General features: G+C 41.4%; 12 protein-coding genes and 1 long non-coding RNA gene across 16 annotated transcripts in view; 8 read left to right on the forward strand and 5 right to left on the reverse strand.

Moving 5' to 3' along the window:
* Nucleotides 1-20,169, reverse strand: part of LOC140347459 (centrosomal protein of 78 kDa-like) — a 24,468-nt gene extending 4,299 nt beyond the window's left edge. Inside the window, 17 exon segments of the mRNA XM_072433897.1 lie at nucleotides 8,718-9,086; nucleotides 12,836-12,980; nucleotides 13,966-14,260; nucleotides 15,238-15,406; nucleotides 16,624-16,799; nucleotides 17,359-17,436; nucleotides 17,505-17,624; nucleotides 17,793-17,835; nucleotides 17,944-18,049; nucleotides 18,214-18,301; nucleotides 18,371-18,432; nucleotides 18,519-18,632; nucleotides 19,018-19,192; nucleotides 19,283-19,386; nucleotides 19,477-19,549; nucleotides 19,623-19,792; nucleotides 19,908-20,169. Coding sequence (XP_072289998.1) covers nucleotides 8,718-9,086; nucleotides 12,836-12,980; nucleotides 13,966-14,260; nucleotides 15,238-15,406; nucleotides 16,624-16,799; nucleotides 17,359-17,436; nucleotides 17,505-17,624; nucleotides 17,793-17,835; nucleotides 17,944-18,049; nucleotides 18,214-18,301; nucleotides 18,371-18,432; nucleotides 18,519-18,632; nucleotides 19,018-19,192; nucleotides 19,283-19,386; nucleotides 19,477-19,549; nucleotides 19,623-19,792; nucleotides 19,908-20,166 — 2,546 coding nt within the window. The 5' untranslated portion in view covers nucleotides 20,167-20,169.
* A 24,744-nt stretch (nucleotides 20,170-44,913) lies between these two features.
* On the reverse strand, nucleotides 44,914-58,003 carry LOC140347158 (centrosomal protein of 78 kDa-like). The gene is made up of 16 exons (XM_072433503.1): nucleotides 57,869-58,003; nucleotides 57,099-57,364; nucleotides 56,824-56,999; nucleotides 56,670-56,742; nucleotides 56,476-56,579; nucleotides 56,223-56,397; nucleotides 55,820-55,933; nucleotides 55,672-55,733; nucleotides 55,523-55,589; nucleotides 55,303-55,417; nucleotides 55,151-55,193; nucleotides 54,512-54,649; nucleotides 54,366-54,443; nucleotides 53,631-53,806; nucleotides 49,251-49,419; nucleotides 44,914-45,733 (listed from the first exon to the last, which is right to left on the reverse strand). Exons 1-16 carry the CDS (start codon nucleotides 57,874-57,876, stop codon nucleotides 45,173-45,175), a joined length of 2,325 nt encoding a protein of 774 aa, XP_072289604.1. The 5' UTR covers nucleotides 57,877-58,003; the 3' UTR covers nucleotides 44,914-45,172.
* Nucleotides 58,004-60,593: 2,590 nt separating this feature from the next.
* Nucleotides 60,594-77,005, forward strand: lifra (LIF receptor subunit alpha a). Its single transcript, XM_072432627.1, has 18 exons — nucleotides 60,594-60,725; nucleotides 68,635-68,789; nucleotides 68,861-68,997; nucleotides 69,089-69,242; nucleotides 69,415-69,690; nucleotides 69,762-69,888; nucleotides 70,021-70,157; nucleotides 70,236-70,378; nucleotides 70,645-70,798; nucleotides 70,905-70,969; nucleotides 71,406-71,640; nucleotides 71,719-71,904; nucleotides 72,383-72,484; nucleotides 72,562-72,708; nucleotides 72,809-72,943; nucleotides 73,019-73,112; nucleotides 73,199-73,265; nucleotides 73,839-77,005. The coding sequence occupies exons 2-18, from the start codon at nucleotides 68,708-68,710 to the stop codon at nucleotides 74,526-74,528; spliced, it is 2,931 nt and encodes a 976-aa protein (XP_072288728.1). The 5' UTR covers nucleotides 60,594-60,725; nucleotides 68,635-68,707; the 3' UTR covers nucleotides 74,529-77,005.
* A 6,586-nt stretch (nucleotides 77,006-83,591) lies between these two features.
* LOC140346728 (sperm flagellar protein 2-like) lies at nucleotides 83,592-97,465 on the forward strand. The gene is made up of 34 exons (XM_072432912.1): nucleotides 83,592-83,706; nucleotides 84,346-84,448; nucleotides 84,529-84,769; nucleotides 84,892-85,020; nucleotides 85,091-85,183; nucleotides 85,307-85,666; nucleotides 85,773-85,961; nucleotides 86,319-86,509; nucleotides 86,726-86,885; nucleotides 86,980-87,196; nucleotides 87,282-87,355; nucleotides 87,440-87,488; nucleotides 88,008-88,042; nucleotides 88,171-88,274; nucleotides 88,357-88,607; nucleotides 89,364-89,421; nucleotides 89,504-89,658; nucleotides 90,449-90,513; nucleotides 90,612-90,739; nucleotides 90,823-90,961; nucleotides 91,046-91,183; nucleotides 91,868-92,032; nucleotides 92,105-92,161; nucleotides 92,263-92,386; nucleotides 92,488-92,552; nucleotides 92,632-92,819; nucleotides 92,900-92,972; nucleotides 93,066-93,222; nucleotides 93,564-93,664; nucleotides 93,742-93,924; nucleotides 94,477-94,566; nucleotides 94,934-95,104; nucleotides 95,590-95,772; nucleotides 97,189-97,465. The coding sequence occupies exons 1-34, from the start codon at nucleotides 83,649-83,651 to the stop codon at nucleotides 97,462-97,464; spliced, it is 4,770 nt and encodes a 1,589-aa protein (XP_072289013.1). The 5' UTR covers nucleotides 83,592-83,648; the 3' UTR covers nucleotide 97,465.
* A 1,211-nt stretch (nucleotides 97,466-98,676) lies between these two features.
* LOC140346886 (UDP-glucuronosyltransferase 3A1-like) lies at nucleotides 98,677-103,454 on the forward strand. Of its 2 annotated transcripts, none has more exons than XM_072433106.1 (10): nucleotides 98,677-98,770; nucleotides 98,858-98,959; nucleotides 99,599-99,719; nucleotides 100,277-100,440; nucleotides 100,511-100,675; nucleotides 101,191-101,393; nucleotides 101,461-101,609; nucleotides 101,721-101,806; nucleotides 102,083-102,302; nucleotides 102,386-103,454. In XM_072433106.1, the coding sequence occupies exons 1-10, from the start codon at nucleotides 98,683-98,685 to the stop codon at nucleotides 102,645-102,647; spliced, it is 1,560 nt and encodes a 519-aa protein (XP_072289207.1). In that variant the 5' UTR covers nucleotides 98,677-98,682; the 3' UTR covers nucleotides 102,648-103,454. The 2 variants fall into 2 exon arrangements, with proteins under 2 accessions (XP_072289207.1, XP_072289208.1); XM_072433107.1 differs by having other exon boundaries at nucleotides 101,464-101,609.
* A 542-nt stretch (nucleotides 103,455-103,996) lies between these two features.
* On the forward strand, nucleotides 103,997-106,610 carry pdxp (pyridoxal (pyridoxine, vitamin B6) phosphatase). The gene is made up of 2 exons (XM_072432780.1): nucleotides 103,997-104,721; nucleotides 105,074-106,610. Exons 1-2 carry the CDS (start codon nucleotides 104,124-104,126, stop codon nucleotides 105,442-105,444), a joined length of 969 nt encoding a protein of 322 aa, XP_072288881.1. The 5' UTR covers nucleotides 103,997-104,123; the 3' UTR covers nucleotides 105,445-106,610.
* A 56-nt stretch (nucleotides 106,611-106,666) lies between these two features.
* kgd4 (alpha-ketoglutarate dehydrogenase subunit 4) lies at nucleotides 106,667-110,726 on the reverse strand. The gene is made up of 5 exons (XM_072432781.1): nucleotides 110,703-110,726; nucleotides 109,781-109,902; nucleotides 108,782-108,845; nucleotides 107,402-107,610; nucleotides 106,667-107,063 (listed from the first exon to the last, which is right to left on the reverse strand). Exons 2-5 carry the CDS (start codon nucleotides 109,832-109,834, stop codon nucleotides 107,046-107,048), a joined length of 345 nt encoding a protein of 114 aa, XP_072288882.1. The 5' UTR covers nucleotides 109,835-109,902; nucleotides 110,703-110,726; the 3' UTR covers nucleotides 106,667-107,045.
* Nucleotides 110,727-111,900: 1,174 nt separating this feature from the next.
* On the reverse strand, nucleotides 111,901-117,323 carry LOC140346518 (betaine--homocysteine S-methyltransferase 1-like). Its single transcript, XM_072432628.1, has 8 exons — nucleotides 117,173-117,323; nucleotides 116,430-116,562; nucleotides 116,235-116,347; nucleotides 115,674-115,865; nucleotides 114,496-114,643; nucleotides 113,877-114,059; nucleotides 113,053-113,281; nucleotides 111,901-112,291 (listed from the first exon to the last, which is right to left on the reverse strand). The coding sequence occupies exons 1-8, from the start codon at nucleotides 117,242-117,244 to the stop codon at nucleotides 112,117-112,119; spliced, it is 1,245 nt and encodes a 414-aa protein (XP_072288729.1). The 5' UTR covers nucleotides 117,245-117,323; the 3' UTR covers nucleotides 111,901-112,116.
* Nucleotides 117,324-117,798: 475 nt separating this feature from the next.
* LOC140346520 (betaine--homocysteine S-methyltransferase 1-like) lies at nucleotides 117,799-123,281 on the reverse strand. Its single transcript, XM_072432629.1, has 8 exons — nucleotides 123,142-123,281; nucleotides 122,413-122,545; nucleotides 122,001-122,113; nucleotides 121,596-121,787; nucleotides 121,279-121,426; nucleotides 119,973-120,155; nucleotides 119,275-119,503; nucleotides 117,799-118,165 (listed from the first exon to the last, which is right to left on the reverse strand). Exons 1-8 carry the CDS (start codon nucleotides 123,151-123,153, stop codon nucleotides 117,976-117,978), a joined length of 1,200 nt encoding a protein of 399 aa, XP_072288730.1. The 5' UTR covers nucleotides 123,154-123,281; the 3' UTR covers nucleotides 117,799-117,975.
* A 5,922-nt stretch (nucleotides 123,282-129,203) lies between these two features.
* Nucleotides 129,204-176,005, forward strand: LOC140346381 (metal transporter CNNM4). Of its 3 annotated transcripts, XM_072432406.1 has the most exons (9): nucleotides 129,204-130,649; nucleotides 153,087-153,230; nucleotides 153,316-153,450; nucleotides 154,905-155,074; nucleotides 164,193-164,289; nucleotides 165,885-165,947; nucleotides 167,312-167,368; nucleotides 169,559-169,737; nucleotides 173,732-176,005. In XM_072432406.1, exons 1-9 carry the CDS (start codon nucleotides 129,248-129,250, stop codon nucleotides 174,026-174,028), a joined length of 2,544 nt encoding a protein of 847 aa, XP_072288507.1. In that variant the 5' UTR covers nucleotides 129,204-129,247; the 3' UTR covers nucleotides 174,029-176,005. The 3 variants fall into 3 exon arrangements, with proteins under 3 accessions (XP_072288507.1, XP_072288505.1, XP_072288506.1); XM_072432404.1 differs by lacking the exon at nucleotides 167,312-167,368 and having other exon boundaries at nucleotides 129,207-130,649; XM_072432405.1 differs by lacking the exons at nucleotides 165,885-165,947; nucleotides 167,312-167,368 and having other exon boundaries at nucleotides 129,207-130,649.
* A 4,138-nt stretch (nucleotides 176,006-180,143) lies between these two features.
* On the forward strand, nucleotides 180,144-181,599 carry LOC140346383 (interleukin-1 beta-like). The gene is made up of 5 exons (XM_072432407.1): nucleotides 180,144-180,206; nucleotides 180,295-180,510; nucleotides 180,616-180,789; nucleotides 180,918-181,051; nucleotides 181,159-181,599. The coding sequence occupies exons 2-5, from the start codon at nucleotides 180,306-180,308 to the stop codon at nucleotides 181,381-181,383; spliced, it is 738 nt and encodes a 245-aa protein (XP_072288508.1). The 5' UTR covers nucleotides 180,144-180,206; nucleotides 180,295-180,305; the 3' UTR covers nucleotides 181,384-181,599.
* Nucleotides 181,600-183,584: 1,985 nt separating this feature from the next.
* Nucleotides 183,585-194,921, forward strand: ckap2l (cytoskeleton associated protein 2-like). The gene is made up of 9 exons (XM_072433802.1): nucleotides 183,585-183,749; nucleotides 184,957-185,023; nucleotides 185,095-185,146; nucleotides 185,226-186,391; nucleotides 186,451-186,646; nucleotides 189,805-189,963; nucleotides 193,004-193,068; nucleotides 193,142-193,276; nucleotides 194,497-194,921. Exons 1-9 carry the CDS (start codon nucleotides 183,680-183,682, stop codon nucleotides 194,798-194,800), a joined length of 2,214 nt encoding a protein of 737 aa, XP_072289903.1. The 5' UTR covers nucleotides 183,585-183,679; the 3' UTR covers nucleotides 194,801-194,921.
* A 1,173-nt stretch (nucleotides 194,922-196,094) lies between these two features.
* On the forward strand, nucleotides 196,095-197,440 carry LOC140347520 (uncharacterized). Its single transcript, XR_011924373.1, has 4 exons — nucleotides 196,095-196,226; nucleotides 196,627-196,724; nucleotides 196,840-197,004; nucleotides 197,080-197,440. It is a non-coding gene; the product is annotated as an uncharacterized lncRNA (long non-coding RNA).
* The last annotated feature ends 11,361 nt before the right edge of the window (nucleotides 197,441-208,801 follow it).

The following is a 208,801-nucleotide window of genomic DNA, read 5'->3' on the forward strand; positions in this document are numbered from 1 at the left end:
GCTCAGCTCTGAAGTATATGCGGGTCCCAGACGGGCCCCGGAGCCCATCATCTCCGCTTTTGGACTTTGTAATGTCAATAAACCAAAGCCATGGTCCGCCATTAAACTCCATTTACACCTCGAGAAAAGCAACACAGCACAACTCGCATGTGCACAGGACAACTCGGACGCACGTCTGCTGTTGAGTGTATTTTACGGACGTGTGTCCGGGGCATTTGCCTTCAAATGCACAGGCGTCCAACTTCTGCGTCGGGCGCAAATTTGACGCCGCGGTGTGTACGTAGCTTCAGGGAAAGAAGTCTGCAGCCGATCACCTTCCGACGAGGGTGGTGTCATCTGCAAACTTGATCAGTGTTACTGGAGGTGCAGCAGTTTGTACAGGGAGAAGAGCAGATGAGAAAGTACACAGCGGAAAATGTGGAAATCCTGTGCTTGTAGTCCGAGTGTCTGAGACATTCTTCCGCAGCCGCACGCACTGCCTTCGATCCGTCAGGAAGTCAGTGATCCACCTGTAGGTGGAGTCAGGCACGCTGAGCTGGGAGAGCTTGTCCTGGAGCAGAGCAGGGAGGATGGAGTGGTCTCAAACCTAGAGTAGAAGATGTTGAGTTGCTCAGCCAGTTTCCTCCCACTCCACACAGAGGCGGGGTTGTTGTCAGAGAACTGCTGCTTCAGACGCATATTGTACTGAGATCTAGCTCTCGACACCTCCCAGCTAAAGCCACACTTACATACGCATCTTTGTATCGCTCTCTGTCCCCCGCCCTGTGCACTGCCTCCTTCTGCTGCCTCAACTGCCTCAGTTTGGGTGTGAACCAGGGTGTGTCATTGTTGAAAGTGACTTTGGTGTGTGTTGGTATAATACTGTCCTCACAGAATCTAATGTGTGACGTCACAGTGTCTGTGTACTCAACCAAACTATCTATGGCAGCTCTGAAAACCTCCCAGTCTGTAATGTCCAAACGCAAGTAGCTCCTCCACTGCCTCGTTGGTCCCCTTCCTAGAAGTCCTCACTACAGGTTTGGAGAGCTTCAGCCTCTGTCACGGCTCGGGCCACGGTGCGGAAGGCATTGCTGAGGGTTGTGTAACAGTGGTCAAGCGTGTTCTGCTCTCTGGTTGGGACTTTAATAAACTGTCTGTACTTTGGTAGTTCATGGCAGAGATTCCCCCTGTTAAAATTGCCCAGGATAATACACAAGGAGTCGGGGAAGGTCCACTCCACACTCAAAGCCCGGTCCACGTTCTCGCTCGGTGGAATGTAAACAGCGGCCAGAATGAATGAGGCGTGGAGAGTAGAATGGTCTGTAGTTAATAAAAAGGTGTTCCAGAGCAGGAGAGCAGTGTTTGGCAATCACAGTCACATCCAAAGACAAAGTGTTGCTGATGTAAAAACAGACCCTACCGCCTCGTGATTTTCCACCGGATAGCTCTCTCAGCCGGTCAGAGCAAAGCAGCTGGAAGCCCTCCAGCTGTGTGGTGCAGTCCGGGACCGACTCACTGAGCCACGTCTCTGAGAAGCACAAAACAGGAGATGAATAAAAGTCTCTGTTTCGTCTCATCAGAAGCGCCAGTTCATCCAGTTTGTTGGAGAGTGAGTTCACGTTAGAGAGGGAATTCTGCAGCTGATGCTAAAAAAAACTGGAACTAGATCCGTAGGAGTTGTGGTTCTGAGAGAGCTCTTCATGGGTGTAAGAGCATGTTGACACATAATTTACGCACAAAAACAGACAAAACACCAGGGCATCCGTCTGCGGCGCCATCTTGGAACATAATTTAAATGCTTATTGCAAAATCAAGGTTTATAATTTATACCCCATAGTTGCTCCCCAATTTCGAATAGAAATGGTACTTTTTTGCTTAACTTGGCATTTCTTAACAAAATATTTATCATAAAAACAAAGAGAGACTGTCATCAACAAACGGAAAAGTAAGTGTAGATTTTGTGACATCTTCACTTCCAAGAACCTAGATTTTGTTCTTAGTAATATATACCAAGAAAAATAAAGGCCTTAATGGACCCTTGGCATAATTGTGTTCATTTATTTTATTCAAAAATGATTCAAGACATGTGAGCGCACCAAATTCAATTTGCACCAGGAGATAACAACGTTTTGCTAATGCTAAAATGCTACTAAAATTGAGCTCAGAAATTGCTTGTAATACTTTATGTTTATACTTTAGTACATTTCGACAGCCGTACTTGGACAAGAACATATTTAGGGATGTAATTTAACTGTAAATACTGCCTATTGTGAAACATTAACCTGGCTCATGTCAGATTCTTAGGTGTTTCACTATGAACTGAGTTCTACACAATATCAATCTGGACAGGCTCTCGCCGAAGGTAGTCAGGAAAAGGCGAATTTTGAATCTGATTGATCAAAGCGTCACAACAAGAACCAGCCGAGGAAATCAAACTGTTGTTAAATCCAGCAAACTTCTTTCCCGTCCTCGAATACACAAAGCGCTTCTTAGTGTAAAAAACTAAATTGTCTGTAAATCTATCAAAACAGGTCAAAGTACGTCTGTCAGTGCCATGTTTGTTTAGGTTTGTCCTTTCAACTTCCGCCCAAACAACAATGCCGCGCTGTGATTGGTCAGGCCCACAATGGCCAAGCTCAAACCGTACAGCGCAAGCCTAACCAAGAGTTTGTGAAACAAATATCACAAGAATTTATCTGGCTGGCCAGGTTAGTGGAACATCGCCAGAAAAGCAATAGCATTTCCACAAAGACAAGCTGGCAGCAGACCCATACCAGAAAAGTTAAATAGTGTCCCTTTAAGACAAAATGTTCTCCACCACAGCATGTACCAGTAGTCAGTACTTCTGTAAAGCAACTGATAAATAGTGCTGATAAATGCACATAAAGTTGAAGCCGAGCGGCGTTCGAAACATCAAAGTGTCAGTATTGATAACAGGCTGTCTTTAAAGAAGCGGAAGAACTTTGATTATTACTTATCACAGCCATCTCAGTGTGTTGATAGTGAAGCAATTTCTTATGGCAAACCAGATCTATGCAATAGCAGTTTATTACATAAGAATAAATAAAGCCAGTAAACGTGCATTGTAACTGTTCAGGTGGAGGTTCTCAGAAATCAGAATCAGAAAAGGTTTATTGCCATTGTCAATGAACAAAATTCACAAATATAGGAACTTGCTTTGGTGATTCGGTGCAACATACAACGATGAACAATAATAAAACAAGATATATAGAATCAAAAAGCGCATTAATTGATGAAGATAAAAATAAAAATAGGCTTAGTATGTACACAAAGTTGTATGTGAACAGTGCAGTGAATGATTGATTACATTTCAGTTGAAGTGGCAGGTGTTTAGAAGTGTTCATGAGTCCAACGGCAGAGGGAAAGAAACCGGTCTTGTGGCGGGAGGTTCCTCGTTAGCCTCCTGCCTGAGGGGAGTGGCTCGAATAGTCCGTATCCAGGGTGAGAAGGGTCGGCTGTGATCCGACCTGTACGTCTCAGAGTCCTGGAGACGTACAGGTCCTGCAGAGATGGAAGTCTGCAGCCGATCACCTTCTCAACAGAAGCACAATGCGCTGTAGTCTCTGTTTGTCCCTGGCTGTGGCTCTAGCGTACCACACGGTGATGGAGGAGGTGAGGATGGACTCAATGATGGTCGTATAGAACTGCACCAGCATCTCCGCTGTCAGCTTGGCTTTCCTCAGCTGCCGCAGGAAGTACATCCTCTGCTGGGCCTTCTTGATGAGGGAGCTGATGGTGGGCTCAAACTTGAGATCCTGGGTGATGGTGGTGCAGAGGAAGCAGAAGGTGTCCATGGTGATGAGGGAGTCTGTCATAGTGAGGGGGGAGGCTGGGGGGTTGTGACTTTCTTGAAGTCCACGATCATCTCCACTGTCTTCTGGGCATTGAACTCCAGGTTGTCTGCAAACCGAGTTGTGGCTTGAGGTGCAGCAGTTTGTGAAGAGGGAGAAGAGCAGAAGAGAAAGTACAAAGCCCATTCTTCCCCAGCCGCATGCACAGCCTCCGATCCGTCAGGAAGTCAGTGATTTACTTGCAGGACCTCAAATGGGAGCCCACCATAAGCTCCCACATCAAGAAGGCCCAGCAGAGGATGTACTTCCTGCGGCAGCTGAGGAAAGCCAAGCTGACAGCAGAGATGATGGTGCAGTTCTATACGACCATCATTGAGTCCATCCTAACCTCCTTCATCACTGTGTAATACGCTGGAGCCACAGCCAGGGACAAACAGAGACTAAAGCGCATTATGCGCTCTGCTGAGAAGGAGGGTTAGGGTTATCGGATGCAAACTTCCATCTCTGCAGGACCAGTATGTCTCCAGGACTCTGGGACGATCAGGTCGGATCACAGCCGACCCTGGACACGGACTATTTGAGCCATTCCCCTCAGGCTACTGTCCATCTGGACCAGAACCTCCCGCCACAAGAAATGTTTATTTCGTATGATGGATAACTTGAAGCAGCTGGGACATGCCATGATTCCATCGATATTATTGGTTATTGCTTTGCATTACATTTATCTAACCTCCATGGAGACATTTTAGAAAGACAGTTGTAATTGAAAAAAATGGTAAATGGTCACATTTATGTAGCGCTTTTCTAAGGTCAAGGCACTCAAAGCGCTTTACATCAAGGAGCGAGTCACCCATTGACCCACACACAATCACAAACCAGTGTTCGCAGACACTGGGGGCAAGTCGGGTTATCTTGCCCGAGGACACAACGGCAGTATTCACCTGAGGCAGCTGAGATAGCACCGCCAACCTGCGGGCCAGTGGATCTGACCGAAAAAAGCAAAATAGATGATAATGCGAGACTATGGACAATTCCAGGCAAGGCAGTAACATGTCCATGGAGGCAAGCAGGTGGCAAACCCTCCTCTAGAAAATGAACACGCTTAATTATACTTTTACCTTACATGGTCGGTTGGCAGCTTCACGTGTTGTGCATAGAGGCATGTGGGTGCAGTGTCTTGGCAGGCTCACAATGACACTATGTGCTCAGACAAGATGTGAAATACCTCTTTTGTGTTGGTAGATGAACACATAACCACACTATATGCAGGGAATAGAAAATGCATTCAGTTGGGATCACTTTAAACAATCATTTTTAGAAATACAGTGCATCCAAGCATGCACTGGTCAGAAGCAAAAAGAAAGCAAAGTATATAACGTTACCCATTGAAATACTGCAGGAAATGTAGAGTAAATCAATGATTTATGCATCAGAATTATGTCTATAAATTAATGTTTCATAATCATCATCCTTTCAGCAGATTAACAGACAGGGACCATTGCCATAGCAATTAACATATCATTGCAAAATATCTTTGGAATGGATCAAAGTTCTCAAAAAGTCTCTCTGAACAGAAGACATTCAGGTGACTAAAACCTTTAGACAAACAATTATTGAAAATTTGCAACTAACAATTATTTTATTTTATTACCGGTAACCTTTAATTAACCTGGAAAACCCCCCTTTGAGCTCAAGATCTCTTTTTAAGGCCATGAGGTCAGCAGCACACGTCAGGAGAATTAAAAGTTTACAAAAATTAAAAACAAATAAATTATCTGATCGTCCTAGTAACCCTCTCAACACAAGCCACGTTTGGGACAGTCAAATAATGCAAGTATTATGATGAGATGGAATTGCCATATTGAGTTCCCATGTTTAAAACTGAATATGTGTCATTTTGTTGTCTACTTTTGGCATTCACAGTTGTTTTGAACATTCTTCACAAAGAACACAAGCACCACAACCCATTGACCTGGTCTAACCATAAAAAGTCTCGTCAGTTTGTTAATCTGTATCAAATACAGATGAAGATTTAACTGTCAGTTCGGGACCAGTATAAATCTAGGTTAGGTGGCTTATTTCATAACTACGACCTTATGCATTCCTTGTCTAGAATAATTTAAAATGCCATCCAACATAATTAGGCTAACTCAATAATATCTTCAAAGTATTACTGGATTAAAGTTAATTTCGACAATTCCAATACATACGTTACATACAGACATCACCAACAATCAAGGACTGGACTGACATTGTTACGGACATCAGAAAAATGCAAAAAATGACACTCACAATTTGGAATTGGACAAATTTGACCCACTTTTGGACCAAGTGGAATTTGTATTTTTTATATGATTTTTACGTGAATGTTGATTTAATTTGGTTATTGTCTAGCTGATTTCTATTTGTATTTTAAATTTTGCTCTCCGGTCGTGTTCTGTGTTTGTTCCATGTTTTGTGTTTTATATTAAAAAAAGGTTTAAAACTAAAATATGGACTTCCGGTTATGAGCTGACGCACCCACACCCCTGCGGAAAAACTTGGCTTTAAAATTATCATTTGACCCACCTAACCCCATAGAAGAAGAACAATGAAGGCACATTTCTGGTAACACTACGGACCAAAGCAAAGAAACCTGACGGTCCACAGCCCCATTGGAAAACAGCCCGATTTGCAAGCTAACAAAGCTAACGAGGCTAACATGGCTAGCAAACCTGAAGAAGAGAACCGCCAGAGAAACAGGCTCCTGCCAGCCCAGATAAAGACTCACAAGACTTCATCATCTGTTATTGCTCAAGATATTCGAAATAAGACACAAAATGGAGCATGATTTGGAGCCAAGGTTGATACCCGGCCATATCTGCTGCAGTAGCCGCTGAGCTGAAAGCAGCGGGAGTAACGAGCATGCATGGATGAAGTCGAGCAGCGTGTTTCAGACTATGTAGACGATCTGCAGACGGTAAGGGCTGAGATGGAGGCAGGGTGACGATACTGGAGGCAGAGAACAACAATATGAAAAATAAGATCCCGGATTTGGAGTCCAGATCAGGTCGGCCTAACCTGAGGCTTGTAGGCGTAGAAGAAGGAGAGGAAGGAAAGGATTCAGAAAGCTTTTTGGAGAAGATTATTCCTATTAAGTCCCTCCCATCACAATGGAAAGAGCACATTGCAAGACCAGCAGCTGATAAACCAGTTGGAAAGAGGCCATCATATACCTGATTCCAAAAGAAGGGAAGGACTGACTAGAGTGTGCCTCATACAGACCCATTTCTATTCTGAATGTGCACTTTCGTATACATACACCTCAATTATGTCCAAAATAATGGAACAAATACTCCCAAACCTAATCCACAATGATCAAACAGGATTCATTAACAAACGACAAACACAAGATAACAAGACGATCCTTACACATAATGAGACAAATAGCAGTTATAATTAGTTTACATGCTGAGAAGGCTTTTGATTCTCTTAGCTGGCCATATATATTTAAAGTTGTAAACAAATTTCAAATTGACTATTTAATTCTAAAAAATATTGGGGCTATTTACGATGGTTCAACATCACGAATTAAAATCAGTTGTCATCTGACAGATCCAGACACTGGAAAGGGGGGGGCAGGGCTGTGCCTGGTCTCCCCTCTTGTTTGCTTTGTATTTGGAACCATTGGCCCAATATTATACGATCAAAAACAATTCACAGTGTTAAAATCGATGGGGCGGAACATAAAATTTCCTTTTATGCAGTAGATGTTGCAGTAGATATATGGCATGGGGGAAAAAAACTTATCCGAATCAAAACTTTTTATCAACAGTTATCAAAAGGAAAAGGAGCCTTCATTGAAAAATTGCTTTGTTTCATCTCAGGTCAGAACCTTGATATTCTGGTGTTACCCAGAATAGGAAGCTCAATGGAAAAATATTGAGATTGGAGTTGTGCCGCAAGTTTCTGTTCCCTTACCAGCAGATGACAAACGGTTGAGTCATTTGAGGGAGATGGAGAATGTTAAAATCCTAAACTGGACTGTTTATGATAAAAAATAAAAAAATCACACCTAACAGCACAGAGTCAAGATTTAAAGTCTGGACAACAAAAGGTATAAAGGAATAAATAAATAATTTGATAATTGAAATAATTTTTTGACTTGGAAAAGAAGGACCTTTATAGATATTTACAAATAAGGAGTTATTGTAACCAAGAAATCCAAAAGATTGATGAGCCTTTTGACTGAAACATTTATTAAAGATTATAAATCTGAACTTTAAAGGGAATTAATATCTAAATTATACAAATGTATTAGCAACTTGGGCAGCCACTCTACTGATTACATTAAGAGAGGGTCACTTTGTACTGGCTGATGGTGAATAGGAACATATATGTACGAGTGTCAAGCCATGGTTCTGGGGCATGGGCCTTCAGTGAGGTCCTACACAGTCCCACCCGAATTAATCCACCTCTTATTACCATCATTATGATGCCATAGCTCTAGACACTATACATTTAGACCAGGGGTGGGCAATTATTTTCCTCCGAGTGCCATATTCGAATCCAGGCAAGTAGCCGAGGGCCGGCCCGCAATAAAAATGTTTTTAATGTCAAATAAAATATAGCTTTTCTGTCAAATATAGGCTATTTAATCTATTATTTAATTCATTTAACGTCATCTTTATTAAGGATACAAGTGCAGACAGATGCCCAAGGGCTTTTTTTAAAATATTACTTGGCATGTTTGGCGGGCCGGATTATAAAGACAAACGGGCCGTATGTGGCCCGCAGGCCGCAGTTTGCCCACCCCTGATTTAGTAAACGCAGTTTAACAAGGCGTTGCGTCACCTGGAAATTGACATTTCTATTCAGAGAATTGCAGGGGAAGAGTACAATACAGTACAGTTCAACTAAGTTCAATATTTCCCTATTTTTCTTTACCTTTTCATTGTGCTGCTCCTTTCCCCTGCGCCGTTGCCCGCGCCGTTGTTCTGCGCCGTTGCCCTGTGCCGCTCGCTGCGTTGCCCTGCGCCGCTCGCTGCGCCGCTCACTGCGTGTGTGTTCGCTGAGCTGTAGATCCACTCGTCCACCAAACGTTTTACAAAGCAACATTGCTTGTAAGTGCCCAGTCGTACTTTTGGAGTCTCGTTGACCAAATCGATCACTTGCAAATAGGCATTTCCAGCAGTACAGTTTGCAGTGCTTCTCGGAGCCTGTGAGCCATTGATAGCGCTCTTAGTTGGAACTTTGAAAGTGGCAAACGAACTCGCCTGTGACAGAATTTGCAGCGTCGCCGTCGGGCCACCTCTCCTTGAAAAGTTCGTCTTGAGAAAGGCGTTATAATTATATCCTCGACCAAATTGATATATTTTCCTCCTTCCGCCATTGTGGGTTTAAAAAACAGCTGCACTAGCAGGGACCACGCCACAATTAAGTATGAAAGAATATTTATTGATAACGACGATGGAGCTCGGCGATGGAGCTCGGCGATGGAGCTCGGCGATGAAGGTCGGCGATGGGGAGAGACGATGGAGATCGCGATGGGGAGAGACGATGGAGAGCGCCGATGGGGAGAGACGATGGAGATCGACGATGGAGATCGACGATGGAGATCGACGATGGAGATCGACAGTGAAGCGACGATCGAGCCACGATCGAGCTACGATGTAGCGACGATGCAGCGACGATCGAGCACGAGAGTTGGCTGGGTAGAGACTTGGGATGGGGGCTCTGTCTCAGGTGATCAGCCCAGCCGATTCAGAACCCCCAAAAATTATGTAAAAATGAAGATGATCCGGATATCGATGGGGAGGCCTGGCTGAAAATTACGTTAACAGTGGTGCGAGAGAAGAGGAGCTGGATAGTCGAGGCTCTCTGGAGTGTAGCCAGATCTAAAAACGGTCTGTCTGTTACCGAAGACGAAAACAAGTACTGGTGCATTTGAATGCGTTTTAGCATTTGTGGGTCGTCGATAGAATATCCCTAACTGATCTACGAAGACTTGTTGTCGAATGAGTGCCTTCTGACTGGTCAAATCCCTCCCAAAAAAATGTCCTGAACGATAGTGGGGTATAATCCGAACAGGCGTGGAGGAAACGAGCTGCATTCCCTTGGGTCTTTAGGAGAAGAGTCATCCTAGTGCGGAGTCCTATGGTCACCTGAACGGAACGGGAAGCGGATCCTTGGTCTGCATTTAAGGGCTTGTCCTGTAGGATGATGAGTGCGTGGAGCGGTTTTCAATGCCTCGAGATGCACGATGGGTTGAGGTGCGTGCCGAGATATGCCTCTTCTGAGAAAGAAGGAATGTGAGATGATTGAGCATCCCGGTGCCCGGTGACTGCTCCGGGGAGAGACGGCGTCCCTGTGTCCGCTGGGACCCTGTGAGGACGTGGAAGAGGCGTCGAATGGATGAATGGGTGATTGAGGGAGGGATGGGAGGGATGGGAGGGATGAGAGGTTTGAGGAGGGATGGGAGGGAGGGGTGGGGTGGGATGGGAGGGAGGGAGGGAAGGGGATGAGGGAGGGAGTGGGCGTGAGGCTGCTGCCGCGCGGCCGCTGCCGAGTGTGAGTGGCCGAGTGTGAGTGGCCGAGTGTGAGTGGCCGAGTGTGAGTGGCCGAGTGTGTGTGGCCGAGTGTGTGTGGCCGAGTGGCCGAGTGTGTGTGGCCGAGTGTGTGTGGCCGAGGCGAGCTTGTGGCCGGCTGCTGTGGTTCGGTGCGAGCGTGTGGCCAAGGTGATTGAGGGAGGGGATGATTGGGATGAGCGATAGAGGGAGGGATGAATGGTTGAGGGAGGGAGCGGGCGTGGCTGTTGCCGTGTGGCCACTGCCGAGTGGCCGAGACGAGCTTTGAGCTGTGAGCTGTCGCTGTGAGCTGTCTCTGTGAGTTGAGCTGTGAGCTGTCGAGCTGTCGCTGTGAGTTGAGCTGTGAGCTGTCGAGCTGTTACTGTGAGTTGAGCTGTGAGCTGTCGAGCTGTCACTGTGAGTTGAGCTGTGAGCTGTCGAGCTGTCACTGTGAGTTGAGCTGTGAGCTGTCGAGCTGTCACTGTGAGTTGAGCTGTGAGCTGTCGAGCTGTGAGCTGTCGCTGTAAGTTGAGCTGTGAGCTGTCGAGCTGTTAGCTGTCGAGCTGTGAGTTGAGCTGCGAGCTGTTGCTGTGAGTTGAGCTGTGAGCTGAGCTGTGAGCTGAGCTGTCGCTGTGAGCTGAGCTGTGAGCTGAGCTGTCGAGCTGAGCTGTCGAGCTGTCGCTGTGAGTTGAGCTGTGAGCTGAGCTGTCGAGCTGTGAGCTGTCGCTGTGAGTTGAGCTGTGAGCTGTCGAGCTGTGAGCTGTCGAGCTGTGAGCTGTCGAGCTGTGAGCTGTCGAGCTGTGAGCTGTCGCTGTGAGTTGAGCTGTGAGCTGTCGAGCTGTGAGCTGTCGAGCTGTGAGTTGAGCTGTGAGCTGTTGCTGTGAGTTGAGCTGTGAGCTGAGCTGTGAGCTGAGCTGTCGCTGTGAGCTGAGCTGTGAGCTGAGCTGTGAGCTGAGCTGTCGAGCTGAGCTGTCGAGCTGTCGCTGTGAGTTGAGCTGTGAGCTGAGCTGTGAGCTGAGCTGTCGAGCTGTGAGCTGTCGCTGTGAGTTGAGCTGTGAGCTGTCGAGCTGTGAGCTGTCGCTGTGAGTTGAGCTGTGAGCTGTGAGCTGTTGAGCTGTGAGTTGAGCTGTGAGTTGAGCTGTGAGCTGTCGAGCTGTGAGCTGTCGAGCTGTGAGCTGTCGAGCTGTCGAGCTGTGAGCTGTCGCTGTGAGCTGTCGAGCTGTCGCTGTGAGCTGAGCTGTCGAGCTGTCGCTGTGTTGAGCTGTCGAGCTGTCGCTGTGAGTTGAGCTGTGAGCTGAGCTGTCGAGCTGTCGCTGTGAGTTGAGCTGTGAGCTGAGCTGTCGAGCTGTCGCTGTGAGTTGAGCTGCGAGCTGTCGAGCTGTCGCTGTGAGTTGGGCTGTGAGCTGTCGCTGTGAGCTGAGCTGTCGAGCTGTCGCTGTGTTGAGCTGTCGAGCTGTCGCTGTGAGTTGAGCTGTGAGCTGAGCTGTCGAGCTGTCGCTGTGAGTTGAGCTGTGAGCTGTCGAGCTGTGAGCTGTCGCTGTGAGCTGTCGAGCTGTGAGCTGTCGAGCTGTGAGCTGTCGCTGTGAGTTGAGCTGTCGAGCTGTCGCTGTGAGTTGAGCTGTCGAGCTGTCGCTGTGAGTTGAGCTGCGAGCTGTCGCTGTGAGTTGGGCTGCGAGCTGTCGCTGAGAGTTGAGCTGTGAGCTGTCGCTGTGAGCTGAGCTGTCGAGCTGTCGCTGTGAGTTGAGCTGTCGAGCTGTCGCTGTGAGTTGAGCTGTCGAGCTGTCGCTGTGAGTTGAGCTGTCGAGCTGTCGCTGTGAGTTGAGCTGTCGAGCTGTCGCTGTGAGTTGAGCTGTGAGCTGAGCTGTCGAGCTGTCGCTGTGAGTTGAGCTGTGAGCTGTCGCTGTGAGCTGTAACCGAGTAACTGTGCGTTGTAACCGAGTAACGGTGCGTTGTAACCGAGTAACTGTGCGTTGTAACCGAGTAACTGTGAGTTGTAACCGAGTAACTGTGAGTTGTAACGGAGTAACTGAGTTGTAACCGAGTAACTGTGAGTTGTAACGGAGTAACTGTGAGTTGTAACGGAGTAACTGTGAGTTGTAACCGAGTAACTGAATTGAAGGTGTGAGTTGTAGATGTAGTGATTGAATGGCAGTAGAATGTGGCAGTAGTAGTGGAAAGATAGAGAAATACGTGTGGAGGGAGTTGAGTGCAGCTGGCTCCCACCACCAGGGGGAGCTGAGAGGTCGAGCTGCGGCCGTGGGCTGATGGTGACGTCGTCAGCTGCGTGCTGGAACCAGGAAGGGCGGACGCTGGCGAAAGTTTAGTTTTTTAATATCCTCGTAGGTCTGGAACATGGTCTGGAACAAAGTCCCCCTTTGACTTTGGCCCGGTGAGGGCTGGGCACGCGCGCGCACGGGAGCGCGCATGGTGCAGCGCGCGCGAGGCGGTGCACGGAACTTGCGGGGCGCGAGGCGCTGGAGCTTGCATACGGGGGCGCACCTGATGAGAGCTGAGGCCAAGAAGCAAGAGGCGGATCCGTTGGGTCCCGTTGCTGGAGTAGGTCGGTGTGCGTGTGGACGTCTCGGAGGTAGGGTCCGCGGGAGAACGCGTGCAGAGGAAGTTGTGTTGGAGGCATGGATCACGCCTACCGAGAGTGTGCGCCGCGGAGAGCGGACCTGCGTTGGCGGTTCCTCTGGATAACGTACGACTGGAGACACGACTGGGAACAGGTCAGAATCTGATGATTTGATCGAGCGAACGCACTGCTGACATTCTCTCTGTCGAGAGAGCTGAGACGACAAGATATGCTGTGAATAGGCCTTATAAATAGGGCTTCTGGGTAATTAGAGGTGTGGTTAGAGAGTGCGGCGTGTTTACTAGTGGAGTATAGGTTGAGGCGTGGTCCCGCTCCTGAACCTCAGTTAGCGATTACATCTCCAACTCCATTTAGTAGTATGCGGATTAATTTGTTTATCAAATTCAGTTTCCTCATTCTGAGGTTCTGCATAGACCCGCCCATAAGATCTGCCACTCAATATTGGTGATCCAATCAAAAGACGTGCACGTGATGCACCTGCTAGAAGGCGTACAATAGCCAACTCTAAAGCTAATTGGTTGACACTAAATGTTCATTTCCATTCACTTTAAGCTACAAGCACCTGCACTGTTGAGTCTGAAGGCCTGAGGGCAGATTTTAGATCCCTGGCAACACATGATGGCTGAATATGATTGGATAAAAGATCTAACATAAAGACCAGCCCTCCAAATCTCAACCTGGGGCTGGAGCCATGAAATGTAGAGTATAACTCTTACCCTGGGGAATAATTTAATAAATATTTGTGGGAAAATATATATTTTTAAAAATTATATTCTGATTATGTTTAGGCCAGCAGAGAAGGCCTTGCTGGCCCTGACGGCCCACCACTGAGTACGTGTCATTGGAGAACCACACACAATCACATGTTTGGAGGAAATTCTGTTGGAAAAGTGTGTATTTTTTCTTCTTAGTATCTTTAAATATATATATATATATACATACATGAAATACATTATGTAAACATGCCGGATTAGCCATGGGCTAATTTTCATCCATTGTCCTGCATTGACTGCTGTGGGAACCGTCGCTGTACCTATGGTACTATGGTTGGATTTACTGTGTGGTGAGAGACTTCGTGGAGTCTGGTTGGTTTTTCGGAAGTCTTCTAAAGATCTTTGACTTTAAATACTTTGCTCCGAGTCAGATTTATGAAGGAGCTTGGAGTGTTGGTCGGTGGCTTCTCCGCTCACTCCTGGCACTCCGGGTGATTTTGCTGCCTGCGTAAAAATGCCATCCAGCAGTTTGTCTCTATGTGAGGAAGCTACTGAAGATGAAGACGATTTGGTTGGCACGGCGACAATCTGGGCGATGGGTGGAGGAGACGGGGCCTGAAAAATCAATTAGAAACACAATCAATATGGAATTTGGAATTTGGAATATGGAAGAGGTGGGCAAGTTATGTAAAATTAAAATAAAATTGTTGATGTAGTTATTATTATTTGTCCAGGAGTAATCCATTGTAGACAAGATTTGAAAGATAGTTTTCTGGACCATGTTTTTGAAATTTAGACATTTTGGCTACAAAAAGAAACAATGAAATTTCCTATTTTGAACATTAATTCATTTATTCACTTATTTTTATTATTTTCCAGAAATGTACTTCTGGAAGTTGTGGGGCTTTGCTGGTGAGCTCCATAACCAGTAAATTGTCTATACAAGGAAAACTGTCAAAAAGCTGCAGAAGAAGTGGATGAAAAAGTATAAGATGATATTCCAGCACTATTGTTCAATTACAATCCAATCCCTCTTTGTGAGATACATGGGTCTCAGCCATAACAGGCATATTCTAAAGGTTAGCACATTTGTGATGGATTGCAAAAGTGTGAACTGATCATTTTTAATAGGATTTTTTCAATGAATGATTTTTTTTTGTCAATATTGGCCACACCACATATACTTTCAATGAAAGTCAAGAATAATAATTGAGGCATAAGGGATTACTCAAATTAAAACAATCACTGCTGTAAACAAGCACAGTATACAAAAGAACTAGTCCAAATTAAAATAAAGAGGCACTAATTCAGAAACTGAAAGCCATCAGGGGGACTGACTGAAGTGGGCCCATTTCTCGGAAAACATTGGCACTTCAAAGAAGCCCATTTACTTTGTAACAATGAAATCAAACAAGTGGCATCACACAAGTATTCACTGAAGGAATTGATGGTTGTTTAATGATTGTTACATTTATCATGGTTGATTTCTAGAACTGTTAGTAACAACAGTATTTGCGTATTTATCTCAAATAATTTAATTCACAGTTTTCAGAGCTAACAACTTTAAACTTCTTCCGTCATTATAACTTTACCTTTTCTGGGGGATCAGTCTCTGTTTGCGTGTCTCCAAATGGGTTTACTTGTCGATCCAGAGACACAGCAGCATCCAAAGATGGTCCGTGAGTCGAGGAGAGCTGTGGTTTTCCAATTGGCTGGAAATCAGATTGTTCAAGTCCAGCCATTGAAACTATTTGGCCAAGGCTTGAACAAAAGAAATGTGTAAGTATCTAAATTATCTTTGCTTTTGACTACCACCAATGTAATATCCTAAAAGTATCCGTGAATAGAAGTACCCTGACAAACCAAAACATATTTACTAACCATTGGCCTCAAATTGGAGCTAAAGAATTGGTAAAGATCAGCTAACAAGTGCATAAGATTAGATATCAAGTACTTCAGAGGTCACACCTCGTCCCAGGTACAAACATTTACAGACCATATGCATTGTGCATCACGGAGAAAGTCTGGTTTGAATTGTACATTATCTGATTACATAGGAACACAAATGCATACATCAATTGCTAGATGTAAATATATTTATTTATTTATTTATTTAAGGACATAGCATTTACTACATTGGACGAACCAGATGCAGTGTTTTAAGTGTAAGTAGCAGAATATGCTAATTTTCAACACCTGTCCATTGGGCCAATTTAGAGTTGCCAATTTTACCTAACACATGCATGTCTTTGGACGGTGGGAAGAGCCGGAGAACCCGGAGAGAACCCACGGTAACACTGGGAGAACATGCAGACTCCACCCAGAGAGATCATGTGATGTTGGTCTGGTCCGGGAATCTTACCCATGATCTCCTTCTTGGGAGGCAAGAGCGCTAACCGCCTTTTGCCACCGTGTATATGGGGTTTTGCATGTTAATTAATAGAGGATTACACATCAATGGAGGAGACTAAGGCACCCCCCCCGTAAAATGATTTTTTAAAAACAAGCAGGACAATAATAATTGTTTGACTGCTTTGCTTGTCATAACATTTATAAATGTACTGCCTAAAATATACATTTATAAATAAAATGTCTATATTTATAAATATTTAAAATCATGTCAAGACACAGAAGAAGAAAGGTCTTATTAAAAACTAAAAATAATATCACATATGATTTAACTTCATAAATTGTAAACATGATTGAAAGTGAAATCATACAAAACTGAAAGGATTCTCATTAGAAAAGTGAATCTAAAAAATTGCCAGGGTTGGGCAAGCATCGATATCAAAACACTAAGTAATAAAGGAACTTTTGGGTCTATTACATTCGCTGGAAGCAATCATGGATCATTGTGTGCAGAGTGACACTACCACGAAATACTGAAACAGAAAGCTTTGGCCCTTGTGATTCAGGCCAACTTGACTGAACTATGTCCAATTGGACCAAGCAAGGTCAAATTTAAAGTAAAAACTCACCCAGCATCCTTGAGAAGGTCTAAAAAAGCATGGAACTTTTTAAAAGAGTTTTCTATACTCTCAAGAACGGCCTCGTCTTCAAGGGCACTGAACGCTTCAGGGGCGGTCGCAGAGTGAGCGAGGGTCTCAGTCAGCGAGAGGTTAGCGGTACGGAGACGTGCGTTCTCCTGCTCGAACTGAAAAGACAAAAGATGAACAATGTGCAAAGTCATTAGATTACATTCTTATTCTATTAAAAAGTACAAAGTGTCTATATAGCCGCGGCGCGACGGCCGAAACTGCTGGGCTATTTGATATATATATAGCCATGGCCTAAAGAGTATGCTTATTGGACCCAAGGCCAAATGATTAAATTATATAATTAAATCAAAAACTGAAAGCTGTGATAAAGGGCCCTAGCACCACCACATAGACATTTCAGTGGGAGGACAGATCTCCCCACAGACACCACAAGAAAATGGAAACTCGACTGAATATAAGCCACAGAGAACCTAGTTCTGTGATATCTAGTGGACTTTCTTGTAGTATCTAGGGGACTTTTCAGCTAAACCCTGTGAAATATTCATCCAAAATGATTGTGTAAATGACATTGTGACCTGGACTAACTCAGAAATTGAAGACCTATAGGATTTTTTCACACACAACCACCTTTGGGGTTTACAGTAAAGTGTAAAATACCATGTAGTTGTTGGGTTTGAAGGAGGCAATGAGATTCTTGCATGGTGTGTTCAGTACCTCCTTGAGTCTGCTCTCAGCTCTAAGTCTGGCCCTGCGCTCCTCTGACAGCATCAAACGACATTCTCTTAGCGCCATCTGCAGGTAGACAGCAGAATTACAACATTGATCACAACACTGACGCGCTGTATTGTGAAGGGACTGACCTGTAAATGTCTCTCTGTGAGCTTTTCTTCGGCAGCTGATGAAGATGGTTTCTCCTCTACCTCTACCACAACTTCAGCCTCTTCATCATCTTCGTCCTCTGAATCAGTTCCTACAGTTACCTTTACATTTCCAAAAACAAAAAAAACATTTTCAAACAATACCCAAATGTAATGTTACTGGTTCAAGGTTTGTCAGATTATAATTTTTGCTTTATTTTTGCGAAACGGGTAGGAGGTATTTGTTTCATACATTTAAAATTAAAACAGCAAATGACATTAGAATGAAACCTTAACATTTTGATCAACCACAGTCGCTCCAGGAGGTAAACATCTGCAAGAGAATAAATTAATGAATGTTTTGATGTCTTTCAACTGTAATTGAGATGTGTCAATCATTAAAACCACAGAACTATTGATTAGGTAAATGTTTGGTGCCCACCTCTGATGTCCAGCACGTGCAGCATTTCGCCATGGGACACAGCGTGAGCGCAAACATGGCGTCACTATGGAACCTCCAACTACAGGGGAGTTTGCTTTACGCACAGCTTTACAATGTAAAAAAAGAAAAAAAGGAAGTTTATCAATTCATACTAATAAGTTTATCAATTAACACTATATCATTACTGAACTGCGTTGAGATATGAAGTGAGAAAAGATGTATTGATAGAGCAGGTAATGATGTGTATTTACAGTCTGAAAGTGTACACACAACTACACAACAATGACATACTGTGTCTTTGTCGTTTAAGAGCAGCAGTCCTCTGGGGCTCAATGACTGTTGGTTTGATCCACTTATACTGAATTTAAAGAAGAGAAATGTGAAAATACAGAGTCATGTATGTGGAAAAATACTGAAAGAAAAATACCTCGGGTGATTCTCCTGCATTCATTCGCACTTTCTCCAAAATAGTCTTAATAATAACTTTGTCTATAATAAAAACACAGATGCAAAATATATCAGCAAAACTTCAACTTTGACTACTGAAGACTATTTGTGATAGTTATGCTACTAACCAATTAAAGGGTTACTGCGAACATCCAGAACAGATAATGTGGAGTTTGTTTTCAAAGATTCAAGCAACCGTCGAGCACCTTCATTAGAAAGGCCACACCTCTGCAGATCTACAGCTGCAAAGTCACAACAGAAACATGACTAACATTTACTAAATACTCAGAAGAATGTTCCTGAAGAAGGGCTGCATAAATAATCAAACTAATTGAAATTTTGACTGATTGAATGTCGACTTGTTCTGATTACTAAATCATAAAAGTGTAATCTACGATCAACAAAATATCCAGTCTTTAAATGTAGTTCAAACCACAGCAAACATGTTCTGAAATGCATGTGATTCTTGGTTTAGCAGTTCAGTCTTAATGTCTAGATGTGATCAAATGTGCACTGTAAGCTAAATCCTAATTGTTACACAGAAATCGCAAATGTGGTCCCAATTGCAATATTTTTTAAAATTGTGCAGCTGTATAATGTAAATAAATATAAACTATACAAACAAACCTTTAACCCAGAGGTCCTCAGCCAGTTCATTGGCAAGGGCAGCAGCTCCTCTGTCTCCAATTAAAGTGTTACAGTTCAGAGTTACACGTCTGAGACCGCTCATCCTCTCAAATTGTGGCTGACGATATCTGAGAGACTCTGCCCACGCCGTACCATGCCTCTGCATTCCTTGATGCTGGGAAAAACAAAGGGTCTTGTTCCGGGCTCTTAAAAAACGTAAATAGGTCTATGTGTAAATATCATAAATAATAAAATAGACTGAAACCTTGATGATGTTAGCCATGTGCTCTGCTGCTCTCCACGTCAGATTGCATCCTGTGAAATCCACTGTCCTGATGCTTGTAGAATACTTAACACTTTGGCAAATGACTGTACATTTGAGAAATACTCATGTTGTTAGAAAATAAAACTAAATAGAACAAACATATTATATTTATGGACATAAAGGATTACACATACTCTCAAGTCCTTCATCAGAAATGGGACAGTTAGCCAGCGAAAGGTTCTCGAGGGAAACACTTTTTGCTAATCCCTGGAAACAGGAAAGAAACGTTGTATAATAGCATTTTAAAAACATACATATAAAACATTTATTGGTCAATCACCTTTGTCAACACAATAAGATCTCTTTCTCTCAAGAGAAAACCGTTGAGCTGCAGAGTTTTGAGGTTGGGAGACAGAATGTCTCTTAGGGTTTCAGACAATTTAAAAGTCATTTCCTTTGAGCAAATGGCTGGAATCTTCTTCTTCATACTAGACTTATAGAATCTTCTATCTAGAGAAAAATATCATGGAGATTATACAATATACTATTTAAGCATTTTATACAGCTATGCAGAAAAAAGGTCTAAATAAATGTGACAAAGTGACTACTGTGCTGCCTGTAATACCTGCATCTCCCGAGACCAAACTCTGATAAGTACTGCTTATTGCAATATGATGCAGTTGTTTGCTATTTGAAATGGAGTCAAGAATTGGTGGCCAGTCGGAAAGTTTGATTTCGTCTCCATTGAAGTCCAACATCCCTTTGTGTAGATTCATGGTTACAGCCCGAAGAGGAACAGATTCTTGTCGCGCACAGACCAAGTTATAATTAGCCAGAAAATCATGGGCTCCTCTTCGTCTAATGTGAGCGCTGCCTTGGACCATGTTTGACCTAATGTAGTTGTACCGTTAAGACTTTAGACTTTATTCTTTAGACTTCTCCCGCCCTCAACTTCTTCTTCTTTGGTGTTTTATGGCAGTTGGTAACCAAGTGTTACATTACCGCCGCCTACTGTAGTTGTACGTCTTAGACTTCAGACTCTATTCTTCTTCTGTAGTTGTTGTAGTAGTTCTTTAGACTTAATTCTTTAAGACTTCATTCTTTAAACTTTTCCCCCCGCCCAAGGCCCCTGCCTAATGTAAAGGAGGTAACGTTCTAGAATTTTGAATTTTATGACATTGAATACTGACATCACGGTTTCGGTTGTTGCTCTTTAGAATAAGGTCTTCTTCTTCTTCTTTGCTGTTTTATGGCGGTTGGTATCCAAGTGTTGCATTACCGCCACCTACTGTAGTTGTGCGTCTTATTCTTTAGACTTTATTCTTTAGACTTTATTCTTTAGACTTCACTCTTAGACTTCACTCTCTCGAGCTCACCCTCTAGACTCAATTACTTCTTTCCCCCAACCCCCCGAGGCCCCTCAAGAATGAAGTGACGAGGAACTATGGTGGGTGGCAGTAACGTAACACTTGGATACCAACCACCACAAAACACTGAAGAAGAAGAAGAAGAAGAAGAAGGAGAAGAAGAAGAAGAAGAAGAAGAAGAAGAAGAAGAAGAAGAAGAAGAAGAAGAAGAAGAAGAAGAAGAAGAAGAAGAAGAAGAAGGAGAAGAAGAAGAAGAAGAAGAAGAAGAAGAAGAAGAAGAAGAAGAAGAAGAAGAAGAAGAAGAAGAAGAAGAAGAAGAAGAAGAAGAGATTGAAAGTAGTTGTCTCTTTCCCAATAGAGCTAGGGATTGCTACGGCAACGGTGCTAAATTTTCATCATTTTGAAGTTCATAAACAACATGTTTCATTTGAGTGCTTAAGACACAATATTTAAAAGCTACTTAACTAAGTTAAAAATACAACATCTTTACAATGCTGGACAATGCTTTTTCCAGCTGAAAGTTAAAATAATTATGTGCAGTGTAAAAATGTGAAACAATGTGGTCCAGGGTTGTGGATTTTTCTACCTTGAGGAAAAGAGGGAATGGCCCACTGGTCATTTATTATTGGGCCCAAGTGTCATAGAATTAGACATACACCGATGCTATTCCGTAACACATCGAGAACACAATTCAACCTAGAATATGAAACGACACAGAAACATCAGACATTTGTGTGGCATGCATGGGAGAAAACGCGGGGACTGTGTCAGCCAAGCCGTTGTAAGGAGCCTGGCTGACCCTCCTGCGTCTCACCCCCGCGTCTCACCTCGTTTTTTCCCATGCTGGTTGGTTTTATTAGATATTCTGGAATAGGCGGGTCACATTTCTCATTGGTCAGCCTCACATCAAGGCACTTGGTATTTTTCCGTAGAGATAAAGCCTGCAAGGGGGGTGCAACTCCCCCCCCCCGGGGCAACATTCTTTGGCCCATCTTTATGATACCTTCACAAACAAATGCAGTTTGTCACACACCCGTTCTTCTCTTAGACTAATGATGCAGATAAAATATCACTATTATGCAGATAAAATACATCACAGAAATATACTCATATATTCACATTTTATCACATTTCCCTCCTGTTTATCAAAGCATTAGTCTATTGTCTCATATGCCAAACACATTACTCATTTCAGTTTTCAACATGTCTTTCATATTGTTGTTAAAATGACACTTTTACACTCAAAAAGTTATGCACATTTTTCAACATTGAACACACTCCTTTTCTCTCGGCCCACAACATTTCTACAGCATTACTGTCCTAAATTTTGAGTCAGATAATTTGACAAACAGACCATTTATCTTGTCTATAATTTGTGCGGTGTGATGGGAAATATAGAAGTACAAGCGGAAAGGCCTTAAACCCACTGCTCTCTGGTCAGTCACTTTGACTCGTCAGGGACCTCTCTGGACACCCCAATAGAATCAAATACGTAGTATCAGGTGCTACTGGGACCAGACTGTCCACTAACCTCTCGACCTTGACCCTGCGGTATGGTTCTGGGTGATGCTGATCACAAAAGAGACATAGGCACAACGTCCCACAAGTGTCCCCACACCACCATACGTCCTCTCTTGGTTTCTTAAGAGACCTTCTTCCGCTGCTCGCTTCGGTCACACCTATTACACATATGAACTGGTACATTTCCCATCTCAATTCATAATCTCATTAACATTGGATGTAGTTATGTTGTAGCAGATAAAAAAGCTCTCTTAGGTAGTGCAAACAACGGTGGCTGTATAATATGCCATTGTGTTTCTTCAGCTACTGTCATGTCAATTATACATTGTACATTATTACACATCATGCATTTCATAACCTTTCAAGTTGATCACTTATTTTCTTCCCTCTATTCCATGTCTGTGTATGTTGATCGATTGTCCCGATTGTCCCGATTGTATAATACAGGTGTTCAGCACCCATATTACCGTCATCGCTGTGATGATGATAACTGTTGATTCTTTTTCGCAGAGTATGGTACTCTGCGCACCGTAGCCTCTGGCTCTCGTTCATCGTAGCAGAGTATCGTACTCTACCGTAGACTCTGGACAAAACTCATACAAACGAAGTCCTGCGTCTGCGATGTTATGGATCTGGTGCTGTGTTGTCCAGACATTTCTCTCACTTTCCCATGAGAGCACCCATGTACTCGTCCCTCCAATGGTCGGTGTGAGGACGACACGGTGTGGCTCCGTCCACTTTGCTCCGTCCACTTGGCTCCGTCTCTGTAAACACCACATCTCCAACACGTTCTGCTGCGGTGATAAACAAAGTCTTTTCGACAGTTCAGTGTATTTCAAACAGTTCTCTTGTTTACATTTTTTTTTTTAGTAATTATTGATTCGGAATATTTGTTTACACGTACATCCCTCCTTTTTGAGATATGGCTTTGCCCATTTCTCAAACTACTACATTTAAACAAAATTAAATAATCCAGATAGTTTACAACGTTCACTAATCCAGTATGTAATCAAGGAAGAGATGGAATTGCGTCTGTCTTCCACTCCGCAATGTCACCTCTTGACCTTTCACAGTTCAGTGGTCACATCCCTGGCTGAGCCCCCCCTTCCACGGCGCTGGGCTCCCCCCTGTGTGTCTGTAATCCGTCTATGTGTCTGTTATCCGACACTGCCCTAACCTATCTGTTTTACCACCATTTGTTTCAAACTCCAAATGTTTCAAACTCTAAATGTTTCAAACTCTAAAAGTTTCAAACTCTAAATGTTTCAAACTCTAAAAGTCTGGTGTCCACGTGTGTGTGCGCGTATGAATGTATGTATGTGTGTGGAATACAAATACATCAAACAATAATAATTATCCCAATAATTCCCCCGTTGAGCTGGCCTTACGGGTCAGTTCACAACTTAGAATTCTTCACATAATTAATAATTTCACATCTCCTCTGTTTGTGTGGCCTGCATAAAGTCACACATCTAATGTAATATGTGCTAATCTTCTATATGTGCTTCAGGTGAGTTTCAAACTCCATCTCTCACACCTGCTCATGTGGTGCTTTACAAACATTGTGTATTAGTTTGTTCTAGCAAGTCTATATGTGTATAACAATCAAAATGATTCTAAACCTTCCCCTTGTACATAAGGCACATCATTTTGTATCAACCCTTTTTTCCCCTTGTCTCTCTCTCTGTCTTCCTCTCGCAACGGAGGAAACACCCATTTCCAAATTTCTAAACCTGCTTTTACTTTCTCTTTGCTGCTGATATAAGTATCAGACGCTGCATCCCCTGGGATTCCAGTTAGTTATCTTTAAAATATCCCTGTCATTCTGCTTCTAAACTCATGTATTGATTACCCATCCCCCTGTTTAGTTTTCACTATCTTCAGGTAATCTGCGGGTCTCATAAAATGTATTCTTCTGCATTACACTCCTCCCCCCGGGTCCGTCCTGACTCCGTCCTGAGTCCTATAATGTTTAAGTCCTGTTATCACTGGTTTTCATAACTTCTATAGCGTCTAAATTTAGATGATATTGTCTTATTTAAATCTATTCAATTCTTGATTGAATCTCCACAATCCTTCAGGCATTTACTTTAGAATGTCAAATTCTTTCCCTGTTAATTTTAACTCTTCTCCTTATTACTCATCACGTCAACCCCCCCTGAGGTGTAACCTCTTGATACGCAAAGATAACAACATCTGCTCCATCCTGAGTCCTCCAGATTCTTTGCCAGTCAATAGCCCCTTATCTCTGACTATCCTTTATGACTTGCTTTCCCCTCTCCTGCCTTGTTGACCCCCCTTATCTCCCCCTCTCTGCCACGTCATCTGAGCATACTGGAAGTCTCCCTCCAAAATCCTCTTATGACTTTTCCTTTGTCTTTTTACAGTTTGGGGTGATAATTCTGGCATTATGTGGTCTCGGTCGTCTGAGAGAAATGCTACTTGCTTTACAGTCACGGTCAATGTCAAGCTTCTAGAGAAAATTCCTTATTAGATTCCTCCGGACATAAACGTGGTGTTTAAGATTCACCCGTGACTGCAAATTTTAGATCTCTCAGAATAACGCCTCGTGACCCTTGTATGATTAATTGTGATTCTCACACTCGTTAGTTAATCACTATTAATCCTCATTCACACATTCACACTTCTCTCTTACTTACTTCGCTCGTGCACAGCGCTTACATTCACACATATTTCCTCAGTAATAATAAACTGGGTATTTCCTCAGTAATACCTAAACTGGGTATTTCCTCAGTAATACCTAAACTGCGTATTTCCTCAGTAATATGAAACTGGGTATTTCCTCAGTAATACCTAACTGCCTTGCTTTATGTGAGAAACTTATCTCGTCCATAAGCCTACAATATTTTTCCAGTAAATATCAAACTAATGCATAAAACGTTTTATGGCTAACTCTTTTTCACACACAAAATTTTTCTGACCTCTTTGTTGTCTGTGTTCTCCTGCTGCTTCGAAACGACGCGCTCTCCTCGCGGAGAATGAGGTGCGATGGGCGGCCACGGGAAAAGTGGACTTCCTTTAGCTGTGCACAGACTTCACCGATTCACCCGTCAATCTCCGCGAAGGGCAGCTTGTCATCCGGCTCGAAGGACCAGAAAATGTCATGGAATTAGACATACACCGATGCTATTCCGTAACACATCGAGAACACAATTCAACCTAGAATATGAAACGACACAGAAACATCAGACATTTGTGTGGCATGCATGGGAGAAAACGCGGGGACTGTGTCAGCCAAGCCGTTGTAAGGAGCCTGGCTGACCCTCCTGCGTCTCACCCCCGCGTCTCACCTCGTTTTTTCCCATGCTGGTTGGTTTTATTAGATATTCTGGAATAGGCGGGTCACATTTCTCATTGGTCAGCCTCACATCAAGGCACTTGGTATTTTTCCGTAGAGATAAAGCCTGCAAGGGGGGTGCAACTCCCCCCCCCGGGGAAACATTCTTTGGCCCATCTTTATGATACCTTCACAAACAAATGCAGTTTGTCACACACCCGTTCTTCTCTTAGACTAATGATGCAGATAAAATATCACTATTATGCAGATAAAATACATCACAGAAATATACTCATATATTCACATTTTATCACACCAAGCGCCACAGCATGGCAAGAAGCCTATTAGCTCCGTAAGGCCGTGCAAAGTACAAATTTCACCCACTTCCAAACACCCACTAACACACTCGTCCACTTAAACACATCCTGTACATACCAATTAGTAGGAAATAAAGAACTATCAATGTAATTGGGTGTAGCCAGTGCAAAACTGCTCACGAACACGAGCGCTTTACATGGGGATGACGTCTGTTGTGTTAATTTGCCACACCGATGCACAGACGCTCACCTGCAGTGAGCGCCCAGATAGCCGGGCTCAAGGGGGTCACTCTAGTATTCAAACAGTGCTTTGTTGAATAGTGTTGACGCTTTGGTCCCATTCTTGCTCCAAAACATGTTCTTCCAACCAGGAAGTATTACTAAACAACAAATGTGCATTCAGATGTTATCCTCTCTTTTTGGTAAACTTTGGTGTACAGTGTCCTTGCACGCTGTTACACCGCCATCTTGGCCAATGGTCCTCTTGCCAGCACAATCATTGGGGAGGTCTGCGTACATAAACCAGCTTTTAAGCATGAGAATATTCTTGCGTTAACAATAATCAAAATGATTGTATGACCTATATTGTTTGCCGACAATAATCCCTTTGCGTTGCTGAACACAGTAACAATAATTAAAATTTCACTAGCAAGGACCACGCCACAACAATGGAATATGAAAGAATGTTTATTGATTATAGTGATGATGGATCGATGATGGATCGATGATGATGATGATGATGATGATGGATAGAGGAGAGAGCAGAGGCAACAAGAGATGCTGGGATAGGCCTGTAGGGCTTCTGGGTAATTAGAGGTGTTGTTAAAGAGTAGAGGCGTGGTTACTGGAGGAGTAAGAGGTTGAGGCGTGGTCCAGCTCCAGAACCTCAGTTAATGATTAACATCGTCAACTACATATCATATAAACAAGCAAAGTAAATGCGTTTCACTGAGCTTTTGTTGTATCTTGGCCGAAATAAAGTAGAACAACATCTCAATTTCCGTCGTGTATTTTAATCACAACTTTATCACAGGTACATGCGGAGCAGTCTATGTGGCCCCGTCTGCCAATGCTGAAAATGCTTGTGAAGCACTGCTCTCCTGCACTTGTAGGCTGCAAACACAGCATCCACAGGCTCTCTTCCTCATCTCTGGTGACTTTAACCACGCTTCTCCCTCTTCTGTTCTACCAACATACACCCAGTATGTTACCTGCCCCACCAGAGAGAATAGAACATTGGACTTGTTTTTTGCCAACACCAAGGAGGCTTATTCTTCTTCCCCCCTCCCTCCCCTGGGCAGCTCGGACCACAACCTTGTACATCTGAGGCCTGTGTATGAACCCATCGTGCGCAGGCAGCCTGTGGTGTCCCGTGAGGTGAGGATGTGGTCTGCTGAGAGCGAGGAGGCTCTGAGGGACTGCTTCAGCACCACTGTCTGGACTGAGCTTTATGACCCACATGGGGAGGACATCAACACCATCACTGAGTGCATCACGGACTACATCAACTTCTATTTTGAGAACATTGTTCCCTCCCGGACGGTGCGGTGTTTTCCAAACAACAAGCCATGGATTAACCGTGAACTGAAGGCTCTGCTGAAGGAGAAGAAGAGAGCCTTCAGGTCAGGGAACAAGGAGGAGCTGAGGACTGTGCAGAAGGAGCTGAGGAGGAAGATCAGGCAGGCTGAGGCCGGCTACAGGAGGAGGATGGAGGAGCATCCCCTTTTTCATCCCCTCTTTGAAGGTTTGAACCGCTCTCTCAGCGAGCCCATTTGAGGACGGGTAAAAGGGAGCAGACCTCACGTGACGTATGCCATTTTGGTTCATGAATGTCTCAAACTCCGCACTTGTGAAGCAGGTCCCGTTGTCGGACACAAGCATTTTTGGTAGACCAAAAACACTAAAACTTTGTCTAAGTTTCTCAATTGTCACTTGTGAAGTGCTAGTCTTTATTGGATAAATGTCCAACCACTTGGAATGAGCATCCACAATCACAAGAAACATTTCTCCAAGGAAAGGTCCCGCGTAGTCCACATGAATCCTTGACCATGGCGACTCAGGCCATTCCCACGGGTGCAATGGTGCTTGAGCTGGTGCTTTTTGGTGAGATTGACACTCATGACTCACGGCCAGTCCTTCTTTGTCCAGTTGTGAGTATCTTGTCTCGGCAGGTTGCAAAGTGCGCGAGACAAATCCAATCGGTCTCTCACTTCCATCTTCCATGACGTGTGATAGCACTGCTCCTACTCCATACGGAGGATGGAGGAGCAGCTGCAGCAAAAGAACATTCAGGGAGTGTGGAGGAGCCTGAAAACCATCTCGGGCTTCAAAATCCCCCCTGCCCAGACAGAGGGGGATCTACAGTGGGTGAATTATTTAAATGCTCACTTCTTGAGGTTTGATCGGTCACCCGCCCCTCCCCCTGCCCAGCTGCATGCTCCCTCTTCCACAGCTGGACAATGCCCTGCATCTGTTCCTCTTCGCTTATCTGCCCCGGACCATCAGCTCCCCACTTCGCCTGGACTCACCCATCCCCCCAGCACACGGTCCCCCTGCCAACCACTGACTGTCACAGCAGCACAGGTGAGGAGTGAGCTGAAGAGGATTAAAATGAGGAAGGCAGCAGGACCTGATGGCATCAGCCCCAGGCTCCTTAAGTCCTGCGCAGATGAACTGTGTGGAGTGATGGAGCATGTCTTCAACATGAGCCTGAAGCTGAGGGTGGTACCACAGGTCTGGAAGACCTCCTGTCTGGTACCTGTGCCTAAGACACCGCGCCCCAAAGACCTCAACAGCTTCAGGCCAGTGGCTCTCACGTCCCACCTGATGAAGACACTGGAGCGGCTGGTCCTGGACCACCTCCGCTCCACTGTGAGCTCAGCCATGGACCCGCTGCAGTTTGCATATCGGTCTGGCATCGGAGTGGAGGACGCCGTCATCTCCCTGCTGCACCGCTCTCTCTCTCACCTGGAAAAGCCTGGCAGCTCTGTGAGGATCCTGTTCTTCGATCTCTCCAGCGCCTTCAACACCATCCAGCCGCTGCTCCTGAGGGACAAGCTGGAGACGGCTGGTGTGGAGTATGACCTGGCAGAGTGGATCCTGGACTACCTCACAGACCGACCCCAGTTTGTGAGAGCCCGGAACTGTGTGTCTGACACTCGGACCTGCAGTGTGGGGGCGCCCCAGGGCACTGTCCTCGCGCCCTTTCTCTTCACCCTTTACACTGCAGACTTCAGACATGACACGGGCAGCTGTGTCTTGCAGAAGTTCTCTGACGACTCTGCCATCATCGGACTCATCACGGACGACGATGACGCGGAGTACAGAGGACTGGCGCAGGACTTTGTGGACTGGTGTCAGCGGAACCACCTCCTCATCAACGCGGGGAAGACCAAGGAGATGGTGGTGGATTTCCGCAGACGCCACCCCACTGCCCCCTCACCAGTGAACATCCAGGGACGGGACATTGAGAGAGTGGACTCGTACAAGTACCTGGGTGTTCATCTGAACCACAAACTGGACTGGACTCATAACACAGACGCACTGTACAGGAAGAGCCAGAGTCGGCTCTACCTCCTGAGGAGACTCAGGTCTTTTGGAGTGACAGGGCCACTCCTGAAGACCTTCTACGACTCTGTGGTGGCATCAGCCCTCCTGTATGGTGTGGCCTGCTGGAGCAGCAGCATCACAGAGAGGGAGAGGAAGAGGCTGGACAGAGTCATCAAGAAGTCCAGCTCCGTCCTGGGCTGTGCTCTGGACTCGGTGCAGGAGGTGGGGGACAGGAGGGTCCTGGCTAGATTCACATCTATGCTGGACCATGAGTGTCACCCCCTGCAGGACACTCTCTCCGCTCTGGAGAGCAGCTTCAGTGAGAGACTGATCCACCCTCGATGTGTGAGGGAAAGGTTCTGTAGGTCTTTCCTTCCTGCTGCTGTCAGACTTTATAACAAAAACTGTTAGTACTGAACACCCGCAATACTGACCTAACCTAATACTGATGTGCAATTCTGTCATATGTGCAATTGCTGTTGGAATTCATGTGCAATTACTGTGCAATTACTGTGAAATTCATGTGCAATCTATGTGCTGTCGCGACACATATTCATGTGCAATTACTGTCGTGATCACATGCAATGGTATTTATGTATTTATTTATTTATTTATTTATTTGTCTATGGGAGTCTTTATTTATTTATAGGAGATCTTCTACTGAAAGTGTTTTTCAGACTTCCTATAAATGATCTGTTCTTCTGTATCTACCTCTGTATCTACCTGCGTTGCACCAATGAAATTTCCCCATGTGGGACAATAAAGGAATATCTTATCTTATCACTTGCTCACGAACTGGTAACAACATGCATACTAAAGGCAAGTGCGCCCTCTATTGGGGAGCACTAATAATGACACTCTATTGCACACAATAACACATTCACATTAAGAGGAGCAGAATATAGCACATACAATTCTCTAGTGCAATATACCACATCTCCCCCACCTTTAAGCGAACAACACGTAACTGTAATTTCAAATAATTAAAGGTCACAACATAACACTGCAAACACACATTTGTAAACAACTCAACATTTTTACTTTCTTTTACTTTAGCGAACAAAATCTTTAAGATGAACAGGTGTACGTTTTTCTCTAGTCGAGCGTCTCACTTCTGACTCAACCTGACTGTCTGGAGCAAGAGGTAATTCTGCAACACTCTCTTGATTAGAAGTAGTCAGTTCTAACATGGATTTGTTTTGTGTCTGCCCTGACTCGAGAGTAGTTTGGGTAACACTTGGAAACAACGGCAAGGTAGGCTCTTTTTCAACAGTTAGCTCCGGATCGGACAATCTAGATCTAACCTGATCTACATGCCTTTTCATCACTTGACCACTTCCAACACTGACGGTATAAGAAAGGGGTCCCGAACAGTCTTGTACCACACCAGGAATCCATTTTGGTCCATAGGAATAATTCCTGATGAGAACGTCATCTCCAGATGAATAGCATCTCGATTTGCTGTGGCTGTCGTGAGTTTCTTTTTGTTTCAGTTGTTTTTGTTGAACTTTTGTTTTCATGTCCGGAATAACCAAATCCAGGGCGGATCTCAGTCTGCGTGACATAATCAACTCTGCAGGTGACAAACCTGTTGTGGCGTGAGGTGTAATTCTGTAACCAAACAAGAATCTCGAAAGCCTGGTTTGTATTGTTCCTTCATTTATCTTTTTCATCCCCTCTTTGAAGGTTTGAACCGCTCTCTCAGCGAGCCCATTTGAGGACGGGTGAAAGGGAGCAGACCTCACGTGACGTATGCCATTTTGGTTCATGAATGTCTCAAACTCCGCACTTGTGAAGCAGGTCCCGTTGTCGGACACAAGCATTTTTGGTAGACCAAAAACACTAAAACTTTGTCTAAGTTTCTCAATTGTCACTTGTGAAGTGCTAGTCTTTGTTGGATAAATGTCCAACCACTTGGAATGAGCATCCACAATCACAAGAAACATTTCTCCAAGGAAAGGTCCCGCGTAGTCCACATGAATCCTTGACCATGGCGACTCAGGCCATTCCCACGGGTGCAATGGTGCTTGAGCTGGTGCTTTTTGGTGAGATTGACACTCATGACTCACGGCCAGTCCTTCTTTGTCCAGTTGTGAGTATCTTGTCTCGGCAGGTTGCAAAGTGCGCGAGACAAATCCAATCGGTCTCTCACTTCCATCTTCCATGACGTGTGATAGCACTGCTCCTACTCCATACGGTGAAGCATCACACGACAGTATCAGCTCTCGATCAGCTGAGTAGTGTACCAGAACATCCGACGTGTTCAGCAAGTCTTTAGAGTTTCGAAAAGCTTGTTCCTGTTCTTTGTTCCATTTCCAACGAACATCATGTCTCAACAGTTCGTGTAACGGAGCCAATCTTGTTGCTAAGTTGGGAAGGAACTTGTAGTAATTTAACAGTCCCAGGAACGATTTCAGCTCTGTGACATTTGTAGGAGCTGGAGCATCTTGGATTGCTTTGACTTTTTTACACACTGGATGTAATCCTTGTGAATCCACTCTGTATCCCAAATACTCCACTTCATCCTGAAGAAAGGTGCACTTATTTCTTCTGAGGCGCAATCCAGCTTCTTTTAGCTTTGTCAGCACAATATCCAGATTCTTTAAGTGATCAGCCTTGTCCACCCCACTGACCAAAATATCATCCAGATAAACCACGACCAGAGGAATCCCACTTAAGAGACTCTCCATGGTCCTTTGGAATATGGCTGGAGCTGACGCCACACCAAACGGTAGTCTGTTGTAAGTGAACAGTCCTCTGTGTGTGTTCACCGTGAGGTATTTCTTCTGCCTCATCATCCATCAATATCTGTTGATAAGCATGACTCATATCTAGTTTGGTGAATTGTGTGCCTTTAGCTAGTGCATTGAACAAATCATCCACTCTGGGTATTGGATACTGCTCCAATGAGGAAACAGTGTTTACAGTTAGTTTGTAGTCTCCACATAACCTAACGGTTCCCACAGGTTTCAGGATGGGTACAACAGGCGCGGCCCATTCAGCATATTTCACAGGCGTGATAATTTCCTCTCTTAACAATCTGTCAGTTTCCTCATCCACTTTTGCTCTCATTGCATAAGGAATCGATCTTGGACGAAAGAAACGCGGAACAGCATTTTCTTTCACATGAATTGTGGCTTTAGTGCCCTTTAAAGTGCCAAGTTCCTCTTTGAACACTTCTTCGTTCTTACACAGTATTTCTTGTAGCGTTATCTGTTTCTCCACGTGTAAGTGCTGTACCTGACGAGCCTTATTTTTCGCTTTCACCTCTTTCCAGTCCAACTGAATTTCCTCAAGCCAGCCTCTGCCCAGCAGTGTGGGGCCATCTCCTTTAACAACAACCAACGGCAGTTTAGCTCTTTGCTGATTATATTTGACTTTCACATAAGCAGCTCCCACCACTTTCACTGGGTCTCCGGTGTAAGTCTCCAACTTTATTTGCACTGGCTTGATGCGAGGAGTTTCTCCCTCTTCCCATGTTGTTTGAAATGTCTTCTCATTCATTACTGTGAGACTGCAGCCTGTATCTATTTCAAAACCAATTCTTTTTTCATTTAGTTTCATGCTCACAATGTACGGCTCAACTTTCCTCAAATGTATTTCACTTATACGTCCCAGTTTGAACTTCATACACTGTAATGCAAAAGGACTGTCTTTTGAGCTGTCTGGTTGCTCTTGAACAATATGTGAGTGGTAGCTTGAATTTCTCTGATCCTTTTTTCCAGCATTAAATTTAGCATGTCCCTTCTGTTGTTTACTTTTTGTTCGACAAGCTCTTGCAATATGTCCCACTTTTCCACATGCATGACATTTTTCTTGTTTGAACTTACATTCACCTGGGTTGTGTTGTCCTTTGCAACGATAGTACTCCTGCGTTGTGCTCTTGAACGCTCCACTGCTGTACGAACCCTTGTTTAGTTTGAAGCATCTTGTCACTGCGTTTGGATTCTGGACGTCCAATGCGTTTTTATTTGCTGTTTCCGAAGCAACTGCAATAGAATACGCTTTTTCACAAGTTAAGTCCGTTTCTGCCAGGAGTCGTCGTTGAATGCAATCATCATTGATACTACACACGATCCTGTCTCTCAACTTTTGCTGTAATGTGTCGCCGTAATTACAGTCCTGTGCCAGCCTCCGCAGCTCGGCAACGTAATCCAACACCGACTCGTTTGGCTTACGACTGCGGGAATCAAACTTGTACCTTTGGACGATTTCACTTGGTTTCGGGTCGAAATGGTTCTTCATCAACAACACCAGTTGCTGATAAGTTTTATCTTTTGGTTTCTCCGGGCTGAGGAGATTCCGCATTAAACTGTACGTAGATGCGCCGACCACACTGAGGAGAATTGCTCTCTGCTTGTCTCCGTTATCAATTTCGTTGGCCTCAAAAAACTGCTCCATTATTTCACAGTATTCTTCCCAGCTTTGATTATTAGCATCAAACGCTGCTAGAGTGCCAATGGTCGCCATCTTCCAGCTTTTTTTTCTTTCGCGTTTCTCTCTCCCCCTTCTTTTTTTTCACCAAAAAACTAAATCTTTACCCGTTCAAAGTTCTTTATCCTCGTCGCCAAAAAGATGTTGTATCTTGGCCGAAATAAAGTAGAACAACATCTCGTGTATTTTAATCACAACTTTATCACAGGTACATGCGGAGCATCACTTGCTCGCGAACTGGTAACAACATGCATACTAAAGGCAAGTGCGCCCTCTATTGGGGAGCACTAATAATGACACTCTATTGCACACAATAACACATTCACATTAAGAGGAGCAGAATATAGCACATACAATTCTCTAGTGCAATATACCACAGCTTTATTTATCTTTATGTTGACAGATTACAGATACAGTGCCATACAATAAGCATGTGTGGGCCTGTCCTCAAGTAATGAAAAACATCACTAAAACAAAATGAATGGATTAGCAAGGCACCAACACACAACAGAACGCGCTTGTATTAGGCCTGTAGCGTATTTAAATCAAATCAAATCAATTTATTTTTGTAAGGCCCAAAATCACAACAACAGTCGCCTCTGAGGGCCGAATCAACAATGTCTGTGGTGGCGATGGAGTCAGACAATGTCTGTGTTGGCGAGGGACGATGTCCCAGGGTCCTCTGTCCTTAGACTCTCCTTCTCGGCCAGGAAAAACTACAAAAAAAACCTCTTTGGGAAAAAAGCGTAGAAACCTGGAGGAGTTCCAGTGAAGGAGAGATTTAAATCAAACGCACCACATCACTGTTACCTACATTTACTCCTCTGCTGTAAAATACATGCGTTTGTGGTGATGTCATACATCTTCCTCACAACTTCCCCATAGCGGCCATTTTAAAAGGGGCACACGACATACTAGCATACACCATCTCGGCTGCATCCTTTTCTACGGCACAATGAGCTGCTAATACTTTGATTCTTTAGACGATAACGGTAAACTAAGGTACACGACAAAGCTATCATTCTTGGTCTGACAACAGAGGAATGTCCTTACAGAACGCAGGTTTTTGGCATTTTGGCCTCATATATCCTGGATATCGTATGTAGTAGACGTGCTGTTGTGCCCCTTTCAAAATGGCGGACTCGGTTGCTACTGTACAATTTCTCGGATGTGCAAATGCATGTATAGTGGTTATAACTGTGGCAGTATGGTCTGGGGGGCTTTTCCTATTGGCTAATCGCTATGGCCGTTGACCAATAAAAAGCGCACCTACGCACTTCCTGGGTCCTTGGGTGTGGCTCCACGTACCTCCGCTCTCCAGGTAGTTATTGTCCTTTTTGTTTGTAGTTTCACTCATAACATAGTTTCTGTGGTTCAGTGTCGTGGCATGTCACCTGGCTCCGCTTTGATTAACTTAACCTGCTGACTCGGGATTGTTGTGGTCTCGCTCTCATAGCCCCACAACGCGTGGTCCTGTGCAGCTAACGTGGTACGTCCTGAACTTGAGATATTTGTCGGTAGCCTAGTGTATTTCCAAATGTAACTGAGCTGCGGTGTGCGCTGGAGCCGTTGCCTTGCCCTGCCCTGTTATTATGGATGTCTGTGCCCTGTTTGTCAAGGTCCACTGAACTTCTTAAAGACTGTACATCCATAAACTGACACCAGAATATGAACTGTGATTACCTCTACTGAATAGGAGCTTGTTATGTAAAACTATTTATCAAATTAGTAGACTGTTAAATAAATTACATTTGTCATGGAACCGGAATCTGTGTAATCAAGAACGAACCTGTGTGTCGTTTTAGTTAGTTTTCCGGGTTTAAGCCCGGTGGCGTTGTTGGTTATTTTCATTTCTTTATCAAATTTAATGTAAAGTATTTTAAACATTTATAGTACCACCCCGATCATGCCACATAACGAAGGAGAAGGAGTTTCTAAAAACGTGCATCTGAAAGTTTATTTCTCTCTAAGACTCCAAGTCACTTGTTGCACAAGTGTTTGCTATCACAGCTCTCTTCTTCTTAGAATATATTACGGCAAGATGTAACGCTGGTGTAGCACAATGTTGCCCCCTATGATTAGTATAGATCACTTTACTATACTAAAAATAAAAGCAAAATAGATGATAATGCGAGACTATGGACAATTCCAGGCAAAGCAGTAACATCTCCATGGAGGCAAGCAGGTGGCGAACCCTCCTCTAGAAAATGAACACGCTTAATTACACTTTTACCTTACATGGTCGGTTGGCAGCTTCATGTGTTGTGCATAGAGGCATGTGGGTGCAGTGTCTTGGCAGGCTCACAATGACACTATGTGCTCAGACAAGATGTGAAATACCTCTTTTGTGTTGGTAAATGAACACATAACCACACTATATGCAGGGAATAGAAAATGCATTCAGTTGGGATCACTTTAAACAATCATTTTTTAGAAATACAGTGCATCCAAGCATGCACTGGTCAGAAGCAAAAAGAAAGCAAAGTATATAACGTTACCCATTGAAATACAGCAGGCACTGTAGAGGAAATCAATGATTTATGCATCGGAATTATGTCTATAAATTAATGTTTCATAATCATCATCTGCCTTTCAGCAGATTAATGTGTTTCAGACAGGGACCATCCCCATAGCCATCCATCCATCCATCCATCCATTTTCTTCCGCTTATCCGGGGCCGGGTCGCGGGGGCAGCAGTCTAAGCAGGGACTCCCAGACTTCCTTTTCCCCAGACACTTCCTGGGACATGCCCGGAACACCTCCCCAGGGAAGCGCCCAGGAGGCATCCGGAACAGATGCCCGAGCCACCTCAGCTGACTCCTCTCGACGTGGAGGAGCAGCGGCTCTACTCCGAGCTCCTCCCATGTGGCCGAACTCCTCACCCTATTTCTAAGGGAGCGCCCAGCCACCCGGCGGAGGAAACTTATTTCGACCACTTGTATCCGCGATCTTGTACCTTTTGGTCACTACCCAAAGCTCATGACCATAGGTGAGGGTAGGAACGTAGAGTGACCGGTAAATCGAGAGCTTTGCCTTTTGACTCAGCTCTCTCTTCACCACAACGGTCCGATGCAGCGACTGCATCACTGCAGCCGCTGCACCGATCCGCCTGTCAATCTCACGCTCCATCCTTCCCTCACTCGTGAACAAGACCCCGGCCGAGATACTTGAACTCCTCCACTTGGGACAAGGACTCCCCACCCACCTGGAGAGGGCAAGCCACCCTTTTCCGGTTGAGAACCATGGCCCCGGATTTGGAGGTGCTGATTCTCATCCTAGCCGCTTCACACTCGGCTGCAAACTGTCCCAGTGCATGTTGCAGGTCCGGGTTTGATGGAGCCATCAGGACAACATCGTCTGCAAACAGCAGAGATGAGATCCTGTGGTCCCCAAACCGGACACCCTTCGACCCCTGACTGCGTCTAGAAATTCTGTCCATAAAAACTATGAACAGAACCGGTGACAAAGGGCAGCCCTGGTGGAGTCCAACATGCACTGGGAACAGGTCTGACTTACTGCCGGCAATGCGAACACCGCTCCTGCTCCGGTCATACAGGGACCGGACAGCCCTGAGCAAAGGGCCCCGGACCCCGTACTCCCGGAGCACCCCCCAAAGGACACCCCGAGGGACACGGTCGAAAGCCTTCTCCAGATCCACAAAGACTGGTTGGGCAAACTCCCATGAACCCTCGAGCACCCGATGGAGGGTATAGAGCTGGTCCAGTGTTCCACGACCTGGACGAAAACCACTCTGCTCCTCCTGAATCCGAGGTTCAACTATCGGTCGGATTCTCCTCTCCAGTACCTTGGAATAGACCTTACCCGGAAGGCTGAGGAGTGTGATCCCTCTGTAGTTGGAACACACCCTCCGGTCCCCCTTCTTGAACAGAGGGACCACCACCCCGGTCTGCCAGTCCAGAGGCACGGTCCCCGACCGCCACACGATGTTGCAGAGACATGTCAGCCAAGACAGTCCTACAACATCCAGATACTACCTCAGAACAACCTCAGTGACTTCAGCTTGGGTGATGGATGAGCCGAATGAGTACCCGGTCTCTGCTTCCTCTTCAGAAGACGTGACGGTGGGATTAAGGAGGTCCTCAAAGTATTCCTTCCACCGTCCGACGACATCCCCAGTCGAGGTCAGCAGGTCTCCACCAGTGGGGTGCACTGCTTCCCCCTCCTGAGGCGCCGGACGGTTTGCCAGAATTTCTTTGGGGCTGACCGATAGTCCTCCTCCATGGCCTCCACGAACTCCTCCCAGGCCCGGGTTTTTGCCTCTGCAACAGCACAAGCTGCGGCCCGCTTGGCCTACCGATACCTGTCGATGACCTCAGGAGACCTACAAGCCAGAGTGGCCTGATAAGGCCTCAGTCTGACGGCATCCCTTACTTCCCACCACCGAGTTCGGGGGTTGCCGCCACGACAGGCACCGGAGACTTTGCGACCACAGCTCCGAGCAGCCGCATCAACAATGGAGGCGGAGAACATGGTCCATTCAGACTCAATGTCCCCAACCTCCCCCGGGATATGGGAGAAGCTCTCCCGGATGTGCGAGTTGAAGACCCTACTGACAGAGGGCTCAGCAAGACGTTCCCAACAGACCCTCACAATGCGCTTAGGTCTGCCAAGTCTGTCCGGCTTCCTCCTCCGCCAGCGGATCCAACTCACCACCAGGTTGTGATCAGTTGACAACTCTGCCCCTCTCTTCACCCGAGTGTCCGAGACACGCGGCTGGAGGTCAGATGACACCACAACAAAGTCGATAATTGACCTCCGGCCTAGGGTGTCCTGGTGCCATGTGCACTGATGGACACCCTTGTGCTTGAACATGGTGTTCGTTATGGACAATCCGTGGCTTGCACAGAAGTCCAATAACTGAACACCGCTCGGGTTCAGATCGGGGACGCCGTTCCTCCCGATCACCCCTCTCCAGGTGTACCCCTCCCAAGGACTCCAAGAGGGCCGGGTACTCTGCACTGCTGTTCGGCCCGTAGGCCGACACAACAGTGAGAGACCTGTCCCCCACCCGAAGGCGAAGGGACGCGACCCTCTCGTTCACTGGGGTAAACTCCAACACGTGGCGGCTGAGCTGAGGGGCTATAAGCAAGCCCACAGAGAAGTGGAGCGGGTGGGCGGCCCCAAGTTGCTCTTTCAGGCTGTGCCCAGCCGGGCCCCGTGGGGAAAGACCACCAGGCGCTTGTCGTTGAGCACCCACCCCAGGCCTGGCTCCAGGATGGGGCCCCGGTGACGCCGATCCGGGCGACGTAACTGGCCTTGCAATTAATAAATCATAGCAAAATATATTTGGAATGGACTAAAGTCCTCAAAAATCCTGGCTGAAAGCAACACATATTGAAAACTAGCAACTAACAATTTATTTTTTCATCTCTTTTTCAAGGGGGACCTGGCCATGAGGTCATCAGCACACGTAAGTAAGTTTAATAATAATAATAATAATATATCTTTTATTTATATAGCGCTTTTCAGGGACCCAAAGACGCTGGACATATACAAAAAAGGGGGGGTATTTACAGACAGGGGGGGACTGCACGTACAATACACAATAATGAACAGATAAAATAAATAAGAAAGGAGAGGTAGAGAGAAAATGATGGGGATGAAACGGGGGGGTAGAAATGTTGACAGTGGGGTAGAGGAGGCTAGGGGTAGGGTAGGTCGTAGGCTTGGGTGAAGAGGTATGTTTTTAGGCGGGATTTAGATGTTGTGAGTGAGGGAGAGTGGCGGACAGGTTGGGTGAGTTCCAGGTTCGGGGTGCTGCTCGGGAGAACGCTCTGTCACCAAAGGTTTTCAGTCGGGATGTTGGTGCAGTCAGGGTGAGAGTGGAGGAGGAGCGGAGAGCTCGGGTGGGGCGGTGGGGGATGAGGAGGTCAGACAGGTAGGAGGGAGCTAGGTGGTGGAGAGCTTTGAAGGTGAGGAGGAGTATTTTAAAGTTTATGCGCTGCTTGATGGGGAGCCAGTGGAGAGAGCAGAGAACGGGAGTGATGTGATCACGGGACCGGGTGTGGGTGAGGAGGCGGGCAGCGGAGTTTTGGACCATTTGGAGTCTATGGAGGGAATGGGAGGAGGTGCCAGTGAGGAGGGAGTTGCAGTAGTCGAGGCGGGAGGAGATGAAGGCATGGATGAGGGATTCAGCAGCGGGGAGGGTGAGGCAGTGTCGGATTTTGGCGATGCGGCGGAGGTGGAAGTATGAGGTCTTGACGATGTGGCTGACATGGGGAGTGAAGGAGAGGGTGGGGTCCATGATGACACCGAGATTGCGTACCAGGGTGGAGGGGGTGATGGTCGAGGTGTCGATGGTGAGTGAAAAGGGATCAGTTTTAATGAGACTGGATTTGGTGCCAATGAGGAGGAGCTCTGTTTTGTCACTGTTCAGTTTGAGGAAGTTGTGAGTGAGCCATGTTTTTATTGTAGAGATGCAGGTTTCGATGTGGCTGAGGGGAGGGTTTTGGGTGGATTTGGTGGTGACATATATCTGGGTGTCGTCAGCGTAGCAGTGAAAGTCCAGGTTGAGTTGGCGGAGGATGTGACCAAGGGGGAAGAGGTAGCAGATGAAGAGGAGGGGGCCGAGGACTGAGCCCTGGGGGATCCCTGCGTTACTGTGGAGAGGGTGGATGAGTGACCGGAGAGGGAGATGAACTGTTGCCTGTTGGTGAGGTAGGATGTGAGCCAGTCAAGTGCAGAGCCCTCAACACCCAGTTGGCGCAGCCTTTGTAGGAGGATGGAATGGTTAGTATCAAAGGCTGCGCAGAGATCTAGTAGTAACAGGATGTTGAGGGCCCCGGAGTCTGCAGAGGTGAGGGGATCGTTGAGTACTTTGACCAGGGCTGTTTCAGTGCTTACACAAATTAAAAACAAATAAATTATACTATCGTCCTAGTAACCCTCTCAACACAAGCCACGTTTGGGACAGTCAAATAATGCAAGTATTATGATGAGATGGAATTGCCATATTGAGTTCCCAGGTTTAAAACTGAATGTGTAATTTTGTTGTCTACTTTTGGCATTCACAGTTGTTTTGAATGTTCTTCACAAAGAACACAAGCACCAGAACCCATTGACCTGGTCTAACCATAAAAAGTCTCGTCAGTTTGTTAATCTGTATCAAATACAGATGAAGATTTAACTGTCAGTTTTGGACCAGTATAAATCTAGGTTAGGTGGCTTATTTCATAACTGCCCTCATGCATTCCTTGTCTAAAATAGTAACTTCAAATGCCAACGCTACCTCAATAATTTAGGTAATTCCAATATAAAACATTGAGCACAGTAAACAATGTTTTAATGATGTCGGTGTAATCCCTCATTCGTCCAGGCGTGTTCCATAGTAGAAAAAGCTTCAGTTGTAGTCATCTGGACTCAGTTTGAAAAAGTAGACGTTTCGACTCTCATCCAAGAGTCATTGTCAATAACAGAATTTAGGTCGAGAACTCCGATATTAATACTGTTCTGTGGTAAGACCCGCCCATTGGGAGGAGCCTTCCTGAAGTAGAAAGAGTTGTTTGTTTCAACAGAAACTCCCCCCTTGTATCTACCGAGCTAGCCTATTCAGAATCTTAATGGGCTATTAGAATCCTCTTTGTCTTAGTGAGACCCTGGCTCAACCACCCTGAGTACCTGATTAGCATCTGAATGTCCTGGTCCTTTACCTTTCCAGGGGTTCAGTAACCCATTATAAATAACAGGAAGATTAAACCTAAGCCCTCCATTTCTGTTTAAAGAAGGTCTTTCTTTTTTAACAAAAATAGCTTCCTTGACTCCTCTTTCAAACCATCTTTTCTCCCTGCTTAAAACCTTCACCTCCCCGTCTTCAAACGAGTGATTAGAGGCTTCAAGATGGAGATGCACGGCACTCTGAGGTCCTGAACTTGTATTTCTTCTGTGCTGATAAAGCCTCTTGTGTAGAGGCTGTTTCGTCTCACCTATGTAACGTTCTTTACAGCTTTCTTCACTGCATTGGATCGAATAAACTACATTGCTCTGTTTTTGAGTCGGCAATTTGTCCTTTGGGTGAACCAGTTTTTGTCTTAAAGTGTTTCCTGGTTTAAAATAAACAGGGACTTCGTGTTGTCTAAAAATTCTCTGCAGTTTTTCTGATTTCTGATCGATTGATTGTTCCACGATCAGAGGAGAGGACGGGAAACTCCAAATAGAAGTATATAGGAAACCTACACACACGGACCAGTATCTGCTCTTTGGTTCCAACCACCCACTACAGCACAAGCTGGGGGTGATCAGAACCTTACAACACAGAGCTCAAGGTGTGCCCACCAGCTCAGAGGGCAAGAAGAAAGAGGAAAAACATGTCCGTAATGCCCTCTCAGCCTGTGGTTACCCCGCTTGGGCTCTCAAGAAGCAGGACAAAAGGGAAACTGAACAGAGAAGGAAGGGTGTTTCTATCCCTTATGTGTCTGGCCTGTCGGAAAAACTGCAGAGAATTTTTAGACAACACGAAGTCCCTGTTTATTTTAAACCAGGAAACACTTTAAGACAAAAACTGGTTCACCCAAAGGACAAATTGCCGACTCAAAAACAGAGCAATGTAGTTTATTCGATCCAATGCAGTGAAGAAAGCTGTAAAGAACGTTACATAGGTGAGACGAAACAGCCTCTACACAAGAGGCTCTATCAGCACAGAAGAAATACTAGTTCAGGACCACAGAGTGCCGTGCATCTCCATCTTGAAGCCTCTAATCACTCGTTTGAAGACGGGGAGGTGAAGGTTTTAAGCAGGGAGAAAAGATGGTTTGAAAGAGGAGTCAAGGAAGCTATTTTTGTTAAAAAAGAAAGACCTTCTTTAAACAGAAATGGAGGGCTTAGGTTTAATCTTCCTGTTATTTATAATGGGTTACTGAACCCCTGGAAAGGTAAAGGACAAGGACATTTAGATGCTAATCAGGTACTCAGGGTGGTTGAGCCAGGGTCTCACTAAGACAAAGAGGTTTCTAATAGCCCATTAAGATTCTGAATAGGCTAGCTCGGTAGATACAAGGGGGGAGTTTCTGTTGAAACAAACAACTCTTTCTACTTCAGGAAGGCTCCTCCCAATGGGCGGGTCTTACCACAGAACAGTATTAATATCGGAGTTTTCGACCTAAATTCTGTTATTGACAATGACTCTTGGATGAGAGTCGAAACGTCTACTTTTTCAAACTGAGTCCAGATGACTACAACTGAAGCTTTTTCTACAATGTTTTAATGATGTATTTGTACTGTAGGACTTTAACAAAATCAAAAGTGTGAAAATGTAATGAAACTGGGTGAATAAACAGCAGGATATCACAATGTAACACTGTGAGCCTGAAGATAAGAATCATTCTTAAACTGAGCAAAGACAACGTAGTACAGCAAAACATGTATTTGATAAATTGCAAAATGCACCATAAATTGTGTTAAAATATAAAATGGTATTATAAAAATGGGAGTGTCTGCAGTGCCGCGGCGCGCGGCCGAAACTGCCATGTTATTTTTGTGCCGTCCGCGCGCCGCGGCTCCTGAAACTGCGCCGCTATTTGACCGCGTTTTAGCGCCGTTTTAGACCGCGCCGGCTTAAGGTTAGGGTTAAGGTTAGGGTTAGGGTTAGGGTTAAGGTTAGGGTTAAGGTTAGGGTTAGCCATGAGGCTATTACGGGCTATAAGGGAAATGCCGCGGTCCCTGAAACTGCGCGTCTGTCCCTTTGCGCGTCTGTCCCTTTGACCGCGCCGCGGCTCTCCAGCCACGGCCTATAAAAATAAATAAAACTAGACACTAGTTAAATGGTCAACTTATATTTTAACAGTTTTTGTGCCAATTTGTGTTCATAATATCATTCTAGGATGTTTTTAGTTTATATTTGCATAACCAAAACAGCGTGTAAAATAAGAACCGAAATGGAAGTTGTACATCATTATGTTTTTGTAAAAGAAGATTTTTCATCACTTCACAAGCAACATGAAAATGGCCTGATATTTGTTAAATTAAATAAAATATTTTTTTGTAATGCCCAAAATCACAACAGTAGTTGCCTCAATTATTGAATCTTTGACATTAAATTTAGAACAAGATTCGTCTAAATCTATGAGCCAATGGTTGAGTCTTGCTCCTGTGTGGATTATTTTGTTAACATTTGCCAAAAATGCACAGATAATTACACATCGTACACCTCAGTCCAAGCATATAATTAAGCATACCATTAATTTACAACATATGTTCAAGACCAAGAGCGAGGGCCTTTATTTCTGCTTCTTTACCAAGCCATTTTTGTTGCCTCATCACAACTACTTGGAATGTGCTTGCTGATTTGTGTTGTATCATGTATTAAAGTTGGTTGTATCATAATATTATGTCCCTGTAGGGACATAATACTGTAATTGCAATTGTAATTGCAATTACTATGATTGAAATAAACTAATTAAACTAATAAACAATCATTTTTGGCACAATAAACAGACATCAAAACACGTAATTTGCTTACAGAAGACATTTTTTATTGCAATTTTTTTTTAAATAAATAAATAATGTGTATTTGTTGTCTGTAAATGTGCTCCATAAAAAAAAAACCTTAAACGTTGTAGTTTTCATCAACTTAAGAAAAACAAAATAATAATCACATTCAGAGGAAATACAAAGTCTACACACCTCTGTTAAAATCCCAATTGTTGAATGCAGTCCTAGGCTGACCTTTTTTTAAAGGGTGTCTACAGAGCCGCGGCGCGCGTCCGAAACTGCATGGTTTTTTTGTGCCGCGGCTCCTGAAATTGCTGCGCTATTTGACCGCGCCGGATTAGGGTTAAAGGTGGTATGGACGATTTTTTTCAGCAAATTTTTTATCATATTTCCTCGTTGCGTGGATAAATCATTTGTCCTGCCACGTATCAATCATAAAACGCACCTATCGCTCACCTGCTGCCGCGTGCGGTTCCTCCCCACGTTTCCGCGTGCCTAAGCGCATGGATCTATCATAATATAGTTCCCTCAGTGTACGGGGCAAAATGAAAACGGAGAAAGACAGTTCGAGCTGACGCAGAAGTGGACAGAAATCTACGGGAGACGAGCGATGCGCTCCGTTGCGCTAATAAACAAACGCACGTGTGTGTTATATCAGTCCACACGGGGGAGTGCGCATGCGCACTTCCGCCTGCGTTCTCAAATCGCCCATACCGCCTTTAAGGTTAGGGTCAGGGTCAGGGTCAGGGTCAGGGTTAGGGTTAGGGTTAAGGTTAGGGTTAGCTATAAGGCTATATGGGCGTGCCGCGGCTCCTGAAACTGCTGGGCTATTTGACCGCGCCGTGGCTCTGCAGCCACGGCCTTTTTAAAAAAAAATGATTGGTACATGAAAATTGCCTCAAACAAACATCTATAAATAAAATCATAAAAATGACAGTAAACAAGTAGACAAAAAAATCTATAAATTTATGGATGAATCTTGATAATTGAAAGACTGTGCCCCCCTTAGATAAGTGATCTGACTCAAAATGTTGTCCCTTTCATTCTCACTACTAATTATTGACCCTCCTGACCCCAGGTGACCTTTGAACCTTAGATTGACCTCCTCACCTTTACTTGACCCCGACGACCTCACCGACTCAACTCTTTCGCTGATGACCTCACTGATACTGGATTTGGATGACAACCGACCGCTGCTGTGAGAACCGTCGCTATACCTATGGTAACTGTTGCTATGGTTGGATTTACTGTGTGGTGAGAGACTTCGTGGAGTCTGGTTGGTTTTTCGGAAGTCTTCTAAAGATCTTTGACTGTAAATACTTTGCTCCGAGTCAGATTTATGAAGGAGCTTGGAGTGTTGGTCGGTGGCTTCTCCGCTCACTCCTGGCACTCCGGGTGATTTTGCTGCCTGCGTAAAAGTCCCGCCCAGCAGTTTGTCTCTATGTGAGGAGGCCTCTGAAGGTGAAGACGATTTGGTTGGCATGGCGACAATCTGGGCGATGGGTGGAGGAGACGGGGCCTGAAAAATCAATTAGAAACAATATGGAATTCAAGAAGAGGTGGGCAAGTTATGTAAAATTAAAATACACTTGTTGATATGATAAGATATTCCTTTATTGTCCACACATGGGGAAATTTCATTGTTGCAACGCAGGTAGATACAGAGGAAAAGGACAGGTAACTTATAGGAAGTTTATTTATAGTTATTTTATAATTTATTTATAGTTATTTTGTAAGTTTTATAATTATATAGTTGATATAATTATTATTGTAGAGAAGGTATAAAAGGTAGTTTTCTGGACAATGTTTTTGGAATTGAGACATTTAAATTCACAAATTAGATGAAATTACCCCCGCTATTAGCCCTGAACAAGCCCAAGCTGTAAATCTAACGTCCCATATAAATCCACCTGTAAACCTAGAAAGGTTCACAGCTGTTGATCAAGCAGAGAAAACTTCAGCCATTATGTCCTCTAAAAGCTCAACTTGTGTCCTAGACCCCATTCCAAGCTCCTCAAAGACATTCTCCCCCCAATTATAGATCCTATCCTTACTATAATAAATACTTCACTCGAAAGTGGCTATGTTCCACAGTCCTTCAAACATGCAGTCATTAAACCTCTTCTGAAAAAGCCTAATCTAGATCCCGACCTGTAAACTACAGACCTATTTCAAATCTTCCCTTTGTCTCTAAAATCCTTGAAAAAGTTGTAGTAAAACAGCTTTGTCGTCACCTGCAGGACAAAGCTTATATAATAACTTATTTGAAGTTAATAATAACTTATTTGAAGTTTTCCAGTCAGGGTTCAGAGCCCACCACAGCACTGAAACTGCACTAGTTAAAGTCACAAACGATTTTGTTATTAGCCGCTGATGATGGACTGGTCTCAATCCTGGTTCTGTTGGACCTCAGCGCAGCATTTGACACCATTGACCACAACATTCTTCTGCAGAGGTTAGAATGTGATGTAGGTGTTGGAGGAACAGCCCATAGCTGGTTTAAATCCTATTTATCTGATAGGTACCAATTTGTTAATGTAAACCAGAGCTCCTCACCATGCTCTAAAGTAATTTACGGTGTGCCACAGGGTTCAGTACTCGGTCCAATTCTGTTTACTCTATACATGTTGCCGTTAGGCAACATTATCAGAAAGCATGGCATTAACTTCCACTGCTATGCAGATGACACTCAGCTGTATTTATCAATGAAACCTGATCAGAGCGATCAAGTAGACAGACTTAGTGCTTGTGTGAAGGAGATAAAAACCTGGATAAAACTTAACTACCTGCTTCTTAACCCTGAAAAAATCGAGGTCATTGTGCTTGGTCCTAAGCATCTACGAGACGCTTTATCTGAGCAGATAGTCACACTGGACAATGTTAGTGTAGCCTCCAGTTCTACTGTAAGAAACCTCGGAGTCTTATTTGACCAGGAGCTCTCATTTAAAGCTCATATAAATCAAGCTTGTAAAACAGCCTATTTGGAGTCTCTTCACTGGCTCTCCGTTGAGTTTAGAATCAAATTTAAAATTCTACTCCTGACCAACAAAGCCATAAATGACATGGCCCCATCCTACCTCAAAGATGCTATAGAACCATATCATCCAAACAGAGCTCTTCGCTCTCAGAATGCCGGCCTTCTGGTGGTCCCAAGAGTCTCTAAAAGTACTGTAGGAGGTAGAGCGTTTAGCTACCAAGCACCTGTGTTATGGAACCAGCTCCCGACCCATGTTAAATATGCTGACACAATCTCTTCATTTAAGTCCAGGCTCAAAACGTTCCTCTTTGAAATCGCTTATGGTCAGACTAGTTAGGAACAGAAACATAAACCCACAGCTTTAGCTACGCTGCACTAGGAGTAATTGTGCTGGGGGAAGTATGGCAGCTTGAGCACTATCCTCTTCTTCTGACTAATTATTCTATCAAACAATATTTATTTCTTAATTCCACTTGCAAACTGTTCACCGCCTTCTTTTTCTCTTTCTCACTCCTGAGGACCTGTGGACCCAGATGTCCCTCTCCTGGTGAAGTGGTCCCTGCCCCGTGTGAACGGTCCCTCATCTGCCTGGAGAGTGGGTCCAGCCCGACTCAGATGGTCCCTCATCTGCCTGGAGAGTGGGTCCAGCCCGACTCTGATGGTCCCTCATCTGCCTGGAGAGTGGGTCCAGCCCGACTCTGATGGTCCCTCATCTGCCTGGAGAGTGGGTCCAGCCCGACTCTGATGGTCCCTCATCTGCCTGGAGAGTGGGTCCAGCTCGACTCTGATGGTCCCTCATCTGCCTGGAGAGTGGGTCCAGCTCCAGTCTCCCTCGCGTCCGTCTGTCCGTCTGTGAGAGTCAGATCTCTCCTTCACTCTGGAACTCCTCCAGGTTTCTACTTTTCCCAAGGAGGTTTTTTGTAGTTTTTCCTGGCCGAGAAGGAGGGTCTAAGGACAGAGGACTCTGGGACATCGTCCCTCGCCACCACAGACATTGTCTGACTCCATCGCCACCACAGACATTGTTGATTCAATTCTCACTGTGGCCCTCAGAGGCAGCTGTTGTTGTGAATTTGGGCCTTACAAAAATAAATTGATTTGATTTGACATTTTGGCAACAAAAAGAAAGGAGTTATTAAACAATGAAACCTTTGAAACTGTTTCTACAAAAAAGAGCTCAACTTTTAAACCTGCAGCAGTTCCGGAAGAAAGAAAGCAACAGATTTCATATTTCAAACTTTAATTTATTTATTCAATTTATCCATCTATTATTATTATTTGCTAGAAATGTACTTCTGGAAGTTGAGGAACTTTGCTGGTGAGCTCCATAACCAGTGAATTGTCTATTCAAGGAAAACTGTCAAAAAGCTGCAGAAGAAGTGGATGAAAAAGCAGAACTCTTATATGTTATTTTAGTATAAGATGATATTCCAGCACTATTGTTCAATTACAATCCAATCCCTCTTTGTGAGATACATGGGTCTCAGCCATAACAGGCATATTCTAAAGGTTAGATTTCTAGAGGTTTAGATTCTAAAGGTTAATCCATCACATTTGTGATGGATTGCAAAAGTGTGAACTGATCATTTTTAATAGGATTTTTTTAATGAATGATTTTTTTTTTGTCAATATTGGCCACACCACATATACTTTCAATGAAAGTCAAGAATAATAATTGAGGCATAAGGGATTACCTCAAATTAAAACAATCACTGCTGTAAACAAGCACAGTATACAAAAGAACTAGTCCAAATTAAAATAAAGAGGCACTAATTCAGAAACTGAAAGCCATCAGGGGGACTGACTGAAGTGGGCCCATTTCTCGGAAAACATTGGCACTTCAAAGAAGCCCATTTACTTTGTAACAATGAAATCAAACAAGTGGCATCACACAAGTATTCACTGAAGGAATTGATGGTTGTTTAATGATTGTTACATTTATCATGGTTGATTTCTAGAACTGTTAGTAACAACAGTATTTGCGTATTTATCTCAAATAATTTAATTCACAGTTTTCAGAGCTAACAACTTTAAACTTCTTCCGTCATTATAACTTTACCTTTTCTGGGGGATCAGTCTCTGTTTGCGTGTCTCCAAATGGGTTTACTTGTCGATCCAGAGACACAGCAGCATCCAAAGATGGTCCGTGAGTCGAGGAGAGCTGTGGTTTTCCAATTGGCTGGAAATCAGATTGTTCAAGTCCAGCCATTGAAACTATTTGGCCAAGGCTTGAACAAAAGAAATGTGTAAGTATCTAAATTATCTTTGCTTTTGACTACCACCAATGTAATATCCTAAAAGTATCCGTGAATAGAAGTACCCTGACAAACCAAAACATATTTACTAACCATTGGCCTCAAATTGGAGCTAATGAATTCATAAAGACAGCTAACAAGTGCATAAGATTAGATATCAAGTACTTCAGAGGTCACACCTCGTCCCAGGTACAAACATTTACAGACCATATGCATTGTGCATCCTCTCCTTGAACCGACACCTTAACGTGGTGGAGGGGTTTGAGTGCCTGAATGATCCCGGGAGCTATGTTGTCGGGGGCTTCATGCCCCTGGTAGGGTCTCCCAAGGCAAACAGGTCCTAGGTGACGGGTCAGACAAAGATCGGTTCAGAAGCCTCTTATGACGACGACACGAACAAGGCCGTTTACGTCGCCCGGATCGGCGTCACCGGGGCCCCATCCTGGAGCCAGGCCTGGGATGGGTGCTCCATGGCGAGCGCCTGGTGGCCGGGTCTTACCCCACGGGGCCCGGCCGGGCACAGCCCGAAAGAGCGACGTGGGGCCGCCCTCCCGTGGGCCCACCACCCGCAGGAGGATCCATAAGGGGCCGGTGCAGAGAGATCTGGGCGGCAGTCGACGGCAGGGGCCTCGGCGACCAGATCTCCAGACACAGAGACTAACTCTGGGGACATGGAATGTCACCTCGCTGGGGGGGAAAGAGCCTGAGCTTGTGCGGGAGGTTGAGCGATACCGACTAGATATAGTCGGCCTCACCTCCACGCACAGTTTGGGCTCTGGAACCCATCTCCTCGAGAGGGGCTGGACGCTCCACTTCTCTGGTGTTGCCCGCGGGGAGAGGCGGCGGGCTGGTGTGGGCTTGCTGATAGCCCCTCAGCTCAGCTGCCACGTGTTGGAGTTTACCCCGGTGAACGAGAGGGTCGCGTCCCTCCGCCTTCGGGTGGGGGACAGGTCTCTCACTGTTGTGGCGGCCTACGGGCCGAACAGCAGTGCAGAGTACCCGGCCTTCTTGGAGTCCTTGGGAGGGGTACCGGACAGTGCACCGACCGGGGACTCCGTTGTTCTACTGGGGGACTTCAACGCCCACGTGGGCAATGACAGTGACACCTGGAGAGGGGTGATCGGGAAGAACGGCTTCCCCGATCTGAACCCGAGCGGTGTTCAGTTATTGGACTTCTGTGCTAGCCACGGATTGTCCATAACGAACACCATGTTCAAGCACAAGGGTGTCCATCAGTGCACATGGCACCAGGACACCCTAGGCCAGAGGTCAATGATCGACTTTGTTGTCGTGTCATCTGACCTCCGGCCGCGTGTCTTGGACACTCGGGTGAGGAGAGGGGCAGAGTTGTCAACCGATCACCACCTGGTGGTGAGTTGGATCCGCTGGCGGAGGAGGAAGCCGGACAGACTTGGCAGACCCAAGCGCATTGTGAGGGTCTGTTGGGAACGTCTAGTGGAGCCCTCTGTCAGTAGGGTATTCAACTCGCACCTCCGGGAGAGCTTCTCCCATGTCCCGGGGGAGGTTGGGGACATTGAGTCCGAGTGGACCATGTTCTCCGCCTCCATTGTTGATGCGGCTGCTCGGAGTTGTGGTCGCAAGGTCTCCGGTGCCTGTCGTGGCGGCAACCCCCGAACCCGGTGGTGGACACCGGAAGTAAGGGATGCCGTCAGACTGAAGAAGGAGGCCTATCAGGCCACTCTGGCTTGTAGGTCTCCGGAGGTCATCGAGGGGTATCGGCAGGCCAAGCGAGCCGCGGCTCGTGCTGTCGCAGAGGCAAAAACCCGGGCCTGGGAGGAGTTCGGGGAGGCCATGGAGGAGGACTATCGGTCGGCACCAAAGAAATTCTGGCAAACCGTCCGGCGCCTCAGGAGGGGGAAGCAGTGTCTCACCAACACCGTTTACGGTGCGGGTGGAGGCCTGCTGACCTCAACTGGGGATGTCGTCGGACGGTGGAAGGACTACTTTGAGGATCTCCTTAATCCCTCAGTCACGTCTTCCGAAGAGGAAGTAGAGACCGGGGACTCGGAGGCTGGCTCATCCATCACCCAAGCTGAAGTTACTGAGGTTGTTCGCAAACTCCTCGGTGGCAGGGCTCCGGGGGTGGATGAGATCCGCCCTGAGTACCTAAAGTATCTGGATGTTGTAGGACTGTCTTGGTTGACACGTCTCTGCAACATCGCGTGGCGTTCGGGGACCGTGCCTCTGGACTGGCAGACCGGGGTGGTGGTCCCTCTGTTCAAGAAGGGGGACCGGAGGGTGTGTTCCAACTACAGAGGGATCACACTCCTCAGCCTCACGGGTAAGGTCTATTCCAAAGTACTGGAGAGGAGAATCCGACCGATAGTCGAACCTCGGATTCAGGAGGAGCAGAGTGGTTTTCGTCCCGGTCGTGGAACACTGGACCAGCTCTATACCCTCCATCGGGTGCTCGAGGGCTCATGGGAGTTTGCCCAACCAGTCCACATGTGCTTTGTGGATCTGGAGAAGGCTTTCGACCGTGTCCCTCGGGGTGTCCTTTGGGGGGTGCTCCGGGAGTACGGGGTCCGGGGCCCTTTGCTCAGGGCTGTCCGGTCCCTGTATGACCGGAGCAGGAGCTGTGTTCGCATTGCCGGCAGTAAGTCAGACCTGTTCCCAGTGCATGTTGGACTCCGCCAGGGCTGCCCTTTGTCACCGGTTCTGTTCATAATTTTTATGGACAGAATTTCTAGGCGCAGTCAGGGGTCGGAGGGTGTCCGGTTTGGGGACCACAGGATCTCATCTCTGCTGTTTGCAGACGATGTTGTCCTGATGGCTTCATCAAACCCGGACCTGCAACATGCACTGGGACGGTTTGCAGCCGAGTGTGAAGCGGCTGGGATGAGAATCAGCACCTCCAAATCCGAGGCCATGGTTCTCGACCGGAAAAAGGTGGCTTGCCCTCTCCAGGTGGGTGGGGTGTCCTTGCCCCAAGTGGAGGAGTTCAAGTATCTCGGGGTCTTGTTCACGAGTGAGGGAAGGATGGAGCGTGAGATCGACAGGTGGATCGGTGCAGCGGCTGCAGTGATACAGTCGCTGCATCGGACCGTTGTGGTAAAGAGGGAGCTGAGCCGAAAGGCAAAGCTCTCTATTTACCGGTCGGTCTACGTTCCTACCCTCACCTATGGTCATGAGCTTTGGGTAGTGACCGAAAGAACAAGATCGCGGATACAAGCGGCCGAAATGAGTTTCCTCCGCCGTGTGGCTGGGCGCTCCCTTAGAGATAAGGTGAGGAGCTCGGCCACACGGGGGGAGCTCGGAGTAGAGCCGCTGCTCCTCCACGTCGAGAGGAGCCAGCTGAGGTGGCTTGGGCATCTGTTTCGGATGCCTCCTGGGCGCCTCCCTCGGGAGGTGTTTCAGGCATGTCCCACCAGGAAGAGGCCCCGGGGAAGACCCAGGACACGCTGGAGAGACTATGTCTCTCGGCTGGCCTGGGAACGCCTCGGGATCCCCCCGGAGGAGTTAGAGGAAGTGTCTGGGGAGAAGGAAGTCTGGGAGTCCCTGCTCAGACTGCTGCCCCCGCGACCCGGCCCCGGATAAAGCGGCAGAAGATGGATGGATGGATGGATGGATGCATTGTGCATCACGGAGAAAGTCTGGTTTGAATTGTACATTATCTGATTACATAGGAACACAAATGCATACATTAATTGCTAGATGTAAATGTATATGGGGTTTTGCATGTTAATTAATAGAGGATTACACATCAATGGAGGAGACTAAAGCAGGACAATAATAATTGTTTGACTGCTTTGCTTGTCATAACATTTATAAATATACTTAATGTCTATATTTAAAATCATATCAAGACGCTGTGCAGAAAGGTCTTATTAAAAACTAAAAATAATATCACATATGATTTAACTTCAAACATTTTAAACATGATTGGAGTGAAAGTGAAATCATACAAAACTGAAAGGATTCTCATTAGAAAAGTGAATCTAAAAAATTGCCAGGGTTGGGCAAGCATCGATATCAAAACACTAAGTAATAAAGGAACTTTTGGGTCTATTACATTCGCTGGAAGCAATCATGGATCATTGTGTGCAGAGTGACACTACCACGAAATACTGAAACAGAAAGCTTTGGCCCTTGTGATTCAGGCCAACTTGACTGAACTATGTCCAATTGGACCAAGCAAGGTCAAATTTAAAGTAAAAACTCACCCAGCATCCTTGAGAAGGTCTAAAAAAGCATGGAACTTTTTAAAAGAGTTTTCTATACTCTCAAGAACGGCCTCGTCTTCAAGGGCACTGAACGCTTCAGGGGCGGTCGCAGAGTGAGCGAGGGTCTCAGTCAGCGAGAGGTTAGCGGTACGGAGACGTGCGTTCTCCTGCTCGAACTGAAAAGACAAAAGATGAACAATGTGCAAAGTCATTAGATTACATTCTTATTCTATTAAAAAGTACAAAGTGTCTATATAGCCGCGGCGCGACGGCCGAAACTGCTGGGCTATTTGATATATATATAGCCATGGCCTAAAGAGTATGCTTATTGGACCCAAGGCCAAATGATTAAATTATATAATTAAATCAAAAACTGAAAGCTGTGATAAAGGGCCCTAGCACCACCACATAGACATTTCAGTGGGAGGACAGATCTCCCCACAGACACCACAAGAAAATGGAAACTCGACTGAATATAAGCCACAGAGAACCTAGTTCTGTGATATCTAGTGGACTTTCTTGTAGTATCTAGGGGACTTTTCAGCTAAACCCTGTGAAATATTCATCCAAAATGATTGTGTAAATGACATTGTGACCTGGACTAACTCAGAAATTGAAGACCTATAGGATTTTTTCACACACAACCACCTTTGGAGTTTACAGTAAAGTGTAAAATACCATGTAGTTGTTGGGTTTGAAGGAGGCAATGAGATTCTTGCATGGTGTGTTCAGTACCTCCTTGAGTCTGCTCTCAGCTCTAAGTCTGGCCCTGCGCTCCTCTGACAGCATCAAACGACATTCTCTTAGCGCCATCTGCAGGTAGACAGCAGAATTACAACATTGATCACAACACTGACGCGCTGTATTGTGAAGGGACTGACCTGTAAATGTCTCTCTGTGAGCTTTTCTTCGGCAGCTGATGAAGATGGTTTCTCCTCTACCTCTACCACAACTTCAGCCTCTTCATCATCTTCGTCCTCTGAATCAGTTTCTACAGTTACCTTTACAGTGGCAGCACCCTATGAAAAATATAGGGAATTCATTTGCAACAATCTGGGAACCTCAATCTCCTACTTCTCCTGCAACCACGGCTCCACTCTTTAACCGCACCTCTAATTACCCAGAAGCCCTGCTTATACAGACCTATCCCCAGAGGGAGTTTACATTCAGCTGGGCTGCATGATCACCTGAGATGGAGCCCCAATACATAGTCACCTAGCCAGCTCTGTGTTATAGGAAGAACGACAAGCACAGGAGTGCTATACCCACTTCTTTATAAAGGAATTTATAACAGAGGCCAGGCAACTAAAGTGCAGCTAATGAGGATCCAATTCAAATACACATAGAAATACAATTTAACTCATTTTGCTTATAACTACATCAAGAAATGCTACATAATGCATAGTACGAAGCTAACTGCAAAAAAAAAACCTTTTTGTCTGATTATCTTTTTCACTTTTATAAATTGTTCACATTTTTTTGTAGAAAATTCAAAGAGCAAATCATCATTTGAAACCAACCTGAAAATTTTGATCAACCACAGTCGCTCCAGGAGGTAAACATCTGCAAGAGAATAAATCAATGAATGTTTTGATGTCTTCCAACTGTAATTGAGATGTGTCAATCAATATAAGCACAGAACTATTGATTAGGTAAAATGTTTGGTGCCCACCTCTGACGTCCAGCACGCGCAGCAGTTCGCCACGGGACACAGCGTGAGCGCAAACATGGCTTTTGGTGCGTCACTCTGGGACCTCCAACTACAGGGGAGCTTGCTTTACGCACAGCTTTACAATGTAAAAAAAGAAAAGAAGCAATTTGATAACTTTTATAACTAATGATGCGTATTTACAGACTGAAAGTGCACACACAACTACACAACAATGACATACTGTGTCTTTGTCTTTTAAGAGCAGCAGTCCTCTGGGGCTCAATAACTGTTGGTTTGATCCACTTATACTGAATTTAAAGAAGAGAAATGTTGTTTAAAATACAGAGTCATGGACGGTATGTGGAGAAATAATAAAATAAAAATAATCACCTCAGGTGATTCTCCTGCATTCATTAGCACTTTCTCCAAAATAGTCTTAATAATAACTTTGTCTATAATAAAAACACAGATGCAAAATATATCAGCAAAACTTAAACTTTGACTACTGAAGACTATTTGTGATAGTTATGCTACTAACCAATTAAAGGGTTACTGCGAACATCCAGAACAGATAATGTGGAGTTTGTTTTCAAAGATTCAAGCAACCGTCGAGCACCTTCATTAGAAAGGCCACACCTCTGCAGATCTACAGCTGCAAAGTCACAACAGAAACATGACTAACATTTACTAAATACTCAGAAGAATGTTCCTGAAGAAGGGCTGCATAAATAATCAAACTAATTGAAATTGTGATACGCCTTGTTCTGATTACAAAATCTAAGATCAACAAAATATCCAGTCTTTAAATGTAGTTTAAACCTCAGCAAACATGTTCTGAAATGCATGTAAATTATGAAATCGCAAATGTGGTCCCAATTGCAATACTTTTTTAAAATTGTGCAGCTGTATAATGTAAATAAATATAAACTATACAAACAAACCTTTAACCCAGAGGTCCTCAGCCAGTTCATTGGCAAGGGCAGCAGCTCCTCTGTCTCCAATTAAAGTGTTACAGTTCAGAGTTACACGTCTGAGACCGCTCATCCTCTCAAATTGTGGCTGACGATATCTGAGAGACTCTGCCCACGCCGTACCATGCCTCTGCATTCCTTGATGCTGGGAAAAACAAAAGCCTCTTAAAAACCTTAACCTATGTAGTCTGAAAATATCATAAATAATAAAATAGACTGAAACCTTGATGATGTTAGCCATGTGCTCTGCTGCTCTCCACGTCAGATTGCATCCTGTGAAATCCACTGTCCTGATGCTTGTAGAATACTTAACACTTTGGCAAATGACTGTACATTTGAGAAATACTCATGTTGTTAGAAAATAAAACTAAATAGAACAAACATATTATATTTATGGACATAAAGGATTACACATACTCTCAAGTCCTTCATCAGAAATGGGACAGTTAGCCAGCGAAAGGTTCTCGAGGGAAACACTTTTTGCTAATCCCTGGAAACAGGAAAGAAACGTTGTATTAGTTGTATAATAACATTTTAAAAACATACATATAAAAATGTTTTGGTCAATCACCTTTGTCAACACAATAAGATCTCTTTCTCTCAAGAGTAAACTGTTGAGCTGCAGAGTTTTGAGGTTGGGAGACACATTGAGAATGTTTCTTAGGGTTTTAGACAATTTAAAAGTCATTTCCTTTGAGCAAATGGCTGGAATCTTCTTCTTCATACTAGGCTTATAGAATCTTCTATCTAGAGAAAAATATCATGGAGATTATACAATATACCGGTACATATAGAAAAAAGGTCTAAACAAATGTGACAAAGTGACTACTGTGCTGCCTGTAATACCTGCATCTCCCGAGACCAAACTCTGATAAGTACTGCTTATTGCAATATGATGCAGTTGTTTGTTAATTGAAATGGAGTCAAGAATTGGTGGCCAGTCGGAAAGTTTGATCCGGTCTCCATTGAAGTCCAACATCCCTTTGTCTAGATTCATGGTTACAGCCCGAAGAGGAACAGATTCTTGTCGCGCACAGACAAAGTCATAGTAAGCCAGAAAATCATGGGCTCCTCTTCGTCTAATCTGAGCGCTGTCTTGGACCATGTTTGACCTAAGAGACACATGGAGTAAAAGGTCAACAATTAACATTAGAGTTTGACCATAAAAGCCGTTAGAAATTAGTTGATTGTAATTAGAACAATGCTGGAAAGTAATCAAGTACAATGGTAAAAATCACGTGAACTTAGTAGGTATTTCTACTTTATTTAAGATCAAATATATATATTTTTTGACCAACAGCAGGTTCAAGTATATTATTTGACACCTAGTAATAAATCAAATAAAGAGTTGAATTTGTTTTATAAGCATGTGAATTAACTTTTCAATTGTATTCACTTTTCTTGATATAATTTGCTTTATACAAATACTTTATACAAATTGGATTTACATGTGTATATTGCAGTGAATGTACAGTAACTATACTTTTGCGATTGGCTATTTATAATGTTTGTAGCGGAATAAGCTAACTGTACTCCTTACTTTGCACCTTTAGTCATTTGCCGAGTGCAGGATATCAACCTGTTCACTGCTTTGAAACATAGTCATAATAACATACCTTTGCATCTTAGTAAAGGTCGAGATTTCCCGTGGTTTTCGTTATATCGCTCAGTTTGTGGCCCGTGTGCGGTTTGTTTACAGGACGCGCTCCAAACCAAAACTGCCGCTGGTACGTTCAGTGTTACGTTTCGGCGTCATTGCCCCCTGGCGTCCCGGATGAGAACTGCAGGTGTACTTCTTCTTCGTTTTGTTTTATGGCGAGTGGCACTCATCATTTAGGTGCATTTCCGCCATCTACTGTTCGCGTCTTACTTGATGCTAGTCCAGTCCATCATAAAGAGTCCTTATTCCGCAGCATGTGCAATCCCTTCCCTTAACATCTGGTGCAGTTCTTCCCCGGTGACATCTTTAACGTCCAAAAAAGTCCTTGCTGCTTCAAGAATTACATTTATTCGTTCCGACTTTCCCTGAAGTCCACATGCACAATTTATGACCATAATAATGAAGGCCAAAAATGTTTTTTTTTTTATCCACAGAGAAGAAATCTTTGCTCACTTTCGTTTCTTCAAAATTTTCCACATCTTCCTTAACTTTCTTTACAGAAAGTTAAGGAAGCATATGTCAGCTTGTTTTCAGTCCTTACTTTACACACTTTTCCCTCCAGTTTTCTCCTCGGTCAGCTCATTGTTCCCACACGATGATTCCCGTTACAGTGCAAACTTTTTATAACACTTTCCTCTTCCGCACACTTCTCAAATTCACAATCATTCTCTCCACATCTTGCACATCTTCTCTTCCTTCTACATACTGCAGCCACATGTCCATATTCCTGACAGGAGTAACACCGGAGTGATGCTCTTTCAAAGGCCCGAACTGGGTAGCTTACATGATCCAGGTACAGTTTTGCAGGTAGTGACTCACCAAAAAAAGTCACACAAATAGACTCACTTTCCTCTCTCATTCCGTTCACAAATCGAGACAACCTTTTAACCTCACATACATCGGCAACACTCAAAAACATCTTTTCACTGCAAGTGTAACGGGTGCGAACCATGAATTATTATAGGTGCGAACTCGAAAGACAGGACAGTGTGTAGTAGTTGATCAACTTTACTCCTGTGACAAATATAAAGACACTCTTCACAAACAGCAGGCACACTGGCTCCCCTCTGCAGACTGCAACGCAGGACTGAGAGAGGGGAGCTAACAATATATACTAGATAAGATAGATCAACTTTATTTGTCCCACAATGGGGAAATTCTAGTATTGCAACACAGATTAGACACAGAATATAATAATAAAAACAGATAACTCTTATAATCTTAATAATAATAACAACACTCTTATTTACAGCTGTGAAACGGACAGACAATATTGCACCAGGGATGATTGACATTATGTCCCAGTATTGCACATGAATTTAACAGTATTGCACATGAATTTAACAGTATTGCACATGATTTGAACTGTATTGCAGATGAGTTTAACAGTATTGCACATGAATTTAACAGTATTGCACATGATTTGAACTGTATTGCAGATGAGTTTAACAGTATTGCAGATGAGTTTAACAGTATTACACATGAGTTTAACAGTATTGCATATGAGTTTAACAGTATTACACATGAGTTTAACAGTATTGCATATGAGTTTAACAGTATTACACATGAGTTTAACAGTATTGCATATGAGTTTAACAGTATTACACATGAGTTTAACAGTATTGCAGATGAGTTTAACAGTATTACACATGAGTTTAACAGTATTGCATATGAGTTTAACAGTATTGCAGATGAGTTTAACAGTATTGCAGATGAGTTTAACAGTATTGCAGATGAGTTTAACAGTATTACACATGAGTTTAACAGTATTGCATATGAGTTTAACAGTATTGCAGATGAGTTTAACAGTATTGCAGATGAGTTTAACAGTATTGCAGATGAGTTTAACAGTATTGCACATGAGTTTAACAGTATTGCACATGAATTATAAATCGCTGAATGACATGTTCAGGGCTAACAGTGTTTGTTGTAATAATACTGACCGTGTTATTACCATGTTACACAGGGTTTACTTATTATGTTGACTCTCACATTAAAATAAATCATATATGAACAATGAAAATATATAACATTTACATTGATGGAAGGGGAGTGATTATTTGGAGGGATTTTGCAAAACTACTTCACCTACAGCAGGCACACTGGCTCCCTATAAAATGAGAACTGCACACATTTTAAGTCAAAACGTAGGAATTTAATTCTTAGCTACAATTCTTATCATAATGTAGTAGACCATTAAGGATTCATTTATTTGAGTTTCATATGTGATTTGCAAAATAAATCAAATAAATAATGAAATAACAAAAACAAAAAAAACAAATACAAACAGTTACGTTTATTTAAATAAAATATTACATTGAATTGAGACGAATACAAGTTCTTATATTACCTATGACATCAGGTCACTATGATCTCATGCTCACAATTATCCAGATTTTAAACTACACAAGACAAAACTGTTTGTATTTGCACATTTGAACCAAACAAACCGTGAAATGGAGCGTAAAACCGCCTGACGCGACTGGGTGAGTCACGTGCCGTTGTGTGTGGAGCCCAGTCGTGTCCGTCACGCGTGGATCTGACCAACGCCCTGTCCCGTGTGAGCCCTGCTCCCCATTGGTCCGGCTCGCTGTCAGTCAAAGACCCTGCGCTGCGCTCCAGTTCCCGAAAGCCCCGCCTCCCGGGATTCATTGGGAATGGTGTAACCTCAGTGCGCACGGGAGCGGAGCGAGGCGGCAGGCTTTCTACAGACAACACGACCGTCAAAACGAGATCAAGGGACACAGAGACACAGAAACACAGGAACACCACCGAGGAATCACCACCATCCTTTCCATTTTGAATCCAAAGAGGTAAATATCCATACAATCCACATTTGTTGCGCGTAAAACCAAGCGCGTCGTCACAATAGCAATGTTTTTTCCAAATGTCCGTGGCCTGCGTGGGAGGGAAGGAAGGGGAGGGAAAGTGCTCTTAAATACATAGAATTTACTCGTATATTATCAGTTTGTGCATTTAATTTCGGCTTCGAGATGTGATGAGTCATTTCGGTCGTCTTGGATTTTTAGGCTAAAGATACGTCGGATTGCAGTAAAGCTTTATGTGCTCTGTTTTGCTGATCATGTGTACAAGAAAAAGACAAATAAACCCGGTGATGTTCATGGTAATTACGTCCTGACATGTTGCCAAAGATATTTCACTTTGTATGTTTGGATTGCGCATCTTGTTTGTGCTAAAAACTCTGTGGTCGTGAAGGCATCTGTGCTCACATTCAGTCCAGTGTGTTCAATGTGCTTCAATTATACACTGTGATTTGGGTATAGTCCTGTTATTTTGTATTTATTTAGCAATTTAATGTCTAACGGCAAAATACACCTATTATAGTGTGTAATGCTCTTGTTCTATTCTTGTTCATGCCAGTTAGAACAGCCACCCAGGTATTTTTGTTGTATGTAAAGGGAAAAAATTGGTTTATCCAACTAGATTTTAAATTCAGCTTTGTTATGTCTTTTTATTGTCTAAATAAAATGGTTTTCAGTATTGATTGACTGTCGGCAAAGGATGTGCGCAATGATGTCTTCTTTTTCTTCAGAGGTTTGACCATGACTGGCTCAAATAAAATAAAAAAAGTATGTAATTGATGATAAGACATGACTTATAATACAATCTTGATCTCAATTAAAATTCGATTGCCCAGCCCATGGTTTAAATGTTAAGGTAATTTATTTATGAAACAATGTACAACCAAAATCCAGCTCTTTTTAATTTGAATTGAGATTCAGTCATTTCTAATGGTCAAATCAACCGATCTGTCAGAGCATGTGTTTGGAGCAGATCTCAGACTTTGGAGGAAGTTAAATGGTAATTTAAGTAGGTGGCTAAGTATGTTTTATGTTCAGCAAATTCATATTGAAAGTCAAATTTGATTTGTTTGATATGTAATGAAAATTGTGATCATGATCAATGACTGTAAGAACAAAAAAGACGTTGAACAAATGTTGTCGTCATAGTCTAGCCCTCTATATATACTATACTATATATACTCTATAGACTTTCTCTTGAAGTTTAAACAGAATACTTGATGATGTTATCTATGATATATTACTAACTATTAGCTATTACCTATGATTATATATACATATAGATTATATATATATATATATATATACATATAGATTATATATATATATATATATATACACATATAGATTATATATATATATATATATATATATATATATTATATATATATATAGAATATATATATATATATTATATATATATATATATATATATTATATATATACATATAGATTATATATATATATATATATAAATATATATAATCTATATGTATATATAGATTATATATATATATATATATATATATATATATATATATATGTATATATAATCATAGGTAATAGCTAATAGTTAGTAATATATCATAGATAACATCATCAAGTATTCTGTTTAAACTTCAAGAGAAAGTCAACCGTTTTCAACTGTTTTTCCCAGTTCTAAATCAGGACCCCTCTTAGGTTTACACTAGAGATGCACCGACTGCAAAATTCTTGGCCGATACCGATTTCCGGTTTTTAAGGAGGTCTGACCTGCCAAAACCAGTTTTTCCGATACCGATTTTCTATCTAGCCACTGATTTTCCTACAAACTACCCAGTATTATATATATGAAAAAAGGTGCATGTATACAGGACACACGTTTTATAATATAAAATCTAATTTATTTTGTAGAAAAATAGAAAAATAAATAACTATATATAAAAATAATTTATATACAGAACAGGAACAAAAAGGAGCGTCATCTCTGATTGGCTGCTGCGCCAAAACGCACCCTACGCGCCGCGCTCCACGTCAAAAAAGCAGGAATCGCGCCGCGAAAGACGCAGGAGGTGTTCGACGTGCATTTACATAGACTTTGAATGTAAACTGGACGCTGAATGAATCTTGCTGTTTTTAGTTGTTTTGCTCTGGGCGCGTTGAGCTGCTACGCACCGCACATGCGGGTCAGTTTGATCGGCCGAAAACCAGAAATTACGACAGGGGCCGATTGGACATAAAACCGTCTTTTTTAATCGGCGGTTATACAATCGTTTTTTAGACATATCTACAAATAATTCAATTCAATCCTTTTCAACCCCAACTTTGGAAACCACTGCTCCATCCTTAAGCTGCTTCATATGAGCACTTTTCCCTTTTTATATATATAGCAGGCAATACTAATCTCAATTGTTTGTGTCATCTTTAAGTACTCCACAAGTACGTACTGTTTACATATTTGTCTACTGTTTTGCTTCCCCTTTACCTAATCATTTTAATTCATTCCCGAGGAGAGGAAGGAAGGAAACACAAGCAACAGTCTCATTCAAGTCTAAACTTCTCTTTGCTCAGAACTGAATGTCCACTCCCAGCTGAGGTCATTCACACACACACACACACACACACACACAGACACACACAGACACACACACACACACACACACACACACACAGACACACACAGACACACACAGACACACACACACACACACACAGACACACACAGACACACACAGACACACACACACACACACACAGACACACACACACACACACACACACACAGACACACACAGACACACACAGACACACACACACACAGACACACACACACACACACACACACACAGACACACACAGACACACACACACACACACACAGACACACACAGACACACACACACACACACAGACACACACACACACACACACACACACACACACACACACACAGACACACAGACACACACACACACACACACACACACACACACACACACACACACAGACACACAGACACACACAGACACACACACACACACACACAGACACACACACACACACACACACACAGACACACACACACACACACACACACACACACACACACAGACACACACACACACACACACAGACACACACACACACACAGACACACACACACACACACACAGACACACACACACACACAGACACACAGACACACACAGACACACACACACACACAGACACACACACACACACACAGACACACACACAGACACACACACACACACACACACACAGACACACACACACACACACACACTCTTGCGTTCTGTCACTTTTTAACATTGTCTGCGTCCGGTTGGCTTGGGTCACACTGAAAGGTCAATTCTAATAAGCGCCAAGTGTAGCGTGAATGTCAAAACGTGGCCCACGCAGCCCTGGCATGATACAAGAGCCTGTGTGTGCTCGTTTTAGAACTGGTCTTCATTGTAGGTTGACAGATTGATGACAGTGTAAGTGTAATTTTGGCTTAAAACAGCTACATGTTGTCTTCGGGAATGGCCTTGACGACTCCCACAGGTTATCAACGGGAGAACCGTGTTTTATAAAGACTGTGACCACAAATAAAACTGGTTCTGTCTTAGTTTTATATACGCTCTTTTATGTTGTATTTCTCTCTTCTCTGATTCAAAACGGAAACATTTGATGGCTCGCTTTTGTAACAGTTTGAGAGATGTGGATGGAAACGTTATACAAGCGACAATAGATTGGCTTTGATTCAATATAACGCAAAGAACTCGCTTGAATTGTGCTCGATATTAAAGTAGGAAGTATATTAAACCGTTTCAAAATGAACCCTAAAAGTACAACATATGATCTTGGATTCAATGTTGTTTTTTTACGATCCGTTGTTTTAAAGATATGGACAAAACCACATGAAATACAGTATTAAGAAAGTGAGACATTGTTTTCTAAATCATAAGTGAGACATTGTTTTCTAAATCATATTATGATTTAGAAAACAATGTCTCACTTTCTTAATACTGTATTTTTAAGCAATTTGAGTTCAGATTCAAAAGATAGAAAAGAGTTTGTAGTTCAGCTGATGTATTTTCTTTCCACTTGCTCGCCTGTAAAAGCATTTAGGCGCAGTGCCAAAGAAAGCAGGAAAAAAACCTACACTGGTTGTTTTGATTTGATCAGTATTGCACGTCATTTAAAAATAAGTTAGAATGATGAATTACTTTTACCATTCCCGACTTGTTTAAGCATTTTCGACTAGAATTGCTCAACTTTGTGTGTTCCTGGACATTTTCCAGCCGTTGCTCTGGTTCTGGACTTCCTTTGTTGAATTGCCCCATTGAGATTTGGTGAAAGCGGAGGCAAAGTCCAGTGTGGACAGTGCGTCGCTCATTATAAGTCCACATGTTCCTTTCTAAAATAGACCTCGAGTTCTGATGGGGCCAAAACAGGGTTTGTTCAAACTTTCACTTTCCTTTTATGGGGTTAAAAATGCACGGTATGCTCTTAAATATGTTGATTAATGGTCACTGGATCAAGTAAAAATATATACATTTTGGTAATGTTAGCTAAAGGGCTTTTTGTTTTTTTTAAATAAAGAAGCATTGAGTTACATTTCAGACAGATCTTACTTTCAATTTGTACATGAACAAAATAAATATATATAGTTTACTGTGACACTGGGAGTTCCATTGCCTTTAACATTTAGGTTAAGTTTAAGTGCACTTATGTAACATTTCGGCTTGTTTCCATGGAGATGATAAGCCTTACTGGGGAACATTCCAAGTAAATCATATCCATTACGAGCAGGTGATGCCCGAAGGCTAAGTTACAAGCCAGATCTGCAGAGGGATGAAACCACTCACAAGAAAAAGTCAATAAAAGACATCTGTAATTGGAATAAATGTAAAGAAGATACATTATATGCCATATTGTGGAACATTCCAGGCTTTAAAATAACATCTCCTTGGGGACGAGATGCAAAACCACAACCTACTAATCAGAGCAAATAAAATGCATACTACACAGAAGGAATTAAGAAACCTTTCAAGACTGTATAAGTATAAACATGTGCGGTAGTCTCTTTTGAACTTCATTTGTTCAAGTAAAACGCTCATTGTTCAAATGTTTTATCCAAATTCGACTATGAAATTCATGACATTTCCCAAACATCTTCAATGCATTACCAGACGAATTAGCAGACTATATTAGGAATCTCAAAGTATTCATTTTCCCCTCTCACTTGTAAGGCCTGTTTATTTGCAGAAAGACATGGCCATGGAGCTGAGTATTGAGCAGGCAGCAGTATTGATTTGTGTGTTTGCGTGTGCATTTGAAGCTATCAGTTTCTTGGTTGTGCTTCCCAGAACCCATGGCTGTTTTTCCCGCTTCCATTAAGTGCACTGTGTTTTTTTTTTTTTTTTTTAAGGTTCATATGGTCAAAAGGCATGGGCTTAAGTATAGTGCTCTAATTGAAAGTCTTGAGTCTGAGTTCCGGGCACACGAAAATACACGTGTGCATTCACTGCTGCTTTCATGCGGTGCTCACACTATTCTGGCGCCCCAGTGTGTAAAGGAGCGCTTCCACACAGCTGTATTTATGTTGAGCCATGCCTCAGAATTTCAATGGAAAGTGATGCTGCTCCAAGGTCAAGAGCACAAAGAAGCCAGTCTCTGTTCTAGCAGAGTAAGCAGAGGAACAGAGTAACATTTGGTCGAAGATAGATTAGTTTGCAATTTAAGGTGCACTTTGTAGCATTTCTGGTGAAGGGGCTGCCACGAGTGTATTTGTAGAGCACATTTCATACAAAGTGCTTTACAGAACAGGAAAATATGCTTTAAATTTACAATACAAAGAAATAAAACACAATAAAATCTCTTTCAGTCATATGCACAGCTAAACAGAACTGTTTTTTAAGCCTAGTCAGAGTAGACCTTCAGGAAGACATAATACTGCGCAGCATACAGAGAAGTACTAGTAAATGGCATTATTATTTGTACAGTTAAAAGGATCGAAAACTATTGACCTATTGATACTTTTCTTTGCGTTCAGCCATATACTGTTTTAGAAAGTGTGATAACTCAAAAAAAATACAAAATATATACAAAAAAGCTACAGCGCAGTGACTCCAGTTATCTTTTTTTAAAACAGAATACCTACAAATGATCGATGAAAACTTATTTTTTCATCCAAACCACTTTCTGTTATTTTTAGTAATTCAATAAACTAAGACGGTTCCCAAAGCAACACGTCGTTAATCAAGAAGATCGGGTTCACGGACTTGACGTGCAGACAAACCTGTTACAGTTGCATTGTGTTTAAATCCTTAGTTAAATATTGAGACATCAGGAGCTGAGGAGGTGGCTGTGTTCGCCCTTTCCCATAAATGCACCTGGAATTTGGTGTGGGCCGTTATGAGTGTGGCACTTGCAGGAACTTGTTGGCATCACCACAAGAAAAACAAATTATGCAATCATTTTATTTTTGCTGAGAGTTTGTTTTTGTTGACAGTTTTATCAAAGTGTAAAATGACAAATTCCAGGAAAAGACTTGAGAGAGAGTATTTTGGACAGGTTAAATTCTGTCCTATGTATGTGTTTTTGATTTTTTTGTATCAATACCTCCTACACTTTGCTTTAAAAAAAACAAAAACGTCAACAGCATCGACACTGTAACCATCGCTCTAGTCTTGTTTACTGGCGTTTTTCTTTTCTAAAATTGGCTGTTGTTTGTGTTCTCTTGATTGAAATGAAACCATCTCTGTGCCATTGGCTGTAAATGAATGGACTGGCATGGAATCATTTAGCTCCAAGACCTGCCACAACACGTCTATTGTCAAACCTGAATTGCACCAACATAATGGTTTTATAAAAGTTGCAGGAGTTCAAAGAGGTTATTAAATCTTGGTTTGAGTTTGAGTTTTCATCTGACTGGGAATTATTTCCCCGCTCTCATTCAGCTACTTAATAACCATCAATTGCAATTTTATATATCTTGTATTTTATAGAGTTTAAAAGCCATTTGTAAAAGACCCACCTATTTTCACCCATCCTCACCTAGTGTCTTTTCATTTTAAATTAATTTTGAAACAAGTATCAAAAGAGAAATTCTAGCAAAGCTCAAGTATTAAAAAATCTTTATTTGATATAAAAACGAATGGTTGACTTCAAAAACGTACTCCCAATTCACTACATTTACTGACCCACTGTTCAACAACAACTGTGTGTTGGGCTGGTGCATATTACAATATTTCTGTGCTTATAATTGTGTAACTAAATATCTCAAATGAGTTTTGAGATTGTGTTTAAACTAATTCTACCTATAAATTACTACTTTATGTCTTTATCTCATTTGTCACAGCCTGAATAAAGACAAATAAATAATCAGTGTAATACTTCTTTGTTGTCATTTTTTAAATGTAGTACCCGTATTGCTCTTTTGAGTTACACTATGGCATAAAAATAATGCAAAAAGATTTTCACTAGTGGATTGAATGGGAGAACCTGAAAAACATGTTTAAAGATGGGTAAATTTAGACACATTTTTGTACTGAAACGAGGAAGTTAACCCTTATACCACCAAGATTTTATCAGAACTGCAATCTCTGGTGACGGGAAACGTTCGCAACACAATATCTGACCCTTAAAAGTTTAAAAGTGGCACTAACTCTGCCTCGCCTGTTGGCTTTGTGTTGTGCAATAAGGTTTTCCAAGTAGCAGTGATAAACAAAGGAGGCAGGACTAGCTTGCAGTATAAAAGTAATGCAGCTTTATTGCTCTTGCAGGACAAATTCATGCTTGGATTTGTTGGAGCGCACCACACACACCAACTTTATTGACTCAAAAGAGAAATGACTTGTGTACATCTCAGCCATTTTTACTTTTACTAACACTTTATCTACTTTTTCCACAGGGTGTCTGCTTGACTTGCCTCTTACGATGTCTCTTCTGATGTCAGAGTAGAAAAAGAGATTTTGGATCTACAAATGGTGACACTAAACGCAATGCATCTCTTAAAGTTCGTTTGGTTACTCGTCCTTTTGGGCTTTTCCTGTTGGGCAAAAGATGGTAAGAAACAGATGGCTGGAAGTTTCCTGTAAGAAAGGCAGTGGTGAGTTAACAGTATTTTTGTTTTTCAGTCATTCCCGTACCCCAGCAAGTGAGCCTGTCCGCCAACTTGAAGACTCAGCAAGTCTCTATATCCTGGTCCGGGGGGGAAGCGACGGCCTTTGACATCTTGATCCTCCGAACAGAACTCAATGATACCATTTTCTATGTAAGGTCATCATCTGTAGTTGTTGTCTCAGCTACTTTATTGTCCCTGTCCTTTCCCTTTTTTTACCTTCTGTTATGCCTCGCATCAACAGGAAACTCTAACTGTGGCGGCGGATGAGGCCAGCGGTCAGCACGAGTTCAAGTGGATGTCAGTCGAGCCCCTGGAGTGTACCTCGCTGTCTTTCAAGCTCCGGTCCAGAAGTGGCCTGATGACTAGTGACTGGAGCAGTACGCAGATACTTCAGGGTAAGAATTACACACAAAACATTCATTTATTGAAGACTTTTTAAGGAAGTAGTTTAGTCTTTTCTTATTATATTAGTGAAGCAAAAGATTGATTATTAATGTTGTCAGTGTACATTTAGTTTGTTCTATTGCACATACTAAATTGAAACCATTCTGTCTTTTTTATTTTCAGGAAATGATCGTCCCACCAATGAATTGATGCAGTTTTATCCCCAGGACAGGATAGTGGCTGCAGGAACCAACATAACCTTTTGTTGTATTATCAAAGAGGGCAGGTTGTTCAGCAGTTTCCACTTCAGCTCAGAAAGTGTCAATGTGACTCGACTGAGCAGACGCACCTACGCCGCTACAATCTATAACCAAAAGCCCTCGCCTCCTTATGGACACAATGCATACTGCAAAGGGAAGGCGCCGGCTGAGATCAGTGGGGCTGTGGTCTTTGTTGGATGTAAGATTATACATTTGACATGTAATTGCCGACATACAGAAAAAGCTCATTTGTCATCTTTTATTTCCCAGATCCTCCAGTTTTGACTGACTTCATTTGTGAAACTTATGATTTGACCTCTGCTGTTTGTCACTGGACAGAGCGACAAAACACACACCTGCTTGGCAAACGACAAACTCGCTATTCTATCAATGGGAGGTATGGTACTCTATGCTTATATATAACACTAGAAATATACGTCTAATACTAATACTGGATAATTGTGTACTTGAAACTCAAATGAATTGCGGTTAGATTGATTATATGAACCACAATTATGCGTTATTGCAGAAACTGTTCCTTAGTCCACTTGGAGCAGAACCGAAAGCAGTGCAGTGTCCCAGTTTGGGAGAATGACTGGAAACTGTTGGGCAGGAACTCACTAGGAGAGTACAGTCTGAATGATACCGCTGAGGTCCGCACCAGAGGTACAGGCTTTACCTCACACATCATCACACCCTTTGTTTTCATTAGAGACACTTTTAACTTCTATCATCTCTGTCCAGTTGTCCCTCTGCCACCAGAAGAACTCAGCACTGTGGCCAGTGCACGTAACACTACTGTGACATGGCAGTGGAAACACAATCACTATTCTTCGCTCCCTCTTGTTTGTCAAGTGGAGCTCACATCCAGCGATGACAGAGTAAAGGTGAGTTGACGAGGCCTGAATGAACATGTTGACAGGAATATTTCAGTAACTGCTAGTCAACCTGTTTGTTTATCCCCCCCACACACACAAACACACACATTTCTATATTATACTGCAGCTGTTCTAGTTTCAATAATAAATTACCTTTACTTTTCTAACCAAGAATAAATCAGCTTCTTACCTTCCATAATTGCTATTCTGTCATATTTAATAGGCATTAAAAGCTATTAGTGCTCTATAGTTATTATTTGACTGTGTCTCTTTAGCGCACTTTCTCTGGTGTGGGTCTGCGGTCTGTGGTGGTGTTGGATCTGTTTCCATATGAAGAGTATAGCATTAAAGTCCGCTGCGGAGCTCAGCAGAATTTCTGGAGGTGGGGAAACTGGAGCAAAACCATTACCTTCCAAACTGATTGTGATAGTAAGTGTGGTTTTATTTTTATTTTTTTGTCATTTAACGCCCTCCCTGAAATTGTTTTTATTCTTGCCATATTTTTTGTCTAATGATAATCTTTTGTTTTGCATAGTTCCAAGTACTCCTGATGTGTGGATATGGATGAACAATGACTCAACTGGACAGGTTTTATGGAAGGTAATTGTACATGTTGTACTTTTACGATATCCAATAGACACAGTGATACTACAGAGGCTTGTCTATAAGTTGATTTGCATTATGTTGTACAATATGTGACATTGGAATGTACCAAAGGTTAAAGGTGCACAATGCAAATTGTCTAGCTTGCATTTAAAAACATTTCGCCCCTTCGAGTCTCTATAGAAAGTCATAATTTTTAAGTCGCCCTGTGGAATATTCGAGGCAAAAACAATAACTTCATGGGTGTAAGTAATTGGGGGACCCTCCACTAGAGAAGTTGCATAGTGCACCTTTATATTTTAAATGATAAATTAACATTACAATAGCAGTTTATTACTAAATATTTCAGATTTTGACACACACAAAAATAACTTGATGATCTTGGTATTGAATTGTATCATATTTCTGAATTTGCATTGATTTCTTTGTACAGCCGTATGAACCAAGAATGAGCCATGGTCCTGTTGTCAGTTATGAAGTGACTTTGTGGAGCCCTGACGACGATACCCGACACACACAAATCATTTCCTCTGATACGTTTACGATGCCGGTCAACCTCTCTGGAAATACGGCCAACAATAACACCAGAGTGATCGCAAGTGTAGTGGCCAAGAATCCAGCTGGGCTCTCACCACCTGCCAGTATAAACCTACCTGTGCATCTCACCGGTATGGAAAACAGGAATAAAGATTCATACAAAAAGCCATTGCTTTCTACTAAATAACATTAAACGTATGTCGTTATAGATCTGGATTCAGAAGCTATCACCAAAGTAGATTTTAGAGAGGGGGCGTTTCCTCTGTCCTGGCAGAGTGACGCCGAGAGCAACTGTGGCTATGTGGTGCAGTGGCACGTGGCCTCGTGTGAGCGTGACTGCTCTGTAGAGTGGATCAAATTGGGAGAAGAAATTAGCAATGTGTCGATCAAATCAGGTAACTTCTGTTTAATCACGGAATTGCACCAAATCCATTAAATGTAAAATATTAACTAAATGCTATAAAGCTTTTAAGGAGATTGTCTAAAAAATATGTATACTTTTTTCAGATTCACATAACAATATAATTATAAATCTTTATAAATCTTTTGTTTTGTCTGTTTTTAAAATTAATACCATTATGTGAAGAGCATTTGTAACCTATAACCAGTATCAGTTTTCATTTTGTAATGTTAATAATAATGGATTTTTGGTAACACTTTGAAATATACACTTTTAATAACTTTAATAAAGCATGTAGTTAGTAACCCTAACTCTTAACCCCTTAATTAAGTAGTCACAAAGCCTGAATCATTCTCAAATCATAATTAACAAATTGTCTTTGTTCATGCTTTATTAAGGCTATTTAAGGTGTAGTTAGTTTATATTGTTTTTATTGTAAGTGGTTATTAATGATTTGTTTTCTCTCCTCCCAGATGCCTTTGAGCCGGGTGTGAGATATTACTTCTCACTGTACAGTTGCCCTTCAGAGGCCCCAGAGTTACTGATGCAATGGCAAGGATACATGCGTGAGCTGAGTGAGTTCATTGTTGTAACAGAAAACCATACGTTTATGTAAATATTTCTGTCTCAATTTGATTTGTTGTTTAAAAAGCCCCATCCAGTTCTATTCAGCTGTCAACCAAACAGCAGGATTCGGACGTTCTCATCACTTGGAGTGAAATACCATCAACACACCAAAGAGGTTTTCTCCTTGGATACAACGTTTACTTGAATAATGGCTCTCAACTCACGCCACTTGGTAAATGTCCACTAAACGCCGCATAGATTGTTAGAAAATGTAATATTGCCTGTTCTTGACCTTTGTATTTGTGTTTTAACTATATTTTTTTATTCAACAGCTTCATTATCAAACCAGGAAAAGAGTTACACAGTAAAAGGCCTTCCTTTCGGCTCCTACAAGTTTACTGTGAAGCCTTTTACGTCGGCAGGGGAGGACACCGGGGGAACAGCCACAATAACACTAGAATCATATGGTACATTAACATGATCAAGTTAATGTTGATGAAATATTGTCTCTTAACTCTTAATTTTGTATGTTTTTTATATAGCTGATTGGCTGATTTTGGACATTCTGGCCACTCTGGGAGTCACAGCGTTGGCCCTGATTGTCATGACATTCATCTGCTACAAGAAACGGAAATGGTATTGTTGCTTTATTGTTCAAAATGCAATTTTTTTTTAAAATGATTCTTTGACATGTTCTTGATTTGAAATTGTTTTGTCCTCAGGGTAAAGGGTGCATTTTATCCAGATATACCAGAGCCTAAATTACCCAGTGATTGGTCCGCTCCACAGGTAAAAATGATGGGTTATAATACTGTACATTTTGTAGTGAGTTAGTATCTTGAATAGCAGTGTTTCTCAAACTTTTCACATCAAGTACCACCTATAGAAATATTTGGCTTTCCAAGTTAAACCAACTGCAAACCAGATCTAAATTGGAACAATTTTAGGTCTATGGCTAAAGCAGGTTCAAAAAGAAACATTCTAGGTCTAAACTATGGCTAAAGCAGGTTTGAAACTCTGAACTTGGCCTAAACTGAGTCTAACAAAGAAATAGTCTAGGTCTAAACTATGACTAAACCAGGTCTAAAATTCGATTTGACTTCTGTAACAAAGAGCAAGTTTGTCATCCTACATCACACTTCATTATACACTTGTTATACTAGTTTTAAACAAAGACTGGTAATCCAAAGAAGGACCGAAGTGTGGATTGACTCTAAATTCATTAAATATTATAGAAATGAATCCGCTCGACACCTGAAGGAGCTCATTTACCACAGTTTGAGAACCCCTGTTGTTTGGTACAGTCATAAGTCCTTAAAATGAACAGATCAGAAATCCTATTCTTTTCCTTGTGACTTTCAGAGGACACTGGATGTAAAGCCTTCGCCTCATAGTATGGTTCATATCGTTGAGAAACCTGAGTGGGACTCTAGTAAGGAGGTTCTCGTGGTTATACCTGAAGAGGACGAGGATGACGAAGGCCAGGGCATCAGAGACGAACCGGTCGACACGGACGAGCCGACATCACTGCGCTATTACAACCAAGTGGTAGACGACCGACCTATAAGACCGCGTTACCCAGACTCGACTGACTCTTCTGCGTCGTCGCTGGACTCCGGCCGCACAGACGTGACTTACACTGGTATTCAGACCTCGGGATCTTCTTTGGTCTTCCAGTCCGACCCACAAAGCTCCTCCGACGAGCCCCAAGTTGCCCCCGTGAGCTGCGGCGGGGCAGATGGAGGTTATAGGCCCCAAATGCAACTTCAAGTCACACCTGAAAATGACAGCAGTTTAGCTCAACCTCAGTCATTACCAGAGTCGCATGTTTGCAGCTCAAGCGGTTACAGACCTCAAAACAACTGGCATTTGGACTCGCCGGAAGAGGCAGACGAGCGGCGCAGCCTCGCCCCGTCTCTGGGATCTCCCACCTCCATTGCCTCCACTCAGTTCCTGCTTCCAGACGGATCTTCAGATGAACCAGCAGAGGAGAAGCACCAGTCCTCTGCAGCAACTTGGCTCACTAATTTGTTGTCTTCCACAAAACCATGATTTTTTTTTACATTTATTTTGCCAACCAACATGCAGTTACAATGAATGAATGAATGAGAAACGGGTCCCGCTGATGTGGCAACCTCTTATAATGGCACTTTGAAGGATGCAAACAAATGGGTTATTCAAAGTAAACACTACGCAGTTATAAGAGAAATGTGTACATTGAATTGCAGTAGTAGTAGTATTAAGGATCCTGTTGTATTTTTGTGATGTATCCGCTGTATTGTCATTGCATCTCACATGTTTAAATTGACTGGAAATGAGTGAAACCATTAAAAGTATGGTTGACGAGTAACTAGTAAAGGGGAAGGCGATAGAGTAGTGAAGGGTGGATTGATACCAATATATTGATACTGATTGAGGTATTGAAAAGTATTGATTCGTCGTGCAAAAATATCAACCCAAAAAAATCATGGAATGCATTGTTTATATTTTTGTTTATCTAGACGTATTTTCTCAGATTGGTTAAAGCTGGGGTGGAGTTTCAACTGCATTTCAATACAAAACGTTATCTGTTTCAAATCAATATCACGATAATTTAATATTATTTGGTTTTGGATCAAAACAAAAGTACCTGGTATCGCCCATCGCTACTATAGGGTAATGTCCTCTGGTTTCCCATTTGAGGGTTAGTTGTGTCTACTTTTAAGATGGCATATAAGCTACTGAATGATAAGAATATAAATTGGTTTGCAAAATGAATCCGTTGGTTACTGCAGTTACATAAGTGGTGCCTTATTGGTTAATTGTCTGGAACGAGTGGTGAACCAAGCACCTATCCACTAATGAATAAGCTATTCTCTAAACTCACATGTTTTCTTTTGAGATTTGTCTTTTAAATTTATTTTTTTTAATTGAAATACTGTATATTTTTGTTGTTGTTGTTGTTTCCGATTCAGGCCAGTGTTCAACTCTGATATGCACTTTCTTCAGTATTACCCCACGTTACACTGAGAATTGAATCTCTAATTTGATGCTTCCAGTTCCTCTTACATTTGATGGCTTCCGCTTGAATGTTACTGAAGATAAAATGTTACGCAGAGAGTTAAAACGGCCGGGAGAAAGAATAAACGTTATGAATGTTCGAACGCGTCTCTAGCATTTTCATAACAGATGTTTAGTAATCGATCAATCTGTTAAAGGTTGTGTATGACTAAGAATTGCCCCTACATGCCTCCATTTAATAAGACATTTCTGGTTTGTTGTCACCAATTTGGCGCAATGAACAGGTCTTGCCGTTTCAAGTATGTTCTTTTCCTTTGGTTTTTGGAAGACTATTGCCAGCGAAGAAGCTTTAAACAACTGTGACGTAAATGGTGACGACGGTAACACTAGCTGCACTGGTAACTGACTGGCACACAGCTTTGACTACTGAAACGATGCATATCCTTTTGGGTCAAATGTGTCCTTACGCTGATCCTTATGAGAAAGATAAATGCAATGAAAATTACCAGCTCATAAACAGTGTTGGGAAGAAAAATGTTTACCTGCCTTAAAATGTATGTTTTATCATATTATCGCATAATTACATGGTCCAATCAGAGAACTGTATTATAGTGTAAAAACAGAACACGTAGGATTAAAACCACTTTATGATTGTTACACCTAATTAGAGATGGAAAAAATTGCACTTGCACTAATTTTTCTCCCCAATGTCGTGCAGTTGGAAGTCTACATTTCATGATTGAGTAACGCAACATATTCCTTTGATTTTAGGAAAGTAACTGCATCCTTAATACCACCAACTGAGAAAGTAACTGCAGTACAGTTACTCAAAATTAGTGTTCTGATACATGTATTTACTTCCCAACACTGTTCATAACTCATTTAAAGATGCACTATACAACTTGGTGAAAGGTCTGCCACCTGCTTGTCTCAAACCTTTGCCTGGAATGGTCCACAGCTCGGCAATAAATGTATCAATCAAACCTTTATTTGGTTACATGCGTTTTTATTGCTCAAATATACCTTGGAAAAACGAGTATTCTTACTGTGGGGCTGCTTCTCCACAGATTTGCTCTGTAACTTGTGCTGGTCCTGCTTGTCTCCGTGGAGATTGATATGTTTAATGCCATACTGCGAATCAAATTAATAAGAAGCAGGTAGCAGACGTTCCACAAGTAAAGTTACAGAGTGCACCTTTAAATGAGAGGGATTGGTGGGTTTTGTTTATATATTCATTTGTTGTGGCAGATTTCTTCAATTCCTTGGCTTGGAGATTTACATATAAACGCTATGTGTTGCATCGTATGCTTTTATGTTGATTTGGATCAACCCTTTTAATTTTTGTGTTTATGATGGACTGTTTTTGTATTTTTGGTTTTGTTTGGCAATTTAAAGTTTAGCCTATGCATTTAACTTGTAATCCACTAATGTACTATCAGCACTAACAATGTAAAAATAAGTGGATATTGAATTGTCACGTAGAATGTATTAATGATACTCTATTAAATTGTAACCAAATCAAGTGTAAATGGTCTGTATAAAATGTTATGAGATGTACCAGAGTTGTGATTTCGGGATGTTAAGAACTATAATCTTGCCACAGCTGTATCACATTGCTACAAACTTTAAAATATGCAAGGCCAGAGTATCAACCAATCACAGTTCACTTAATCACAATAATACAAACAGTGGCATTCCCTGTAAATGCAGATTATTATAACTTCTGAAGCAGCTTTGAGCACTTTTCCTCTGACATGACATTTTGCTCATCTGATGCATGCTGTATTAGGAAATATTAGTGGCTTGGAACACGGCTTTTATCATATTGTTTATACTTCACAGCTTTAAGCACTAACTCTGGACAACTGCATGACAATGTGAAAACAGCTTTAAAACTTACTTGCTAAATGTCACACTTGCTGCCTGTCACCGCAATAAAGATATTTCTGTGAACACCTGTCTAAACTACTATTCATTATAGTTTTGTTAGTCTTAGGATATCTGGGTGGCTTTTTAGTTTTTTTTAATTTTATTTTAAGTAGTCCTCCATTGGGTGATTGCAAATAAACTTTTCTTAATTTGCTGAAAGGCCTAAAAACGTGTTTAGCCAGAGCTTCTCAAAGTGGGGTGCTTGCCCAACAGAAAAAGCAACGTCTGCATCTGCGCCCCTCACACGTGTCTGCATCTGCGCCCCTCACACGTGTCTGCATCTGCGCCCCTCACATGCGTCTGCATCTGCGCCCCACACGTGTCTGCATCTGCGCCCCTCACATGTGTCTGCATCTTCACCCCTCACATGTGTCTGCATCTGCACCCTTCACACGTGTCTGCATCTGCACCCCTCACACGTGTCTGCATCTGCGCCCCTCACATGCGTCTGCATCTGCGCCCCACACGTGTCTGCATCTGCACCCCTCACATGGGTCTGCATCTGTGCCCCTCACACATGTCTGCATCTGCACCCCTCACATGCGTCTGCATCTTCACCCCTCATATGCGTCTGCATGTGCGCCCCTCACATGCGTCTGCATCTGCGCCCCTCACATGCGTCTGCATCTTCACCCCTCACATGCGTCTGCATCTGCGGCCCTCACACATGTCTGCATCTGCGCCCCTCACATGCGTCTGCATCTGCGCCCCTCACATGTGTCTGCATCTGCGCCCCTCACATGCGTCTGCATCTGCACCCCTCACATGCGTCTGCATCTGCACCCCTCACATGCGTCTGCATCTGCAACCCTCACATGCGTCTGCATCTGCACCCCTCACATGCGTCTGCATCTGCACCCCTCACATGCGTCTGCATCTGCACCCCTCACATGCGTCTGCATCTTCACCCCTCACATGCGTCTGCATCTGCGCCCCTCACACATGTCTGCATCTGCACCCCTCACATGCGTCTGCATCTTCACCCCTCATATGCGTCTGCATGTGCGCCCCTCACATGCGTCTGCATCTGCGCCCCTCACATGCGTCTGCATCTTCACCCCTCACATGCGTCTGCATCTGCGGCCCTCACACATGTCTGCATCTGCGCCCCTCACATGCGTCTGCATCTGCGCCCCTCACACGTGTCTGCATCTGCGCCCCTCACATGCGTCTGCATCTGCACCCCTCACATGCGTCTGCATCTGCACCCCTCACATGCGTCTGCATCTGCACCCCTCACATGCGTCTGCATCTGCAACCCTCACATGTGTCTGCATCTGCGGCCCTCACACATGTCTGCATCTGCGCCCCTCACATGCGTCTGCATCTGCGCCCCTCACATGCGTCTGCATCTGCACCCCTCACATGCGTCTGCATCTTCACCCCTCACATGCGTCTGCATCTGCGGCCCTCACACATGTCTGCATCTGCGCCCCTCACATGCGTCTGCATCTGCGCCCCTCACATGCGTCTGCATCTGCGCCCCTCACATGCGTCTGCATCTGCACCCCTCACATGCGTCTGCATCTGCACCCCTCACATGCGTCTGCATCTGCGCCCCTCACATGCGTCTGCATCTGCGCCCCTCACATGCGTCTGCATCTGCACCCCTCACATGCGTCTGCATCTTCACCCCTCACATGCGTCTGCATCTGCACCCCTCACACATGTCTGCATCTGCGCCCCTCACATGCGTCTGCATCTGCGCCCCTCACATGCGTCTGCATCTTCACCCCTCACATGCGTCTGCATCTGCGGCCCTCACACGTGTCTGCATCTGCGCCCCTCACATGTGTCTGCATCTGCGCCCCTCACATGCGTCTGCATCTGCGCCCCTCACATGCGTCTGCATCTGCGCCCCTCACATGCGTCTGCATCTTCACCCCTCACATGCGTCTGCATCTTCACCCCTCACATGCGTCTGCATCTGCGCCCCTCACACGTGTCTGCATCTGCGCCCCTCACATGTGTCTGCATCTGCGCCCCTCACATGCGTCTGCATCTGCGCCCCTCACATGCGTCTGCATCTTCACCCCTCACATGCGTCTGCATCTGCGCCCCTCACACGTGTCTGCATCTGCGCCCCTCACATGCGTCTGCATCTTCACCCCTCACATGTGTCTGCATCTTCACCCCTCACATGTGTCTGCATCTTCACCCCTCACATGCGTCTGCATCTGCGGCCCTCACACGTGTCTGCATCTGCGCCCCTCACATGTGTCTGCATCTTCACCCCTCACATGCGTCTGCATCTGCGGCCCTCACACGTGTCTGCATCTGCGCCCCTCACATGCGTCTGCATCTTCACCCCTCACATGTGTCTGCATCTTCACCCCTCACATGTGTCTGCATCTTCACCCCTCACATGCGTCTGCATCTGCGGCCCTCACACGTGTCTGCATCTGCGCCCCTCACATGTGTCTGCATCTGCGCCCCTCACATGCGTCTGCATCTGCGCCCCTCACATGCGTCTGCATCTGCGCCCCTCACATGCGTCTGCATCTTCACCCCTCACATGCGTCTGCATCTTCACCCCTCACATGCGTCTGCATCTGCGCCCCTCACACGTGTCTGCATCTGCGCCCCTCACATGTGTCTGCATCTGCGCCCCTCACATGCGTCTGCATCTGCGCCCCTCACATGCGTCTGCATCTTCACCCCTCACATGCGTCTGCATCTGCGCCCCTCACACGTGTCTGCATCTGCGCCCCTCACATGCGTCTGCATCTTCACCCCTCACATGTGTCTGCATCTTCACCCCTCACATGTGTCTGCATCTTCACCCCTCACATGCGTCTGCATCTGCGGCCCTCACACGTGTCTGCATCTGCGCCCCTCACATGTGTCTGCATCTGCGCCCCTCACACGTGTCTGCATCTGCGCCCCTCACATGCGTCTGCATCTTCACCCCTCACATGTGTCTGCATCTTCACCCCTCACATGTGTCTGCATCTTCACCCCTCACATGCGTCTGCATCTGCGGCCCTCACACGTGTCTGCATCTGCGCCCCTCACATGTGTCTGCATCTGCGCCCCTCACACGTGTCTGCATCTGCGCCCCTCACATGTGTCTGCATCTTCACCCCTCACATGCGTCTGCATCTGCGGCCCTCACACGTGTCTGCATCTGCGCCCCTCACATGTGTCTGCATCTGCGCCCCTCACATGCGTCTGCATCTTCACCCCTCACATGCGTCTGCATCTTCACCCCTCACATGCGTCTGCATCTGCGCCCCTCACATGCGTCTGCATCTGCGCCCCTCACATGCGTCTGCATCTTCACCCCTCATATGCGTCTGCATCTTCACCCCTCACATGCGTCTGCATCTGCGGCCCTCACACATGTCTGCATCTGCGCCCCTCACATGCGTCTGCATCTGCGCCCCTCACATGCGTCTGCATCTGCGCCCCTCACATGCGTCTGCATCTGCACCCCTCACATGCGTCTGCATCTGCACCCCTCACATGCGTCTGCATCTGCGCCCCTCACATGCGTCTGCATCTGCGCCCCTCACATGCGTCTGCATCTGCACCCCTCACATGCGTCTGCATCTTCACCCCTCACATGCGTCTGCATCTGCACCCCTCACACATGTCTGCATCTGCGCCCCTCACATGCGTCTGCATCTGCGCCCCTCACATGCGTCTGCATCTTCACCCCTCACATGCGTCTGCATCTGCGGCCCTCACACGTGTCTGCATCTGCGCCCCTCACATGTGTCTGCATCTGCGCCCCTCACATGCGTCTGCATCTGCGCCCCTCACATGCGTCTGCATCTGCGCCCCTCACATGCGTCTGCATCTTCACCCCTCACATGCGTCTGCATCTTCACCCCTCACATGCGTCTGCATCTGCGCCCCTCACACGTGTCTGCATCTGCGCCCCTCACATGTGTCTGCATCTGCGCCCCTCACATGCGTCTGCATCTGCGCCCCTCACATGCGTCTGCATCTTCACCCCTCACATGCGTCTGCATCTGCGCCCCTCACACGTGTCTGCATCTGCGCCCCTCACATGCGTCTGCATCTTCACCCCTCACATGTGTCTGCATCTTCACCCCTCACATGTGTCTGCATCTTCACCCCTCACATGCGTCTGCATCTGCGGCCCTCACACGTGTCTGCATCTGCGCCCCTCACATGTGTCTGCATCTTCACCCCTCACATGCGTCTGCATCTGCGGCCCTCACACGTGTCTGCATCTGCGCCCCTCACATGCGTCTGCATCTTCACCCCTCACATGTGTCTGCATCTTCACCCCTCACATGTGTCTGCATCTTCACCCCTCACATGCGTCTGCATCTGCGGCCCTCACACGTGTCTGCATCTGCGCCCCTCACATGTGTCTGCATCTGCGCCCCTCACATGCGTCTGCATCTGCGCCCCTCACATGCGTCTGCATCTGCGCCCCTCACATGCGTCTGCATCTTCACCCCTCACATGCGTCTGCATCTTCACCCCTCACATGCGTCTGCATCTGCGCCCCTCACACGTGTCTGCATCTGCGCCCCTCACATGTGTCTGCATCTGCGCCCCTCACATGCGTCTGCATCTGCGCCCCTCACATGCGTCTGCATCTTCACCCCTCACATGCGTCTGCATCTGCGCCCCTCACACGTGTCTGCATCTGCGCCCCTCACATGCGTCTGCATCTTCACCCCTCACATGTGTCTGCATCTTCACCCCTCACATGTGTCTGCATCTTCACCCCTCACATGCGTCTGCATCTGCGGCCCTCACACGTGTCTGCATCTGCGCCCCTCACATGTGTCTGCATCTGCGCCCCTCACACGTGTCTGCATCTGCGCCCCTCACATGCGTCTGCATCTTCACCCCTCACATGTGTCTGCATCTTCACCCCTCACATGTGTCTGCATCTTCACCCCTCACATGCGTCTGCATCTGCGGCCCTCACACGTGTCTGCATCTGCGCCCCTCACATGTGTCTGCATCTGCGCCCCTCACACGTGTCTGCATCTGCGCCCCTCACATGTGTCTGCATCTTCACCCCTCACATGCGTCTGCATCTGCGGCCCTCACACGTGTCTGCATCTGCGCCCCTCACATGTGTCTGCATCTGCGCCCCTCACATGCGTCTGCATCTTCACCCCTCACATGCGTCTGCATCTTCACCCCTCACATGCGTCTGCATCTGCGCCCCTCACATGCGTCTGCATCTGCGCCCCTCACATGCGTCTGCATCTTCACCCCTCATATGCGTCTGCATCTTCACCCCTCACATGCGTCTGCATCTTCACCCCTCACATGTGTCTGCATCTTCACCCCTCACATGTGTCTGCATCTGCACCCCTCACATGCGTCTGCACACACGGCTTCCCTCCTCTGTCCCTCCTCTGTCCCTCCTCTGTCTTCCGCACGAGCTTTTATCCTGGTTCCCCGCTCGTCTCTCTCCACTTTTGTTGTTGTTGTTGTTGTTGTTGTTTTATGGCGGTTGGCATCCAAGTGTTGATTCTAACTTTTGAACTTGCTCTCATTTGCTCTCATTTGACATATAAAGCAAAATGCGAAAGGAATGCGTCTGCATCCGATTCCTTTCCGCTTTGATACCATGGGCTTTGAAAACAATGAGAGATAAACACAGTGGCGCAGGTCAGCGCCCCGCACCGAAAAAGACTTAGACTTTATTCTTTAGTCTAAAGAATAAAGTCTAAATAATAAAGTCTGGCGATAATGTAACACTTGGATATCAACGGCAATAAAACACCAAAGAAGAAGAAGAAGAAGAAGAAGAAGAAGAAGAAGAAAGTAGACGGCGGTAAATGCACATTTGCAGCAACAACAAAACAACAACAAAAAGCATTATTATTGTTGTATTGAGAAGCTCTGGTCTTTGCTATTGCTGCAAGAGTTTTATTTGGAGAGAGCAGACCGGAGTGGACGAGCGTCCTTCTGAGTCCTTGAATTCTGTTGCCGTGGCAATTAGGGAAGCCATCTTGTAATTGTAGAACTAACAATATAAAAACAATATGAAACGAACAAATCAAAAGAAATACAGTAATACAATTCTTAATCGCTCTGGTTGACTTTAGTTTGTTGTCATTGTGAAAGCCATGTCACCGTGGCGATGGTCTCTCTAGTGGTCTCTTGTATTATTGCACGTTTTCCCTGTGCGTCTGTTGGTGACCATAGCAACGAGCCCCGAGTTACCGTCTGTGTTTGCACCTGTGCCGTAAACACATACTAACGCTACAGGTTTTATTCTGTGATTTATTTCCCGTGAAGATGACGGACATGTTATGCAGGTGGCTGAATGAGGAGCTGCTGTTGTCTCAAGTTGTTGGTAAAGTACTTTGGTGTACTCGATGTTGTTGGTTAATGTATTTTCCTTTTGCTGAACATCTAGCTAAGTGTCTGTAGCATTAGCTGGATACATAATAAAAGACAAGGGGGTGTAGAAGGTGGAGACACATATTTGGAGCTACTTAATTTGTTTTTTTTATTGTTTATTTAATAGCAAGGAAAGCAGAAATGTTGCTTACGCTACCTTTAAGTGAAAGTGACATTACAGGAATTGGTGGTGGTGATTTTTTTTTTTTTACTGACATTATATAACTGACCTTTGCCATTGGTTAATTTGGCTTGACCTTTTCTGTACAAAGTGATCTGGAGCCCAGTCTTGTATTACATTTGACTGATTGTGCAGCCCTCAAGGAGGTGGTCGCGGCCCTACTTCAACTAGTTAAGAATCACTGATTTGGAGTATGTTTTTGACCACCTCGACTGGATCTTCCAATTACAAAGGATTCGCACATATAATTACATACTCCATTACAGGTTTTGTACCTTTGGCTTGACAAAACATTGACCGCTGCTTATTGCACCGTGCAATTATGGCAATACTAATTATGGCGATGAAGTAAAGACAATTTTCTCATGTTGCATTTTGATACTGTTTGTCATATTTGTGTATTTTTTTCAGAGCCAAAGACATTCGCAAAGGCTTTTTCCAGTGGTTATCTATTTGGTGAAATCCTACATAGATATCAGCTGCAAAAGGATTTCCATATGTTCATGAAAAAAGAGTACGTTTTCCCAATCGTTCTAAAATGTGTGTCAAATTCAGTCCCTTGCATATTTAACCTAGTATTACTTATTGCACCAGGAGATCAATATCAATGTTAAACAACTTTACACGACTTGAACCAGCTTTCCATTTGCTGGGAATTTCATTCAGTGCAACCACTGCCCAAGAGCTGATGCAGGAGAAACAAGGGGTGGCAGCACACCTTGTTCAACAGCTTTATATTTCACTGGAAAGGAAGAAGAAGAAAGCGGTCATCAGCGGAACGGACATGTCTGCTGCCGTTGGCCTGCGCAAAAAAGACCATGACTTCTGCCGTAATGTAAGAAGACTTTTTCCTTTTATTGTGAGATTAAGATTGTTGTAATTTATTAAAACAAGCAAGGACAATGAATGAAACGTTGTAATGACTTTTTTTGTGTGTGTGTGTGGCATGAGATACAGGGGAACCTTCAAAAAATCTCAAAACCTCTTGAGAAAAAACTCCAAACAGGCAGATCTACACTGGCCAAAGTCCACAAAACTAAATCACCAATAAAGCAAGAAGAGAAGTCAAAGAGGAATTCTGATATTGTAATTAAGTAGTGCAGGCTTTTTAATTCTGTCATTATAAAAGTTATTTATTTTTCTGTCTGTGTTGTAGGTTTCAAGATTCCAGATTTCCTATGTTCAAGAACTCAAACCAAGTCCCCTTAATCTGAGGAGGCAACAGCAACGGCAAAAGAAACTAGCAGAGGTTTATCTCTAATCTAACTGTCTAACTGTTTGCCACACTTATAACATGCACTGGCTTCACTGGTTTGTTGACATTGAGTCCAAACACAAAGCACAAAGTCACCTATTGTTCTTGTTTCTGCAGGATGTCCAGAAGGAAATTGCTGAGTTTGAAAGCAACAGGGGAAAGCTGGCTTCATCACATTTAAGGTGTGACATTTGTAACATGTTCTATCTCCAAATGCAAAATAGATATATACATACATTAAGTATTGATATGATGTTTTTCTTTGTGAACATGATTGGTGTGTTTATTATTTGTAGACATCTAGACGGTTGTGTTCCATTTATTGAGGGCCCAAAAGCCTCTAAATCAGTCCCAAACACTGCCTACGTACAGCAAATTCAACAGAGACTTAAAGAAAATATATCGGCGCGCGAGCAGCGGGACAAAAAGGTTGAGATATTCCTTATAGAGCAAGCTAAAGCACGTGAAGCTGGGCAGGTAATCATTTGCAAAACATTGTAATTTTTTATACTAAAACAATTTTATTCTTTCAACTTAATGAATTAATTAAATATTTTCACCTCATCATTTTCTAATTGTACAGTATGCAAAACATGAAGAGTATCTGCTGAAGCGGTATACACGTCCAACAAAGCAGGAGCAACGTCTTACAGCACAACTCTCCCAGATCAGGAAGCAGAAGGAAGTGATCGTCAGTAACCGGCTGTTCAGAGAGCAGCAGATCCAGCAGATGAGAGACAAGGACTCCCAAGAAGCTGTGAAGAGGAAGGCGGTGAGATAGACTGACAGTGAAGACCAATAATCCTCTCTGTTTCAAAACTTTCTTGTATGAGTCAAAATGTACTTGATGTGTAGTCTAACGGTACATTTTAGATTTAACCGTCAAAGATTCACTATAACTTATTGATATAGAAAAAGTGAGAGACAGAAATGGCACACATGTGGTAACTCCTGTGTTATGTCTAGATTCTGGTGTTGTAAGTGACATTTAACTTTCACTGTTAGCCACAAAAAAAGCACTTTCGTGTTTTCTTTCTGTGATCTGTACAATAAATTACTTTTTTCTAATCTTTCATCTTCTCTTATTATATTCACTGAACATGTCATCTCTTATTAAAATCTGTGCCAGGTATTAACTGAACAGGAAAAGATGGCCCGTGCAGAAGAGATCAGATGGGACCTTGACTTTTGTAAAAGGTTTGATGCTGATCGAGATCAGCTCATGTACCAGAAGCATACAGAGAACTGCAAGGAAATAGTGGAACACATGGTGGATTTGGCCACTAAGGTTGGAGAGTACCGTCGTCACCTTTCTGGAAAGTATGTAACAGTCAAATATTATTATAATCTTGATTTCTCTCTTCCTGAAAATTTAAATTGAGTATTGCAAATGATTGTGAGAGAGGTGGTCGGCCTGGCTATGTTATCAAATACTGGCTTTACTGGGATAGTGATAAATGGTTTTCCAAAGTTAGGATTTCAGTGTGATTTTTATTTATTTATTTATGTAATTCAATGTTTTTGACACTTATTTAGTCCAGTCCCGGAAAAACAAATGAAACACTGGAAGGAAGTGCTGCTCAGAGGCCTGCCTCTTTATGGGTCTTCAGATGTGGAGGACCTGGAGCACTCTGTAGACCCTGTAGAGCTACAGAAGCAGGACACACTCAACAACCTGGACTATGATGAATACATTGTGAGTTATTCTTGATTTGCAGTGGATACAAGTACATTATGCTTTCATTATTACAGGAGGCTAGAAATTGTTTGGTTATAATTGTTTTTGTTAGAACATGGCAGGTGATTGGGTCTACCCTGAGGAAGAGAGGAAGTTAGCTACGAGCAACAACCACATTCTTGGATATGTGGTTGCACGGCTTAAGAACCTGGCCCATCCATTATGTAAAAAACCAGCCGAATCCTCGTTTCCATACTTCAGACTCAAGGCTTGTGTTCTGGGCAAGTTGTGCTCTGGAAAGTCCTCCTGCCTGGCTAAGATTGCACAGGGTATACAAAGACAGCAACACACTTTAATTTTATTCACTTTACAATTTGTGTATTATGTTTACAATGTCTTTTTTCCCCGCACCAGCCCATGGCATCCATGTACTATCAATTCAAGAGCTGGTAAATAAGGCATTAAACTCATACAGAAATAGAGAGACGGTAGGTAAAATATAGTTTTTACTATTGGACAATTATCTTTCACTATTGGACAGCTATTACGTCAAACCATTTCTGTTTTTACAGGCCACAGAGAAAGAACTGTCGGCCAGAGAGCAAGAGTCCAGAGTAGAAAGTAAGAATTAGTGCCATTGTCTTCAATGTCAAATGTCAATGTCAAAGTTTATTTATAAAGCACATTTACAACATTAAAAACCCAAAGTGCTGTTCATAAAAGGGCAATAATACATAGATACAATAAATTAAAATACACGTAAAGCTAATAACAATAATGACTCAGCTCAGTTGTTTAAAAGGGCAGAGAGAAAAAGTAGGTGGCCCCGCCACAGAGAACGCTCGGGCCCCTCTGCTTTTTAGCTTTGACCTGGGCACATCCAGGAGGAGCTGAGAGGAGGAGCGCATGATACGGGCAGGAACATGGTGGGACAATGACTCCTGCAAATAACAGGGAGCCAGACCATTTAAAGACTTAAAAACCATGAGCAACTATTTTTAAATTGGACTCTTTGGAGAACTGGAAGCCAGTGCAGTGATGCCAGGACTGGACATTGATGAATGCCTTGATGCAACTTGAACAAAACGGGTCATTATAATTGAAACACTATCATTGAAATATTATTTATTTTGTTTTTAGGTGACGACGTGCCACAAGATGTAGCCAGTATTAAGGCATGTAAATTTATATATAATTTCATGTATTTATGTTCATATTTATATAAAACTAGAACATATTATGCAAATATGTATTATGATTATGATGATGATGATTGTTATTATATAATTTGTTTCTTAATCAGCTTTCCACACAAGCTATGTATGGACAAGAGGTAGAAAATGCAATGGTGGCAGGAAATAGTTTACCCTTTGAGTTGCTGGTGAAGATTGTAATAGGAGCCATACAGTAAGTGTACTACCTTTCCATGTGCAATAGAACCGTCTTTAATCTTTCATTGTTGAAAACTAAGCATGCATGTTTTAACCAGAAATATTCCAGAAAATTCTGATTGGATTTTGGACGGCTTTCCGCTAAATGTGAAGCAGGCGTATCTGCTTGAGAAGGCTCTTAATGGGAGCGCAGCGGGAGAACAGTGTGTGGTCAGAACCCGTCAGACGGACCTCGCTGTAGATCCAGATCTGCCCAACGCCCTTCCACCGCCGCCCCCGGTTCTAGACCTGGCTCTGCTCCTCGACGTCTCGGATGAGTGCGCTGTCAGCCGCGCGGTCCACCTCGCATGTGTGTAGTCTTTTTTATAGGTTGCATGTATTTCGTTTTCTGTTGGAGGACAAGGACAGTGTAACATTTTAGTGTTACAGTTATTGATTTTTAAGATGATTTAACTTTGTGACATCCATGTATCATTTAACATTCATTTAAGCAGTGTAATAGACAACCATTACATCAACTTCCTTTATCACCTATTTTTGCTTGGAATATTCTCCCAATTATAAAGATAAAAAGTACCCATCAACTAGGCTAAGGTGAGGGTATAAAGAGGCACTCTGATTAGTTAAAAGTCCTTTATTGGAGCAAGGCGTTTCGGCCTGCAAAGACTTCTTTAGGCCATAGGTACTTGAACTTATTTATTCATTTATTAACCAGTATTTAATCAGGTAAAACCAATTTAGATTGAAACCTCTTTTTCAAGGCTGAAAACTCATCTACGCTACACTGAAGGCTACGTTTTTGGTCCTTTTTTACTGCAATATCACAAGTCTTTAAAGATCACCAGATTTTTTACATATTTCATCTCACTGGACCCTGAAACGCTCCCAGTTTTTGTTTTTACATCCTCAATTATGCTTGAAAGCATCTTACAATTAATATTGTGACATGTATAATCAATCAACCCTTTTGAGAACTAAACATGATTTATTTAGAAATTAATTACAATATATGTAGAGATGTTTAAAATATATGTTCTGTATTTATATTTGGCAACATTTATTCATTTCAGACTGTAAGGACTATAAACGTTTCTCTCTTTCACAGATGCGACTGCTCCAGACTCCAAACCTGAATACGTCTACACGTCACACATCCCACGCAGGTAGCAAAAGAAAACATATATACGGTATTTTTGCTTTTTTCTGTGCATAACTTATGTGTGTAATTCTTCTGAGTCACTCAAGGATCACGGATTTTAACAAAACATGGCCAAAACTTGAAGAGTGGTTTGAGGCGAAACAGAAGATTTTGATTCGCGTTGATGCAAATGTTGATGAGGAGGAGCTTTTTAATCGTGTAGAGTCGGCTCTTCTGCAGGCGAAAAGACCCCTTCAAGAAGGTAACTTTTAGTGTATTTACAACCATATGAGGCTTGGTAAATTAATAGCTGTCTACATAATCTATAATATATCTATACAAAATAATTCTTAATAATAATATTTTGTCATATTCTTTTTTATCTAGTCTGTAGGTATATGGGGCTCTCACTTAACATTCATTTGCTATATTTTAAATTGCTGTTTTCAGTTGTTCTTCCTGCTGAGTTGTCAGTCAATGGGACAGATTCAAAGGACGTGTTTAGAACGCGTTCTTTGGACCAATTACCAATTCAAGAATTAACAGTCAGCCTGGAGCCTACAGAGTCCAGCAGGAGTCTCAAGATAGAAAAGGAAGAAAGTAGGAAAATTCAGACGAGCTGCCGCATACCAGGAGGTACTATGAATGATATTACTCAGAATTCAGTTACTCTGTTAAATTATGGCATGTTACATAATGTGTTTTCTGATTGGAAAGCAGCAAAGTGAAATTTAAAGAGTTACAGTACTTATGTTGCCCATGACTTAAAAATGTTTTGCTTTGAATTAAAGTTGATTTGAAGTGTTTTAAAGTTGAGCACTGTATATTTTCTGAGATGGGATGTTTTGCATGAAGTGTATGTTTTTTTTTAAAGAGTAGTATTTTGAAATTAAGTTAAATATTTGGGAGAATGATGGAACAATTTGTGTTTTAATGCATTGATTGTTGCATTTATAAACCCCTGTTTTTGAGCAGTGGAAAATATTGATGAACTTAATCATTTGTCAATCAAGGTGAAAGTTAATAATGTTTTTGTTTGTTTCTGTTTGTAGTGTCAAGAATGGCGTTCCTCATGAATGAACGCAGCGCAACGTATTTTAATAAACAACTGCCTCCAGTAACACACTTTCCTTCACACGTTATACTTAATTCATATCACATCTGATCAATATTATTTAGTTCAAACCTTTTGTTTTTGTACATCTTAAACAACAGGAAGTTGCTGAGGCTCTCCACATCCATTGGAAGAACGTGTGTGAAATGTATGTGAACAACACAAAGGCCGTTTTGCAAGAGCTACGACTAGAAAACACATGGATAAATCAGCACTTTTTCAACATAGAGTAAGTTCCAATCGTGTTTAAATCTGACGTTGATCTGGTAAACGTTTGTCCCAGGTTCTTTGTTGCATATGTTATTTTTGCAGGGAGGAGTTTAAAGATTATCTGCAACGACAAGACTCAAGACAACAAGTTATTTCTCACTGGCAGAAAGCTTTCAACAGCGTGGCTGACGATATGAGGAGTGAAGATGAGACCAAAGCAGAGCTGCATCTCCGGCTTCAAGTGCTTTTCAAACAATGACTTGGCTTATCGACCTCACACTTTAAAGCCTTGAAAATCATTCACCTTTTTTCTTGCTGTTTTCAGGAACTTTCTGATGATTTGTTGAACATTTGTAAAAAGCGTAAAGAAGAGAATGAGCAGGAGAGGGCGGTTGTCATGGGGGGCACATGGCTGTCAGATTCCACCGCTCTGATTGCCAACTACTACACCATATTTATACAGGTTCAAATATTGTTTTTAGTACATAAGATAAGATAACCTTTACTTGTCCCACAATGCGGAAATTCTAGTGTTAAGATAAGATAAGATAATCCTTTATTGTCCACACATGGGGAAATTAGTAGATACAGAGGAAAAGCACAGAAAACTTATAGGAAGTTTCAAAATAATCTCTCTTAATAGAGGAACTGTTATAAACAAAACAAAAAACTCTTTATTAACAAAACTCTTCTCATATCTTAATAGGGAATGGAGGAAAATAAATAAATACAATAAGATTAAAAAGATTAAGATAAAAATAAAATAATAATAAAGTAATAATAATAAAATAAAGTAAAGTAAAAATAGCTAGCATAAGACTAAATAATACTAATACTAATGGTAAGTAAACAAAACACATCAGTTGTATGCACATGGACATACATGAACAGTATGACAGTAATTGCACATGAATATGACGGTATTGCACATGGTTAATTCAGTATTGCACACGAATATGACGGTATTGCACATGATTAAGTCAGTCAAGTATGTCAAGTATTGCACGTGTTCAGGGCTAGCAGTGTTTGTTATACTAGCTATGCTATACTATACTAGTTGCAACACATATTAGGTACAGAAACAGATTCGGTTTCTATTACATCTGGTTTCTATTATTTTTATTTCTAAAAAACAATGCTATTTTAGGTGGAGTTGGACCGGTTTCAAGACTCAGTTTGTATTCTGAAAAAATATGATTTGGGTGTAAACATCAACCCGCTGCTGAAGCCGCCATTAAACCAAACCACAGTTTCTCTACTGGACACTTCCAGTACACAGGAGGCACAATCCCAGCACAGTGAACAAGACCAGGTATATTATCACATGAAAAAATAAGTCTTTCTTGTCTTAATTGTAGAAAATCTTTAAAAATGTTTATTCAAGCCTCAGAAGAAACTGCTGGAGGATTATTATAAGGCAGTCGCAGCTATAAACAAACTGGTAAGTATTAGATGGAACTGCAATATTAAAGCCCTTCACAGCCGGACAGATTGTTTGTGTGCTATATATAAAGCATTATTTGCATGTTTATGTGAATATAGTTGCCCAGTAAGTTGAGATCAGCCCAGCAGAGGGAGGTAAAGCCAAAGCCCACCGGCAAAGTACAGGAGGCGCCAGCTGTAGACAAAGGCAGCAAAAAATCTCTGACTGAAAAGAACAAGAAAGGTATGTTTGAGGATCTTGAAAGACAAATATAATGGGCTATAATCTTACAACCATATCTTAAATTAAATCAATATTTCATCATTAATCTGTTTTTTGGTCAGGGAGTACATCTCCACCAGCTTCACCTCTAGAATCAAGCCCTGAACATGCTGAAGTTAAACCCACAGTCAGTACAACGGTAGAATACAGCGTAGCACTGAGTCATGAAGGTAACGTCCAGACCTTTATGTTGTTGATATGTAAAGGGAGGTTCCTGTGTTAGTATTATCTGTTATTTGTGGGTGGGTTTTCCAGAGGAAGCTGCAAAGGTGCGGATCACCCTGATGAAGGACCATGGCTTGAAATTGGTAGATTTGATTCAACGGAATGCTGAGCAAACTTTCAATTTAATGGAAAAGTGTCTCAACGAACATTTTGAGAAAGAAAAGAAGAGGTAAGGTTTGTGTGACAAGTGTTATAACATTAAGAAAATGTGTTTGTTAAGTGGAGCTTACATATGTTTTTGTACTTTAGCATTGAGCAGCTCGAAGAAGTGGTTTGTCACCACATAGAGTCTGGAGCCAAACTGCTGAATGAGCTGGTTTTGGTGAGTAAATTGTAATCAAATTGTAATTCCAGGTTGATGTAGATTTTGGTGATGATATTTTTCTTTTTAAAATGTGTTGTTTTTGTTTAACAGGATCATTCTCATTTCTATCTTAATGGTGACTACCACATGATGGCTTTGCCGCCTCCTCCTTCTTGTTCCTCACATTCAGAAAAGCCTTCACAGAGCACCTTGTCTATCCTTCAGCTAGAATCACTCTGCCAACAGTTCAGACATATTGCCCCCAGTGGTAGGTACAGACAACTTTTTATGACTGATGAATATGACAAGGAAATGTTCTGAAAATCCTGACATATGCAGGTTATCCATTACTTTATCAAGGGAGCTGGTTTATAAACCACAAAGTGATAAGGGATTTAATACGAGCTGGTAGTTAAGGCCGATCCCTAATACAGAGATGTCTGATGAGAGAAGCTGTGTTCATGACATGATGGCAGGGCTGTCCTGTGTCCCAAGTCAGGACGGACTGGTCTTCTTGAGCTATGGAGTCTTACAGATTAGGAGCAATCATAAATGACCCATATTATATATTTAATAATGCATCTTTTTCTTTTTGTTCTTGGCATTTAGGACTTCTGTCTTGTTTAGAGTTTTTGACTTTTCTAAAAGTTATAATTACCACAAACAAGAGCAGAAACACCCTGCCAGCATCCTGGGTCAAAACGACACAGGTAAACTAAAACTATTTTGTAAACAATAAGGAACACTACTGTGTACAAATACTAATGCATATTTTTGTTTTGCTCAGCTGATGGAGATAGTGGCTTCACTTAGAGATGAACACGATCTTATGGACTGGCGTCGATTCTTACTCGGTTGTGCCCTGCCGTGGCCATCGCCCTCTGTAACAGAGCTGTTGGATGCTCTGCAACATTTAAAGGCAGCAGATTTTGAAAACAAAGGATATATTAGTGAAGGACAATATTTACAGGTTGGTATTTTTAAATTAAAGGCGTAATGGACGATTTTTCGGCGATTTGAGAACTCAGGCGGAAGTGTGCATGCGCACTCCCCCGTGCGGACTGATACAACACACACGTGCGTTTGCTTCTTAGTGCGACAGATCGCATCGCATCGCTCGTCTCCCGTAGATTTCCATCTTCTTCTGTGTCAGCTCGAATAGTCTTTCTCCGTCTTAATTTTGTCCCGTACACTGAGGGAACTATACTATGACAGATCCATGAAACGTGGGGACGAGCCGCACGCGGCTGCAGGTGAGCAGTAGGTGCGTTTTATGATTGATACGTGGCAGGACTAATCGGCAGTCCACGCCACGAGGAAATAAGACTAAGATTTGGGCCAAAAAAAATCGTCCATTCAACCTTTAAGTCGTACAAGAAACAGTTACCACACCAACTGCATCTGATACATGGAATGCTCTTGAAATGTTATAATCACATGGAATACAATTTGACTCTTTCATTTGATTTGTGTTATTAAAAACAGCATTTACAGTTGTACTTTCTGTTTTTCTTATTATCAGACACAGCTGTGGTTTCCTATAGAGACAGTTGTGGAGACCCCAGAGGACCCTTCTAAACCACCTTATGATCACTTATCTGAACTTTTCAAAGTGAGTGACTGGTAATATACTATTACACAAACATGCTTACATGTCAAAGTATATTTTGAATCAACATGTAACTATGGGGGTGATTTTAATGTTATCTGGTTGAAGACAGAATGTTGTCTCAAGACTTATTGTTGTAGACGTTTTCAGGTAGGAAATAATGCAAGGAACGGCTGGACACAAACTGGACAATCAATACAGGGACTATTGAGCATTGAATATTCAAGTCTTGAGTATGTTTCTAGAGAAGGAATTTTATATTTTAGTTTAGACAGCATTGCATCAGAATTAGATAATGTTATACCATATGAATTAATTATGGTACAAATGATCTTATTGCTGTTGAGTGAGCTTACTTTGCCTTTTGCAGTTTTTCTTCCAGTTGTTTGCTGACCACTCCTTCCAGCCGCCACGTCTCAACTACACGTCGATGCTTCTGTATCTTTCTGCTGATCCAAACCCCAAACAGGGCTTTGTCAGAGCGTTGAGTGTCGTGGTAGGACAACGCCTCAAGCAGACGTCATCAACCCAACTTGTCAAGGTACAGAAAATGTACCTGGTAAATCTAGTGAAAGTGTCCTACATGGGGCTGTGCAGTCAATTGAATTTGAAATGTGATTACAGTTATTGCACCAATAAAATACAAAAACATTGTGTGAAAGCAAAAGGGAGTTGATTTAACCTCATTCTCCCACACAAAACCTGGAGTAAAGCCGCTGAATTGACAGTGACTTTTTAAACATTAATCACACAAAAAAGATTATATAATGATTCCATACTATGCTATTTGACTATTATCTAAATAATTGCGTTTATGTATTGTTTGTTTGTTTGTTGTTTTCTCAGAGCTATCTTTGAAACATGAACGTTTTTTTAATTCTTTTAAATGTTTTTACCAATGCACCTCTATAGATGTTTGGTTCAACGATTTTGACATTCGAGTCCAAACCTTTACTTCTTTAAGCGTCTTAAATCACAAAGCTTGCCCTCTATTATTCATGTGGATATTATTTTCTTCTATTTCAGTCCATGCCCAGTTTAGATGAAGCCCCAGATATCAGCTTTACAGAAGTGGATGTAGATTACAGCCGCTCGGAAAGTCCTTCTTCAAGCGCTTTATTTGGAAACCAGAAAGTGTCTGTTCCTGCTCTTCTCACAGTCTTGGACCACAGCAGCTCCAATAAGGACAGTCACTCTAAGTACACAAAGGTACATGATAACAGCAATAGAGGGTTTTTTTTAAGCTTAGACTTAGACAAACTGATCCACAAGGAAAAGTTCTTCAACACATAGTTACATTATAAGAATAGTTAATACAAACAGCAGACAAATATTTAATTTTCTGTTTATATGCACCAGACAAATAAAAAGTAAATAAAATGTGAAAGTTAAGTCAAGTTTCAGTGATTAAGAAATAAGCAGTGATTTCTTTCCCAACAAACCAGTGTGTGACGGTGCAGTTTAATAGTGGGATTTAAATTAAGTTAGATGAGACTGTAAGAACTATTGTTTTATTGAGTTAACTGCTCAATAAGTATATATTTGTGTTTGATTGTAGCATCAATCTATTCAGGCCCTACAAGTGGAAACTAGCATTTTTGCTGAAACCTGACTCATGACATATTTTCTTTTTATAATGATTGTATTTTGTGCATTGACTTTGATCAAATACAGTGCATCTGGAATGTGTTCACAGCGCATCACTTTGTCCACATGTTACAGCCTTCCAATTTACAAGTTCATAATGACAACATGAAAGAAGGTTGTTTGAATTATTTGCAAATTTCAACAACAAAAATGCAGCACTTGTACATAAGTATTGACAGCCTATGCTCAATACTTCCTTGAAGCACCTTTGGCACTAATTACTGCCTCAAGTCTTTTTGAGTATAATCCTACAAGCTTGGCACACCTATTTTTGGGCAGTTTCTCCTATTCTTCTTTGTAGATCCTCCAAATCCCAATAAATGTCATTAGTTCACAAGAACCTTCAATGCCCCAGATCTGTGCCTTGATGGAATCCTGTCTCGGAGTTCTACAGACAGTTCCTTGGTCTTCATCGCTTGGTTTGTGCTCTGACACTGTTAACTCTTATATAGACAAGTGTGAGCTTTTCCAAGTCATGTTCAAACAACTGAGTTTAACACAGGTGGACCCCAGTCAAGTTGTAGAAACTTCTGGATGATCAGTGGAAAAACAATGTACCTGAGCTCAATTTTGAGTGTCATGGCAAACGCTATGAATATTTATGCACATAATACATTTGCAAAGAATTCTAACAACCTACAACCCTTTCATATTGTAATTACGGGGTATTGTTTGGATTTTGAGGCAAATACATTTTTTTTTATCATTTTTGGAATAAGGCTGTAACATAACAAAATGTGGAAAAGATGAAGCTCTGTGAATACTTTCCAGATGCACGGTAAATAAAGGTTAGAAATAAATATAAATTGTGCTTTTACAAGGTGGGTCAAGGATTACAGTGCAGAAAATAGTAGCTTTGACTGTATCGTTCTCTCCTGATCGCATTTGAAACCATCAGGCTGTCATCAGGCACCACTCCTGGGTGAAAGGGGAGCAAATCAACTTCATAAAACATAACTTATCCTAATTTTTTTGCAGTTGGTCGACGTGTATGAGGAGCTGGGCTACAGGCCAGAGGACTCCATCACCTTCTCCGTCCTCTCCACACATTCCTTCATACAGCATCTAATGGAGACGTCAACAAAGCACCAGCTTGTGGTAAAGTATTCACAACATTTTCATAGTTTTAACAATATTCATTTGTATCATGTTTTAACAAGTTTCCTTATTGTTTCTCCCTGTTCTTTCTCTTTCACACCTTTGCTCAACTTTCAGAACATTTACCATTTACTGCACAGCGGAGGAGAGTGCTAAATACTGTCAAACTAAATCAATTAGAATATTGTTTTGAACCCATATACCACGTCTTCCAAGATATTCCCTAACAATAAACACCTAAACATTCCTGTGGCTGTCTCCCCTATTGAATTAATTCTGGAGAGGTGTTGCCAGCTTGTTCAGAGTGTGCATTCTTTGATACAATTATGTAATGACACGTGATTGGCGCTGGTTTGGCAGATACACTCCAGCAGTTTTTTTCTGACTGACTTGCTTTTCTAATGACCTCGCTGACACTGAGGCTCACTGGTCACCGCCACAAAGAGTGCATTGTCCAGGATAACCTACATGTCAAGCCTGACTTCCCAGCAACTGCCGGCCAAAGAACTTACAACCCCATCAGAGCCTTTTGCGCTGTGGCTTCTGTCCGCCAAACACGCCACGTCTGACACTGATAATGAAAAATAATTAACAAATAAACACCTGATTACAATAGAAGACATTATTATGAGAGGATACAAAGGTTTAGCTTCTATTGAACAAGCCTAAACTGTTATATTTTCGACAGTTTTACAGTATTTTTGCAGTGTAAGATGAGAAAAGTTAGGTTAGGCTAGTTAGGTGACAAATTCATTTTTTAAAGTTACTGCTGCCAACACGTTAACAAACGCGAAACATTTCCCTAACCCGTTTAACCTTAACTCATTCCCTAACATGAATTATAACCCTGTTCCAAAACGTCAGATCGTCCTTTCCGGAGCCCACTATCTAGCGTTAACCGTGTAAAAAAACTCTCTTGGAATTTTAGGACAAACAAATGCACAAGGTGAAGATGATCCCGAGCTTGAGATGTGCCACAATTTGACCAAAAAAAATCAATCAAAAACAAACAATTATATCACCAAAAAATCTATTGTTTTCATGAATTTGTTATGGATTTGTCTTGTTCCTCCTGAGCTTTGAGGCCCACACAGCCCCCTCCCCATAGACCCCTACTCTCTCGTTCCCTCCCTTTCACTCCATTGCTTCTTTCGGGCATCACAGAGTCAACGCATGGACCCAGAAATAAGGAGCCATCCTTGGATTTCATCTCGTTTACCGCTAAAAAGCTGCCGCATGAGAAATTAATAGAAGACATGCTGCAAATTGCTAATACAAGCTAAACTGACATTTCAATACAGTTTTTATTATCGACTATTTGGAAATATTGCTTGGACATTTGAAGTTCCGGAAACGCTCTATATTTTTCTCTGTATGATGGCGATTGTGTTTTGGACATTTTCAATTGTCCTGGCTTTTCGGGGACTGCAGTGTGCCAAGATCCTCACGGTCTGTCTAATCGGTGAGTAAAGTTTGTAATAATGCATTTTAGTCATTCATATACCTGACATGTTCCTCACAAACGGTTCTGTTTTTCTCCTCGCGACAGGAGGAAGCCACTATTTGTTATTAGATGAGATTTCACATAATCTTCAGCAACATGGCCACAGTGTGCGAATGCTCCTTCAGCTCGGCACTCCGCGTCTCACAGGTAACGCTGCAGGGGCTTAGGACATATCTTAAATTTAGAGGTGTCAATTTGAATATTTTTCTGTTGTTAACTGACATGATTTTGAAAAGGACATGCTTTATACGTTTTTCTTTATTTGTTTTAATGTTATTCTATGTAATTAAAGCATTGTATGGCCAAAGTAGCATCTGTATATCTGAAAAATGGATGGAGCCAGCCCAGGATTACATTTTCTACATTCTATTGCAATATTAGATTAAAAATAAATACAGAGGGGTTTTTGTTTATCTAATTTTCACTGCCTCGCCACATTTTTTCGAATTAAAACGTAAATAAATTAGGCTTAGAATTGTGTAGCTACAAAATGTTTGATACGAAGTTAAGTACAAGATTGTTAAGTTTGGTGTGATGTTAAAGGTGTGATCATTTTGTCTCTATGGGGAAAATGGATTTTTAATAAAGGTCGTTCACTGTAAATTAAGTTATAATGTCCCATATAAATATGAATGCAGATTGATTCAATTAAATAACAAAACATTTTTAGGTGCACAATAGACAACAACAAAAAGAGTTTAGCCTTAGTCTCTGTAGTCTTAAGCCTTAAAACATTTAGTTTAGATTGATTCATAGACCGATTGACTAAACGTTTACATCTTGCAGGCTTTTCCTACACAGGTCGTCAGAAAAGTTATCAGACAAGCACTTGGTCTTTGGGAGAAAAGTATATTCGAGAGTACAATGGATGGTTCCTGGAGCAACAGACACAGTTCTTATTGGGAAGGTACAGTATGAGGAACCACTGGGCTCTGCAGATTTGACTTGGACAGGTTTTGTGGCAGCTGCGGCTCGTCCTTTCAAAAGCTACTGGTCAATTAGAGTTTTGACTAAACGCAATAATTGTACTTAGGCCTGTCATCAGTCATTTCTAATCGGCAATGATCAGCTTGGATCATTTGAGCGTGAGAGGTTTACGGTCAATCCTTCTGTTGAATGGCAATTATTAAAAGTCTGTTTCGGTTTTGTTCAGGAAATAAACCTCAAGAGCCTGTTTTATTTCATTTTAATAAGACTAAATCAAATTGAATCATAAATAGTGCTCAATATAATTAAAGGATTATTTTTTTGTCCCAATTGTTATAGGGTAGGTTATTTTTTCAAGCTACAGTTTATATATGTATGTCGAAATTAACTCAGGGCAGCAATCTGTCAAATTGAACAAAATGTGTTACTTTATATTATAATAGAAGAACTGAATACATTAGTAGCCAAAATAAAATTTAAGTAAAATTTCAACAGCATCAACAATGAACTGACTACATTCTTTGTTTCCATTCTCAGGGACGACTTCAGTGGATTTTTAACCTTTATGGGACATTTATCCCATCAGTGTGGCAGACTTCTCGGAGACGAAAAGATGATGACGTTTCTGCAAAAAGAACATTATGACGTGACCGTGCTCGACGCGTTCAACCCGTGCTCGTTCATCCTGGCTCGTAAACTTGGTACATCCCACTTTAAAATCACATCGGTTACATGAGTTTCTTTTTTCTAAGCGATACATATTCGCTGCAGGGGTCCGGTACATCGCTTTCTATCCCGGCGCTTTAAACGGCCCACTGTCCATCGGCCTGCCCAGTCCAGTCTCCTACGTGCCGGTCTTCAACTCTCAGCTGACGGACCACATGGACCTGTGGGCTCGGATGAAGAACCTTTTTTATTCCCTCCAAATACCAGTAGGTAAGAGATCCAAATGTCCAAATGTTTACCAGTGCATATGACAGGTCCTCATGTTTTTATAATTATCACTTAGTTTACCTCATCAACAGCAGTCAAGTTGCAGTTTGTGAAGAAACCTTTTTAAATACAACATACAGGAAGCAGAAATCCTCTGTCTTTGTCATCGATAACGACGTCTGAAATGAAGGATGAATTCACACACACTTGTAATAATTTAACAAAATAAATGTATTAGCAGGCATTGTTATTTGTCAAATCGTAACTATTGCTCCCTTGTATACAAAATGGTTGCTAGGGAACAGTTGTGGAATTTATCTCAACTCCTGCTCATATCCAACCCAAGAAAGTCACATTATAAACGTCACCAAAATTGTTATAGTTATAGTTATAGTCTAACCTGTCACATGCACTATAAGGTCAATTGAATCAGTATTTCATGACATTTATTTTGTATCATTTATTATCATTTAATTTATCATCATCTTCTTGTTTTTTTTGTTTTGTTTTTATCACAGCTCAAGCATTTGTTTGGTCCAGGTTTCAGGATGTGGCTGACAAGCACCTTGAGCAGGCCCCTAGTGGACTGGATGAATTACACACAGGAGCAGAACTTTGGGCTTTTAACACTGACTTTTCCCTGGAGTTTCCACAGCCTCTAATGCCCTTTACTGTCCTGGTGGGAGGAGTCCTGAATAAAGCTGCGAAGCCTCTACAGCAGGTACTTCTTACCCTCTCACGCCCATTTGGTATTTCATATGACTAAAATCTCACAACATATCATTAAGCAGGACCTTGAGTCGTGGATTTCAAACCTTAAAGAGCCGTGTTTCATTGTGGTGACGCTGGGATCGATGGTATCGTCCGTGTCGGTGGAATCGCTGATCACTGAGCTGGTGGCTGGCTTCTCTAGCATTTCTCAAGGAGTTATCTGGAGGTACAATTACATTTTGAACGTTGGTAACTGAGGCATAAGAAGATAAGATTGTTTTAGTGATGTAAATATAATACATATGTTGAAATCTAATATGTCTTGAACTCTTTGTAGGTATGACACCAAGCAATGGCCCTCTCACATAGAAATACCACCCAATGTTAAGATTGTGGATTGGCTGCCTTTGAATGACTTACTAGGTTAGTATCAAACTATATGAGATTGTAATGCTCTTTAGTTACACTTACATTTCGGACTAAAACTGCAAATGCGATATTTGTTTGAAAAATATGAACACGAGAAACATTACCATTACCAGAGCAGACAGAAATATGAACTGATAAACTAACACAAGAATCCCATCCATTCCAAAACATGTTTATAGAGGTCTAAACTACAGGTCCAATAAAATAATTGCATTTTTTTAGTCAATCGCGATATATTGAGCAGCTCTAATGGTGTTTTTTTTTTTTAAGGTCATCCAAAAGCCTGTCTCTTCATCACTCATGGGGGGCAGAACAGCCTGCTCCAGGCAGTTTACCACGCGGTCCCTGTCCTGGGCATTCCTCTGTTTGGAGATCAGTTTGATAACGTGGTGAAGGCAGAAGCGAAGGGCCTGGGAGTCGCCCTTAAACCCACACACATCACTCGAGATCTCCTCTGTTCTACCATTCAAACCCTCATACGAGACAACAGGTGTGTGGATATACATGAATACAGTTCCATAGATGCATGAACTTGTAATATAACTTAGATTCACAAACAATTTCTGTGTTTAGATTCAAGTCATCTGCTTTGTCTCTGAGCGCGCTCCATAAATCACACCCTGTACCTCCAGCCGAGAGGTTTGTCCTGTGGGTGAATCACATCCTGCAGAGTGGAACTGGACTGCATTTAAAACCTGTGGTTTTGGTCCAGCCCTGGAATGAGAGGCACCAACTGGAAATGCTGCTTCTACTTCTAGTACTGTTAGTATTTCTAACTGTCTGCTGGAGTGTATGTAGGAAAGAGAACTTAAACAATAAACACAAAAGCCAATAGACAAATTAACACCTTTTTTAAATGTAACATATTAACATATTACTAAAATTAAACATAACATATCGTTTTCAACTATTCTGTTGAGACAGTGTTTTGAAGCCCCTGTTCAGCACTGGATAGTTGCCCTATAGCGCCACAATGTCTGACACCTCCATGCCACTTTGACCCGTTTGTGTGACAGAATGGGATGGCACGCACATGCAGATTCTTCCTTATTAATATGACGGTTGTACATAGATGAAAAAGTGTACGTGTGGGTCTTGAAAAAGCATACCCGTCTTTTACTGACAAAACAAATATGCTGAATCCGTATTAAGAATGGCTCCAGCACCTGCAAGTCCAAACCCCGACCCCCTCAGTGGTCTTTATGGAGTCCTCTCTCTTCCCAAACAAGACACAAAGGCACATGGTAGTGTTCACGGTCAGTGCCCTGGTGATTGCTGACAGCGGATCAGCCCCCTCCCACTCCTTACATCTGTGTTGGGGGCAAGCTGAGAGGAAAATATAGATTAGCAAGGAAATAATGACCAATTAGGAAGGCTTGTTCTTTGCCCATTCACCCGTTCTCCACTCCCCTCAATGTTTAATTTGTCTGTTTGTCTGGCGGTTGCAGGTGCCAGTAAGTCTTCCTCTAACTCGCACGCAACCCAGAGTGCCTGGACAAAGCACTGTGAAGCGTAAGGACTGTTATCCAGTTATCTAGTCTGCGACCACCCAGGACTAAAAGATGCATTCATCAGCTGCAGTCTAAAAAGTTAAACACACATTAGTTGTATTAGTTAAAATATATCACAGTATTAATCTTAATTTGAGGTGGTTTATTATGGTTTATTATTTATTATTTGTGTCCACACATTGTAAGTTAAACTTAAATTGCCCTAATAACTTAAACGTAGCTTAAACTATAGCTGATGTGTTTTATGTAACATATGGTCCTCTTTTGCATGTTCACATTGGTAGAAGTAGGCCAGCCTAGTACATGTCCAGTGCAGTTCTTCATGTGCTCTGTAGAGGGCGCCGTTTTCATTTACTGCCTGGGATTGTGAGGCGGACGAGGTTGAGTATGTTAAGTAAGTAAGTGTAGCTTGCGTTGCTGAACACGCCCTTCCTAGTAAAAAATATGCTCACTATAGGACACGAATTACATTTCGGTGGGATTTTAACATTTTACATCGTTGTGCTTTTTATGAAAACGAAAACCATAGTACCTGCCCCAAACGCGTGACTCTCTGTAGTTCCGAGAGGATCTCTGGCTCTCTTCTTATTGGTGCATAAAGACGTGTGGGCGTGTCCGGGCGTCTCTTGTTTATGTAGCTCGCGCCCGTGCAGCCGCGCCAAGGACCCCGCAATGTGAGGGACCGCGGAGATCTGCGCTCGTGCCAAATTAGCCGTCGTTTCATAGCGGACAAACCCCCGTTGTGGACATGGGAACACGCTAGCAGGTAAAACACGGACGACAACGGGGAAAAGGCCGAAATGGCAGGCGCCTTTGGCTTCAAAGGTTGCCAGAAAATCCGCGGTCCGCAGATGAGGAGCCTGCTGGAGGCGAAGGACTTCTTTCTGTTTGACTGTGACGGCGTCATCTGGCACGGGGAGAAGGCGATCACAGGCGCCGCCAACGTGGTCAACTCCCTCATACGGAGGGGCAAGAACGTGGTGTTCGTCACAAACAACAGCACCAGGCCCCGCGAGAACTACAAGCACAAGTTCTCCCGCCTGGGCTTCCACGAGGTGATGCTGGAGCAGATCTTCAGCTCGTCCTACTGCTCCGCGCTGTACCTGCGGGACGTGGTGAAGGTCCCGGGGCAGGTGTTCGTCATCGGCTGCGACGGGCTGCGGACGGAGCTGCGGGAGGCGGGCGTCCCCTGCGTGGAGGAGGTGGACGAGCCGGACGCCACCATCTACAACTGCGCACTGGCCCCGGACGTGAAGGCGGTGCTGGTGGGACATGACGACAAACTGACTTTTCTCAAACTGGCCAAAGCGTCCTGCTACCTGCGGGACCCCGAGTGCCTGTTCCTGGCCACTGACACCGACCCCTGGCACCCTCTCAGTAGTGGAAGGATACTGCCAGGTATTTGTCACTGTGTTGTTTATTGCAAAAAGCATTTTATAGTTTATTTACGGCTCGTATCCATTATAGGCCTGCAAGTCAGTCTTACATTGACATCAGTAACACACGGTTCTCCTTGATATTCATGATCACACTTATTGATTCAGTTTTACAGGCAATAAAAATTGGTTTTGGAGGCCATTTTGATTACTTTTGCCCATTCAAAAGGAAGAATTTCTAGTTTTGAATTGTTAAAATGCATTCATCGTCATCACCCATGGTATACTAATTCCTTTTAAAACATATGAATAACACTTGAGTAAATATCACTGCAGTTCTTTTCTATATAACCTGTCATTTCTTCTCCTCACAGGTTCTGGCTCCCTCACTGCTGCTATCGAGGTGGCGTCTGGCCGCAAAGCCACCGTCATCGGCAAACCTAGTCGCTTTATGTTCGAGTGCATCTCCAGCCAGTTCGGCGGGGAGGTGGACCCTGCCCAGTGCCTGATGGTGGGCGACCGCCTCGAAACGGACATGCTGTTTGGGTCCAACTGCGGGCTGGACACCATGCTCACGCTCACCGGAGTGTCTCAGATCGAAGAGGCCCACGAGTACGGCAAAAGTGAGCTGTCCACCAACCACAGCCTGGTGCCGGACTATGTGGTGGACACCATTGCCGATTTCTTACCTGCGTTTGAAGATGTGGAGGAAAAGAAGGAGGAGAAGGAAGAGGAAAGCAACTGATGGTCCCGACTCCAGTGCACATAATTGCTTCTAATGAATTTATTTGCAACGGTTCGCTTCAGCAGACACGGCCTACTGTAACTTATTCTCTTATAGCGTTCTTGAAGTTGGTGAGATTGTCCTAAATTATAGCCTCGCGCATACCTCAGTGTTTCTCTCGTGTTGTGCCCATTTGTGACTCGACAGTCCTTGCCGTGTTTATAGAAATACATTGCACTTTCCTGTTCATTGCGGTTTGTAGATTGTGTTTGATAAGGTGTTTCAAAGACAAAGTATTTTTGTAAGTCAGGAATCGTTCTACTGCAGTGGTTCTCAATCGTCTTGCACAAAGTACCACCTTGTACTAACACTGTGGACTTTCAAAGTACCACCAGATTAACAAGGTCTTTAATTGGACTTTACTTGGTCTGAATTAAAGCAGAATTAGGTCTAAAGTAGTAATAAGTGTTAACGAAAGCTAGCTACAATTGTGACTAAATTGATGAAGTTGAACTCGGGCTGCATGCTGCGATTGATCGTGACTCGTCGGCTATTAAAATCACATTTTCATTATCTGGAGTATAAAGTCTCATACTAAAAGACTGTTTAATACCGTTTATTAGAACCAAATGTCAAAAAATGTCATTTTTAAATTGTGATTAATTATACACTTAATTCCTAAATATGCTCCATCTAAAAGCAGTCGATCATCTCAAATTGTAAGTCTCAATGAACAATAGAGATGATCGTTTGACCAATTAATTATTGGGCTCAACTTAAGACTGCCACTAACATCGTTTGTGAACCACTCTTATATAATATCCATACAATTTGGTGCTGGTTGTAAAATTAACATTTTACCAGAGCGTGCATTTTAGGAGGCTTTACCAAGATTTAAATATAAAAGTAGCAGAGAAACTATAAATGACAGATTATTTCCTTTTGGCCTTTGTCACGTTTCTGCAATCACTGAAATACTGTGAAATATTTATCTGGGGAAAAAGTTTAGCACAACAACAAACTGGAAACAAGTTGCTTCTCACCGTTCATCTAGAGCATGACAGTAATAATAAATATCCCCTTGCCGCCAAACGTTCTGCGCAACACAATTTTACTGACGACACTGTGAATGCCCTTGTATGAGATTTCTGTATTAAAAAAAAGATTAAATATTTCAAAACACACCAGCTGCTCGTAAGTCAATGTTTTATTTCAAACGCAGTTGTTCACATGGCACAACTACAGTATATTCTCATTTGTCTTACAACCTTTAGCTCAATTTAGAGCAATATCTAGTCAGTCATACAATAATTTATTCTTTATATTAAATGAAACACTTGAGTAAACTGTGCGTGATGTAGAGTGTGAGAAATTGAGTTGACATAAACCAAAGTTGCAAATTTAACCACATTTTAACAGGTTAGCATTATGTCCAACAATGCAGCTATGCCTTTGTCAATTTACAACTTGTTTATTTTTGTGGATATTACATGTACATTTGAATAGCATGAATTAATATTTTAAATTATGTTTCATATGACATTGTGTTTATCTTGTGCTGAGAAAAGGAGGAAATGATCCACAGAAAAGGGCTTTGGTTGCAATGATTGAATCTCCTGGAGTCATTCTGGACCACCACGCTGCAAAAACAATACAAACAATACATGTTAAAGAACAAATGGACCTTTTACAAACCAGGAATGCAATTATTTGGCTTTTTTTTTAATGCTGCAATTAACGTAATATCCTTTCCTCTGCAAACGACAACATGGATCTATCCTGTCGTTTAGAGCTCTACAAACATGTGAACTGTCTGAGATTCTTGTTTTACACATGTTCATGACCCTGGGCGCGTATGAAAAGCACAGCGTGAACTGAATCCCGATTTGAAAACAAATCTCACATCAAAGCGCAACACTTAATGAAACATAATCGGTCCAAAGTTGTTTCCCAGACATTTAAAGGAAAAAGCGTGTACCTGAATAAAGTCCATTTCGTCGCTTGTGAGCGGTCTTCGTCGGTACCGCGCAGGGAGCAGCTGGACAGAGGCGGGCGTGTCTGGCGTGCCGGGGATCAGGGTCAAAGGTACGTGTGGTCGAGAAACCTGAGGCGGAGCAGCGGCTGAAGGAGCACTGGGAGCGTTGTGTTGCTGAAGGTTAACGCCAAGTGTTTTTAGCACGTCTTCGACTGGGGAAAAGAGACATGTTTGGTCAAGTAGATGCTTCATGTTCAGTGTAAATACAAGTGTGTTTCAGTCAAATTAAATTGTTTCCCCGCGGATGCTGCTTTGAGGACTTTTGACTGCCGTATTTAAGACAAAATGGTTCGTGCTTCAGGCCCTGATGAAGAGCCAATTGTAGTGAGGTTTGAGAAGTGTGCTACGACCTCAGCTTGTGTGAATGCAGAATGTGAGAGATGTGCAGAAAACAATGACATTATATAAATACTGTTATTGTTGTAATCATGTCAGTCAACTAAAGTCCAAACACTGTGGTGAGAAACTTTAAAATACATTAAAATCCCCAGTAAATGGCAGTATTTTGAGGCTTCATTTTGCACTGCTGTTACTGACTGAGACTTCATCACAACTGATCACTTTTTTTAATCTACTTTTGTTTATTTTAAAAGAAGAAGTAGGTTAAAAGGTAAAAACAAATAAAAGTACCCTGTAAAATACACAAAACAAAAATAAGACAAAGATCATACATTCATCCAACAAAACAATCAATTAAATAAAAAAAGCTCTGTATTTATTCTGTGTGACTCTAAAATAAACATGTCCTTTGATTTGAATCGATGACTACTTGCTCTGATGTTCAGTAAACCTGTTAAATGATCAGGTAAACTTCCAATGGGAGCTTTATAAATACACAAAAGATAGTGCTGTTCTCTTCTCACGTCCAATGATGTGATTAAGTAGAGCAAAGCTGGTTGTGTTTCTTTCATTCCTATATAAATGTGCGTGTTTCGCATCTGGTTCAAATGGCATGAGTGGTGGTGGCGTAGTGTCTGCCATCTTACTTTAGAGTATAATTGACAGTGGTGAGTTCTGTATCCTTCTCCTGTAATGAACCTTGGAGCTGAATGATAAACTGAGTTCAGAGGTTTTATGACTGTTGCTGCAGAATGCATATATATAATATCACCATAATCTAGCAGTGAGAGAAGTGTAGCCTGGATTAACTGTTTTCTACATTTGCAGACTGGCGCTCTCGGTCACATGACTTGCATTCATGGAAAAGTCCTGTGGCAATGATCCTTTGTCACCATTTGAAACCCATGGACAGTAACTTTCTATATGATACGGTGTTGTAAGCAGCTGACCAAGGTGCACATTGCAGTTACACAACAAACTCACCATTGGGCTGCGGTGTGCCTAGTCTCTTGTTGAATTTGATCAGAGGAACGTGAGGCCTCACAACCTGGAGAAAGAAGACACAACTGGGTTTAGAATGTAATAGTATTGCTTAAACCTGTCGACTACAGAATCAGTGTACAACAATCAACAGTGTTACATCGACTAGCGCTGCAGTCCTTAAGATGTTTAGAGGAATAATCTGTCGATGGAGTCGTTTTTGCATAAGATCCTAAAACTATTGAGAGCTTTAGCCAGAACCACGTCTCCTTTTAGTAGAGTAATCAATGCACAGAGCGTGTCTTCAGCCCAGTAAGAATTTCTATAGTTTTCTACGGCCAAATAATCTACCAGGAATGTCAAGATTATAAGGTTAATCGATAATCGTGGTTATTCAGGTCACAATATACACTTAAGAACCAAAACATAATAATCGTGACAATTTTAGAAGCAAAATTATGTATTTTTATCAAACAAAAACCCTACCTAGATGTAAAGAACTTTTTTATCTGACTGTTTTTGTCATATTTATTCACGTTATTTTGTCTGTCAGAAACTTTCATAGAGGGACTTGAGGAATAGTAAGATAAAACAATAAATTAATTAATTAATCAAAAAGCACTTGGTCGTGTCGAAAATAGATTGTGTTTAGCTGTAGTCGGTTCGTTGAAGGCAGAAAAACCCTGGAGGAATTTAGAGGGTTCATTTTAATTCCTACAAATGAGTCAGAACTCCTACAAATGTGCAGAAGTCCACGCACGTCTCTGCTGTGTAAAAACAGCGATATTTATGACAGCGTTCATGTTCTAACACACGTTTGGAGGCAGAACAAGGACCTCAACAAGGACGTCAACAAGGGTAAAACCGCCTTTAACACACATGTCCGCGGCGAAAATACGCAACAAACGTCGCCAAGAGCAGAAAAGTACAACTTGATCAACACTGTATAAATATAGTATGTTCAAAGCCATGTAGAATGCAGTATTAGGCAAAGATCTTAACCTGTATCGCTCGAGCGGTGGGAGCTGCCATTTTGGAGCTGACTTTGCCTCCCATGATGACCTCACGGTTCACTTCCGCTCTAAAGATCCCGCAAAACACCACCAGAGGACGCTGTTGTCCAACTAAAACAAGAAAGAAGGAACGTTAAAAGATGCAGTATTTGGTCCAGGGAGGATGTGAAAATGTTTAGGATTTAGATCATTTTAAAGTTCGTGAACCGAAACGCACAATGGATGCAAAAGTGAAGTGATTTCAAGGCAGAAACTGGAATTAGCCTCAGAATATCACAAATCCATGATGTTTTTTGGCAAATGAAAACCGTTCAGATGCAATTAAGTGATGTCAAAGTCAAGGTTAAAGACATTTGCAATTGCATATTACATTGTGTGTTTACTACTTTTGATTTTTGATGAAGGCTAAGTCCTGAGTTGTAGGCTTTACTGGGCAATAATACTGAAATAAAATAATATAAATCATACATCTACAGATTGTATGGTATTGAGACTTAAAATTATTAAAAGGATCTGAATATATCTGCTAATTGTTGAAAAAAATAAGCATTTTAAGAGTCAATAGAGTACAATTTAATTTAATTTAATAGGAGAAAATGGGTCTGGACGTCACAGAGCATTCAAAACAGAGATGACCACTGAATACGTCCTGTCACTCACAAAAGCCTTATTTTAAGCTATTTTTTTAAGTCGACACTGCTGAAAATTCTTTAACTATTTTGTCATTTTGTATAAAGTAGGCAGTGATATAGCAAAGAGACAGACATGCTCAATATCATGACAACAAAACGGCACATATGGGAAAATATATGACTGAATAATGAGGGAAGTTTAGTATTTTATCCGTGAATAAGTAAAATAACATTGTCCAATGTCAAATCGTAAGGCAAACGAGTCGATAGCCTACCCACCTTATCCTTGTTTCACTCCTGCATCATCTGCACCCGGAAAGAGGATAAGGATAAGTGGTCACGTGACATGCGCTCGTCCAATAAACAGCAGTAATAGCAGAGATCTTTTATATGAGAAAGATGTCTCTTTGTACCACACAGAAATATGGCCCAAGTATATACATATAAAACAAGACTAAATTAAACAATTACACAACTAAAACATACAATGAAGCACCACTGTTGATAGTTTAAAATGGCTTAGTTCTACTCAAATCAATCTAACTTCAAGCCAAAACAATTATGTCAACAAACATTTTTTATACAGCGCACAGCTCTCTTCTTCTTACATTATTACCGCCAGACTTTATTCTTTATTTCTATCCACAACCAGGGTATCCTCAGTAATTCTGTAATCTCCGCTCTTCTTCTTCTTCTATGGTGTTTCTGGCACACTCGAAAAGAATACATTCTAAAGAATAAATTCAAAAGAATAAAGTCTATAGAATGAAGTCTATGACTCTAAAGTCTAAAGTCTAAGACGTATAACCACAGTAGGTGGCAGTAATGTAACTTGGACGAAAAGTCTGAGGAATAAAGTCTGGCGGTAATGCAACAATTGGATGCCAACCGCCATAAAACAACAACAACAACAACAACAACAACAACTTGGATACCAACCACCATCAAGCGCTGAAGAAGAAGAAAAGTTGATTCAAAAAGGGGAGTGTAGTCGAATTGAGAAGGCCAGAACTGATGGTTAAATGAGTCAGAGGCCGACCCACTCCTCCCCTACGTGTTGGCACTGGGCCTTTGTCTGTTGTTGTTGACACGTCTGTCACATTACGCGTGACAGACGTGTCGAGCACGCCCCACACTTTGAGAAGCTCTGGGTTATTGTGAAAACATGATTTCATGGTTGTTTATTGCAGGCAGAAGAAAAGATGATGAACTGTGCCAGTTTATATTTCACGTGGATAGGCCCTGTAATGACAGAGATATGAACCATAAACCTGGTCAAATTCCACTATATAATTCTGACCTGCTCCAGTTCAATTTGAAATAATGGTGTGATGTCTTATATTATACATTAGATGGTTATAAGTTAATGATAAAAACAATTGGCAATTTAGTTTCTATCAGTTAGAACAAGGTCAAATGGTTTTGTTACTGGAACAAATTAATACCTTCCAAACAAATGACAAAACAACGCATAATATTCAACTATCCAATTCTTTTATTAAACAAACTGGTCCAGATTCATTGAAAACAAGATGGGTCCCGATTATTTTACTTGGGCTGGCTGCTTAGATGTTACTTTGTCTTTGCATAAACTATGATGTAAATGTGAAGCTGCTCGTCACCAGAGGTCAAAGTGTAAACATGCTGTAAACAGGTTTGATAGGAGCTGTCGACTTCTCATTGAGAGGGACTTTTAGCACTTTGACCGGTCGAAAAGCTGCTTGAGTTGGTCTTGACTTGTAGCCTCTGTCTGCTGCATGAGGTCCGCGTCGCCCTTGGTTACGCCCCAACCATCGGAGGTGGACATGGAGGCGCAGAGGGGGCGACCAGACGCAGGCTTCAGGTTCTCCCAGTAATCGCGACGGGCTCTGGAATAGAAATGGCTTATTACTATATTGTTTTACATTTATAAACACACTTTGGAGGTGTTACGAACTACAGAGGAAATATGAAATCACAATTGTGGATTAGTAGAGCTGGGGCAAGACAAGACGATATTTTGAATGTATAATGTATGGAAATCAAGATGATGCCCCGCACATCAGGTTCTGTGCCAGGTGCGTAGGATAAGGGCGTACTGACGCTGAACTGTAAAGAAATCCTGCAACGTTGCCTCTTTACTATTAAACTTTTATTTTGCAAGTTTGACAGTGTGCGGGAATGTATTATGTATAAATTGTTCTAGTTCCCAATTTTTTTATTCGTCATGAAAGCACTGATTTTTTTAACTAAGGCTTCTCAAGAGGTGTAACTCTGCAAAGTGAACTCTTTTCTTGTCCAAGCCATTTGTAAATCCATCATTTTTCTCATGGACTTTAATTGTTTGTAGCTCAACAAATTTGAATATAATCTAAGGCAAATTGCAAGTATGAGTGTTAAATGGCACTGAAGTAGAAAGCATATCTCATGCTAATATTATTAGCATGAGATTTATGTTATTAATATGAGTGACATGGCAACACTTTATAATAACTAAACCGTTAATAGCCTTAACAAAGACTTTTTAAGAATTATTGTTCATTATGAAAGTCTTTGCTCATGCTTTATTCAGGCTAATGAAAGTGTAGTTTTCAATCACACAAATAAACAGCTTGTTGTTCACGCGACCCTGGTTTGACTTGATACTGACCTTGCTCTGACCCATGGCTTGGTGTGCATCTCCAGACCTGCACCCCAGTTTCCGTGTTTCTCCGACGCAGTGGGCAGGAAGCCCCTCTCAGGCGCCAGCTCCTCGGCCACCGCCCTGATGTGGTAGGGCTCGTATCCACAGCAGCCTCCGATGAAGTGGATACCAGCGTTGTAGGCCTCCCTGGCGTATTTGTGCATGTCCCAGCGGGTCATGATCCTGGGCTCCAGACCTGACAGAATGAATATTTCACTTAGTATGATCTTAATTGTGATTGCATGCATGTTTTTGCTTGAAATATGCGCTTTATTTTGAGTTAAAACCTGCAATATTAAGGTAATTTCCACACTGAGCGCTCAATTATGTGCTATGTTACGTTTTCTAGTTTGTGTTATTGCGTGAATCGGTGGAAAAAATAAATACATTTAAAGCTGTAGTGACACTTGCGCACACACTATATCAACTTTGGACAAAACTTACAAAACTTTGGACCGTAAACTTGGACTAAACCAAATCTACACCAGGACTAAACTGGGCTCAAACCGGATCTTTTTGTACTCCTTTATATTCATGCTGTGTAGTTATTATTTTGAATTATGTTGAATTATTTGAACATTTTATGCTTCTTATACCTTCAGATATGATTTGTTTTTATATTTAGCTTTGTTAAAAATACCAAATCTGTGAATTATCTATTGTTTTGTCTTCTGATTACTTTAGCTAATAAATCAGAAATCCCATTTAAATTGTATTTTACACGCAAACGCAAGTATGATTGACAAAAATATTTAACTGCTGACACATTGTGCACACGTTTATGTTATTACCGAAGGGGAATTCAGGCAGATCGATGAATCCTTGGCAGCTGCAGTCTGGAGTGTGATAGGCCAGAGGCTGCACCATGTAGTGAGCCTTCAGTCCGGCCTCCTCCACCGCAGCCTTCATCATTTTCACCGCTTCCACACAGGTCAAGGGGTCAAAGTGGCAGTTCACGCCGACGATCTGAGCACCTGAATACGAAAAGAGCAAGTGTAAGAATGTAGATCAAATAATATTACTGTATGTTCTATTGGTTCCCAACTTTCTCATGTAATTCTTGGGCTTTTATGTGTAAACTGAAGTGAACTGATGATTATTAAAACCATGATTGCTCCCGGTTAATGCGCAAACTCCAAATGAATATCACACTGATGAACAGAGAAAGAATGATTCCGCCCCGCCAACATTTATTTTAATTTTTTTTAATTTCATGTATTAATATTTAAACTTATATTACAAGAGCAATGTAATGTAATGTTTTTTAATGTTGTGTTCTGTCGGTAAAGGTATATGTAAATGCTTCAAGCAAAGTGTCCCTGGGGGTCTCAAGGTTGTCTGTCCAATGACATTTTTGTGACGTAGAAGCTTATTTCATTTTCCATACAATAAAGCTATGTGTGCACCCACCAGCTTTCACCAGCCTGACAGCGCACTCGCCGGGGGAGACGCCGTGCATGTCGCCCTTGGGTCCGATGCACAGAGAAGCGGCTACAGGCTTCCCAGTCTCCTTCAGCACCTCCACCGCCCACACGGCCTCCTCAACGTGCTCAAAGTACTGCGAGAGAAAAGCAGCTAAATCAGCAACACAACAACGAGCTTTTAGTGAGACTACTTTAGATGTTCAACTATTTATTTACAGCGGTGGTAATACTGTTACCTTCAGAGTACTTTTCAGACACTACACTTTTAGTTTTTTTGCTCAGTAACAGTACTTTTACTTGAGAGAAAAATCTTGGTGTGAGTGAATCTACAAGTGTCAAAAGCTTTATATAGACAATGTTGAATTATTTGAAAATTTTATGCTTCTTATACCTTCAGATATGATTTGTTTTTATATTTATTTTTGTTAGAAATACCAAATCTGTGAATTATCTATTGTTTTGTCTTTTGATTACTTTAGCTAATAAATCAGAAATCCCATTTTTTTTATATTTTACACGTAAACGCAAGTATTCTTTTCTCCAATTGTTTTTTTTACTCTTACTTGAGTAATTGTTTGAACCACTACTTTTTACTTTTACTTGAGTACACGTTTTGGCCTCCTGTGTTTATTTATTTATTTATTGATTGATAGCGGGGGGAAAATAATGTAATCCACAGCTAAATGGAAGATGACATTGGTTGTTAAAAAAAAAAAAACATTGAATACAGTGAATATGGCTAAAAGACTGGATTCTGGATATTCTGGACATTACAATGGCTTATATTCATTTTCTGCAGACAAATCATAGCCCTAAACATATCTTGCCTAAAATTGACATAAATCGAACATTTCACCTGAATTCGCCCTTATAATAACTTCAAACCATGTCGCTTGTTTTTCTATTCCTTCATTTACATGAAATCATTTTACCTATTTATTTATTATTTGTCGAGTGTCAATAATTGGGGGTAGTTTCTTTTACAGTGATATTCATAGTGATTACTTATGTTTTCATTTGTTTGTATTTGTATTCATTTCCTTCTTGTTCTGTAAAGCATTTTGAATTAGTTTGCGTACAAATGGTGCTCTACAGATGAACTTAATGGGAAAAGCACTTCATCATCATCATCATCATCATCATCATCATCATCGGTATATTTACCTCAGCAATCAGGAAGTCCACATTCTTCTTGATGAAAACGTCCAGTTGTTTTTTGAAGATGGCTTTCACCTCGCTCTGGCTCTTGCAGCTCAGGTAGGACGGGGTCTGGCACACACCCCCGGCCACCAGCGCGTCGCCCTCATTGGCCACTTCGCGGGCCAAATCGCAGGCCGCCTCGTTGATCTGAGCTCCCTGTTGTGATCGTGACAAAGAAATGCATTAAATCTTGTGAGAGAATATCACATTTCATTTTAGGCAGGTTTGAACATCATGTTTTAGGGCAGTTTGTATCATATTTACCTATTATTTGGATTGGCGTGGAAGGTTTTTCTCATTTCATGCAGTAAATTGACATCATGTAACATTATAACTTTTTTAGATCCTTAGTATTCACTCAAGTTTTTAATTGTGCTATTGATTTATTGCAGCTCATGTTTTTTTTTTTTAAACAATAGAGAAGAGAAGGGTTTATTGGGATTATTGTGCTTAAAAGTTGTGTTGGTGGTTTTCATTGCAACTTTGTTGTAAGTTTTCATTGTAACTTTGTTGCATTTGACTCACAGTGAAAGAGAGCTTGTTGCCCCTGTTCTCCAGTTTGTCGTCACTGGCGTAGAAAGTGAAGGTCTGCATGACGTTGGCTCCAGCCCTCAAGAACTCCCTGTGCAACTGCTTCACTGGAATCAAAGTCATTTATTGTGAACATTTTGTATAGAAGTTTATAACAAGATCCAAAACCTGAATGGCAGCTTGAATTACCAGCTTCTGGATGCTCGGCAGCGGCCTCAGGGGTCCAGGGACCAGCCTTCACGTAGCCTCTCTTCTCCAGGGCAAAGACAAAACCTCCATCTCCAATCACAATCTCCCCAGCGTCAAGACGCTCCAAGATTCCCTATCACATGAAACACAGATCCAATAAATTACAGTTAGAGTTCTAAGACATGATATAATCTATTACTTCATGTATAGTATTTTAGGTGTTATAAGCTATTTCCATACATTGTGACATAATTGTGACAAAAAAGTTTAATGTGAGAAAAAGCAACAACAAAAAATGTCAGTCTAAGTTTCTTTGAACATGTTCAATAGAGTTCTGTGCCAGTCCATTTAAGAATGTAAAGATTGTTTTCTCTAGTAATAGTTAAGATTCCACACAGACACACGGGGTGTCAGGAGATCTGACTCTCCGTACCAGCTGTGTGGCACATGCAACAGAAAGCAAATATAGGATTTAAAAACCTAAAGCATTTCAAAAGCTATACATGCCTTTCTTAGATATTACTTTGAGATAAATGTATATTTTATCAACTAATATATTAAAAGTTCAGTTTATGTGCCTGTCATATAGCACAGCTGTAAAGTATCTATAATGCAATGTAAGCGTTACAAAAGTGTAAGAAAAAGTCAAAAGTACTAACATGTCAAATAAGTTTAAAAAAATGATATATTGACTTGAAGTGCAGATGTCTTCATGCAAAGTTGCACATGTGTTGGACACATACCTTTGTTGGTGCCATGTTCCTGCAACTGTGTGGACCTCCTGACGGCTCAGACTTTGAGTGGTGAAGCGACATTAGAGGAGCACACAAGTCCACTATAAATCCCTCTGAGTCAGGGGAGGGGTCTAAGTCAGAGACGCTCTGATTGGCAAAAGCTGAGTTACACAACTGCTGCGGTGTTTACTCCCTCAACTCTCCAACTGAATGGGAGTATTGTGAGCACTATAAGTTTGTTCCAGATAAATTGAGAGTGTTTTTCAATGTGTTAAACCATTTCTGTCCAATTGTGGGGCCCTGTTCACTCTTTAAGTCGATACGCCTCCAAAATGAAGAAAATAACTTGTGTTAAAGGTGCACTCTTTATCTTTTGGGGTAGATTCTCTGCCACCGACATCAATGTTCAGCAGTATGGCTTTAAATATTTATCTCTTGCAGTTATTTAATTACAGGGGTTTTTATTTCATCTTATGGACCAAGTAAGTGTCCGAATTGAAGCTAATGATGATGATAATGATTTATTGCTCAAAAATACCTTGAAAAACATACATTTCTCCATCAAAAGAAGCAGTAAACGGACCCTCCACCACAAAACTTACATAATCCCCTTTAAAAAAAACACACTGACAACATAAAGTCATGATTGCTGCTTTATTTTTGCATGTTTTGGAGTAAAACGTGTTTATCAGCTTACTGTCACAAGTGCTTTCAAATTTGCAACTGAACAAGAAAAGACTCCAGGGCCTTTAGTCGACCAAAGGAAGTTCATGATGTTGGATAGTATTGTGCTTTTTGTTTTTTATTTCGTTTTACACGGAGGACTTGGCCTTCTTCTGCCTCTCCAGGACTTGCTGCATCTCCTGGGTGGTGGTGGCCTCTCGGTGCTGCAGGAGCTCAGTGTTGCCCTTGGTTACGCCCCAGCCTACAGGGGTGGACAGGGACGGACATTTGGGGCGACCAGATGCGGGGTGGATGCTCTCCCAGTAATCCCGTCGCGCCCTGGAGAGAACAAAACATTGAGATTTTATTCATGGGTTTCAATCACCTGCAGTTTTCTTGTAATAGATAACATTTTGGGGAATTTTGAAGCTTCAAAAGGTATGACATTTTAGTCTTGAACTGTTAAATCTGCATTGCCCAAACAACTTTTGAACTCACACAAACTCTTTGGCACATAACCACTATCCTTGACTTGGCTACACTGATTTGTAGAGTTGAGACGAGTGGACTGGATTTATGTCAAAGCGTTAATAATAGGTAAAAAACTAAACCGGAAAGAGACAGTAAACCCGGGTTTTTTGTCTTAACTGCAGTATATACAGTACATATTGATCGGTTTTGGGGCTGGAGCAAGGGGCATTACAATGGCTTGTCAACTATATTATGATTAAATTATCAGGACTATAATGTGCACTCAATGGAAAAAATAAAGTTGCTCTGATTGTTATTCAGGAGTTCAATGATTTTTCCCATCAAGGATCAAATGTTGCCAAATTGGGACTAAACTGGAAATAAACCTATTATGCTAAAACTAATCTGGAGTAGAAAAGGACAAAACCAAGTCTAGATCAGGACTAAGCCGGGATCAAACCAGGTCGAGTGTGAAGTTGAACTAGGGTGGCAACAATTGATCGGAATAATCATCTTATCATAAAACCGTTTACCTTTTTAATTGTAGAATGGATTTGATCAACATGAGACAAGAAGGATATATGTTTTGTAATTTTTAGGAAATATATTTTGTGATTTTTAGGATGTATATTTTATGATTTTTAAAGGGGCTTTTTCTATGCTATATTTTATGCATCAGAGTTTATTAATTTTAGGTTCACAGTGGAGCACTGTAGAGACATTGTGTTGGTACAAAATCCATTTCACAAATAAAGTTGTATTTGATTCCTTCATTATTCATTTACTCATGGTTGTATTTTTGATTGATTAATGAATTGCTTCATTTAGAATAAAAATGATGAATAAAAAACATTGACTAATCGACTAATTCAAACAATAATCACAGACGGTTCTGGTACAAAAATAAACACCTTTACACTTACAGCTCCTTTAATGATTTCAGTTGAGTTCTAATATAAAGTCGATATGTTCCTCACCTTGCTCTGACCCATGGCTTGGTGTGCATCTCCAGACCTGCTCCCCACGCTCCATGTTTCTCTGATCCCGGAGGCAGGAAGCCCCTCTCAGACGCCAGCTCCTCGGCCACCGCCCTGATGTGGTAGGGCTCGAATCCACAGCAGCCTCCGATGAAGCGGATACCGGCCGTGTAGGCCTCCCTGGCGTATTTGTGCATGTCCCAGCGGGTCAGGATCCTGGGCTCCAGGGCTAATAAGAGAATATAAGACGTTGGGTTCACTTGTTAATGCCGATATTTTGTCCTCGTTTACATACATCGTTGACAGCCGCTTTGTACCTTTTGAATTACAGTATAAAGATCTTCTGACATTTTATATTTATAACATTCTTACGGACCATCTTTACACTAGGTCTTTGGAACAAGCAGCTTTTGGCGTGTAGAGTTCTTCTAATCCATCTACAACATCGGCTAAACAACATTTGGACATAACGTGGATACAAATTCCCATTCAACCCTGTCAAAAGCTTTCTGGCCGTCATGAGATATTGGAACTACAGGGTTCGTGTTGATTTTGTCCATCCAAAGAAGTTGCAAAAGTCGTTTCTCTATCATTAATGCCAGATTTGTTTACATTTTCCAATCCACATTTATTAAACTGATAATTGGTCTATAGTTGGTTGGGTCCATATCCCCAGTAAGTCCCTTAAGTGGTCTTACCAAAGGGGAATTCAGGCAGATCGATGAATCCTTGACAGTTACAGTCTGGAGTGTGATAGGCCAGAGGCTGCACCATGTAGTGAGCCTTCAGTCCGGCCTCCTCCACCGCAGCCTTCATCATTTTCACCGCTTCTACGGAGGTCAAGGGGTCAAAGTGGCAGTTCACCCCGATGATCTGAGCACCTGGGAAAAAGTACAAAAGCTTATACACACACATACACACAGAATACAACAGAACACATTGGTGCTCGGAGTCAGGTTTCTGTGGATCTGAGGACATTAACGCTGTGCTGACCTCGCTTCACACGCAAAAAAAATAAACAGACCAACTTCTGGACTATCTATCTATCTCTCCATGTGATCCTCAATTAAACCTTCTGACTTAAAGATCAAATCCATTGTACTCTTTGACGCTGACACTAGAAACAAACCTCCCTGCACCTTTTAGATTACCTTAATACTTGGGTTAAGGTTATTTACATATCAACACAAAGACTAATGATTCTACCCAATGTATCATTTTGTTTTCACATTTTTCTTATTAGATTTTACTCTACATTTTAAACAAACAGAAAGAGAACACTATAATATGTGCGATACACATCTCTGTATTACATCCATGACCCTCGCATCATAACTAATTGGATTTTGATAGCTTTGAATTGAAACTAATGCATTTTTGTAGTAAAGTAAACACAACCCTTTTAAAGCAGATACAGCTTTAACTACTTTATTGGCAAATGTAAACTTAAAGGTGGACTTTTTCTGGAGCATTAATGTCCCACAGTTTGGCATTAAACATATTTACCTTATATTTTTTCAATTACACATGTTTGTAATTGCTAATAATACAGCATATTCTAAAAACATGCATTGTTCCTGTTAGCGGGGGTCACCTTTCCACAGATCTAATGACATCTAAGGCTATACAGTGGAACATTCCTGGCAAAGCAATTTCCATGGCAACAAAAAGGTGCAGAACCTTCCATAAAAAAGTTACATAGTGCACTTTACCTCGAGATGGAAATGGCTAACTTTACTATAACAGCCTCTTTGTGTAGATCAATGTTTTCAAAAGGGTTTTTTGGACTGGAAATTATAGGGTGAAAGGGGGTGAAGAGCAGGGAGAACATTCAGCAAATTGTCAGAATTACTCTCAAAACGCTGAAGCCAGGCACAGAACCTGGCATATGCGCCGCACCCAACTATCGGGTAGCACAAGTCAACGTTTCTTTGGCCGATATTGTACCAAATAACGACATATACTGAATTAAAAGTACAGTATGTGAATGAAAAAGTCCCGTACCGGCCTCCACCAGTCTGACAGCACATTCTCCAGGAGAGACTTTGTGCATGTCGCCCTCTGGTCCGATGCACATAGAAGCAGCCACAGGTTTCCCGCTGGTCTTCATCACCTGCACAGCCCACTCCGCCTCCTCTACATGCTCAAAGTACTGTCAGAACACATCAGCAGCAGTTACAACCCTGAACAACGCAAGCCATTTTCATGCTGCAACATTGTTCATCTTGATTTTTTGACTTGATAAAGCACTTCTGACAGTTGAATATGAATATTTGGTATGCTGTTTTTGCCGTGCGCACAGAACAAGCCATGAATTGTACCTCAGCAATCAGAAAGTCCACATTCTTCTTCATGAAAACGTCCAGTTGTTTTTTGAAGATGGCTTTCACTTCATTCTCACTCTTGCAGCTCAGGTAGGACGGGGTCTGGCACACTCCTCCCGCAACCAGCGCGTCGCCCTCATTGGCCACCTCTCTTGCCAAATCGCACGCAGCTTCGTTCACCTGTGCACCCTGGTGAGCGAAATGCCATCTGTGTTATCCATTGATTAACTAGAAGACTACAATGGTGCCCCATAGCAGATTTTTTTTGCTCTGAACAAAAAAATTACAGAAAATGTATGAATTAAATCAAACATGGCCTTAACCGTTGTAGAAACCTGAAGGAAACACTGCTTTTATGTATGTTTTATCAGCCTTGTTTTTGAATAAAACTCGACAACTCACAGAGAATTTGAGGGTTTGGCCCCTGTTTTCCAGTTTGTCGTCACTGGCGTAGAAAGTGAATGTTTGCATGACATTGGCACCAGCTCGGAGGAACTCTCTGTGAAGCTGCCTCACTAAAACAAACCAAGAAAAAAAGAACATTATTTGATCATTTTGAACACAGTGTTAAAGCCGTGAGTGCAACTATTTCCACTGTTCAATAAACGGCTGAAATTGATGCTACGTCTGAATCTCTTGAATGAAATACATGAAGGGACATCAGCTGTTTCATGTTAAATATTATCAATTGCCTTTATTTTTCATATTTAGGTCCAGATTCATGATAAAAAGTTTAAAATAATGTTTGTTTGTTTTTTTTTTTTTCAAATGTAATGACAATAAATGTTAGATAATAGTAATTAGTTAAACTCACCAGCTTCTGGGTGCGTGACAGTGGCCTCGGGGGTCCACGGCCCGGCCTTCACGTACCCCCTCTTCTCCAGGGCAAAGACAAAGCCCCCATCTCCAATCACCACCTCGCCAGCATTCAGGCGCTCGATGATTCCCTGGAAAACAAGGAGGGAATCAAATACAATTATTCAATTTTTATCTTTATTTTTTTTGGCTGGCTTTGTTCTGTAGAATGTTCTAATCTCAGTTTAGACCAGCTGTAGACTTTTCTAGTCCTGGTTTAGACCTGGTGTGTGTTCAAGTGCGATCGCGACAAAAGAGAACACTACATAAAACTGAAGATTTGCCAGTTTGATAAAATACTTCTGACAATAGCGTTTTAATGTAATCTTAATCAATTTCAAAATCATTTCAAAATCATTTCAAAATCATTTCTCACAACTCACAACATTTACATCAAGTTTGATTTTTGTTAAGAAAGATCTGATTGCAAATTTGCGGTGAAAATAAGACTGATAATGACTTTTTAGACAAATGTAAGAATCACAAGCATTTCATCACATGTTTGTAGAGGCGTAAACTACAGGCATTTTGTGCATCCATGTGATTCTTGCATTAGTTTATCAGTTCACTTTGATTAAGCCTTTGGGATTTTCTAATTGCAACCCACACTTAATTACAGATTACTTTGTAGTTAGGGTTAAAAGGTAACAGTTACTTTGAATTACTCGGTGCCCAGCTCATTGTTTACCTTCTTTGGCATCTTTTCTTCCAACGTTCAGTTGCAGCACTTGTGACAGTGAACCTCTCTTTGGGCCTGGACAAAGCTTGGGCGACCTTTCGAGCGGTTTTATACTGCTGCGTGAGAATGGGTGGATTTCAATTCTGTGCCAGATCCAAACCACATATTTGCTTTATGTAACCCGTCTGGTACGTTCCCCATTGAAGGCTGGCATGGGTTCAGGCGAGGCAAGGGCAGTCTTGTCCTGTCTGTTTAATAATTATGTTGGCACTTCAAGGCATTTGGGTCACTGGTTGAAACATTAACTCCCACTTTGATTGTGTCAAATGTGCAAAAGTGTATTGAATATCTAACCTGCTGCAATTAAAAAAACATGCAACAAACATTGGAAATACACGTATGATATGTGGTCTGGAGGGCACTGTTAAAAACACCACTGCAAATGTGAGCACACTTGGACGAGTTGTTCTCAAAGCAAAAAAAGTGAATTATTCGGTCACTTCCCACACTAAGGCTACTTCTGCAGCCACAGCCGCCCTGGGACTGACTGACACTGACAGTGACAGTGGCAAGGTGGGTGAAGCATCTTGCCCAAGAACACAACAACAGTTTGCGATGACTGTCTAACATGCATTAAACAGGCAACTTTATTTTAGTACAACAAATATTGATTGACAAAAAAAAAAGTTTTGTCACAATACTAACATTCCATTTTGAATTTTGATACTAAGGAAAAGGCTAATCAATTCATAATAATCATAATAATATTGCATTTTATTTATAGGCACTTTTCACTTTACAATATGAAGGACGTCAAACAATTATGATCAAAATACATTTTTAACAACACATTTCAATATAACAGAATATATTTTTCACCCTAAAATGATATATATGTATTTATCTTCATGTGATCTTTATACTTGGTCCTATTTATGTCCTTTTTCTGTATCAATAATTGGTCAAATGAATATCTATATTCTAGTTTTAGCATTGATTATGATCTGAGTGTTTTTATTTTGTATTTGTGAATAGGAGAGAAGCATTCAAGGCAACATTATGGCTCCTTGCTGACTTGCTGTCTAGTTTTCTGAGTGCTATCCCGGTTCAAAACACTCACAGGTCCCTGGGTGGGTGTAGTGGGTGTAAAGGGTGTATTGACCTTCGGTGCGGCAGCGTGGAGCTCTGTCGTGACTGGGTCTATCCAGTTTAAGGGAGACAGATCTGCGCTGTTTATCAACAGAGCCAAAGTCCAGAGGAGACCGTGCAATCGATCGCTCGCTGAAAAAATCCAACGGTTTCATTGAAATTGTTGCGCCAATGTCAAAGGGCGGCATTACGACCACATGTCCATTTGAGTTTATGTCCAACCAACACAATCCGCAGAAATAGCTCTTGTGTTTCAAGTGTCAGAAAAGTGCTGAGAGCCCACATACCACGTGTAGATGGACCAAAGGTGTCCACTGGAACGAGCTGGAATGTGAGTGCATTTGTCCAGCCTGCCCACTGCCCTTTTGACATCATGAACACACTTAACTTATAGGAGTTTTAAGGAAATAAACAACTGAACAGCAGATTTCGCATTTGTATATTTATGTTAAAGGGGACATAGTATTTATAATTGTGTTCCCTCATCAAAGTTGTATCTTATTATTTAACAAAATGCTAAATAATGATCTGTGCATTTGCTGATGGTTTAATACAAAATACACAACACAAATTAATTCTGTTTTCTTTAGCATTAGGGCAAGGCAATATGACAATAATAATATTAATAATGATTTGATTTTGACTGAAAGGATTGTATTTGCACTCTTCTCTTTTAGGTCTTAATCTGTTTTGTGATTTTAATGCTCTTGAATGCACTTTGAATTGCCTTGTGTAAGAATTGTGCTCTACAAATAAACTCGCCGTGCCATATCATGATTCTGTAATTCTCTGTTTAATGACGCTTTACACACTCTTCCTATTGGTCAGTCTCTGTCGGGCTGAGAGGGAGTGACAGGCGGATTTGACCAATCACGGTGAAGTATGGACACGGTGAAATAGCAGAGAGCTTTAGTTATCGCCTGAAGGCAATATGGTGGTAATGAATGAATTGTGATAGTAAAAGGATAATAAATGTATGGAATATGATAAATGTGTCAATGTACAATGTGTGATCTAGGCTCCAACATTTTTTTTTATATGAACTTGGGGTGCAACGTACTTGTGGCAAATAGCTCATTTCAAAGACCGCAATTATTTAACATATTGTTCTCCGCAAATAACAAAATATCCAGTCTTATTACAGATACAACTAAATCATAAGTAATGTTTTAAATAAGACAAAGTTGTGACATTTCCTGAATAGTTTTAGAACGAGGAAATTGTATAAAACCACATTTTAATTTTAAAGAAGCTACTATTGAAAATTAAATTCTATTGTATCACATGCTTTTTCCTTTGTATCGGATTCGAGTTTGAAATTTACTATCGTGACAACATTATCAGAAATACCTCAATTGAGTCATGTTTCCTGGTCATTCAGAGACCACAGAAGTCGTGTCAAGTGTTACAACCTTGTTACTGAGTGAACCCATAAAGATCCTCACCTCTGTTTACTCTGTGAGAATTGACAGTATTCAGTTTCTCCAGAGATAGTTGAACTGTTTCAGACGGAGTACAAATGTGTGTAGAGGGCGAGCACTTTGATATTTCTATTTGCGGACATAACTAGTTCACACAGGCTGCGGCTGGAACTATACAAAATGTCCTGAAAGACCGGACTGAAGGGAGTGGAGGAGGTGGCCTGGAGGTGGGGCACTGCGGCACTTTAACTGTCGCTGAGGGAAGATGGCTGGCAAAGGCCCAGATTTGTGGTTGAGAGCGGTGAAAGTGGGCGCAGGAGAGGAACAGCTCGCACGTTTGCAAACCCATATCTTTGGGGGACCACATTTGTAAAGTGAATGACCTGGGCTGACACTGATAAAGAAGCGGTTAACTATTGACGGTTCAAATGCCAATAAAAGCACACGTCACATGCTTTTGTCAAGCTTAGTTTATTTTACCAAAGATTCAACATCTGAACTATTCCACTGCAGGTATATCTTTGGAGTCCAAACTCACCACCAGCTCTTAAAGCTTTTCTGTGTCTCCTCGTGTTAGTTCATCTCCACCCCTTTCCACGGCCCAATCGCAGCTCAGCCTGGAGTCAACAGTGCTGAAGCTACATCTGTCTTCATGGATTTCAGGCCCCTGAAAGATAAAGCAGTGAAGAGTTAGCCAGTTGATGAAATAGGTGGTCTTTGACCCAGTGTTAAGTCACTGCACCTGTATCATAATGTCTTATCTCGGCTGCTGTACACTAAAATGCATAAGTGTAAAAGTAATTATGGAATTAAGTGCCTTTAAATGGTGCAATTTTTACACTATTTAACATACTACTTTTGGAAAAACATTCTGTCTCATATCAATAATTATGAAAGCAAAACCAGTTTGTTCAAGGAAAAGGTTTGTTCACCAAAGGTTTATGCAGGAAAATGATGTTGATCGCTCTTTAAGGAAAATTAATCAATCAACTGTAGACACCACACATGACACAAGACTAAAGGTGGGTAGAGTGGCCAAAATGTACTCCAGTAAATGCAGTGGTTGAAGAAGTACTCGATTTAGTTACTTAAGTCAAGTAAAATGAATAAAAATCTACTTAAGTAAAAGTATTGAAGTACAGGTTTAAAATGTTACTTTTAGAGTAAAAAGTATTTTGCACAGCTTTTTCATAACTATTACAGTTTTTTACGATTGAATAAACACTAAAATCTAAAGTTTTGCCCAATTATCAAAACCTTACAGTGAAGGAGCAAAACCCGGCCTCAGATTTGCACCACTGTAAACACAATAAGTCAGTTCACACTTTGTGCAAAACAACACACACAGTGATTTACAACACTGAACACACTTGTATGTATTTTGACACAGAAGTTTATCAAAATGTCACTTCTTTGCAATTCTAAAGCACTGACTGTCAAATGACCACACCCATGTGCCAGCTCATTGAACACTGCCATTAGGTGACCAAACACAAGATCGCTTAATTGTAGACTCACCAATCAGGTTTAAGCACTATAAAAATGCAGCATGTGAGTTCACCAAACTGAACCAACATGGAAGGAAGAGGAAGAGGAAGAGTGAGGATGGGAAGGAGGAAGAGGAGGAGAAGGAGAAGTAGAAGGAGGCAGAGGCTGTGCCAGAGGTAGAGGTCGAGGTAGAGGTGGAGGTCGAGGTAGAGTTCAAGCAGGAGGAGGAGGGGGAGGAGTTTGGAAGGGTTCTTTTTTTTACTGGATAAAATGTTATGTTCACGAAAACTGGGATTTTTTTTTTTTTGCCATGTTGGCTTGAGTATATGGAAAAAAATAAATGACATTGTCAACAGCATTAGTTTGTGTCCTGTGTGGCATCTACAGTGATGCATACAAGTGTGTGTAGTGTTCACTGTGTGTGTTGTATTGCAAAAAGTGTGTGTTTCCAGTTCCAAATCTGAGCGATGTTTTGCAAATTCACGGTGTACTTCACCCATACGACTCTATGCACTTAGAAGCAGGATTAGCCAAAAGTGTTTAAGGTTTTCCACAGCAGTGTGTAACTGGTGCAAACATAGTTAAGTCATATGCAACGTGTGTGTTTCATATGGTAAAAAAATATGGTTTTGATAAATTAGTGTAGAGTTTTTACAAGAGTGGTTAATTTTGCAAAGGAGCTAAGGTGTTTTGCTAATTGGGTTTGTGGTTGTGCTAATTGTGTGTAGTGTTTTGCTAAATAAAACAAAACAATCAAAATTGTGTTTATTCAATCGTAAAAAACTGTAAATGTTATGTTCGTCATAGAATTGTCCTGATTTTTGAGTGAATCAATTTCTCAATGTTTCTGGACTTTATGTAGCCTATATTTTGGCAAATTAATAATACAATATTGATAACTTAAAGCGTTTTGTTACGTAAGTTAAAGGTAAGAGTGTGTATATATATATATATATATATATATATATATATATATATATATATATATATATATATATATATATATATATATATTATATATATATATTACTCAAGTAACTGTATAAAGTAAATGTAACTGAGTCCTACCCACTTCTGCTTATGACGATGTAGTTTGACCCCTGCACTGCACGTGCCACCACATGGTGCGAGTGACGCGCATTTACTGACCATTATCAACGTTTCATGTCACTATTAATCCAACATTTGCAGTGGTCGTTGTTCAGCGGAGGCTACAGTTCGTTTAAATTATTTGCATAAATCAAAAATATATTTGAAACATCAAACTTGATCCAGTATATTTGGTAAAACAATATCCAACTTAAACTATTTACATTTGTAGGTGCAGTGTAGACATTCCGCCACAAGGGGGCGCGCTGTACTTATAATAATGGCCCAGCAGCAGCAGCGTTGTCCAGTCCAACTTCTACAGAGTAGGTGGAACTTTTACATCAGCTGTACCGGGATTGTGTCGCTTATTTTTCATTTTCTTCAGATCAAATCATACTAAATGATTTTGTCAAAGCTATTTTGTGTTTATGTTTAACACGTGTAAAATTGAAGTCCACTGTTTAAAATATTTGATCATTTGAACATGACGTAACTTGACTCTAATACTACAACTCAAAATAAAACTGCACAATGGCAACAAGCCATTCCGAGTGCGTAATGCATGACCGTATCCTGTACAGTTGCCATGATCACTGAATGACGAATACACTACATACGCTACAAGTACAAGAAGTTCTAGAACTACAACGTAGTAAAGTGTAATGCATTACACAGTCTTCTTTGTTGTTGTTTTGTGTATTGATGTTGTTGTGTCCCGCCATAAAACACCATAGAAGAAGAAGAAGAAGAAGAAGAAGAAGAAGAAGAAGAAGAAGAAGAAGAAGAAGTAAATGTAATAAAGAGTGAACTCAAAAGGGGCCGGGTCGTGTTTAAACGCCAAAGAAGAAGAAGGTGACGCACTGGCCTCTGATTGGCTGCAGTTTTTGAAGTATGATAATGAGGGGGCCGGGTCAGTGCCAAAGAGTTACGTGACGTCAGTTCCCCCATTCTCAGTGAGCGCAACAAACATGGCGGTAGACTCGAGTGGACGATGGTTAAGACTAACTTTACTCGTGTTTACCTGCGCTTTCATCCGAGCCCAGACTGAGTTGGCGGGCCGGGAGACGAGGATCCTTGGCATGCGGCTGGAGAGGAGCGACAAGCCGGCGGCCACCACGGATAAAGGGGTGATCCAGGTGACCGAGGGCAGTGACATCCTCTGCAGGTTTTACGGGCTGCACTTGCTCCCCAAGAGCGCGGGTCTGGTCCGGTTCACGGAGCTCTTCTCCAGCGAGAAAGAGGACGAGGACGACCTGGGCGCGATAGAGATGCAGTTCAACAGGACTTGTCCCGAGACCACGATAGATGTCATCATGGGGAAAGTCATGAACGTGTCCAACGACAACACAGCCGGAGTGGTCAGCCTTCGGGTCAAACAGCTCCGCAAGAGCGAGGTGGTCAAAGTGTTCGGCTTGTGCGTCCGGGACAGCCTCGACTCCACCAACTGGCAACTGCTGGATGAAACTGACGGCAGGTTGCGTGTTGTGGAGGAGAAAAAGTCTCTCCTGCCCTTGTGGCTTCAGATCATCCTCATCGCCTGCCTCTTGGTGCTTTCTGGCATGTTCAGTGGGCTTAACCTTGGATTGATGGCGCTGGATCCCATGGAGTTGCGCATAGTGCAGAAGTGTGGCACGGAGAAGGAGAAGAAATACGCACGAAAGATCGAGCCAATACGCAGGAAAGGTAACTATCTGTTGTGCTCCCTTCTTCTGGGCAACGTCCTGGTCAACACCACTCTTACAATCCTCCTGGACGACCTCATAGGCTCAGGTTTAGGAGCAGTCGCGGCTTCTACCGTTGGCATTGTCATCTTTGGAGAGATCATCCCTCAAGCTCTTTGCTCGCGCCACGGTTTGGCTGTAGGTGCCAACACTATCCTCCTCACTAAGTTGTTCATGCTGTTGACTTTCCCGCTCTCGTGGCCCATTAGTAAGCTTTTAGACTGCGTTTTGGGACAAGAAATAGGCACTGTTTACAATAGGGAGAAGCTGGTGGAGATGCTCAAGGTGACAGAGCCCTATAATGATCTGGTGAAAGAGGAACTTAACATGATCCAAGGAGCGCTGGAGCTAAGGACCAAAACTGTGGAGGATGTCATGACTCCTCTGGGTGACTGCTTTATGATTCACAGTGGAGCGCTGTTAGACTTCAACACCATGTCGGAAATCATGGAAAGTGGATACACGAGGATACCTGTCTACGAGGACGAGCGGTCGAATATAGTGGACATCTTGTTTGTCAAAGATTTGGCGTTCGTCGACCCGGACGATGCCACCACCCTCAAGACCATCACCAAGTTCTACAACCATCCGGTGCATTTTGTGTTCCACGACACCAAGCTGGACTCCATGCTGGAGGAATTCAAGAAAGGTGGGTGCATATATCCATCAGGCCATGCATTCAATATACAAAACTAGAGAAAAATGTGTATTTGCACAATTGTTGTTTTGGAGGGTTTGAGTTTATTGTCTATGAGTCATACTATTCAAAATAACCTCAAAAAGAGATCTGAAAAAGTTAATGTGATATTCTGTAGATATATCTGTTATTATTGCCCACTATTATACAAAACCGATACGTGAGAGTTTTTTTTTAATTCAGTGGTAAATGCTTTATTTACATGAGGGTGGTGATGAGATGGAATTGAACATCACTAACACTAACTCTGTAACAATTTGGTAATTTGGAAAGCTCATACATACACATATAGTGAGCCAGTGATTTTCTGTTCAGCTCAATGTGAAAACACAGATTTCACATCTTTTCCCCAACCGCTTAGTCTGTGTGTCTGAGTGACAGGAGGAGTAAACCCATCATGGTGGAAGGTGAACTCCCAGAAGAAGCAGGTGCTACTTGTCTCCATGGAGATGTTATTGCTTTACCTGAAATGTATTGCATCTTATCTATCTTGGAGGTGAAACCATCAGGCCAAGTTACAGGTCTTTTTTTTCTTCTTCTATAATGTTTTATGGCAGTTGGTATCCAAAGTGTTACATTACGGCCAGACTTTATTCTTTAGAAGATATTTTTTTTCCATTCTTCATTCTTTAGATTTAATTCTTTAGACTTCATTCTTTAAACTTCATTCTTTAGACTTCGAGGCCAGAGCTGAGCCCCCAGAGAGGTGACCCGGTCAAAATAAGAATGTTTTACAAGCTATTAGTTTAGCCATGAAAAACACTTGTAATGATGTGTGAATGTAAAAGAATAGCAGGATATCTTAATACCAGGCAAAGCAATAACATCTCCATGGTGACAAAGCAGGAAGTGGATAACACACACACTTACACAAACAGATAAACTTAAAGTTTAATCTTTAAAATAAGGGTAGAAAGTTATTTTGGCCCTCATACATTGTGAAAAATGTCTGAATATTATACATATAATCCCAAACAAATCTCCAGATATAGTTTTTTGTTAACGTCGCCTCGCCTACCGCTACATATAGAGCATGGGGAAAAAAATAAATCACTGACTAACTATACATACTTTTACTAACAATGTGTAACTATACATACTTTTACGAACAATATATAACTATACATACTTTTACTAACAATGTGTGACTATACATACTTTTACTAACAATATGTAACTATACATACTTTTACTAACAATGTGTAACTATACATACTTTTACTAACAATGTGTAACTATACATACTTTTACTAACAATATGTAACTATACATACTTTTACTAACAATGTGTAACTATACATACTTTTACTAACAATATGTAACTATACATACTTTTACTAACAATGTGTAACTATACATACTTTTACTAACAATATGTAACTTTACATACTTTTACTAACAATGTGTAACTATACATACTTTTACTAACAATGTGTAACTATACATACTTTTACTAACAATATGTAATTATACATACTTTTACTAACAATATGTAACTACGTATACATACGTTTACTAACAATATGTAATTATACATACTTTTACTAACAATATGTAACTACGTATACATACTTTTACTAACAATATGTAACTACGTATACATACTTTTACTAACAATATGTAACTACGTATACATACTTTTACTAACGATGTGTTGGCGGTGGACCTCTCAATTCCAAAACCCCAACCATGTCATTGACCGTTAGACTCATTGACTCCTGATCTTTCGATTAATTGCCCAGCACAAACTACAAAGAATCTTTTAGGCAGTATTGCACATCATTTCAATATCCTCCTGAGAACTTTCTGTGCATTTCTTAGCCCCATGTGGCCTTCTTTGAGACGGTTTAACACATTTCTCCATTGACCTCCTTTACTCTGCCTTTTACAAACACTTGCAGTCTCTGGAGCAGTCGCCCGCAGGGAGATATTTTCCTTTTCTCAGGCATCTCATCACAAGGTCACAGACAGTAGAGGCTCGTGCTGTGAGCCCTGAGTCAACAGACGCTGCCTCTCACTTTAAGAACCGATCCTTATGGAGTTTTAATTGGGTGTATTTGTAATATTGACAAAAATGAACATATTTTTAGAGATGATCTTGTTCACAGACAATATTGTGACAGTCTATCAGAAATGTGTTAAAACAGCGTTCACTTTCACAGCTCTGCAGATCTCTGTATTTGTTGGCAGGTTTAAAACTTTTCGCACTTACAGAATCTGGCATAATACTTTTTCAACCATAAATAGCACCAGCTTTTGATTTCCTTTTAAAAGCACTTTGAAGTAGTTACTTTTGCCAGACATATGTGGAAAGTTGAGTTACAAGGCAAGAATGTTTCACACTTTGCAAATGTTTAGTCAGACAATAAAGCTGTGTTTGTAACTACTATCACCAGCATCTGTACACTCCTGGTTATCAGTTACGTATTCAAGCTTTCAAATGAACCAATATCCAGCTTCCATGAATGTAATATATAGCTGATTATATCCATTATATAATAAACCAGGCTCTCATAATCATAGTCATAATTCCAACTGTATTTTCATAATTGTAATCACTTAGGTTGTGTAATGGTTATGCCAGAATCTAAACAGTTGTAGAACTTGTGAAAGTGGAAATAGGGGTTAAGCTTTCACACACTTCTGCTTCTCCCATTTCTTTGTAAATTATGTTTGTTTGGTTCTATTACAAACAGCTTCAATTAAAAATATGATAAGAACTGAGGCAATGCAATAGGGCTGGCTATTTACAACTCACAAAATCCAATATAATGCATACAAGCTTTAAAAACAAGTTAAGCTGAAGTGAAGTATTAATTAAAATGCAGCTTATAATCGGCCTCAGTCCACTTTGCGTCTTTCATCCTTGGTCACAGTCTTGATCCCTCTGCCTTGGCACTTACTCCCTCGCTTTCACCTCCTAACCCGACTCGCCCCGCTCACATCTGAAGTCCCACTCTCTCGCCGCATGGCATCCGTTTCCATGGCGATAGCATCCAGCGGAGGCAGTGTGTGTTTGTGGAGCATGAGAGCCCAATGAACTGTTGACATTTACTGAAGTGTGTAGGACGCCTGTTGCACAATGTCTCTGTTGAACAGGTGCCACGCTGCTCATTTAAAAACCGCGACCTTTAAACGATCTTATTGGATGCTATGAATGTTTAATGACACCCCGGGCTGTGGCAGAAGGTTGTTGATGAGGTAACGCAATACACACTGGTCCACTGGGTGCCCATAGACCTTGTATTGTCTTTTTGCAATAGCTGTGTAAAAGTAACAAAAATAAGTGCTGCAAGCTCAAGATGTAATCACATTATAAACTGAAATATCAGCAACTGACATTTGTATGTATATAATATCTCCATTGGGTCTTATTATGTAGAAAACCGGCTAACTCTGGACCTCTACCAACATCCCCTGAAATAGATGTATCTTAAGTCTTGAGTTTGAAACTAAACTTCAATTGTAAATTGAAATATAGCCGCAAGCGGCAATGATCGGCCCTCGCCACGCCGCCGCCACGCCGCAAGAGGAGGGGGCGCTAACGCGCCCCAATTGTCCTTTTATTACGCCTACTGCTGAATCTGTGACGCTGTCACATCTTCTCCCCTTTGTTTTACCATCAAAAAGCAATTTTATTTTGAATTCTTGGCAAAATGTGCGGCTTTGCCGCACAGACACCGTGACTCTTTGAATAAAAATGTGGATAACTTTTGATGGTCCACCCCTGAAGATGAGTCTCACCAAATTTCAGGTTAATATGTCTAACGCCCTAAGAGGAGTTTGTGAAAGTCTAAAGTGTAAACATGTTCTGGCGATTTCCCCATTGGAATAACATGGGAGGTTTTGGTCATCGCTACGGCAACGCCATAACAATTATGACATGGGTCTCATTGACTTTTTTGATGGGGATGCCAAAATTGAGTTGTGTGTCAAATTTCATATAATTTCGCAAAACTAAATATTTAACCTCCATATAAAATCTGTAGGGGGCGCTGTGGCTCCAAATTAATTTATTTCACTTCAAGTAGGTTTAGGGCAAAGAGTTTAACAACTGATTCTAATTTGACGCAATTCGGACTTTATCTGCGCAAACGGCAGAAATGTTAAATTTGGGAGATTTCTGAAATTCTTGCTACAGTTTGCGGCTTCGCCGCACAGAGACCGTGAGAGGTATCAATGTAATTTGGATAACTTTTGATGTCCCACTCCTCAGTAGCATTTTCACCAAATTTCAGCTTTTTAGGGCCAACGCCCTGGGAGGAGTTTGTAAAAGTACGACGTTTGGAAAAACTCCGAAGTCATGTTTAGCCATTTTTGAAGCAATATGGCCGACATTTGGTTGGGCGGACGGCGTTGCCGTAATAATATTTTTTACTTCTCTTGTCACCATCTACCTCTGCGCCAAATTTCATGATTCTACGATCAAATTTTTTTTGGGTCAGTTCCCATCTCTCAATGCATTTTTGGTACATTTGGGGGCGCTGACGCGCCAATTTTTTTTATTTTAGAAAAGGGAAATAGCCAGAATGTAGAGAGGCACGATTTTTAGAGGTGTGCAAATTTTTGTGACTTTTCGTCAATGTTCACTGGGTGAAAAATAGGGGGGTTGGTCCCGAGAAGAAGAAGAAAGAATTAAAGCCGCAAGCGGCATCCAACGGCCCTCGCGGGCCGCCGGCCTTCCGACTCTGCGCTTTCGACTTGATAAAGATGGCGCCCTTATTGTGTTGAATTAAAAAAGAACTTGACAGACGGAGACACATTGGACATGGCCAATCCAGTGCAAATGAACACAAGTGTCAGTCAAATTTGCTGCGCCGCCGCACAGAGACCGTAGCACTTAGAATATAAATATGGATAACTTTTGATGCCCCGCTTGTGTAGATGATATTTCCCAAAGTAAAGCTTGATCGAGCTATTGCCCACGGAGGAGTTTGTTAAAGTGTGAAGCATAAATTTGAACATTTCATAGATTTAGCGTTTTTCCCATTTGTGACAGTATATTTGCAGCTCCACGGCACAGAGACCGTAGCACTTAGAATCCAAATATGACTAACTTTTGATGCTTCCCTTGTGTAGATGATTTCCCCCAAATATGAACTTGATCGAGCTATCGCCCTAGGAGGAGTTTGTTAAAGTGTGAAGCGTAAAAATGTGGTCATTTTAGAGACTTCGCTGTTTTCCCATTTCTGACATATATTTGCGGGTCCGCCACACAGAGACCGTAGCACTTAGAATCAAAATATGGATAGCTTTTGATGCCCCGCTTGTATAGATGATTTTCCCTAAATATGAGTTTGATCGGACAATCGCCCTAGGAGGAGTTTGTTAAAGTGTGAAGCGTAAAAATGTGGTGATTTGAGGGATTTCGCGATTTTCCCATAAGGATAACATGGGATATTTCTGTCATGGCTACGGTTACGCTGTACAAAATATGACTTTGTCTCTCATACTTTTATGATCAGGATGGCAAATTAGAATTTTGTGCAAAATATCATGTCATTTGGAAAAACTCTATTGCTTATAGGCCACTCTGAAGGCCAAATAGTCAGAATTCTGGGAAACGTTTGAGGCTCCGTCGCACAGAGACCTTAAAAGCTATCCTTAAAATTTGGATAACTTTAGATGCCCCACTTGTCTAGAGGACGTACACCGATTTTGAGGTCGGTGGGCAAAACGCACTAGGAGGAGTTCGTCAAAGTTTGAAACAGAAAAATGTGGATATTCGAGAGATTTAGCGGTTTTCCCATAGGGATAACATGGGAGATTTATGTCATCGCTACGACTACGCCGTAAAAATTAAGGCATTTGTCTGATTGGCTTTTTTGATCGGGACGCCAAAATAGAATTTTGGGTAAAGTTTAGAAAATTTTGGTAAAACAAATTTTTGACCTTCAATGTTAATTTAAAGGTCACTCTGTAGGGGGCGCTATCGCGCCCATTTCAATTTTGTCAGCCTAAACTGGTCCAAACTAGAAAGTTTAACAACTGATTCAAATTTGGTCCTAATCGGACTGGTTTTGATCAAATGGGAGCAATTTTTAGATCTGCAATATTCCAAAATAAGTTGTCCAACTTTGCGGCTGCGCCGCACACAGACCGTAAAAGGTATCTCAAAAAATTGGATAACTTTAGATGCCCCACTTGTCCAGAGAACGTACGCCGATTTTGAAGTTGGTGGGCAAAACGCCCTAGGAGGAGTTCGTCAAAGTTTGACGTGAACAAAATGGCTAACACAGCGTGTTTTTCATTTTCAAAGGAAGATGGCGGCCATAGGGTAAGTCTGGGGGCGTGGCCACAATGATTTTTTTTGTTTGTCCTCACGAGAGGAATGCGTGTCCCGAATTTCGTAGCTTTACGTCAAAGTTGACCTCGGGGCGTCTCCCATAGGCGCAATGTATTTTGACTTTTGTCGGTGGCGCTGTCGCGCCATTTTTTAACGAAAAAAAAAATGGCCCAGAAAAAATTACATTTTTCGCCGATTCTGAATTTTGGGCAAAGTTTGGTGAGTTTTTGAGCATGTTCAGGGGGTCAAATTAGAGTTCAAAGCGATGAAGAACAAGAAAAATTAAAGCCGCAAGCGGCATCCAACGGCCCTCGCGGGCCGCCGGCCTTACGACTCTGCGCTTTTGACTTGATAAAGATGGCGCCCTTATTGTGTGTTGAATAAAAAAAGAACTTGACAGACGGCGACACATTGGACATGGCCAATCCAGTGCAAATGAACACAAGTGTCAGTCAAATTTGCTGCGCCGCCGCACAGAGACCGTAGCACTTGGAATAAAAATATGGATAACTTTTGATGCCCCGCTTGTGTAGATGATTTTTCCCAAAGTAAAGCTTGATCGAGCTATTGCCCACGGAGGAGTTTGTTAAAGTGTGAAGCGTAAATGTGAACATTTCAAGGATTTGGCGTTTTTCCCATTTGTGACAGTATATTTGCAGCTCCACGGCACAGAGACCGTACCACTTAAAATCAAAATATGGATAACTTTTGATGCCCCGTTTGTGTAGATGATTTTCCCCAAATATGAGCTTGATCGGGCAATCGGCCTAGGAGGAGTTTGTTAAAGTGTGAAGCGTAAAAATGTGGTGATTTGAGCGATTCTGCGATTTTCCCATAAGGATAACATGGGATGTTTCTGTCAACGCTACGGTTACGCCGTACAAAATATGACTTTGGCTCTCATACTTTTATGATCAGGATGTCAAATTAGAATTTTGTTCAAAATATCATGTCATTTGGAAAAACTCTATTGTTTATAGGCCACTCTGAAGGCCAAATAGTCAGAATTCTGGGAAACGTTTGCGGCTCCGTCGCACAAAGACCGTAAAAGTTATCCTTAAAATTTGGATAACTTTAGATACACCACTTGTCTAGAGGACGTACACCGATTTTGAGGTTGGTGGGCAAAACGCACTAGGAGGACTTCGTTAAAGTGTAAAACATAAAAATGTGGTAATTTGAGAGATTTTGTGGTTTTCCCATAGGGATAACATGGGAGGTTTCTGTCATCGCTACGACTACGCCGTAAAAATTTAGGCATTTTGGTGATTGGCTTTTGTGATCGGGACGGCAAAATAGAATTTTGGGTAAAGTTTAGACAATTTTGGTAAAACAAATTTTTGACCTTCAATGTTAATTTAAAGGTCACTCTGTAGGGGGCGCTATCACTGCCATGTCAATTTTGTCAGCCTAAACTGGTCCAAACTAGAAAGTTTAACAACTGATTCAAATTTGGTCCTAATCGGACTGGTTTTGATCAAATGGGAGCAATTTTTAGACCTGCAATATTCCAAAATAAGTTGTCCAACTTTGCGGCTGCGCCGCACACAGACCGTAAAAGGTATCTCAAAAAATTGAATAACTTTAGATGCCCCACTTGTCCAGAGGACGTACGCCGATTTTGAAGTCGGTGGGCAAAACGCCCTAGGAGGAGTTCGTCAAAGTTTGACGTAAACAAAATGGCTAACTCAGCTTGTTTTCATTTTCAAAGGAAGATGGCGGCCATAGGGTAAGTTTGGGGGCGTGGCCACAATGATTTTTTTTGTTTATCCTCACGAGAGGAATGCGTGTCCCGAATTTCGTAGTTTTACGCCAAAGTTGACCTCGGGGCGTCTCCCATAGGCGCAATGTATTTTGACTTTTGTCGGTGGCGCTGTCGCGCCATTTTTTAACGGAAAAAAAAATGGCCCAGAAAAAATAAAATTTTTCGCCGATTTTGAATTTTGGGCAAAGTTTGGTGAGTTTTTGAGCATGTTCAGGGGGTCAAATTAGAGATCAAAGCGCTGAAGAAGAACAAGAAAAATAATAATAATTAAAGCCGCAAGCGGCATCCAACGGCCCTCGCGGGCCGCCGGCCTTCCGACTCTGCGCTTTTGACTTGATAAAGATGGCGCCGTTATTGTGTCTTGAATAAAAAAAGAACTTGACAGACGGCGACACATTGGACATGGCCAATCCAGTGCAAATGAACACAAGTGTCAGTCAAATTTGCTGCGCCGCCGCACAGAGACCGTAGCACTTGGAATAAAAATATGGATAACTTTTGATGCCGCGCTTGTGTAGATGATTTTTCCCAAAGTAAAGCTTGATCGAGCTATTGCCCACGGAGGAGTTTGTTAAAGTGTGAAGCGTAAATGTGAACATTTCAAGGATTTGGCGTTTTTCCCATTTGTGACAGTATATTTGCAGCTCCACGGCACAGAGACCGTACCACTTAAAATCAAAATATGGATAACTTTTGATGCCCCGTTTGTGTAGATGATTTTCCCCAAATATGAGCTTGATCGGGCAATCGGCCTAGGAGGAGTTCGTTAAAGTGTGAAGCGTAAAAATGTGGTGATTTTAGAGATTTCGCTGTTTTCCCATTTCTGACATATATTTGCGGGTCCGCCACACAGAGACCGTAGCACTTAGAATCAAAATATGGGTAAGTTTTGATGCCCCGCTTGTGTAGATGATATTCTCCAAATATGAACTTGATCGGACAATCGCCCTAGGAGGAGTTTGTTAAAGTGTGAAGCGTAAAAATGTGGTGATTTGAGCGATTCTACGATTTTCCCATAAGGATAACATGGGATGTTTCTGTCAACGCTACGGTTACGCCGTACAAAATATGACTTTGGCTCTCATACTTGTATGATCAGGATGGCAAATTAGAATTTCGTTCAAAATATCATGTCATTTGGAAAAACTCTATTGTTTATAGGCCACTCTGAAGGCCAAATAGTCAGAATTCTGGGAAACGTTTGCGGCTCCGTCGCACAAAGACCGTAAAAGTTATCCTTAGAATTTGGATAACTTTAGATACACCACTTGTCTAGAGGACGTACACCGATTTTGAGGTTGGTGGGCAAAACGCACTAGGAGGACTTCGTTAAAGTGTAAAACATAAAAATGTGGTAATTTGAGAGATTTTGTGGTTTTCCCATAGGGATAACATGGGAGGTTTCTGTCATCGCTACGACTACGGCGTAAAAATTTAGGCATTTTTGTGATTGGCTTTTGTGATCGGGACGGCAAAATAGAATTTTGGGTAAAGTTTAGACAATTTTGGTAAAACTAATTTTTGACCTTCAATGTTAATTTAAAGGTCACTCTGTAGGGGGCGCTATCACTGCCATTTCAATTTTGTCAGCCTAAACTGGTCCAAACTAGAAAGTTTAACAACTGATTCAAATTTGGTCCTAATCGGACTGGTTTTGATCAAATGGGAGCAATTTTTAGACCTGCAATATTCCAAAATAAGTTGTCCAACTTTGCGGCTGCGCCGCACACAGACCGTAAAAGGTATCTCAAAAAATTGAATAACTTTAGATGCCCCACTTGTCCAGAGGACGTACGCCGATTTTGAAGTCGGTGGGCAAAACGCCCTAGGAGGAGTTCGTCAAAGTTTGACGTAAACAAAATGGCTAACTCAGCTTGTTTTCATTTTCAAAGGAAGATGGCGGCCATAGGGTAAGTTTGGGGGCGTGGCCACAATGATTTTTTTTGTTTATCCTCACGAGAGGAATGCGTGTCCCGAATTTCGTAGCTTTACGCCAAAGTTGACCTCGGGGCGTCTCCCATAGGCGCAATGTATTTTGACTTTTGTCGGTGGCGCTGTCGCGCCATTTTTTAACGAAAAAAAAAATGGCCCAGAAAAAATAAAATTTTTCGCCGATTCTGAATTTTGGGCAAAGTTTGGTGAGTTTTTGAGCATGTTCAGGGGGTCAAATTAGAGATCAAAGCGCTGAAGAAGAACAAGAAAAATAATAATAATAATAATAATAATAATAATATTTTTAGCAAAAACAATATAGCCGTTTTTACTATAACAACAAATGATACATCGTTTGAAAGCTCTAAGCCTTCCCGATGCCGCCATGGGGTGGAATCATCATTACGAGCGCTTACGCGCTCGTCACTCCCTATTCCGTCGGGATGCCCCGCCCACTCCCCATAGACTTCCATTGATTTGAGCAGATACAAGCATGGCCCATGCCTGCGGCATGGATTCTCGCGTACGGGACGATGCCAGGAGGGTTTTTGGAGGAATGCAGCGCTTCGCGCTGCTGTTGTCAACAATTAGTGAATGGGCTACGCCCATTCACTAATTGTTGACTATTTCTGTCATAGCAGGAGTAAGTATGCATGATCCATGCCTTCGGCATGGGCTAGTTCACTGTACTTGCCAGGGAAGACGGGGCACCAAACATGCGGGCTGCGCCCGCATGTTTGGTAAGACAGTTGCAACGCTGCCTTCGGCAGCGTTGCGGGAGCAATAGGCCCTCCCCCTGCTGGGGCTCGGGCCTAATAATAATATTTTTAGCAAAAACAATATAGCCGTTTCCACTATAACAACAAATTATACATCGTTTGAAAGCTCTAAGCCTTCCCGATGCCGCCATGGGGTGGAATCATCATTACGAGCGCTTACGCGCTCGTCACTCCCTATTCCGTCGGGATGCCCCGCCCACTCCCCATAGACTTCCATTGATTTGAGCAGATACAAGCATGGCCCATGCCTGCGGCATGGATTCTCGCGTACAGGACGATGCCAGGAGGGTTTTTGAAGGAATGCAGCGCTTCGCGCTGCTGTTGTCAACAATTAGTGAATGGGCTACGCCCATTCACTAATTGTTGACTATTTCTGTCATAGCAGGAGTAAGTATGCATGATCCATGCCTTCGGCATGGGCTAGTTCACTGTACTTGCCAGGGGCGACGGGGCACCAAGACAGTTGCAACGCTGCCTTCGGCAGCGTTGCGGGAGCAATAGGCCCTCCCCCTGCTGGGGCTCGGGCCTAATAATAATATTTTTAGCAAAAACAATATAGCCGTTTCCACTATAACAACAAATTATACATCGTTTGAAAGCTCTAAGCCTTCCCGATGCCGCCATGGGGTGGAATCATCATTACGAGCGCTTACGCGCTCGTCACTCCCTATTCCGTCGGGATGCCCCGCCCACTCCCCATAGACTTCCATTGATTTGAGCAGATACAAGCATGGCCCATGCCTGCGGCATGGATTCTCGCGTACAGGACGATGCCAGGAGGGTTTTTGAAGGAATGCAGCGCTTCGCGCTGCTGTTGTCAACAATTAGTGAATGGGCTACGCCCATTCACTAATTGTTGACTATTTCTGTCATAGCAGGAGTAAGTATGCATGATCCATGCCTTCGGCATGGGCTAGTTCACTGTACTTGCCAGGGGCGACGGGGCACCAAACATGCGGGCTGCGCCCGCATGTTTGGTAAGACAGTTGCAACGCTGCCTTCGGCAGCGTTGCGGGAGCAATAGGCCCTCCGCCCTGCTGGGGCTCGGGCCTAATAATAATATTTTTAGCAAAAACAATATAGCCGTTTTTACTATAACAACAAATGATACATCGTTTGAAAGCTCTAAGCCTTCCCGATGCCGCCATGGGGTGGAATCATCATTACGAGCGCTTACGCGCTCGTCACTCCCTATTCCGTCGGGATGCCCCGCCCACTCCCCATAGACTTCCATTGATTTGAGCAGATACAAGCATGGCCCATGCCTGCGGCATGGATTCTCGCATACGGGACGATGCCAGGAGGGTTTTTGGAGGAATGCAGCGCTTCGCGCTGCTGTTGTCAACAATTAGTGAATGGGCTACGCCCATTCACTAATTGTTGACTATTTCTGTCATAGCAGGAGTAAGTATGCATGATCCATGCCTTCGGCATGGGCTAGTTCACTGTACTTGCCAGGGGCGACGGGGTACCAAACATGCGGGCTGCGCCCGCATGTTTGGTCAGACAGTTGCAACGCTGCCTTCGGCAGCGTTGCGGGAGCAATAGGCCCTCCCCCTGCTGGGGCTCGGGCCTAATAATAATAATATTTTTAGCAAAAACAATATAGCCGTTTCCACTATAACAACAAATTATACATCGTTTGAAAGCTCTGAGCCTTCCCGATGCCGCCATGGGGTGGAATCATCATTACGAGCGCTTACGCGCTCGTCACTCCCTATTCCGTCGGGATGCCCCGCCCACTCCCCATAGACTTCCATTGATTTGAGCAGATACAAGCATGGCCCATGCCTGCGGCATGGATTCTCGCATACGGGACAATGCTTCGGCAGCGTTGCGGGAGCAATAGGCCCTCCGCCCTGCTGGGGCTCGGGCCTAATAATATTCCGATGCGAAAACAATGTTTCCCATTTTCCAAATATCATAAACTATACATTTTCGGAAAGCGCTCGCGCTTTCCTACCTCATGGTGTGGGTCCCTGGTCACTGAAGGGTACTTTCGTTAATTTTGAGTGGGCTCCGCCCACTTTGTGTTTTTGGCCCTCTATACAGTAATAATGTTCAATTTTTGCATTACATGCTTATATGCACGGAACATGCAAGAGATGGGGAACGTATTCGTGAGCTACTTAGCGCAAATGAGTGCTTTATATGGGGATGACGACCGCTTTGCGGTCGTCATCTCAATGTAAAGTGCTCGTTTAGTGCGCACTTTTGCACGGGCTTCGCCCGTTTACAACGGTAATGTTCCATTTTCCTACTACTAATTAGTATGCACGGGGCGTGCGTGAGTGGAGGAGTGCGTTAGTGAGTGTTTGGAAGTGGGCAAGTGCTTCGCGCTCGATTTCGTGCGAACTACGTGCGCACTTTCGCAGCCGTGCTTCGCACGGCCTTACGAGATTAATAGGCCTCTCGCCAGCTTGTGGCGCTCGGGCCTAATTACTATATCTCAATACTAATCCTCTAACAATTTAAAATTATTATCATCATTATTCAGCCCCAAGCCAAATAATGTGGTCAAATCTAACCAAAAGCACAATGACTGACGAAGATATTTTTGTCTGCTATGTATTTGTACAAACATACATGTTTGAATCGAATTGTATAGTGAATGGTAGTCTGCTTGCGTGTGTGTGTCAGCACAGTGTGCGGAAATAAGATAAGATAAGATAAGATAATCCTTTATTGTCCACACACGGGGAAATTTCGTTGTTATAACGCAGTAGATACAGGAGGAAAGGACAGATGACTTTCAAAATATAAATATAATATAATATAAATATAGCTGGCTAACTTTAGACCAAAGTCTACAAGCAATAAAATCAATTAACAGAAATAAACATATGACGTAAAGAGGAATGTTCTACAAAACAACTATAGTTTTTGGTTTTATTGTGACTAAAGACCTTGACCATAACCTTAACCCAGAATATGTTGTCAAATGACTGAAACATGTATACAAGTTAATCAATATTTTTTAAAATAGCAATAGCAAGTTGATTACAAGCAAAACGAGATAGAAAATCTTTTTGCCCCAAGGCCAATCTTGATTCAAACCGCTCAGCGCAAACATCAGAGATAATTGCCAAACCACACAGACAAGTGAAGCATGAAGGGTGGACTGTCACGTGTGATCCCCTCAAACCTCCAGCCCAGACTAAGGAGTACAACAGTGGGCGATTAATACTCTCACCACTCTTCAAGAAAGTGGTGAGAAGTGGTGACAAAGGGTTGTCCTTTCTAAACAAAGCTATAGCTGAAGATCTGGAGATGGGACTCGGGCTCTGCACTCCAGTCATAACCTTGTACTGCAAGTTACATTGTCGTGAAGTTGGAAAACTCAGAAAACTCCATCTTGTATGGCTCCCGCTGATCTGTTCAAATGTACACATTTAGTGAAGAGCAGAAAGTGAATATTTTCCTGACCAAAAATATTAGAAATATGCTAACAAGCAAAGATTAAAAATGGCAGGTAAGATGCTACATATTTATTTAACCTTCCCATTTATTTCTCTGTAAATTAATGGCTCTGAAAGTGGATTTCCAAATAATGTTTTTGCTATTAACATATGATAAGAAATGGCTATGTTGAATTAGCTTCTAGCCACCCTTTATATTCAATAACGTAATCATTTTTCAGAAAGTCTGTTGCCTGCAGCATTGTTGAGCTCAACCTTTACTGCTCCACTTATCTTTATGTTTTAGTCAAACATTGTTGAAAATTTGTAACTGGACATGAGTTATTTGGCGAGAGCAGCTAAGCACTTGGATCATTCTCTTGCTGAACTTCGGTGACTTTGTTGTTGGTGCTTGTCCTGTGTGTCTACACTGTCCACTCTTTATCAGGGAGTCATTGTTTACCTCATAACTCGCATAGGCTCAAGATTAAACGCCTTATGTGCTTTGGTTTGCCGAATGTTGTCCAGGAGCTTGAATATATATATATATATATATATATATATATATATATATATATATATATATATATATACTATAATATATATATATTATAGTATATATATATTATAGTATATATATATATATATAGTGTATATATATATATATATATATATATATATATATATATATATACTATAATATATATATATTATAGTATATATATATATATATATATATATATATATACTATAATATAATATAATATATATATACTATAATATATATATACTATATATACAGAGAAAATTAGCAGTTTAAACAATCATTCAACAAAATAGATTTATCAGGTGTAAGTATTTGTCAAATCTTTGGTTTTGGCCATTGTTTACGATCTGGTTGCTAGGTAACAGTAGTGGAAATACCTCTACCTATGTCATATTTGCTGGCCACCTTCAACCAGGAAGTGACATTATAAGCGCCACCAAAACTGCAAAACTGGAGAAAAACAGGCAAAATGTTTTATTAAGATATAAATATAATAATTCTCCCTTTGTTAAACTGAAAAAGTGTAGTCTAATTTGTCATATGGATTTTAGGTAAAACATTATACGTTACAAATTACACTACTTTGCTGTTTTTACTCTATACGTTTGATATTAACCAGCATTCAGTCAGTCAGTGCACCTTGACCTTTGCCCTCGTTTGCCCATGTACTGCATATCGTACTGCGTATCGTTCTTAAAGGGAGGTGTAGCAATCTTATTGTGTGTTCTTTACTTTTCCCTACCTCTGTCTATTGTGCGTTATGACAGAAGGAACTTGGACTGACTTTAACACACCACTTGCCACTCCCTTCAATAACAATAATACCCTCATTAGTCATGTCAGCCTTTACCTATTGCTGAAAATGTAAACCTGTCTTTTTCATATGTGCAATGCCTATTTAGAGGCCTTTATAACTGTGAGTGAAACATTAGCCATTAGCTTGATAAGAGACGCACATAGGACAGACTTGAATCTCCACGCCTTTGTGTATTCTGTGTCTCTATCAATACCTGCCCTTTAGATATATTCGCTGTTGGAATGACTGGATTACCTGCTTGTAGTAGGCCTATCAATAGTAACATTTTATATAGAGCTTTTCAAGCAAAGACACAACAATGTGAGCAGGTTGGCTTTAGGGTAACAAAAAAATCCAGATAGGACCAAATTAGATCTTTCCTGAATAGCTTTTGAAAGGTATTTTAAAGCAGACCAAATGGTAACATTAGATATAAAGATTATTTTATTATCATTGTGGTATCCAAATAGAAAATCAAACCTTTTCCTTGGTATTTAAGTCGTTGGCTTTATGAAAGAGACGCTCTTATAGACGTTTATTATAGCTTTTGTTTAAAACAGCAGGTTGCGTAACATGAGCCGCACAGAAAATCCAAGGCGTAGAAGTGGGAAGACAGGCACAACCTGAAATAAGCACAAAGAACATTGTGGACATACAAACGCCATCTAGGATATTTATTACTAGGGTATTTTGCTTAGGAGCATTTAAATAAATGATGTGGTTGACTAGTTTTTTTTTTTCCATGAATGCTTTTGAATGCTTTACATTTTGCATAAAGGTGACGTGGTCCGGCTAGTCCTTTATTCTGATTGGCTGTAGCCACTGCACCTAATAACTCTTAAGCCTCTCCTTCAGCTCTGGCAACCACAGCAACTTTAAAGGCTCTCTACTTGATTTTAGTGTGTTCTGTCCCTTGCATTGTATGAGCCGTGTGCATAATTGAGGGGGGGAAAACACAGGTGTGAAACATGGCTGGATCGTAAAAAATAGATTTTCATCCAATCAGGCACGTTGTTTGCTAAGAATCATGGGACAACAACTGACACAATCCCTCACAGAGGGTTCCCTGTCATTATCAGGAGTGAGGAAAATCACAAAGTACACAGTGTTTGATGAGAACCAAGTGGAAACAACTGCATGGGACCGTCCCAGACTGTTGTCATGGTTAATGTCACAGTGACAGAAAGGACTAAATGGAAAGGGCTAACGGTTCAAACAAACACATTTTCCACACTCTGACTCATGGATGGAAATCAGGTACAAGCCCGGCAACTATTACATTCTGTCTGTCAGAAAATGGCAATATTTATTTTGATTGATCTGATCATTTGGTGCTTTTGTAACTCATGTAATCTCTAACTGGGTGGAGTTTTTCATTTTTTTTATAGCCCTTTCATTTAAATGGTACTAACATAGTAAACAAACATATACAAACTTGTTTTAGTGCAACATAAAACAATGAACAATGATAAAACAACCCATATAAATCAAAAAGGGCATGCATTAAAGAAGAATTTAAATCTGCTATAGGATCAAAATAAAATAAAAATAGGCTTACTATGTACACACGTTACTGTATTTTTTATTTATTTTTTACAATTAATACTGAAACTGAAATCTAAGCGATGTGATTTGTTATTTTCCCAGTTTCCACCACTATGTAGGGATGTCCAGACTATTTGGTTAACTGAGATCACAATATATTTAATCAAAATAATAATCGTGGCTATTTTAGGCATAAAAATATGTTCAGTAATTTTTCAGTTCAATCTGTACTCCGGGAAGGGAAACCTGAATGTGAAAAGCTTTTATATCTGACTGTTTTTTTACTTGAATATCATTATAAGTATATTATTTATCTGTTACTTACCGTACAGAAGGTTTGATTTCATAAAGCTGCTCACATGCTAGATTCTTTAGGAGGAAAATAGGTGTTTTACTGTTGAATAATCGTTTAATCTCAACATTTCCTCTCACAATAATCCAACACTAAAGTTTGATATTGTGAGTTTTTCTTTTCACTGAATCGAATACTGTAAATATTTTGAATGACAGCGGTCAAAAGAATCCCTTGTGGATGTTGATTCTTTTCAGTCATTTGCTGCTTGGATTTCCCTTCCTGCTGCCCCCTGTCCCACTTGTAGCGTGTAGTTGCATATGTCGCACCAACACTTCCCTCATGAGACGGAGACATCTCGTTTGAAGCAGAAGTAGCTCCGTAAATCGACCTAGACAAGAGCTAAATGCATGTGGGTCGTATAGTTGTTCAAATACCCAGGCACTAATCAATACTACAGTCTACTAGTATTGAAACTAGATCCCCATTAGAACTGTTGATACTGAAAAAAATCTCTTATAGTATATAAAATTGCCTGATTTTAATGATCTGGATCTTGTCAGAATTTGTTTAAGACCACATGATGACACTACAGAAACTGCAAATATAAGTCTGTTCAGGTGTGTGAGGGTCGAAACCATATGGCACAAGATGTTATCAATTATAAAATGTAAACACTACAACATTGCTGTATTATATCTTCGTGTTCCAACAGTGAATATTCTGCTATCAGTTTTGCAGTGATTTGGCAAACGTTTCACATTACATGCCCTGTTTTATTACAAAAATGATGAGTTTATGACAATCTAATTCAGATAGAATACATAACATCATTGCATACTTTGTAATATTAACCAACACAGACAAATTGTAAGTGGCTACTACGTCAGCGCATTATTATTTGTTTTAGTCGGTTCGTCTGTGTCAAGGCAAGTCCTGTGTGCTATTTCTGTAGTCCATATATTGCCCATTACTTCACAGCTCCTCTATGCTTCCAGTCGAGTGTATTCAGTCTGCTGGGAGGGAGGGAGCTCCGATTTTAGAAGGACATATCCGACATGTGCAAAACAAGCCCTTAAGCGTCTGGCGTTTGATGATTTGCGTGTGGCGGCTGTGGACAGGGAGGGCTGCGTTTGCGTATGCGGTTGGTATGCACGTGGCATTCCTCTCCCGCACGACCCCCTTGGTCTCCTTTGTCAGCAGTGTTTCAAGTCAACAGTCTGTCCTGTGTGTTCCCAGTTAAGAGTTAAGCCTTCACTGTTATTGACATAGAAAATAAGTTGTGACAAATGTTACGATTGTGATTCAATTAAGTTGGCAGCGTAAATTGTAAGCATTTCATTGACATTTGATGTGCTAAACCGAGACAAGAATCGCATACATTTTAGAGTTTTAAAATGTTTGTAGAGGTCTAAATGTATGTAATGTAATGATATGTTTTTGTATGGGGAGAACATCGTACCGGTATTTACACAAATCCGCCTTTAACAATTGTGATTTTGGTTGAATTACAATTAATCTTAGAACTCTTATTTTTAGTGAATGCGTGTGAAGAATACCTCCTGTGGAAAAGTTAACTGTCAGTGCAGAAATCTGTGTGTCACAAAAGTCGTTTGTACCAAAAACAGGAAGTGAAAGTCCAATCTTGTCATACTTAGTTCTCTTTTTTTTCATGTTCTTTATTATTATCAAATACATGTTCTCTACTTCACCTCACTACAGTGGAAGTCAAGCATAAACCCCAGAAGATATTAAGGTTAAAGTTACTTAAGTTTGACTACATAAGTGAAGAATTGCACCATCTTCTTCTCACACACCCATATTTCTAATATATTTATTCCCTGAAAATTATACTCGTGTCTTTGTCACTTGAGTCTATTTAACTTCTCTTTATTTTAGCCATGACATTGATGGCTATGACATATGACACACCACTTTGTTCCAAACTTGCATCCTTTCTTAGAATAGCCAGCTAATGACACAATGATGGACTATTATCATTTATATTAAAAGGAAGTCAATAAACTACAATTATTCTCTAGCAACTGAATTTAAGAGGGTCCCACGGGCTCTGGCTTCCTCTGAAATATTGAGTCAGCTCCACAGGGGACAGTGCCTTTTCCATGACTGCATGTCTCCGTGTCCGTTGCTGCAGTGATCTTTTGTGAAATGACCGCTCCGTGAAAGTACTTAGATGGGCTGCTGTGCAGGGCCCCGCTGGCTAATAATCCCCATCCAATTAAATCACTCTGTCATTAGCTCCCTCTGTAAGGACTCGGCTTTATCCTAATATGACTTCATTTATCAACTTTTCAGCTTTAGTGACGGCAACACAAAGTACGCATAGATCTGAATGATTTGACCTCATTTGGTGGGAAAATATATGTTGTAAATATAAATGCAATCAAGGAGAAGTTTGTGAAGTATAGCAGAGTTTTAAAACATTGTTGACACTAGGGAGACTTACACTAGGGAGAATTACATCCAACTATTGGTACAGTGTACAACATGGTTGCTAGGCAATGTCATGCTTAGAAAGTGAAATTATAAATCTAAAAATACTGCCAAACTGGGAAAGAATTTGAATACTTAAATATAGAAGGTAATCTCTACTTATTGTAGATTCGTTTTAAAAGTGGAAGGAAACTTGTAACAAATGTTATGCAAGTTATTGAAATAAATGTAATTTACTAGATGGTATTCCACCTTATTAGTTATCAATGAATAAATAAATAGCTGACATGAACATCGCATTTCAAATGTCCAAGTATGGCACCCATGGGTATTGTAGTGCCCAGTGTCAGGGCGCACTGACAGACATGAAGGTCTTTGTACTGTTTTAATTGCTGGTCATATGATCTCCCATTAAATCCATTGATCTGCTGCCCTTCTTTTGGAAACAAAGAGCCTTTCTATAATTGGAGCGTTTTATCATTCTGCTCCGCAGTCGTCTTTCATGTTGCTGTGTGAGAGGATTTGAATCCTCTGATCTAGATTTGAACAGAATAAATGGTAGTTTTATCTGTTTAGGAAAAAAAGAACAGTTATTTACCAAAGAGCTTACCTGAAAAGTTCATGTTATTTGCAATTTTAATAATTTATATTCTATATTTATATATTATAAATTAAATATCCAAGCATACAGCTCAAGCTACAATATGTAACGAACTGAACTGTTAACTGTGGGTCAATTAGTGTTGTAGATCTGTAACCTTTTCTCTAAAATGCCCTAACAAGCCTTTAATGCTATGATTACTGTCATTAAAATTTAACTCTCTGTTGTTATGTTGACTGCAGTAAAACAAAGCCAGTTCCCTAAATTTTCTCTTGCTACCAAAGCAAGTTCAGATAATAGTTTTAACATCACCATCAAGGTTCATTTATAAAGCACATTTATAGTCCACTGATCCAGGCACCACTACCCAAAGTACAACTCAAGCTAAATTGTTGTTGAAAAGAAGTATAAGTTGTGTAGACAACATATGTTTGTGTGCATAGATGATCACATTATCCATCAGAGCATCAAGCATGGAGTGTTGTCTGCCAGTGTCGTTCATTATTTAGATTAGGACCAGGGCCAAATTGTGCTTTGTCTGAACTGCAGGGTCCATCTGCTCCCGAGTGTTGACCTGCGTTGCCTGGATGTGTTTGTGACTTCTACAGTTACAATATGGGCCAAAGTCCAGACCCAGCCCAAACTGTAACAGGCCTGAGGCTCTCACTCTACCAGCTGCTGTTTGTATGTGTGGACCTAGGAGGGGCCACTGGGTGGGCATCGGGGCCATGTCTCGAGTTAAGAGCTGCCAGACAAAATAAGAACTGATTTCATTGTGGGGCATCAAAAAGCACAGCAAACATCCAGCAGTGCATTTTGTACTATGTTTCACTATTTAGTTAAAACTAGAACTTAATAACATATTTCACTATATAAAATCTATTATTTATTTATTTACCGCAAAGGCGGTTAGCGCTCTTGCCTCCCAAGAAGGAGATCATGGGTTCGATTCCCGGACTAGGGGATCACATGATCTCTCTGGGTGGAGTCTGCATGTCCTCCCCGTGTTACCGTGGGCTCTCGCCGGGTTCTCCGGCTTCCTCCCACCGTCCAAAGACATGCATGTGTTAGGCAAAATTGGTGCCTCTAAATTGGCGCTAATGAATGAATGTGAGCGTGAACTGTCTGTAATGTCTATGTCTCTGTGTTGGCCCTGCCACGAGTTGGCCACTGTCCAGGGTGTACCCCGCCTAAGGCCCGAAGTCACTGGGATAGGCTCCAGTCACCTGCGACCCCGAAAGGGAACAAGCGGTAGAAAATGGATGGATGGATATTACCTTTATTTAACCAGGTTCATGTTAAAATCAAACTCACCATGAGTATATTTCTGTTTTGGTCTTGAAGTCAAACAATGATCCAATGAAAATCTGAATGAGGTCTTTGCTTTGGGTTTATAAATTCTACAGTTTGAACCAACTAGTGTTGTGACAGATAATTCAATCGGAGGTTAATTTCTGATTATGAAAACAAAAAGTCATGAAATCATGACATGATTTTTTACTTTAGAATTTGCACAATACTTCTTTTATAGCCCTCCAACTTTGTTACATACCTTTTGATGCTTTCAATGCCATCATTTAGATCAAGAATAAAGGCATCTTTGTTTGAAATGCTCTGTGCAATCAACTAGACCAAAATGAATATCTCTATTTTTTGAGTTTTTCTGTCTGATATACAGACTAAATTTAATTTAGTGTGTTAAATGTGCCTGTAAATGTCTTGGTTGAGATTCAAGTCGAGCACAAAACATGACTGGATCATAAAATTAACCACAAAAGTAGAGAAACATCACTTTATACTGTTTTGGAGATGACCCTAAATGTTTCTGTCTCTTTTTGAGGTCATGTTCAATCATTCAAATTACAGACAATATACTCAATATTCAAATTTTGCATATCTCCAAAACAACAATTTCTACAATATTGTTATTTTATTATGTATATATCTCACCTCAAGTTGTAATTTACAGTTGTCTCTTTCCCCCCCAAAAACAGGAAAATCCCACTTGGCCATTGTCCAGAAAGTCAACAATGAGGGAGAGGGAGATCCATTCTATGAAGTTTTAGGATTGGTCACCCTTGAAGATGTTATAGAGGAAATCATCAAATCTGAGATCCTCGATGAGTCTGATATGTACAGTGAGTAAATCATTGCCTAAAACACCTTTTATTGTTAGTATTTTTAATTCATGTTTGAACTCTTTGTGTTTCTTTGTCTCATCAGCGGATAACCGTAACAGGAAAAAGGTGGACCCAAATAAAAGCAAGAGGGATTTCTCCGCTTTTAAACACGAGAGTGAATCGAAAGTTAAGATTTCTTCTCAGCTCCTCCTAGCGGCTCATCGTTTCCTAGCAACAGGTAAGATTACATGTCATATTTACTTCAGCACCGGACCTCACCATAAACAGTATGTAATATTAACACTCGCCAGTGAGCGAAATGCTGGTAAACTGTCAACACTGAGATACTATGCATGTCTATCTCCATGGAGACAAGCAGGTGACGCTACAGGCCAAGTTACAGGTCAGATCTGTGGAGCGATGAGCCCACTCAAAGAAAAAAATCAAATCAAGTTAAATGCTATATTGTGGAACAGTCCGGGCAAAGCAATGAAATCTCCATGGAAACAAGCAGCTGGTGGCGACTTCTCCACACCATAAAAGTTACATGATGCACCTCTAATGCCAGAAGGGTTTGCAATATACAAAAACATAATTGAAAGGACCGCAACGGTGGCTATTTAAGATAAGATAAGATATTCCTTTATTGTCCACACATGGGGAAATTTCATTGTTGCAACGCAGGTAGATACAGAGGAAAAGGACAGATAACTTATAGGAAGTTTAAAAAACACTCTTAATAGAAGAACTCTTATAAACAAAACTCTTATAAACAAAAACTCCTATAGACAAAACCTCTAATTTCTTAATAAGGAATGGAGGGGAAAATATAGATAAAATAAAATAAAAACAGCTAGCGTAAGACAAAATAATACTACTAATAATGGTAAAATAAACACACTATATGCACATGAATGTGACATTATTGCGTGTGAGTATGACAGTAATTGCACCTGAATATTACGGTATTGCACATGGTTAAGTCAGATGCTTGAGTCGGATTGCACATGATTATTTAAAACCTTTGATTGGCTTGTAACTTTTAAGGAATACAAATCTTTTGGCTCACTGGTCTTATGTCAACTCTTGTCTGACCATAAATGCCAAAACGTACAGAATAATGACATGTAGCCGCAGCATCATGATCCTGGGTGTGATCGTGACCCCATCACCTGACTCCGCTCACTAGTTCAAACACGCTCGGCTAGACAAGTTTATATCCACTTGCGTAACTCATTTTAGCAAATGCTATTTGCTGCTACCAACCAGGAACAGTGTGGACACGAGCCAGGCTAAGATGACTCTGCTGCAGCTGAGAATGTCGCAATCTGCCCTGTCACCACATTTATACCACTGACACTTAGCCTTAGACGTTTGCTAGCATGATGTGGCATGATTAGCATCAGTAATAGATTGAGGTCGTTGGAGTCTTCTTTCTTTTTTCCCTGTGTCTTTCAATAGATGTTGTTCTGCAAAGTATACAACATACAGTATTATAAAGAATGCGAAAAAAATTAGGGCTATACCAACACATTTAAATAAACTTCACCGTAAGACAAAATAAGTTTATTCCAATGTGTTTGATATAGTCCTAATTGTTGTTTGAATATCATATTGTTATTTTGTATACTTTTCCAAAACCAACCTTTATGTCTGGACCAACAAAACTGTCTGTTTTCCTTGTTCTTGCAGAGATCAGCTTTTTCAGCCCGTCTCAGATCTCCGACAAAGTGCTGCTGCGGATCCTGCGGCATCCCGACGTCATCCAGGAGATCAAGTACAACGACAACGACAAGCGCTCGCTCCATCACTACGTTTACCAGCGGGGCAAACCCGTCGACTACTTTGTGCTTATCCTACAGGTATGGGCTTAAATGGAGCGCCGTCCTATAAAGTCCAGGTTTATTAACTAAAGCGCAGCAAAGTTTGTATGTTTAGCAATTTTTCTGAACTGTGACAGCCATTGTGTTTGCGATTTAAATTTTAACATTAATTTGCTTATTTTGAGCAAGTCCAGTGGCATCTGAGTGAAGACTGAAGTATGAATCATTAAACTGGGTCACATGGAATTCAGAACTTGTCGGTAGCAGTGTGAACTACTCGGTTTGCTCGTTTTATACTTTGATATTATTGGAGATTTTTTTGGAGATGACGAGATTATTCATTTTACCTAAAAATGTACACCTGTTGTGAGTTATGATCCGCAACTAGGCCTTCAAGTCGATTGTATTAAGCTCACAGCCGTAATGAAGTGTCTGCTTAGTTGGTGGTTGAAACTAAATGTGGAAAGTGGACCCCCAACCTCACTGTAATCAACCCCCCAGAGTTTCTCAAAATGCCAGTCTCACGCTGTTTAGGCCTGGTCTTTTAAACACTTCCTCATTTCTCCTTCTGTGTTAGGGTTGTCCAATATATTGATACACAGACCCATTAATTGATACTAAAACTTTTATCACAAGTAGATTCTAGATACTGAAAAATAGACCTTACGATATCAATAGTTCTAGTAATATAGAATAAATTGCTATTATTCTTTGTTGAAAAGTACTTTTGTTTGTGTTGTTGCTGTACTGGTTGTAGTTGTTTGTATCAAAATTGGTATTGAGTATCGAGCATTTTCCTTAGTATTGAAATAGTTCGAAATGATGGTTAGTTCGGTGCATTGTGGCGCATTTGAGACACCACAGCAACAAGGGTTGAAGTGTTGTGTTTTATATTGTTTACTGTAACCAAGTTTGTGTTGGGAAGTAAGACGGGGAAGTCAAATTAACCGCTTAATCACAGTCATTAAAGGCACAAAGGCTCAGAAAACATCCATGTTCTGTAGTTGTTTTGTGTGTTATTTCTGTGTTGAAACAATTCATTCCTTAGCTGCTTTGGAAGTTAAATTTATTTTTGATTTTTCTACAGCCTTGCGCACAGATCTCTGCTGAGGCTATTTTGGTTACTCTGACTATTTCAGTTCCAGAATCAGAATCAGAAAAGGGTTTATTGCCAGGGTTTATTTATCTGTAATAAAATAACTTTATTACAGAAAAAAGAACTTTTTTTATTTATTTATTTTATTATTATTTTTTAATATACATTATGGTCACAACTGGTATACATTTGTCATGCCTTTTTGTCCAGCTTATTTTTGCTACTATGGGTTGCCACGTCTAATAATGGAAAACACTGCACTCTTCATAATGCGGATATAAGATAAGATAAGATAAGATATGCCTTTATTGTCCACACATGGGGAAATGTTGGTGTTACAACGCAGGTAGATAACGCAGGTAGATACAGAGGGAAAGGACAGATAACTTATAGGAAGTTTAAAAAACACTCTAAATAGAAGAACTCTTATGAACAAAAACAAAAACTCTTATTAACAAAACTCCTGTAAACAGGTCCTCTCATATCTTAATAGGGAATGGAGGGAAAATAATAATAATAATAATAATAATAATAATAATAATAATAATAATAATAATAATAATAATAATAATAATTAAAATAAAAATAGCTGGCATAAGACAAATAATACTAATAATAACGGTAAAGTAAACACTTTTATTTACATCAGTTATATGCACATGGATATGACATTAATTGTGTGTCAGTATGACATATACTGGCCCAAATTGCGCATATATAATCAAAACATAAAAGATCATTTGATCAATCCATAGTTGTATAACCTTTTTATGTTAATGTATTTCAAAGTGTTCGAATTAGGGTTCAAATCTCATGTAGGGCAAGCTGATTCAAAGTGCTGTGTGATGCAGTTCCTTCATTTATGGGGCACTGCTCTAAATATTGATCCACATTAGGTAATACAGAAAACACATTTAGAAGTCAATAGGTTTATTCGTTTCCTCCCTTTTTTACTGCACTCCTGTATTTACAATGCCACTAAAGACCAGAAACAATACACTGTAGAGGACAACATATATTTGCAGACATTGCAATAGGCCACTGAGCTTCTTTATCGTCACTATTCACAGTGATGAATGAAATTGAACAATGCTCATGTCACAGGTGCTGTTCTTTTGTTCGCCAAACTTCAGGCTTATCATTTTTCATCAATTATAACACAAATGTTGATCATATTTGAGAAAGTGGTCGCAAGTAGTCAAATTTGGTCAAGTCAAATCTGAGTCCACATGGCAGTTCCACAAGGCAGTATACTTGGACCTTTACTTTTTTTTATCTTTTATATTAATGATTTTCCTGGTTTTTAATATTATGACTTACTGTCTAAAATGTACTGTTGCAATAAATCTGTTGTCTTTATGACAGGCCTACTTCTGTTTATACTATGGACTACTATGTATACACACATACCAGACATTGGCCCTTTTTCCTCACTATATTTTCAATACATTCCCACCGTTTTCCCCCCCCCGTCTGCCTAAAACAGTCATTATCTCACTGCAGTAATCCAGGGATGACTTTGACTTTCTCTGCTCTTACTGTGAGCTCTTCCCCATGAGGATTTTGGGACCCCACACCAGCAAAAATCCATGGGGACCTTTTAGTAGAGTGGGTGGTATTTGAAGTCTGCGCGTCTGGATGGAAAATCAACTGAATTCAAAAGGCTTTCAGCGCTGCTCATTTTAGCTGTTGTTAGTATTTGTGAGTAATAAATCTGACTCAGTGGGAAGTCGTTTTGGAAATAAAAATAGCGGTTGTGGTCATACAATACGTGAGAATGGTATATTGATCTTGTTTTCCTAAATAATTTCAGAATAGTTTCCATCCACTCAAAAATAGTTTTTTTTCCGGCGTTTCCCACCAATTTCTGTTGAAACTATGGCAGCTCTGTTAATGTGTGGAGCTGAAAAACTATTGCAGTTTCCATTTTTAATTGTTAGATAAAGACGCATAATTTTACTTTTTCCATTTTTACTACGTTACTATGTCCTTCAGATAATCTTACCAATTCACTCATTGAAGCCTTACCAAAAATGTTGAAAACAAAAAGCTGCAACTATATGAATACTAATAATCATGTCTTTAGTTAGTGGATCACTACATTACTTGATGAATGAGTACATTATCTAATTTGCTATGCCAATGTCTGTTTTTAGACTCAAACAGTTTCTTGGGAAAACCGTTCGACATAAATGGTGCTGGTGATTAATAGTTTGTAATGATCACATGTTTGCTGCAGTGTAAACCCATAAATGTGACACATTCCAAAGTAATGACATAAGGACATTTTGAGTAACTCTTCCTCTGGTGTGCTGGAAAATCCTGTGAGAATAAGATGCTTTTCTCATGAAGGCATTTGAAGAATAAATAGACAAAATCTGCATATTTGTGATGGGATATTTTCAGGACTAGTTTATGAAATCAGTACAAATTAAAATAATTTCCTGTTGGGGATGAATAAAAATAATTCTGTTACTGATTTAGACATTTTTTTTATCTATAAGAAGTTTTTTAGCTACACTGTGTTCAAGTCGTCGGCTCAATTAATCAAACGCTTTAACATTATGGAAAGTGAAGTCTTTAATGTGCTTAAACCATAAGAACCAACCAACAACCTTGATTACCTTAAAGGTGGTATGGACGATTTTTTTTCAGCAAATTTTGTATCATATTTCCTCGTGGTGTGGATAAATCATTTGTCCTGCCACGTATCAATCATAAAACGCACCTACCGCTCACCTGCAGCCGCGTCAGGCTCGTCCCCACGTTTCCGCGTGCCTAAGCGCATGGATCTATCATAATATAGTTCCCTCAGTGTACGGGGCAAAATGAAGACGGAGAAAGACAGTTCGAGCTGACGCAGAAGTGGACAGAAATCTACGGGAGACGAGAGATGCGATGCACTCCGTTGCGCTAATAAACTAACGCACGTGTGTGTTGTATCGGTCCACACGGGGGAGTGCGCATGCACACTTCCGCCTGCGTTCTCAAATCGCCGAAAAATTGTCCATACCGCCTTTAATTAATTTAATTTGATCTTACTTTCTTAACTGGTTTGAGAATTTGATCTTTTGCCTTTCAGTTTTGTAGTTTGTGTAGGTGATGTATTGTAAGTAAGTAAGTAAGTACATTTTATTTGTATAGCACTTTTCACAGACAGAAAGTGCTTCACAAAAACACAGAATAAAGCAATAAAAACACAGAAAACTTACAGTGAGCAATACATATACAACAATATACAGTCAAATCAGTCCCTAAAGCAAATGCAATTAAAAGGCTCGACTTAATAAAAAGGTTTTGAGCTGACCCTTAAAAGCAATAACTGAGTCCTGTGATATTGTAGAAAAGAATATTTCAATTGAATTCACAACTCTTGCATTCGCATTTTCAAAAAAATAAATATATCCATTAGTAGTACCGGTAAAGTTGAAAATAAGGTGTAACCTCCCCTGTGTTCAGTGGGTAGAGTGGTAGAGTGGTAGAGTGGTAGAGTGGTAGAGTGGTAGAGTGGTAGAGTGGTAGAGTGGTAGAGTGGTAGAGCGGTAGAGCGGTAGAGCGGTAGAGCGGTAGAGCGGTAGAGCGGTAGTGTGGTAGTGTAGTGGTTTTAAGTGTCGCACATACATGGTTGTTGCCACTTCAGTTGTCATGGGTGTGCATTTTGGTCACTGTTTCCTGAATGTCTCTACCCTCTCTTTCCCCATTTCATGTCATAGCTATTCTGTGCAATAAAGTCAAAAGCTTTTTTTAACCATGGGTGTTATATTTCTAGTTGAAAGTAATTATTAGTACTCAGTCTAAGGATGTGGTCACATCATTGGACAAAATTCGAACTAATCCTAGACTAAACCAAGTCTACATCTGGACTAAACCTGGCTAAAACCAGGACAAGAACAGGACCAAATCATGTCTACATCTGGACTAAACTGGTCTTAAACCAGGACAATTGTGAACACACCCTAAGTCTCCACTCATGAAATGGCTCAGTGTGTGTTGATTCACCTTAAATTACAGCCTTTTGTGTGCGTCTGACAGTGAATCTGCACATTCTTGCTGTAGAAAAGGCTCCTTGACATCATCCATTAACTGAAGTCAGTTACTCATTTTACAACAAACATAATGTTGTCATCAACCACAGAACTGTTTGTGTGGGGTGTAAACCTTTTTTTATATTTATAGAACTCTGACTGATGCTGTATACGTCAGAACTAGAGGTAGCAATTTGATATTTATACTGATATTATTATGAAATATTAGTTTAAACTATATTCATATATATATATATATAATATATATATATATATATATATATATATATATATATAAATAACAATTTGAATAGCTCAGAATGACCCATTAAATAAACAAACATGAAACGTTGAATAGTTATTATTCCGCTGACTTGGATGAATTTGTTGTGTCCAAGTTTAAAATATATATTTCAATGCTGATACTAATATTACATATTTGATTACTTAAAGCTAGGGTTCTGCAATTAATGCAATTTGAATCAAGATCGAGATTTGGTCATGTAAAGTCTTCAACCCTCTGCCCCAAACATCTTTTTAGTGACAGTTTTGACTTTGGAAGAAGAAGCTTTCTTAAATGGCCCAGGTAAAAATGTATGTTTTGTTTATGATTACGATATAAATGCTGAAGGCCATTTTTATTTTGTTTTTGAAAATCAAAACTAATATCAAATTAAAAATCAAGAGTGATAAATATGAGGGAAAGAATTTGATAATTTTTTCGCCCCGCCCTACTTAAAGCTGTGGCGCATGATTTCAAAACCGTGACAGGAGGTTGTTAATGAATTAATATTCACATGCATTATGTTGCGGCGCGTAATCTGAACTTTAGTTTACTATTGTCACATCCATCACTCCATTGTATGTCATTGAGACAGCAGCAAAGGACACGGAGTTCTCAGGCACGGGTTAAATGACTCATAACCATTTGAACTTTGTCCTGGTCACACCTACAACGACAAGTACAGCACATCTCATCACGTCTCAACAGAAAACACCATAACATTATTAATCATTAAGTCTCCTGTGATAACTATAGCAAAACTTCAATATGTCAGGTTTCAATATTATTTTGTAGTATCGCGATATTTTGACAATCCAATGGAAATGTACTAAAATGTGTCTTTAAATATATTAGTTGAGGTGAGTGCGCTGTAAAATTACCTGCAAAAGTGCTGAAATAAACCCTTCTTTGAAAGTTTCCAATATTTAAAAGAAAAAGTATCAACCTTTTATGCACCATTTTTGAGTTCGTATAATAAATGATGTACCTGACATTCAAATCTTTCATATTTTCATAATAAACAACATTATTGAAGATTAAACGCATTGGTCACCTCAACTTGGGTGGGTCCTCTACATGTAAGTGTCTGATTTAACATGAAGAAAATTTTAATATTCTATATTCTAGATAGTAATATTCTTCTGCATAACTGTTTGAGCTAAACCACACTTGAATTAGCAGGCGCTGGAAAGCAGAAGTTGGGAAACAGATCTGACCAGAGCATCAGCAGCATGATTTGTCTGCCTGGTTTTCAGTTTTCATTATTTCATGTCCTCCTATAAACATCAGGGCTGTGAGAAGTATCGGACTGAGAAGTGCAATATGTGATATCAAAGCTTTAATAAGTACAGGCTTTTCTTGCTGTGAACTGTTAGGAACGTAGGGCAAAGGACAGTGTAATGACAATGTTTGCATCTATTTCTTTGATAATATCTGTATTTTCTTATTTAAAGGTGCAATATATATGAGAGCCTATATATTTTTCTTTTTTACTTGTATCCAAAAAAGTTACAAGGTTGTTGTGACAGCTTTAAATTTAATTTCATACATTTCGTTGGCCTCGTATTAAGTTTTTTGGCTTTGGAAAGATTTTTTACAGCCAAAAAAAACACTTTTCCGTCTATAAATAATCGCTATGATAAGTGTCGTTTTTTTCGGGACATGGATGACTGAAGAGGTCAAGCATCTTTCTGGCAGTCTTTAAATGCACTACTCAGGTCTTCAGGGCTTTAACCTTTGTAAAACATCTTTAGCTTGAATTTGAATCAAAGCCTGGAAATTGCTAGAAAGAAATACTGGTTAAACAAGTTTCACTGTTGTTTGTCTTGACTGAGATTAAAAGGGAAAGGTTTGCATTCAGTGTGAGCCTGTATTGGCCTGTGCAGTTGTGTCCTTGAGCAAATGTAACGTTCATGCAGCTGCAGGTGGCACCCTGAGGTCCAGTGGGTGTGAATAATAATGTGCGATGAGTGATTTGAGTTTAGACCAGCAAGTAATTTCAACCTTTAGACTCCCACTTAAAGCTATGGGTTTGCTTTTGTTTTTAGATCAAACAAGATGCAGATAAAGGAGCGCCGGGGCGTTAGTAAAGTGACATAATGTAATAGATCAACTAATAACAGAATGCATTTATCAAATAATGAGATCATCTAAAGGTGCGCTAAGTTTGAGGTTTTCTTACTTTTCTGGTGGACTGTCTGCCACCTGCTTGTCTCCATGGAGATTGCTTTGCCAACAATGGTCCACACTATGGCATTGAACTTATCTATCAGGCAATCAGAGGTTTTTACTTTTGGTTCTACTTTGCAATATTACGGTTTAAGCTTGACCCATACTTCAATGCCACTGGGACAAACTGTCAGAAGCAGTGGTTGCCCGGGAACCATCTCCAGAACTAGGCTTGGTCTGACTCTGGACAATTATAGCTGGAGGATTTTTGCTTATGGTGAATGTTTTGGCACAATATGACTTAATAACTAAAAGAAAACACTTAATACTGAATCCAGAATGTGACTATGCCATATATAATGTGTTGTTATTAATAGGTGTTGGGAGGACATTTGACAGATTCTCCTCTCCAAGCCCATATCTAACGTGTCTAGTTACAAGGTCGATTGTATAATGCTAGACAGTCCACTGAAGTTTGTCGGCTTGAATCCTACGCCTGATATCCGTGGTTTAGTGATTCCAGCTCCACAGAAGAATACTGTTGTTGTGTCCTTGTGTAAGACACTTCTGTAGAATTATATCACTATAGAAATTTGACCATTTACCATTTACTATCCATATGTTTTTGACAAACTTTTGCTTTTTACAGCCTCTTGTTTGCATTGAGGCTTAGTGTACCTTTTAAGTAGGGGAAGAGGAGAGTTGACTCTGGATTAACTGTCCCGCATTGTTGCTGTAGTTCACACATTCCTACATGCCAATCCAGGACAAGCAACTGTCCTGTGTCCTCATATCTCCCATTTTCTGTGTGTGTTGAGTCATGGCAAAGTTGTTTGCAGTCAGATTTGCAGGCCTCTCCATTGAGATGATTGTTTTGACCTGTGGTTGTGCTGCCACCCAGAGGCCAAAATATACGGTACAATTCATTGCATCCAGCGTTGCAGTACTTTGTATTTAGAGATGTATTGAAAACTTGATATTGTTACAGTTGCTGTTTTGCCATTGGAAAACCTTTTTATGGCAGCAAAAAGAGCACATTATGAATATAAATCAAATAAAGGTGCAAAGTGAAAATTCTTGGTGGTTATTTTAACAGTTCATGTTTTGTATCATACTTAACCCCGGCATGATGGGTCAAATCCAGAAGACACATTTTCCTTTGAGGACAATACATTGTACCTTGGCTTAACCTTAAGCCTTTTCAAGCATCAAAAAAGCCTAAACATGCCAAAAAACCTTGATCACGTCACATGTTTTTTGTTGCATTCATGTCTGGTAGAAATGCTGTCACAATTACGGCTTTTTCTATCGTCAATTACTGGTAGTCAAACCATTGCTAACGTGACAACATTAATGAGTGCTCTGTAGTTTGAACTCACCAGGGCGTACGCAAATCACTAGCAAATGCAAATCAGAATTGTTTCTGTTGGCAAATCACAAAGACTGGCGCCAGGCTCGTAAGTCATATTATATCATCTGAACAGAATCCTCCATTTTAAACCTATACCCCATTTCACGCAGGCCTTTGCACTACGTAAATGTAAGTACAGTATGCATAACTTTGCTCGTGTGTTTATTTTCTAGGGCCGCGTGGAAGTGGAGGCGGGAAATGAGAACATGAAGTTTGAGAGCGGGCCCTTCTCGTACTACGGCGTCATGGCCCTCAGCGCGCCTGGTCTGGGTGAGTCCTCCCTTTACCTCCCTGTCCCAAAAATAATCCCTGTGTTGTCCAAGGGTCTCATTTCGCGGGCAGCTGTTTGAAACGTCGACAATGCGTAACTGTGTAACTTGTCTTGAGGATGGTCCGCCCCCTGCTCTACATATTATTGCTTTGCTTGGAATGTTTCACAGCGTGGCATTAAACTTAGCTCACAGCCAGCTCAGCGTACGTTTTTTTGTTTTTGTTTTTCAGTAAAACGTCCGTAACTGAATAGACAAGATTAATGCCATATTGTGGAACAGTTCAGGAAAAAGCAATAACATCTCAACCCGAAAAGTTATTTAGTTTATCTTTAAAGAATAACGCATTGTTATCATTGCAACATTCATTATTTAGGATTGTGGATTTATTTAGTTGCAATATAACAACATTTTTATTGTGATCTTGCATTACATTTGTCTCCGGTTAGAATCTTAACACATTTTTAAAATATGCATCAATACATATGAAAGTCCTTCACTAGAAAAAAAACATATTATGTTTTTTTTTAACTGCACATTTAAATTTCCTGTTTTAGCAGCAGAAACAATGATGCACACAAACAAAATGTCATATTCAAATTCACATGTTTTTTGTGTCATTATTGACTGTTCTGAAGAGTTCACCGAGTGCATCAAGCGGCTCACGTGTTGACCGCAATGTAGTGTAACTGTCGTAAGCTAGGAGCTAGGAGCTAGGAGGAGAGCTAGGACCTAGCTCCACACGCCTTATAAACAAACAGTCACTCCTTCTTGAGCTATGTCGAAACTTTAATGGTTCTTTCAGGTTTCCCATTTGTTATATTTTTTTATTGCTAACTTTATTGTGCCATGTTTGTCTAAATTGAAAGCGGGTCCTGTTTCCCAGCTGCAGAAGTTGCCAAGATCTTCTGGAGGTAGGGGTGGGCAATACAGTGACAAATTCTCTCCCTGACAAAAAATACCGGTAGATCTCATTTTTACAGTCCATCGAAAATGGGCAATATCATCCCTGTAAATGTTAAGTTGTATGTTAAGTATCAAACAAAACGTGAAGAGAGTGTAGACACAAAAGTGCAGAAATATCACCCAATTGACAATCTTAAATAAGGTATAGCTTGTTGAATAGGATGATGTTTTTCCTAGACTACAGTGAGAATGTTCTGAATAACTTGATAAAAGTACTTTTTTTGTGTGAAAACTTCAATCTAACTTAAAATTATTTTATTTTTTTACACTGATCTTTTTGAGTCTCTCGATAACTTTTTAACACAAACTTGTTTTAAATGTGTTGAAACATGTCTATAAGCGTAATATTTGAGGTTTGATTTTCAGACATATGTGAAATGTCTATAATAAGTTAAAAATGTCCCTATTTACCCTTATTTGTACAATATTGTCTTATAACTGTCAGTCTTTTTTTTTTTTACAACAACATATTACTCTATTCAAATGTCGCACATCTTCAAAACAACATTCATCATATTATCTAAATTTTCATATATTGCCCACCTCCACTTACAAATCCATTTCAATATAATCTGATGCCTGTATGTTTTATTTTTGTTCCTCCTCGCTTCCCCCTCTGTTCTGTCTCAGTGGCCGCTCCCCGCCCTCGACACCTCTCCTTTAAGAGGTTTTCTCTGTTCTCTCGGTTGCCAGGTAACCTCCGGCATGTCTGGATGCTTTAACATTAGTGGATGGATGGTTTGCACCGAGTTAGGGACAAGTGTGTTTTAAAGGTTACATTGAGGATCCCACTTATCGGATGAAGGCTTTGCTTTAAGATGGAGATTTTCATTAAACCTGCACTTTCAATTGCAGCAAATAAGCAAGTAACAAAGGAACTGGAACTGTCCTTTTTTCAAATATAACTCTCAAAACTGATCTTAATTGTAATTATAGATATGTTTCCCAACTTACCCGCAGCTATATAAAATTCCTGGTGTAGGCTACGTTATTAGTTAAAGCCAAGTTTATCAATCTATTACTAAATTGTCATATACTATTGGTTTCAATTATAATTATAATATTTTACTATAAACAACATAAAGCTCATGGCTGAAACTGAAAGTATATTATATCAGGAAATGCAGCCACCAGATTGATTTAGAAAAAAGAAAAAACTGAATATTTTAAAGCTCATAATGTGCACATGACATTCTGTGGATCTGCTCTGTAGTCTTTAAACTGATTGTATATAATAAAATTGAAGAAATAAATAGAAAACCTAATATTTGAATCAAGAAAAGTAAAGACAATACAACCCCAGGCTTGTTTAGTTTCCACTAGCATCATATAACATCCACATTTTGTATCTATTGATATAGTTGAAGATAGTAGAACAATTGAAGCATAATTGAATACTTATATTATAGTACTTATTATTATACATATCATTATTTCTATACTATTATCCATATATTCTTTGCATATTTCACTGCGTGAAAAGTATAGGATTTAGAAGAATAGCTAAATATTGTTAAAAGCAAAAGTAGAATTGTTTCTTTAGTGAGCGTTGACTCTCATACATTAAATTGAAATGAGGTCTGCACAATTAAGGCACCCAAAAAAAAACACTATCACAATTATTTGGCTCATAATTGAAATCACTATTATTTGAACAATTTCTTCTGTAAACCCTCTGTCCAAATTAACCTGTAGAGAAATTATAGACCTAACATAGATTTAATTTGTAACGTTTTGTGACCTGGCTTTTGTTCTCGTTTCTGAGGGACAAAACTAGCGTACACATCAGTAATTGCATTTTCAATTACAACATGTTTGTGATTAAGTAATAACTGAAGTGACGATCATAAATTGGAATAATTGAACTGCCCTACAAAAACCCTGAAAATGCTCAAACAGAAATCTTAAACTACCAAAACTTCTTTGTGTGCGTGACAGCCTTTCACTAACATTAACAACAATAGTGCAGTTTAACCTCTAACAGCGTAAATGGTTGTAGTTTGTGGTTTAACTGAGCACGTTAATGTTGTAAAAGCTAATGAACTTGACGTGTCCAGGTAAAACTGTGTCCCATGACTCACTGAGGCCTCCTACTGGACGACTCACACCCATGGGTAAAACCGCGACACGCCGCAGATGGATGTAGTGCGTGCATGTGACGACTCCCTGGATGATTTGGAGGAAGTTGGCATGTCACTGTGAAAACTCCTGACAATTGAATGACACACACAAGACTTAATTGTTTAAGTTTCATTCTGAAGAGCTGGAAAAGTACTACAGACGATGATTCAGGTTTTGTAATGAAGACAATAACAGACTTAAGTAAGATTTTGTCACATTGTGTAACAGATTCTACATTTTCATACAGTGACACTGCAGGAAAAAAACTTGAATTTAGAGGTATCAATTTGAATTTTGTTTTGTTGATAATCTACGTAATTATGAGATTATACTTAATTAGATTATGAGAAAATGTAGTGCAAGATTTTAATGAAGTAATGTCTTCTTATTTAAAAAGCAAGGTAATTTATGAGTATAAATAGTCAAAATCGAATCTATTTGAGATGAATAAATACAGCTAGGTTTAAATTTCTTGGTTAATTTTGTTGATACAAAAATGTACTGAGGGTTTTTTGATATCTTATTTAATATTTGAGTAAACTAGACCTAACTTAAAATTAGAGTTGTCAAATTCTTGTTGAGTACAGGTTGTAAAGTTTGGTGTCTGTAGGTGCTACTTTAAGGGGTGATCTTTATGTGTAGAAAATGGCCTTTGAGTTTACAATGTCCCATATAAATCTATGGATCCAAATGCATTAAATTAAATTATAAAAACATATTTAAATGCAGATTGGATAGACACAAATGTGTTCTGCCTGTAGTATCTCAACACAAAGTAAAGGTAACGTAAAGTAAGGCTGCTTTATGGTAAAAATCGAATTGTGATGTGGTCGCTGCTTTCGTGGGGTCAACATAGTCATTCAGTAATTCTCCTTTTAAAGCAGGTCTAAGACTAAGGAGCAAACAAGTGATAGTTGTAGTTAAAGATAATATTAAAACCTTGTTCTTTTATCATAAAAAACATTTAAAATTTTGATACACAGTAAATGTATTGGCATATTGCCCAGCCCTAATTTAAATACTTTTCTACAGTTTCACTTGTGTGTGCAAAACCTTCAGCATATTCATCGATTGCTTTTCATTTGGTTATTTTCTATCTGAATACTGCATTAATAATCGGTTTCTTGCATATAAATGCATGGTGTGTCTAAAATAGTCGTATGCATATGTGTGATTTTTTATTTATTTTTTGCAATTAATATTTTAATAACTTAAAAAAAATAAAAGACATTTGTGTGTCGACTTATTATATAATCATTGTTTCTTGATTAACTGTAAATCCAAAAGATATACATATGTTTAATTGAATGCATTGTTTTATTGGTAACTCATTTTTTAGAGAACCGTGTGTAAATGTGAATGTGTAACAATAAATGAGTGTTGTAGTTAAGGCCATGACGATGCTTTGACTGGACAACCTAACTCTAGTAACCTCTTCTTTTCTTAATCCTCAAAGTCTCATGTGTGTTATCATTATTTGACACTCATCAGTCATTCTAATAATAATAATAATAATAATGGCTGTAACATATTGACTGCCTTTTGTCTCTCATTTCAGAAAGTACTCACACTGTAGAAAATGTTCTCTACATGAGTTACGATTAAAGTTGCACTACGCCACTTTTCTGGAGGCGGGTGCGTCACCTGCTTGTCTCCGTGGATGTTTTTGCTTAGCCTGGAATTTTTAAATCAACAGTATGGCAAAAAAATATATATATCTCCATGGAAACACCACGTGGTATTTTTGTAGCAATAGATTTGCCTGTAGTCGAATCAAAGCATAATAGATAAGTTTAATGTACTTCTCCATGGAGACAAGCAGCTGGCAGAATCTCCACCAGAAAAGCTTCGTAGTGCACCTAATTTGAGTATGTTTGACTAGTTGAGAATACTTTACTGGGTGGACCAGGATTATTGTACTTATTTCAATATTTACGAAAGAGTTTAGTGCGCTGGCCTATTTATTTTATTGGCTAAATTATATTCCAACTAGTTGAAAATATCATAAAACACATATAAGGAAATATACCTTTACTCAAAGCTACTCAAATCCAGATATGACATGATATTCTGAATTCAAGTCATTTTAAACCAGGCTAGATGTTAATTTTGTTGCAGTGCAAGTCCAGAGAGATCTAACACTGACGACACAGTTCCAATGCTTGTCCTTGTGTATGTTTCAGAGTTCCGCTCCCCGTCTCGCATCAGTGGACTCAACCGCACGGCGTCTCTGAGTGGAACCGACCGGACAGAATCTCTGTCCATCAGCGGCAGTAACAGCCAGCTCAACAACAGCCTCCCCGCACAGCAGTACATCCCCGACTTCAACGTCCACGCCCTCACCGACCTGCAGTTTGTCAAGGTGCTTTTACACCATTTACTATTACCATTGTCCAGAATAATATCCATACATTTGTACAAAGAAAAACATTTAAAAATCCATTTCACAAAATTATGTCTTTGTGTTTTAAAGAGGCCCTATTGGGGCTGAGCCACCTACTTATCCTTGAAATGTTCCACACTACTGCATTAAACTTATCTATCTTGTATTTATACGATTACAGGTGTTTTCATTGCTCTAAAATCTAAACATGCCTTGGAAAACATGTATTCTTACTGTGAGTGGGGTCGCCTCGCCACAGATCTGACCTGTAACTTGGCCTGGTACCATCACCAGCTTGTCTCCATGGAGACGATACGTTTATTGTCATACTGTTGCAAATTTCAGCCAAATCAATAGCATGTCCATTGAGATAAGCAGATACTTGAACAGTTACAAATGCATCTTTAATAAATGTGTTGTACTGGTAAAATTACAGCATTTATTATAGAACAATACAATTTGGACCATTGCCATAGCGATAGACATTCTAAAACAAAATGTTATGTCTTTTGAATTGGCAAAAGTTCTTAGAATGTTGCTTATGACTGGAAGCTGAGACCCATGAATGAGGTGTGGGATCGTTATCAGTAAAAGTCATACTTTAGTGCAGTGGTCCCCAAACTACGGCCCGCTGAACCTTTCAATCCGCCCGCCAAGCTTGTCCAAGGTATATTAAAAAATAATATATTTTTTTTAAATGTCGGAGTCAAACTCATGATACTGTGGCTGGCCATTCACTTTACCTTTCGCCTGTAATGCCCACATTTCCCCAAGAGATGGCACTGTCCCCTCTAAGCTGCGCCTGCGCAGCTGCGCACTGCTCGCACATGAGATCTATGGCGCACAGAAAATAAAATTCACCACAAACGGTCACTGGGGCCAAGCAAGCAGGAAGCGCAAGTGTTTGACACACTGTAGATCTTATGGACAGTAGAAGCACTGTCCAGGGGACACGTTGCGTTCTCTACATTTTTAGTTTCAAAACGCTGTGTGTTTTATTACAATCAGAATCATATTCACTGAGAAATGAGTCTTATTAGTCCTGCAGCGCAGCACGGACCGCGGCCCGAGGCGCAGCGTAGACCTGACTCACAAGTCAAAAGACACATGTGCATCATTATCTGGACCATATTTCTGTGTAAATATCTCATGTCACAGTAACACTCACTCGATGAGTACGTGCTCAGGAGCAGATGATCCTGATGTGAAGACACAGGTAAATCGGCTCACACAGAGTCTTCAAGGACAGAGGGGACACTAGAGACAGAGGGGACACTAGAGACAGCTGTGATTTGTTCTAAAGCGGGTCTAAAGCAGGACTATAGCGGACCGCTGCTGCGCCGCGTGCGCCACGTGACCCCCGGTTTAAAAGACGCATAAAAACTGCGTTTATTTCTGTGTAAATATCTCATGTTACAACGTGGGCACCTGCGGTTTATGACAGGTGCGGCCCTGTTAGTTTATGAATAATATCATCTAGAAATGGTCTTGAAGTGGCACATTTTGGAGAAGCTGATGAGCATAAAGTCACAGCAAGAAGCAAACGAAGCATCAGCCTGGACAAAGTGTCCAACCACTGTAGAAGTGAGAAGGACAGAGGTGCAAAAATGTAACATTAAAGTCAAAATGTTTGCATATTCTGGTGACATTTATTAAGATTTTTTATTCATGGATCTTAGTCATTCCATGCTGTTACTACTAGATCATTTATGGGTAGAAGAAATGCTAATAAAAAAACGGTCCAACGACTTTTATGCTTCACTGAAGGAAACAAAACCTCTGGAGGACGTACAGAAGATGCTGGTCTTGTTTGGCTCGACCTGCATATGTGAGACATTCAGTGTCATGAACATGAACAAACGTCACAGATCCAGCTTCACTGACCAACACCAAAGGATCGATCCTGAGAATTGCCACAACAAAACTTACACCAGACTTTGATGCAAAACAGGGAAATCAACAACACTGTTCCCAATGATATTGAAGGTCAATTTTCCTGCTGTGTTTATTCAACTGAAATGTAATTAAATTAATCATTATTTAATGCATTTGGAAAACAATTTGTACATTGAGCCTTGCATTTGTTGCTTTGTTACAAGTTACAGGTCAAATCTTGCGTGTAATTTATAGTAATTCGTTAGTTCACACAAACACACCATATTTTCCTGGCCCGGCCCCTCGGTCAAATTTTAGAACCCAATGTGGCCCTCGAGTCAAAAAGTTTGGGGACCACTGCTTTAGTCTATTATTCATCTCATACACTGGTGGTAAGCGTCATCTGATGGAAATTCCAAAAAAAACATTCAGGCCTAAAGAATCTTTATTGCATTATTTAACTGACTTGCTAAATTATGCCGGGACATCCATTGTTGGTAGATCTCCCTCCTTTGATGGACAACAGGTCTATACTAAAAGTATGATGGAAAAAGCAATCCATATTTGATACATTAAGTACCATACATACACATTTTTGACTATAAAAAAGCATATATTACAGATTAAATACAGGTATAATTTAAATTTACTCGGTTACCAATACTAATGTGCTTTCCTGTGGACAAAAGGGGTGCTCCGTGTGGCTCACAGGTTTCAATCCAACGTGTGCAAACTCGTTCCCCTTTAGGCTTGTTTTAAATCTGAGTTTTTTTTACTGTTTACAAAGTACTAAGAAAATGTGTCAGATGTGGCAGAAGGGATGAGTCATACTTTAAAGGGTTACAAGCGTTTTATATAGGCAGTATTATTACCGATAATTCAATTGGGAATTTTTACCTTTTCTGCCACATTTTCTTAGTACTTTGTAAACAGTAAAAAAAACTCAGATTTAAAACAAGCCTAAAGGGGAACGAGTACATTGTACAAGTACTTTGTCCCACGCAGTTTTCAGCTGCTCAATAAACTGTAATTCGAGTACTCTGTTTGACACATGGACTGTATTTGAATGTCGCCTGTCGGTGTCTCATTTTCAGTCTTCTTTACCTTATGTAATGATTTAATTTATTTCTCTCATGTACAAATAAATAAATGATGACCCTTCTCTGTAAATGTTCATAATAATTTATATTTAATTTGGAATATATATAAAAATAAGAATGATTGTGGGAAATGCGTTGCAACAATGAAATTTCCCCATGTGTGGACAATAAAGGAATATTTTATCTAATCTAAGTTAGTTTGTCATATTTCAAGTTCACCAAGTCATTTTTGAAGACTACTTCAGACGTCGGTAATTAATTCTGTCTATCTCGCCTCTAGCACTCACAAAGCTTTTAGCACATTGTTAATACACTGTACGCATGCGTTCATTTTCAGGGGCGTGCCCGGCTTTAGAACAGGGTTTTTCAGACGGCCAAGTGAAACTGGGGTGGACCGTCCAACAGCAGCCAGTCAGCACACTGCTTTCTGCTCTTACACACTCGCTGTGTGAAGGAAAGGTTTCGCAGGTCTTTCCTTCCTGCTGCTGTCAGACTTTATAACAAACACTGTTAGCCCTGAACATGTGCAATACTGATGTAACCATGTGTAATACCTGTAAATAAGAGTGTTCTGTTTTGTTTTTATTCTGTTTACTTACCTGCTAATAGTATTACCTATTACCTAGTCTTGTGTTAGCTATTTTTACTTTATTTTATTTTATTCTATTATCATTATTTTATTATTATTATCTTATTTTTATCTTTTTATTTTTTATTAATCTATTTTATTTTATTTCCCAAGACTTCTATTAAGAGTGTTTTGTTTTGTTTTTTAAACTTCCTATAATCTGTCCTTTCCTCCTGTTCTACTGCGTTGTAAGAACAAAATTTCCCCTTGTGTGGATATTAAAGAATTATTTTATCTTATCTTACTCCCGAGTTGACGAGTTATAAAATACTCACAATAATAACTAATCCCAATACTCTCGCTTCAGTACGATTCTTGGCTACCCTACGCACCTATGTAACTTCATATTTTGTCTCATCTTAACCTACAGATCACCAAGGCGCAGTACCAGAACGGTTTGATGGCATCCCGCCTGGACAGCTCTCCCCAGTCTCCAGAGAGCATCCACAACACGTCCCCTCTGGACCCCGCCGTACCCCTGGCAACCAGCCCGGCCACCATCACCACTCCTCTGCCCTCTTCTCCTCTGGCCATCTCAGACCTGAACGGGCCAGACTCGAACATGCTAGAAAATGTACCGGACGAGACCACGTTACTCCTCCAAAACGAGGTCCACATCCCCAACAGCGCCCCGAATCACCACAGCGCACTGGACAACAGCATCTGACCCTCAGCCCGGCCCACTCCCGCTGCACATTTCAGCCAAGAGAGACACAAACTGTGCTCGGGAGTGGGAACCGAGCAGACCCAAAGACAGTGGACATGCCAAAGGAATCACTGCAGAAAATAACATCCACAGAAATGAAAATGGCTTGAATTCTGAATATTAATTTAGTTTTAGTAGTTTTGACAAGTTTTCTTTTGTTTTGATTATTGTCCTAGATTCACGGTCAGTTGTTACTGATCATTTTTAAAAGGGAAGAATGGTTCAAGACATTTACTCCAGGGACTGATAATATAGCTTGGAACAAAGAAATAGAAAATCTATATATATTTTAACCTATCAGAAATAACTTGAAACAAATCCAAAAATCTAAAATGGGTTCTCAAAGTGGGGTGTGTGTATATTTTGGTGAATTTAGGTCAAGAAACACGATCAACTACTCATGTAACTGTTTTTAAACCAGATTTGAAATGTTTTGCCTTTAGAAATTATAAACGCTTATAGTTCCAACCTGAAAATGTAGGAACTGGTGATCGACCTAGAACCCAAAGAAATCAAAATGACTCAAAGTGTAATATTCTGAATTCAAGTAAATTTTACTCTGAAGATATTGCATTTTTGCGGTGAAACAGACACTTGGAGAATCTAGTCGTTTTGTAAACCTGTGCACCTTCATGTAATTGATGAACCTCTGCTACCTTTCTTTCTCTGTCCCAATCAAAAGACTCAGGGAGACCCCACAACCCCATTTGTCGTTGCCTTCCCTCCCAAGCCACTGTACGCCCCTAACCCAAAACAACTCTGCCTTATGTGTAGCAGTCCTCACTTGATCTATCGCACCAGCTAGACGTCAAGGAACACAATACCTTATACCTTCCATTAAGGTTTATAGTGATGAACTGATATTTATTGAACTATATGTGCGTTTGGATGGAATATTTACCGTTCTTTGCCTTTCCCTAGTGGTTTGAGGATTGATCACCTCTTGATGGCTTTCAGATTCTATAAAGGGATGATGGGGGGCGAGAGGCTGTTTTACCTGTTGCGTTTGGGATCGTAAGTCATAAAGACAGTCATTTTGGGGTGAATCCGCCATGTTGTCGTAAAATTAAAATAGTAAAAGTAAAATTACCATAGAGATGAATTGGTAAAAACGATATAAAAAGTAATTGAATGAGCCAAGGAGTGACCCCAATAACTGCAAAACCACTGCTTCTAAATAGATTTATTGCATCAGTGTTCAATTTATTTATATACTACGCCTCACAGGCTTTACAAAAATGTATTTGAAAACTTGGATTATCAAACAAGAAGTGAAACCTAATGAATCATGCTGTCTACATAATAACCATTGTCATTTTAGTTGTCTGCCGCCCCATCTCTCTGAAATATTATAGGCCTGTTTGAATGTTATGTCATCTGAAAACCTGCAATATAGTTAGCGAATCTGTTTCTTGACAATCAGTGTGAGTGTGTCGCTCGGAATGTTTTTTGTTTTGTTTTTTTTCCTTTTACGTTTGACTTAATTGTCTCCAATCGTTATTGTAGCAGTTGCTCTGATGTGAAAACAGTTGCGGTTCTGTGCCTGTTCTGTGTCTGAACTAAAGCGTGCATGTGACCAAAATGGCCATCAATTACATTGGTGGTAACACAACCAAAAGAGGGAATCAAGTTCACCTCATGACTAGAAAATACTTACTATAGAGTTTATTTATTGTATACTTCAATGCGAGTGTGTATATAAATATATTTTATTTGTGAAATATCGGATGATTTTCTTGCTTTGTGATTTTACATTGTGCTTCTTTTTTATGTTTTAATTGATTTGGTGGGATTGGGTGCACACTGGTATATTTGTAAATTATCGTTTTTTTGTTCTCCCCCAAAGCCAATCCGTGAGTAAGAAACATTACACTCCATTTTTTACTGTACCTGTTCACGCCTGTTCTTTTAAATTAAAGGTATAGACTGCCAAATACTGTGACATGTTTTGTGTTTGATTTGGAGTTGAATCGGAATAGATTTTGTGTCATTGTGCCATATTTGGGTGGGTGAACTGTAAATGTAGGTGGGCATATATATAATGTGCCATACACATTTGGGTGGAAGGGTTGATTGGAGAGGCAAGAGTCTAGTCAAGCAACCAGAGACAATTTTAGAAAATATTTGGATTGACGGGCCTAAATGTTGGAAACTTCCTAAACTTACATGGATCTAAGTAGATAGACAAAATAATCCAATTTGACCTTCTGTTTGAACTTTTAATTATGGGTACACATGCAACATACAAATTTGGGGCTAAACGGACAAAATCCAGCGCTTAACCTTGACCAGACCTAAACGACTGGAACAGGACCAAAGCAGGTCTACATCAGCACTAACCAAGCCTCAATTGACTGACTGACTTGCCCTAAACGTATTACATGAATGTGCTTTGTATTGAGAAACACAGTCTTTGTCATAATCTCTGTTTACTACCGTAGAACATATCTTCTTAGACCCAATTGGAATAGAAGTTGGTCTGATATTGTTTTATAAAATCAATGTATTAACTTGATGGAGCTATTATCCCTCTCAAAATGTTCTTTGTTAAGGTGTTTATAATTCAAAACCTCTATCTTAAAGGACAGTTATAAATAATTAAATGCCATATATCTTTCTATTTCTATATAAGTGGTTACTCTACTACTGTACTGATTTTGTTTTTTAAATGGGAAACAGCATTTTCACAAAATTAGGAGTAACTACTGTATATTTTTTTAACTAATACTAGCACTTACACTTATACACAGGAACAGTATCTTCCCCAGAAAATACAATTTATCTAATCTATTGCTAACTGTATCTTTCAACAGTGATATTATTTTAAATAGAGTCTGTACTTTGGCCCTTTATACAAAGTTGTCTCTCAGTATTAAATAAGAGGCTAAACATTGTCATTCTAGTAAATTAATCAAAAAGATATAATGCATTATTATTATTTTATATTTTTGATAGTTGTGAATAAACCAATAATATAAATGTAGGCTATTTCTATCGCCTACAAATTTTAGAGAAGACATTAACCTCAAACATTTTTTCTTCAGACCTGTAGTTTTGTGGATATTTACAAAAATCTTTACTCGGAGTGGATATTTCATAATCAAAAGCCATAAGATAACTAACACTATTGCACTGAGCAGGAAGTGAAAACAATCCTTTTGAGATGTGTGTGGCAGTTGTGAAATCACAGCTGAGGCTGCTCCCGTGCTGTGACATCACTGGGAATTTCAGCAGTAAAACTGGAAGTGAGTCCAGGTTTCAATGGGCTGAGACTGTGATTAATATCCACCAATACTGCTTTGAGCATTTAGGCTTGTGGTATCTAGTGGGGAAAATACATACTTTAAATATACTTCTCTTTAGGTATACAGTAATTACAGCATTTAATAACAATAAATTAAAACGGCTTTTTCCGGATCCTAGGCTAGTGCATTGTTCATTCACCTCAAACTATTAATTATTTATTGGGCATAATGATAAAAACATGGCTTTCACTCTGGGCCTACAGCCTCTTTGACCTTCACATCCAATGTAAAAATCTAGAATAAGCTTGGTAATAATAACCGATTGGCAGATATAAATCCAGATACAGAAATAGTCTTTTTTGGTCTTTTACTTATCACTTTTAGATTGATCTAAATTTACTAAAGGTCCAATGAATTAATGCATTTGAGATAGAGCCATGCATATCACTTGTAGATACACTGTAATGTGAAAGTGATCTGTGTCTGTTTGCAATTTCCCCAACATTTCTGTCCTGTCATGTTTATTATCACACACTTCCTCTTTGGCTAGAATAAAGTTTATAAATTGGAATGTAAAAGTGCATAATCTTCGAATTACTTACATAAAAAATAAAGAATAAAGTGTGTAAATTGTTTTTTAAATTAAGATTTTTTTTGCGCCCCAAGTCTTTATTTGATAGGCAGTCATAGCGGGAAGGGGGGAGGGGGGAGAGAGGGGAGAGAGGGGAGAGAGACAGTCGGCAAGTGTCAACACTTTTCACTGCACGTGGTCGTCTCAAGAAAAAAACAAATCTGTTGAAAGAACTTTAAAATGTACTGCCCACTGGTCGAGTGGTTGAGGCACAGCACAAGTATGTGGTTCCAGGTTCCAAGTGCAGCCAGCAGCAGTGTTATGAGTTCAAATCCTGACTGACGATTTACTGCATGTCCTCTCCTCTCTCATCCCCATTTCACCCTGTCCTCTCCTGAATAATAAAGCCTACAGCCGAGGGCCATATTCGAATCCAAGCAAGTAGCGGAGGGCCGGCCCGCGATCATTGGTGTGAAAAAAATAAATAATAATAATAACAAAATAAAAGATAAGATAAGATGTTCCTTTATTGTCCACACATGGGGACATTTTGTTGTTGCAACGCAGGTATATTTATATATATATATACATATACATATATATATATATATATATATATATATATATATATATATATATATATATAGAATATAGAAACTAAAATCTTTCTAGAGGCCGCGGATTAAAACATGCCGAGGGCCACATGTTGCACCTGGGGCCACAAATGCCCAGGTCTGGCCTAAAGGGGGGGGGTTAATTTTAAAAAAAAAATTAAATATTAATTGGCATGTTTGGCGGGCCGGATTATAAAGACAAACGGTCCGTATCTGGCCCGAGGGCCGCAATTTACCCAGGTCTGTGTTTGGATGTATCTATCCATCCATCCATCTTCTGCCGCTTTATCCGGGGCCGGGTCGCGGGGGCAGCAGTCTGAGCAGGGACTCCCAGACTTCCTTCTCCCCAGACACTTCCTCTAACTCCTCCGGGGGGATCCCGAGGCGTTCCCAGGCCAGCCGAGAGACATAGTCTCTCCAGCGTGTCCTGGGTCTTCCCCGGGGCCTCTTCCCGGTGGGACATGCCTGAAACACCTCCCGAGGGAGGCGCCCAGGAGGCATCCGGAACAGATGCCCGAGCCACCTCAGCTGGCTCCTCTCGACGTGGAGGAGCAGCGGCTCTACTCCGAGCTCCCCCCGTGTGGCCGAGCTCCTCACCTTATCTCTAAGGGAGCGCCCAGCCACACGGCGGAGGAAACTCATTTCGACCGCTTGTATCCGCGATCTTGTTCTTTCGGTCACTACCCAAAGCTCATGACCATAGGTGAGGGTAGGAAAAAGTGGTTGAAGTTAATGTATTTGGAATGAAAAACATGAAATAATGCACCAAATCTTATATTAATAGACTCACAGTGGGACAGACACTTTCATTTATGAGTACTTTTACAATGAAAAATATTACTCAAGAAAATGTAACTTAAGAAAAGGTAACTGACGGGTACCGACCCCTGTAAATAGGTATATAAGTTGATTAAGTCATAAATCACCTAAATTAACCCAAAGAATTAACAAAAGTGCTCAACTATGGTAAAAGTTAAAGCTATGAAATACCAGACACTCCTGCTTCCGGTTTCCTGCATTACCGTGTGTCAACACGCTGTGAGTCTTCAAGGGCTGTAAATTCCACAAACAATAATAATGTTACGTCACTGAGGCAGGGTTTGATATTTCCTCACTTCCTCTGATTTGAAGATGGACCGGCTAGTCCAGCAAAGCCAATGAAGGCAGACAATAGATAGGAAAAAGAGTGTTTTATTGTTTTCAAATGTGGTCTGTTTTAAAGCTAAACTATCAGTCAGAGTTTCTGAAATTAAATTTTGCAACTTATAAGCAGATGACTTATAAATCGTCTTATCAGTCAATTTATAAGCTGAGTCAAGATGACCACAACTGAACCTTTTTCTACAATGGAACACTCCTGGACGAATGAGACATTACGCCGACAACTTATGAGCAATTAATTCTAACCTAGTTGTCAAAACAACTAAAATGTGTAACGTTTAACAAACAACAACACCAATTTTATAACATGGCAAATCCTGAACAGTTAATTATAAACTCACAGCACAGCAGGTTGAAAAAGAACAGTATTTCATCATCGCTGCCCGTCACCACGCCACTTCCTGAGCTGAAAGGGAAAATTCCCTTCCCTTCTCCGATATAAATACCAGAGGGCAGTGCACAGACAGAACAGAACAGTACTGACAAAGTAACTACTGGGATCTTATCCAGACTCATCAACAACATCTTATTTCCCAAAAGCATCAGAGGTAACTATACTTTATTTTGGTTGTTTATATAAAAGCCTACCTGTTTTTAGAACTGAGATATTTATTTACAGTTTCTTTACTTTTGCAGCAAGTCAAAAGATGGAATCAGAAATGATGTGCCGTGCCAGCCGTTTGCCGAGCCCTGTGAACTTTCAGATTTCCCATCATCCTCTGACCATGAGGCGAGTGGTGAACCTGGTCATCGCCATGGAGCGCCTCAAGAACAGCGTGGCCCAGACCCTCCTGAGCCCCGACTTCAGAGATGAGAGTCTCCTCAGCATCATGTTGGAGAGCATCGTAGAAGGTATAACCTGCAGACCTTTACAGCTGTCATACCCGTATCTCTGCACTAAAGCACTGTTCTATGTGAACTGTGACTTATTTTCACTTGTTTTTTTTTTCATCACAGAGAAGGTTGTATCAGACCTGTTTGCAGCAAAACCACAGTTCACAAAGATGGGGGATCATGAGCCGAAGCCCTATTACAACGTGACGGACAGCCAAAAGAGGAACCTTGTGCTGGCTGATGGCAGCATGAAGCTGCATGCAGTCATGCTGCAGGGAGGCAGCACCAGCCGCAAAGGTGAACAGAAAAATAACAATAATCACAATGATGTTTTCATGATTTCATAACAATGATTTCATTGATTTCATTAGCTGTATTTTTAATTGTATTATTATTTATTTATTAAAATAAATGTTTCCCCTTAGTTCAACTGAACATGTCGACATATCGACCCCCATTACCAAGTGCTGAGGCAAGACCAGTGGCCCTGGGGATCAAAGGCACAGACTACTACCTTTGCTGTCACAACGATGGAAACGAGCCAAGCCTTCACATAGAGGTAAACCATTTATAGTTATGTAGGGCTACTGTATTCACACTCAGTTCATTTAAATGTCATGATGTGATTTTGGTGGTTGTGACTCACGAGTCTCCCTTTTATTTCAGACTGTGTCAAACAAAGACCAGCTCACAAACATCAGCACTGACAGTGACATGGTTCGCTTCATTTTCTACAAACACGACACTGGTCTGAACCTGAGCTCTCTGCGCTCCGCACGCTTCCCTGAGTGGTACATTAGCACTGCGGAGCAAGACAATGTGCCTGTCCAGATGTGTGCAGAGGCTTCCAGCTACAGCACCTTCAGCTTCCAGGTCCAACGCCAGAATTAGACCCTTCCTCTCAGCTAGCACTGAAGCACTACTGCTGCTCCCAGCAACATTTCATTGTGTAGTATTGTATGTACAGAGTATAATGCCAGTGTAATGACGACAAATCATATTTTGCCACAAGGAGTCGCCATTTTGCTACATGTAAACCTATTTATTTAACTTATGATTTTTATTTATACAAATATTTATATTTAATGGTACTGTTCATTTTAACACACTCAATCCTAAATAAAATGTCAAAACATATTTTCTGTTGTTCCGAATGTATTTATATTTTGATCCCAAATGTACAGACTTCATCACACATACATGTGTTTCAAAGACTATATCATAGCCTGTGTACGGTATAAATTAGCCAAAAAGGTTATTCATTACAAATACTCACATAACTGTAACTGAAAAGATTTTTGGGGTAATTGTGTTTTGTATGATTCTAGCATAATTGTAATTTTAAATCATAGAAGTTACTGTAGACGTATATAAACTGCTCGAGGGTTCATGTGCTTTGTGGATCTGGAGAAGGCTTTCGACCGTGTCCCTCGGGGTGTCCTTTGGGGGGTGCTCCGGGAGTACGGGGTCCGGGGCCCTTTGCTCAGGGCTGTCCAGTCCCTGTATGACCGGAGCAGGAGCTGTGTTAGCATTTCCGGCAGTAAGTCAGACCTGTTCCCAGTGCATGTTGGACTCCGCCTGGGCTGCCCTTTGTCACCGGTTCTGTTCATAGTTTTTATGGACAGAATTTCTAGGCGCAGTCAGGGGTCGGAGGGTGTCTGGTTTGGGGACCACAGGATCTCATCTCTGCTGTTTGCAGACGATGTTGTCCTGATGGCTCCATCAAACCCGAACCTGCAACATGCACTGGGATGAGAATCAGCACCTCCAAATCAGAGGCTATGGTTCTCAACTGGAAAATGGTGGCTTGCCCTCTCCAGTTGGTTGAGATCGACAGGCGGATCGGTGCAGCGGCTGCAGTGATGCAGTCGCTGCATCGGACCGTTGTGGTAAAGAGGGAGCTGAGCCGAAAGGCAAAGCTCTCGATTTACCGGTCGGTCTATGTTCCTACCCTCACCTATGGTCATGAGCTTTGGGTAATGACCGAAAGAACAAGATCGCGGATACAAGCGGTCGAAGTGAGTTCCCCCCAGAGGGTGGCTGGGCGCTCCCTTAGAGATAGGGTGAGGAGCTCAGTCACACGGGAGGAGAAGATCACCTGCTGCTCCACGTTGAGAGGAGCCAGCTGAGGTGGCTCGGGCATTTGTTCCGGATGCTTCCTGGGGGTCTCCCTGGGGAGGTGTTTCGGACATGTCCCACCGGGAAGAGGCCCCTTGGAATACCCAGGACACGCTGGAGGGACTATGACTCTCGGCTGGCCTGGGAATGCCTCGGGATCCACCCGGAGGAGTTGGAGGAGGTGTCTGGGGAGGGGGAAGTCTGGGAGTCCCTGCTTGGACTGCTGCCCCCGCGATCCGGCCCCGGATAAACGAAAGAAGATGGATGGATGGAATATGTAATACTTAAAGGCGCAATGGACGATTTTTCGGCGATTTGAGAACGCAGGCGGAAGTGCGCATGCGCACTCCCCCATGCGGACTGATACAACACACATGTGCGTTTGTTTATTAGCGCAACGGAGTGCATCGCATCGCTCGTCTCCCGTAGATTTCAGTCCACTCCTGAGTCAGCTCGAACAGTCTTTCTCCGTCTTCATTTTGCCCCGTACACTGAGGGAACTATATTATGATAGATCAATGCGCTTAGACACGCGGAAATGTGGGACGATCCGCACGCGGCTGCAGGTGAGCGGTAGGTGCGTTTTATGATTGATACGTGGCAGGACTAATCGGCAGTCCACGCCACGAGGAAATAAGACTCAGATTTATGCCAAAGAAATAGTCCATTCAACCTTTAAGTGAGTTTTTTTCATTTGGATGTTATTATTGCACGGAAAATCATCCTGAGCCGGCTTTGGCTTTTACAAAATGTGGGCAACAGTAACCTACTTGCAAATGTAAGCGAGTACATTAGCCATGTAACTATACTAGATTGTACACAATTTCACTACCTTTTTCACCTCTGACTGGCTATACTACCATGTTTGCTCCAGCTGCATGGAGCAGGTCAAGCAGGGATGACACTACAGAGCATTACGCATGCGCGCGTTCAGTAGAAAATTCAAATTTGTCCAATGAGAAGAGAGAACGAACCCCCGGTTTATTCAAAACAAACTCGTTCAGTCTATGCAGTTTGTGCGGATATGAAGCTAACCAGCCTTCAATAACTACAACACTAATCTACAAACATGGATACAGTGATTACAGTCAGTGTCCCGACAAAAAGGGACGAGGGAGGAAATGCACTCACCCGGAAAGGTGAGTAACAAAGGTTTATGGGTGAATGAATCCGAGCTAACAGAAGAGCTAACGTGGATGCTAAAATGCTAGCCGTTAACAGAAATGCACGACCAAAACAAACGCACAATTTACGCCAAACCACAAAATATGTGGTGATCTGCTTACACATGAGGCATTAAAGTGTCATCTAAATTAACGCTAAGTTTGGACAGTTGACTGTATAGTTTATGGGGTGGACCGATATCGTGTGTATTTATTATGTGGATTACAGTGTGAACGCGTGGGACTGATGTAACTGGCGATTAACAATGCTCCTGCGGGTACAAAATTGGAAATGAATTAAAATGTCACCTGGCCATAGTTATAGTAAGCTTTTACTTACCAACATAATTAGGCGAAAGTGACACTAGATGGCAGTGCATGACTTTAGCTAACGCCACCAATTACTGTCTTAATCTAGTTTAATTAAAACAAAGGGGACTGCTGTTTTACATTTGTGGTATGTGTGGTGCCTAGTAAAATACAAGTAACGTTATAGAAGTATTTTGAGTCGTTAAACATGAGAAAACAAAAATCAATCAAGCTTTATTTCAGGCTCAAACGGGTCCACATAAAATATTTAAAACGGAAGACAAAACAACAATACAATTATAAGTTAAAGTTCATGTAAGCACTTTCTCAAGAGCCTCCAGAGTTACGAGTTAAATCTGACTCTGGCGTTGTGAAAGCATAATATAATTTAATTTCCTAAGTGCTTGAGGCACTTTGTAAATGTATACACAAAGTTTCTAATCACAGAATTTAGTGTGGAATATTATTTTGAACAAACAGACTAGCACTTGTATAAAGTGCATCATTATCTGCAGATTTCTATATTTTCATGTACCTGCACCAAAAGTGGTTAGTATAGAGTAGTGTGCACTAAACTTTGAACAGATTTACTTTACATTTTTTGTACACATGTGGAATTTACGTGCAGCTTATTTGCTTGCGCGCCTGTAGTCTTCAATGCAAGAGATTTTTTTTGTGTTTTAGCCTTAATAACCAGTAGCAACAGGACAGACACCATAGAACTGGGCAATGTTTTATGATACTGCATTCTGTTGGCGAGACAAAACCCTAGTAAATTTACCTCCTAAACAATTCCAACTGCCTTCTCTCATGTTGATATATAACTATTTAGAATTTTCTTTTCTAAACTTATTATATTTTGTGAATTGTTTAGAAATTCGTCGACAAAAGTTGATGGAATTCCTGGCTGCAAAAGCCAATCTGACTCTGCCCAGTAAAAAGTAATTTAAAATCTTGCATATATTTTATGAAATTTGAAGCACCACATTTATGGCTTCTTGTTTTTTTCCAGGCAAAATATGGGTAAAGATGAGACATTGGAAAGTGAAAGATCTGTTCTTAAGGTAAGTTATTGCCCAGTGCACTAATGGCCAAGATAATACAATTTTTCTACCTATTTTTTTCTTACTTTGCCATATGTAGGTGTACAAGGACAAGGAGAACACGATTCCTGCTCTCAACAAGGATAGTAAAGTTAAAACTATCCAGGTCATCTCTGTCAAAAAACCTCTGGGTCTTAAAAACTCTGTCAATATAAGTAGCCACACAAAGCAGAACCGTAAACCCCTATCAACTGCAACAACCAACAAAAATGCAAAACCTAAAATACCCGTTTTCACAAGAACCTATGCAATTGAAAACTCCAAATCCACAATGAAACCAGCCAGTCAAAGGCAGCCAATTACAAGAGCGCCCTCTGTTGGCCCGGCTGCATCAAAAACCCTCTCTGTATTTCCTGCTGTTTCAAACACCACAACAACACAGTGTACAAATGCTGCATCTGCCAGCATGGACAAGGCTGAAATTGGTAGAATGATCCATGGACCCATTATTAAGACAAGAACAGGACTGATGCCTGCAGTGATTCAAACAAGAAAATCAAAACCACACATTTTGCCAAATGCCAATGCCCCCAAAACGTCTGCCTACAAAGTGCAATCAAGTACCTCGTCAAACAGACCCGTTTCACAAACATCAATTAGATCTTTGAGAACAACAATATCCACAATCACTCTTAAACCTGTGAGAGAGAGAACTGCTAGAATGACAATAAGAGGAGAGGATAAAGCACAAAACAAGTGTCTTTCAACTACAATTAAAAATGTTGAACAAGCACGAAGTTATACACTTTCTGATAGGTTACAGTCATTATCAAGGTGGTCCTCAACATCTCTAAAGCCAGAAATAAAGGCTAAGACTACTAAAACCATAGTTTCAGACAGTTCAAGTTTAAAATCTACAGTTGCTCCCAGAGTAGACAAAAATAAGCCAGGCCTTAAAAAAACTTCAATCTCCACAATAGTAAATCAGAATAATTTCAGAGTAAACAAAGTGGTTGCTACATCCAATCACGGGGGAAAAAGCAAGATTTCTAAAGCGATCCCAAACAAGACCACGGTTCCATTATCAAAACTGTTCCAAGCACCTGTTGTTCCAAAAGAGAAGAAAAGGCCCACAGCTCCACAGACTGCTCCACAACCATCCAGAGCCCTGAACCTCACCAGCAGACCCACAGGCATGAAGACTCCAGAGCGAAGAGCAGCTCCTGGGCCTGTTACAAAGCCACTAACTGCTGCTCAGGACCGAATGTAAGTTTACCTCCACAGGCAAAGACGGGGAAAGTGAATGATATTGATTTGTTTTATAGAAAAAAGCTTCAGGAATGGCGGGCAGCAAAGGGCATTTCATACAAGCGTCCACCAATGTTTGTGAAGCCCCAGGCCCGGCGTACACTTGCTGCGCCTCAGCCGTTCTGGTCAAACATGGGGGAGGAGGATGAAGCGCACTCCCTGATCTGTGCTGTGGACCGCTCCCTAGCAGATTGCATCAAACTCTTGGGGGAGGTACGGTGCCTTTTTGAAGACCTACAACAAAATAAAATGTTAAATTTTTAAGCACTTTGCAAATCTTTGTGCACTGTGAACCGGTAATGCGTCTCCAATAGAGATGGGAGATTATTGAAACCAATTACTATTATTGCAATTGTTTTGGAAATAAGAGCATTGAAATGATAATATTGAGTACATTGTGTGTAATACTATAATTAATACAAACTTCATCCAGTGAAAAGTAAATCAAAATGCAAAGTGACTGTTAATTCAACCCCAAGTTTTAACTCTTGTGCCTGTTACTATTTCTAACCCTTTTTTCAACTCCTTAGTACAGACTAAGTATTAGCATGAACTATAATGTAAAACAACAACACTTGATCTAAAGACCATTCTAAAGCTGTTTCTATTTTTTCAGTTTTGAATGAGTATCTAGTTCTGATTTTTATACTTTGGACAACTCTACACGCAATAAGGCAAGGCAAGTTTATTTGTAGAGCACATTTCATACACAAGGCAATTCAAAGTGAGTTAAATCACAAAGAAATTACAGAAATCACAAAACAGTTTAAGACATACAAGAGACGAGTGCAATGAAAATCCTTCCAGCCATATGCACAGCTAAACAAAACAGTTTTTAGCTCAGATTTGAACATTGTCAGAGTAGAGGCCTGTCTCACATCTTCAGGAAGACTGATCCAGATTTTAGCTGCATAAAACTGAAACGCAGATTCCCCATGTTTTGTCCTGACTCTGGGCACCCGCAGGAGGCCGGTCCATGTTTAGTCCCGACTCTGGCACCAGCAGGAGGCCGGTCCATGTTTAGTCCTGACTCTGGGCACCAGCAGGAGGCCGGACCATGTTTAGTCCTGACTCTGGGCACCAGCAGGAGGCCGATCCATGTTTAGTCCTGACTCTGGGCACCAGCTAGTGGCCGGTCCATGTTTAGTCCCGACTCTGGCACCAGAGTCCGAGATGGTTCATATGGCACTAACATGTCCGAGATGTACTTTGGTGCTAGGCCATGGAGAGACTTGTACACAAGCAGAGCTTTAAAGTATATTCTGAGCCACGGGGAGCCAGTGCAGAGACCTGAGAACAGCACTAATGTGATTGTACTAGATTGAGACTGGTGAGACTCTGGAGGTGATGCTAACACTTTCTCTTTGTTTCTGTGGCCAAAGACGATGATTTCAGTCTTGTCTGAGTTCAGCTGGAGAAAGTTGTTTTGCATCCATATTCACCAGCCATCAGTGAAACAGATCTGAATGTCGTCTGCATAATTGTGATGGGACACAATTTTGCTGCATATCAACTGACCTAACGGCAGCATGTAGAGGTTGAACAAAAGGGGTCCCTTGGGGCAACCCACAGGTCAAGGCCATGTGGTCTGAGACACAGTTACCAATTTCAACAAAGTACTTCCTGTCTTCCAGATAAGACCTTAACCAATTTTGGGCAGTGCCAGTGATGCCCACCCAGTCCTCTAGTCTCTGTAAGAGGATCCCATGATCGACGGTGTCAAAAGCAGCACTCAGATCTAACAGAATTAAAACTGACTGAGACTTTGCCCGTGTCAGTGTTCAGGCAGATGTCATTTGTTACCTTGAAAAGAGCAGTCTCATTGCTGTGATGAGGCCTAAAACAAAAACATCAGATGAGTTGTTTATTAAGAGGAAATCTGTGAGCTGTTGGTAAACGACTTTTTCAAGGACTTTGCTCCAAAATGGCAGATTAGAGATGGGTCTTGTTCCAGATTGAAGCGATAACTATGTGAGTGAATGGTGCTAACAAACTGTTCAGCACAGACTTTAGAAATCTGGTGGGTAACACATCAAGGCAGCATGTAGATGAACTCAGACTGGTGATGATCTCCTGGACAGTTTTGTCAGTTTTAGGTGCAAAGTGAGTTAGCTCTAAGTGTCTAGGTGGTTTTAGGGTTATTTTTTGCATCGTGGGATTTATAGCATTTTTAATGCCCTGAACTTTGTCATCAAAGAATAATGCAAACTCAATACACTTGGATGTGGAAATTAGTTCTAACGGCAGCTGAGCTAGAGTATTTGTTTCAGAACAGAACAGAAGTTGTTACTGCAGCTTCCAATTATTTCAGAAAAATATCTTTCCCTAGTTCTACATAAAATGAGGTTGTACATGTACAACTTCTCTCTGTAAATCTCTTTTTGAACCAGGAGCATTAACTTGCGCCATTTCCGTTCAGCCCGGAGGCGCTCCTTTTTCTGTGCCCTGACCGAATCATCATTTCTCCTTCTGCTTATTAGAAGAAGAAAAAAAGCCTTCATAGGGGAAATGGCGTCCAGAACATTCAAAACACTAGATGTAACAGAGTTCAACAAGTCATTTACAGTAGAACATGAGACATTTTCAAAGTTGATCATTTCCATAAACAGTGCACCTGTGCCATCACTTATGTGTCTCCTCTGAACAACTGCAGGACCAGCCGGTGGTTTGGGTAAAACGGACATGTCAAATAAGACGCAGAAATGATCAGACAGAGCAGCATCGACCACATTGACTTTTGAAATATTTACCCCCTTTGTAATTATGAGATCTAGAGTGTGCCCTCTGCTGTGGGTGGGGCCACTCTGCTGTGGGTGGGGCCTCTCACATGCTGAGTAAGACTGAAAGTTTCAAGGACAGAATCAAGCTCTTTAGCGTTTCTGTCACACATATTATCAACATGAATATTGAAATCACCTTTAATGACCAAACCATCAAAGTCTCTGCATACAACTGAAAGCATCTCAGTAAAATCATGATCTGAAATAAATACTGTTCAAGCTTTAATTTTTTTAACATGAAATAATAGTGATCGTGACAGGCCAACCTTAGGGATCATCTCAAAATGGGTTTTTTTAGTCTCTCTCTGGAGGTCAAACAAAACATTTATTTAAAAAAAAAAAACATTAAAACCTAACTTAATGTCATGGATGTTGGCCTAATGCTCGTTGCTGAGAGTTTTTTAGCATTTCAAAAACAATTACTGCCACAACATTAATTGTTTTGATGAAAAATATCTCGTCTTTTTCAGCTTCAACCTATTTTGGGATGATCCCTTACCATTGAATGTATTTAATAAAATATATAATTTAGTGAACAAAGGAAACAAATCAATTGCATTTTTTGTTTAAGTTGGATATTTATCACCACAGGGCTGCCCTACAGACCAGGTGAAAGAAGTGCTCTCACGACTACCAGCGGTGTCCCAGAAATTTGCCAATTATTGGATTTGCCAGGCCCGTTTGATGGAGCAGGAAGGAAATCGAGATGTCCTCCCCATGTTTGAGAAAGCAGTTGGACTTGTTTTGGAGGTAAGAATTGATCTATGATTTCTCTGGCATATTCTGCAAGATTCATGACAGAAAACTGCGATGGAGTACAAGGGCCAACCTACATTTAAAAAAATGCGGGGCACTACGAGAATAAACTCATAACATCGTAATTTAACGAGAATAAACTCGTAATTTAACGAGAATAAACTCGTAATTTTACGAGAATAAACTCGTAATTTAATGAGAATAAAGTCGTAGTTTAGGGTTCCGTGCAACGTTCCGATTCAAAGTGACGTGAAAATTCACTTTGGCCGCTATGGCCAGGGCGCAAAAGAATGGACTTGGATGACTTGACAGCTTAGAACTATATAAAAGCCTGCAATATGTGTTAAAGTGTTTCCTGGCCTTTAAACAATGTCCTACCTGTGTGCTGATTACACTGCCGTTTAGCAGCACCTTTCCTGTTACGCATCATTCACAAACTATTGGATAAACCCTTTACTTTCTCCATGGCGTAGCCTAGGGGTGGGCAAACTACGGGCCGGATCCGGCCCGCAGGGCCTTTCAATCCGGCCCGCCAAGCTTGTCTAAGTAATATTGAATTTTTTTTTGCCCTCAGGCATCTGTCTGCACGTGTATCCTTAATACATATGACGTGAAATCAATTAAATAATAGATTCAATAGCCTATATTTGACAGAAAAGTTATATTTTATTTGATATTTCATTTTTGGGATTTTTTTTTTTCCACACCAATGATCGCAGGCCGGCCCTCCGCTACTTGCCTGGATTCGAATATGGCCCTCGGAGGAAAATAATTTCCCACCCCTGGCGTAGCCGTAGTGCACCGTGGGCTCAAACTGCAGCCGTTCTCCGTGCCATAGCCGCCCGCAGACAGGAGGAGCCTCGGTGTTATATTCACACAGGCTCTGCTCCTCTAAGTTGTTTTCTACGTGGGCACTTTGTGCACAATCACTATTCTTACCATCTAACAATGTGTCCATTGTGGACGTGTGCACGAGGAGCAGTGTGCCACTTGGAAACTTAAGTTTTATGTACCGATTCTAACCTTTTTGTCATCCCTTGGACAAACTCGGTAAAACACAGAGAACACCAAAACGGCTGTCTGCAGTCTGCTTTCACTCAGCTCCTCATGTCTAACGCTTGGATCGTGTTTGGCACAGCCAAAAAGCGATGTTTTACACACACGCCAACATCCGTACAATTCCACCTCTTACAGCCGAGGAACACAACTACAGCCTAACACCCATGTAGCCCGTGGTGCTGAAAGTGAAACGTGTATCGGACCCTGAATCTTAAACTGTTGACTTTATTCTCATATTATAATTTTATTCTCGTAAAATAATGATTGTTAATCTCATAAAATGATTACTTTAATCTCACAATATTAAAATTTCTCTGACCATGACTTTTTTCTCATAAAATTACGTAGGATTGTAGGACTCTTTTCTGGCTTCAACTTTAAAGACTTTTCAGAATCAGAATCCGAAATATAGAATATACATATGTAGTGCAGAAAGTGAACAGTGCAGTGAGTAAGTTATGGTTATAGTGACAGTGTTTAAAGGTCCCATAACATGCAAAATCGACTTTTCAGAGCTTTTAACCTTCTTACATTGCTATTTGTGCTTCATATATGTACCCAGAGTGTTTTTTTGATTGATTCCCGCAGTTTTTAGTTATATTACAGACTATCTCCTTTCCTCGAATCTCCAAACTGACGGGCGGTGGGGCAAAACCGCGTCATAAGGGCAAGCACGCGTCACCGTCCCCTCCCGCCCCCTTCCTTCCGGCTCCGCGCTGCTGTCTCCCTACAAGCCCATTCCGGAGTTTTTCTGCTTCGATTTACGACAAAACACGGTTCAAAGAGGCCCAAAACTTCAGTAATGATATCGCACTCTTTACTATTATCACAATGGTGAAGGTTTATGTGGCATTTGATGCAGCAGGAAAATAAACGGAGAGAAGTTCAATCCGATAGCGAAAAACCAGGAAATAAGAGCGCGATGGGCATAAGACTTTTATATATATAGATATAGATATAGATGTATAGATATAGATGTATAGATATAGATCTATAGATATATCTGTTCTGCGCACGCTGTAGAATAAACACCAGATTTATTTAGGCTCAAAGTAGTGTTGATCTGAAGTTCTATCGTTTCTCACTCATTTGCGCGGAGCAGACAGCTGTAGGGCTACGTCACGGGTGGGCGGGGCACACACGCGCTCTGAGACTACCTCACGGGTTGGGCGGGGGAGCCAGATCGCTCTTCGCAAGGGTGGGGGCGAATATCAAACCAAACCGTCTGCATTTCCGGGTTGGTGAGGGGGTCCAAGGTCTGGGTGATATTTCTTAACTATTATGTTAAGGGTGTTGCACAACCCTTATTATTATCAATTATACACTTAGGATACACTACGAAACGTGAAAAAAAGCATGTTATGGCACCCTTTAAGAAGTGTTCATGAGTCCAACAGCAGAGGGAAAATTGTTCTTGTGGCGGGAGGTTCTGGTCCGGATGGACCGTAGTGGCCTCCTGCCTGAGGGGAGTGGCTCGAATAGTCCGTGTCCAGGATGAGAAGGGACCCGACCTGTACGTCTCAGAGTCCTGGAGACGTACAGGTCCTACAGAGATGGATGTCTGCAGCCGATCACCTTCTCAACAGAGAGCACAATGCGCTGTAGTCTCTGTTTGTCCCTGGCTGTGGCTCCAGCGTACCACACGGTGATGGAGGAGGTGAGGATGGAGTCAATGATGGCCGTGTAAAATTGCACCATCATCTCCGCTGTCAGCTTGGCTTTCCTCAGCTGCCGCAGGAAGTACATCCTCTGGTGGGCCCCCATTTGAGGTCCTGGGTGATGGTGGTGCCAGGAAAGCGGAGGGAGTCCGTCCACAGTAGTGATGGAGGGGTCTGTGATGTTGACATTATGATTTAATGTCGAAATGTTATGACTTTACTCTCGTAGTGCCTGCAATTTTTTTGTTTGCATTGGCCCTTGTACTCCGTTGTAGAAAACTGTAAACAGAATCTTATCAGTTGTTTTTCTTTTACAGCCTGTAGATGAACTGCGCAGGGTGGTGTTTGAGATTTTGAAGAGGAAAGATGATAATCAAGGTAACATTGCACCTGTTGTTTTTCATGCATTGCTGGTGTGCTTCAGGACTTTATCTTCATCCTGAGCTGTAGATAATGATAACCGAACGTATTGCAGATTCTCCAGAAACACTGAACAACCTCGCGATGACCCCAAAACCTGGCAGAGCTCTGATTTGTGCTGAAAGGGGAAACTCCACTGTGGTGAAATACAAGATCACAGCCACACCAGGGTAAGATTCTTCTGCTTTGCATTGTGGAGAGTTGAAACTATGCACTTTTCCAAAACATCCCATCAGAGAAGCATACATTACATTTAATGCTGTGCTAAAAATCATGCCTGGTTATCCCTAGTCTGACAATGTTGGAGAAGTTTATCATTTTAGCTTGTCTAATTTACACAATAATTATAAGGCTCCTTGTGTGTAAATTAGGCTCGAGCGCAAACATCAAAAACTAAATGTTATGGGTTCTGCACAACAGCACCTGCAAGCTCAGTGTTAGTGTCAGTGCTTCTAATTCTATATGAGGTTTTTACTAAGTCGCTCTCAAATAAGCAAATACTATAAGAGCAGGCAGTGAAGAGTGCATTGTGGTGGATGTCTCTGACAACATGTTAAAGACGATACAAAACAGGTGAATAGTTCACCAAAGGACACTGTTTATAAAGTGTGTTGTGTCCCAATGCCAAGAGTAATTCTACTGTTGAGGCATATACCTTTACAACAACACAGTCTTTACTTTATAATATAATTGGTTGTTTATTTTACATTTTCAATAAAAGTCAGTATTGGCCCGCTGCTTTTTTTTCTTAATCATTCCTGTGTGTGTGTTATCACATTTACTCATGGTGCGGCGCCAGTGGCTTTGTTTGTAATTTCACATTACTGGACCGCTTTTGTTCTGATGTCACAAGCTGGAGGAATTGGCCAAAATATTTCCCAATGAAGGTGATGAATGCGTTTCAAACATGAACTAAATCAAAAGTATGGTTTTAACGTTTTATTTCCTTGGCTTGAGTTGAACATTCCCATGGAGATTACAAAATTTGATGCCATACGGTGTAAAATTACAACCAAAAGAAACAGTTCATTATAGAAAAAGATTCAGCTGTAGTTATCTTCCATACTCTTAGTCCACCACCAACCATTCACACACTGCAGATTCATAAATCTTAGGTTTCAAAGGTATCTGGCAAGTAGTAAGCCAGGAGTTAATGATGGGAAGTGGAGGGATGGGATTCGGGGAGCAAGTTACGGTACACTTTATTAAGTTGGGGTTGTGATGCCCGTGTGGAGTTTTGATAGTTGTGACAGACTTATGGAGAAATAAAAGAGCTGCTGAGTGGTGCTTGGGTGATGAGCGGTTTGGGATGAGGGGAGACGCGACCATATGAATTTCCTGTTATTGTTAATTGTTGTAAATTATCTCCTCTCTGATTTCTTCCATGCAGCGGTCCCCCAAGTCAGCGCAGGGACTCCACAGTGGTGAATGGGCAAGAGGTGCGCTTCTTTACTCCAGTGCGGCGCTCCGTCCGTATCGAGAGGGCCGCTCCTCGTTACCCCGCGTCCCTCCAGGACCACGACCTTTGTGTTGCTTCGTACAACGACCTGATCGCTGAGGAGGAGAAGGAGAGTGCCCAGCAAAGCCAGTCTGAAAGCTCATCTGACGTGCAGAATTCACCCATGTACATCTACAGAGAGAACGATGCTCTGAAGGATAAGGTCTTTGTAGAATATGTCTGCAATGATGAATGAACTTTTATACATGGAAAAGGTATATTTGTCTTGTACAGTATTGTCAGGAACTTCTTTTTGGGAAGAGTTGTTTTTGTTTCATATAGAAAAGGTTTGTGTAGTTTATCCAGTTTTTTTGTGTCTTTTTTACATTGATTATAAATGTATCTATTGGTATTGTTTGTTACTAGTTTAAAGGTGCACTATCTAACTTTTGTCTGACAAGCCGGCCATGTATATGGCATTAAACATCTTTTCATTTATTTTATGTTGTATGTGTTTTTACTGCTGGCCTGTTGATGCCATCTGCTTGTCCCCATGGAGATTTAATGTTGAGCAATGCACCTTTAAGGGTTAGGTTGTTTAAGGGCTAGGTCTAAATTCTTTGTGTCCTTATGAATTGTATTTTATAGTCTCTGTATTGACATGATTAAAGCACTCCGGGTGTGAGCGCTGTGTACCTTTACCCTGCACATATAAATGGATTTTTGTGGATAAACCTTTTATGTGCCACCTGACTACCTCAACCCCAGCACATGCAGCCAGTCATTAACCAGGAGCCACTGGAGCTCAAAAGTCCGCCCCGTTTCAAAGATCACCGTGCTTCCTGAAGTACATTTCTCAATCATTTTTACCACGGAGATTCAACATTTAGAGTTAAAAGGCATGACTGAGGCTAACTAACGATGCGGTAATTAAAGTCCAGGGCGATGTGGTTGTCAGTTACAAACAAACCTTAACGTCCTCCTTTTTAAAACGAGACATAACATACCACTACCACAAGTACAAACATGTGGGCGTAAGTGAAAATGCAATTGACAGGCTTACGCAAACCCAAGTGCAATATTTTGACTAAGCACCACTCGTCACAATAATTGTCATAGCTTTAGATTTAGTCTATATTGTTGAATTCCCACAATAGGCCTGCGTTACTTCAATAAAGCAGAATGTTTCAACTTGAATAAAAAATAAAAGATAGTCTGCTCCACTTGCATGCGCTTTAGGCTCCGTGCCACGTCCAGCCTGGAAGGACGTAACCTCTTTACGTCACACGGTGCAGCACAAGCCCAGCACTTGCTATTTAAAAGGATGTAGAGCCTCTATTCTGCAGCACAACGTTCACCCCGCTCATCATGGGACTGCCCCACTCGACTCTGAAAAGCAGGCGGCGGAGCAAGAGCGCACGTGGCAGGTATGTACGAGCGCACGTGGCAGGTACGTTGACCCCGATCAGAGGCGGACCGCTTCATCTGACCTTTCCATGTGCTGCGTTTGTTGTTCTGTTCCAGCGGACTGCGTAGGCTGCATTGCCTGCTTGTTGGTTGCCAGCTTCACAAATGCGCAACAACCTACCTGAAGGCTAAACATGGTGATTATGTCAAACTGAGCAAAAAGTCGAAGGAGTTGAAGCTTGTAACGAAAAGCCTTCCAGACGGAGCAATCACGGGTAAATAGTAGTATTACCTAGTCTTGTGCTAGCTATTTTTACTTTATTATTTTTATTCTATTATCATTATTTTATTATTATTATCTTATTTTTATCTTTATATTTTTATTTTTTATTTATCTATTTTATTTTATTCCCCCCTCCATTCCCTTTTAAGATAGGTGAGGAGTTTTTGTTAATAAGAGTTTTTTGTTTTGTCCATAAGAGTGTGTTTTTTGAAACTTCCTATAATCTGTCCTTTCCTCTTGTTCTACTGCGTTGTAACAACGTAATATCCCCTTGTGTGGATATTAAAGGATTATCTTATTTTATCTTATCTTAAAAGTAAAATCATGTTTTGAGTTAGCCCGATTACTCAGAAGTTGTTGTTTTGACTCGTTTTTGTTGTTGTTTTTTTTAGATAACCTGGAGATATGGAAATGGGACAGTGCTGTTGCATTATGTTTCAAGTCCGGTAGTGACATCTTTGTGGTTACAGAGCATGAAAATAAACTTACGGTAAGCTATGTTATGTGTTTTGAAACATGCATTCTATGATAACATATGTTTGTTATGCATATTCTGAAAAGTGTTAATGGTTTATTGAGTTGCCTGTGTGTTTATACTTTGACAGCTGAAACTGTTGCATCAAACTACGGAAAATGCGATGAAGGAAAAAATCCAAGCCTTAAATCCTTGGTTTAAAATGGACAAAGTTGGACATTTCTACTCTATCCAAGCAACCAAATCTAAAAGATATTTAACAATTGACAAAACCCGTGTTACCCTCAGTGATATGGTAGGGGTGCACATTTTGTGATTTTATCAATAAGAATGATGGTGAAACTGAGGCCCATCTGTTGTTTCCTTTCAGCTAAACCTGGAGAGTACTTTTACTACGTGTTCTTGTCGATGTAATAGAGAAGGATGCCCTGGAGTGTAACTCAGCGATGACATGATGTGGCAGAGATGTTGAGAGTTTAAATGAACAAACGAAATATTCACAGTGGCCAAATCTGAAAGAATTATACAAGCAATAATTGTGGTAATTGCTTCATTTATTGCGATATTAACCAACTCAACTTTAGCGTTCTTATGACACTGTCCTGTATAAGTCTGTGTGCGTGCATGTCTGTGTGAATGTGTTAAATATTTGTACTAAATGCAAGTGGTTATTTTATATTTAAAGTTTTATATAATATCATATTGAAATAAATATTTTTTTATAAATCTTATTGTTGTTATTGTCTTATTACCAACTTCTTCCTGTTTTCCTCCTTATGACAAGTATGTGGATACACCAAAACACACAGAAAAATATGATTAAAGTAAAAACATGACATATTAATAGTTTATATTTGTTTTTTGTATATATATATATATATATATATATATATATATATATATATATATATATATATATATATATATATATATATATATAGTGTGGGTCAATTGTAAACAAAATATGTTAGTTTATACTTTCATTTAGATCCCATTTAACACACAGCACTTGAGATTATTATTGCGTGGTGTTGCAGTTCTAGTGCTGTGCTCAGAATGCAACTTGTACTTTAATTCAAATTGTGTAAACAGGAAGTCCTGAAGTCTGGACCAAAAGACACAAAAGGGTGAATGCACCCTTGAGATAAAATAAAATAAATAGATACACAATTAATTAATTATCTCATTAACAAATTAATAAATAGCTTTATTTTATTATTATTATTATTATTTTATTTGTATTTTTGCCAAATTCTTTTGAGATGCAGGTGACCGCACTTCAGAATAATGTGACAAGTAAAGTGACATAATGTTAAAGTTTTTGTTCAAGAAAATTAATTAAAAAAAGGCAGTGATGCATCACCTGTTTTGTTTCATTCACTCTTTTTCAAGGTTTCTAATTAAATAAGGGCCCAATTTTCATCATCTAAAGACCGTTTTGCTCCTTGGGGTTTTTAGAAAACTTCTACGGGGTCAAAACTTAAACCGTGGCTTGTAGCGCTCAGCGTTTATTAGCAAAAGGAACAGTGCAGCTGCTGCACAAATAACCAATGTAATATAATCCAAACTGCCTGGTCAAGCTGGTGGAGATACTTAAACTTAAACTTTGATAGGAGCTGGAACTGGCTCGACTCTGGGGGCTCTGGCTTGGTCCTTTTGACACTTTTTGGGCCAGGCTGTTGCCAACCTCGCCCAGAACGGAGGGCTTTGATATAGGCTCGGGCCCGGCCCTTTTGGCCCTTTTGGGACAGAATGGTGCAAATTCTTAGCGCAGAAAGGAGGCGTTTGATACAAGCTAGAACTGGCTGGACTCTTGGGACTATGGCTTGGTCCTTTTGACCGTTTTGGGGCCAGGATTATATTCAGGGTAGACTTTGGGAGCTCTGGACTTGTCTTTTTGGACAGGCTGGTTTCAAGACATAGCAGAGAAAGGGAGGCTTTAATCCAGGCTTGCCTCGGGGGCCCGTTCCTTCGTCCATTTGGCCCTTTTTGGCGGAATGCTTGTTCCAGGACTTAGTCAAGAAACGAGGGATTTGATTCAGGGTGGTTACTGGGAGCTCTGGCCCTGTCTTTTGGCCCTTTTGGGGAAAGGCAGGTGCCAAGTCTTAGCCCAGAATGGAAGATTTTGATACAGGCTGGAACTGGCTCGACTCTGGAGGCTCTGGCTTGGTCCTTTTGACACTTTTTTCTGCTTCGATTTACAACGAAACACGGCTCAAAGAGGCCCAAAACTTCATTAATGATATCGCACTCTTTACTATTATCACAATGGTGAAGGTTTATGTGGCATTTGATGCAGCAACCGGGAAAATAAACTGAGAGATATTCTATCCGATACCGAAAAACCAGGAAATAAGAGCGCGATGGACATAGATGGACATATATATATATCGCCCTTCGCAAGGGTGGGGGCGAATATCAAACCAAGCCGTTTGCATTTCCGGGTTGGTGAGGGGGTCCAAGGTCTGGGTGATATTTCTTAACTATTATGTTAAGGGTGTTGTACAACCCTTATTATTATCAATTATACACTTAGGATAGACTACGAAACGTGAAAAAAAGCATGTTATGGCACCTTTAAAATGTGTTTAAAATTAAGGGAAAAATGACTGTATATGCACAGCTATACGGAAATGTTTTGAGCTCTGATCCGAACACTGCCAGAATAAAGGCCTGGTTCATGTGTAGTCCTGACTCTGGCACCAGCAGGAGGCCGCTCCCTGAGGTCCATGTGTAGTCCTGACTCTGATACAATGCTAAGATAAAAATGTCCTGAGATCTCAAACAGTGAATACTTGAACTGATGTGCAGTAAACTTGATAAATAATCAGACAAAATGCCACTATAGAGCCTCATACATACTTGCATCCACTGATTGACATTCTACTTTAGAATATAAGTTCAGAGGTTTTGACACTGTTGCTGTAGAATGCATATATATATATATAATGTCACCATAATCTAGAACTGAAAGAAGTGTAGCCTGGATGTTTTATTTCTAAAGAAGAATGACAATCTGGCTTTAAGATTATTTGTCAGCTCTTGTACGTGTTTGTTGAAGGAGAGTTTATCATCAATCCAGATCCCCAAGTATTTGTAATGGTGTACTTGTTCAACCTTATTACCATCAAGCGTAAGAACAGCATACATTTTGTTTTACTTGACTTCATTAGTCATTTTAAATTAAGACAGTTTTGTTGGATGGAGTGAAAATCCTCTTGAATATTTAGAATCACTTGTGCACAAGAATTACTTGTGCACACTCCAGTTGTTTGCATACAAAATATTATATATATACAATATTAAAAATTAAAAAATATATACTTAGATAGATATAATTACCCCTGAATTAAAATGGCCTTCTTAAAGATATTTATTTAGAAATTCACCACAATATTTGCCTTACTGGTCAACTGACTGAATTTTTACCTTTCTAATAATGACAAAATAATCTTATCAAAAGTCAAACAAAGTGCTAAAGAAACCACAAACTGAGCCTGCAAATGATAAAACAGGACTTTTTCACTCACTACTGTTCATAGGGCACAAATATGCTTTTTCAAACTTCCTATAAGTGATCTGTTCTTTTCTTCTGTATCTGCCTCTGTATCTACCTGCGTTGCACCAATTAAATTTCCCCATGTGGGACAATAAAGGAATATCTTATCTTATCTTATATGAATACATATTTTATAATAAAGATGTAGCCCGTTCACAATGTTTGCAAATTAATTACACAAGGCAAAAACACACTATTTAGATCACCAAATGTATTTTCGCTCATATAAGATGAGAACACATTGTGAACACAAAAATATGATTTGGTCTGGGAATCAAACCCATGATCTCCTTCTTGGGAGGCTAACCACCTTTGCCACCGTGCACCCCCTAATAATAATGATAATTATTATTGTTGTTGTTATTATTGTTGTTGTTGTTATTCATTGGCTCGAGCCATTCCATGGAATGGAACGAGACATTGTTCTTGCCAGGTTTCTTATTATTATAGTTTTGCAAGGTAAAATTTTGCCACAACTCGGGAATGTTTGACCCCCTGAACATTGATGAATGTCACACATGGGGTCATAGGTCACACATGGGGACATAGACGCGATCGGCTCGGCCCGAACTCCAATAAAATGGGGGTTGCAAGAACGCCCCTCGCAACAGTGCCGACTAGTTCAAAAAAGAAAAAACATGGAACTCTTAATCTTTGGCCCAGGCACATGAGAGTTGGGACAATGATAGAGCTACCTTTGACCTCTGACCTTTGAGGAGTAAAACACACCTGGCAGCATCGCTCTATGATAAACAGGAAGTCAGCCATGTTGAATCAAAGTGGCACCGCCACGCTTTACTTTTTTTTTTCAAAATCTTACTTGTCCTAGGTTTTTTGTCCGATCGAGCTCAAAACAACACCTTTTGCATCTAAAGACATTGAAATTTAATAAATATTCAAAAGAATGTTGATATTCTTTACGGTCTCTGCGTGACACGCCCTCAAAAAAGGCTTAGTTTTCTGTTTTTTCAAGGACAAGTCACGCCTAATGGAATTGATCTATGGAGCTCATATTTCACTCACTAATGCGTTTTTATGATCTGATTGGAAATAAATACCCACGTAACAAATTTACTCTCTAGCGCCCCCTACCCATTGTGTGAAAAACTCAACATTGTCTGATTTGTTTGAAACTCATGGATTATATTCTCCTCGAGACGCCATGAAAAAAAGTGCTTTACAGATTGTGTATTTTCACAATTGACCAGCAGAGGCGCAATGAATGCCTTCACTTCCTCTTTTAATTTGATGAGACATTTCCTCTCTTGCCGCGGGCTTAGCATTAGCATTAGAGTTAGCATTAGCGGCGGGTCTCTGTTGCTAGGTGACGGAGGTACACCTTTTTTTTCCCTGCTCAGGTCAGTGCAGAAGGTGCCTGGATCGCCTGTGACACTTACAAAATAAAGGCTTCTGTGTACAGAAGGAGTTTTATTTTGACATAGCCTGACAGTGACAGATGATAGCCTAAAGAACTTGTTAAAAGTCCTATGTTTATTTCTGATGTTATTTTTTACAAAAATATTATTGTGACCACGCCCCCAGACTAACCCTATGGCCGCCATCGTCCTTTGATAATGAAAAGACGCTCAGTCAGCAATTTGGTTCGCGTCAAACTTTAACAAACTCCTCCACTGGCCTCAAATTGGTGTACGTCCTCTGGACAAGTGGGGCGGTCGCACGGAAAGGCGGTCGCGCGGGTGGCGAGAGCCATCATCGCCGCTCCGCGGCTTTAATTATTATTATTGTTGTTAATAATAATAATTTCGTTTTTGTTTAATTTAATATTTTTTCTATAAAAATGTACATGATGACCAAAAGAGTACTTTTATTGAAACTATGTTTGAATTTTGTTTTTCTGTGGGTTTTTCTTGACAAAATTAGACCAACCATGCCAGGATTGTACAAGTTTTAAACCTCCAGCACAGGACCAAAGGAAATTATTAGCTACAATGATACAATGGTTTGTTTTATTGACCAAAGATATATAGCAAGCCATAAACACAACCACCAATATCCAAAATAAAGGTTGTAAATAGCAATGGATCACCATAGTAAAACAATTAAGTGCAAGTTCTATCACTTCTGGATCTGCCTCAAGTCTAAATGTTCACAGCTGGCTTTATCTTTGTTCAGCTTACTTGCGATTTTGGGATATATAACTAAAAACATGAATGTTGAGTTAGAACCTTTTGTGTGTTATCAGGCTTAGTGTAACTGCCACATATTTGAGAGCTAATAAATTGTGTGAATGTGAAATGTGTATGTTGGCCGGTGAATGAGCAGGTCGGTGCAGGTGTGTGGACCACACCTCCAATGCCCTCCAGCCCTTCCGCTTGCAGTTTGACTATAAAAAGACTTCCTGCAGATTATTAAGAAAATTGCCACATTATTTCCTGGTGAATGCTGTCCTAAAAGTGACAGTGTTGTTATCTGTTGTATGTTAAAGTTGTTCCCAGCATTTCTTAATCATTTTCCTGTGCCATATTGTGCAGTTACACTCAAAATACTTCTGTGAAAGGCTGACTTCCAGAAAAAAGTTGCACAATTTGGTTGAAGAGTTCACTGGATTACTGTAAATTTGTTGTCACAAGACTTGGCACACATTTCCCTCCCTTCCTGAAACTGATCTATGTAAAGACTCTGTCCAGGGTTTTTATCACTTATGATGATGCACAGTCTAGCTCTGCTATAATTAGAAATGTTCGTGAAATATGAACCATCTTGGACTCTGAGGACCTCAGGGGCCGGCCACCTGCTGGTGCCCAGAGTCAGGACTAAACATGGACCAGCCTCCTGCTGGTGCCAGAGTCAGGACTAAACATGGACCGGCCTCCTGCTGGTGCCCAGAGTCAGGACTAAACATGGACCGGCCTCCTGCTGGTGCCAGAGTCAGGACTAAACATGGACCGGCCTCCTGCTGGTGCCAGAGTCAGGACTAAACATGGACCGGCCTCCTGCTGGTGCCCAGATTCAGGACTAAACATGGACCGGCCTCCTGCTGGTGTCCAGAGTCAGGACTAAACATGGACCGGCCTCCTGCTGGTGCCCAGAGTCAGGACTAAACATGGACCGGCCTCCTGCTGGTGCCAGAGTCAGGACTAAACATGGACCAGCCTCCTGCTGGTGCCCAGAGTCAGGACTAAACATGGACCGGCCTCCTGCTGGTGCCCAGAGTCAGGACTAAACATGGACCGGCCTCCTGCTGGTGCCCAGAGTCAGGACTAAACATGGACCGGCCTCCTGCTGGTGCCAGAGTCAGGACTAAACATGGACCGGCCTCCTGCTGGTGCCCAGAGTCAGGACTAAACATGGACCGGCCTCCTGCTGGTGCCCAGAGTCAGGACTAAACATGGACCAGCCTCCTGCTGGTGCCCAGAGTCAGGACTAAACATGGACCAGCCTCCTGCTGGTGCCAGAGTCAGGACTAAACATGGACCGGCCTCCTGCTGGTGCCAGAGTCAGGACTAAACATGGACCGGCCTCCTGCTGGTGCCAGAGTCAGGACTAAACATGGACCGGCCTCCTGCTGGTGCCAGAGTCGGGACTAAACATGGACCGGCCTCCTGCTGGTGCCAGAGTCAGGACTAAACATGGACCGGCCTCCTGCTGGTGCCAGAGTCAGGACTAAACATGGACCAGCCTCCTGCTGGTGCCAGAGTCAGGACTAAACATGGACCGGCCTCCTGCTGGTGCCCAGAGTCAGGACTAAACATGGACCGGCCTCCTGCTGGTGCCAGAGTCAGGACTAAACATGGACCGGCCTCCTGCTGGTGCCAGAGTCAGGACTAAACATGGACCGGCCTCCTGCTGGTGCCCAGATTCAGGACTAAACATGGACCGGCCTCCTGCTGGTGTCCAGAGTCAGGACTAAACATGGACCGGCCTCCTGCTGGTGCCCAGAGTCAGGACTAAACATGGACCGGCCTCCTGCTGGTGCCAGAGTCAGGACTAAACATGGACCGGCCTCCTGCTGGTGCCAGAGTCAGGACTAAACATGGACCAGCCTCCTGCTGGTGCCAGAGTCAGGACTAAACATGGACCGGCCTCCTGCTGGTGCCAGAGTCAGGACTAAACATGGGAAATCTGTGCGTCAGTTTTATGCAGCTAAAATCTGGAACAGTCTTCCAGAAGATGTGAGACAGGTTCTACAATGGCAAGGTTCAAATCTTAGCTAAAAACAAGCCTTTTCTCAGCTGTGCATATGGCTGAACGGATTTTATTTGTACTCTTCTCATGTGTGAAGCAGTTTATATGTATTAGGGGACAGAGAACAATATAAAAGATTAGGAGTCCAAATAAAACAGATGACTGAGTGAAAGATGTACAGAAATCTGAAAAAGCAGAACAATAGACAAATATAACAAAAATTACAAATATGTCAACAACTATAATATGGGACAATCATGACACTAAATGCAATCTCATTAAGCAGCATCATAAAAGCAGCAAAAGAAAATTACACTTTTTAAACAATGGTCACAAGCTTGATTCTCAAGTAACCATGATTTCAACATATGTTTAAAACGTCTCTGTCTATTAGCATTGCACATGTGCGATAGTATTGTGTTCCAAAACTGTACTGCTTGTGCGGCGAGCTGTAAAACAGCTGTAAAATAGCTGCAGTACATCCAGAACACTGCTGCTCCCTTTGCTGGTGTGTCTGCCACTTTGACTAAATAAATTAGAAAGTTAAGAATTTAACAATTTGTATTTGACTAAAATACTGCAATGATTATGACAAAAGGTTTCATGTCGAGGACTTTTTGAGCTTATTTGTAAGCAGAATGGATATGCTTTAGTGTTGTCTTACAGCCCTGTGACCAGCTGGTGACGCTATAGGTTAGATGTGACATTATCATTGCATCAAAAAATAGTTTTGGCAGCTTCTTGGTTTAGATTGTGCCTAATATACCTGAAGAACATACATGTAGGTTTTTTTAACCTACATGTAAGAATTAAAAATCCATTTAGAAATATGTGCCATAATGTCAGAACTTGTGTCGTCTGCATCACATCCAGAACACACAGATGTACAGGCTGAATAACAGAGGCCCCAGGATTGAGCCCAGATTGAACCCACATTATATGCTTTTGTTCTGTGTTCTAAATATGCTTTCATCCAATTTTACAGCATTATGTGAGATGTTGAATAGTGAGAATTTTCAGATAAGAACATTATGACGGATGGTGCCAAAGGAATGGTTGGCTCTGAAGCCTCGTGTAGTGTTGAGTTGTTAAGATGGGCCTGGTCTGCTATGCTGATAGGTCTGGAGTTAGTGACCTTGGTCGTATTCCCTGACAGCTTGTTTTTTTTGACAATCTTTATGCCCTAAGATATTATGCCCTAAGATATGGAAGCCAGCCCATGAGGGCTGGCTTCCATATCTTAGGGCATAAAGATTGTCAAAAAAAAAGCATTTATCATTTTAGTGTCTCTTTTTGTGTCTTTAACAATAATGAGTCCAGCCAAAATGTGTCCTTAGATTTTGAGTTTTTAAGCAAGTGTATTATTTTGTTTACTATTGGTTAGGAGACATCATTTAAAGTGAATGTCACTAGCAAGGACCACAACCCCGGCTACGATGCAAAGTGGTTATTGGCGAACAAGAAACATATAACAAGAAACAACAAATGTATAGAAGTTGATGCCCTTTTGGGGCTTCGGGCGATGAGGGCTGTAGAAGCCTTGATGCCCCCATCTAGGAGATAAATTAGAATAATTACAATGATTAAAAGAGTGTGGGAGGGAAGGGCACGGAAATCATGAACATTGGTGGTTATGATTTGGATGCTTAAGTAGCCACAGGAAGGGGTGTGAAAGGGGTGTGTTCCCGCTCCCAAACTTAAGATAACAAGCTTATCTTCATATAGGTTCATATCTATTTAATGGTACAACATTTATTGGGCAACGTGTTAACACTTTAACTGACTCAACACATGTTTTTATTAAAAGCAGATACTAGAAATCAAGACGGTGCTCCGCACATCAGGTTCTGTGCCAGGTGCGTAGGAGAAAGGTGTACGTGACGCTAACTGTAATGGGGAAAGAAATCCCGCACACTGTCTTACTTGCAAAATAAAAGTTTATAAATAAAGCAGATGCAACTTGTAATGGTTCTTCTGTAAGACATGTATTTATACTTAGTTGGAGTTTGCTATCTGCCATTTTATGGTCTTTTCTTGTCAGTTTCCTTAACTGATGCCAAATAGCCTTACAATTACCTTTTCCTTCTCAAATTTGGTTTATAAAAAGGGATGCTTTGGCATGTCTTGCTTCTTTTACTATTCTATTTCTTGTTTGGATTTTAGTGCTTATGTTAAGGCCAAATCTCTTTCCTTCATTTATTTTGGTTTTATTTCTCTTTGAAAGTGGCTTATTATTGATTGATTCGCATCAATATCTGTTCAGTAAATCAGAGAGTACACCACACCAGAGAGTACACCACACCAGAGAGTACACCACACCAGAGAGTACACCACACCAGAGAGTACATCACACCAGAGAGTACACCACACCAGAGAGTACATCACACCAGAGAGTACATCACACCAGAGAGTACACCACACCAGAGAGTACACCACACCAGAGAGTACACCACACCAGAGAGTACACCACACCAGAGAGTACATCACACCAGAGAGTACATCACACCAGAGAGTACACCACACCAGAGAGTACATCACACCAGAGAGTACATCACACCTACACCACACCAGAGAGTACATCACACCAGAGAGTACATCACACCAGAGAGTACACCACACCAGAGAGTACATCACACCAGAGAGTACACCACACCAGAGAGTACACCACACCAGAGAGTACACCACACCAGAGAGTACATCACACCAGAGAGTACACCACACCAGAGAGTACATCACACCAGAGAGTACACCACACCAGAGAGTACATCACACCAGAGAGTACACCACACCAGAGAGTACATCACACCAGAGAGTACACCACACCAGAGAGTACACCACACCAGAGAGTACATCACACCAGAGAGTACACCACACCAGAGAGTACACCACACCAGAGAGTACACCACACCAGAGAGTACACCACACCAGAGAGTACATCACACCAGAGAGTACACCACACCAGAGAGTACACCACACCAGAGAGTACACCACACCAGAGAGTACATCACACCAGAGAGTACACCACACCAGAGAGTACACCACACCAGAGAGTACATCACACCAGAGAGTACACCACACCAGAGAGTACACCACACCAGAGAGTACACCACACCAGAGAGTACATCACACCAGAGAGTACATCACACCAGAGAGTACACCACACCAGAGAGTACATCACACCAGAGAGTACACCACACCAGAGAGTACATCACACCAGAGAGTACACCACACCAGAGAGTACATCACACCAGAGAGTACACCACACCAGAGAGTACATCACACCAGAGAGTACACCACACCAGAGAGTACATCACACCAGAGAGTACATCACACCAGAGAGTACACCACACCAGAGAGTACACCACACCAGAGAGTATATCACACCAGAGAGTACACCACACCAGAGAGTACATCACACCAGAGAGTACATCACACCAGAGAGTACACCACACCAGAGAGTACACCACACCAGAGAGTACACCACACCAGAGAGTACATCACACCAGAGAGTACACCACACCAGAGAGTACAGTGTGCACCACACCAGAGAGTACACCACACCAGAGAGTACACCACACCAGAGAGTACAGTGTGCACCACACCAGAGAGTACACCACACCAGAGAGTACATCACACCAGAGAGTACACCACACCAGAGAGTACACCACACCAGAGAGTACACCACACCAGAGAGTACATCACACCAGAGAGTACATCACACCAGAGAGTACACCACACCAGAGAGTACATCACACCAGAGAGTACATCACACCAGAGAGTACACCCACACCAGAGAGTACATCACACCAGAGAGTACATCACACCAGAGAGTACACCACACCAGAGAGTACACACACCAGAGAGTACACCACACCAGAGAGTACAGTGTACACCACACCAGAGAGTACACCACACCAGAGAGTACACCACACCAGAGAGTACACCACACCAGAGAGTACATCACACCAGAGAGTACACCACACCAGAGAGTACAGTGTACACACCAGAGAGTACACCACACCAGAGACTACATCACACCAGAGAGTACATCACACCAGAGAGTACAACCACACCAGAGAGTACAGTGTACACCACACCAGAGAGTACACCACACCAGAGAGTACATCACACAGAGAGTACATCACACCAGAGAGTACACCACACCAGAGAGTACATCACACAGAGAGTACACCACACCAGAGAGTACACCACACCAGAGAGTACACCACACCAGAGAGTACATCACACCAGAGAGTACAGTGTACACCACACCAGAGAGTACACCACACCAGAGAGTACACCACACCAGAGAGTACACCACACCAGAGAGTACATCACACCAGAGAGTACACCACACCAGAGAGTACATCACACCAGAGAGTACATC

Source organism: Eucyclogobius newberryi, unplaced genomic scaffold (assembly GCF_026437365.1).
Source record: "Eucyclogobius newberryi isolate DKJ021-1_F unplaced genomic scaffold, fEucNew1.0.hap1 SCAF_6, whole genome shotgun sequence".
NCBI lineage: Eukaryota > Metazoa > Chordata > Actinopteri > Gobiiformes > Gobiidae > Eucyclogobius > Eucyclogobius newberryi.

Coding starts and splice junctions, on each gene's coding strand:
- LOC140347158 (XM_072433503.1), bottom strand. Junction 55,590..55,671: donor ATGCAGGAGAATCACCTGAG/GTGATTATTTTT, acceptor CTTTAAATTCAG/TATAAGTGGATCAAACCAAC. Junction 55,194..55,302: donor GCGCGTGCTGGACGTCAGAG/GTGGGCACCAAA, acceptor ATTCTCTTGCAG/ATGTTTACCTCCTGGAGCGA.
- lifra (XM_072432627.1), top strand. CDS start 68,708: ATGGTGACACTAAACGCAATGCATCTCTTAAAGTTCGTTTGGTTACTC. Junction 69,243..69,414: donor CAGTACGCAGATACTTCAGG/GTAAGAATTACA, acceptor TTTTATTTTCAG/GAAATGATCGTCCCACCAAT. Junction 73,266..73,838: donor GTGATTGGTCCGCTCCACAG/GTAAAAATGATG, acceptor TGTGACTTTCAG/AGGACACTGGATGTAAAGCC.
- LOC140346728 (XM_072432912.1), top strand. CDS start 83,649: ATGACGGACATGTTATGCAGGTGGCTGAATGAGGAGCTGCTGTTGTCT. Junction 85,962..86,318: donor AAGCTGTGAAGAGGAAGGCG/GTGAGATAGACT, acceptor AATCTGTGCCAG/GTATTAACTGAACAGGAAAA. Junction 95,105..95,589: donor CATCAACCCAACTTGTCAAG/GTACAGAAAATG, acceptor CTTCTATTTCAG/TCCATGCCCAGTTTAGATGA.
- LOC140346886 (XM_072433106.1), top strand. CDS start 98,683: ATGATGGCGATTGTGTTTTGGACATTTTCAATTGTCCTGGCTTTTCGG. Junction 100,676..101,190: donor TTCCCTCCAAATACCAGTAG/GTAAGAGATCCA, acceptor TTTTTATCACAG/CTCAAGCATTTGTTTGGTCC. Junction 101,807..102,082: donor GCCTTTGAATGACTTACTAG/GTTAGTATCAAA, acceptor TTTTTTTTTAAG/GTCATCCAAAAGCCTGTCTC.
- pdxp (XM_072432780.1), top strand. CDS start 104,124: ATGGCAGGCGCCTTTGGCTTCAAAGGTTGCCAGAAAATCCGCGGTCCG. Junction 104,722..105,073: donor TAGTGGAAGGATACTGCCAG/GTATTTGTCACT, acceptor TTCTCCTCACAG/GTTCTGGCTCCCTCACTGCT.
- kgd4 (XM_072432781.1), bottom strand. CDS start 109,834: ATGGGAGGCAAAGTCAGCTCCAAAATGGCAGCTCCCACCGCTCGAGCG. Junction 108,846..109,780: donor CCACCGCTCGAGCGATACAG/GTTAAGATCTTT, acceptor TTCTTTCTCCAG/GTTGTGAGGCCTCACGTTCC. Junction 107,611..108,781: donor AGGCACACCGCAGCCCAATG/GTGAGTTTGTTG, acceptor TCTTTTCCCCAG/TCGAAGACGTGCTAAAAACA.
- LOC140346518 (XM_072432628.1), bottom strand. CDS start 117,244: ATGTCGCTTCACCACTCAAAGTCTGAGCCGTCAGGAGGTCCACACAGT. Junction 114,060..114,495: donor TGTCAGGCTGGTGAAAGCTG/GTGGGTGCACAC, acceptor TTTCGTATTCAG/GTGCTCAGATCGTCGGCGTG. Junction 113,282..113,876: donor TCTGCCTGAATTCCCCTTCG/GTAATAACATAA, acceptor TCATTCTGTCAG/GTCTGGAGCCCAGGATCATG.
- LOC140346520 (XM_072432629.1), bottom strand. Junction 121,788..122,000: donor GCCAAACCCTCAAATTCTCT/GTGAGTTGTCGA, acceptor TTCGCTCACCAG/GGTGCACAGGTGAACGAAGC. Junction 121,427..121,595: donor TGGACTTTCTGATTGCTGAG/GTACAATTCATG, acceptor GTGTTCTGACAG/TACTTTGAGCATGTAGAGGA.
- LOC140346381 (XM_072432406.1), top strand. CDS start 129,248: ATGGCGGTAGACTCGAGTGGACGATGGTTAAGACTAACTTTACTCGTG. Junction 130,650..153,086: donor GCTGGAGGAATTCAAGAAAG/GTGGGTGCATAT, acceptor CCCCAAAAACAG/GAAAATCCCACTTGGCCATT. Junction 164,290..165,884: donor CCTCAGCGCGCCTGGTCTGG/GTGAGTCCTCCC, acceptor GTTCTGTCTCAG/TGGCCGCTCCCCGCCCTCGA.
- LOC140346383 (XM_072432407.1), top strand. CDS start 180,306: ATGGAATCAGAAATGATGTGCCGTGCCAGCCGTTTGCCGAGCCCTGTG. Junction 180,511..180,615: donor GTTGGAGAGCATCGTAGAAG/GTATAACCTGCA, acceptor TTTTCATCACAG/AGAAGGTTGTATCAGACCTG. Junction 181,052..181,158: donor AGCCAAGCCTTCACATAGAG/GTAAACCATTTA, acceptor CTTTTATTTCAG/ACTGTGTCAAACAAAGACCA.
- ckap2l (XM_072433802.1), top strand. CDS start 183,680: ATGGATACAGTGATTACAGTCAGTGTCCCGACAAAAAGGGACGAGGGA. Junction 186,392..186,450: donor ACTGCTGCTCAGGACCGAAT/GTAAGTTTACCT, acceptor TTTGTTTTATAG/AAAAAAGCTTCAGGAATGGC. Junction 193,069..193,141: donor AAAGATGATAATCAAGGTAA/CATTGCACCTGT, acceptor GCTGTAGATAAT/GATAACCGAACGTATTGCAG.